Source organism: Myodes glareolus, chromosome X, assembly GCF_982192425.1.
Source record: "Myodes glareolus chromosome X, mMyoGla1.1, whole genome shotgun sequence".
NCBI classification, from domain to species: domain Eukaryota; kingdom Metazoa; phylum Chordata; class Mammalia; order Rodentia; family Cricetidae; genus Myodes; species Myodes glareolus.
Genome location: NC_142053.1, coordinates 96,727,052 through 97,015,409, shown reverse-complemented (window position 1 = coordinate 97,015,409; position 288,358 = coordinate 96,727,052). Strand labels below are relative to the sequence as shown.

Below are 288,358 nucleotides of genomic sequence, written 5' to 3'. Positions count from 1 at the left end.
AATATATGTAGATACCAGTGGTCAGCTTCAAGAGTCAATCCTCAGGCACTGTCACCCTGTATCTTTTGAGACAGAATCCTTACTGAACTAGAGTTCACCCAGTAGGTTAATCTGACCAGCCAGAATTAGTCTGTGAATGTACAGGCCAGTGGTCAACCTCAGGGATCATTCCTTGGGAGCTGTTCACCTTGTTTTTGTGAGAAGAGATCTATTATTAAAATCTAATTTTTTAATATCATAATTATTTTTTCATTCTTTGGGAATTTTCCATCCTGTGCCTCTATTTTACTCACCCTCCAGTCCCTTCTTAGCCATCCAACAACCCTGCAGTGTCCATCCAAAAGAAAATACCCCAAAAATTAATTAAAAAAAAATAAAACAACAGCCGAAACCCACCTTGCAACTGCTGTCTTTCCAAAACCTCTTTATTTGTCCTAGTGGCATTGGGAGCTACAGTGTGTCACATAGTAGCTTTTGTCCAATCTGAGCTACTCACATATTTTAATTGTGTAGTGTGTTGTTGGTCTGGTTCAAGGCCTCTGCCTCTGGCATACCATTATCACTGGACCCTCTCCAAAACTCCTCTTGGATATCCTGCTATTACTTGCTGTGGGACAATGTTCTTGCACACTGTAAAGATTTGTCAGTCATGTTAGTTTCATAAAATGCGGATTAGTCAAAAGCCAGGTGGTGTGGGAAGTCCTTTTGTATATGTGTTGCTTTTATTAATGAATAAAGAAACTTCCTTGGCCTATGATAGTGTAGAGTAGAACTAGGCAGGGAAAACTAACCTGAATGAAGGGAGAAAGAAGGTGAAGTCAGAGAGAAACCATGAAGCCACCCAAGAGGAAAAACATAAGCTGTGAGCTGGAACCTTGCCAGTAGGCCACGCGCCTCATGGCAAAAATATAAAATAATAGAAATGGGCTAATTTAATATGTAAGAGCTTGCTAGGAATATGCTATAGTGATTGACCAAGCAGTGATTTAATTAATAGAGTTTCTGAGTGGTTATTTCAGGAGTCTGGGTAGCTGGGAAGCTAACAAGCAGCCTCCTACAACAGCCAGGCAGGAAGTATATGTGGGGCAACCATACTAGGAGAATTCTGGGAAGAAGAAAGACGGAGATCCAGTCATCGGCCAGAAGCAGAGGAAGCAATATGAGAATACCTTACGGAGAAAAGGTATCAAGCCATGTGGTTAAACATAGATAAGAGTTATGGATTAATTTAATCAAAGTTGTAAGAGCTTGGAATGCAGAGGCAGGCCAGTCTCTGAGATTGGGGCCAGCCTGGTTTACAGAGTGAGTTCCATGACAGCCAGGACTACACAGAGAAACCCTGTCTCAAAAAGACAAAAATAAGCCTGAGTGGTCAAATAGTTTATAATTAATAAAAACTCCTATGTGTTTCTTTAGGACTGAATGCCTTCAGGACCAGGCAGGACAAAAACTTCTGTTTACAAATGGCACCCAAATATTTGGCAAGAACTTTTACATAAAGTCTGAAAAGGCCATTTTAAAAAAAAGCATTCTAGACAGGTAATAAAAGAGTCAAGTGCAGCTTATTGGTAACAGTCTTTACTCTGGTAGGCTCTGTTTACTGGCAGTGAGCACAGGCATGGGTCCTTTAAGAGAGGCTTCCTGAGTCAGCATTAGCAGCAAAAACCTCACAGTTCTTTTAAGAGGCTCTGCCACCAAACATTAAATGGTGTTATGAGCAGCTGGCATCAGGCTTCTTGGGGGTGGCTTGGACTAGGAACTCCACAGAGTTGTGGCAATAAACATGACTCCCCAAAATACCCCTGCCATGAAGCTAGACTCTGAAAAAGCTATGGAATGGGGTGGAGTCAGCCGCCAAAGCCACAGCTTTAAGGCTAGCCATATTTAATGTTAGCCATATTTAATCTTAGCATATTAAAGACTCATGTGGTCAGAAAACAATAGAGATATACACTAAAGACAGATTCAGACAAGAAAAAAATCACCTCTAAACAGTTACAATGTGTTTAATAATATACTTAGGCTTGGGAGAGAAAAGAAAAAGGATAGAGAAAGTCCTTAAAAAAGAAATAGAGTTGTGGGTATGGTGACATACAACTTTAATCCTCACACTTGGGAGGCAGTGCTGTAGGAATTCCTTCAGCCAGTAGCCTTTAAGATACCGGCCCACTTGTGTGTGGCCTCATATTATAAATGCCAACATAAAACACACACTTGCTCTCTCTCTCTCTCCAAGATTCTGGATTCGGTTCCTTTTCCTTTTCCCCATTCGTGAGTGGACTATGATCTGTGAGTCTATCCCTAAATAAACAACCCTTCATTAAACACAATTCTGAAATAGTGGGAGATTATTTTGTAACTTTCATCGTTAAGGCAGAGGCAGGCAGATCTCCAAGTTCTAGGCAAGTGTGGTCTACAGAGTGAGTTCCAGGACTACACAGAGAAACCCTGTCTCAAAAGTATCAAAAATTAAAAAATAAAAAATAGAGTAAGAAATAAAGCCACATAAAGATGTAAAATCCAGAGATACTGTATGTTACTGTGTTATCTTTAATTGTTTGACGGTTGAGGAAGGAGCAACAGCTGTTAATACATTTAATTATAAATGCTGCTGGATTAATCCAAATTGTATATTTTGAAAATGCCTTGACTTCAAAGTTTAAGCCAAAAGATATGTTACTTTGGAAAAGAGGTTTTGCTTTTGTTTCCATGGGAAATGAGAGGGTGTATATTCATTCTATGTTAAGAAAAATAAGGTTTGATTGAAGAAGATGCCTAAAAAAGCTCTGATAGGAGCAGATAGCCCAGATGATCCAATGTTTCAGAGCACCTCTGCTGCTATTTCTCCTGAGTTCTGCATCCAGAGCAGCTTCAAAGCTGCTGACTGAGATGATTAAGCCTCACAGAATACTCCAGTCAGGACTTGACCATAGTCCTAAATTTTCTAAGGGTCCCTCAAAGATTACTAGTGGGCCTCATCAGCACAAAGTAGCCTAAGAAGCTACACCCACATTCCCTTAATTAATTATGAATGTTTGCAAGTAGTTATGGATAATGATCAAGAATAAAAGCTTAACAAAGGAAATTGGATCCAGAGTTCTTGTTTTGAAAAGATAAAAGGGGAAGTGCTGTGGGACAATGGTCTATACTGTAAAGATTGGTCACTTGTTTTAGTTAAATAAAATGCTGATTGGACAGTAGACATGCGGGAAGTATTTGTGGGGCAACAAGGCTAGGAAAATTCTGGAAGAGAAAAAGCAGATATGTAGTCATCAGTCAAAAGCAGAGGAATCAAGAAAAGTATATCCTACTTAGAAAAGGTACCAAGATACATGGTTAAATATAGATAAGAATTATGGGTTAATTTAAGTTATAAGAACTAGATAATAATGAGCCTGAGCTAAGAAGCCAAACAGTTTATAATTAATAAAATTTTTTGTGTGTTTCTTTGGGACTGAATGGCTGTGCGATTAGGTGGGACAGAAACTTCTGTCTACAGTTACCCCAAATTTTTGAAAATACACAGGAGTACAAAAATGCACAAACCCCCTGAAGTAAAAGGTGGTAATGTTTTGTCATATATATAATTAGTGTAGGAGGTCCTTCTTTCCATGTGTTGCTTTCATTGGTTGAATAAAGAAACTGCCTTGGCCTTTTGATAGGGCTGAAACGTAGACAGGCAGAGAAGACAAAACAAAATGCTGGGAAGAAGGGTAGTGTGGCAGACGCCATGAATCTCCTGCCTGAGACAGACGTGGGTTAGACACATGCCAGTAGGCCATGACCTCGTGGTGAACACAGATTAATAGAAATAGATTAATCAAGATGTGAGAGTTAGCCAATAAGAAGCAGGAAGTAATTTAATTAATACAATTTCTATGAGGTTATTTCTGGGGTTAAGTTGGGGGGGGCAGGACGTGGCCCACTCCTCTTATTGGCACCTCAATGTGGTCGACTCACTTCATGTAAAACCTGAGAGACCAAGGCTAAAGTGGGCCTATAGGAGACCAAGGCTGTCCCTTCTCAGAGAACACACTCAGAGAAACACAGAGGGCTGTCACACTACCAGTTCTGCATTCAGGACATTTTAAATATCCCTATGCTATGTGTTAGTTTTCAGTTTCCATTCAACCAGGATGTCAATATCTTGCTCAGACATTTGAAACTGACCCTTTTCTTTGTCTGCACTCATTTGGTGAAGTCATGGGAACTGCTATAAAGTTCCTGACATGCACACCTGGTATCATACTCTTCCCCGCTTCCTTCAACCTCTGCTGTATTTCCTCTTCGCTCATCCTGGTCAATTTCCCATTATCCTCTTAATTCTTCCTAACAGTGCAGGAGAGTATTGGCAGGAGGCTTTAACTCTTCCACGTTCTTTATTTATATTTAATAACGTCTGCTTTTGCCGTCTTTGCCACTTTACCTAGGGTTTCACGAATGCTAAGCAAACACTATACACCATCTGTGCTCTCTGTCGATCCTTCCATTTCTGGTATTTTCCTTTTTAAAAAAAAGACAGGGAGGGTATCTCTGTGTAATAGCCCTAGTACTCCTGAAACCTGGAACATTCTATGGAGAACCAGGTTGGCATCAAACTCACAGAGATCTGCCTGCCTCTGCCTCCCAAATGCTGAGATTTGTGCCATCACTAGTGGACTTCACTTCTGATTCTTAAGAGTATTTTGGGAGAATATAAAAGGGGGGTGGATCTCTGTGAGTTTGAGCTGGGTGGTAGCTGTGCACCCTTTGGTCACTCCCAGCTGTCTGGAGGCAGAGGCATGGGGATCTCTATGTGTTCCAGTCCATCGTGGACAACAGAATGAGGTCCAGGAGAGGCTTCAAAGCTACAGAGAAAACATATCTCAAAAAACAAAACAAAAAAACCTCTTGTTATCTCTGGTATTGTGTTTTTGATGACTGCCATGCACTAGGCATTACTGCATAGGTTAGGATTCCTCTGACTCTCAGGGGATGTGCTTGCTCACCCATGTTAGGCACCCCCCTCAGTATCACAGGATGGGTGTGCCTAGCCTAGTTAGGAGTTCCTCTGACTCCCACAGGATGGGAGTGGCTACCAGAGTTAGTGTTTCTTCTGACTCCCATAGGATGGAAGTGGCTGCCAGAGTTAGGCTTTCCTCTGACTGCACGGGATGGGAGTGGCTACCAGATATAGACTTTCCTCTGATACCCACAGACTGGGAGTGGCTACCAGAGTTAGGCTTTCTCTGATTCCCACTGAATGAGAGAAGCTACAAGGATTAGGCTTTTCTCTGACTGAACAGGATGGGAGTGGCTACCAGAATTAGACTTTCCTCTGACACCCACGGGATAGGAATGGCTACAGAGTTAGACTTTTCTTCAACTCCCACGGTATGGGAATGGTTAACCAAGGCCTCTGGATATCTTCTGCACATGGCACTTTCTCAGACCACCCCGAGATCGGCGTGGCTATCTTAAACCTCAATGTATCTCTTTCTTTTGGCTCCTTCAGACCTCCTACCCACCCGTGTTGGACATCACCAACCCCGTGCATTTTACCTGGTTTTCTGAGATATGAGTTTTAAGTGCTACTTCAGGCATTTAAGAATAAATAGAGAGCCAGGCAGTGATATTGCAAGCCTTTAATCCTAGCCCTTGGGTGGCAGGAGCAGGAAGATCACTGTGTGTTAGAGGCCAGCCTGGTCTACAATAGCGAGTTTCAGGACAGCCTCTTAAGCTACAGAGAAACACTATCTCTAAGGGATAAAAAGGAATAAGTACAGAGCTCGCAGGAGTTGGTTCTTCATTCCACTGAACATTAACTACGGATTTTGCTAGCGATGAATTCCGATATACTTCCTTTGCTTCTGTACTCTGCCACGGGGCACTTTAGATCCCAGGGCCAGAACAGCTCATGGTGGACTAGAATTCAGTTCAAGGTTCTTGTCTTACGATTTAGAAGTCAAAAGCTGGCTTTAATTGTGACCTAGGAAGCCACCATTTTCAGAATCAGAGTTACCTTCTAAGAGCGGGGGTCCCCATTTCCTCCCAGAAACATACAAAGCTACAAGACGCCTCATATTTTCCCGGGGCAAGCCTGGGTGAGAGCGAGCCCAGCTCCTGAGATTATTCCAGACATATTCCCCCTTGGTACACATTCAGGGTCCTTACCTTGACTGCAGACCTCTCTCAGAACTCGCTGGTAGCGGGACATAAGCAGCAGAGGCGGTTTTCGTGCCAGGGGCACTAAGACCCGGTTCCTCCCCTCCTCACAGGAAGAGAAGGTAAACCATATCCGGTCAGGGGCTGGCTCTGAAGAGTGACAGCAGTGCCAGGTTACTATGGAAACGGACTGCTGTGGAGGAAATTTAGAGGAGGTTCTGGTTTCCTTACTGTACTTCCCTAAGACACAAAACCTTCCCACTGCTTACACTTTTCTTGGGCTATTTCGTGAAAAGCTTAAAACTGAACCTCGGAAGCCCCACTTAACCCATCCACCTCGCCATGCTTCTGTCTCCCCCATACACTACCTGAATCAGACTCCCCCTCTTCCCCATTTTGCTTGTCGTGCCCCAGGTTGAATGAAAGACTTCTATTTAGTGCTTAATTCTCAGCTTTCAGCTATACTCCTCTGCTGTCCAGGAACTCCACCCCACCGAACCCCAACCCCCACCACCATGGCATTGCTGGGGTTAATAAAGGACACAAGGGCACAGCTTCTGTCTAGCAAGTCTCCACTAGGTAGAGTGAAGCTCGAGCTCCTGCCCCGTATGCACCAAAGTCTGCCAGCTACACACATAACCCTCCCTTGCCTCAGTCCTTTAAGTGGAAGTCTAGATTTACTACACAGGTTGACAGCTTTGTCCTGGACCTCAGAGTGTTGTGTCCTACCCTTTTCCAGAGCCAAGTAATGACTCAGGTTCAGGCCCAGGCTCTGTAGGAATCCATACCTTTCTGAGTCTCAGAGGAGATGATCTGGGCACTCTTTCTCACATTGTCTCAAGGCTTGAGTTTCTTGGGCCTGACAGCAGGGTCAGGATTCAGAGCCCACACTTTCTCTTAGGAGAAAATTCCTTTCAATCCACAGAGGTTCTCTCAGATTGACCTTGGCTTTGAACAGGAACTCTACCTTGCAGACCTGGGTCCCTGTCCCTTAAAGCCTATTAGGGTGCTTGCAGTGATCCTGAAGGCAGAGAAGAGATGCACAAAAACACTGCCTGCTGGCTCAACCGCATGACTTCTGAGGTCCCTGGCATCTTCTCTTCTACTGATTTTGGACCATTTGCATCAATTCACTCCCCTCAGTTCCCAAAGTGGAATTGTCATCATGCCCACATCACTCAAATTTCCACCCAGAAGCATGGCTGAGGGTTTTGAGGTAGCTCTCTTTATGGAAATATTTGTCCAGTAGAACAACTTTTACAACACTGTGTAATTTATTAATCATATTTTCAGTGAGTATCACCCTCTGAACAGAATAATTTTTATGATTAATGCAATGACTGTCAATCCAGACAATAAAAGCTTTTGAAATGGAAAAACATTTTTAAAAGTTAAAATTTAAGAATAGGTTTTAATTGTGGATCTATTGAAAGAATATTAAGAACAAATCAATACTTAATAAAATATTGTTAACTGAGCTGTGGTGATGCATACCTTTAATCATGGCACTTGGGAGACAGAAGCAAGTGTATCTTTGTGAGTCTGAGCTTAACCTAGTCTATAGAGCAAGTTTCAGTTCAACCAGACTACACAGAGAAAACAACCCACAAAAACAACAAAAAAGGAAAAAATATTGTTGTAGGAAATCAAGCATTTTATATCAGGGTATTATACCAACATTAAATTTTTAACCTACATATGATTTTAAATTAGTTACTGATATATTTGTAAACAACCTTTTATATCAAACTTTAATCTTAACATTATGATTGCTATTACAAATTTCAGAAAACAATTTAATGAGGTGATTTTAATAGAAAGCTCAGTTGGTTATATCTTAAACACAGTAGACATATGGTATCTTAGATAACATAAACTTAGAAAAAAGTGTGCTATGTTTTAAGAAAAGTGCTGCAGTTCCCCAAGTGGCTGCAGTGGGCAGTGGGTCCTGAGACCACACTGCAGGCCCCCAAAGTGGCAGCAGGCAGTTGGCTGGGAGCCACACGGCGGGGGAGAGACAGAGACACAGATGGGCGTGCTTTGCAGAGTGAGGTGGTATATTTATTTAGTGTGCTATGTAAGGGAAAGGGGATAAGGGGAAAAGAGCAGAGAGAGAGTGAGTGAGAGAGAGAAATGGGGTAAGGCCAGAGGGGAGAAGGGAGAGACAGAAAATGCCTTTGAGAGAGGGAGAGAAAGAGAAGGAGAAAGTTAGAGGGAGAGAGGGACTGAGGGAGGGAAGGAGGGATGGAGGAGGAGAGAAAGAGAGAGGAAGAGAGAGAAAGAAAGAGAGAGAGAGGAAGAGACACAGGATCAAAATTGAAGATCAGTTTGCCTTGGTGGACAGGGAAGGGAGTAGGCATGGCTGGTCACTTATGGACATAGCTGACTGTTACATTCCCATCTCTTTTTTATAAGAAGGCAGGAGTTTAGGAACAAGAGGTTAAAGGAATTTGGGCAATGGATTCTCAAGATGGTTTCCTGCTTATTTGTGGGCATCATTGAGGAAGAACCTGAGAAAGGTGGGTTGCAGGTCACATCCTGACGAAGCTGGTCTTTTGTTCCTTTTCAGTGTATGTAGTATGCAAATGTCTGTTGTCTCTTATACCTGTTTAAGATATTGGCAGAAAAGAGGACAAAGTTAAGTTTAGAAAAAAAAAAGTTTAGGGCCATGGAATTGAGAGGGGTGTATCTGACCTGTTAAGGTGGATCCTTCAATTTGGTTCCCTGAACTCACAAGAATTCTTTGCCTATGAGAAATCAGAAGTTTTAGACATATACATTGTATTAACGGTAGCACATTTATGTCAGGATGACTTTGACAGATATTTTTACTCAATAACAAGTATTTTTAAGACTATGGAAGGCAGCATGATAGAGAAATTTGATGACTTGTATTTGTCCTCACACCTTTATAACTTGCAGGTACACTCCTTAATTACTTTGTTTGGTGAGGTTGTCCTTTGAAACTGACAAAACCACTTAGCTGTCAAACTGCATAAGAGATCTTTGAGAAAGATGAAATTTTACTTGAGTTATTGATTTAAAAATGACAGAGAACTTGGTTGACACCTACAGCTACTCCTCAGGGTCCTCCATGGTCACTGAACATAATATTTGCTATTTGCTGTTTCGCGCAGGGGTTCCCGGGTTCCAGAAGATCCTATGGGCTAAGAAATCTGTAGGGAGATCAGCCTACCTTGACCAGAACAGCTAGGCTGCCGATTCCAATGATTCTGTCCACTGTGTGGATATTTTTGTTTAGATGAAAGGCAGTTTGACCCAGTGGTCAGCACATGGCAGTTAAAGAAAATTGCAGATGGACATTGTTCTGTGCCTATTTGTTTTCTGTCTTCATGGGAGGAAGTAGAATGCTGCTACTAGGAGCCACCTGCCTCTTTTTGTTATGAAAAGTTTTTTAGTAATTAAATGCCATATTCCCCTGATCTCAGAGCAGTTAAAGGCTGTTTATCAGGTGTAACTACATTATAAAATCTGCCTGGGAAGCTGGGTCTGAGCTTGGCTGCACTGGCTCTTAACAGGTAAGATTTACGCTCAAAAAAAGTCAGAAAGAAGAAAAAATGGTTTACATTAGAAAGTTAACGGCAGAACTGACAAAAGTAGAGAACATCTTAATATATTTTAAATGAGGGATCAATTAAATATAAAGTATTTTTGGAAGTGCCTTAGAAGTACATACCAGTTAAAAATATGTGACTTACTGTTTTTGTAGTCTGAAATGAGATGCAATGAATAGACTACTATGACATTTAACAGTAAACAGAGGTGCACTTAAGTTACATATTCAAACACACACAGAGTGAACATTAATTGCACGAACTGGATGCTCTTGGTGGGCCCTACCAAAGTCATGCCAATGAACAAAACACACATGATACAGAGTCAGCACTGGGGAAGCAGAGAGGGAATACCTGAGTAAAGATGGCCTGACTGGTCAACTGACATCACTCTCAGTTAAGATGGTGGTGAAGTCACCTGCCCTCAGTTAAGATGGTGGTAAGGTCACCTGATTTCAGTCAAAATGGCAGCAGTAATATGTTGTATGAAAAAGTCACTCAGTTAAGATGACAGCAAAGTCACCTGACCTCAGTTAAGATGATGGTAAGGTTACCTGACCTTAGTCAAACTAGCAGTGGTCATGTGTTGTATGGAAAACCAAGATTTCTGAGAAGTAGGGATTTTATGTTTAATAATAAGAGATACCTAGAATCATGTTCCACCCTGTCATTGAGAAACCATACCACAAGAACCAGCGGGGAGTAAAAGGTTAGAATTGAAAAAAATCTGCCTCATGGATCTGACCAGTCTTGTTGGCAGCAATACCAGTAGCAAGAACAGTTTGAGTAAACCCTATATCCTATAGGTAGATGTCTTCCCTCTAAAAGAGAGTAGTGAATCAGTGCCAAACAGCACAGGGCTTGAAGAAGAGCATCCTCTGTCCATAGGCATGATTATCAAGACTAACTGGGTTTGATCACAGTGACTCGAAAACCACAGATGCCAGAGGCCACTCTGAGTGGCCTTTCACTACAAGGGAAAAAAAGAGAAGAGAAGAGAAGAGAAGAGAAGAGAAGAGAAGAGAAGAGAAGAGAAGAGAAGAGAAGAGAAGAGAAAAGATAAAGATAAAGAAAAGCAAAAAGAAAAATCTGAGGGACCCTGGTCCTCCAGTCAAAGGGACCACAGAGCATGTGCAGTGATAGCACTGGAGGATTCATCCCTGGTCGTCCAGATATGATTTCAGCTAAGGGAGCAATCCAGAGATAAATGTCAGCAAAGGGATCAACCATAGCTGTAAAGACCATGGTTGAGTGTTGTGCCCCCTCCACACCCAAGTTTCTAGGAACACCAGAAGATTGCCAGAAGTTCAATGTTCAACTCTTCAGGTTTGGAAAAATGATTAAGCTGAACAGAATGGGTAAACTCACCAATTGAAGCCAGGGCTGCAATTGTGTATAGAAATTTCACTTAGGCAGATAAAATAGAGAACTGTGGTAAAGCAAACTGGTTCCTGAGCCCAGTGTTCCATGCATCCTCAGCTTACCCACCAGCAGGCAGGAGGAAACATGGAGAGTGAGAAGCTGACCAAGTCACAGCACCATTGTTATGGTTTAAGTAAAAATGCTGCTGGTCCCCAAGTGACTGCAGTGGGACAGGAGGGGCAGCTAGTTCCAGGTAGGGAGCCACATGATAGGTCAGAGACTTCAATGGGGCAGTCAGTCTCATAAGGGGGACAGACAGATGGGCATGCCATGAGACCATACCACAGCCTCTGAAGGTCGCAGATACCAGACAGGGAGCTACGCGACAGGTGAGACACAGACAGGCATGCTTTGCAGAATGAGGTTGAATTTATAAATTTATTTATAAATTATGTGTTATGGAAACGATTGGGAGAAGAGGAAAAGGGAGATAGAGGCAGAGAGAGAGGAAGAGAGAGAGGCAGAGAGAGAGAGAGAGAGAGAGAGAGAGAGAAACAGAATGGGGAAAGTGGAAAATTGGGGAGAAGGGAGAGACAGAACCTGCCTCTTGCAGAGGGAAATGGAAAAGGAAAGGACTCAGGCTGGAAGCTGAAGATAAGATTGCCTCAGGGGACTGGGGAGGGAGTGGGCATGGCTTGTCTCTTAAAGGGACATAGCAGGCCATTACAAAGTATATTAATAGATTTTGTTTTCTTACCTCAAATTAATTACTTATTAAAGATTTAAGTTACTATAGCAGGTACATTGAAACTTTTTTGATGAAAAGAATTTACTTTATGAAACACCAAAAATCAGAAAGGCATGTAGAACTGGATAAAGTTATCCATTTATTCCTACCATTGTAATATTAAACTAAGAGAAAAGATTAATAACTTAAAAATATATCACTATGGAGTAACACATTAAGATGATACACAAACTCTAAGATGTCTATTAAACCTCAAAGTAGGGTTTCAAAATAAAATTTAAATTTATTTAGGGTTTTCTCTGCACTAGGCCTGGCTAAAATAAGACTCTTGAAAAACCTATTTGTTTATTTGTTTGTTTTTCAAGAGGCAGTAGTGATTTTATTAGTATTTTTAAAATACTTAAAATGTTTATATTCATATACACACTAAGTTAAATTATTTCTTAATCTTCAGAATAAAGAGTTTAATATCTCAAGAGAAGACAATGATCTGATAGGGAAAACTTACCCAGGAGTAGGAGCAATCATAACTTAAAGTTAACTTATGCCCTCAAGCAATAGAGTCCATGGTGTAGAACCAGAATTAGGATAAGGATCTAGGAGATAACATATTGACCAGTACTGGATCATTACCTACATCTTGTTCTTAAAAGCAGGTTTAAATTTTTTAGATTAGAAAGATTCATGTGAGGTTTCCCAAAGAAAGATTTAGAAGCATTTCCAATCTCTATTTGTTTTACCTAGGTGGTCACATTGATTAAATATAATTTTTGTCTTTTATCATTACTTTGTTTCTTAAAGTTTCAGTTTGCTATGAGCCAAAATAAAGCCGAACCTGTTATGGGAGCTCACTGGAATGACAACTCACATACAATTTAGAGTCAATTCAGAGTGTTTATTCTACCTGGTTGGGACTATACTCAGGTATTTGGGAACTAAGTTTAGCCCCAAAGACTTAGAACAGTGGTTCTCAACCTTTGCTTCACAACCCTTTAGAGTTGAGTGACCCAGAGTGACTACCACTCTGAGTTAGTCAAACTGATTCTCCAGGTTAAATTCTCACATCCAGGTTAGCAGTTGATGGGGATTGTGTATCCTGGGTTAGGAAACTTTGGTCAGTCTTATCTCTAAGGGTTCCAGGTGACAGTGCATCTGATGCCATCCTCAGGGACCCCTTTTCAAGGGATGACATCAGCTACTTTGACACCAGTTGGGGTGGTGAACATGACTTGATGGGGGTCCCTTTCATCTGGGCAGGGATCCTCTTTATCCAAACTAAGTAAGTCTGTCTCCTGATTAGGGCTGGTGGACAGGTTCTGAGAGGGGAGATGGCAGGGTTCCCTTCACTGTCCTGTCAACAGTCTTGCACCCTTCCTTCAAAGCCTGTACAGACTTGAGAAGAAAGTGGTTAAGACATTTCTGTATGGGGAATACCTTGGAGTTTGGGAAGGATGGGAGGTAGTATTCCAAACATAACTTCTAAAGTGGAAGCCCCTCCTCGTAAAGAGTATATCAGGCCCTGAGCAGGGAAAATGGGAAGAAGTTGGCCTAAGTTTCCCTGACCACTTTGGTCAGAATTTCCTTAAGTTTTCTAGTCACTCTTTCTGCCTCATCTGAGTTCTCTACCTATACATATACTTTCTAATTAACACTTAATGTATTTGTCAGATTATGATGAAGGCTGGGCCATGTCAGACACCCAAAGCTAGCAAAGTCCAAACCTAGAAACTTTTCCTGAAAAAGTTTCTTAGTAACTATTAGAATAGTCTGTTCCAATGGAGTAGGCTTCCACCAACCCTGAAAGGAAATTTACAAACACCAGCAAATATTTATTGTCAAGAATAGTAGGCCAGATTTCATGCAAGCCCAACTCCATTCATGTGCCTCTGACCCATTCCCTTGGCCAAAATCTTCTATGGGTCTTCCTTCCCACTTTGGGATTTTCCTGAGCACAAGTGTCACATCAAAAAGTGGTGTCATTAATCAAGCTTTCCTTATTTGAAACATAATACCTAGGTCTGAGAAATTCAAGAGTCCTCCAGGCCCCAATGCTGCAGCTAGGGAGATATCAACATCCAGGTGCCTGTCATCCACCACCCCTCTCCAGGTTAGCCACTTGTGTTTTCTATTGTCAATCTTGTCCCAGGGTGCATTCCTGATTCAGGGGTGGCCCATAAATTGAGCTCCTGCAGAGAATTCAAGACTTGGAGGGGCTCCATTGATTCTAGAGTCATTTTCCAAGTGATCAATTCAGCTGCTAAGTTTCCTCTGACTTCTAAGAAATCCCTTTCTGGATGTCTTCTGCAATGAACAATGGCTACCTTCTTGGGTAAGTAAATAGCTTATAATAGGTACCACAGCCAGGGACGCCAGCTCCTGTGACTGCACTCAGGGTTGTGAAAAAGAAAGCCTTCAGAGCAGTTTGGACTTAAGAAAATTTCTTCTCTATCTATGGGCTACATTTTTCTGAGGGGAAATGGGGAAATACACATGATTTCTAACGGTAACTTAAGAAACAAGCTTTCCTGAGGGTAACCTTCTCTATTACTTCATCTGGAACAGTATTCTTGGCAATCTCTCTGCAAAGTTATGCCTACTTACATACAGTTACAATTCTCTTTACACACATACATCTCCCTTCAACACAGCCATACACCTCTGTATATAGTTATATCTATTTTCACAGTTACATTCTCCACATAGTCTCCATATATTCTTCACACAGCTAACAGCTACCTACTTTCACACTTCTTTACACAGAGACAACCCTCTCTATACAGTTCTATTCTTCATACACTCATACTTATTACATACACACACACACACACACACACACACACACCTCACATTTCTCTCCTACCTCTGAACAAGTATGAATCACATTTTCAGGGTCACACAGCACTTCTTGAGTAAACATTAAGAACCAGAGTCATAATGATCACACAATTTCTCTCATTCTAGGGAGGTTCCCCGAACGGGCATGGTGAATAAAGTAAGCACAGAGTTCTGAGTGGTCAGGGTTCGCTACAGAAAGTGAAACTGAGATTCAGTACTTAAACAATAAGCAGTTAGGTGGCTAAACCTTGAGGTTGGGAGGATGTGCAGAAAGTCCATTGCTGAGAAAGTTATGTCTACTACGTTGTTCTGTACCTGACCTTGAATCACTAATAAAAACCAGGGAAATTGTTTTAGTTTATTTGTCTCTAGGGGTAAACAGCTTGTTTTGAAATTATTCTGAGGACTAAAATTAACTTTCTTTGTGACTGAAAATATTATTATTTTCAAATGTCTGTCTGAGTAATGAAAAAATCCTAATATTATTTCTATATTTCTGAAATATACATTTAAGTGGGAACCATCTTGCTTACCATCCACATATACATGTGTGCCCAGTAGATTGAAGAACAGTAGGTATATTATATATATATATATATATCATGTATTATCATATATTTTTATATATGTCATATATAGAAATATATTTTTATATTTATATATTATATAAATATATTTATATATACACTACATATAGAAATATATTTTTTATAAATGAGATAAACACACAAACAGTAAGAAATATTCATAGCTCTTTTTTGTGACACATGAGAGGACCTTCTAAGATCTCAAGATCTAAGATGCACACCCACTAAAATTCCTCTCCAGCCAGTACACTGTTCTCCACTCATGAGGAGCCTGAGGCTCCCTAAATGTCTAAGTCCACTTTCTGGTAATCTCATTGGGAGTCTACAAAATATTATGGGAGAGTATACCAAGGATGATCATCCAACACATTTTACAACCAAGTCAAAGTCTGTATTCCAACTGTCTCAGAATACATTCAGATATGCAACACCCAAGTATAACACTGAACAGTTAGGGCAAGAGACTTTTAGAGGAAAAACCCACACCTTGGTATCTCTCTGTGCAGCTGCAGGGGGAGGTTTGAAGGAACAAGCAGTTTAACAGAAGCTAAGATAGGCTGTTAGCTAGAGAAAGTTGCTGTCACAAGATGGCAGTTTAGCAGAAGCTACAGTAAGTTAGCTGGGGTGTCTTGGCCTTGGGTCCTAGAATAGACTTGGGACATTTTCCCTGGGATTCTCTAACAAAAAGACTGAGTTCTCCTTAAACCTGAAAAGGCTTCAGCAAGAATACAAGATGGAGGAAACTCTGCACTCTCTTTCTCTGTCACAAACCAAGTTAACAATTTTAGCTTACATAAGCATTTATATTATGTAAAAATAAACCATAATCATACAGAGAAACCATAACCACAGACAGATAGTTTATATACATAATAAAACATAAGATTTATTTTAATAAACCAATATTTTAAACATAATCTGTGGATGATATTTTATATAGTCCTCATTATGAAAAGGAATTTAATGTAGAGATCTTTAGTAAATTTATAAATCAATTAGTTATTATAGTCCAATCTTAATAAAAATTTTACAGTTCACATTTTTATATTTTTATTTTGAAGAAATCAAATGAATTTTATGCTACCTGTTATATAAGCTGGAATTTGTTTTGGAAGGTAATCCTCATCAAAATCTATGTGTATATTATTAAAGGTTTATGAAACATTGAAAATTCTCAAAGATATTATTTTAATAGGTGATAAGATGTTAGAGTACTCAAATTTATAAGATTATATTCCTTTATCAGACCTTAAGATATGATCAAAATATTTAAATTTGAATCTGCAAGTATGCTTTAATTGTACATGAAAAAATAACAAAACCTAGTTTAAAAAGAGAACTGAAATCACAAGAGTGTGTTAAAATCTTTGACATAACAATATATGAAAACAACCAAAATATACAAAACAAATATCATCGCCATATGAGAAAAATACATGAATTTGGTGCACCCAGTTACAAAAAGGTTTGAAAGTTCATCCTATTTCTTTAAGTAGAAAAGGCTTAGTTACACAAACGATCAAAAAGTAAAGTTTGTTCTATAGATATGGCAAAATCTCTCTATTTTTTTATGAATGACTGAGGAAGGAAAATTGTTTATTATTGTGTTCCAGACTGCTTTGTGGCAGGTAACCAGAGGTCACTAACTCATGCTAAGTCACACCTGGTGATTCATCCACAACAAGCAAATTAAAAGAACCAAATAAAAAGCAGAAAGCAAAGATTCAATTCAGTCATATTGGGAAGTGGAGGAGGAAAAAGATATCTTATTAATCCACCAAACCTATCTTCATTGTACTGAGGTGAGATCAAAATTTGAATGGGGGGCCACATATATGAACATCCATGCCTTCCAGATCAAGGAGAGGTTATACCCACCATTGACTCATTAGTATCTGTGTTTTAGTCCAATTATGTATGGTGACTTGAGAAGTAGTTGCTGGAACTGTTTGAAATCTCTTTCACGGAGGGAAAATAATACCTCTGACTGGTTCTCTTCTTATCCCCAGAATGGAATAGTTGGGAAAACCCCATTAGCCTTATGGCTCATTATTTGATATTCCTTTTTAGGATCTTTATATCTGCCAGACCTATTACATGAGGCAGCGTGAAATAGGTTTTATGAAGATATTCCCGAGAAAAGCAGTGTGCTACTACACAGATCCAGTAGCAGACCATGAATAGTTTTAGGCAATGTCTATTTTGATATTAGTAACACTCAGACAGTCAATGGGTTTCATGTTAGGAAAAGCAGAAGCAAAGGAAAATAGAATTGAAGTCTAGAAGGATTGGTCCGTCAAATGACAGACATGGAAACTCCCCAACAATGCTTGAAGAAAGGTTTCAACATAAATCCTCAGGAATGCTGTGGTGGGGACACAGACCTAGCTTCACTTGGCTATCTTTTACAGTCTGCAGTGTCCTCCTAAGCTTTAAGGACCTCCACTCAGGTCAGAGATTTGGGGCTTTAAGGCTGAAAAGAATTTTAGGACTGGTTTGAATTGTAAAGAGACTGTAATATAAGTAAGGGAGTTAAAAGGAGAAAAAAGTTGCTCAAGGAAAACAGTAAGACACATAAGACATAAACAAGGAAAGAGAAGGAGATGAGCTATTTTAGTATTTATCCTTATTTATTTATTTATTTATTTTGGTATCCATTTTAACACATATATTATATATATATATGTGTGTGTGTGTGTGTGTGTGTGTGTGTTAAAGGACTCTCTTTTTAGAATGAATTACCGATATTATCAGTTATTTTCTTGAAAGATATTTCACATTTTAATTAAAGCAGACTGCTCTTTGTGATTTATTTTTTAACCTTTGCATAGAACTTCCAAAAGTATGCACGATAAACCACTTTGTAGGTAGTTATTTTATATCTTTCTTCCACATCAAATACTTGGAAGTTAATAATTATCATACTTAAAGCCATCTTAGGAACTGATGATAATTTGTATTCAAACATCCAAACACTTCCCCCTTCTTGGAAATTTTGTTCATAGGCACATGCATGTATGTATACAAGTATGAATGTATGTATGCATGCATATTTTGCTTATCACCTGAAAAGTTACCTATACACTACAGTTAAAGAATGTTTTGAGAGTCAGTTTGGTGTGCTGCTTGCAGAATTAACTTTGTCAGATTTTATGTTGCAACATCTTTCTCCCACTGGGTTTTGGTATTATTCTGTCTGCTTACCCAAACATGAGAGGCCCTAAGACACTGGTGACCAATTCCTCAAATATGCATTCCTAAGAAAATCAATAAAGTTCCTTCTTACCCAGTAATGGGGTATGTTTGTTTGGATTCTCTATGTAGCCATTGCACAGTGTAAGGTTTTACCTCTGTTCTTTTGGATGGGAGGGAACAAGTCTCTGTTCTCTTTAGTGTTTTAATCATCAGGTGCTCCTAAAATTCCTAAGCTAAAGGCTTGGCATGATCACAGCAAAGATTTTTTAAAAACAACTGAAACTGGACATGGGGTAAGTCTGCAGCTGGACTGGAATACTATGGCTTCAGATTACTTCACACTATGAAGTATTGTCTGCTCTGTCAGCTAGCAACAATGTTCCCCAAATGCACAAGTTCTCAAACTGTCTGGACTGCACTCTCTACATTTAAGCTTCGTTTCTCCAGTCCTCTTCTCTGCAAGTGACAGAGGTTGTGTAATGAATGGAGAGAACTTGAAACTGACTGCCATGTATATAAGATATTCCCCTTCTGCTGTCTCATGGCTGCAATTTTCAAACAGTATTTTTATGTCCTTGTTCTAGACATAAGGAAGATACGACAAGAGACATTTGACACCTCTGCTCTACAGTTTCATGGTGTGGTAATAGAAAACAGACTTTTCTGTCCTGTGATACTAAATTATATTGTCTTCTCAGGCCCTGCCCAGGTATCCCTGACTTGTCTCCTGGTGAAACTGTAATTCTTCCCTCTTTGAATGTATGTTAAATGTTAAATATGCTTGGCTGTCTTCATACATATGTGTAGAGGATAGAAGTGAACTTAGTGTCTTACAACTTCTCAGCCTCTTTGTTGAGACAGAGTTTCTCACCAACTTAGATCTCACTAGTTTGGTTAGTCAGGATGGCCAGTTAAGCCAAAGGGTATGTGTCAATGGAGATTTCTCTCCTGTCCACCAGTTCCCGAACAAACACTCAAAGACTTACAATAATTATAAAAGTTTGGCTTGTGGCTCAGGCTTATTAAAAACTAGTTCTTATTTGGAAATGAACCCATTTCTACTATTTTATATTTTACCACAAGGCTCCTGGTTTGTTACCTTACATCATGCTTTTCCGGTGGCTGCTGGTGCCCTCCCGACTCCATTTTCCTTCTCTCTATATGTTTGTTTGGATTCCTTCCTGGTTCTATTGTGTCTGGATATTGGCCAGTCAGCTCATTTACTAAACAAAGGTAATAAAACATATTCATAACTTACAGAAGGGCATCCCACACCTATAAAGTCCTGAGCTTCAAGATCCCATCGCAGCACCTGGTTTTTAAGATGAGTGTTTATGGATTGAATTCAGGTGCTCATTCTAGGGCCACATGAAATGTACCAACTAAGTCATATCACCAGTCATGCTCCCCTCCTGATGTTAAGATACGTCTTCTGCATGAGCCTTGTGTCTCCCTCATACTCACCAGGCAGAAGGAAGGAAAGGTATTTCCTGGCTACATGCCAAAAATAAATTTGTGAAAAGATCAAGGCTTTACAGTTGGTTGTTCATGACAGGAACACAAAAGTATATTCTCCATTAAAAGAATCTGCAGTCCTAATAGTTCCAGCTGAGGTGCCATGAGATGCAAGCCTAGAACCAAGCCTTGAACTGTGCGGTTCACCTAAAGTGGAAACTGACAGAGATCTCTGCCTGGCATTACCTTGTGTCCCAGACGGTGACAAAAGAGAGGATTCGGAGTGTCACTCACAAATATGAGATACATGTTCACACTTTCTTTGTTACCAACTGACCCCTGTATAATCTGGCAAGCTTCCTTTTTCTTTTCATATGAAGTGTCTTTACATATCTCCATTCTTGTTTGTGCTTATAAGGGATTTGTATACTAATTTATTTGGTCTTTTTTGTTCTTCTGGCACAACTGTATTGAACCCCCCTCTCTTCATCTTTCATTTATTGAAAATATTCTTCTCTCACACAATACATCTTGACTATATTTTTCCCTCCCTTCACTCCTCACAGCTATCTCCTCCATTCTCCCACACATCCACTCCCCTTCTGTTTCCTCTTCAGAAAAGAGAAGGCTTCCAAGGATGACAGCCAAAGAGAGTAAAACAGGATACAATAACATCAAGCAAATAGTCATTACGTATATGCAAAGGACCTCGCACATATCTATACAGATTCTGTGCTTGCTACTCCATTCTGTGTTGGCCAATATAAGCCCTGCTTAGCTGATTTGCTGGGTCATGTTCTCCTGTTGTCTTCCACCCTCTTTGAATGCTATAATCATTCCTCCAATCCCTGGAGTTCCCCAATCTCTCAGGGGTGGCATCCTATGGAGACCTCCAAATTAGAATCTCTCTGCAGAATATCTGACTGTGGGTCTCTGAACCTGCTCCCATCTGTTGCCAGAGGAATCCTCTCTGATAATTGTGGACATGACAGTGGCATGTGAAGTTACTGCGCAGGCTCCAGAAAGGGAAACCTGGCCAATCATCCCAGATAAAAAACCCTGGACCTACACCCTATTCTGTCTGCAGGTTGTGCTTGGGCAATGGTGGCCAACTAATGTTTGGTTTAGTTTGAGGAACACACTACGAGAGGGAACCTGTATGGCTAGGAACTGGAAAATGGACAGGCAGAGACCTGTGGTAGAATCAAACATGAGTGAAACAAAGAAACAAACAAACAAAAAAAACAATGATATGACTTCTAATAATATTTTTCTATACCCTGACTTTATCTGAGACCTTCGGTCTCATTCCAACAGCCTCAAATCTAAGACACTCTCTAGTTAGAAGTGAAATTTGCCTTGTTGTAGTTGACCTGACAAGAGTTCCCAGGGTGAGTTACAGTGAAAGAAGTATGTGGGTAGGGAGTGATCAGGTTTCTGGTATAAAATAGAAAGCTAGCCTCTGTTAACCCGAGACACAACAGTTTTCCTGTGTTCTTCAAAGCCTTGTGATGTCCCAGACTGAAGTGAACAAGATTCACTGTTACCATATATATGACTCTCAGCATTCTTTCTGTTATTCCCCTCATTTACACTTGGGGTCATGTTGACGATTGGTAGGCAGTATTTCAGATGTGTACACGCATACACACACACACACACAAACATACACACTCTTCAGTGTATGTTCTTCAGTATACACACTCACAAACACACTTTGTTCAATAAGGAAATATTACACACACACACACACACACGAGTGTGCATGAGTGTGCATTCTCACGTGCCCTAGCGCACACACAGTCTGTTCAATTGAGTCCATCCCTATCAACCCCAGGAGATCCTACCACTGAGAAAAATTTCTACTACACAGAAGAATAAGTTCAATTCCTGAAATAGAGAGATGAGTTGTTTTTTTGTTTTTTGTTTGTTTGTTGTTGTTGTTTTCTGACGACCTTCCACCTGTGTTAACCTTTAGGTCCAGAATGTGCTCTTTCTGAGTATTTCTGTTTTACTCAAATCTTGCATGATCCTCAGTTTATTAGCTTATTCTTATCAGAGCTCACCACCCCTTTCTTACTTGACCTGAGAAAGCTGCACCTGAGTGTAGCAGCATTTCATTTGTATTTTAATAAATAAAGCATGCCTCAAGTTCAGAGAGTAAAATGGTCACACTGGCCAGTCTTCCATACCATGCTATAGTAATATTTGATTCCCAGTAGCCACACTAGCTGCCATAGAAACTGGGCAGTGCATGACTTTAACCCCAGTGGTGCACACCTTTCATCCCAGAACTAGAGAGGATTATAAAATGGGGAGACAGCTTTCAGTTACAGCCTCATTCTGAGATTCCTAGAGGCAGGATTGCCATTTAGGACTGAGGTCAAGGTTAAGAGCCAGTGTCTGACTGCTTTGCTTTTGAGTCTTCAAGTTTAACTCCAATTTGGCACACCAAGCTTTAATTAAATATGCTTCATTTGATGCCCAACTTTTGGGGCACAAATTGACGAACAAGCCATTTACCTGAGACTTTTTACCTCCAGTCCAGGACAGAGCTTGGATTGAAATTCCAGCTCTAGGAATTTAGAGGAAGCACTAGGATTTCCAGGCCCCACCTGCCTTGGCTTAGCTTCCCCTCTTGAGGAGCACATCCTTTATGCCACACCTCAGGCACCGACATGGGTTCCTGTGTTCCTACTGCAGTTTCCTGTGAGTCCTACAGTCTCCTGCCTACCCCTAGCCCTGCATGCTTAAGGCTACCTTTCACAGACAGAAGTTTCTCTCTTACCTTAGTGTTCCATAGCTGCTCAGTCCCAACAAAACACAGAGGCTTATATTAATTTTAAACTGTTTGGCCTGATTAGCCCAAGTCTTATTGTTAACTAGCTCTTATAACTTAAATTAACCCATAATTCTTATCTATGTTCAGCCATGTGGCTTGACTTCTATTCTAATGCAGCATTTCATCTTGCATCCTCTCCATCTGGGTGGTAACTGCAGATGGGGCCTTTTCTCTTCCCTGAATTCTCCTAGTCTGCTCACCCCACCTATATTTCCTGCCTGGCTACTGGCAAATCAACATTTTACTAACCCAGTGTAAGTGACAAATCTTTAGTGGGTACAGGAGCATTATCCCACAGGACCTGGGGCTCTGATATGCCTTGGAATTTGTGTGGGTATAGGTGTACACCTTGTGTGTGCAGGTGCTTAAAGAGGCCAGAGAAAGGCATAGATGTCTTAGAGCTGGAGGCACTGCAAGCTATTAAGACTCGTTTAATAATATTGAAAATAAAACAGATACAAGAGTCACAGTGTGCATAAAAATAAGAGGAATACAGAAGTGTTGTCTTCAAATCCCACCCTTAATCTAAATTCTTTCACTTACTAGCCATGTAAATATGGGAACAGGTAGATTTGTAAGTCTTGCTATGCGTTGAGAAGTGATTTTAACAAGTTTTTTCTCTAATAATGGGGATACATGTGTATGGTACAAAGAATCTGTGCTTAAATAGATCTTATACTGACTTATCAGAAAGTGTCATTTATTAATGTGAGCATTTTAATCTAATTCATTATTATCCTTATTTTTCTTAACACTTTGCCTAAATGATCTACAGAAAGTGCTGTATGCCAGGTCATGTACACGAAGGAAAAACAAAACCTTCTTCTCTGAAGACAACTAGTAATGAATACAGAAAAATATTTCTGTTGAACAAGACATCACCCAACATATTGTTTCTTTAGGAAAGTAGAGATCTTATTTCATTCTCTCCAATAATGGGAGTTTCTTAGAGAATCTATCATTGCTTATTCCAGACCTCCTGCTTCTTTTACCAAACGTTTCCAGGACAACTGCAAGAGTCGATATTCAGTGTGTGTTTGGATAAAGCATGAACCTTAAAAAAAGAGAGGTCTGCTTATGTTCAAATTTGTCACACATATTTTAATATCAGAAACAAAAGTCAGTATGTATCCGTGACGTAAATGCCAAGAAAACAAGGACTAAAAGAAAATATTCAATGAAAACCCTAACACTTTTGAATATTTTTCTCTAATATTTCACACCATTTTCTTATTCTATTTCCACAGTATCTTATGAACATCATCAAAACCTTAGAACATTTCAAATTTTAACCTTTATTTCAAATCAATCCAAAAAATTGAGCTCCCAACTAGGTAAACAGCAGTGAAGGAACGGGCTACAAAATTTATCTGTGCACATTTAACCCCAAGTTAAACCTTTGCTAAAAGAACCCCAAAAGATTAACAGCTTGTTTGTAAAGAGATGAACAGACCTTTTTAGTCATAAAGCAGAGGCTACCTTACACCTCACTTGTGAGTAGGACGACTTAACTTGGTCTTAGTACGTCCCTTGGCCTTGCCTTTAGTGCCAGACTTGGCTGCAGCTGCAGCTTGGGCTTTCTCTTCCTCTTCAATCAAAGTCTGCTCATAACGAGATAAGCAAACCCCAGGCAAGGCTTCACTGATCTTGGCTAAAAAGTCCATCACCTTTATCTGGCTTGTTTCAGCATAGGCTTTTGGGCCCCACAGGAACTCATAGGACTGAGGATCACTGTGAGGAACCTGACGGTATTCTACGTATTCTTCCCGCACTAGATCCTCAGTGATGAGCTTCCTGATATCCCCAAAGATGACGTGCATGATCCCATCATAGAGTCCTAAAGCATTTAGGAAATACCAGACATCCTCCTCGGGAGCACAGTAGTTATTTAGGTAGATCACACTTAGGAGAGCAATCAGAATGCCCCTGGTAGGAACACCTAGCTCATTGCTCCTACCTCCATCATCCTCGAAACCTAGCTTGCTCACAAGCTCATATGCTTGACCATGTGGCTGGACTTCTTTCAGCTCAAGGCCAAACACCACATCCAATCGATAGGAGGCTTTCTTGAGGATCTCAGGGAAGTGTTCCTTGAACCTTTTGTTGATAACTTTGAGCATCTCTCCCCTCTTCATGATCTGCTGTACTTTGTATTTGCAGAGCATGTACTCCATCAGCATTCCTGTCTTCCTTGTCAGAAGATCCATCTGCAAGCTTCTAGTGGAGAGTAGAGCCCCGGAGGAACGCTCATTTCTATCCCCTTGGCCCTGGTCACCCTTATCAGACTTTCTGTGGGTCACTTCTTGGCTGGCAGTGCTGCTGGGTGCTGAGCTTTCAGACTGCTGTGGGAAGTCAGCAGCAGAAGTGCTTGGCTTAGCAACTCCTGAAGCTTGATCAGAGCAAGCAGGTGACTCTGTTTTCTCTGCCTCCTTTGCTTGAGCATCCTTGAGCTCCTGGCGCCGTTTCTCATGAGCACGTGCCTTACTCTTCTGTCCTCTTGGCATGATGGCTGGCGTCAGGGACAGTTGGACAGAGACTTGGTAGTAGAACAGGTAACTGAGATACCTGAATCAGGAAAATAATGTACTATGAGCACTTTGAGCATGTTGAGAACACTCAGGCTTTCAGCCGTTCTTTCCCGCAATTCTTTCCCTTCCTTGTGTTACATTATAATGACATCAGTGTTCTGAGCACTCACTGTATTCCTCACCTCTAGTCCCCTTATATATACTGTGAGGTGAAGGATGGCTGCCTTTCTCTGGGGTTTGAACACTCTCAATTCTACTCACATCTAGTACTAGATTGATGTAATGTTTCACAGAATTCAGGAGTAAGGAAGCCCAAAGGAGACTTGACCTTGAATCACAACACCAATTCACAGAACATGAATGGTGAAATCTCACAAGGCCATACCCCTAAATGAAGTTCTGTAGACTGTGGCTGTTACAAGAGGGAGATTCAGTCTTCTGCAGGCATAATTGCTCAGTACTAAAACTACATACATGTAAGCAACACTAAATGGTCATCTCAGTCTCTATTTATGTGTTTATATAATAAATACATGTGTTTATATTATTTATTACTTACACTATGGATATTATTTTTACATAAAACAATATATAAAACATATGTATGTATTTATATATTGTCACATATTTAACAATAATAATTATAAAATGGGCTGTGGATTTTTGAGGACATTGGGGGAATGATTGGAGATGTAGAGAGAAGACAGGAAATGATATAAATACAGTGCACACAAATTAAATAAAAAGTCAAAAGCAGAAATTATCACAGGACGACTTTCATAAAGTAAAAGTCATCCTGGTCTAAATTGTGAATTCTGCGGAAACCAGAGCTTTATACAAAAAAACAAACAAACAAAACAGCCAAACAAACAAAAACATACACCTGACTTTAAAAAAAAAAAAAAGAAAAAGACAAAAGAGCATGATGCGCACTGGGAGAAAATATATACAGAAGATGTGATAGAGATGCTGAAACTCACATGGCTAACCTTTGACCTATTGTGATGATAATGTCCTGGTAACAGAGCCTGTGGCTAGTCAGGACAGGTGTCCTTGTCAAAGTCACACTATAGCACCTGACTTGCAATGGCCCCATTATTTTGTAAGTGATTCCCTCACCTCCATATATCTTCACTGATGTTAGGTAGTGGAGACCAAGGCTAAAGTGGGACTATAGGAGACCAATGCTGTCCCTCCTCAGAGAACAGGATCGGAGGAGCACAGAGGGTGTCCCACTTTCAGCTCCAAATTCAGGACATTTTAAATATCCCTGTGCTATGTGTTAGCTTTCAGTTTCCATTCAACCAGGATGTCAGTATCTTGCTCAGACATTTAAAACTGACCCTTTTTCTTTGTCCACACTCATTTGGCAAAGTCATGGGAACTGCTGTAAAGTTCCTGACATGCACACCTGGTATCATACTCTTCCTCGCTTCCCTCAACCTCTGCTGTATTTCCTCTTCCGTTTCCGCTCATCCTGGTCAATTTCCCATTATCCTCTTACTTCTTCCTAACAGTACAGGAGAGTATTGGCAGGAGGCTTTAACTCTTCCACGTTCTTTATTTATATTTAATGTCTGCTTTTACTGTCTTTGCAACTTTACCTAGGGTTTCACAAATGCTAAGCAAACACTACACACCAGTTTGCTCTCTGTCTATTCTTCCACTTCTAATTTTTTTCCTTTTTTTTAACGACAGGGTTTCTCTGTGTAATAGCCCTAGTAGTCCTGGAACCTGGAACATACTTTGGAAAACCAGGTTGGATTCAAACTCACAGAGATCTGCCTGCGTCTGCCTCCCAAATGCTGGGATTTGTACAACCACAGCTGGGCTCCACTTCTGATTCTTAGGAGTATTTTGGGAGAACATAAAAGGGTGGTGAATCTCTGTGAGTTCAAGGTCTTCCTGCTCTACAAGAGCTAGTTCCAGGAAAGCTAGGATTACTAACCAGAGAAACCTTGTCTCAAAAAAAAAAAAACAAAAACAAAAAAAAAAACCAACCAACCAACCAACAAACAAACAAAAAAACAAAACAAAACAAAAAAACATGTCCATTTAGCTCTGTGATGGCTGCGCACCCTTAGTACCTCTGAGCTGTCTGGAGGCAGGGGCATGTAGATCTCTGTGTGTTGCAATCTTGCATGGAAAACAGAGTGAGTTCCAGGGGAGGCTTCAATGCTACAGAGAAACACTATCTCAAAAAACAAACAACAACAAAAAAAAACAAATCCTCTAAGTATCTCTGGTATAGTGGTCCTTATGACTGCCATACACTAGGCATGATTGCACAGGTTAGAATTCCTCTGACTCCCTAGGGATGTGCTTGCTCACCCAAGTTAGGCTTCCCCCTGAGTCGCACAGGATAGGCATGCCTAGCCTGGTTAGGAGTTCCTCTGACTGCCACGGGATGACAGTGGCTTCCAGAGGTAGGATTTCTTCTGAATCCCACAGGATGGGCGTGGCTACCAGAGGTAGGATTTCTACTGACTCCCACGGGATGGGAGTGGCAAATAGAGGTAGGATTTTCTCTGACTCCATGGTATGGGAGTGGCTACCAGAGGTAGGATTTCATCTGATACCAATGGGAGTGGCTACCAGACAAAGACTTTCCTTGGATACCCACAGGGTGGGAGTGCCTAAAAAAGCCTCTGGATGTCATCTGCAACTGGCACTTCCTCAGACCACCCCAAGATGGGCGTGGCTATCTTAAACCTCAATGTATCTCTTTCTTTTGGCTCCTTGAGACCTCCTACCAGCCCGTGTTCGGCATGACCAGCCCTGTGCCTTTTGCGTGTTTTTCTGAGATATGGGTTTTAAGTGCTACCTCAGGCTTTTAAAAATATGTAGAGAGCCAAGTGGTGATTTTGCAAGACTTTAATCCCAGCACTCAGGAGGCATGGGCAGGAAGATCTCTGTGAGTTTGAGGCCAGCCTGGTCTACAATAGCGAGTTCTAGGACAGCCTCCAAAGCTACAGAGAAACACTGTCTCTAAGGGGAAAAAATAGTAAGTACAGATCTCACAGGAGTTGGTTCTTCATTCCACTGAACATTAACTACCGATTTTGCTGGTGATGAAGTCCGATAGACTTCCTTTGCTTCTGTACTCTGCCACGGGGCACTTTAGAGCCCAGGGCCAGAACAGCTCATGGTGGACTAGAATTCAGTTCAAGGTTCTTGTCTTACGATTTAGAAGTCAAAGGCTGGCTTTAATTGTGACCTAGGAAGCCACCATTTTCAGACTCAGAGTTACCTTCTAAGAGCAGGGGTCCCCGTTTCCTCCCAGAAACGTACAAAGCTACAAGATGCCTCAGATTTTCCCAGGGCAAGCCTGGGTGAGAGCGAGCCCAGCTCCTGGGATTATTCCAGACATATTCCCCCTTGGTACACATTCAGGGGCCTTACCTTGACTGCAGACCTCTCTCAGAACTCGCCGGGAGCGGGGCCTGAGCAGCAGAGGCGGTTTCCGTGCCAGGGGCACTAGGACCCAGTGCCTCCCCCCTCACAGGAAGAGAGGGTAAACCATATCCGGTCAGGGGCGGGCTCTGAAGAGTGACAGCAGGGACGAGTTACTATGCAACAGGACTGTTGTGGGAGAAATTTAGAGGAGAGACTTGTTTCCTTACTGTACTTCCCTAAGACGCTTATCTTTCCCACTGCCTGCACTTTTCTTGGGCTATTTCTTGTAGAGCTGGAAACCAGAGCCTCTGAAGCCCCCACTTAACTCAAGCCCCATCCACCTCGCCATGCTTCCATCTCCCCCATACACCACCTGAACTCCCCTTCCCTTCTTTTTATGTGTTGTGATTTCTGGGGTAAACTAGCAGGGATCCGGGTGGGAACAATCGGGGTAGGAATACAGCCCCCGTTCCTTATTACTACACTTCTCCCCCATTTTGCATGTCCTGGCCCAGGTTGCATGCAAGTCCTCTATTTACAGCTTAATTCTCAATTTCAGTAACACTCCTCTGTTGTCCAGGAGCTCCACCCCACCCCCACCCCTACCACCATGGGGTTGGGGGGTTAATAAATGACACAAGGGCACAACTTCTGTCTAGTAGGTTTCAACTAGTTAGAGTGAAGCTCAAGCTCCTGCCCCGTATACACCCAAGTGGGCCAGCTACACACAGAACCCTCCCTTGCCTCAGTCCTTTAAGTGGAAGTCTAGGTTTACTCCACAGGTTGACAACTTTGTCCTGGACCTCAGAGTGCTGTGTCCTACTCTTTTCAAGAGCCAAGTAATGACTCAGGTTCAGGTCCAGGCTCCGTAGTAAGCCACACCTTTCTGAATCTCAGAGGAGGTGATCTGGGCACATTTTCTCTCATGGTTCTCAAGGTTTGAGTTTCTTGGGCCTGACAACAGGGTCAGGGTTCTGAGCTCACACTTTCTCTTAGGAGAAAATTCCTTTCAATCCACAAAGGTTTTCTCAGCTTGATTTTGGCTTTGAACAGGAACTCTACCTTGCAGACCTGGGGGCCTGTCCCTTAAAGCCTACTAGGGTACTTGCAGTGACCCTGAAGAAAGATAAGAGATACACCAAAACCACTGTCTGCTGGCTCAACTGCATGATATCTGGGGTTCCTGGCATCTTCTCTTCTACTGATTTTGGGCCATTTGCATCAGTTCACTCCCCTCGGTTCCCAAAGTGGAAGTGTCATCATGACCTTATCCATCAACTTTCCAGCCAGAAACATGGCTGAATTGTTTTAGGTAGCTCTCTTTGTGGAAATATTTGTCCAGTAGAACAAGTTTTATAACTACTATGCAATTTATTAGGCATATTTTAAGTGACTTTCATTCTCTGTACAGAATACTTTTTATGATTAAAGCAATGACTGTCAATCCAAACAGCAAAAAGCTTTTCAATGGGAAAACATTTTTAAAAATTAAGATATAATAATAAGTTTAAATGTTCATCTATTGAAAGAATATTAAGAACAGATCAATAATTAATAAAATATTGTGAACTGGGCAGTAGTAGTGCATCCCTTTAATCCCAGCACTTGGGAGGCAGAGGCAGATGGATCTCTGTGAGTCTGATACTAACCTAGTCTACAGAGTGAGTTTCAGGACTGCCAGATTATACAGTTAAATCCTGTCTCACAAAGAAACAAAAACAACAACAAAAAAGAAAAGAAATATTGTTTTAGAATATCAAGCATTATATATCAGGGTATTGAATCAACATTTAAATATTTTAACTTTCATATAATTTTAAATTAGTTACAAATATATTTGTAAACATCCTTTTACATCAAACTTTAATCTTTTGATAGGGGTGTTACAGCCAACCACATTCTCTCCATGGGGCGTGTTGCCCTAAGGCAAAAATTTACCTATAAACCTGGCGGGTGCACTCCCCCTAGCTCTCTCTCCCCTGGCTCCTGCGTCTGGACAGATCATTGGGATTCTGGTGTAAGTCTTCCTTCTGTTTATTAAAGCTGTATATTTTGTATTAAGCTATTCTGGCAGATCAATAATTACCGATCGCACCGCGCCCCATCATCTGGCGCCCTAACATGCGCATTTCCCCCCCAGACCCCTGCAGTCAGTGCAGGCTGCACACTAGCCTCCACCGCACCCCGAGTCCGTCCGTAGACTATTCAGCTCCAGGAATTGATTGGTAATGGGATAATAATATATTGGTATTTGTGAGTTATTGTTTTTAAAAAATTATATTGGCATTGATGCTTGTACATTGATATATTGAATATTGTATGTGAGTGTGCTTTTACCTCTATTTGTATTGATACATATATACATATATTTACATTTCTACCTCTGATTAAAATATTGTATACACTGTTTACATTTGGAGGTCATTGTCCTCATTCATTGCACAGTTGTTTATTCTCTTATTCTTCAAGTTAGATAGACGTAAATGAATAGTCTTATATGTTTGTCATACTTATATTTAGGCTAATCAGGTTATTTAGGTGCATAGAGATCATATTTAGTATAGATAGTATAATCTTCAACCTCTTTGAAGAGCTATAGAAAATGGTCTTTAATCTAACTCATAGTTCTGTAGTAGTGAGACACAATCGTTCCTGGCATCACCACTCTACTCCCGAGAGAACGTTGAACACCAAAGGCACTCCACTTGGAGTATGTCTTCTTCCTGGCAGAACTGGCCTTTGGGCAAAGAAAAAGCCCATACCTCAAACACTGACAGAATTATTGAATATCCATAAATGGATAAAAACAGGATTGTCGTATCTTGCCAAGACAGGGTGAAAGAGTCCTAAAAGGTTTCTTGCCTTTAAAAAATGCCATGTCAGTTACTTCAGGCCTTAGCCAAAGTTGGTTGACTCAACATTGCAAACGAGACTTTGGGTGATTGCCCAGGTAATCAGTTGTCTCTTCCATTTGTTGCACATTTCGGAAGTTTCTTGCATGTACTTCCAGGCTGCTTGAGTAAAATTATTTCCCTTCTCAGGTCTTTGATGGAGTTGAAAATTAGATAGTTGTAGTTACCCACTACTTTATTTAGACTCCTTAAAATAGAATGTTTAGTAAAACTTTTGTTATGTGTTTCTGTAGGGCCGGGTCTACCCTTGCTCCTTGGAGTGCATATTGAGGACAGTTTCTGGCCAGCCAGCTAAGCATCCTGTTTGCTCCTGTGCTCTCTCTGCTCTAGTCTGGTGATTAGCTGAAGGGCATTGTTTCATCTTTGGTATGGTAATTTCCCACCTGCCCGGGAGGAAATCCTTATGCAGCAGCCAGATCCCCTCTGCCTGGGAGGATATCCTTATACAGCAGCCAGGGCCCACCTGCCTGGGAGGTAATCCTTATGCAGTGGCCATGTATATAGGTTTTCCCCTAAGTTGAATAAAGCGGCATTCGGCTGATCTCCTTTCAAATGGACCAGGTCTCTTGTGTGTTTCTTTCAATCTCCAGGCCTTTGCCGGGACTCGCGTACGGTACAGTGGCGCATTAACTGTACCGAGAGGGTAACACAGAATCGGGTGTTACAATTGGAGGCATCACTGGGATAATCAGCAGCTACAGTCAGAGCCCTGTCTGCGGAGACCCATCTGCGAGATTCGGGAAATAGGGATCCCTGAGAGGTCCCCCTCAAAAGGCTGGCCAGCAGGTAAGTGATGAGGGTGTATTGGCTAATGGGTGCAAGTAATTCTGTTCCAGTGTTAAGAGGCCGGTTAACAGGCCAATTGTTAGTTCTTTTGGAGAATCAAGGCACCGGTATTAAAGTTGAGACAGCACAAGAGAATGTTAAGACGGTTTTAGAGTTTAGTCCCTGGTTTCTACATGCAGGGGGTTTTAATATTACTGATTGGGAGTAGGTAAAGGCTGACCTTCAAAATGCACTAAAAAAGTGAGGGCCAGAAGTATTCCCCATAGCAATATTTTTGCTATGGCGCTTAGTCAGAGATGCTCTTCTCAGTGATGATGTAAAAGTAAAAGAACAATTAGAGATTTTAAACAAAACCCCTTGAGGAGACTCAGAAAATAGAATCTGTGAGTTCTATTAAGAGTTTTGAGGAGCAGAAAGTTAAGAGAGTTAGGGATATAGATGAAGAAAAAGAAATTCTAAAAAAGGAGATCACACTGTTTAAAAAGAAGTTTAAAAAAAGAGGAAAGCAAAGCAAACAGAGATCTCTCGATGAGACCTCCACCGCAAAAAACATTCCTTACCACTTCTAATCAATCCTTGTACTACTGCTTCTGCCCCTATAGACTTAGAGGTGGAAATCTGAGAGATTCAAGACAGACTAAATAATCTAAGTAGGGAGAGACAAATTTATCCTGTTGTGGAAATTATTGATCCGCAAGAACAGAGGACCAGGCAGCATAACCCCCAGCTTTTAAGGATATTAAGCAGTTAAAAGAAGCAGTTGTGGCCTATGGAGCTCATGCTCCTTTCACTGTAGCTTTACTGGAATGCTTTGCAGAACTCAACCTTACACCCAGTGACTGGATGCAGCTTTGCAGGGCTTGTCTTTCGCGGGGAAATTATTTGTTATGGAGAGGTGATATGCAGGAAAATTACAAAAAGACCACAGGGAATAATGCCATCGCGGGTTTCCCCCAGCATAACCTTGACATGTTAACTGGTAAAGGACAATATTCTGGTTTAGCAGCACAGATCACATATGATCCTGCAATTTATGCTCAGATAGCTGCCGCGACTGTTAAAGCTTGGAAAACTTTACCTCACAAAGGAGCAGGAGAACAGCTTTCTAAGACCCTTCAAGGATCTTCAGAACTTTATTCTGAGTTTATTGACCTTCTGCTACAGGTGGGAAGTCGCATTTTTGGGGATGTGGACTCAGCTATGCTGGTCGTAAAAGCAATTAGCCTATAAAAACGCTAACAGATTTTGTTAAGAGGCTATATGCCCCCATAGAAATGACAATTTAAATGATTTTATCCGGTTATGTGATGGCACTCACGTGCTGGGTCAGGTAATTATTTCTGCCCTTAGGGAAGGTCAAGTCAGAGCTAGATCAAGGAATTGTTTTCAATGCGGAAGGTATGGACACATTAAAAGAAATAGCCCTGAGGGTGAAGGGATGGTTACTCAGCCCAGGAAAAAAGCCAGGTGTAGTGGTATAGGCCTTCAATCCCAACTCTTTGGAGGCAGAGACCTACAGATCTCTGTAAGTTCAAGGCCAGCCTGGTCTACAGAGTGAGTTCCTGGAACAGCTAGAGGCAGGATGCATAGTGGCATCCACTTTTTCCTGGAATACTCCTATCTTTGTTATTAAGAAAAAGTCTGGTAAATGGAGGTTGCTGTATGATCTTCGAGCAGTAAATGGTTGTATGGACATTTCACAGGGGAGTCCAGATCCAACTTCCTTTTGTGAGTTGGTAATTTTTCCCTCTCAGCATAGTCCTACTGGAGTTTTTTGGCAGAAAGGACCCATCTTATGGGTACATGAACATGTGTCACCTGTAAAAATTGTTATCTCGTACCCATCAGCTGTGCTACATGTTATTCAGAAAGGGTATAAACTTGGTTTACAAACCTTTAGAATGTTACCTGATAAGGTCATTACACCATATACCCAGGCAGAAATAACTTGGCTACAGAATTTTGCTAAAGATTGGACCTTGTTTTTATACACTAATCCCTACAAGTTTGATAATCATTATCCTTCTGATAAGTTGGTCACCTTTTTCAAAAATCATCTGGTATGTTTCCCTAAAGTTATTTCTTTACATCCTCTGGCAGGGGAACAAAATGTGTTTACTGATGGTTCTTCAACTGGGAGAGTTGCTTCCCCTCCTGATTTTGATATTCAGCCTATTAATGCTAAATCTGCTCAGGTGGCTGAATTGATCGCTGTACAAATGACCTTAGAGAAGTATGCTGATATTCCATTTAACCTTTTTACTGACAGCCAGTGTATAAGCAAAATTCTTGCACCTTTGGAAGCTGCAGCTTATACTGCTTCTGTATCTCGAGTCCAGATGCAGTTATTGGCTATTCAAATTTTGCTTTGGGCCCGATCTGTTCCCATTTACGTAGGGCATTTGTGGGCTCATACTGACCTCCCTGATCCCTTGAGCGAGGGGAATGCTTTGGCTGATCAGCTTACTCGCCAAATTTATACAGTGAGTCAAGAATCTTATGGAGCTGCAGAAAAAGCTCATAATCGTTTTCATCTCAATGCTGGATCTTCATTTTAAGAGTTCATTTTAAGATATCTCGAGAGCAAGCCACTGATATTGTTAAAAAATGCTCTTTGTGTACAGAACTTTTAACTGTTCCCCATTTGGGAGTTAATCCTCGTGGGCTTGCTCCAAATCATTTATGGCAAATAGATGTTACCCACGTTCCTTCTTTTGGGCGCATGCAATATGTTCACGTAACCGTGGATACATATTCTCATCCTATTTTTGCCTCAACTCATACAGGAGAAAAATTACAGGATGTTAAAAGTCACTGTCTCCAGGCTTTTGCCTACATGGGAGTTCCAAAAACTGTGAAAACGGATAATGGGCCAGCCTACACCAGCACTGGCTTTGCTAAATTTTGCTCTGAGTTCTCTATTTCTCATAAAACGGAAAGACCTTTTAATCCTCAAGGACAAACTATAGTGGAGCGAGCGCATCGTATGCTCAAAGCTTATTTGCATAAAACAAAAAAAGGGGATTATGGTTCCATCCCCAGGGACCATTTGTCTTTTATATTATACATTTTAAATTTTTTGACTCTTGATGGTCAATCTCAGACTGCTGCTGAGCAATATTGGCGGCCAAATTCTTCTGGGATGCCTCATGTTAAATGGAAAAATATAGCAGATGGCACCTGGTATGGTCCAGATCCTGTACTGGTGTGAGGTAGAGGAACTGTTTGTGTTTTCCCGCAGGATGCTGACAATCCAATTTGGGTACCTGAGCATCTGGTGCGTGCTGTGTATTTTCCTGTCCAGAAGCCTGAAGACAGGACAGAACCAAGAGATCCAGAAGACACTGACTTGTCAACTGAAGAGTTTCTGATTTCCTAAGGAGCTGGCTGTGGTGGTCTGAGTGCCAAGGATCGTTCCTTTACCTATCTACCCTTCCCATGATATTGGCAGCCATTGCTGTGGCTGCCAGAGCAGCTAATGCTGCTGTATTTTCCTTTAATCAGTTAGTTGCCTCTGCTAACACAATGGATACCTTCTCAGGACAGGTTACAAATACCTTGGCCATTCAAATTGAGCCAATTTACAATTAAATACTACAATTTATTTTACATTTGGCTGCGGGTTTTGACCTCTGCTAGGTTACAGAAAAGGCTTTTTGCTGTTATTCATGGACCCTGGAGTACAAGATTTACAAATTGGCTATTATTTATTATTCTAGTTAACTATACCAGGGTTCCTTCCACCAGTGCTGAGATCTTACTTAAAGGGCTCAAATTTGGGCAGATTTATTTAGAATTGAGCAGGCACAGTCTCCTTTAGGAGTGCTTATATGTGCTGGAGCATCATCTTCATGGTTTCATGGTACCGGAGTCAAAGACAAGCTCAGGTCAATGTTGTTACGTGGCAAGTCCTCTTAGCTATTGCCCCGGAGTATCTTTCAGCACAAATCTTGCTGAACTTGGTGATGGGTGGCTAGTGAGCCAATGACGGGTAAGGTTTTTGGGGGGCTGCCCCAACCTAAGACAGAAAATGTGTTTTGACCTGGATGTTTTCCCATGACGAGTAAAGGGTATTGCCTGACGTCCAATGCCACCCAAGACAAGACTAGTCCTATAATTTATATAAAAGGGGGACCTGTAGAGCCCGGTCTACCCTTGCTCCTTGGAGTGCATATTGAGGACAGTTTCTGGCCAGCCAGCTAAGCATCCTGTTTGCTCCTGTGCTCCCTCTGCCCTAGCCTGGTGATTAGCTGAAGGGCATTGTTTCATCTTTGGTATGGTAATTTCCCACCTACCCGGGAGGAAATCCTTATGCAGCAGCCAGATCCCCCCTGCCTGGGAGGATATCCTTATGCAGCAGCCAGGGCCCACCTGCCTGGGAGGTAATCCTCATACAGTGGCCAAGTATATAGGTTTTCCCCTAAATTGAATAAAGCGGCATTCGGCTGATCTCCTTTCGAATGGACCAGGTCTCTTGTGTGTTTCTTTCAATCTCCAGGCCTTTGCCGGGACTCGCGTACGGTACAGTGGCGCATTAACTGTACCGAGAGGGTAACACAGAATCAGGTGTTACATGTTTCCTGCTTAATATTGTTTGTTGTTTGTAATTTTATATTTATTATTTGTTTCTATTGTATATAGCTGTATTTGGTTTTGTTCTGTCTTATTTTATGAAAAAGTGGGAGATGATAGGGGAGTTCAGTCAATCACATTCTCTCAGTGGGACATGTTGCCCTAAGGCAAAAATTTACCTATAAACCTGGAGGGTGTACTTCCCCTAGCTCTCTCTCGCCTGGCTCCTGTGTCCGGACGGATTGTTGAGATTCTGGTGTAAGTCTTCCTTCTGTTTATTAAAGCTGTATATTTTGTATTAAGCTAGTCTGGCAGATCATTAATTACCGATCGCACCACGCCCCATCAATCTTTTTTTTTTTGGCAAAGAAGAATTAAAATTGTCTTTATTTTCAGATGGGAAGATTGTATACACACTATCCCAGAATAGTCATCCCAAAACAAGTGGAACTAGTAAGTGCACTTAAGTAAGGTCACAGAATAAAGATCAGAAGCAAAACTTAATTATATTTCTATATATGATTGATGAATAATTAGGACATGAATGTTTCATTTCGAATACATTAATTCCCATGGGATCTATAAGAAAAACTTAATGGCACATGAAAGCAAGGGTAGCAGCACTGAGGATCTATCCCCAGTTTGGGCATGGCAAGAGAATAAAAAGTGGCTAAGTATTATAATTTATTTAAATATGCCATGAAGAGAAATCATACCATGCAACAGGGTTCACATGGGAGGTTTATTGCAAGAGGAGAGAAAATGGGCAGAAAAAGGGACAGAGAAGAGTGCAGAAAGCTGTCCCTGGGGACAAGAGTCATGGAAGAAAAAGAGAGAGGGAGAGGGAGAGGAAGAGAGAGGAAGAAAGAGAGGGGAGGTGGGCAAGGCCCACCTTTTATAAGTGAATGTAGTAAATGTGCACAGGAGGTGCTCTTAGTGACTGCAGCTGAGGACGTCTCCTGTCAGGACCCCAAGGGCAGGCCAGTGCAGATGCCCGAATGCTTACACTGGGGGCCTGAAGTTTGACTGGATACCCAAGAATCAGGATGTAAAGCATTAGAAAAGCACAAAGCTTTTAGCGCAACAAATTCTTAATCAACAAGCTTAATCAGACAGCAAAATGTACTTTTATTACTCTAGGACAAACTGGATGTTGCCAGTGCTTCACAGGGGCATGTAGTATGACCCGTGACTCAAACACAGAAATCACTGTAAGCCTGGACTATAACCCTGGGTTACTTTTGAAGACACTTGGTTACACAAAATCTTGCTTCTTAAAATGGAGCCTTCCTCCCTCCTCAAATACTTTTTGCTTTGCTCTCATTTTCTGCTTTATTGACTTCTCACTGTCTGGGTACCACAAAGCTTGGCTTTGCTAGACCTTTCTGCCATAATCAGAACCTTGTTTTACAGCTCAATTTGGGGCATCCACAGCTCACCTCCAGGGTCTAGAGACAACCTGCCTAGTAGACAGCCACATGAAACCAGCTCACAGGTGTCTGGCAAGGCATGCACATACCCACCCAAGATGTGGAGGGGGATTCTAAAGGACTCTTGGGGGAACCTCAGAGTTCTCACTTCCAGCTAGTGGACTGAACTGAAAGACACTCAGTTTTGCAATTTACAAGCATGATAGCTACTTTCTCTTGTGGGTCTAGAGAAGTTCAGAGGGATGAATGAACATTTATTGCAAGCCTGGGCTGCAGATACCTTGTCTAGCTCTCACGGGAGCCAACTCCCACCATACAAACAGCCCCACTTGCCTCCATGGGGCCCGTGTAGCTAGCAGTCTTTTGTCAAGTACTACCCCATCCCTTAGGTGCTCTGCTGGCCTTGCTCCCAAATGATGGACTGAGATGGCCTGCCCTATCAGTTTTCTGCAGGCTCTTTAGTTGGCCCTGCCTGTGCTCGCACCCTGAGAACAGCAGGTCCAGCACTTTCTCCTTTGCCAGGGTAGGTCCCACACCTGATGCCTTTGGGCTACTGAGGAGGTTGCACATCATGAGAACTTCCAACCATGAGAACTTTGACATCTGAGTCTGAGGGTCTTGCCTGGGTGAACAGGCAAATCAGCTCTGAAATTCGTCACTTTCTTCAGGTCCCTGCCTGTTTTTAGGTTCTAAATCCAAGACTGAGAAAGAGCCTGATGACAGCAGCTGTAGGCTATCCAAGACCCCCTCCTCATACAGGGCCAGCTTTTGTACCATCTTCTGTCGGGCTGGGATGATGATGATCTGTGGTGGTTCTGATGATGAAGAGGAGCTGCCCATGGATAAGACTTCCATGGTTGTGGGCTGGAAGCCTGGGCCACTCTTCACACTTGATTCTCTGGTGGTGCTCCCCTGGGTACAGTCAGCCTCTCTGAAGGATGCTGGGCTTGGGTGGCAACCTGGAGTCAAGTGCCAGGAGTGCAGGGCAGCAGAGAGGCCAGGAACACTCTCATCACTCTCCACTGGCTGGTTGGGGCTTTTCTGGAGCGCTATTGGGCAGCCTGGACATGGGTTCTTTTGGACACTACCAGAGGCTGCCATGGTTCACACCCACTATGGACACAGCCAATGATAGACATATAGGAGTTCTCTTGTGGGGAAGGTGGGCCATGACCGGCAACCTCTAGCTCCCAAGGAGGCCTTGCCTGCAGCCCCTCTAGCCTCTTGTACACCTGGGTCATGGGCGGCCTCTTCTTAGCCCGACGGTGCATGCAGCAACAAGCTAGTTGAGCCAGGGCCAGGCCCAACTGCGGTGGGCAGGGTCCAGGTCTTGAGCTTCTTATAGATCTGGGCAGCGATTGGAGCAGCCCATACATCCGTGGCCACACCCACCTGCAGATTGGGCTGGGTGTTTTTCAGGGCCACTCCAGCCTCTTCAGCCTCATCTTCAATGAGGTCTTTCAGATACTTGGTCCTGGTACCTTGTGTCCTCACAGCCCTCTGACCAACAAGGGTCTCCAGTATTACCACTCCAAAGCTGAAGGTATCAGTGTCCATGGTGTGGAAGAATTGTCTGTATTCTGTCAATCATATTTTAATAAAACACTGATTGGCCAGGCAGGCAGTATAGGCGGGAAAGCCAGACAGGAAGAAGGGGTGGAGCAAAGAGACTGGGAGTATTCTGGGAAGCAGGAAACTCCCTCCGCCACTCCTGTGCAGACCACCAGAGAAGCAACATGTAACCTGCCCAGCTGAAAAAGGTACCAAGCCGTATGGCTAAGATAGACAATGATAATGGATTAATATAAGTTACAAGGACTAACAAGAAACCTGAGCTAATGGGCCAATCAGCTTTATAATCTTATGGAGTCCTGTGTGTGATTTTCCTTTGGAGTTGCCGGTTGTGGGGTACCGGGCGGGACAGAAACCCCAACAAGCCGGCCCGTCATGTTACATGTCCACAGCCAGCCGGCCTGTCTTGATACACTCCTCAGGTAGGTAGGCGAGGGTACCCCGCAAGTCCAGACTACAGTACTACTCTGGCTTGGGTTGGCCCCTGCAAAGCGGCTGAAACGAGCCAGGCCAAAGACTCCAAGCTTGGGCATCAGTCTCTCATCCAGAAGCACATTAGAACTCTTGATGTCTCCATGAATGAGACTGGGGCTATCCTGATATAAAAACTGAATAGCCCGGGCTGTACCCAGAAGAATATCCAATCGTTGAGGCCATGAGAGGGGGGAGCAGGCCTGGGTCTGAAGATGGAGTTGATCCTCCAAGGAGCCAAAAAGTCTACGATATTTGGGTGATGAAACCTCCTTCAGTCTCTTCACAGCATATGTGGTATTTCTCATTACTGCCCAGTACACACACCCAAAACCACCCTCTCCAATCCTGAGCTCTTCAGAGAAGATTCAGGTGCCTTGGGAAATCTCACAGAAGGGTCAGCAAAATGGGGAGGGATGTGTCCTTTGGAGGTCAGACATTGGGGTCTCTGGGCTTGGCTTAATTGAGGAAGGGGCTGAAGATGGCAGTGGTGGCCTGAGGGAAGCAAGGATTGGAACCCGGAGGAGCTCTGGCTCAGAATAGGTCTGGGGAGGCTGGAAAAGCTGGGGAGAGGAAGGTGGAGACAGAGAACTGCAGTTTCCGGGGGCTCCAGCCCTGAGCTTGGGAGCCCGCAGAGATGCTGCTGGGCCTTGGAGCAGCAGTGCTTGGGGTCAGAACAGGGGCAGGAGGGTGACAGACTGTGATGATGTCCCATGCACGCCGCAGCTGCAGGTGCGTGAGGATGTGAACAAGGTCAGCCACTCGCCCATTGCGGTTGATCCAGGGCCACAGGATGCTGGCTGTGCGCTGTTCGGCGCACTCACACAGCCGCAGCACTGTCTGGTCGCGCACAATCAAGGCCGCTGCGGGGCAGGGAACGTCAGGCTTTAGTGCCAGAAGTCCCCTGGCCAACTCCGGCCTGTCGTCACCCACCGAACTGGCACCAGTCGGCGGGCTCCAGGGCGTCCATTACTTTGTAGAAGCGGCACATAACCCAGGGTGGCACCTCGTACAAGAAATGCTGGGCGTCAGGAACCGCAGGCTCCCCAGGACACCCCCCCCCACTCCCACCCCTGGCCATGGCTGACGCCGCCGCCAGGCCGGGGCCTCTCAAACTTTAATCTTAACATTATGATTGCTATTACAAATTTCAGAAAACAACTTTAATGAGGTGATTTTAATAGAAAACTCAGTTGGTTATATCTAAAACACAGTAGACATATGGTATCTTAGATAACAGTTATAAACATAGGTAAAGTGTGTTATGGTTTAAGTAAAGTGCTGTGGATCCCCAAGTGGCTGCAGCAGGCAGTAGGTCTCGAGACCACACCGCAGGTCCCCGAAGTGGCAGAAGGTAGCTGGCAGGGAGCCACATGGCAGGTGAGAGACATAAACATGGATAGGCATGCTTTGCAGATTAAGGTTGTTTATTTATTTAGTGGGCTATGGAAGGGAAAGGGGAGAAGGGAAAAAGAGCAGAGAGAGAATCAGAGAGAGATAGAGAAACAGGGGGTAAGGGGAAAGGAAGAGACAGAAGCTGTCTCTGAGAGAAAGAAAGGGAGGGAGGGACAGAAGGATGGAGGGAATGACAGAGAGGAAGAGAGAGAGAGAGAGATGAAGGGGCACAGGCTGGAAGTTGATTAGTTTGCCTTGGTGGACAGGGGAGGGGGTAGGCATGGCTGGTCACTTATGGACAGAGCTGACCATTAGATTACCATCACTTTTTTATAATAAGAAGGCAGGAGTTTAGGAACAAGATAAACCAACTGTGCTGGTCACATCCTGGTGGAGCTGGTCTTTTATTCCTGTCCAGTGTATGTAGTATGCAAATGTCTGTTGTCTCTTATACCTGTTTAGATATTGGCAGAACAGAGGACAAAGTTAAGTTTAGAAACAAAAATTTAGGACCAGGGAATAGAGAGTGGTATATCTACACTACTTAATGTGGACCCTTCAATTCAGTTCCCTGAACTCACAAGAATTCTTTGGCTTTGACAAATCAGAAGTCTTAGACATGTACATTGTATTAACAGTAGCACATTTATGTCAGGATGACTTTGACAGATATTTTTACTCAACAACAAGTATTTTTAAGACTAAGGAAGGCAGCATGATAGAGAAATTTGATAACTTATATTTGTCCTCACACCTTTATAACTTGCAGGTACACTCCTTAATAACTTGTATTTGTGTTTTACTGAAATTTGTTTGGTGAGGTTGTCCTTTGAAACTAGCAAAACCTCTTAGCTGTCAAACTGTATAAGAGATCTTTGAGAAAGATGAAATTTTACTTGAGTTATTGATTAAAAATGACAGAAAACTTACTTAGTTGGCACCTACAGCTACTCCTCAGGGTCCTCCATGGTCACTGAACATAGTATTTGCTGTTTGCTGTTTAGTGCAGGGTCTGCCAGACTCCAGAAGATCCTATGGGCTAAGAAATCTGTAGGGAGACCAGCCTACCTTGACCAGAACAGCTAGGCTGCCGATTCCAATGATTCTGTCCACTGTGTGGAGATTTTTGTTTAGATGAAAGGCAGTTTTGCCCAGTGGTCAGCACATGGCAGTTAAAGCAAATTGCTGATGGACATTGTTCTATGCCCATTTGTCTTCTGTCTTCATGGAAGGAAGTAGAATGCTGCTACTAGGACTCACCTGCCTCTTTTTGTTATGAAAAGTTTTTTAGTAATTAAATATTTAAATGCCATATTCCCCAGATCTCTGAGCAGTTGAGGGCTGTTTATCAGGTGTAACTACATTATAGAATCTGCCTGGGAAGCTGAGTCTGAGCTTGGCTGCACTGGCTCTTCACTTAACAGGTAAGATTTACACTCATAAAAAGTCAGAAAGAAAAAAAAAACTGCTTGCATTAGAAGGTTAATGGCAGAACTGACAGTAGTAGAGAACATCTTAATATATTTTAAATGAGGGATCAATTAAATATAAAGTATTTATGTAAGAGACTTAGAAGTACAAACCAGTTTAAAACATGTGACTTATTATTTTTGTTGCCTGAAATGAGATGCAATGAATAGACTACTATGACATTTAACAGTAAACAGAGGTTCACTTAAGTTACATGTTCAAACACACAGACAGTGAACATTAATTGCATGAAGTAGATGCTCTTGGTGGGCCCTACCAAAGTCATGCCAATGCACAAAACACACATGCTACAGAGTCAGCACTGGGGAAGCAGAGAGGGAATAGCTCAGTAACATGGCCTAACTGGTCAACTGTCCTGGCTCTCAGTTAAGATGGTGGTAAAGTCATCTGTCCTCACTTAAGATGGTGATAAGGTCACCTGATTTCAGTCAAAATGGCAGCAGTCATATGTTGTTTTGAAAAATTGCTCAGTTAGGTGGCAGCAAAGTCACCTGACCTCAGTTAAGATGATGGTAATGTCACCTAACCATAGTCAAAATGGCAGTGGTCACATGCTGTATGGAAAAGCCAAGATTTCTGAGATGCAGGGATTTTATATTTAATAATAAGAGAGACCTAGATGCATGATCAACCCTGTCACTAAGCCACCATACCATAAGTAGCAGTGGGGAGCAAAAGGCTAGAATTGAAAAAAAAAATCTGCTTTGTGTATCTGTCTAGTCTTTTTGGCAGGGACAGTTTGAGGAAACTCCTTCCATTGCCCTTTTGCTGATAATAGTTAGAAAGCTCCCATAAAAGTGGAGCCAGCAGAACACTGGTGGAGTGACAGTAAGACCTGAGAAGTAGGACGTTAAGGCCTGGGATTTTATGGCCTCTAAAAGGCATTCATCCCAGGGGGAGACTGGATTGACTGACATGGATGGCTTGCTACTTGTAGCTGAAACCATGAGAACAGCAATACCATAAGGCCTATAGGAAGATGTCTCCCCTTTAAAGATGGGTTGTAAATCAATGGCGAACAGCACAGGGCTTGTAGGAGAGTGTCCTCTGTCTATGGCATGGTTCTCAAGACTGATTGATTGGCTCTGATCAGGGTGATTTGGAAACTATAGATGCCAGAGGCGACTCCGAGTGGCCTTTCATGGAAGGGGAAAGGAAAGAAAAGAGAAGAAAAGGAAAGGAAAGGTAAGGAAAGGAAAGGAAAGGAAAGGAAAGGAAAGGAAAGGAAAGGAAAGGAAAGGAAAGGAAAGGAAAGGAAAGGAAAGGAAAGGAAAAGAAAAAGAAAATTCCGAGGGACCCTGGATCCCCAGTCAAAGGCACCACACAGCTTGTGCAGTGATAACGCAGAAGGAGTGATCCCAGGTCATCCAAATATGATCCAGAGATGAATGTCAGCAAGTGTAGTATGGAGCAGCAGGCCGCGGCCCACTGCCCTGCTAGCTTAACTCTAGAAATAATCACACAGAAATTGTATTAATTAAATTACTGCCTGGCCATTATTTCTAGCTTCTTCTTGACTAACTCTCCCATATTAGTTTAACCCATCTCTAATTATCTGTTTATCACCATGAGGTCATGGCTTACTGGGAAAGATTCTAACCAGTGTCTTTCTCAGGGAGAAGAATCATGGCATCTGCCTGTCTCCGCTTTCTTCCTCCCAGAATTCTGTTCTGTCTTTCCCATCTACCTGAGTTCTGCCCTATCAACTAGGCCAAGACAGTTTTCTTTATTCAACCAATGAAAGCAAAACAAATACAGAAGGGCCTCCTACACTATTTCCCATTTTTCTGTCTAAACAAAAAGAAAGGTTTTCACTTTAACACAGTAAAATTACATATAACAAAACAATTATCAAGCACAAATTACAGTTACAATATTTATATCTTTTATCTTTTATCATAACTAAGGAAAACTCTACTATTATTATATTAATTATTATATATTAATTATTATGTTAATTATAATTAAAATTATTATATATTAATAATTATCTATTCTTCAACTCCATCAAAGACTCCAGAAGGATATAATATTACCTAAGTAAACAACAAGTAAACAACTTCCAAAACTCTAGGAATGACAGAGACATATTGCTGCCTGGACAGTCACCCAAAGTTCTTTTGTACTGTTGGGGCATTCATCTTCAGTCTTCAGGCCCATATTATCCAGGAGACATTTCCATGAAGCAGGAAATTTCAAAGACAGTTCAGTCATTTTCTTCTGTGTCCTGCATAATGTCTTGCAAACTCTTTCATGAAGCAGGAACCCCAAAGGATCATCTCACATTTAGGCAAGTTCTGCAATCCTCTCTCTGTGGATTCTTTACGTCCAATTTATGCAACAGACCAGGCAAAAGCAGTTACTTGACTAAATGGCAGGAACAAGTGGCCCGAGCTCCTAATACAACAGATTGACGCCCAATGTGATGGACTAAATACACTTAAAAACTTGAGAGGGCTTAAAAAAAGAGAGAGAATTTAACACAGATTTTTGCTGTTTGCTGACTCAGCAGTCGTAGCAGGTAAAAAGCTGAGCAGTTTTAAAATGCGACTTCCTGGGCTGTGTGGCTACTGTGAACACCGGCTATAAAGAATTTCAATGACATTTGTGGGCCCGGGTGCTTGTGTGCCCACTCACGGTCAGGATGAACGTATCTGAGATCATGCCTGTGGCTCAGCTCTTCCTGCCTGGGCAGACAGTGGTGCAGGTGAGAGAGCATGGGGAATTCCTGCCGCCATACACAGAGATGTTTCCAGGCTGGGCCGTGCTCTGCATGGCAGATTTGGCTGTAACTCAGAAAAAAAAGAGTTTATGTGTTGCACGCTCAGTCTCAGAGTTAAAATGCTGAGTGTGGCTCCTACCTGACAGCCCCAGAGCTAGCAGAAATGGTATGTCCACAATTTTGAAATTGGAGAGAGGTGGAGCCAACATCCAGAGCAACTGCAACCTAGCTGCTTAGCATTTTAAAAAGCTCTTCAAGACAGTAGAGAATTAAGGACAGTGCAATCTGACAGATTCAGATATAAAAGACCTCTAAATTGGTCACAATGTTTGATAAATGCATGTAGGCTTGAGAGAGAAGAAAGAGTATATAAAGCCATAAAATAAAGTTAATGCTTTTTTTTTTAAAAAAAAAAAGGTAAAGTCTTTAAAGAGACAGAGTACAGATAGCCATATATTAAAAAAATAAAGAAAAATAAGCCATGTAAAAATGGAAAATTCACAGAGAGTCCGGATTCTTTGTATTATTGTGTTTTCTTTGAATTTTTTGACTGTAAAGGAGCTAAGTACAGAGAGACATTTCATTGTATGGGCTAAGCTAATCCAGCATGTATGTTCTAAAAGTATCATGACTTCCAAATTTGGATCTAAGGATATGGTGCTTTGGAAAAGAGGTTCTTCTTTTGCTTTCACAGAAGATGAGACCCTGTGGATTGCTTCGAGACCAATATGGTATGATAGACCACGCCCTCCTGAAAGGTTGCTAGAAATGTCCTCAAAAACTGACTTTGCTCAACTGCTGACTGAGAGGAACCTTGCAAACAGGATACACCATGAAAGACCTGATTAAGAGCACCCCCATAGAGCACAAAGCAGTTTGGAGAGAAATAACTGTGCCCATATTCCCAAATATTGTTTATAAATGTTCTTTTACATTTAAAGGGGGATATGATATAGATATGAATAATTTACATTGGTATAAATTTTGCTTTGTTGATATAAATTTAAGATCAATTTTATTTGAATTGTATAAAATAAATATGTATATTTATTTCTGATTTTGATTAAGGTATTGTGATTGTGTAGTTCATTTTAAAATGGAATGTATAATTAAGAAATATAGGTTGTTAATGGATAATCACAGATAATAATCAAGCTTGTAGACATGTTAGATTTTCTAGATATATAGAGATATATTTCAGTTAGATAGGCATTCTTCATATCTTTCAAAGACTACAGAATATGGCATTCTAAATGTTTTAATAAATTGGGACTTTTAATGACAATGAGACACATCTACTCCTGGCAGCACCAATCTACTTCGAGTGGAAGATGGGCATCGAAGAGCCTTCTTATGGAGTTGGTTAGCCATTTGGGCAAGAAACTGCTCTTGACTGGACTGATGCATAAACTGGACATGAAGAACCTGCAGAGAGAGGACTGCTGAACTTGCCTAAAGGTGAGATGATTCTTCAGGGTTCCTGCTTTATAAAAGAGTCTGCGAGACATTATGCAGGATACAGAAGAAAATGACTGAACTGTCTTTGAAATTTCCTGCTCCATGGAAATGTCTGCTAGATAATATTTGCCTGAAGGCCGAAGATGGATGCCCTAATAATACAAAAGAACTTTGAGTGACTTTCTAGGCAGTATGATGTCTCTGTCATTTCTAGAGTTTTGGAAGTTGCTTACTTATTGTTTAATTAGGTAATATTATATCCTTCTGGAGTCTTTGATGGAGTTGAAGAATAGATAGAGAGATAATTATAGTTTTTCATTGTTATGATAAAGATAAAATAGATCTAAATATTGTAACTGTAATTCTTACTTGATATCTGTTATATGTAATTTTACTATGTTAAAGCCTTCATTTTTGTTTAAACAGAAAAAGGGGAAATGTTGTAGGAAGTCCTTCTTTCCATATGTTGCTTTCATTGGTTGAATAAAGAAACTTCCTTGGCCTTATGATAGGGCAGAAACTTAGATAGACAGAGAAGACAAAACAGAATTCTAGGAAGAAGGGTAGTGTGGCAGACGCCGTGAATCTCCTTCCTGAGACAGATGTAGTTTAGACTCATGCTGGTAAGCCATGACCTTGTGGTAAACATAGAATAATAGAAATGGGTTAATCAAGATGTGAGAGTTAGCCAATAAGAGGCTAGAGCTAATGGGCCAGGCAGTAATTTAATTAATATAATTTCTGTGTGATTATTTCTGGACCAAAAGCAGGTCTGCTCCTCGTACTACATATAATTATATTTTTAAAATAAAGTCTAATATCTAGAGTAAATGCTCATCTGATATTTATAGTCAATATTGAACATATATACACAGCGTGGACTTTTGACTTGAAATCATTACTTTTTCTTATTTTTTTTTGGCTAATTGACTCAGTCACATATTAGCAAATGGCCAAAGTAATGGTGGTATCTTGATCCTGTGTATTACTAAGTTCTATGTATTTTTCTATGATAGATTGACTATTAATGCATTGTGTAATAGAGGGATCATCTGTCTGATATAAATAAGTATCCCATTAAAGGCGGCAGGGGGTACCAAGTAAACAGGCCTAGATGAAAAATAGGCCCTGAGGAAGGATCTTCTTGTCTCTGTATCCTCAGTGCTGACATCAGAAATACATGCCAACATACTTGCTGATTTAACACGGGTTCTGGCAATCAAGCACAGGTTCTCATGCTCGTGTAGCAAGCACTTTACTGACACTGCTATCCACCCCCATGCAAGAATTCCCATTCTTAAGAAAACCCAAGACTCCCATAAAAGATCTGACTCTCATAACTGAAAAAGTCTAGCTTAGTGACAAGTATGTAGGAAAGAGCTGATGCCCTTAATTCCCAGGTCAAAGTTTAGCTCCATGTTCTCAAATGTTCTCCTATAAATCTCAGAGTAGTGTTCACTATGATTTGAATGGGGCTGATAATTACCCACCAAAGGTTCATATACTGAAAGCTGTATGACATCACTAAGGTGGTTCAAACTTTAAGAAATTGGATTTAGGACAAAATAATTCACTCATAAGTAAATTACCTTCAAAAAGGATAAATGATGCTCCTTGTTTGTTTTAACTTTTGTGAAAGATGATAATATAATGAGGTGATTCACCAACACTCTTGGCTTTTTTTTCATAATTTGACAGTTCCCTTTCCATTTATTCCTCATATTGTAATTTAGCCTTTACCCTTGCCAAGACCATATTTTCTTTATATGATTCTTAATTTTAGCTATTTTACTATAATAGAAAAGAAACTAACATTGTGCTATTTGTACTTTCATTGAATATCTCCATTATTAATGCTTTTATAATCAGCTTTTTCATTTTGTATTTGTATAACAGAAACTACACGAATATCCTCGCTTTTTAGCAGAGAGAGACCCTTGTTTGAGCTCTCAGTGGAGGTTGGGATCCTAGAGGAACTCACACATTCACCATGTTAGCTTTTGGCACAAATATAATCCTGCACCTTAAGTACCAATAGCGATAGCGGTAGTGAGTGAAGTTTTAAAAAGATCCCAGAAATGTCATCACTAATTATCCTCAGGAAGCATCACCTGAAAGGGGAAAAGAAAAGAACTGCTATGTGACAGCTTTGTTCCCAGTGCCTACTTCAGGACCAATCTGACTATGGTGCAGCCTGCATTGACAGGTAGGAAAGTAGAATGTTTGTGGGGAAATGACATCACCTGGATGAGGTTTAACAGTGAAGGTCAATTTTGGGTCATCAACCCTGAGAATGACTTCTTTAGGGTAGCCCTGGGTAATCTTCCCCCAGCAATTTCAATACCATGGCCAAAATCCATAGTAACAATCTTTTCACCAATAGGATAGACACCAATGATGGTGATGTGTACTGGGTGAACATTACAAGCCTCTTCCACCTGATGGCACCAAACCTTCCTGACTAGGGAAGCTCTGGAAACCTGCTGACAAAAAAGACCTGTAAACCTGGGTCCTGGTTACTATCATGGACCTAGCCTGGGAAGCCTCAGAGGGCATCTCTATTGATGCCATCAGTTTGGGAGGCTATGGACTGAAAGAGGTACCTCTCACGTATGAGGTCTTCACCTGGCATCATTGGGTGTCTGTGAATAACTTTATGTCCTCAGAATCCACTGCAGCCACTGAATACAAATAAAAGATCAATTTGCCACATGGTCTTCTTCTGGTTAAACATTGGACACCACCTGGAATACTGACAGAGCAGACCCAAAAGAACCTGGCTGCTCTATATCTTCCATGTCAACTGGTTCCTGAAAGACGAAGCAAGTAGATTCCTATGGCTAGGCTTTGGAGAGATTACTCTCAAGCTAGGCAATATTTGTCAATGATTTGAAGGAGAAGACAGTGCCCAAGAAATACTGATTTGGCTAGTACCAAAGTAAGGACCCCTGGATCTCAGTGTCCTCAGAGTCATTTAAACCATTTAGCTATTCTACACTCACAAGGACTTCATGGGCAGAAGGTTTTTAATAACCAAAGCTTCCTACTAGAAGAGGCCAACCAGGATCTTTCCAAGGAGGTGTTGACTGAGCTCAGAAGAATGTGTGCACAAATGTTTTTTTCTACAAGGTCCCATGTAGTTGAGGTTGGCTTCAAACTCACTGTGTGGCTAAAGATGTAATTCTGATACTTCTCTATCTTCTGAACAAATGTGCCACCAAAGCAAGCTAGACAGCTAACACTTCCATAGCATCATCTGGGTCCTAGGCACTGTTCTAAGCACATTATGAAAAGATCTTTTCCTTTTATGAAAGAAGCATTTTACAGATCAAGAAATGAAGTTAGATTGGACATAATGGCACATGTCTTGAAATTATAACACTAGGAAGATCAAGGCAAGAAAACCTCATACATAGTGAGACCCTATCTCGAAAGAAAGCAAACCACAAACCAGAGAATTATCCAGTGAATAGTCCCTCCTCCCCGTGTGTGTGTGTGTGTGTGTGTGTGTGTGTGTGTGTGTGTGTGTGTGACAATAATTAGACTCTAGGAGGCAGAGGTCAGTGGCTCTTTCTGCGTTCATGGACAGCCTGGTCTTCAGAGGTAGTTCTAGGACAGCCAGGGTTACACTAAGAAACTCTGTCACAAAAGAAAAAGAAAATAGAAAAGGAAATATATAAGGAAAGATAGAAGGAAAGGAAGGAAGGAAGGAAGGAAGGAAGGAAGGAAGGAAGGAAGGAAGGAAGGAAGGAAGGAAGGGGTTTGGAGATATGGCCAGGTGGTGGTGGTACACACCTTTAATCACACCACTCCAGAGGCAGAGACAGGCAGGTCTCTGTGAGTTCAAGGCCAGCATAGTCAACAGAGTGAGTTCTTGGAGAACCAAGGCTGTTATACAGAGAAACTATCTCAAAAACATAATAATAATAATAATAATAATAATAATAATAATAATAATAATAATAATAGGAATACTCAATGGCTATTTAAAAAACAACTTGAAGTTTAGCACATAGTGTGTTGGGGAGTCTCTGGGGTAAACTGGAGAGAGAAGGTGGATTTGATCAAAAGGCAGTATATATCCATATGAAATTCTCAAGGAACAAAAAAAAATCAAATATTTTTAATGTGAAAAAAAAGAGAAGAGCACAGGTGATACAACCTGGTAGAAAATAATGAGGTCACATGAGCACTTGCATCAGGAAGATATTATTTGTCTTTTAGGAAGCTTCTTCTGCAGGTTTCAGGGTCACTATTATTCTAGGTATCCAACTGACATGTTTGCTTTACTCAGTTTGTACACTGATAATGCTGTAGAACAAGTTATCTTTTTTAGGCTATAACCCACTATTGTGCTTATTTTTAAACCAAAGAGAGAGTAGGACATAGTCTCTGTTTAAGAGTGCAGATGTTTCTTTAAGTTTGGCTTCAGTATTTGCATGTTAAATCTTGTCAGGACCTGGCTCTCTTTCCATTGCAGCTCTGAGAATAATGTTTTATTTTGGTGGGTTATTTGGTTGAGATCAATTTCATTATGTAGTTCATTGTGGCCTCAAATTTTCAGATCTCCCACTGTATCATCCCAAGTGTTGGGATTACAGTTATGTGTTACTATGCCTGGCTCTGAAGTTTATGCTTTGAAAATCCCTGAAGTTCTGGAAATACAGCTCACTGATAGATTGTTTTCCTAGTGCATGGGACTCTAGGGTGATTCCTCACTATTACAAGCAATAACCAAAACCTATAAAATGCTCTGACATCAAAATAATAAAAGATATATTATCTCAGAAAGACAAACATCGAAAGTTCTGTTTCGTGCAAAATCTAGACTACATGGGAGACATGAAAGTAGAAAGGGGTGTATTGGGAGCAAAGGAGGCCATTAGAATGTTGAATGAGACAAGAACAAATGAATGGTGGACGGATATGACTGATGTATATTTTACACATGATTAACATACATTTTATGCATGTAAAATGTTATGATGAAACCACTATTATGAACAAAATATGTATTATCAATGAGAAGGAAATCAATGGAGTGTCATCCTCACTGTCTCCCTCCTGACAGAAAGAAGTTCTCTGGGACCCAAACAGGGAAATGTAAAGGTGAGTCATTCAACCATCCTTGCCAAGGAACATGCAGTTATGATAGCTCAGTAGAGCCTGCCTGTCCTGAGTTCCTCAGGCCCTAAGTCCTTACTCAGTGTCCTCATCTGAACACCCTGCAGGGCCACGGTCTCACTTGTTCACTGATGACTGCACATTAAGATTAATAATCTCATTTCCTCTAGACCTGAGGCAAAACATGATGGGAATCCATGAACCAAGTGATACATTTGCCTTCACAGAATTAAAATATATTCATTTCCTAGCAAAGATATCATAAAAAGAATGAGAAAACAATTCACAAACTAGGGGAAATAATTTTCTAAGGACATAGCTGATAGAAGGTTGTTTCAAAATATTCAAGAACATCTAAAACTCAATGACAAAAATTCAATGTAAAAATAAGGAAAAAATCTGAAAAGATGCCTAACCAAAAGATACAAAATATAAGTAAGTATATACATTCTGATGCCACATGCCACTAAGCAACCATAAGCTAAAATAAAAATGTAATACCCCTACATATCTATTACAAGTGTTCAAATCCAAAACACAGACGACAGAAAACCTTGGTGGTAGGCAGAAGTTTCTGAGGCTACTAGAAAATATCTCTGCTCTGGAACTATCCCCTAACACAGTAAAGTAGGAAGAGGAAGAGTTTGGGGCAGCTTGGACACACTGGAATTCACCTTGGGCCTAGTGGTATTTCTCACAAGCATGGAAGTGACCTTTTTCAACATGAGTGATGACGACTGGTCAAAGACAGATGACAGGAATGTGGGCTGAAGTGCAAGTGATGCAGGCACCAAGACTGCGCAACATGAACCCACATTCATCACTGGTGAGAATGTAAAATAGCACAATCACTTTGGAAGGCAATTTGGAATTTTTCTACAAAACCATTCAGACTTTTGCTATAGCATACAACCATTATGCTACTCAATATTTACATAAACAAGTAAAAAAAACTTAATGTCTATGTGATGATATGTACATAATGGTTTGTAGAAGGTTTATTTGTTGTTGCCCAAATTAGTAGCAATCCAGATGTTTGCCAGTTTGTGAACAAGTAAATAAACTGTGGTACATTCAGACTATGTCACTAAAACTAAAGCCCGGTCTGTTAGCTGTGACCTTATTAACTTCAAATGGACATAACTTGAACAAATTTTGTGAGGAAAACTGAGTTTTCTTTAAAAAAATTGAATAAGTTATTAAACCATGAAAGGATACAGAAGAAATGTATGCATATGTTACTTAGTGAAAGAAATCAATATGGATGACATGCATGGTGAACATTTTCCATGATATGATAGGGAAGCCAAAACTGTGGCAACAGTAAAATGTTGGCAGTAACTAGCACTCAGAGGGAGGTATGACAGGAACATAAGGAACAAGGAGGTTTTTGCAGTGAAATGATGCTGCAGTGATTAATTTTGAATATACATTACACATTTGTCAAAAAATCACATAATATGTAACATCAAGAGTGACGTATAACATAAACTATGGACTTTAAGATGTGATGTAATGCTATGTGAAGATACATTTAATAAGTATAACAAATGCACCACGATGGTATGGGATGTTGATATCAGGGAGGTTGAGTATGTCTAAGAACCCACATTGTATATGAACTCTATACATTCTACTTAGTTTTTTATAAGCTTAAAACTGTTCTAAAATAAAGTCAGTTACTAAAAGATCATATGAAAGACTCTGCCTCATTCTTTTCTCTTGAATTTAAGGACTGAATGCAAGGGGTCAAGGGATCAGGCCATTTGTTTTCTCAAATATCCATTTGTGAGTTGTTATCTCAGTTCTCCCTCACTGGGCTTTATTTGACTGCTTGAAGGGTCTGGGATTTTCAGGGATTTCCTATTTCTTGACCTAAAGTTTTATATATATATATATGTATATATATATATATATATATATATGTGTGTGTGTGTGTGTGTGTGTGTGTGTGTGTGTGTGTGTGTGTGTGTGTGCGTGTGCGTGTACATATATATCCTGGACCTTTTATGTAGCCCTCACTCATGAAAATGAAGGTGACTAAACTTACCAGGCAACAAATATTCTTGATTCCTAAGATGTGGCAGACAAGAGACATCTCAGTCAGAAAGTATTTGCCTTGAAAGCATGTGAACTTAATTTCAGTTCCCAGAAGCTGAATGCAGTAGTGTGTCCTTGTAATCCTAGTGCAGGACTGGCAGACACGCAGATCCCAGGGGCTTGCTGACCAGCCAGACTAGCCTCCTTGGCAAATTCTAGGCTAGTAAGAGGCCCCAGGGCTCAAAAAAAATGTGGCTAGTGCCTGACAACAAACAATGACTACAATTGACCTCTGACCTCCTCACACACCTAACCCCTCACCCAACATACAGAAGCAGCAGACAGATTTGCGTTTTGGGCTGTGTCTCTCATTGGGACTCCTAACTCAGGATCCTAAAGTTAACTGATCTTAGGACCGTACTTTTGCTAAGCAGAGTGTGAGGGTAATTTTGTCTTATATTTATGCCTGAAAATAAAGTCTAAAATCTAAGAGAGGATTCTATGGGGGTATCACTGATAGAGGTGGGATAGTTTTAGAACTAATCAGAGCTTTTGTTTTATACCTGCCATACCTTGAAAATCCTCCATCTCAAGGCCTGAGCCACCCAAGCCTGAGGCCAAGGTCTTCATCTTCCAGAGACTTCCAAAGGAGAAATTAACCCCACTCAGTTGAAGCTGTCTTGGAACTCTGTTACTTGACCACAGAGTCAGGATACTACGAATCACATTGATCTGGGTGTGTGCTTCTCGACTTCCTCATCGGGTTCTTCAATTTCTCATAGATTTAAGATTCCACCTCTATTGATGTAAAGCAATTCTACTTTGGGTAAGACAGATCCTGAGAATCTTTAGTATGACGGCAGGCAATTTATTGGTGGACAGCCCTGCCTGGCATGTTCCTTATCTTGCATTCTTACAGGGACATCATAAATTTTATTCATGTTCCTAGATTACAGATTAACTGAGAAATATCAAATTACTATAACTGATCAGTTTCTCTGTACTATAGGAAAATCATAAAACAAGGAAGGGACCTTGGGCAGATGTTTCTTTAGAAAAACAGTGGCTTTTTCTTTTTCCATTACAAGTCAGAGTTAGCTTCATATATAACATTGAAAATGTTATAATTTTTTAAAAGGAAATTTGACAGAATGATGGAATATGAGTGCATTATCTTTTGAGTTTATCTGATCTGCATCATATGTAATCATGGTTTTACCAATATTTTCTCTCTTTCCTTAATTCTTTCCTCTGCACCTCAAATGTTTTCATTGCTTTAGCTATGTGTTTCAATCTAGTGAATTAGACACAAAATCTCTCTTTAGAAAAAAATAGCAAGTTCTTTCACCAGGGTCTATTTGAGTGTTACCAACCTTATTCTCTACTCGATGTACCCTCCCCAATGCCCAAGATCTAGCCTGGGCCCTTCTTGGCCTATTCTGGTCACCCCTGCCTGAGTTGTCCCCAAAGTCTACACTTCAGCCAAGACCTGCTCAAAACCACATCTAACCACTTAGTCAAACCAGATCTTGAACAGCTTTTTCCAGGGTCCAGGACATGCCCTACCAACTCCTGATCTAAAGGCCCCTTTTTAACTACATTCAATCTGTTAGCTCAGCCATATCCTGCACTTCTTTCACCAGGCGAATCTGCCTAATTCTACATAGTCTTTCCAATCTTCTACATCCACAATCAAACCGCAGACTTGGACCAGGACATATATCCTGCATGACAGTCAAGCCCTTGTCTCCACCTGACTCCATTTTATCTAAGCCCTACCCAACATTTAGGTTTAACCTTCTCAGTACATCATGTATCCAGAAACCTAGTGGATGTTACTACCCTAGTATCTCCTTCTACTTCAGACCAGTGGCCTTTGTCAAAGCCCTATAGTTTACCAGTTGTGTGAAATTGTGCATTATCAAAATCGGGGAACTTCAGACTGATGATACAGTTATACTATTTTTAAAATCAGGAGCTATATTAGAAATTATATCACATTAAGTGTTACTTAGCAAGGAAAACTAAGTATTGTTGTGATATTTCATTTGTATTTTAATAAATGCAGTTTGCCTTAAGTTCAGAGAGTAAAACAGTTCCATTGGTCAACCTTACAGACCAGGAAGGGGTGACACACACCTGTAATCCCAGTAGCCACATTAGGTTGCCATAGAAACCAAGTAGCAGTCGTTTTTGCCTTTAATCTCAACCCTAGAGAGGAATGCATATGACAGGAGGAGACAGCTCTCACTCAGTCTCATTCTGAGGATTCCTGGAGGCAGAATTGCAATTTTGGACTGAGGTAGAGGTAAGAGCCAGGGGGTCATTGTTTTGCTTTTCTGACCTTCAGGTTGAACCCCAATTTCTGTGTCTTGGTTTTTATTAGTCATACTACAAAGTACTATGTTTTCCTATGAAAAATCAATTTCAGTGTGAGGTCAACTTTTCTCAATTGATATAACACATTTTTTATGTTTAAATGTACTGCAAGGACTCTAAAAATTTCCTCCCTTCAAACTGCCATTCCAGTCAAGCCACTTTTATTTTTATTCCTTTAACCACTAGTGAAAATGTCTGAAAGTTGCCAAATTGTACACAGTGTAACATGATCAGTGGAACATGCTCTGGATCCCCCAGCCCATGGCAAAGAGTACCAGCACAGCATCTTCTAGATGCCCTGCCTTCCTTTAGGATTCCTCCTCAGATTCTGTGTGTATAGAACACTCAGGTTATTTAGTGATCTTTACCTCCTGGCACAGAATTACAGGACACTATCTATCCCAGCCAGTTTGCTCACAAATCCCCCAAGTAAATGTCAACGACATTTTCCCTTTCACAGCTTCGTTTCTCAATGGGGAGGGTCTGGCTCCTTCCCCTCCTGCCCACATCCTAAGCTCATCCACTTAGTTGCCTCGTTTAAATTGTTTCCCATGGAAAGGATTGAAGTTTTCCAAGAACTGATTTTGCATTAATCAAATAATGCCCTTTTGATTATTTTCTTGTACAAACCCCTTCCTAGCCGGGCAGTGTTGGCACACACCTTTAATCCCAGCACTTGGGAGGCAGAGGCAGGTGAGCCTCTGAGTTCGAGGTCAACAAGTTCCAAGACAGCATAGGCTACAGAGAGAAACCCTGCCTCAAAAGAATAAAAAGCACTACCACCACCAACAACAACAACAAAAAACTTCCTTTCGTCTATTAATTGTACTGGTTATTACATTTTCTCTATCTTAGCTCTCTGCCTCTAAGAGTATATGGTTAAATGATGTTTATGATACAAGTAAGTATATGAGTATTTGGACCTAACTAAATATTACTTAAGTCCACATTTTTAATTAAATTTTTTCCTATAAAAATTTTTGATTACATCATTTTCCCTATTCAATCTCCTCCCAGGTAGATGAAGGAGAAACATTTACTTAACACTTTTTAATTTTATTAAATGCAGAAAAAATTTCAATGCAAATATTAAACACATTACCATTTTTTCTATTTCTCTATTTCCTATATTAAATTATTCTAAGTTAAATTTAAGGAAATGCTTATTACAATTCTATCTTATCTTGAAGTAGATGAATTAGCTAATAAAAGCTTCTCCAATTACTTCTATAATGAAACTCTTACTTTTAACACATTAACATGTGTGAACAATATGATTTATTGAATAAATCACATTGGTAGGCAAAAAGGACATTTGAAGAATTGAAATCAAGCAAAATGCAGATACTTTTCTAAGTTGCCCACACAGAACAAGAACACAAAGCTACTCATCACACTCCTCTATTTAGAAAGAGTCCTCCAGCGCCTCTTTCAGAAACTGCCCTCTTGAAATGCAAAGTCAAATTCAAAACTTTAACTTCACTAGGTGTGGGAGGACCTGGTTGACACAGATGTGGAACATTTAATTGCTGTGGATTACAGTGTCACCAAGTACAGCTGCGGCTCTAGCTCTTTCTTCTTCATCTTTCAAAGCCTCCTCATACCAGGACTCGAAGGCACTGGGCACTGTATGGTTGATCTTAGCCCAAAATTCCAGGATTTTCATCTTGCTTGTCTCCGCATGAGATCTTGGGCCCCATAGAAACTCATAGCTTGCAGGATGACTGTTGGGAACTTGACGGTACTCCAGGTACTTAAGCTTCACTAGATCTTGAGTGATAAGCTTCCTGGGCTCCCCAAAAATGAAATGCTTCTTTCCGTCATATATTTTCATCTTATTCAGGAATTCCCAGATCTTTTCCTCAGGCGCACAGTTTCCTCTCAGGGATATCACACCTAGGAGATTCATTAGCAGGCCAGTCTTGGGAAATCCCCTGCCTCTACTCACAGTGCCATTGTTGGGGAGATCCATTTTGCTGACAAGGGCGTATGAATGCTTTGTAGAGTCCACTTCCTTTAAGTCTACACCAAAAACCACTTCTATGCTGAACGAAGCTTGTCTAAGGATCTCCAAGAAGTGCTTGCTGTGCTTTTTGGTGATCACCTTCAACATGTCTGCTTTCAGAATGGGTTTCTTCATTTTATACATGTGCATCATGTACTTCACCAACACGCGAACTGTACTGATTAGAGAGCTCTGCGGGGGCTTCATAGTGGAGGTGGAGGCCTGGGAAGAATTCTGTTTTCTCTTAATTCTGTAGTTATCTCCTTCATTTGCTCTTGTAGGAGAACCAATGTTAAACTTAGTGGTAGAAAGAGCTCTCTGCAGCACCTTGGAAGTGCTTTGAAGCCTACAAGCTGATTTTGTACGGGTAATAATCCCCATATAAGGAGAAGGTGGAAAGGGAGATCCTTCCTCCTCTGTTGCAGGGGCCTGAGCACTCTGGAGATCCTGGGTCTTACCTTTAGTCTCCTGGCATTTTTCTTGGCCTCGGAGCTTATTCTTCTGATCCCAAGGCATGGTGATCTTGTTCAGAGTATAGGCTAGCAAGCCAGTGGTGCATTCACCTGGAGAGAGAATGGGATTGCATAAGCACCTTCAGCATAGACACAGACACAACTTTTGGCTTTAAGGAGACCACCTTTGCAGGATTCTGGGAAAGTACCATCCTAAGAACTCAGCTGGCCCTTGTTCTGATCAGCCTGTCCTCTGATAACCCAGTGGCACTAATTAAAGTGTGCTTTCGACTGCAGCCTGCCACCACTGGCTGGTGTGCACTGGCAATGCAAGTGATGATGGCAGACTTAATTCTGGTGGACCCCTTTCCTCGGGGGATAGAAGATCTCTGATCTTCAATGCCAATGAAATTATCAGATCAAATTGTAAGCTGTGCCTGGGCCCCTTCCTTGTGCTGCAGTAATTTTTGATTACTTCACCAAATGCCCTCATTCCCTTCCTTGGGCCCCTAAGATGAAATGAAAGAACACCTGAGCCCTCAACACCTTCTCCAACTAACTCAGTTCTAAAAGCTGACACAGGCTCACTGGCTGCTCTCTTAGACACTACCCTTTTTGAGGCTTTCTGTGCAAAACTTAGTGTGACAGGTTTACTGGGCCACACAGGGCTAGAGTAACCCCATATGGGACAGATTTAGTGGGACGCTATAGATTGTGAGGATGGAACTGGTCTTCTAAAGCCAAAGTCAAGGTCCTAAACTTAAATCCAGGTGACTCCCAGGGTATTTTTTCCCCTTTCCTTCTTCCAAGGTTTTGCATCGCAAGAGAAATGAGAATGACCTACATCCTGCCAACTTTGCCCAAGGTTTCCCCATACTGACAACAGGGGTGTGTTGTTAAGGAACCTCACTATTATAGAATCCATGCTCTTTAGGTCCTCAACATATCAAGTGAAGCCAGGAATTCTTGCTGTTCTCACATGAGTAATGTAAACTTGAAATGAAGAGTCAACCTTCCTCAGTCACCATTAGAAATAATTTCAAGCCTTAATGGGCCAACCTCTGGGAAGATTCTCAGGTGTGACAGGTGATACAGGGATCCCTGAGACTCTCTATTTTGGAGAATGTGTCCTTTAACTCAGAGTTTCTCAACTTATTTTGCCCTCCCTTGCAGAACCAGAACGTACCCATTGCATCCAATTTTGCTGTTTTCTGTGACTCTCCAGGCACAAATGATGGACACTTCAATCGTGGAATTCTGCCTACTGAATTATTTCTCTGTATCCTAGGATTCCTCCTTCTGCCTATATAAGTTCACTAGCCACAAACACCTTCCTCTCTCTCCTTGGTGTTTTGAGTGAAAATTCAGATACACTACAAAAGAGAACAGCTTTCTCTGGGTCCTCACAGGACTACAAATGGAGTTGGGTCTTTTGACATCTCTCTGAATGAGTACAATGGTAGACCCAAAGATACCTCATGATACTGATTGAAGTCCCTCAGCTTCCAAAGGAAGCCACAAGCTCCCCAAGAGGAAGAGTACTGTAGGCAAGACTTACATGGTACTCATAGCCCAAGCCTCTCATCCAAGCAATGGGCAACGATTTGTGAGAAGCCTTGTTTAGGGAACAATTCCTCTACTCTCATCCTCCCAAGGGCATCTCAGCTTTACTTTTGTTTTCAACAATAACTCTCTTTACCAGAACTGGGGTCCCCACCATTGTACTCCATTAGGCTATTTGCTGTTACCTTCCAGGAAGAAATGAAGAGCACTCCAAACTCCTGTTCATGGGCTTAACAGAGTGGATTCAGGGGAGCAAGAATCCTCCCTTATAAGGACTCAAGGCTTTCACCTTCAAATATAGCGTTCACCTTTCTTAGTTCTTACACCAAAAGTCTTGATGTGCATAAACTAAAAGGCTAACACCAGACCAATAGAAAAAAGAGTTGTTTTTTGATACATCCACCCACCCACACACACCACTCCTCCACATGACAGTGCTATAAATCCCTCGTGTTACTGACCTGAACCACAGACCTCCTAAATAAAGTTTTCACATCCCTCAGTCAGCAGATAGGACCAGCACAAGCACAAGCCAGGCTGCCCTCTGTTGGTTAACGGGACCTAGGCAAACCACGCCCTCCTTTGTCAGCTGTTAGGACCTGCGCAAGCATACACCCTCTTGCGACAGGGCCTAGGCAAACCACGCCCCCCTCAGTCAGCTGTTAGGACCTGCTCAAGTGCACTTCTCCCTATGTCCCTTGATGGGCACCCCCTGTTGGAGGTTCTTAGGTCTGACAGCAGGGACTGAATGGCCCCTCCCTAGTTTGGGGGAAAATGTCTCTCATCAGTATTCGGGGTGCCCAGCTATACTGTTTTTGACCAAGACTTCTCTCCTGTAAATCTGGGGTTCATAACATCCTATTAGGTTACTTGTTGTGACCTTCAAGACAGATCTGGGGAGGACGTCAGAAACTTACTGTGCTGACTCAGCAGAGGGAATTCTTCGTTTGTTTGTTTGTGTTTTCGAGACAGGGTTTCTCTGTAGCTTTGGAACCTGTCCTGCAACTAGCTCTGTAGTCCAGGCCGGCCGCAAACAGAGATCCCCTTGCCTCTGCCTCCTGAGTGCTGGGATTAAAGGCGTGCACCATCACAGCTCTGCAATAGAGTGGATTCTATGACTCCCACGTTTCCCCCCCATTGAGTCTTCATTTGAAAAAGGTTTTATGTTAGTATTTTTAATTTAAAAATTATTTAGTTTCTATCACGTGTGTGAGTGTTTTCCCGCAGGTATGTGCACCATGTGCATGCATGGTCCCCAACGAGGGCAGGCAAGGGTGTAGGATATCCTGGAATGTAAGGGACACACAGCCATGAATCTCCATATGGGTCCTGGGAAACAAACCTGGGTCCTTTGCCAGAGCAACAAATGCTCTTAACTGATGAGTCATCTACCTAGCCCGTTATGGAAGTGTTCCTAAGTGCCTCGTCTATGCATTCTATTTCAATTCCTTTAGGCACAGACTTTTGTAATTCCTTAGGGATTTAGACTTAAGACTAATGAGTATGTGGTGGTTTTTAATACTGTTAATAATACTGTATTGTGGAATAGAAACTCCCTGAGACCTTTGGGCATATTTGAAAGAAATGGGATTAGTGGATACAAGGACAGTCTCTCAGGCAGGTGATGGTTCAGTCTCTTGTAGCTTTTTTAAAATACAATTTCTCATGTAGCCCAGACTAGCCTCAAACTCACTGATCCTAAAGTTTTTATCCTCCTGCTTCTTCCTTTCCAGTACTAGGATTGCACGTGTGTTCCACCACACCTACTAGGCCTTATTTTTTGATTCATTCATTTATTTTTATTCTTAGCATACAGTAACTGTAAAAAGGTCTCATGGCATTGTTATACATGTTATATGTTAATACTTATGAACCCCATTTCCAGGTATTAGCCACTATTTCTATTATTTTCTTTTTCCCAAATAGTCTTTCTCTTACCTTTAAGAATTTTCTTTAAATATATATTTTTCATATGAAATAATGAAGTTATTTGAATTTTGGAAAAGATTGTGGTACTTGAAATCAGGATCTCCAGTGCCATATACCTTGCTGCAAATGACATGATTTTTTGAAGCCTTCAGACATCACCTATTTATGCAGTCCTATAACTCTTAAATATATTATTTATTTTTATTCATACTTCACACTGAACAGGGATTTCTGCTTCATGTTTTTAATCATTGCACTCAGGAAGGAGAGGTAGGAGAATTTCAGACTTTGAAGTCAGCCTGGTCTGGTAGTGTATGATGTTTTTTTCTAAGGTGAAATGAGCACATAGAAAAAAATCTCACCCATTTATTTTGGTGTTCTTACTGCCTTCACTGGATATTATATCCAGTGGTTTGAATACTGACTGTTTATCTGTTTTGCTGTAGAACTTGAGCCTTGTATTTCCATGATAACCTATAGCATTCACTATAACAGGGACAAGAAGAAGTTCAGAAGCATAAAGCAAATTTCAGGTTAGGAGGGGTGAAATACTGTGGGTTTTCATTATCCTATATTTTGAAGGATATTGTCACTTATTAGCTGGTCAATTTCATAAATTCTCTGAGCTGCATGTTTCACATCTGTACAACAGTTTTGGTAAACCCTGTCTTCTAACTAGCATATATTGAATCTCTCCCTTGTTCTGTCTCACGGCTGCAGATGCCAACCAAAAGATTTCCCTGACACACATACTTAAAACTTAACCTAACCAGGAGGTGGTGGTGTACAACTTTAATCCCAGCACTCTGGAGGCAGAGGTAGGTGGATTTTTGAGTTTGAGGCCAGCCTGGTCTAAAGAGTGAGTTCTAGGACAGCCATGGCTAATAAACAAACGAACAAACTAAAAACAAAACAAAACAAAACAACATAAGAAAGATAGATAGATCCCCATCTGAGAGGCCTACTTTGAAACCTTCTCAGTGTGTTAATGAAGGGCAGGGTGAGACACATTCTTGTCCTCTCTATTAAAAAGCATATTGTCAGCTCTGTCCCTACCCAAGTTCTCTGACTTGCCTTCTGGAAGAAAAGGAGGTGCCTTTCTATTTGAAAAAATTTTATCCACTATGTAAGGCCTGTGCCTCCATGAGTCCCACTAGGAGGAAGCAATAACACTTCTTGTCAGTTATCTCAGCACAATAAAAGTCTTTAAGGTCTGAGGAAAGGACCCAAGTTCTATGAGACTACTTTTCTTGTGTAACTCCATAAGTTACACTTAGTATCAGCATGGTAAGAGCTAGCTAGGAATACATGACAGTGATTGACCAAACAGTATTGTAATTAATATAATTTTGTATGATTATTCGGGTCTGGGAGGACAGAAAATGAACAAACATTCTCCATTTACAGAACGGCACCCACCATCTGGGGCATTGGTCCACATATGACCTGAAAAAGCTTTTTAAAAAAGAGGACTTCTAGACCTACAAGAACAGGAACCAAGCACAGCTTCTTGGTAGCTGCATTTTTTTCAGATAAATTCTGTTTGTTGGTGGCAAACAGAGGAACGGCTTCTTTAAGAGAAGTCTTCCTGACCCAGTGTTAGCAGCAAAAAATGCATGGCTTCTTTAAGGTCTGGCTTTCTTAAGGAAGAATGACAGAACTAAACTACAAACTCCCTACTAGGGTCCAGGTTACTTGTCAGTTGTGGAAGAACACCAGTTACTATCTGAGCCATCCCCACTTCAGCTAGAATCTACCCCATATTTGACTGAATTACAAAAGAAGATTGCTGGGGCATGGACAGAAATAAATCCACGTGGACTGGCAAGATATCAAACCCCAATAGTAGCTCAGTTGACTACTACCACAACCCTAATCCAAAAGAACTATTAAGAAACAAGTTTTACGTATCACATTTATAAATGATGGTATGGGACATTGTCAGATGGTATACAAATTGTATCCAAACAACCACTGGGCCACAATTCAAGGTATCCATGGGGGTCAGAACTTGAGATAAAATACCTGGAGAATACTGGGAGGTGGGCTTTACTAAAGTAAAACAAGGCCAAAATGGGTATAAGTACATCCTTATATTTGCAGATACTTTCTCAGGTGAGTTAAAGGTTTCTCCTACCAAACGGGAAATAGCACAGGTTACTATAAAGAAGCCATTAAAGGAATTAGTCCCCCAATTTAGCATTCCATTGGTAATGTGGTCCAAGAAAGGCCCAGCTTTCATAACTTGAATTTCTCAAGTACTGGCTACAGTCTTAGAAATAACATAGTATATTTTATCTATAGACCTCAGAGCTCAGGGCAAATAGAAAGGATGACATAAAACCTGAAGGAAATCCTAACCAAACTAACAGTATAGATCAGTGAAGGTTGGGTGAGCTTTCGTACCTCTGTCCTCTTATGGCCTGATTTGTTTTTTTTTTTTAATTGATTTTATTGAGCAATATATTTTTTTCTGCTCCCTCCCTTCCTCTCCCCTCTTTTTTTTTCTTTTTTTATTAATTTATAAAAGTTTCCACTTCCGTCCCTCCTCCCAATACCCTCCCACTCCCCCCACTCCCTCTCCTCCTCCCTCTCCAGCCCTAAGAGCAGTCAGGGTTTCCTGCCCTGGGGGAAGTTCAAGTTCCTCCCCCCTCCCTCCAGGTCTAGGAAGGTGAGCATCCAAACAGACTAGGGTCCCAAAAAGCCAGTACATGCAGAGGAAACAAGTCCGAGTGCCATTATCAATGGTTTCTCAGACAGTCCCCATGCCAGCCACATTCAGAGAATCCGGTTTGATCATGTGCTTATTCAGTCCCAGTCCAGCTGGCCTTGGTGAGCTCTCATTAGATCAGTCCCCTTGTATGAGTGGGTGAACGCACTCCTCATGGTCCTGCCTTCCTTGCTCACGTTCTCCCTCCTTCTGCTTCTCATTTGGACCTAGGGAGTTAAGTCCAGTGTTCCAATGTGGGTCTCTGTCTCTATCTCCATCCATCGCCAGATGAAGGTTCTACGGTGATATGCAAAATATTCATCAGTATGGTTATGGACCAAGGCCAGTTCAGGCACCCGCTCCTCTGCTGTCCAGGGAACAATCTGGGGATCTCTCCTTGGACCTGACAACCCCTCTAGAATCAAGTCTTTTGTAAACTCTAAAATGGCCCCCTTAGTTGAGATATATACTTCCCTGCTCCCATATCCATCCTTCCTCCCTCCCCCATCCCAATCCCCCAAGCTTTCCCCAATCCTCCCCTACTCCCTTCTCTCTAACCCTCTCCCCTTCCACCCCCCCCCCCCCCCGTGCACCCAAGGTTGCCTGGCACTCTTGTCTACTTCCAATATCCAGGAGGATAACTACATGATTTTCTTCAGGTTCACCTTCTTACTTAGCTTCTCTAGGATCACGAATAATGGCCTGATTTGTACTCCTTATAGAAAGGGGATTTTCTCCTTTTCTAATTCTTTTCAGCAGACCTCTTCCTCTCCTATCTAGACTATGAGATGTACATTCAGCTGAAATTTCTAACTATTTGCTTCAGGTCCTGCAACAGGTTCTTCAGTAGGTCCAGAAAACTGTGAGAGGGAGCCAGTCAAGAGACTGACCTAATTTCCCACCCTTAGCAGGTGAGTGATGCTGTCTGGATTAGAAGACATCATCCAAAGATATTTGATTATCATTGGAAGAAACCACATCCCAGGGTTCTCACCATACCCACCACTATTAAGGATGCTGGGATCACTCCCTGGATTCATCATATCTCGCACAAGTGGGCAACAGACATTCCTGACCTGTTGACTACCACTCATTTGGAGGATCCTTTAAAGGTAAACTCACCCAACTCCACAATTTCCAGATAAAACAACAACAACACAACAAGAATGTCTTAGTACTATCAAACCTGGATCTGCTTTCTACTTAATCTCTGTCTTGATTGCCCAATTCTAGGACAAAAAAAATAGAAAGAAAGAATGAGAGGAGAGAGAGAGAGAGAGAGAGAGAGAGAGAGAGAGAGAGAGAGAGAGAGAAAGAGAAAATCCCCAATGTTAGGACAGCATTTATTTTCTAACACCTGGTAAAATTAGCTCATATTTCAAATACTACTGACTTGTCTTTAAGAGATTTTAAATGTTGAATAGTATTTTGGGCACTTGTCTTATTTCTGTTTGAAAACTCATTCAGGATATTGCTAACCTAACCATATTTAATCCTTCAACAGGCACTCTTAAGCCTACCAAATAAAGGCTTCTTATAAAGATTCTTACAATTGGGGGAGAGTTTCTTATGATGAATATGTAGGTGCAATAGAATTCCATACTCCCTGAATTATAGTACATACAAATGACACACATACTAAAATATAAAACCTAGAAATTCTTACACATACCCAAGGGACAATTAAGTTGCTCCCACACTGAGATTTGATCATGTTATGCTAATTTTGATTAGCTTTCTTCATTAAAAAACAAAGCTAATGATTCACTCTAAAATGTTTGTATTGGGAATGGGGTCATACTCTTTAAAGGAGAGAGGGGGAGAGATGACTGCCTACTGCACCCCTATACCCTGTCTTTCCTTCTCCAAACAACTTGGAAGAGTTCTTTTTTGTCCCACTACATTACCCCCAGGTGCCCCAGGATGAGAGTTCCTGGAGGGCAGAGGGGGAGGGGTGGAGGAGACCCCCCTATATACATACATTAGCATTCTCAGAGGGAGGAGCTGTCAGCCTGGGCTGACTCCAGGGCCCTTCTATTATGTACTGTGGGCCAACCTGATGCTGAGGGCAGGCAGCAGCTAGTCCATTGGCCCTTTGGCACTAACAACCTTTATAATTAGAAATCACAAAATCCTAAGTTTTCTAAAAAGCCTTTAAGGATAATTGACCTGTTGGATTCTGTCCTTTTCACTCACCAGACCACATAAGGTGACTGTTTCTAACGGCTCCAGGTCCTCTTTACTACTGAGGAAAGATCAGAACAGAGGCTTGGAAATTGGTTCCAGGCCCAGATGGAAGACTGGCCACCAATGTAGACTTCATAAATGTTGGGGTTCCTGTGATGTGACCCAATTGGGATTTCAATACAGCATAAGGTAGGGAGATGCTGAAAGTCTACTGCCAGACTCTAATGGAAGGTCTATGGGCTGGCACGAGGTGGCCCACAAATTTGTCCAAAGTTAGGTACTCCAGAGGCCTAAATTAACACCAGGAGCATTCCTAGAGAAGCTGATAGAAGCTTATAAAACCTATACACCCTTAGATCTGGAAGCACCAAAAAATTGGTCTGTAGTCAGCATGGTTTTTGCCAACCAGTCAGCACCAGATATCTGCCATAAGTTACAAGGACTAAAAGGTTTCAAAGGTAAGAGATTGGCTAACTTCATTGCAGTTGCTGAAAAAGTTTTCAATAATAGGGAGACCCACGAAAATAGACGGACTAAGGGGTTCATCAAAGCTTTAAAAAGACAGACATGGGGGCTCACCAAAGTCATTCTGGCTGTGTAAAGCTGTCCAGATGTTCAAAAACAGGATTGGCATTTGGAGGTTCACCATATAAATGGAAAGGCCTAAAGCAGGGACTGCGCAATAGGCCTAGTCTGCAGAAAGGCCGATGTGCCTTCTGTAGGAAGTTGAATCATTTAAAAAAAAATCCCTAATTGACAGGACTCAAAAGTAAAGGTACTTAAACTAAAAAAAAAGGGGGGCAATGCTCAGAGCCTTAGGTGACCCTAAAGGTGGTAGAGGGGAAACCCATAGATTTTCTGGTGGATGCAGGAGCACAATACTCTATTCTAAAACAACCCCTAGGCAAAATGTCACCAAAACAATCTTGGGTGCAAGGGGCCACGGGGATGAACTGGTACTCATAGACTACTCAAAGATCAGTGGACATAAAAAAAAAAGTCCGAGTAACCCACTCTTTTATGTTTAAAAGAGACTTATTAACTATAATGGGAGCCCACATCCATTTTGTTTACAGGTCCCCCAAATCAAAGACACACAGAGATCTGCTCCAAAATTGGCTCAAAAAATTCCCAAGCATGGGCAGAAACAGCTAAAGGCTAGTGCAACACCAATGCATGTCAAACAATACCCAATGCCCAAAGAGGCCAAGCAGGGGATCACTCCCCATATGAAGTGTCTCAGAGACCTGGGTATCTTGGTCCCTTGCCATTTGTCCGGGAACATGCCCCTATTTATGTGGATGACCGCCTAAAAGCAGCTGACACCTTAAACGCCTGCAAAGCTGTCACTAAGGAGCTGCTTAAAACTTTGGGAGACTTAGGGTATCGTGTATCAGCAAAAGAGGCTCAACTCAGTCAGACTGTGGCAACTTACCTGGGGTACATACTCAAAGCGGGGGGAAAGGTGATTGTCAAAAGCAAGGAAAGAGACCATCCTGAGGATCTTCCAACCCAACAACTGTCACAAGGTGAGAAAATTCTTAGGGTCTGCTGGGTTCTGTAGGCTCTGAATTCCTGGATTTGCTAAACTAGCTTGGCCTCTGTATGAGGCCACAAGGGGAGGGAAAAGACTTCCCTCGCTTGAACTCCACAGATAAAATGGCCATCAATAAAATTAAGGTGGTTCTACTTCTAATGTGCCTGCTTTGGCACTACCAGATGCCACTAAACCCTTCCACGTGTATATGGATAAGAAGGAAATGGCCACAGGGGTATTGATGCAAACCCTGGGTCCATGAAAAAGGCCTCCTTGCCACCAAATAATTGCAGCAACAGCTTTACTAGTTAAAGACTCACACAAGCTAAATTTGGGGCAAATTCTTAGAGTGACCACCACCCATGCTATTGAGGGGGTACTTAAACATTCTCCTGATAGATGGCTCACTAACTCTCTATTGACTCTTATTATTATTATCAGGCTTTTCTCCTGAACCCACCCAGGATCCAGTACACCCAGAACAGTGCCTCTGAACACTGCCACTCTGCTCCCAGCCTCTCCACAATTGTCTGGACATTCTGAGCTATCTCCACGGGTTCAGACCGCAAGGATGTCCCTTTGTTAAGGGCTGAGGTAACATGGCATACAGATGGCAGTAGCTTCATCAAAGATGATATCTAGGGGGCAGTGGTTACAACTGAGAAAGAAGTCATACGGACATCAGCCCAGAGGGTGGAGCTGATGACTCTCATAAAGGCACTGCAGTTGGAAAAGGAAAAAAAAATATCTATACCTATAGCTGGTATGCATTTGCCAAAATACATGTCCATGGTGCCATCTGCAGGGAGAGGGGATTGTTAACTGAAACAAAAAAAATGGTTATTAAAAAATAAAGAGCAGATTTTAGACCTCTTACAGGCCATATGGCTGCACCAAGAGATTGCTGTCATACACTGCCCTGAGTGCCAAAAGGGAGAGGATCCAATATCGAGGGGAAGCAGCTATGCAGACAAGGCAACAAAGGAGGCTGCCCTCCAGACAGCAGCCATCCTGGGGCCACACCAAAGATGATAACACCTACATTGTCAAAATCTCTAGCTTACAATGACCAAGTGCTTCAAAAAAATCTACTCAGGTACAAACATTTAAAAGGAGGAAGGATGGTTCAGGACCCTGGATGAACGAATCATCCTCCCATTAGACTTTGTCACTCAACTAGTCCGACAAATACACCAAAGTACTCACTTGGAGAAAGAAAAATACAGGACCTCTTAAAAAGAACACATCTGGCCAGGCAGTTTGGGCGCACATCTTTAATCCTAGCACTTGGGAGGCAGAGCCAAGCGGATCTCTGTGTGTTCGAGGCCAGCCTGGTCTACAAGAGCTACTTCCAGGACAGGCTCCAAAGCTACAGTGAAACCCTGTCTCAAAAAAAAAAGAACATATCGTAATGTCTTTGACCTTAAGGCCAAAACAGCAGAAGCTGTAGCCATCTTGTCAATACGGAAAAAAAAATGGAGTCATATTTCACAGAGGTAAAGCAAGGCCTATATGGCTATAAATATTTGCTAGTTTTTATAGATACCTTTTCAGGATAGACTGAGGCTTTCCCAACTAAGCATGAGACTGCTGCAGGGTGGTCAAGAAGCTACTAGAAAAGATTTGGTCTCCCTGTACTCTTGGGCTCAGATAACAGACCTGCATTCATCTCTCAGGTAACAGAAAAACTGGTTAAGGCTATGGGGACCAATTAAAAACTTCATTGTGCTCATTGTCCCCCAAATTCAGGCCAGGTAAACAAGACAAACCAAACCCTAAAGGAGACCCTAACCAAATTAACCCTTGAGATTGGCGGTGACTGGGTGTCTCTCCTCCCCTTTGCTCTCTACAGGGTTCACAATTCTCCTTATACCTTAGGCCTGACCCCATTTGAGATTATGTATGTCAGGTCTCCACCATTCTCTCCGATCTTAGGACAGAATTACTGGCTGAATTTGATGACCAAAGATTGCTTTCCTCCATACAAGTTCTAAGCCAGTTGCAGAAACAACTCTGGCCTCAGCAGCATACAGTCTGTGAGAAGACACTGCCTCCTGTACCCCATGGATTCCAGCCTGGAGACCTGGTGATCATGCCTTTCTCTCTACAGTCCAGTTGATAGTTCTGAGATAGCAATATAAGCCTGCAAATTGAAGCAATGCATCTCCAGGATTTGAGATGACCCACTCTCAAGGGGAAAATAAAAGAACTGAGGGGGTGCAGATCAGGTTCTCCTAGTAACAAAAATCTAAGCCTTAGTATCAGTTCACTAAACAGTCCAAAAAAAAACCCCACAGCATTCTTATAGCTCATCAGACACTCCATGACCCCTTCTGCGGCTCAGCAAGCCCCCAAAACCCCTTTGCTGGCTCAGCAGGTGCCCCCAGTTTACTGATAACTAAAGATAGCTTTCCATCCCCTGCTGCTAGAAGGTCCCTAGCCACTAGGATCTCCCACCGATCAGCCCCCACACAAATTTTTCCTCCCCCAATCAGTCACAGATTTAATAACTCCTAAGGGGAATTCACCTAACTATGCTTAAAGGGAGATTATAATCCTAAAAGGAGATTATAATCTGGGTGTCGCCATGTACCAATCCAACATTAAAATTAATAAGGCACTCTTGTTATTGCATATGTGGGCTGTTCGTCTTCTATGGGGGGGCTTCTCTCACACCCTAACATGAACACCATCTATTGTTTCTGTCAGTGGTCCCTGCCTCCATTCTTGTACAATTCAGAGGAACATTGTTTTATTAACTATTTTGTAAATATGAGTTTTTAATAGCTCTAGAAACATTTTTAAAATTGGGAAAGAATCCCACTTCACCCCATTTTTGAAGTGTAAACAATTTGTCAAGCGGTTAAATCATTAGTTGGTCTATTTCTGGTATAACCAGAAAAGAGCAGGATACTGGATCAGGAGAGGTTGTGTCTGTCTGGGTGTCACCACAACATTCTGTAGAGGGGGTTAGCTTTACATCCTACGACAAAGAATATTAAACCACAATGTGGAGTCTTAGTAGTGTATTTGTTTCTGGAACATTTTCAGTTAGATCTGGTCTCATGTTTCTAGTAGAACTGTTTAGTAAAAAAAACAAACAAACAAAACAATAATAACAAAAAACAAATAACACTCCTCTCAGAACTTTAAATGTTTCTGTCATGTCAGTCCATTTTTCTAAAACTTTTGAACTATGGAACTTTTGAGTATATACTGTGTGTGGCATAAAACTGTGAATCAGTGGAATGAAGGGTTATGAGAGGTCGTAGGGAAAATTTGCCAAGTTGCAGACTGGAACATCACTGGAGTAAGATCAAAGAGAAACAACACATGGCTCTTTAGGGTATGTGAACACAATGTATGACTTCAGAGTTTAAGTACATGTTTTCAGAATTGAAATGTCTGTATACTCTGCTCTTCAATTAAAAATCCATTGTGAAAGAGTCAAAATACATAGGGATCATAATAGGAGCATTTTGATTTGAATCATTGCTACCTATCCACTGGGATTACTTTTCTAAATTAATGTCTAAATTAAGATGCCACAGAGTATACAACATTTGAAATTGCAATAAAATTAACAATCAGGAAATTTTCTTAAAGAAAACACCTTAAAATGTTTTCTGTCTAATGCCACAAAAAACTTGATTTTTTTTTCTTCATTGGGAAGAGATTACCTTTCATTCTCATGTACAATGAGACCTCCTAGAATCGTCCACTGCATGGGCAGATGCTAGACCTATTTTCAATAAACATCCTCAGTAGAAAGTCTGAAGATACCCCATGACTGGATGTTTAACTACTGTTTATGTAGAGCATCCACCTTAAAAAAAAGAGATCCGATTCACTGTGATTAAATTTTGCAGGCATGCTTTAATATAAAAAACAAATGCAAGTGTACATCTCTTAAACTTGAAAAAAGAAAAAGTAAACCACAAATGTCCAACTTTCAGTCTTGTCCATTTTCAAATATTTTACTCCCGATTTTGCTGTCTCCAAGATTCTTCCTCTATTAATGCCATGTTACTTTGATTTAGCATCACCAAAGTTATTCACAAAATTCCGATTTGTATTTCTACATGTGAACATTCAACCTGACAAACAGCAGTGAAGAAACGGGCTACAAAAACTATCTGTATGCATTCTAACCCCAAGTTAAACCTTTGCAAAAAGACCCCCAAAACATTATCAACAGCTTGTTTGCAAAAAGATGACCAGACCTTTTCAATCATAAAGCAGAGGCTACCTTACACCTCACTTGTGAGTAGGACGACTTAACTTGGTCTTAGTACGTCCCTTGGCCTTGCCTTTAGTGCCAGACTTGGCTGCAGCTGCAGCTTGGGCTTTCTCTTCCTCTTCAATCAAAGCCTGTTCATAACGAGATGAGTAATCCTCAGGAATGGTTTCACTGATCTTGGCTAAAAAGTCCATCACTTTCATCTTGCTGGTTTCAGCATAGGCTCTCGGGCCCCACAGGAACTGATAGGAAGGAGGATCACTGTTAGGAACCTGACGGTATACCAGGTACTTTTCCTGTACCAGATCCTCAGTGATGAGCTTCCTGACATCTCCAAAGATGAGATGTGGGACCCCATCATAGACTCCTAGCATATTCAGGAAATGCCAGACCTCTTCCTCGGGAGCACTGTAGTTATTTAGGTAGATCACACTTAGGAGAGGGATCAGAATGCCCCTGTTGGGAACACCCAGCTCATTGCTCGTACTTCCATCATCCTCGAAATCTAGCTTGCTCACAAGCATGTAGGACTGACCATTGGGCTGGACTTCTTTCAACTCAATGCCAAAGACCATATCTAGACGATAGGAGGCTTTCTTGAGGATCTCAGGGAAGTGTTCCTTGAACCTTTTGCTGATAACTCTGAGCATCTCTCCCCTCTTCATGGGCTGCTGCACTTTGTATTTGCAAAGCATGTACTCCACTAGCATTCCTGTCTTCCTTGTCAGAAGATCCATCTGCATGCTTCTAGTGGAGAGTGGGGCCCTAAGAGAAGACCCATTTTGCTCTTCTTGGCCCTTTGCTCCTTTACCAGACATTTTCTGGGCCATGCCTTCACTAGCAGCGGTGGAGAGTGCCTTACCCTGAGGGAAGTCAGCAGTAGAAGTGCTTGGCTTAGCATCTCCTGAAGCTTGATCAGAGCAGGCAAGTGACTCTGCTTTTTCTGATGCCTTTGACGGAGCATCATTTAGCCCTTGGGCCTCATCTTGGGTCTGACGACGTTTTTCTCGAGCACGGGCCTTACTCTTCTTTCCTCTGGGCATGATGGCTGTAGTCAGTAAGAGAAAGCAGTAATTTGAGCAGGTGATCTTGTTATCTAGATCAGAAAAATAACATACTACAAGCGCTTTTTGGCAGATTTCAAACACCTTGGGTTTCCCTGACATTTCCTTTTCCATATTTTGAGGAGAACATTGCTGTGAGAATACACTGCGCTTTTGTTTTCCTGACCAGCTTCCATTAATTCAGACTTAGCGGGGTGCCTGAGTACTCTTATTTCTATTCAAATCTGGAACTATTCCAGTCTCCTTGCCATAGGGAAGATGCCCATGAGCCCAGAGAAGAGCTCAGGAGGGGTCACTCTACTGAAATAACTGCGTAGAGTGCTAAGAATTCTGTAATTGTCCATCAAAGGCTTTTTGGTGCCTTTTACCCTACTTTTGGTTATTTCTTAGGCTCCACGTTGCACATAGCAACACCACCTTCCTTTTCACTGGGCCCTACAGTATCAGACAAAGAAATTTACCTCTGGGTTAAAAATGAGAAACATTTATGGGCTGGGATGGTAGCTCAATCCATAATGAGCTTGCTTGGAAACCTGAGCTTGAAACCTAGACTCCATGTGCAAAAGCAAAGCAAAGAATGGTGGATTGCATTTGCAATCACAGGGCTGGCATGGATACAGAAGGATCCCTGGTGCTCTGGAACCATCAAAGCTAGCCTTTTTTCCAGATCCAGGATATAAAGAGAGCACATTGTAAACACAAGACGGATAACTCCTAAGGAACAACGACCTTAGTTAGGCCTCTGGTTTCAACAAGCACGCATTCACATTGGGACACACAAATACACACACACACTAAGAAAACAGAGATTACCCACCCACACACAAGATGTGATGGAGATGCTGAAACTCACAAGGCTAACCTTTGCCCTCTTGTGCTGACAATGTCCTGGGAACAGAGCCTGTGGCTAGTCAGGACAGATGTCCATGTCCAAGTCACACTATAGCACCTGACTTGTGGTGACCCCATTATTTTAGAAGTGATACCCTCACCTCCATATATCTTCACTGATGTTAGGTAGTGGAGACCAAGGCTAAAGAGGGTCTATAGGAGACCAAGTCTGTCCCTTCTCAGAGAACAGGATTGGAGGAGCACAGAGGGTGTCCCACTTCCAGCTCTGAATTCAGGACATTTTAAATATCCCTGTGCTATGTGTTAGCTTTCAGTTTCCATTCAACCAGGATGTTAGTATCCCGTTCAGATATTTGAAACTGACCCTTTTTCTTTGTCCACACTCATTTGCCATAAGTATGGGAACTGCTGCAACGTTCCCGACATGCACACGTCATACATGGATCATACTCTTCCCCGCTTTCCTCAACCACTGCTGTATTTCCTCTCTTCCGTTTCTGCTCATCCTGGTCAATTTCCCATTATCCTCTTACTTCTTCCTAACAGTGCAGGAGAGTATTGGCAGAAGGCTTTAACTCTTCCACGTTATTTATTTATATTTAATAACGTCTGCTTTTGATGTCTTTGTCACTTTACCTAGGGTTTCATGAATGCTAAGTAAACACTATACACAAACTGTGCTCTCTGTCGATCCTTCCCTTTCTGATTTTTTTCCCTTTCTTTAAAGATAGGGTTTCTCTGTGTAATAGCCCTAGTAGTCTTGGAACCTGGAGCATGCTTTGGAGAACCAGGTTGGCTTTGAACTCACAGAGATCTGCCTGCCTCTGCCTCCCAAATGCTAGGATTTGGGCAATAACTGCTGGGCTCCACTTCTGATTCTTAAGTGTAGTTTGGGACAATATAAAAGTGAGGTCCTTCTCTGTGAGTTCGAGGTCAGCCTGCTCTACAAGAGCTAGTTCCAGAACAGCTATGACAGCTAACAAGAGAAACCTTGTCTCAAAACAAACAAACAACAACAACAAAAGCATCCAGATAGCTGGGTGGTGACTGTTCACCCCATTAGTCCCACCCGGCTGTCTAGAGGAAAAGGTCAGTGGGTCTCTGTTGTTCCAGATCTGCTTGGACGACAGAATGAGTAGTTCCAGGAGAGGCTCCAAAGCTACAGAGAAAAACTATCTCAAAAAAAGGAGAGAGAGAGAGAGAGAGAGAGAGAGAGAGAGAGAGAGAGAGAACGACCTCCAGTTATCTTGGGTATATTTTTCCTTAAGACTCCCATACATTGGGAATGGCTGCCAAAATGAGGATTCCTCTGACTCCCAGGGAATGGATTTATGTCCCCTAGTTAGGATTGACTCTGACTCCCACGGGATGGGAGTGGCTCCCAGAGTTAGACTTTCCTCTGACTCCAGGGTATGGGAGTGGCTCCCAGAGATAGAGAACTCTACAGGGTGGGAGTGGCTACCAGAGATAGACTTTCCCCTGACTCCAAGGGATGGGAGTGGCTACCAGAGATAGACTTTCCCCTCACTCCACGGGATGGGCGTGGCTACCAGAGATAGACTTTCCCCTGACTCCACGGGATGGGATTGGCTACCAGAGATAGACTTTCCCCTGACTCCACAGGATGGGAGTGGCTCCCAGAGATAGACTTCCCTCTGACTCCACGGGATGGGAGTGGCTCCCAGAGATAGACTTACCCCTGACTCCACGGGATGGGGGTGGCTACCAGAGTTAGACTTCCCTCTGACTCCACGGGATGGGAGTGGCTCCCAGAGATAGACTTTCCCCTGACTCCACGGAATGGGAGTGGCTCCCAGAGATAGACTTTCCCCTGACTCCACGGGATGGGAGTGGCTCCACGGGATGGGAGTGGCTCTCAGAGATAGACTTTCCCCTGACTCCAAGGGATGGGAGTGGCTACCAGAGATAGACTTTCCCCTGACTCCAAGGGATGGGAGTGGCTCCCAGAGATAGACTTTCCCCTGACTCCACGGGATGGGAGTGGCTCCCAGAGTTAGACTTCCCTCTGACTCCACAGGATGGGAGTGGCTACCAGAGATAGACTTTCCTCTGACTCCACGGGATGGGAGTGGCTCCCAGAGTTAGACTTCCCTCTGACTCCACGGGATGGGAGTGGCTCCCAGAGATACTTTCCTCTGACTCCACGGGATGGGCGTGGCTACCAGAGATAGACTTTCCCCTGACTCCACTGGATGGGATTGCCTACCAGAGATAGACTTTCCCCTGACTCCACGGGATGGGAGTGGCTACCAGAGATAGACTTCCCTCTGACTCCACAGGATGGGAGTGGCTCCCAGAGATAGACTTTCCCCTGACTCCACGGGATGGGAGTGGCTACCAGAGATAGACTTACCCCTGACTCCACGGGATGGGGGTGGCTACCAGAGTTAGACTTCCCTCTGACTCCACGGGATGGGAGTGGCTCCCAGAGATAGACTTTCCCCTGACTCCACGGAATGGGAGTGGCTACCAGAGATAGACTTTTCCCTGACTCCACGGGATGGGATTGGCTACCAGAGATAGACTTTCCCCTGACTCCACGGAATGGGAGTGGCTCCCAGAGATAGACTTTCCCCTGACTCCACGGGATGGGAGTGGCTATGAGAGATAGACTTTCCCCTGACTCCACGGGATGGGAGTGGCTCCACGGGATGGGAGTGGCTCCCAGAGATAGACTTTCCCCTGACTCCACGGGATGGGAGTGGCTCCCAGAGATAGACTTTCCCCTGACTCCACGGAATGGGAGTGGCTCCCAGAGATAGACTTTCCCCTGACTCCACGGGATGGGAGTGGCTATGAGAGATAGACTTTCCCCTGACTCCACGGGATGGGAGTGGCTACCAGAAATAGACTTTCCCCTGACTCCAGGGGATGGGAGTGGCTCCCAGAGAGAGACTTTCCCCTGACTCCACGGGATGGGAGTGGCTATGAGAGATAGACTTTCCCATGACTCCACGGGATGGGAGTGGCTCCACGGGATGGGAGTGGCTCCCAGAGATAGACTTTCCCCTGACTCCACGGGATGGGAGTGGCTCCCACAGTTAGACTTTCCCCTGACTCCACGGGATGGGCGTGGCTACCAGAGATAGACTTTCCCCTGACTCCACGGGATGGGATTGGCTACCAGAGATAGACTTCCCTCTGACTCCACGGGATGGGAGTGGTTCCCAGAGTTAGACTTCCCTCTGACTCCACGGGAGTGGAGTGACTCCCAGAGATAGACTTTCCCCTGACTCCACGGGATGGGAGTGGCTCCCAGAGATAGACTTTCCCCTGACTCCAAGGGATGGGAGTGGCTACCAGAGATAGACTTTCCCCTGACTCCACGGGATGGGAGTGGCTCCACGGGATGGGAGTGGCTCCCAGAGACAGACTTTCCCCTGACTCCACGGGATGGGAGTGGCTACCAGAGTTAGACTTCCCTCTGACTCCACGGGATGGGAGTGGCTCCCAGAGATAGACTTTCCCCTGACTCCACGGGATGGGATTGGCTACCAGAGATAGACTTCCCTCTGACTCCACAGGATGGGAGTGGCTCCCAGAGATAGACTTTCCCCTGACTCCACGGGATGGGAGTGGCTACGAGAGATAGACTTACCCCTGACTCCATGGGATGGGGGTGGCTACCAGAGTTAGACTTCCCTCTGACTCCACGGGATGGGAGTGGCTCCCAGAGATAGACTTTCCCCTGACTCCACGGAATGGGAGTGGCTACCAGAGATAGACTTTTCCCTGACTCCACGGGATGGGAGTGGCTACCAGAGATAGACTTTCCCCTAACTCCACGGGATGGGAGTGGCTCCCAGAGATAGACTTTCCCCTGACTCCACGGGATGGGAGTGGCTCCCAGAGATAGACTTTCCCCTGACTCCACGGGATGGGAGTGGCTCCACGGGATGGGAGTGGCTCCCAGAGATAGACTTTCCCCTGAATCCAAGGGATGGGAGTGGCTCCCAGAGATAGACTTTCCCCTCACTCCACGGGATGGGAGTGGCTCCCAGAGATAGACTTTCCCCTGACTCCACAGGATGGGAGTAGCTACGAGAGATAGACTTACCCCTGACTCCAGGGTATGGGAGTGGCTACCAGAGTTAGACTTCCCTCTGACTCCACGGGATGGGAGTAGCTCCCAGAGATAGACTTTCCCCTGACTCCACGGGATTGGAGTGGCTACCAGAGATAGACTTTGCCCTGACTTCACGGGATGGGAGTGGCTACCTGAGATAGACTTTCCCCTGACTCCACGGGATGGGAGTGGCTCCCACAGTTAGACTTTCCCCTGACTCCACGGGATGGGCGTGGCTACCAGAGATAGACTTTCCCCTGACTCCACGGGATGGGATTGGCTACCAGAGATAGACTTCCCTCTGACTCCACGGGATGGGAGTGGTTCCCAGAGTTAGACTTCCCTCTGACTCCACGGGATGGGAGTGGCTCCCAGAGATAGACTTTCCCCTGACTCCACGGGATGGGAGTGGCTCCCAGAGATAGACTTTCCCCTGACTCCACGGGATGGGAGTGGCTCCCAGAGATAGACTTTCCCCTGACTCCACGGGATGGGAGTGGCTCCACGGGATGGGAGTGGCTCCCAGAGATAGACTTTCCCCTGAATCCAAGGGATGGGAGTGGCTACCAGAGATAGACTTTCCCCTCACTCCATGGGATGGGAGTGGCTCCCAGAGATAGACTTTCCCCTGACTCCACAGGATGGGAGTAGCTAGGAGAGATAGACTTACCCCTGACTCCAGGGTATGGGAGTGGCTACCAGAGTTAGACTTCCCTCTGACTCCACGGGATGGGAGTGGCTCCGAGAGATAGACTTTCCCCTGACTCCACGGGATGGGAGTGGCTCCCAGAGATAGACTTTCCCCTGACTCCATGGAATGGGAGTGGCTCCCAGAGATAGACTTTCCCCTGACTGCACGGGATGGGAGTGGCTCCCAGAGTTAGACTTCCCTCTGACTCCACGGGATGGGAGTGGCTCCCAGAGATAGACTTTCCCCTGACTCCACGGGATGGGAGTGGCTACCAGAGATAGACTTTCCCCTGACTCCACGGGATGGGAGTGGCTCCCAGAGATAGACTTTCCCCTGACTCCACGGGATGGGAGTGGCTCCCAGAGATAGAGTTTCCCCTGACTCCACGGGATGGGAGTGGCTACCAGAGATAGACTTTCCCCTGACTCCACGGGATGGGGGTGGCTCCCAGAGATAGACTTCCCTCTGACTCCACAGGATGGGAGTGGCTCCCAGAGATAGACTTACCCCTGACTCCACGGGATGGGGGTGGCTACCAGAGTTAGACTTCCCTCTGACTCCACGGGATGGGAGTGGCTCCCAGAGATAGACTTTCCCCTGACTCCACGGAATGGGAGTGGCTCCCAGAGATAGACTTTCCCCTGACTCCACGGGATGGGAGTGGCTATGAGAGATAGACTTTCCCCTGACTCCACGGGATGGGAGTGGCTACCAGAAATAGACTTTCCCCTGACTCCACGGGATGGGAGTGGCTCCCAGAGAGAGACTTTCCCCTGACTCCACGGGATGGGAGTGGCTATGAGAGATAGACTTTCCCATGACTCCACGGGATGGGAGTGGCTCCACGGGATGGGAGTGGCTCCCAGAGATAGACTTTCCCCTGACTCCACGGGATGGGAGTGGCTCCCACAGTTAGACTTTCCCCTGACTCCACGGGATGGGCGTGGCTACCAGAGATAGACTTTCCCCTGACTTCACGGGATGGGATTGGCTACCAGAGATAGACTTCCCTCTGACTCCACGGGATGGGAGTGGTTCCCAGAGTTAGACTTCCCTCTGACTCCACGGGAGTGGAGTGACTCCCAGAGATAGACTTTCCCCTGACTCCACGGGATGGGAGTGGCTCCCAGAGATAGACTTTCCCCTGACTCCACGGGATGGGAGTGGCTCCCAGAGATAGACTTTCCCCTGACTCCACGGGATGGGAGTGGCTCCACGGGATGGGAGTGGCTCCCAGAGATAGACTTTCCCCTGAATCCAAGGGATGGGAGTGGCTACCAGAGATAGACTTTCCCCTCACTCCATGGGATGGGAGTGGCTCCCAGAGATAGACTTTCCCCTGACTCCACAGGATGGGAGTAGCTAGGAGAGATAGACTTACCCCTGACTCCAGGGTATGGGAGTGGCTACCAGAGTTAGACTTCCCTCTGACTCCACGGGATGGGAGTGGCTCCGAGAGATAGACTTTCCCCTGACTCCACGGGATGGGAGTGGCTCCCAGAGTTAGAATTTCCTCTGACTCCAAGGGATGGGAGTGGCTCCCAGAGATAGACTTTCCCCTGACTGCACGGGATGGGAGTGGCTCCCAGAGTTAGACTTCCCTCTGACTCCACGGGATGGGAGTGGCTCCCAGAGATAGACTTTCCCCTGACTCCACGGGATGGGAGTGGCTACCAGAGATAGACTTTCCCCTGACTCCACGGGATGGGAGTGGCTCCCAGAGATAGACTTTCCCCTGAATCCAAGGGATGGGAGTGGCTCCCAGAGATAGACTTTCCCCTCACTCCACGGGATGGGAGTGGCTCCCAGAGATAGACTTTCCCCTGACTCCACAGGATGGGAGTAGCTACGAGAGATAGACTTACCCCTGACTCCAGGGTATGGGAGTGGCTACCAGAGTTAGACTTCCCTCTGACTCCAGGGGATGGGAGTGGCTCCCAGAGATAGACTTTCCCCTGACTCCACGTGATGGGAGTGGCTCCCAGAGACAGACTTTCCTCTGATCCCCACGGGATGGGAGTGGCTAACCAAAGCACGTGGCTCTTCCTCACCACCCCGAGATGGGTGGCTATCTTAAACCTGAAAGTATTTCTTTCTTTTGACTCACTGAGACTCCTCCCAGCCCGTGCTGGGCAGAACCAAGCCCGTGCCTTTCACGTGTTTTTTCCACATATGGGAAATGTTTTAAGCAGTATCACAGGCATTTAAGAATAAGTAGAGAGCTAGGCAGTGGTGTTCCAAGGCTTTAATCCCAGCACTCAGGAGGCAGGGGCAGGAAGATCTCTGTGAGTTCTATGCAAGCTTGGTCTAAAAGAGCTAGTTCCAGGACAGCCTCCAAAGCTACGGAGAAACCCTGTCTCTAAGTAAGTAAGACAGACCAAAAATAAATAAATAAATAAATAAAAGAAAAAGTACATAGGTCGCAGGAGTAAGTTCTTCATTCCACTGAACATTAACGGCCCATTTTGCTGGTGATCAAGTCTGATCTACTTCCTTTGTTTGTGTACTCTGCCACGGGGCACTTTAGAGCCCAGGGCCAGGACAGGTCACACTGGATGTAAATTCAGTTCAAGGTTCTTGCCTTACGATTTAGAAGTCAAAGGCTAGCTCTAATTATGACCTAGGAAGCCACCATTTTCAGACTCAGAGTTACCTTCTAAGTGCGGGGGTCCCCGTTTCCTCCCAGAAACGTACAAAGCTACAAGATGCCTCAGATTTTTCCAGGGCAAGCATGGGTGAGAGCTAGCCCAGCTCCTGGGATTATTCCAGACATATTCCCCCTTGGTAAATATTCAGGGGCCTTACCTTGACTGCAGACCTCTCTCAGAACTCGCCAGCAGCAAGGCCCGAGCAGCAGAGGCGGTTTCTGTGCCAGGGGCACTAAGACCCAGTTCCTCCCCCTCACAGGAAGAGAGGGTAAACCATATCCGGTCAGGGGCGGGCTCTGAAGAGTGACAGCAGAGACGGGTTACTATGGAACCGGTCTGCTGTGGAGGAAATTTAGAGGATAATCTGGTTTCCTTACTGTACTTCCCAATGATACTAATTTTTCCCACTGCCTCATCTTGCTTGGGCTATTTCGTGCAGAGCTTGAAACCAGAGCCTCTGAAGCCCCCACTTAACTCAAGCCTCATTCACCTCGCCATGCTTCCATCTCTGCCATACATTACCTTAACCTGCCTCCCCTTCCCCCCGATTTTGCATGTCCTGCCCCAGGTTACATGAAAGTCTTCTTCTATTTATAGCTTGATTCCCAGCTTTTACATACACTCTTCTGCTTTCCAGGAATTCCACAACACTCCCACCCCAGCGCAGGGGTGGAGTAGTGAAGGGCACAACTTCTGTCTAGTAGGTCTCAACTAGGTAGAGTGAAGCTCCAGCGCCTGCCCCGTATGCACCAAAGTCTGCCAGCTACACACATAACCCTTCCTTGCCTCAGTCCTTTAAGTGGAAGTCTAGGTTTACTACACAGGTTGACAGCTTTGTCCTGGACCTCAGAGTGCTGTGTCCCACTCTTTTCCAGAGCCAAGTAATGACTCAGGTTCAGGTCCAGGCTCTGTAGGAAGCCACACCTTTGTGAGTCTCAGAGGAGGTGATCTGGGCACACTTTCTCACATTGTCGATATCAAGGCTTGAGTTCCTTGGGCCTGACAGCAGGGTCAGGGTTCTGAGCCCACACTTTCTCTTAGGAGAAAGTTCCTTTCAATCCACAGAGGCTCTCTCAGATTGACCTTAGCTTTGAACAGGAACTCTACCTTGTAGACCTGGGGCCCTGTCCCTTAAAGCCTATTAGGGTGCTTGCAGTGACCCTGAAGGCAGAGAAGAGATGCACCCAAAACACTGCCTTCTGGCTCAATCGCATGACTTCTGGGGTTCCTGGCATCTTCTCTTTTACTGATTTTGGATCACTTGCATCAATTCACTCCCCTCAGTACCCAAAGTGGAAGTGTCATCATGCCCTACTTAGGATCTATTTACCATCCCTCAACTTTCCACCCAGAAGCATGGCTGAGAGTTTTGAGGTAGTACTCTTTGTGTAAATGGTTTTCCTGCCTCTTCTCACCTTTGTACGGGTTAAGGCCAGCTTTCCTGACTCTTAAAGGTCATGGACTTTCACTCTGGACATCCTTGAGGAGTAAAATGAGGCTTAGTTCATCCTCACAGCTCTGTCAAGCCTAAAAACAGCTGTCAGCTCATAATGTCTTTTGTTTTTAATAGAAATATTCACATATATAATTCTATTAACCATATGTTTAGGTCCAGTCCCATGTTTGTGATTCAATGATCACTTTCAATCTCAATAATCCTAAATCGCCCCTTTCCCTCCCTTGTGTGGTATTTACTCACTCTGCTTGTGTTCTTTGGAGAAATCTCCTAGCTAGACATTCTTGTTGGCTACATTAGTTTTGGGGCAATTGGAATTCAAAAAAACAGCATCAGAGTAAGAATTTTACGGAATAAACATACTTTCCCTTCAAATCCCAGTTATGATCACCATGTGACTATTAAATCTAAGAATAGCTTTTCTTTTCCTTCTCTGTATTTCTGTCCCTCTCTTCTCCCCAATGCAGAATGTATAATGCCCAATGTAGGTTCAAGAGAAGCTATATGGCATATCTCTCTTCTCTGAGGACTTCTAGGTATGATATTAAGTTTGGGCAGATCTTTGAAATTTGTCTTGTTGAGTATATATTTTCAGTAATAATTCATGCAAGGACAACATTTTTCTCCTATGTCTTTAAAATGTTGGGAAATGAGCAGCATAGCCTAGGGGTTCAAAATTAGGCAGTGGCCTACAAAGCACATTTTTATGTATAATGAAAACACCTGATAGACAGGATAGCTTATTTCTGATAAGCCAAGAGAATGGATAGTTTAGGTCAAACCTAAACTATTCAGCAATTTCAATGTCTGGTCATTTTGAGATCACCTGATCTAGATCAAACCCCTAAAGAAAAAAAAATAATACTAAATTAAATTAAAAAATACAGAATACAGAAACGGTTACAAATTCCTATGTATACCTTCATTTGTGTCAGCCTGCTTCATTAGAGTTGCTTCTTTTATTGTTGAAAATTTGGATGCCTCAGTAAGGTTTTCATAAGCCTTTTATCTTTGAAAATTAATTGACACCACATAATATACAATTCTGTCACCACCAAGCACATTCCATTTTCTTCTATTTCTATATCTTATACTTAGAGAGATAATTTGGATCATACTTTCAATCACTCACTGCATGCATGAAGAAGGAGAGATATGACGACTACCAAGACTACAGCTGTATCCTCTCTTGCATGGTATGCCCTGAGACAGCCTGCATTTCAGTGCAAAACCCCTTTTCTAAGATACAGGAAAAAAAATTCTTCACAATTACTTTGGTGATCTCATTTATCTCACTATATATTACTCCAAGTGATTTGAGATCAGAGGGTTTACTTCTTAAGATGATGTTACAATAATAGAAAGAAAGCTGAAGGGATGGAGAGATAGCTCAGCAATTAAGACACATTTTCTGCTTTTCAGAAGATCTGGGTTTAGTTCCCAGTAACCACATGCTGACATAACTTTAGAGGAATCTGAGGTTCTCTTCTGACCTCCAAGGGCACTGCATGCATGCAGGGCACTAAACATACATGCAGGCAAATTACTTATACACGTAAAAATAAAAAAAAATAGAAAATATTGTTAAGGGAGTCAGATTGTTTATTCTGGATCCATTTTGAGTGTTCGTGGTCTGAGAATACAGATTTGGGTTACCTCAATTTCCATGTTCCAGTATGGGAGAGGTGTCCTAATTTATACAGTTTTAAAGAACAAAGAAAGTCACAAATCAAGGCATATTTAAAATGCATTGATGGGAACACCAGAAAAGCAGGGACAAATAGATGGGAGAAGCTTCCCTAGGGTCCCAAGATGCCATCTGCTGACATGTTTAACTTTGGCTTAGTGGAATCTGGTAGTCTGTTAATTAACATATTTGAAAAGGTTTCTATCAGTCACAAGATGTTAGTTCAGAAACAAACAGTTAGCTGCTCAGGAGAAATACACTCATCCACAACAAGCTATTTATTTAGCCTTTGCCCCTTCAACATTCCACAGTACTGAAATTTTAATCAGTTGATCAGTCTCCATAGGCAATTTCTTTTTGTGAAGTAATCTTCCCCAGTCAGACACAACTTCTTTTCAATTTTCATTCATGGTTCTTCCTATAACTCAAGCAACATGATTGGTGCATGTCACGGCCACATAAAGTTTATTAACTATTATAACATCTCATGTAGCAAAGAAGGATGTAATGTATATTAAGTTGAGAAGAAGACTGGACAGCTCTCTCCATGAGAGACCATTAGCTTATGTAGGCCATTAAGACAGAAAGTCTTGGATAATATCAGATGTTAGCCATTATGTAACAGATTTGAATTATTTTTACATCCTCTATCTGACAGAACATTTTCATGTAACATAAAATCACTTCAGTTAAGATTAAGTAATGAAGACACAGTATGGCCTAACAGAGTAAAAGTTAACAGACGAATACAACATCTAAAATAACCAAGTGTTAGCTTTCAGTTTTCATTCAGCTAAGGTGTCAATATCTTGCTTAGACATTTGAAACAGACCTTTCTCTTTGTCCACAATCATTTGCCATAGTTATGGGAACTGCTGTAATGTTCCCGACATGCACACCTGGTATCATACTCTTCCCCGCTTCCCTCAACCACTGCTGTATTTCCTCTCTTCCGTTTCTGTTTATCCTGTTCAATCTCCCATTATCCTCTTACTTCTCCCTAAGAATACTTTAGAGTATTGGCAGGAGGCTTTAACTCTTCCATGTTATTTATTTATATGTAATAATGTCTGCTTTTACTTTCTTTGCAACTTTACCTAGGGTTTAACAAATGCTAAGCAAATACTATACACCAGCTGTGCTCTCTGGCTATCCTTCCATTTGTGACTTTTTCTTTTTTCTTTCTTTTTTTTTTGAAGACAGGGTTTCTCTGTGTAATAGCCCTAGTAGTCTTGGAACCTGGAACATGCTTTGGAAAACCAGGTTGGCTTCGACCTCACAGTGATCCGTCTGCCTCTGCCTCCCAAATACTGGAATTTGTGCCATCACTGCTGGGCTCCATTTCTGTTTCGTAAAAGTAGTTTGGGAGAATGTAAGAGTGAGGTGCATCTCTGTGAGTTCGAGGTCAGCCTGCTCTACAAGAGCTAGTTCCAGGACAGCTAGAACTGCTAACCAGAAAAACCTTGTCTCGCAAATACCAAAAAACAAAACAAAACAAAAAAAAGAGCTTCCAGATAGCTGGGTGGTGACTGCCCACCCTTTAGTCCCTCCCAGCTGTCTGAGGCAGAGGCACGTGAATCTCTGTATATTCCAGTCCTGCGTGGACAACAGAGTGAGTTCCAGGAAAGGTTTCAAAGCTAAAGAGAAAACCTATCTCAAAACAAAACAAATCTTCTAGGTATCTCTGATACAGTGTTCCTTATGAGTGCCATACACTAGGCATGACTGCACAGGTTAGGATTCCTCTGACTCCCAGGGGATGTTCTTGCTCACCCAAGTTAGACTTCCCCCTGATTACTACAGGATTGGTGTGCCTAGCCTGGCTAGAAGGTCCTCTGACTTCCACCGGAAGGGAGTGGCTTCCAGAGATAGGATTTCTTCTGACTCCCACAGGATGGGCGTAGCTACTACAGATAGGCTGTCTCCTGATACCCAGGGGATGGGAGTGGCTACCAAAATTAGGTTATCCTCTGACACCACAGGATGGGCATGGCTACTAGAGTTAGGCTTTTCTCTGAATCACAGGGTATAGAGAAGCTACTAGGTTTAGGCTTTCCTCTGACTCCACGGGATGGGAGAGCCTACCAGAGTTAGGCTTTCTTCTGATACCCACTGGATGGGAGTGGCTACCAGACAAAGACTTTCCTCTGATACCCATGGGATGGGAGTGGTTCCTAGAGTATGGCTTTCCTCTGACTCGATGGAATGGGAGTGGTTACCAGAGCTAGGCTTTTCTCTGTCTCCCACGGGATGGGAGTGGCTAAGCAAGGCCTCTGGATATCTTCTGCACGTGGCACTTCTCTGACCACCCCAAGATGGGCGTGACTATCTTAAACTTCAATGTATCTTTTTCTTTGGCTCCCTGAGCCCTCCTACCCGCTCCTGTTGGACATGACCAACACCATGACTTTGGCGTGTTTTTCCCGAAGTATAGGTTTTAAGCGCTAACTCAGGCATTAAAGAATATGTAAAAAGCCAAGCAGTGATGTCCCAATCCTTTAATCCTAGCACTTGGCTGGCAGGGGGAGGCAGATCTCTGTGGGTGGAGGCAAGCTTGGTCTATAAGAGCTAGTTCTAGGACAACCTCCAAAGCTACAAAGAAAACCTGTCTCTAAGGGGAAAAAAAGAGAATAAGTACAGAACTCACAGAAGTTGGTCCTTCATTCCACTGATCATTAACTACAGATTTTGCTAGCGATGAATTCCGATATACTTCCTTTGCTTCTGTACTCTGCCACGGGGCACTTTAGAGCCCAGGGCCAGAACAACTCATGGTGGACTAGAATTCTGTTCAAGGTTCTTGCCTTACGATTTAGAAGTCAAAGGCTGGCTTTAATTGTGACGTAGGAAGGCACCATTTTCAGAATCAGAGTTACCTTCTAAGGGCAGGGGTGTCCGTTTCCTCCCAGAAACGTACAAAGCAACAAGACACCTCATGTTTTCCCACGACAAGCCTGGGTGAGAGCGAGCCCAGCTCCTGGGATTATTCCAGACATATTCCCCCTTGGTACACATTTAGGGGCCTTACCTTGACTGCAGACCTCTCTCAGAACTCGCCAGGAGAGGGGCCTGAGCAGCAGAGGCGGTTTCCGTGCCAGGGGCACTAGGACCCAGTTCCTCCCCCCTCACAGGAAGAGAGGATATACCATATCCGGTCAGGGGCGGGCTCTGAAGAGTGACAGCAGGGACGAGTTACTATGCAACAGGACTGTTGTGGGAGAAATTTAGAGGAGAGACTTGTTTCCTTACTGTACTTCCCTAAGACGCTTATCTTTCCCACTGCCTGCACTTTTCTTGGGCTATTTCGTGCAGAGCTTAAAACCTGAACCTCTGAAGCCCCACTTAACCCATCCACCTTGCCATGCTTTACGTGAACAAGACTCCTCTCCCCCATACTGCATGTCCTGCCCCATGTTGCATGAAAGTCTCCTATTTAGAACTTAATTCTCAGCTTTCAGCTATACTCCTCTGATGTCCAGAAAATCCACCCCACCGAACCCCAACCCCCACCACCATGGCATTGCTGGGGCTAATAAAGGACACAAGGGCACAACTTCTGTCAAGCAGGTCTCAACTAGGTAGAGTGAAGCTCGAGCTCCTGCCCCGTATGCACCAAAGTCTGCCAGCTACACACATAACCCTCCCTTGCCTCAGTCCTTTAAGTGGAAGTCTAGGTTTACTACACAGGTTGGCAGCTTTGTCCTGGACCTCAGAGTGCTGTGTCCCACTCTTTTCCAGAGCCAAGTAATGACTCAGGTTCAGGTCCAGGCTCTGTAGGAAGCCACACCTTTGTGAGTCTCAGAGGAGGTGATCTGGGCACACTTTCTCACATTGTCTCAAGGCTTGAGTTTCTTGGGCCTGACAGCAGGGTCAGAGTTCTGAGCCCACACTTTCTCTTAGGAGAAAATTCCTTTTAATCCACAGAGGCTCTCTCAGATTGATTATGGCTTTGAACAGGAACTCTACCTTGCAGACCTGGGACCCTGTCCCTTAAAGCTTATTAAGGTGCTTGCAGTGACCCTGAAGGCAGAGAAGAGATGCACAAAAACACTGCCTGCTGGCTCAACCACATGACTTCTGGGGTTCCTGGCATCTTCTCTTTTACTGATTTTGGACCACTTGCATCAATTCACTCCCCTCAGCTCACAAAGTGGAAGTGTCATCATGCCCCACTTAGGATCTATTTCCCTTCCCTCAACTTTCCAGCCAGAAGCATGGCTGAGGATTTGATGTAGCTCTCTGTGGAAATATTTGTCCAGTAGAACAACTTTTACAATACTATGCAATTTATTAGGCATATTTTAAGTAACTATCACTCTCTGAACAGAATAATTTTTATGATTAAAGCCATGACTGTTGATCCAAACATCAAAAGATTTTCAATGGAAAAATGTTTTTAAAAATTAAATTAAATTAAATTAATTAAAAATTAAAGAATATTAATAGCAGATAAATACTTAATAAAAATTGCTAACTGAGCAATGGTTGTTCATACCTTTAATCCCGGCACGTGGGAGGCAGAGGCAGGTGGATCTCTGTGAGTTTGAGCCTAACCTAGTCTACAGAGTGAGTTTCAGGACAGCCAGACTACTCAGAGAAATCCTGTTTCAGTCCCTTGCACGCTGGGCCTGGACTTGGGCTCAGTCCAGGAGGGGCAGCTCCAGTGCTTTGAGAGCCTGTCTGAGGACAGGCAAGCCCTGTCTCAGCTCAATCACATTCCTGGCCAGCAAGAGAGAGTGAACTTCTAGCAGACTTCCATTGGAGGAGGGGTGAGTTTTCCCCTGGCCAGAGGGCTTCCTCTAGGAGGAATTCAGCCTTTCCCTGCCCCCCTCGACAATCTGGTCACCAGGCAGAGGCGACTACTCCCTGCAGAGCTCTCCTGATTCCAGTCCCAGCCTTTATCCAGGTACACCTTCCTCTCTCCCCCCCCTCCCCTCTGGAGACACAAGATCTCCCCAGAGCTGCTCCCTTGCACGCTGGGCCTGGACTTGGGCTCAGTCCAGGAGGGGCAGCTCCGGTGCTTTGAGAGCCTGTCTGAGGACAGGCAAGCCCTGTCTCAGCTCAATCACATTCCTGGCCAGCAAGAGAGAGTGAACTTTTAGCAGACTTCCATTGGAGGAGGGGTGAGTTTTCTCCAGGCCAGAGGGCTTCCTCTAGGAGGAATTCAGCCTTTCCCCGCCCCCCTCGACAATCTGGTCACCAGGCAGAGGCGACTCCTCCCTGCGGAGCTCTCCCGAATCCCGTCCCAGCCTTTATCCAGGTACACCTGCCTCTCTTCCCCCCTTCCCTATGGGGCCACAAGATCTCCCCAGAGCAACTCCCTTGCTCGCTGGGCCTGGGTTGTGAGTACAACCCGGTAGTAGGGAGTGCCTGTGTTTCAATAGACTGCCTGAGGAAAGGTAGGCCTTCTGTCAGTGAATTCCCTGCCCAACAAGGGAACCTGACCTGGTACTAGAAGATCCAGTAGAGAGCATTTTAAGGAAGAGATGGGCAGACGCCAAGGCAAGAACTCCTCCAACAATCTAAAAAACAACATGAAAACATCAGAACCCAATGACCCTACAATAGAAGGACTTGAACCTCTTAATTCAGAAGAAGCGGGAAAAAAATGCCATTATGAAAGCAATAGAGTCCCTTAAACAGGATATGAATAACTCCCTTAAAGAACTGGATGAGAAGTATAACAAAAAGATTGAAGAAATGAGTAAAGAAATGGATGAAAAATATAAAAAAAACATCGAAGAAATGAGTAAATCCATGAATGATATATTGGGAAACCAAGAAAAAACAATCAAACAGGTAATGGAAACAGTTCAAGAATTGAAAACTGAAATGGAGGCAATGAAGAAAACACAAAACGAGGGCCGGCTGGATATGGAAAATCTAGGTAAACGAACAGAGACTACAGAATCAAGCATAACCAATAGGATACAAGAGATGGAAGAACGAATCTCAGAGTCTGAAGATACCATAGAGAAAATAAATGCTCTGATCAAAGAAAACAGCAAATCCAATAAATTCTCATCACAAAACAGTCAAGAAATCTGGGACACAATAAAAAAACCAAATCTAAGAATAATAGGGATTGAAGAAGGAGAAGAACTGCAGATCAAAGGACCAGAAAATATATTCAACAAAATTATAGAAGAAAACTTTCTCAATCTAAAGAATGATATTCCTATGAAGGTTCAAGAAGCATACAGAACACCGAATAGGCTTGATCAAAAAAAAAAAACATCCCCTCGCCATATAATAATCAAAACACAAAACATACAGATTAAAGAAAGAATATTAAGAGCTGCAAAGGAAAAAGGGCAAGTAACTTATAAAGGTAAACCTATCAGACTCACACCGAACTTCTCTATGGAAACCATGAAAGCCAGAAGGTCCTGGATAGAGGTACTGCAGAAACTAAGAGACCATGGATGCAAGCCCAGGCTAATATACCCAGCCAAGCTATCATTCACTATCAATGGAGAAAACAAAATATTCCAGGATAAGAAGAAATTTAAACAATTCGCAGCCACAAACCCAGCCTTACAGAAAGTAATAGAAGGAAAATTGCAACCAAAGGAGTCCAACATTGCCAGCAATGCTTACAATAACTCAGACATCTAGCGACCCTTCACGAGCTTAACTAAAAGATGGAACACATACAAACTCTATTAATCAAACAAACAAAAAATAATAATAACCGGAGTCAACAACCACTGGTCATTAATATCACTTAATATCAATGGACTCAATTCACCTATAAAGAGGCACAGACTTAGAGATTGGATACGAAAACAGGACAAGATATAGGCACAGGAGGCCTCTTTTTAAGTAGGACCCCAGCAGCACAGACAATAAGAGAAACAATGAATAAATGGGATCTACTGAAACTGAGAAGCTTCTGTAAAGCAAAGGACACTGTCAGTAGGACAAAAAGGCTGCCTACTGACTGGGAGAAGATCTTCACCAACCCCTCATCAGACAAAGGTCTGATCTCCAAAATATACAAAGAACTCAAGAAACTAGGCACTAAAACTCTAATTAACCCAATTAAAAAATGGGGTACTGAACTTAACAGAGAATTCACAACAGATGAACTTCGAGTGGCCAGAAGACACTTAAGGTCATGCTCAACCTCCTTAGCGATCAGGGAAATGCAAATCAAAACCACTTTGAGATACCATCTTACACCTGTCAGAATAGCTAAAGTCAAAAACACCAATGATAGCCTATGCTGGAGAGGATGTGGGGTGAGGGGAACACATCCATTGTTGGTGGGAATGCAAACTCGTGCAGCCACTGTGGAAATCAGTGTGGCGGTTTCTCAGGAAACTGGGAGTCAACCTCCCTCAGGACCCAGCAATTCCACTCTTGGGAATATACCCTAAAGATTCCCTAACATACTACAAAAGCATTTGTTCTACTATGTTCATAGCAGCACTATTTGTAATAGCCAGAACCTGGAAACAGCCTAGGTGCCCCTCAATAGAAGAATGGTTAAAAAAGGTGTGGAACATATACACATTAGAGTTTTACTCAGCGGTAAAAAACAATGACATCTTGAATTTTGCATGCAAATGGATGGAAATAGAAAACGCTTTACTGAGTGAGGTAAGCCAGACCCAAAAAGAGGAACACGGTATGTATTCACTCATAAGTGGATTCTAACCATAATTAAAGGTCTTTGAGCCTATTATTCGTGATCCTAGAGAAGCTAAATAAGAAGATGAACCTGATGAAGATTATTTAGCTATCCACCAGGAGGTAGGAAATAGACAAGAGTCCCAGGTAACCTCGGGTGCATGGGGGGATGGGAGGGTTGATGGAAGGGGAGAGGGTTAGAGAGAAGGGAGTAGGGGAGGAATGGGGAAAGCTCGGTGGCCTGGGATGGGGGGGGGGAGGGAGGAAGGATGAATATGGGATCAGGGAAGAATATATTTCAACTAAGGGAGTCATTTTAGGGTTTACAGGAGACTTGATTATATATGGGATCCCAAGTCCAAGGAGAGATCCCCCAGATTGTTCTCTGGACAGAGGAGAGGGTGCCTGAATCGGCCGTGGCCCATAACCATACTGATGTATATTTTGCTCATCACCATAGATCCTTCATCTGGCGAAGGACGGCGATAAAGTCGGAGACCCACATTGGAGCATCGGACTGAGCCCCCCGAGGTCCAAATGAGGAGCAGAAGGAGGAAGAACATGAAAAACGAAATCAGGACTGCGAGGGATGCTATCACCCACTGATACAAGGAAACGGATCTAATGAGAGTTTACCAAGGCCAGTTGGACTGGGACTGAACGAGGACGTGATCTAACCAGATTCTCAGAATTTGGCCGGATTCTCTGAATGTGACTGGCCCGAAGTCTTTCTGAAAAGCCATTGACTATGATACTGGGACCTGTTTCCTCTGCATATTCTGGATTTTGGGGATCCAGTCTGTTTGGATACTCACCTTCCTGGACCTGGAGGGAGGGGGGAAGAACTTGAACTTCCCACAGGGCAGGAAACCCTGACTGCCCTAAGGGACGAAGAGGGAGGAGGAGAGGGAGTGGGGGGAGTGGGAGGGTGTTGGGAAGAGGGGCGGAAATGGAAACTTTTATAATTTAATAAAATTTACTTAGAAAAAAAAAGAAATCCTGTTTCATAAATAAAATAAAAACAAAAAAGAAAAGAAGTATAGTTGTAGAAAATCACCCATTATATCTCACTGTATTAAATCAACATTTAAGTTTTTTAACATACATAAAATTTTAAATTAGTACAAACATATTTGTAAACAATCTTTTACCTCAAACTTTAATATTAACATTATGATTGCCATTACAAAGTTCAGAAAACAAGTTTAATGAGGTGATTTTAATATAAAGCACACTAGACATATGGTATATTAGGTGACACTTATAAACTTATAATCTAATTATTATCCTTATTTTACTTAACGTTTTGACTAAAAGGTTTTACAGAAAGTCCTGTATGCCAGATCATGAACAACAAGGAAAAACAAGACCTTCTTCTCTGACGATAAGTAGTAATAAATATAGAAAGATGTTTCCTAAGTTGACAAAATTGCCGGGCAGGGGTTGGGAGCACAGGGATGGGGGTGAGGTGGGGATAAGGGGAGATGGTGGGAGAGAAGGGGAGGATGGGGAGAACTTGAGGGAATGGCATGGTTGAGATGGAGGAGGGGTGGATGTGGGAGCAGGGAAGTATAAATCTTAATTAAGGGAGCCATTTTAGAGTTGGCAAGAGACTTGACTCTAGAGGGGTTTCCAGGTGTCCAAGGAGATGTCCCCAGCTTGTTCCTTGAGCAGCAGAGGAAAGGGCGCCTGAACTAGCCTTGTCCTATAGACACACTGATGAATATCTTGCATATTACCATAGAACCTTCATCTGGTCATGGATGAAGATAGAGACAGAGACACACATTGGAGCACTGGACTGGGCTCCCAAGGTTCTAATGAGAAGCAGAAGTGGGGCGAACATGAGCAAGGAAGTCAGGACCACGAGGGGGCATTCACCCACTGTGTCGGTGGGATAGATCTAATGGGAGATCACCAGGCCAGTTGGAATGGGACTGATGGAGCATGTGGTAAAACCGGACTCTCTGAATGTGGCTGTTGGTGGAGGCTGACTGAGAAGACAAGGACAATGATGCTGGGTTTTGATTCTACTGCATGGACGGGCTTTGTGGGAGCCTGGTTTGTTTGGATGTTCACCTTCCTAGACCTGGGGGGAAGGGGGAGGATATTGGACTTCCCATAGAGTAGGGAACCCTGACAGCTCTTTGGCCTGGAGAAAGAGGGTGAGGAGGATAGAGGGAAGGGAGAAGAGGGAAGTGGGAGGAGGGGAGGAAGTGGAAATTTTTAATAATAAATAAATAAATAAAATAAAAAACTAAAAATGAAAATAAAAAAGAGATTACCTGTTGAATAGGATTTTTAGGAAGTAGAGATCTTCTTCTACTCTGTCCAATAATGAGAGTTTCTTAGAGAATCTATCATTGCATACTTTAGACCTCCTGCTTCTTTCACCAAACATTTCCAGTACACAGGTGACAACTCTGCAAGTATATATATTCAGTGTGTGTTTGGAAAAAGCATTAACCTTTAAAACAAGAGATCAACTTCTCTGCTAATTTCTCACACATATTTTAATATCAGAAACAAAAGTCAGTATGTATCCCTGACATCCATGACAAGAAAACAAGGACTGAGAGAAAATATTCACAGAAAAGCCTAACACTTTTGAACAGTTTTCTTTCATATTTCACACCATTTTCTTAATCTAATTCCACAGTATCTTATGAACATCATCAAATCTTTAGAACATTTCAAATTGTAAATTGTATTTCAAATCAATCCAAAAAATTGAGCTCCCAACTAGGTAAACACAGTGAAGGAACGGGCTACAAAATTTATCTGTGTACATTTAATCCCAAGTTAAACCTTTGCTAAAACACCCCCAAAAGATTATCAACAGTTTGTTTGCAAAAAGATGACCAGACCTTTTCAGTCATAAAGCAGAGGCTACCTTACACCTCACTTGTGAGTAGGACGACTTAACTTGGTCTTAGTACGTCCCTTGGCCATGCCTTTAGTGCCAGACTTGGCTGCAGCTGCAGCTTGGGCTTTCTCTTCCTCTTCAATCAAAGTCTGCTCATAACGAGATAAGCAAACCCCAGGCAAGGCTTCACTGATCTTGGCTAAAAAGTCCATCACCTTTATCTGGCTTGTTTCAGCATAGGCTTTCGGGCCCCACAGGAACTCATAGGAAGGAGGATCACTCTTAGGAACCTGATGGTATTCTACGTATTCTTCCCGCACTAGATCCTCAGTGATGAGCTTCCTGATATCCCCAAAGATGACGTGCATGATCCCATCATAGAGTCCTAAAGCATTTAGGAAATACCAGACATCCTCCTCGGGAGCACTGTAGTTATTTAGGTAGATCACACTTAGGAGAGCAATCAGAATGCCCCTGGTAGGAACACCTAGCTCATTGCTCCTACTTCCATCATCCTCGAAACCTAGCTTGCTCACAAGCTCATATGCTTGACCATGTGGCTGGACTTCTTTCAGCTCAAGGCCAAACACCACATCCAATCGATAGGAGGCTTTCTTGAGGATCTCAGGGAAGTGTTCCTTGAACCTTTTGTTGATAATTCTGAGCATCTCTCCCCTCTTCATGAGCTGCTGTACTTTGTATTTGCAGAGCATGTACTCCATCAGCATTCCTGTCTTCCTTGTCAGAAGATCCATCTGCAAGCTTCTAGTGGAGAGTAGAGCCCCGGAGGAACGCTCATTTCTATCCACTTGGCCCTGGTCACCCTTATTAGACTTTCTGTGGGTCACTTCTTGGCTGGCAGTGCTGCTGGGTGCTGAGCTTTCAGACTGCTGTGGGAAGTCAGCAGCAGAAGTGCTTGGCTTAGCATCTCCTGAGGCTTGATCAGAGCAAGCAGGTGACTCTGCTTTCTCTGCCTCCTTTGCTTGAGCATCCTTGAGCTCCTGGCGCCGTTTCTCACGAGCACGTGCCTTACTCTTCTGTCCCCTTGGCATGATGGCTGGCGTCAGGGACAGCAGGACAGAGACTTGGTAGTAGAACAGGTAACTGAGATACCTGAATCAGGAAAATAACATACTATGATCACTTTAAGCATGTTGAGAACACTCAGGCTTTCAACCGTTCATTCCCCCCCTTGTGTTACATTATAATGACATCAGTGTTCTGAGCACTCACTGTATTCCTCACCTCTGGTCCCCTTATATATACTGTGAGGTGAAGGATGGCTGCCTTTCTCTGGGGTTTGAACACTCTCAATTCTACTCACATCTAGTACTAGGTTGCTGTAATATTTCACAGAATCCAGGAGTAAGGAAGCCCAAAGCAAACTGGACCTTGAATGACAACACCAATTCACATACATGAATGGTGAAATCTCACAAGGCCATACCCCTAGATGAAGTTCTGTAGACAGTGGCTGTTACAAGAGGGAGATTCATTCTTCTGCAGGCATAATCCCTCAGTTTTAAAACCATATACATGGAAGCAACACTAAATGGTCATCTCAGTCTCTATTTATGTGTTTATATAATAAATACATGTGTTTATATTAGTTATTACTTGCACTATTGATATTATTGTTACATAAGATAATATATAAAATATGTGTATGTATTTATATATTGTCACATATGTAACAATAATTCACATAGAAAATGGGCTGTGGAATTGAGATGACATGGGGAGACATGGGTCCGTTTGGAAAGAGGAGAAGGAAAAAGATGTAAATACACTGTACAATAATTAAATAAACTTTCAAAAGCTAAAATAATCACAGCACTCAGGAGGTACAGACAGGAGGACTTGTATAAGTTAAACATCTTCCTGGTCTACATTATGAGTTCTTGGGAAACCAGAGCTAAATACAAAAAAACACTGAATTTTCAATAAAGAGAAAGACAAAAGCACATGGTGTGCACTGGGAGAAAACACATAATACACAAGATGTGATGGAGATGCTGAAACTCACACGGCTGACCTTTGCCCTCTTGTGCTGATAATGTCCTAGGAACAGAGCCTGTGGCTAGTCAGGACAGGTGTCCATGTCCAAATCACACTATAACACCTGGCTTGCAGTGGCCCCATTATTTTGGAAGTGATTCCCTCACCTCCATATATCTTCACTGATGTTAGGTAGTGGAGACCAAGGCTAAAATGGGCCTATAGGAGACCAAGGCTGTCCCTCCTCAGAGAACAGGATCGGAGGAGAAGAGAAGGTGTCCCACTTCCAGCTCTGAATTCAGGACATTTTAAATATCCCTGTGCTATGTGTTAGCTTTCAGTTTTTCTTCAGCCAGGGTGTTAGTATCTTCTTCAGATATTTGAAACTGACTCCTTTCTTGTCCGCACTCATTTGGTGAAGTTATGGGAACTGTTGTAAAGTTCCCATCATGCACACCTGGTATCATACTCTTTCCCACTTCCCTCAACCACTGCTTTATTTCCTCGCTTCGTTTTCTGCTCATCCTGGTCAAATTTCCATCATCCTCTTACTTTTTTCCTAACAGTAAACACTATACACCAGCTGTGCCCTCTGGCTATCCTTCCATTTCTGATTTTTTTAAAAGACAGGGTTTCTCTGTGTAGTAGTCTTGGAACCTGAAACATGCTTAGGAGAGCCAGGGTGGCTTCGAACTCACAGAGATCTGCCTGCCTCTACCTCCCAAATGCTGAAATTTGTGCCATCACTGCTGGATTTCACTTCTGATTTTTAAGAGAAGTTTGGGACAATATAAAGGGGAGGTGGATCTCTGTGAGTTCGAGGTCAGCCTGGTCTATAAGAGCTAGTTCCAGGACAGCTAGGAGTGTTAAACTGAGAAACCTTGTCTCGAAAAATCCCTCTCCCCCAAAAAAGTTTTCAGATAGCTGGGTGGTGGCTGTGCACCCTTTTGTCCCTCCCATCTGTCTGCAGGCAGAGACACATGGATCTCTGTGTGTTCCAGTTCTGCGTGGATAACATAGTAGCTCCAGGGGAGGCTTCAAAGCTATGGAGAAATTCTATCTCAAAAAAACAAAAGAAAAAAATCCTCTAGTTATCTCTGGTATGGTGGTCCTTATGACTGCCATACACTAGGCATGACTGCACAGGATTCCTCTGACTCCCAGGGGATGTGCTTGCTCACCCAAGTTAGGCTTCCCCCTGAGTCCTACAGGATGGGCATGCCTAGACTGGTTAGGAGTTCCTTGACTCCCAGGGAATGGGAGTGGCTACTAGAGTTAGGTTTTCTCTGACTCCACAGGATGGGAGTGGCTACCAGAGGTAGGATTTCTTCTGACTTCCATGGGATGGGAGTGGCAAACCAAAGTCTCTGGGTATCTACTGCATATGGCACTTTCTCTGACCACCCTGAGATGGGCATGGCTATCTTAAACCTCAATGTATCTCTATTTTTCAGCTCTGTGATCCCTCCTACCCGCCCATGTTGGACATGACCAACTCCATGCTTTCGTGTGTTTTTTCCCCGAGACATGGGTTTTAAACGCTATCACAGGCATTTAAGAATAAGTAGAGAGACGAGCGGTGATTTCCCAAACATTTAATCCCAGCACTCAGGAGGCAGAGGCAGGCATATTTCTGTGTGTTAGAGATCAGTCTGGTCTACAACAGCTAATTCCAGGACAGCCTCCAAAGCTACAGAAAACAGTATCTCTAAGGCAAAAAAAATAAATAAATAAACAAATAAAAGAAAGAAAGAATAAAAGAAAAAGTACAACGATAGCAGGAGTTAGTTCTTCATTCCACTGAACATTAACTACTGATTTTGCTGGTGATGAAGTCCGATAGACTTCCTTTGCTTCTGTACTCTGCCACGGGGCACTTTAGAGCCCAGGGCCAAAACAGCTCATGGTGGACGAGAATTTAGTTCAAGGTTCTTGCCTTATGATTTAGAAGTCAAAAGCTGGCTTTAATTGTGACCTAGGAAGCCACCATTTTCAGAATCAGAGTTACCTTCTAAGAGCGGGGGGGGGGGGGTCCCCATTTCCTCCCAGAAACATACAAAGCTACAAGACACCTCATATTTTCCCGGGGCAAGCCTGGGTGAGAGCTAGCACAACTCCTGAGATTATTCCAGACATATTCCCCCTTGGTACACATTCAGGGGCCTTACCTTGACTGCAGACCTCTCTCAGAACTCGCCGGCAGCAGCGTCGAGCAGCAGACGTGGTTTCCGTGCCAGGGGTACTAGGACCCAGTTCCTCCCCCCTCACAGGAAGAGAGGGTATACCATATCCGGTCAGGGGCGGGCTCTGAAGAGTGACAGCAGGGACGAGTTACTATGCAACAGGACTGTTGTGGGAGAAATTTAGAGGAGAGACTTGTTTCCTTACTGTACTTCCCTAAGACGCTTATCTTTCCCACTGCCTGCACTTTTCTTGGGCTATTTCGTGCAGAGCTTAAAACCTGAACCTCTGAAGCCCCACTTAACTCATGCCCCATCCACTTCGCCTGCCGTGCTTCCATCTCTGCCGTATGCTACCTGAACCTGCCTCCCCTTCTCTCTCATATTGCATGTCCTGCCCAGGTTGCATGCAAATCTTCTTCATTTTAGAGTTTAATTCTCAGCTTTCAGCAACACTCCTCTGCTGTCCTGGAACTCCACCTCAACCCCACCCCCATCATCGTTGCTTTAGGGGTTTTATAAAGGACACAAGGGCACAACTTCTGTTTAGCAAGTCTCAACTAGGTACATTGAAGCTTGAGCTTCTGCTAGAAGTTCTTGCTGGCTATGTTAGTTTTGGGGCATTTGAAATCGAAAAATATAGCATCAGAGTAAGAATTCTAGAGAACAAAACTATACTTTCCTTTAATTCCTAATTATGACTACTGTTATGCTTTTGGCCCTTTAAGGGGCAAGCCATGCCCACTCCCAGCAACTTGTGACCTTTCCCCGCCATCTTGGATCTCTCTCTTAATGCCCCCTCTTGGGGTGAGCGCATTTCCCCCTTCCCATTTTCTCTTCTCTCTCTCCCTGCCCCCATTTCTCCCTTTCCCCTCCTTAACCCCCTGAATAAATATTCGTCACGTTGTGTCTATCCATGTCTCTGTCTCCTGCCGGCCCCCTGCTACTAGCCGCTCCGGGGTCCTGCACCAGGGACCCGCCAGCATTTCCTGCAGCTAGCTGCTCCTCAGGAACCGCCCAGGGATTTTGCAGCATTTTTAAAAACTACCATGTGACTATTAAATCTAAGAATTGTTTTTCTTTGTATTTCTCTGTATTTCTGCCCCTCTCTTTTGGCCAATGTTCTCAGTAGGTTCAAGAGAGGCTATATGGCATATCTCTATCTTCTGAGGACTCCTAGGTATGATATTAAGTTTGGGGAGGTGTTTAAAAATTTTCTTATTGATTATATATTTTCGGTAATAATTCATGAAAAGACAACATTTTTCTCCCATGTCTTAAATACATTGGGAAATGGGCCCCGTAAGGCAGGGGTTTAAAATTAGGAGGTAGCCTGCAAACCACATTTTATGTATAATGAAAATGCCTGATAGACAGGATATCTTATTTCCATTAGGCCAGAACAACGGAAAGTTTAGTTCAAGCCTAAACTATACAATAATTTCAATACCAGTTCATTTGGGATCACCTTATCTAGATCAAACCCCTAAAAAATTAAAAATACATTAAATAAAAAAATAGAAAACTGAAGGACTGGAGAGATAGTTCAGCAATTAAGATGCATTTTCTGTTTTCAGAAGATCTGGGTTTAGTGCCTAGTATCCACATGCTGACATACATTTAGGGGAATCTGAGGCCCTCTATTGACCTCCAAGGGCAGTACACACACACAGTGCATTTAACATATATGCATGCAAAATACTTATACATGGAAAAATAAAAATATAGAATACAATGTTAAGGGAGTAAGATTGTTTATTCTGGATCCATTTTGAGTGTCCATGGCCTGAGCATACAGACTTGGGTTACCCAAAATTCCATGTTCCAGTGTGGAAGGGTACTAAGTTTTTATAGTTTCAGAACAAAGAAAGGGTTACCCCAAATTCCATGTGCCAGTGTGGAAGGGTACTAAGTTTTTATAGTTTCAGAACAAAGAAAGTCACAAATCAAGGCAAGCTTAAAATGCATTGTTGGGAATATCATAAAGGCAGGCACAAATAGATGGAAGAAGCTTCCCCAGGGTCCCAGTGTGTTATCTGATAACATTCTTAACCTTGGCTTAGTGGAAACTAGTAGTCTATTAGTTAATAGATTTCAAAAGGTTTCTATCAATCACAAGATGCAAGTTCAGATACAGACAGTGGCAAGGAATGGCTGCTCAGGAGAAATAAACTCGTCCATGAAAAGGTAATTAGCCTCTGGCCCTGCCACATTCCACAGTACTGAAATTTTAATCAGCTAATCATTCTCCATCGGCAATTTGATTTTGTGAATTAATCTTTTCCAATCAGATACCCTTTCTTTTCAATTTCATTCATGGTTCTCCCTATAACTCTAGCAACACGATTTGTGCATGCCCAGTCCACATAAAGTTTATTAAATATTATAATGTCTCATGTAGTTAGGAAGGCTGGTTCCTAGGATGTGATGCAGATTAAGTTGAGTAGAGGACTGGGAAACTGTCTCCAGGAGAGAGGACTAGCTGGTATAGGCCATTAAGAAAGAGAGTCTTGGATCATATCAAAACCATTATCCATTATGTAACATACCTGAATTATTTTTATATCCTCTGTATCTGACAAACATTTGCATGTAACATAAAATCACTACACTTAAAATTAAGTAATGAAGAACACAGCTTGGCCTAATGGAGTGAAAGTTAATAGATGAACACAACATCTAAATTAACCAAAATTTACACATGTTTTTTAAAGATGAACTATAGAGTTCTCTTTGTATTTACGTTATTTTTATTCAGTGAACTTTCTTCCTTACATTTACATGGCAGAAATGGTACTTTCAGCCAAGAGGTGGTGGTGCCTTCCTTTAATCCCAGCATTTAGGAAGTAGAGGCAAGTGGATCTCCATGAGTTCAAGGTCAGCCTGGTGTACAGAGCGAATGCCAGGACTCAAAAGCTACCCAGAGAAACCCTGTCTTAAAAACACCAAAAAGAAAAAAATAAAGAATAGCTTAATTAAGTTTTAAATCATGGTTCATTGCCCCACAGAGAATTTTATATACTAATCAAGTATAGAATCATAAGTATTTAAGGTATTAAACATCATAAATATTGTGGAATTAGACATTGATGTCGTTTATGTAATTTGTAGAATCTTATTTATAGTGTATAAATAAGAATTAACCAAAATCTTTGAGTAACTCTAGGTAGAGGAAATAGATTTAAAACTTAATTTGAAAATTAGACTTTTTTGTTTCATCTAAATTATACTGAATAATAAGAATATATATTATATGCATATATTTATAAAGACAATGATAAACTTGCATATTTCAAACATTAGCTTTTTATAAGGTAGGAGTTTAGGGTAAGCAAATAGTTATAACAAAGAAAGGTTTGATCAAATGAAACTTCATGATACTTTCATTTATAACTTCATTAAAATCAAGACTTTTATTACTTTATCATCTATAAATACACAGAGTAAATTATTACTCTAAAATATTATAAATATTTTTAAAAATATAATTACAAAATTATTCAATAACTATAAAAGGTGAGAAAAAGGTTCTCAGCTGTCAGTGGTGTTGAAGATGAGTATCGAGCATTTTCAGTGTCCACATGAATGTGCTCTTAGATGATATGAGAAAGTTCACCACCTCCTAAGGATGAAGAAGTACTTGGAGACAGTCCTGATCCTTAAATCAGAATGGGGACTTTGATGTGAAATTCCATTTTTCCTTTTTAGTTGACAAGACCATCTTCTGCTCTCCTTTGAAGAAGATTCTGTAACTGATTTTAAACTTTCACTATCATGGTTAAAAGTCTTTTATGATACTGTGTGTTGTTTATCTAAAAGACCGATTTTTTTTAGCAAATATTTGTTCAGTAGAACAAGTTTTACAATCACTATGCAATTTATTAGGCTTATTTTAAGTAACTGTCACTCTCTAAACAGAATTTTTTTATGATTAAAGAAATGACTGTCAATCCAAGCAGCAAAAACTTTGTACAATAGGAAAACATTTTTAAAAATTAAAATTTGATAATAGGTTTTAAATGTTCATTTACCAAAAGAATATGAAGAAGAGATCAATACTTAAGAAAATATTGTTAACTGGGCAATGGTGGTGCACACCTTTAATCCTGGGACTAGGGAGGAAAGGCAGGTAGAACTCAGTGAATTTGAGCCTAGCATAATCTAGCGAGTTTCAAGACAGCCAGGCTACACAGAGAAAGCATGTCTCAAAAACAAAAAAGGTAATGTTGTAGAAAATCAAGCATTATATCTAGGGTATTTACATTTAAATTTTTAACCTACATATATTTTAAATTAGTTACAGCTATAATTTAAACAATCTTTTTACAACATACTTTAACCTTAACATTTTGATTTCTATTACAATGATTAGAAAACAACTTTAATGAGGTGATTTTAATTGAAAGCTCAATTGGTTATATCTAAAACACAATAGATATATGGTATCTTAGATAACACTTATAAACTTAGGCAAAGTGTATTAACAAATTTTGTTTACTTAGCTAATTTTTAATTACTTAATAAAGATTTAAGTTACTATAGCAGATACTTTGAATATTTTATGAAAAGCATTTACATTTTTACTACTGTTTATGAGACATCAAAGGTCAGATAAGGCATGTAGAGCTGGATAGAGTTAGGCATTTATTCCTATCATTATAATATTTAACTAAGAAAAAGATTAATAATTAAGAAATGTATTACTATGGAGTAATACATTAAGATGATCTGTAAATCCAACGATAAGATGTCTATGTAAGCCTCAAAGTAGGTTTTCAAATAAAATTTAAATTTATTTAGGGCTTTCTCTTCCATAGGCCTTGGTAAAATATGACTCTTGAAAAACTTGTTTATTTATTTGTTTGTTTTACAAGAGGCAGTAATGACTTTATTAGAATCCTTAAGATACATAAAATGTTCATATTCATATGTACACTAAGTTCAATTATTTTTTAACCTTTGGAATAGTTTAGTATCTCAAAGGAAGGCAATGGTCTGATAGGGAAAACTTACCCAGGAGTAGGAGTAATCATATCTTAAAGTAAACTTACACCCAAGCAAAAGAGTCCATGGTGTAGAACCGGAATTAGGATAAGGATCTAGGAGATAACATATTGACCAGTACTGGATCATTATGTATGTCTTGTCCTTAAAAGCAGGTTTAATTTTTTTTTTTAGATTAGAAAAGTTTATTTTAGTTGTTCCAAAGAAAGATTTAGAACCATTACCAATCTCTATTTGTTTTAGGTATGTGGTCACATTGATTAAATATACTTTGTGTCTTTTAATATTACTTAAAGTTTGAGTTTGCTATGAGCCAAAATTAAGCTGAACCTGTTATGGGAGCCCACTGAAACGACAAATCACATACAATTTAGAGTCTATTCAGAGTGCTTATTCCAGCTGATTTGGACTATACTCAATTATTTGGGAACTAAGTGTAGCCCCAAGGACTTAGAGCAGTGGCTCTCAACCTCTGGGTCCCAACCCCTTTAGTGTTGAGTGACCTTTTCATAGGGGTCACTTAAGACCTGCAGAAAACACAGATATTTACATAACAATGTGTAGCACTAGCAAAATTCTAGTTATGAAGTAGCATTAGACACAATTTTATTGTTGGGAATTAGTATGACATGAGCAACTGATTTAAAAGTTCACAGCATCAGAAAGGTTGAGAACCACTGATTTAGAGTAAGAAGCTTTTTTAAAAAGACCTACATCCCGGTATTTTGCTCTGCAACTTGAGGAATAGGTTGCAAGCAGCTTAACAGAAGCTAAGAGAAGCTGCTACTGGAAGAGGTAGGGTTCTGCAAAAGAAAGAAATGTAAAGTGTGCTAAGATGTTAGCTGGGGCAACTTGTCCTCAGGACCAAGAATAGATTTGATATATTTCCTAGGTATTCTCTATCAAGGAGATCAAATTCTGATTATGTCTGACGTGGTCTCATCAAGAATACAAGATGGAGGAACCTCTGCATTATCTTGCCCTGTCACATTCCACATTGCTTCTTTGAACATGAGTCAAATGGTGAGTAGAGTAAGCACAGAGTTCTGAGTGGTCAGGGATTCCAGACAGAAAGCGACACTGAGATTCAATACTTAAACAATAAGCAGTTAGCTGGCTAAACCTTGAGGTAGGGAGGATGTGCAGAAAGTCCATTGCTGAGAAAGTTATGTCTACTAAGCTGTTTTGTACCTGACCTTGAATCACCAACCAAAACCTCGGAAAATGTTTTAGTGTATTTGTCTCTAGGGGTAATCAGTTTGCTTTGAAATTATTCTGAGGATTAAAATTAGCTGTCTTAGTGACTGAAAAAATTATTAATTTTATATGTCTGCCGAGTAATAAAAAACCCCTAGTATTGATTCCTCTTATCAGAATTAACCTTTAACAGAAACCATGTTTCAATATATTATGGGAGAGTATACCAAGGATGATCATCCAACACAGTTTACAACCAAGTCAAAGTCTGTATTCCAACTGTCTCAGAATACATTCAGATATGCAACACCCAAGTATAACACTGAACAGTTAGAGCAAGAGGCTTTTAGAGGAAAAACCCACACCTTGGTATCTTCCTGTGCAGCTGCAGGGGGAGGTTTGAAGGAACAAGCATTTTAACAGAATCTAAGATAGGCTGTTAGCTAGAGAAAGTTGCTGTCACAAGATGGCAGTTTAGCAGAAGCTACAGAAAGTTAGCTGGGGTGTCTTGGCCTTGGGTCCTAGAATAGACCTGGGACATTTTCCCTGGGATTCTCTAACAAGGAGACTGAGTTCTCGTTAAACCTGAAAAGGCTTCAGCAAGAATACAAGATGGAGGAAACTCTGCACTCTCTTTCTCTGTCACAAACCAAGTTAATTTTAGCTTACATAAGCATTTACTTATAATACAATGTGGCAATAAATATATTAAGAAAAATAAACCATAACCACACACAAAAACCATAACCACGCACAGATAGTTTATATACATAATAAAACATAAGATTTATTTTAATAAACCAAGATTATTGAACATAATATTTGGATATTTTCTATAGTCAAAATTATGAAAAGCAATTAAAATTAGAGATCTTTAGTAAACTTATAGATCCATTAGTTAATACAGTGTAATCTTAATAAAACTCTTACAGTTTGTAGTTTTATATTTTTATTCTGAAGAAATCACATGAATTATATGTCACGTTTTATGTAAGCTGGAACTTGTTTTGGAAGGAAATCCTCATCAAAATTCATGTATATAATATTGAATGTTTGTGAAACATTTAATATTCTCAAAGATATCATTTTAATAGGTGATAAGATGTTAGAGTACTCAATTTATAAGATTGTATGCCTTTATCACACCTTCACACATGATCAAATGTTTAAATTTGAATCTGCATATGTGTTTTAATTGTACATGCGAAAATAATAGTTTTAGCACATAACAAACCACATTTAAAAAGAGAACTGACATCACCAGTGTGTTAAAACCTTGGACACAACAATATATGAAAACAACCAAAGAATACACAACAAATATTATCGCCATATGACACAAGTGCAAGAAATTAGGTGCACCCAGTTACAAAAAATGTTACAAAGTTTATCCTATTTCTTTAAGTTGAAGAGGCTTAGTTACACAAAAGATCAAAAGGTGAAGTCTGTCCTATACATATGGCAACATCTCTCTCTTTATTTCTCTCTTAATGAATGACTGAGGAAGGAAATTTGTTTTTTATTGTGTCCCAGACTGCTTTGTGGCAGGTAACCAGAGGTCACAAACTCATGCTTAATCACACCTGGCGATTCATCCACAACAAGCAAATTAAAAGAACCAAATTAGAAGCAGAAAGCAAAGATTCAATTCAGTCATACTGGGAAGTGGAGGAGGAAAAAGATATACTATTAATCCATCAAGTCTATCTTCATTGTACTGAGGTGAGATCAAAATTTGAATGGGGGGCCACATATATGAACATCCACGCCTTCCAGATCAAGGAGAGGTTATACCACCATTGACTCATTAGTATCTGTGTTTCAGTCTAATTATGTACGGTGATTTGAGAAGTAGTTCCTAGAACTGTTTGAAATCTCTTTCATGGAGGGAAAATAATACCTCTGACTGGTTCTCTTCTTATCCCCAGAATGGAATAGTTGGGGAAACCCTATTAGCCTTATGGCCCATTATTTGATATTTCTTTTTAGGATCTTTATATCTGCCAGACCTGTTACATGAGGCAGCGGGAAATAGGTTTTATGAAGATCTTCTCCAGAAAAGCAGTATGTTACTACACTGATCCAGTAGCAGACCATGAATGGATCTAGGTAATGTCTATTTTGATATTAGTGACACTCAGACAGTCAATGGGTTTCATGTTAGGAAAAGCAGAAGCAAAGGAATATAGAACTGAAGCCTAGAAGGATTGGTCCGTCAAATGACAGACATGGAAACTCCCCAACAATGCTTGAAGAGGGGTTTCAACATAAATCCTCAGGAATGCTGTGGCAGGGACACAGACCTGGCTTCACTTGGCTATCTTTTACAGTCTGCAGTGTCCTCCTAAGCTTTAAGGACCTCCACTCAGGCCAGAGATTTGGGGCTTTAAGGCTGAAAAGAATTTTAGGACTGGTTTGAATTGTAAAGACTCTGTAATATAAGTAGGGGAGTTAAAAGGAGAAAAAAGTTGCTCAAGGAAAACAGTAAGACACATGAGACATAAAGAAACAAGGGCAGAGAAGGAGATGAAGAAATTTAGAATTTATCGTTATGATATCAAATCAATAATTTATTTATTTATTTTAGCATATATTTTATGTGTGTAAGAGGACTCATTTTTAGAATGAATTACCGATATTATCAGTTATTTTTGTTAACAGATATTTCATATTTTAACTAAAGCAGGGTGCTCGTTGTGATTTATTTTTTACCTTTGCCTAGAACTCTCGAAAGTGTGTATGACAAACCACTTAGTAGGTTGTTATTTTATATCTTCCTTCCCACCAAATACTTGTAATTTAATAATTATCACACTTAAAGCCATCTTAGGATCTGATGGTAATTTATCTTCAAACTTCCCCCTTTTTGAAAATTTTGTTCATATGCACATGCATGTATGTGTACATGTATGAATGTACGTACGCATGCTTATTTTTCTTTTCTCCTTAAAAGTTACCTGTACATTAAAGCTAAGGAATGTTTTGAGAGTCAGTTTGGTGTGCTGCTTGCAGAATTAACTTTGTCAAATTTTATGTTGCAACATCTTTCTCCCACTGGGTTTTGGATTATCCTTTCTGCTTACCCAAACATCAGAGGCCCTAAGACACTGGTGACCAATTCCTCAAATATGCATTCCTAAGAAAGTCAGTAAAGTTCCTTCTTACCCAGGAATGGGGTATGTTTGTTTGGATTCTCTATGCAGCCATTGCACAGTGTGTAAGGTTTTACCTCTGTTCTTTTGGATGGGAGGGAACAAGTCTCTGTTCTCTTTAGTGTTTTAATCATCAGGTGCTCCTAAAATTCCTAAGCTAAAGGCTTGGCATTGTCACAGCAAAGATTTTTTAAAAACAACTGAAACTGGACATGGGGTAAATCTGCAGCTGGACTGGAATACTATGGCTTCAGATTACTTCACACTATGAAGTATTGTCTGCTCTGTCATCTAGCAACAATGTTCCCCAAATGCACAAGTTCTCAAACTGTCTGGACTGTACTCTCTACATTTAAGCTTCGTTTCTCCAGTCCTCTTCTCTGCAAGTGACAGAGGTTGTGTAATGAATGGAGAGAACTTGAAACTGACTGCCATGTATATAAGATATTCCCCTTCTGCTGTCTCATGGCTGCAATTTTCAAACAGTATTTTTATGTCCTTGTTCTAGACATAAGGAAGATACGACAAGAGACATTTGACACCTCTGCTCTACAGTTTCATGGTGTGGTAATAGAAAACAGACTTTTCTGTCCTGTGATACTAAATTATATTGTCTTCTCAGACCCTGCCCAGGTATCCCTGACTTGTCTCCTGGTGAAACTGTAATTCTTCCCTCTTTGAATGTATGTTAAATGTTAAATATGCTTGGCTGTCTTCATACATATGTGTAGAGGATAGAAGTGAACTTAGTGTCTTACAACTTCTCAGCCTCTTTGTTGAGACAGAGTTTCTCACTAACTTAGATCTCACTAGTTTGGTTAGTCAGGATGGCCAGCTAAGCCAAAGGGTATGTGTCAATGGAGATTTCTCTCCTGCCCACCAGTTCCCGAACAAACACTCAAAGACTTACAATAATTATAAATGTTTGGCTTGTGGCTCAGACTTATTAAAAACTAGCTCTTATTTCGAAATGAACCCATTTCTACTATTTTATATTTTATCACAAGGCTCCTGGTTTGTTACCTTACATCATGCTTTTCCGGTGGCTGTTGGTGCCCTGCCGACTCCATTATCCTTCTCTCTATATGTTTCTTTGGATTCCTTCCTGGTTCTATTCTGTCTGGATATTGGCCAGTCAGCTCATTTACTAAACAAAGGTAATAAAACATATTCATAACTTACAGAAGGGCATCCCACACCTATAAAGTCCTGAGCTTCAAGATCCCATCGCAGCACCTGGTTTTGAAGATGAGTGCTTATGGATTGAATTCAGGTGCTCATTCTTGAGCCACATGAAATGTACCAACTAAGTCATATCACCAGTCATGCTCCCCTCCTGATGTTAAGATACGTCTTCTGCATGAGCCTTGTGTCTCCCTCATACTCACCAGGCAGAAGGAAGGAAAGGTATTTCCTGGCTACATGCCAGAAATAAATTTGTGAAAAGATCAAGGCTTTACAGTTGGTTGTTCATGACAGGAACACAAAAGTATATTCTCCATTAAGAGAATTGGCAGTCCTAATAGTTCCAGCTGAGGTGCCATGAGATGCAAGCCTAGAACCAAGCCTTGAACTGTGCGGTTCACCTAAAGTGGAAACTGACAGAGATCTCTGCCTGGCATTACCTTGTGTCCCAGACGGTGACAATAGAGAGGATTCGGAGTGTCACTCACAAATATGAGATACATGTTCACACTTTCTTTGTTACCAACTGACCCCTGTATAATCTGGCAAGCTTCCATTTTCTTTTCATATGAAGTGTCTTTACATATCTCCATTCTTGTTTGTGCTTATAAGGGATTTGTATACTAATTTATTTGGTCATTTTGTTCTTCTATTTTTTTGCCTGGAAGAAAATTCTCGCACAACTGTATTGGGAAACCTTTCTCTCTCTCTCTCTCTCTCTCTCTCTCTCTCTCTCTCTCTCTCTCTCTCTCTCCATCTTCCATTTATTGAAAATATTCTTCTATCACACAATACATCCTGACTACATTTTTACCTCCCTTCACTCCTCACTGCTATCTCCTCCATTCTCCCACAGATCCACGCCCCCTTTCCTCTTCAGAAAAGAGAAGGTTTCCAAGGATGACAGCCAAAGAGAGTAAAACAGGATACAATAACATCAAGCAAATAGTCATTACGTATATGCAATGGACCTCGCACATATCTATACAGATTCTGTGCTTGCTACTCCAGTCTGTGTTGGCCCATATGAGCCTTGCTTAGCTGATTTGCTGGGTCATGGTTTTCTGTTGCCTTCCACCCACTTTGAATGCTATCCCTCCAATCCCTGGAATTCCCCAATCTCTCAGGGATGGCACCCTATGGAGACCTCCAAATTAGAATCTCTCTGCAGAATATCTGACTGTGGGTCTCTGAACCTGCTCCCATCTGTTGCCAGAGGAATCCTCTCTGATAATTGTGGACATGACTAAGAAGTTACTCTGCAGGTTCCAGAAGGAGAAATCTGGCCATCAACACAGACAAAATCGTGGACCTACACACTATCCTGTCTGCAAGTTGTTTTTGGGCAATGGTGGCCAACAAGTGTTTGGTTTAGTTTGAGGCACACACTATGAGAGGGAACCTGTATGGCTAGGAACTGGAAACTGGACAGCCCAGAGATCTAGTGAAGGACCAAACATGACTGGAAACAAAACAAGAAATGACTTCTAATAATATTCTTCTATACCCTGACTTTATCTGAGACTTTCGGTCTCATTCCAACAGCCTCAAATCTAAGACACTCTCTAGTTAGAAGTGAAATTTGCCTTGTTGTAGTTGACCTGACAAGAGTTCCCAGGGTGAGTTACAGTGAAAGAAGTATGTGGGTAGGGAGTGATCAGGTTTCTGGTATAAAATAGAAAGCTAGCCTCTGCTAACCCGAGACACAACAGTTTTCCTGTGTTCTTCAAAGCCTTGTGATGTCCCAGACTGAAGTGAACAAGATTCACTGTTACCATATATATGACTCTCAGCATTCTTTCTGTTATTCCCCTCATTTACACTTGGGGTCATGTTGACGATTGGTAGGCAGTATTTCAGATGTGTACACGCATACACACACACACACACACACACACACAAACATACACACTCTTCAGTGTATATTCTTCAGTATACACACTCACAAACACACTTTGTTCAATAAGGAAATATTACACACACACACACACACACACACACGAGTGTGCATGAGTGTGCATTCTCACGTGCCCTAGCGCACACACAGTCTGTTCAATTGAGTCCATCCCTATCAACCCCAGGAGATCCTACCACTGAGAAAAATTTCTACTACACAGAAGAATAAGTTCAATTCCTGAAATAGAGAGATGAGTTGTTTTTTTGTTTTTTGTTTGTTTGTTTGTTGTTGTTGTTGTTTTCTGATGACCTTCCACCTGTGTTAACCTTTAGGTCCAGAATGTGCTCTTTCTGAGTATTTCTTTGTTCCTCAAATCTTGCATGATCCTCAATTAGTTTCTTAGCTTATTCTTATCAGAGCTCACCACCGCTTTCATACCTGACCTGAGAAAGATGCACCTGAGTGTAGCAGCATTTCATTTGTATTTTAATAAATAAAGCATGCCTCAAGTTCAGAGAGTAAAATGGTCACACTGGCCAGTATTACACACCTGGCCACAGTAACATTTGAATCCCAGTAGCCACGCTAGCTGCCATAGAAACTGGGCAGTGCATGACTTTAACCCCAGTGGTGCACACCTTTCATCCCAGAACTAGAGAGGATTTATAAAATGGGGAGACAGCTTTCAGTTACAGCCTCATTCTGAGATTCCTAGAGGCAGGATTGCCATTTAGGACTGAGGTCAAGGTTAAGAGCCAGTGGCTACCTGCTTTGCTTTTGGGTCTTCAAGTTGAACCCCAATTTGGCTCACCGAGCATTTATTAAACATGCTTCATTTGATGCCCAACTTTTGAGGCACAAATTGATGAACAAGCCATTTGCCTGAGACTTCTTATCTTCAGCCCAGGACAGAGCTTGGATTGGAATTCCAGTTATAGGAATTCACAAGAAGCACTAGGATTTCCAGGCCCCACCTGCCTTGGCTTAGCTTCCTCTCCTGAGGAGCATATCCTTTATGCCACCCCTCAGGCACCCACAGGGGTTCCTGTGTTCCTACTGCAGTTTCCTGTGAGTCCTCCAGTCTCCTGTCTACCCCTAGCCCTGCATGCTTAAGGCTACCTTTCACAGACAGAAGTTTCTCTCTTACCTTAGGGTTACATAGCTGCTCAGTCCCAACAAAACACAGAGGCTTATAGTAATTTTAAACTGTTTGGCCTGATTAGCCCAAGTCTTATTGTTAACTAGCTCTTATAACTTAAATTAACCCATAATTCTTATCTATGTTCAGCCATGTGGCTTGACTCCTATTCTAATGCAGCATTTCGTCTTGCATCCTCTCCATCTGGGTGGTAACTGCAGATGGGGCCTTTTCTCTTCCCTGAATTCTCCTAGTCTGCTCACCGCACCTATATTTCCTGCCTGGCTACTGGCAAATCAACATTTTACTAACCCAGTGTAAGTGACAAATATTTAGTGGGTAGAAGAACATTATCCCACAGGACCTGGGGCTCTGATATGCCTTGGAATTTGTGTGGGTATAGGTGTACACCTTGTGTGTGTAGGTGCTTAAAGAGGCCAGAGAAAGACGTAGATGTCTTAGAGCTGGAGGCACTGCAAGCTATTAAGATTCGTTTAATAATATTGAAAATAAAACAGATATAAGAGTCACAGTGTGCATAAAAATAAGAGGAATACAGAAGTGTTGTCTTCAAATCCCACCCTTAATCTAAATTCTTTCACTTACTAGTCATGTAAATATAGGAACAGGTAGATTTGTAAGTCTTGCTATGCGTTGAGAAGTGATTTTAACAAGTTTTTTCTCTAATAATGGGGATACATGTGTATGGTACAATGAATCTGTGCTTAAATAGATCTTATACTGACTTATCAGAAAGTGTCATTTATTAATGTGAGCATTTTAATCTAATTCATTATTATCCTTATTTTTCTTAACACTTTGCCTAAAAGATCTACAGAAAGTGCTGTATGCCAGGTCATGTACACGAAGGAAAAACAAAACCTTCTTCTCTGAAGACAACTAGTAATGAATACAGAAAAATATTTCTGTTGAACAAGACATCACCCAACATATTGTTTCTTTAGGAAAGTAGAGATCTTATTTCAGTCTCTCCAATAATGGAGTTTCTTAGAGAATCTATCATTGCTTATTCCAGACCTCCTGCTTCTTTTACCAAACATTTCCAGGACAACTGCAAGAGTCGATATTCAGTGTGTGTTTGGATAAAGCATGAACCTTAAAAAAAAGAGAGGTATGCTTATGTTCAAATTTGTCACACATATTTTAATATCAGAAACAAAAGTCAGTATGTATCCCTGACGTAAATGCCAAGAAAACAAGGACTAAAAGAAAATATTCAATGAAAACCCTAACACTTTTGAATATTTTTCTCTCATATTTCTCACCATTTTCTTATTCTAATTCCACAGTATCTTCTGAACATCATCAAAACCTTAGAGCATTTCAAATTTTAACCTTTATTTCAAATCAATCCAAAAAATTGAGCTCCCAACTAGGTAAACAGCAGTGAAGGAACGGGCTACAAAATTTATCTGTGCACATTTAACCCCAAGTTAAACCTTTGCTAAAAGAACCCCAAAAGATTAACAGCTTGTTTGCAAAGAGATGAACAGACCTTTTCAGTCATAAAGCAGAGGCTGCCTTACACCTCACTTGTGAGTAGGACGACTTAACTTGGTCTTAGTACGTCCCTTGGCCTTGCCTTTAGTGCCAGACTTGGCTGCAGCTGCAGCTTGGGCTTTCTCTTCCTCTTCAATCAAAGTCTGCTCATAACGAGATAAGCAAACCCCAGGCAAGGCTTCACTGACCTTGGCTAAAAAGTCCATCACCTTTATCTGGCTTGTTTCAGCATAGGCTTTCGGGCCCCACAGGAACTCATAGGAAGGAGGATCACTCTTAGGAACCTGACGGTATTCTATGTATTCTTCCCGCACTAGATCCTCAGTGATGAGCTTCCTGATATCCCCAAAGATGACGTGCATGATCCCATCATAGAGTCCTAAAGCATTTAGGAAATACCAGACATCCTCCTCGGAAGCACAGTAGTTATTTAGGTAGATCACACTTAGGAGAGCGATCAGAATGCCCCTGGTAGGACCTACACCTAGCTCATTGCTCCTACCTCCATCATCCTCGAAACCTAGCTTGCTCACAAGCTCATATGCTTGACCATGTGGCTGGACTTCTTTCAGCTCAAGGCCAAACACCACATCCAATCGATAGGAGGCTTTCTTGAGGATCTCAGGGAAGTGTTCCTTGAACCTTTTGTTGATAACTTTGAGCATCTCTCTCCTCTTCATGAGCTGCTGTACTTTGTATTTGCAGAGCATGTACTCCATCAGCATTCCTGTCTTCCTTGTCAGAAGATCCATCTGCAAGCTTCTAGTGGAGAGTAGAGCCCCGGAGGAACGCTCATTTCTATCCCCTTGGCCCTGGTCACCCTTATCAGACTTTCTGTGGGTCACTTCTTGGCTGGCAGTGCTGCTGGGTGCTGAGCTTTCAGACTGCTGTGGGAAGTCAGCAGCAGAAGTGCTTGGCTTAGCATCTCCTGAGGCTTGATCAGAGCAAGCAGGTGACTCTGCTTTCTCTGCCTCCTTTGCTTGAGCATCCTTGAGCTCCTGGCGCCGTTTCTCACGAGCACGTGCCTTACTCTTCTGTCCTCTTGGCATGATGGCTGGCGTCAGGGACAGCAGGACAGAGACTTGGTAGTAGAACAGGTAACTGAGATACCTGAATCAGGAAAATAACGTACTATGATCACTTTGAGCATGTTGAGAACACTCAGGCTTTCAGCCGTTCTTTCCCGCAATTCTTTCCCTTCCTTATGTTACATTATAATGACATCAGTATTCTGAGCACTCACTGTATTCCTCACCTCTGGTCCCCTTATATATACTGTGAGGTGAAGGATGGCTGCCATTCTCTGGGGTTTGAACATTCTCATTTCTACTCACATCTAGTACTAGGTTGTTGTAATGTTTCACAGAATCCAGGAGTAAGGAAGCCCAAAGGAGACTTGACCTTGAATGACAACACCAATTCACATAACATGAATGGTGAAATCTCACAAGGCCATACCCCTAAATGAAGTTCTGTAGACTGTGGCTGTTACAAGACGGAGATTCAGTCTTCTGCAGGCATAATTGCTCAGTCCTAAAACTACATGCATGTAAGCAACACTAAATGGTCATAGCATGCTGTATTTACATGTTTATATAATAAATACATGTGTTTATATTATTTATTACTTACACTATGGATATTATTTTTACATAAAACAATATATAAAACATAAGTATGTATTTATATATTGTCGCATATTTAACAATAATAATTATAAAATGGGCTGTGGATTTTTGAGGACATTGGGGGAATGATTGGAGATGTAGAGAGAAGACAGGAAATGATATAAATACAGTGCACACAAATTAAATAAAAAGTCAAAAGCAGAAATTATCACAGGACGACTTTCATAAAGTAAAAGTCATCCTGGTCTAAATTGTGAATTCTGGGGAAACCAGAGCTATATACAAAAAAACAAACAAACAAAACAGCCAAACAAACAAAAAAATACACCTGACTTTAAAAAAAAAGAAAAAGACAAAAGAGCATGATGCGCACTGGGAGAAAATATATACAGAAGATGTGATAGAGATGCTGAAACTCACATGGCTAACCTTTGACCTATTGTGATGATAATGTCCTGGGAACAGAGCCTGTGGCTAGTCAAGACAGGTGTCCTTGTCAAAGTCACACTATAGCACCTGACTTGCAATGGCCCCATTATTTTGTAAGTGACTCCCTCACCTCCATATATCTTCACTGATGTTAGGTAGTGGAGACCAAGGCTAAAGTGGGACTATAGGAGACCAAGGCTGTCCCTTCTCAGAGAACAGGATCAGATGAGCACAGAGGGTGTCCCACTTCCAGCTCTGAATTCAGGACATTTTAAATATCCCTGTGCTATGTTAGCTTTCAGTTTTTCTTCAGCCAGGCAGTTAGTATCCTGCTCAGACATTTGAAACTGACCATTTTCTTTGTCTGCACTCATTTGCTGTAGTTATGGGAATTGCTATAAGGTTCCTGACATGCACACCTGGTATCATACTCTTCCCTGCTTCCTTCAACCTCTGCTGTATTTCCTCTTCCGTTTCTGCTCATCCTGGTCAATTTCCCATTATCCTCTTACTTCTTCCTAACAGTACAGAAGAGTATTGGCAGGAGGCTTTAACTCTTCCACGTTATTTATTTATATTTAATAATGTCTGCTTTTGCTGTCTTTGTCACTTTACCTAGGTTTTCATGAATGCTAAGCAAACACTATACACCATCTGTGCTCTCTGTCTATCCTTCCATTTCTAATTTTTTTCCTTTTTTTCAACGACAGGGTTTCTCTGTGTAATATCCCTAGTAGTCCTGAAACCTGGAACATGCTTTGGAAAACCAGGTTGGATTCAAACTCACAGAGATCTGCCTGCGTCTGCCTCCCAAATGCTGGGATTTGTACAACCACAGCTGGGCTCCACTTCTGATTCTTAGGAGTATTTTGCTAGAACATAAAAGGGTCGTGAATCTCTGTGAGTTCAAGGTCTTCCTGCTCTACAAGAGCTAGTTCCAGGAAAGCTAGGATTGCTAACCAGAGAAACCTTGTCTCGAAAAAAAACCAAAAAAAAAAAAAACCCCAACCACAAACAAACAAACAAAAAACAAAAAACGTCCATTTAGCTGGGTGGTGGCTGCGCACCCTTAAGTACCTCTGAGCTGTCTGGAGGCAGGGGCATGTAGATCTCTGTGTGTTGCAATCTTGCATGGAAAACAGAGTGAGTTCCAGGGGAGGCTTCAATGCTACAGAGAAACACTATCTCAAAAAACGAAAGAAAAAAAATCCTCTAGTTATCTCTGGTATGGTGGTCCTTATGACTGCCATACACTAGGCATTACTGCATAGGTTAGGATTCCTCTGACTCCCTAGGGATGTGCTTGCTCACCCAAGTTAGGCTTCCCCCTGAGTCCCACAGGATGGGCATGCCTAGCCTGGTTAGGAGTTCCTCTGACTGCCACGGGATTATAGTGGCTTCCAGAGGTAGGATTTCTTCTGAATCCCACAGGATGGGCGTGGCTACCAGAGGTAGAATTTCTACTGACTCTGGCTGGATGGAAGTGGATACCAAGGGAGGATTTCTACTGACTGTCACTGAATGGGAGTGGATATCAGTAGTAAAAATTTCTCCTGATTCCCACAGGATGGGCGTGGCTACCAGAGGTAGGCTTTCTACTGACTCCCACGGGATGGGAGTGGCAAATAGAGGTAGGATTTTCTCTGACTCCATGGGATGGGAGTGGCTACCAGAGGTAGGATTTCATCTGATACCTATGGGAGTGGCTACCAGACAAAGGCTTTCCTCGGATACTCACGGGGTGGGAGTGCCTAACCAAAGCCTCTGGATGTCATCTGCACCTGGCACTTTCTCAGACCACCCCGAGATGGGTGTGGCTATCTTAAACCTCAATGTATCTCTTTCTTTTGGCTCCTTGAGACCTCCTACCAGCCCGTGTTCAGCATGACCAACCCCGTGGCTTTCGCGTGTTTTTCTGAGATATGGGTTTTAAGCGCTACCTCAGGCATTTAAAAATACGTAGAGAGCCAAGTGGTGATTTTGCAAGACTTTAATCCCAGCACTCAGGAGGCATGGGCAGGAAGATCTCTTTGAGTCTGAGGCCAGCCTGGTCTACAATAGCGAGTTCCAGGACAGCCTCCAAAGCTACAGAGAAACACTGTCTCTAAGGGGAAAAAATAGTAAGTACAGAGCTCACAGGAGTTGGTTCTTCATTCCACTGAACATTAACTACCGATTTTGCTGGCGATGAAGTCCGACAGACTTTCTTTGCTTCTGTACTCTTCCATGGCGCACTTTAGATCCCAGGGCCAGAACAACTCATGGTGGACGTGAATTCAGTTCAAGGTTCTTGCCTTACGATTTAGAAGTCAAAGGCTAGCTTTAATTGTGACCTAGGAAGCCACCATTTTCAGACTCAGAGTTACTTTCTAAGAGCGGGGGTCCCTGTTTCCTCCCAGAAACGTACAAAGCTACAAGATGCCTCAGATTTTTCCAGGGCAAGCATGGGTGAGAGCTAGCCCAGCTCCTGGGATTATTCCAGACATATTCCCCCTTGGTACACATTCAGGGGCCTTACCTTGACTGCAGACCTCTCTCAGAACTCGCCGGGAGCGGGGCCTGAGCAGCAGAGTTGGCTTCCGTGCCAGGGGCACTAAGACCCAGTTCCTCCCCCTCACAGGAAGAGAGGGTAAACCATATCTGGCCAGGGGCGGGCTCTGAAGAGTGACAGCAGGCACAGGTTACTATGGAACTGGACTGTTGTGGAGGAAATTTAGAGGAGAATCTGGTTTCCTTACTGTACTTCCCAATGATACTACTTTTTCCCACTGCCTCATCTTGCTTGGGCTATTTCGTGCAGAGCTGGAAACCAGAGCCTCTGAAGCCCCCACTTAATTCAAGCCCCATCCATCTCGCCATGCTTCCATCTCCCCCATACATCACCTGAACCCCCCTTCCCTTCTTTTTGTGTGTTGTGATTTCGGGGGTAAGCTAGCAGGGATCTGGGCGGGAACAATCGGGGTAGGAATGCAGCCCCTGTTCCTTATTACTACACTTCTCCCCCATTTTGCATGTCCTGGCCCAGGTTGCATGCAAGTCCTCTATTTAGAGCTTAATTCTCAATTTCAGCAACACTTCTCTGTTGTCCAGGAGCTCCACCCCACCCCCACCCCTACCACCATGGGGTTGGGGGGTTAATAAATGACACAAGGGCACAACTTCTGCCTAGTAGGTTTCAACTAGGTAGAGTGAAGCTCGAGGTCCTGCCCCATATGCACCCAAGTCTGCCAGCTACACACATAACCCTCCCTTGCCTCAGTCCTTTAAGTGGAAGTCTAGGTTTACTCCACAGGTTGACAGCTTTGTCCTGGACCTCAGAGTGCTGTGTCCCACTCTTTTCCAGAGCCAAGTAATGACTCAGGTTCAGGCCCAGTCTTCGTAGGAAGCCACACCTTTCTGAGTCTCAGAGGAGATGATTTTGGCAAACTTTCTCACATGGTTCTCAAGGCTTGAGTTTCTTGGGCCTGACAACAGGGTCAGGGTTCTGAGCCCACACTTTCTCTTAGGAGAAAATTCCTTTCAATCCGCAAAGGTTTTCTCAGATTGACCTTGACTTGAATAGGAACTCTACCTTGCAGACCTGGGACTCTGTCCCTCAAAGTCTATTAGGGTGTTTCCAGCAACACTGAAGGCAGAGAAGAGATGCACAAAACTACTGTCTGCTGGCTCAACCGCATGATATCTGGGGTTCCTGGCATCTTCTCTTCTACTGATTTTGGACCATTTGCATCACTTCACTCCCCTCAGTTCCCAAAGTGGAAGTGTCATCATGCCCCACTTAGGATCTATTTCCCATCCCTCAACTTTCCAGGTAGAAGCATGGCTGAGGGTTTTCATGTAGCTCTCTGTGGAAATATTTGTCATATTTGTCCAGTAGAACAACTTTTACAACATTATGTAATTTATTAGGCATATTTTAAGTAACTTTCACTCTCTGAACAGAATATTACTAATGATTAAAGCAATGACTGTCAGTCCACACATCAAAAGCTTTTGCAATGGGAAAACAGTTTTTTAAAATTTAATAATAGTTTTAAATGTTGATCTATTGAAAGAATATTAAGAACTGATCAATACTTAATTAAATATTGTTAAATGAACAGGGGTGGTGAATATCTTTAATCACGGCATTTGGGAGGAAGAAGCAGGTGGATCTCTGTGAGTCTGAGCCTAACCTAGTCTATAGAGCAAGTTTCAGGACATCCAGACTACAAAGAGAAATTCTTTCTCAAAAACAAACAAAAACAACAATAAAAAAAGAAAAGAAATAATGTTGTAGAAAATCAAGCATTTATCTCAGGGTATTTTATCAACAATTAAATTTTTTAACCTACATATAATTTTAAATTAGTTACAAATTTATTTGTAAACACTCTTTTACATCATACTTAATCTTAACATTATGATTGCTATTAAAAAATTCAGAAAACAGTTTAATGAGGTGATTTTAATAGAAAGCTAAGTTGCTTATATGATGGAGATAGAGACAGAAACTCACACTGGAGCACTGGACTGAGCTCCCAAGATCCAAATGAGGAGCAGAAGGAGGGAGAACATGAGGAAGGAAGTCAGGACCATGAGAGGTGCATCCACCCACTGAGATGGTGGAACTGATCTAATGGGAGCTTACCAAGTCCAGCTGGACTGGGACTGATGGAGTATGTGATCAAACTGGACTCTCTGAATGTGGCTGTCAATGAGGGCTGACTGAGAAGCCAAGGACAATGGCACTGGGTTTTGATTCTACTGCATGGACTGGCTTTGTGGGAACCTGGTTTGTTTGGATGCTCACCTTCCTAGACCTGGATGGAGTGGGGAGGACCTTGGACTTCCCACGGGGCTGGGAACCCTGACTGCTCTTAGGACTGGAGAGGAAGGGGGAGGGGGGAGGAAGAGGGGGAGGGAGATGGGAGGTGGGGAGGAGGTGGAAATTATTAAAATAAAAAAATGAAAAAATAAATAAATAAATAAAAACAAAAAATAAAACACCATAGACATATGGTATGTTAGATAAAACATACAAACTTAGGTAAAGTGTGTTACAATTTAAGGAAAGTGCTGCGGATCCCCAAGAGGCTGTAGCCGACAGTGGGTCTCCAAACCACACGACAGGTCCCTCTAGTTGCTGCAGGTCACTGGGAGAAAGCCACATGGCAGGCAAGAGACAGAAACATGGATAGGCATTCTTTACAGAGTGAGGTTGTATATTTATTTAGTGGGTTTTAAGAGAAAGGGGAGAAGGGGAAAAGAGCAAAGAGAGTAAGTGAGAGAGAGATGGAGGGAGAGAGGGAAAGAAAGAGGGAGAGAGAAGGAGGAAGAAAGAGAGAAAGAGGCAAGGGCGGGGGAAGAGAGGAACAGACTGAGACTGGAATTTGAATTTGAAGATCATTTCACCTTGGTGGACAGGGAACAGAATAGGCATGGCTGATCTCTTATGGACAAAGCAGACCATTACATTCCCACCTCTTTTCTTATGATAAGAAGGCAGGAGTTAAGGAACAACAAGATAAAGAAATTGGGGCAGCAGATTCTCAAGATGGCTTTCTGTTTATTTGTGGGCATTGTTGAGGAGGGGACCTGAGAAAGGTGGGTGCTGGTCACATTCTGGTGTAGCTGGTCTTTTGTTCCTTTCCAGTGTATGTTGTATGGAAATGTCTCTTATCTCTTATACCTGTTTAAGATATTGGCAGAACAGAGGACAAAGTTAAGTTTTGAAAAAAAAAAAGTTTAGGATTAGGGAATTGAGAGGGGTATACCTAAACTAATTAAGTTGGATCCTTAAATTCGGTTTCCTGGACTCACAGGAATTCTTTGGCTTTGAGAAATCAGAAGTTTCAGACATATACATTGTATAAACGGTAGCAAATTTATGTCACGTTGACTGTGACAGATATTTTTACTCAATAACAAGCATTTTTAAGACTATGGAAGGCAGCATGATAGAGAAATTTGATAATTTGTATTTGTCCTCACACCTTTATAACTTGCAGGTACACTCCTTAATAACTTGTATTTGTGTTTCATTGAAACACAATTTTTTTGGTTGTTTTGTTTGAGGTTGTCCTTTGAAACTGACAACACCTCTCAGCTGCCAAACTGCATCAGAGATCTTTGAGAAGGATGAAATTTTACTTGAGTTTTTGATTAAAAATGAGAGAAAGCTTACTTAGTTGGCACCTAGAGCTATTCCTCAGGGTCCTCTATGGTCACTGAACATAGTATTTGCTGTTTGCTTTTTAATGCAGGGCCTGCCTCCCAGACTCCAGAAGTTCCTGTGGGCTAAGAGATCTGTAGGGAGACCAGCATATCTTGACCAGAACAGCTAGGCTGCCAATTCCAAAGATTCTGTCCACTGTGTGGAGATTCTCGTTTAGATGAAAGGCAGTTTCGCCCAGTGGTCAGCACGTGACAGTTGAAGCAACTTGCAGATGGACATTGTTCTGTGCCCATTTGTCTTCTGTCTTCTTGGGAGGAAGTAGAATGCTGCTACTAGGAGCAAACCTGTTTCTTTCTGTTATGAAAAGTTTTTTTTAATAATTAAATATTTAAATGCCATATTCCCCAGATCTCTGAGCAGTTGAGGGCTGTTTATCAGGTGTAACTACATTATAGAATCTGCCTGGGAAGCTGAGTCTGAGCTTGACTTCACTGGCTCTTCACTTAACAGGTAAGATTTACACTCATAAAAAGTCAGAAAGAAGAAGAAAAGTGCTTGCATTAGAAGGTTAATGGCAGAACTGACAATAGTAGAGAACATCTTAATATATTTTAAATGAGGGATCAGCTAAGTATAAAGTATTTATGTAAGAGACTTAGAAGTATATACCAGGTTAAAACATGTGACTTATTGTTTTCGTTGTCTGAAATGAGATGCAATGAGCAGACTATTATAACATCTTACCTTAAACAGAGGTGCACTTAAGTTACACGTTCAAACACACACAGAGTGAACATTAATTGCACGAACTGGATGCTCTTGGTTGGCCCTACCAAAGGCCAGTGAACAAAACACACATGCTACAGAGTCAGCACTGGGGAAGCAGAGAGGGAATAGCTCAGTAAACATGGCCTAACTGGTCAACTGACATCGCACTCAGTTAAGATGGCGGTGAAGTCACCTGACCTCAGTTAAGATGGTGGTAAGGTCACCTGAGTTCAGTCAAAATGGCAGTGGTCATATGTTGTATGGAAAAGTCACTCAGTTAAGATGGCAGTAAAGTCACCTGACCTCAGTTAAGATGATGGTAAGGTCACCTGACCTTAGTCAAACTAACAGTGGTCACATGTTGTATAGAAAAAAAAAGATTTCTGAGCTGCAGGGATTTTACGTTTAATAATAAGAGAGACCTAGATACATGTTCCACCCTGTCTCTGAGCCACCATATCACAAGAAGCAGCGAGGAGCAATAAGCTAGAACTGAAAAAAATCTGCCTCGTGGATATGATCAATCTTGTTGGCAGCAGTAGCAGTGGTAGGGACAGTTTGATGTAATTCCTTCCATTGCCCTTTTGCTGGCAATACTTAGAAAGCTCCCATAAAGGTGGAGCTGGCAGGACACTTGTGGAGTGACAATAAGATCTAAGAAGTAGGGCGTTAAGGCCTGTGATCTTATGGCTTCTAAAAGGCATCCATCCCAGGGGGAGGCTGGATTGACAGATATGGATGACTTGTTACCCATAGTTGAAACATGAAAACGGCAACACAAGGCCTATAGGAAGATGTCTCCCTCTAAAGGCATTTTGTGAATCAATGGCAAACAACACAGGGCTTGTAGGAGAGTGTCCTTTGTCCACAGGCATGGTACCAATAACTGACTGGGTCTGATCGGGGTGACTTGGACCCACAGATGCCAGAGGCCACTAGGAGTGGCCTTTCATGGCAGGGGAAAAAAGAAAAGAATAGAATAGAAAAAGTAAAAAAAAAGTAAAAGAAAAAGAAAAAAATCCAAGGGACCCTGGGCCCCCAGTCAAAGGGACCACACAGCTTGTGCAGTGATAGCACGGGAGGACATATTCCTGGTCGTCCAAACATGATTTCAGCTAAGAGAACCATCCAGAAATGAATGTCAGTAAAGGGCTCAACCATAGCTGTAAAGACCATGGTTGGGTGTTGTGCTCCCCACCACCCAAGTTTCTAGGAACACCAGAAGATTGCCGGAAGTTCAACGTTCAATTCTTCAGGTTTGGAGAAATGATTAAGCTGAACAGAATGGGTAAACTCACCAATTGAAGCCAGGGCTGTGTATAGAAATTTCACTTAGGCAGATAAAATGGAGAGCTGTGGTAAAGCAAACTGGTTCCTGAGCCCAGGGTTCCATGCATCCTCAGCTTGCCCACCTGCAGGCAGGAGGAAACATGGAGAGTGAGAAGCTGGCCAAATCACAGCACCATTGTTATGGTTTAAGTAAAAATGCTGCAGGTCCCCAAGTGGCTGCAGTGGGACAGGAGAGGCAGCTAGTTCCACGTAGGGAGCCACATGATAGGTCAGAGACTTCAATGGGGCAGTCAGTCTCATAAGGAGAGACAGACAGATGGGCATGCCATGAGACCATGCTACAGCCTCTGAAGGTGTAGGATCCCAGACAGGGAGCCACGCAACAGGCGAGACATAGACAGGCATGCCTTGCAGAATGAGGTTGGATATTTATTTAGTGTGTTATGGAAAAGAATGGGAGAAGAGGAGAAGGGAGATAGAGGCAGAGAGAGAGGAAGAGAGAGAGGCAGAGAGAGAGAGAGAAACAGAATGGGGGAAGTGGAAAATTGGGGAGAAGGGAGAGACAGAACCTGCCTCTTGCAGAGGGAAATGGAAAAGGAAAGGACTCAGGCTGGAAGCTGAAGATAAGATTGCCTCAGGGGACTGGGGAGGGAGTGGGCATGGCTTGTCTCTTAAAGGGACATAGCAGGCCATTACAAAGTATATTAATAGATTTTGTTTTCTTACCCCAAATTAATTACTTATTAAAGATTTAAGTTACTACGGCAGGTACCTTGAAACTTTTTTGATGAAAAGAATTCACTTTTTACTAGTGTTTATGAAACACCAAAATTCAGATAAGGCATGTAGATCTGGATAAAGTTAACCATTTATTCCTACCATTGTAATATTTAACTAAGAAAAAAGATCAGTAACTTAAAATATATCACTATTGAGTAACACATTAAGATGATACACAAACTTTAAGATGTCTATTAAACCTCAAAGCAGGCTTTCAAAATAAAATTTAAATTTATTTAGGGCTTTCTCTGCACTATGCCTGGCTAAAATAAGACTCTTGAAAAACCTGTTTATTTGTTTGTTTTCCAACAGGCAGTAGTGATTTTATTAGAATCCTTAAAATACCTAAAATGTTTATATTCATAAATACACAAAGTTAAATTATTTTTTAACCTTTGGAATAGTTTAGTATCTCAAAGGAAGGCAATGGTCTGATAGGGAAAACTTACCCAGGAGTAGGAGTAATCATATCTTAAAGTAAACTTACACCCAAGCAAAAGAGTCCATGGTGTAGAACCGGAATTAGGATAAGGATCTAGGAGATAACATATTGACCAGTACTGGATCATTATGTATGTCTTGTCCTTAAAATCAGGTTTAATTTTTTTTTAGATTAGAAAAGTTTATTTTAGTTGTTCCAAAGAAAGATTTAGAACTATTACCAATCTCTATTTGTTTTAGCTATGTGGTCACATTGATTAAATATACTTTGTGTCTTTTAATATTACTTAAAGTTTGAGTTTGCTATGAGCCAAAATTAAGCTGAACCTGTTATGGGAGCCCACTGAAACAACAAATCACATACAATTTAGAGTCTATTCAGAGTGCTTATTCCAGCTGATTTGGACTATACTCAATAATTTGGGAACTAAGTGTAGCCCCAAGGACTTAGAGCAGTGGCTCTCAACCTCTGGGTCCCAACCCCTTTAGTGTTGAGTGACCTTTTCACAGGGGTCACTTAAGACCTGCAGAAAACACAGATATTTACATAACAATGTGTAGCAGTAGCAAAATTCTAGTTATGAAGTAGCGACAGACACAATTTTATTGTTGGGAATCAGTACGACATGAGCAACTGATTTAAAAGTTCACAGCATCAGGAAGGTTGAGAACCACTGATTTAGAGTAAGAGGCTTTTTAAAAAAGACCTACATCCTGGTAGTTTTCTCTGCAACTTGAGGGATAGGTTGCAAGCAGTTTAACAGAAGCTAAGAGAAGCTGCTACTGGAAGAGGTAGGGTTCTGCAAAGAAAGAAATATAAAGTGTGCTAAGATGTTAGCTGGGGCAACTTGTCCTCAGGACCAAGAAGAGATTTGATATATTTCCTAGGTATTCTCCGTCAAGAAGATCAAATTCTGGTTTTGTCTGAAGTGGTCTCATCAAGAATACAAGATGGAGGAACCACTGCATTGTCTTGTCCAGTTACATTCCCCTCTGGTTCTTTGAGCATGAGTCAATTTGGTGATTTGTCCTTTTCTAGGGGAGCATAATTGATCCCATGGACCACTAGCTTAATTGAACATGCAGTGGAGGATGCAGGGGTCTCGTCATTTGCCAGCTCAGAATGAAAATCAATGATCTGGCTATTGCTGACAGTAACATGGTCAGTCATGGCGACCATTTAAACAGAGACTGAGACACCAACTATTTGATCTTTATTTTTTTCTTTGAAGATTTTTCTGACCATGACAAGGTTTTCCCTAATTTCCACCAATTAGTTGATATAGAAACAGGAAGTTTCTCCTCAGGCCATGCAGTCTCTTCATTCTTTCACAAAAGGAAGCCTAGCCTCTTTCATTTCTGTAGGACTACCACTCTGAGTGAGTCAAACTGATCCTCTAGGCTTGAAATAGAATTATCCAAGTGGCCAAGGTCCATGTCTATCCAGAAACTGAGTTACCTAAGGTGTTGTTCTCAACAATCAAGGCTGAGTTGGCTATGGGAGTTGTACCAGCTATTTCTACCCTTACTAGGATTGGGAAGAGAATTGAGGTCCATTTGAGTTTTGTTAACAGTGACTCATAGCCAACTTGAGCTCTCCTGTCTTCTTTATTATACGTATATGCCTGAGGGTAAACTGAGACTAGAATACATAGAGAATATAGAGGTATAAATGTCCATTGAGTTGTAGGAGGCATATTTAGTCAGAGCATTAGTACAACTAGTCAGATAACTTGAGGACATGATGTGGGTACCTTGTCCTTGGTAGAACATGCATAAAATTATAATTCCTGAGGGCCTTTTACTAGTCAGTCTTCTCTACAACCTGACTTACAGACCCCTGTGTTTGTCCCCTAGGCTGGCATTATTCCGTCCCTGGAAGGGACTTAAGGAAGCACAGATCCACCTGAAAGATAGAGCTTCCCATCCCTGGTTTTTCTAAATTCTCACATCCAGGTTAGCGGTTGATAGGGATTGTGTATCCTGGGTTAGGAAACTTTGGTCAGTTTTATCTCTAAGGATTCCAGATGACAGTGTATCAGATGCCATTCTCAGTGACCTCTTCTCTATCTTTGGGCTACATTTTTCTATCTTAGTGTAAATAGGGATATACACATGATTTCTAATGGTAACTTAAGAAACAAAGGAACAAGCGCATGCTTTTCTGATGGTAATCTTCTCTTTTACTTCTTCCTTAATAATTTCTCATTCTTGGCAATCTCTCTGCAAAGTTATGCCTACTTACATACAGTTACATTTCTCTTTACACACATACATCTCCCTTCAACACAGCCATACACCTCTGTACATAGTTATATCTATTTTCACAGTTACATTCTCCACATAGTCTCCATATATTCTCCACACAGCTACCTACTTTCACACTTCTTTACACAGCCACATCATTCTCTACACAGTTATATCCTGCATACAACCATATACTTCTTCTGTTACACTTTCTACATACACATCTCTCTTCTACATGGCTACATCTTCAAGCTCTCTACCTGCTCAGCTATATATATATCTTCTCACTTCTCTCTCTCTCTCTGCACATCCAGCTCCCTTTCAGCACACACACACACACACACACACACACACACACACACACACACACTCCTCACATTTCTCTCCTACCTCTGGACAAGCATGGATCACATTTTCAGGGTCACACAGCACTTTTTGAGTAAACATTAAGAACCAGAGTCATACTGATCACACAATTTCTCTCATGCTAGGGAGGTTTGCTGAATAGACATGGTGAATAAGTAAGCACAGAGTTCTGAGATGTCATGGTTCCCTATAGAAAGTGAAACTGAGATTCAGTACTTAAACAAGGAGCAGTTAGCTGGCTAAACCTTGAGGTTGGGAGGATGTGCAGAAAGTCCATTTCTGAGAAAGTTATGTCTACTAAGTTATTCTGTGCCTGACCTTGAATCACCAACCAAAACCTTGGAAAATGTTTTAGTGTATTTGTCTCTACGGGTAATCAGTTTGTTTTTAAATTATTCTGATGTCTAAAATTAGCCATTGTTGTGACTGAAAATACTATTATTTTTGAATGACTGTTTAAATAATAAAAAATCCTAATATTCTTTCTTTTTTTCTGAATTATACATTTAAGTGTAAACCATCTTCCTTAACATCCACATATATATGTGTGCCCAATAGATAGAAGAATAGTAGGTAGAATATTATATATATATATATATATATATATCATTTTATATTTAGATATAGGTTACATATATATTTATAAATGAGATAAACACACAAGTTGTAAGAAATATCCGTAGCTCTTTTTAGTGGCACACAAGAGTGGCCCTATACGATCTCAACATGCACACCAACTAAAAGTCCTCTCCAGCCAGTACACTCTTCTCCATTCCTGGGAAGCCTGAGGTCCCCTAAATGTCCAAGTCCAATCTCTTGGAGTCTTCAGAATATTATGGGGAGCATACCAGGGATAACCATGCAGACACAGTTTACAACCAAGTCAAAGTCTGTATTCCAACTGTCTCAGAATACATTCAGATATTCAACACCCAAGTATAACACTGAATAGTTAGAGCAAGAGACTTTTAGAGGAAAAGCCCACACCTTGGTATCTCTCTGTGAAGCTGCTGGGGGAGGTTTGAAGGAACAAGCATTTTAACAGAATCTAAGATAGGCTGTTAGCTAGAGAAAGTTGCTGTCACAAGATGGCAGTTTAGCAGAAGCTACAGAAAGTTAGCTGGGGTGTCTTGGCCTTGGGTCCTAGAATAGAGTTGGGACATTTTCCCTGGGATTCTCTAACAAGGAGACTGAGTTCTTGTTAAACCTGAAAAGGCCTCAGCAAGAATACAAGATGGAGGAAACTCTGCACTCTCTTTCTCTGTCACAAATCAAGTTAACAATTTTAGTTTACATAAGCATTTGCTTATAAGCCAATGTGGCAATAAATATGTTATGAAAAATAAACCAAAAAAACCACAATTAAACACAGATAGTTTATATACATAATAAACATAAGATTTATTTTAATAAACCAAGATTTTGAACATAACTGTTTGGGTGCTATTTTCTATAGTCACCACTGTGAAAAGGAATTTAATGTAGATATCTTTAGTAAACTTATAAATTCATTAGTTAATACAGTGTAATCTTAATAAAACTCTTACAGTTTGTAGTTTTATATTTTTATTTTGAAGAAATCACATGAATTATATGTCACGTTTTATGTAAGCTGGAACTTGTTTTGGAAGGAAATCCTCATCAAATCCATGTATATAAAATTGAAAGTTTGTGAAACATTGAATATTCTCAATAATTAAATTCTCAGTTTAATAGGTGATAAGATGTTGGAGTACTCAAATTTATAAGATTGTTTGCCTTTATCAGATCTTCACACGTGATCAAAATATTTAAATCTAAATCTGCACATATATTTTAATTGTACATGCCACGATAATAGTTTTAGAATAATCAAAGCTAATTTAAAAAGAGTACTGAAATCATGACAATGTGTTAAAAGCTTTGAAACAAGAATATATGAAAACAACCAAAAATATACAAAATAAATATCATCGCGATATGGCATAAGTATATGAAATTAGGTAGACCCATTTACAAAAAATTTTACAAATTTTATCCTATTTCCTTACGTTGAAGAGACTTAAATACGCAAAAGATCAAAAGGTGAAGTCTGTCCTATACATATGGCAACATCTCTATCTTTATTTCTCAATTTATGTATGAATGGCTGAGGAAGGAAAATCGTTTTCTATTGTGCCCCAGACTGCTTTGTGGCAGGTAACCTGAGGTCACAAACTCATGCTAAGTCATGCCTGGTGATTCATCCACAACAAGCAAATTAAAAGAACCAAATTAAAAGCAGAAAGCAAAGATTCAATTCAGTCATACTGGGAAGTGGAGGAGGAAAAAGATATCCTATTAATCCACCAAGTCTATCTTCATTGTACTGAAGTGAGATCAAAATTTGAATGGGGGGCCACATATATGAACATCCATGCCTTCCAGATCAAGGAGAGTTTATACCCACCACTGACTCATTAGTATCTGTGTTTTAGTCTAATTATGTAAGGTGATTTGAGAAGTAGTTGCTGAAACTGTTTGAAATCTCTTTCACGGAGGGAAACTAATACCTCTGACTGGTTCTCTTCTTTCCCCCAGAATGGAATTTCTGGGGCAGCCCCATTAGCATTATGGCCCATTTTTTGATATTCCTTTTTAGAATCTTTATATCTGCCAGACCTGTTACATGAGGCATTGGGAAATAGATTTTATGAAGATATTCCCAAGAAAAGCAGTGTGCTACTACACAGATCCAGTAGCAGACCATGAATAGTTTTAGGCAATGTCTATTAATATTAGTGACACTCAGACAGTCAATGGGTTTCATGTTAGGAAAAGCAGAAGCAAAGGAAAATAGAATTGAAGTCTAGAAGGATTGGTCGGTCAAATGACAGACATGGAAATTCCCCAACAATGCTTGAAGAAGGGTTTCAACATAAATCCTCAGGAATGCTGTGGTAGGGACACAGACCTAGCTTCACTTGGCTATCTTTCACAGTCTGCAGTATCCCCCTAAGCTTTAAGGCCCTCCACTAAGGCCAAAGAGAGACTTAGGGCTTTAAGGCTGAAAAGAATTTTAGGACTGGTTTGAATTGTAAAGAGACTGTAATATAAGTAAGGGAGTTAAAAGGCCAAAAAGTTGCTCAATGAAAACAATAAGACACATAAGACATAAAGAAACAAGGGCAGAGAAAGAGATGAGCAGGGAACTATTTTAGAATTTATCCTTATGATATCAATTCAATAAATTATTTATTTATTTATTTATTCTAGCATCCCATTTAACATATATATTTTATGAGTGTTTAAGGACTCCCATCTTTTGCCAGAGAAATCCTCTCTGGTAATTCTGGACATGGCAGTTACAAGAGAAGTTACTCTGAAGGCTACAGAAGGAGAAACCTGGCCATCAATCCAGCCACAAAACCCTTGACCTATACTCTATCCTGCCTGCAAGTTGTGCTTGGGCAATGGTGCCCAACTAACATCTAGTTTGGCTTGAAGCACACACTATGAGAGGGAGCCTATATGGCTAAGAACTGGTACCTGGATGGTGCGGAGACCTAGGAGAGAAAGAAACATGACCAGAAACAAAAGAATTAAATGGTTTCTAATAATATTCTGAAATACCCTGACTTCATTTGAGAGCTTTGATCTAATTCCAACAGCCTCACTTCTAAGATGCTCTCTAGTTAGAAGTGAAATTTGCCTTGTTGTCCTTGACTATGCAAGAGTTCTCAAGGTGAGTTAAAGTGAAAGAAATATGTGTGTGGGGAGTGATCATGTTTTTGGTATAATCTAGAAAGCTAGCCTCTGCTACCTGAGACACAACAGTTTTTCATTGTTCTTTAAGGCCTTGTGATGTCCCAGATGGACACACACACACACACACACACACACACACTGTTCAATTAGGCAGTATTACAGACGTGCGTGCACACACACACACACACTGTTCAATTAGGCAGTATTTTACACACAGAAAGACACACATACATACACACTCTGTTCAATAAGGCAGTATTACACACACACACACACACACACACACACACACACACACACACACACACATACAGTCTGTTCAATTGAGCCCATCCCTATCAATCCAAGGAGATCCCACCACTGAGAAAAAATTCTACTACACAGAAGGGTAAGTTCAATCTGAGAGTTTTCATGGACTCTCTGAAATAGAGAGATGAAGTTTTTTCTTTGAAGACCTTCCACCTGTGTTAACTTTTAGGTCCAGAATGTGCCCTTTCTGAGCATTTCTGGTTTACTTGGGTCTTGCATGATCCTCACTCAGTTTATTTGCTTATTCTTATCAGAGCTCACCACCCCTTTCATACCTGACCTGAGAAAGCTGCACCTGAGTGTAGCAGCATTTCATTTGTATTTTAATAAATAAAGCGTGCCTCAAGTTCAGAGAGTAAAATGGTCACACTGGCCAGTCTTAGAGACCAGGCCACAGTAATATTTGAATCCCAGTAGCCACGCTAGCTGCCATAGAAACTGGGCAGTGCATGACTTTAATCCCAGTGGTCCACACCTTTCATCCCAGAACAAGAGAGGATTATAAAACGGGAAGACAGTTCTCAGTTACAGCCTCATTCTGAGATTCCTAGAGGCAGGATTGCCATTTAGGACTGAGGTCAAGGTTAAGAGCCAGTGGCTACCTGCTTTGCTTTTGGGTCTTCAAGTTGAACCCCAATTTGGCTCACCGAGCATTTATTAAACATGCTTCATTTGATGCCCAACTTTTGAGGCACAAATTGATGAACAAGCCATTTACCTGAGACTTTTTATCTCCAGCCCAGGACAGAGCTTAGATTGGAACTCCAGCTATAGGAATTCACAAGAAGCACTAGGATTTCCAGGCCCCACCTGCCTTGGCTTAGCTTCCTCTCCTGAGGAGCATATCCTTTATGCCACCCCTCAGGCACCCACAGGGGTTCCTGTGTTCCTACTGCAGTTTCCTGTGAGTCCTACAGTCTCCTGCCTACCCCTAGCCCTGCATGCTTAAGGCTACCTTTCACAGACAGAAGTTTCTCTCTTACCTTAGGGTTACATAGCTGCTCAGTCCCAACAAAACACAGAGGCTTATATCAGTTTTAAACTTTTTGGCCTAATTAGCTAGTCTTACTGTTAACTAGCTCTAATAACTTAAATTAACCCATAATTCTTATCTATGTTCAGCCACGTGGCTTGGCACCTATTCTAATGCAGCATTTCATCTTGCATCCTCTCCACCTGGGTGGTAACTGCAGATGGGGCCTTTTCTCTTCCTTGAATTCACCTAGTCTGCTCACCGCACCTATATTTCCTGCCTGGCTACTGGCCAATCAGTGTTTTATTAAACTAATGCAAGTAACAAATCTTTAGTGGGTAGAAGAACATTATCCCACAAGACCTGGGGCTCTGATATGCCTTGGAATTTGCGTGGGTATAGGTGTACACCTTGTGTGTGTAGGTGCTTAAAGAGGCCAGAGAAAGACATAGATGTCTTAGAGCTGGAGGCACTGCAAGCAATAAAAACTCGTTTAATAATATTGAAAATAAAACTGATATAAGAGTCACAGTGTGCATAAACATAAGAGGAATACAGAAGTATTATCTCCAAATCCCATGCTTAACCTAAGTTCTTTCCCTTACTAGCCATGTAAGTATGGGAACAGGTAGATTTGTAAGTCTTGCTATCCATTGAGAAGTGATTTTAACTAGTTCTTTCTCTTATAATGGGGATACATGTGTATGGTACAGAGAATCTGTGCTTAAATAGCTCTTATACTGACTTATCAGAAAGTGTCATTTATAAATGTGAGCATTTAAATCTAATTCATTATTATCCTTATTTTTCTTAACACTTTGCCTAAAAGACCTACAGAAAGTGCTGTATGCCAGGTCATGTACAGGAAGGAAAAACAAAACCTTTTTCTCTGAAGACAACTAGTAATGAATACCAAAAAATATTTTCTGTTGAACAAGACATCACCCCATTTATTGTTTCTGTAGGAAGTAGAGATCTTCTTCCATTCTCTCCAATAATGAGAGTTTCTTTGAGAAAAACATTTCCAGGACACAGAATGGCAACTCTGCAAAAGAAGATATTCAGTGTGTGTTTGGATAAAGCATGAACCTTAAAACAAGAGATCAGCTTCTCTGCTAATTTATCAGACATATTTTAATATCAGAAACAAATGTCAGTATACATCCATGACATCCATGACAAGGAAACAAGGACTGAAAAAAGTATTCACGGAAAAGCATAACACTTTTGAATATTTTTCTCTCATATTTCACACCATATTATTAAGATAATCCCACAATATCTTATAAACATCATGAAATCCTTAGAACATTTCAAATTTTAAAGTATATTTCAAATCAATCCAAAAAATTGAGCTCCAACTAGGTAAGCAGCAGTGAAGGAACGGGTCACAAAATTTATCTGTGTACATTTAACCCCATGTTAAACCTTTACTAAAAGAGCCCCAAAGGATTATCGAAAGCTTGTTTGTAAAAAAATGAACAGACCTTTTCAATCATAAAGCAGGGGCTACCTTACACCTCACTTGTGAGTAGGACGACTTAATTTGGTCTTAGTATGTCCCTTGGCCTTGCCTTTAGTGCCAGACTTGGCTGCAGCTGCAGCTTGGGCTTTCTCTTCCTCTTCAATCAAAGCCTGCTCATAATGAGATAAGCAAACCCCAGGTAAGGCTTCTCTGATCTTGGCTAAAAAGTCCATCACCTTTATCTGGCTTGTTTCAGCATAGGCTTTCGGGCCCCACAGGAACTCATAGGTTGGAGGATCACTGTTAGGAACCTGACGGTATTCTATGTATTCTTCCCGCACTAGATCCTCAGTGATGAGCTTCCTGATATCCCCAAAGATGACGTGCATGATCCCATCATAGAGTCCTAAAGCATTTAGGAAATACCAGACATCCTCCTCGGAAGCACAGTAGTTATTTAGGTAGATCACACTTAGGAGAGCGATCAGAATGCCCCTGGTAGGACCTACACCTAGCTCATTGCTCCTACCTCCATCATCCTCGAAACCTAGCTTGCTCACAAGCTCATATGCTTGACCATGTGGCTGGACTTCTTTCAGCTCAAGGCCAAACACCACATCCAATCGATAGGAGGCTTTCTTGAGGATTTCAGGGAAGTGTTCAAGATAACACTTTTGTTGATAACTTTGAGCATCTCTCTCCTCTTCATGAGCTGCTGTACTTTGTATTTGCAGAGCATGTACTCCATCAGCATTCCTGTCTTCCTTGTCAGAAGATCCATCTGCAAGCTTCTAGTGGAGAGTAGAGCCCCGGAGGAACGCTCATTTCTATCCCCTTGGCCCTGGTCACCCTTATCAGACTTTCTGTGGGTCACTTCTTGGCTGGCAGTGCTGCTGGGTGCTGAGCTTTCAGACTGCTGTGGGAAGTCAGCAGCAGAAGTGCTTGGCTTAGCATCTCCTGAGGCTTGATCAGAGCAAGCAGGTGACTCTGCTTTCTCTGCCTCCTTTGCTTGAGCATCCTTGAGCTCCTGGCGCCGTTTCTCACGAGCACGTGCCTTACTCTTCTGTCCCCTTGGCATGATGGCTGGCGTCAGGGACAGCAGGACAGAGACTTGGTAGTAGAACAGGTAACTGAGATACCTGAATCAGGAAAATAACATACTATGATCACTTTGAGCATGTTGAGAACACTCAGCCTTTCAGCCGTTCATTCCCCCCCCCTTGTTTCACATTATAATGACATCAGTGTTCTGAGCACTCACTGTATTCCTCACCTCTGGTCTCCTTATATATACTGTGAGGTGAAGGATGGCTGCCTTTCTCTGGGGTTTGAACACTCTCAATTCTACTCACATCTAGTACTAGGTACTGTAATGTTTCACAGGATCCAGGAGTAAGGAAACCCAAAGGAGACTTGACCTTGAATCACATCACCAATTCACATAACATGAATGGTGAAATCTCACAAGGCCATACCCCTAGATGAAGTTCTGTAGACAGTGGCTGTTAGAAGAGAGAGATTCAGTCTTCTGCAGGCATAATCGCTCAGTTCTAAAACCATATACATGTAAGCAACGCTAAATGGTCATAACATGCTGTGTTTATGTTTTTATATAATAAATACATGTGTTTATATTATTTACTACTTACAAAATATTGTATTATTGTTATATAAAATATGTGTATGTATTTATATATGTCACATATGCAACAATAATAATTATAAAATGGGCTGTCGATTTGAGATGACATGGGGAGACATGTTTCATGTTGGAAAGAGGAGAAGGAAAAAGATATAAATACAGTGCACATAATTTAAATAAAATTTAAAAGCAAAAGTAGTCACAGCACTCAGGAGGTACAGGCAGGAAGACTTGTATAAGTGAAAAGTCACCCAGGTCTGCATTATGAGTTCCGGGAAAATCAGAGCTACATTTAAAAATATGAATTTTCAATAAAGAGAAAGACAAAAAAAGCATGATACGCAATGGGAGAAAACACACACACAAGATGTGGTGGAGATGCTGAAACTCACAGGGCTAACCTTTGCCCTATTGTGCTGGTCCTGGGAACAGAACCTGTGGCTAGTCAGGGCAGGTGTCCATGTCAAAGTCACACTATAGCACCTGGCTTGCAATGGCCCCATTATTTTGGAAGTGATTCCCTCACCTCCATATATCTTCACTGATGTTAGGTAGTGGAGACCAAGGCTAAAATGGGCCTATAGGAGACCAAGGCTGTCCCTCCTCAGAGAAGAGGATCGGAGGAGCACAGAGGGTGTCCCACTTCCAGCTCTGAATTCAGGACATTTTAAATATCCCTGTGCTATGTGTTAGCTTTCAGTTTCCATTCAACCAGGATGTCAATATCTTGCTCAGACATTTGAAACTGACCCTTTTTCTTTGTCCGCACTCATTTGGCGATGTCATGTGAACTGCTGTAAAGTTCCCGACATGCACACCTGGTATCAAAATCTTCCCCGCTTCCCTCAACCACTGCTGTATTTCCTCTTCCGTTTCTGCTCATCCTGGTCAATTTCCCATTATCCTCTTACTTCTTCCTAACAGTACAGGAGAGTATTGGCAGGAGGCTTTAACTCTTCCACGTTCTTTATTTATATTTAATAGCATCTGCTTTTGCCATCTTTGTCACTTTACCTTGGGTTTTTATGAATGCTAAGCAATCATTAAGGTAATATCCCAAACTGTACCCTATTTATAATAATAAGAAATTGCTATTATATGATTTAAACTATATATTATATTATCAATCATTTTATTAATTTATAATAATTTAAATTTTATTTTAATTATAAGTTATATGAATATAATGAAATATTAATTATTATTATTATTTGTAGTAGTAGTAGTATTTTGCAAGGCAAGACAATGTGCTGATCCCTTTTTTTTTTTTTTCGTTCTTCGTTTTTCGAGACAGGGATTCCTGGAACTTCCTTTGTAGACCAGGTTGACCTTAAAGTTACAGAGATCCACATGCCTCTGCCTTCCCAGAATTCTGTGATTAAAGGCGGATGCGACCACTGTTTAGCTAAAAAGGTGGTGCTGGTTTCTCTCTTTTTTTTTGAAATATGGCACCCAAATTTTGCAATATAGTGTACCTTTAGTTCTAATTCTGAGGCAGGCTCTCTGCAGGGCCCTGTCATGGAGTCATTGCTGGGCGTGGCTAACGGCTGGCCAAGTCAGACCTTTTTCTGCTTTTTGTGACACATTTTTCAAGTTTTTATTTCTCTGTCCTCATGACCCTTTATCTCTGCTTCCCTAGGAATGAAGTTGGGTCCTCAACTGTCCTCATCCTCCAGGCTTGAAGAAATGCTCGAGCCCAGGCTTCCGCGAGGGCTCACTATGGGTTTAGTGAGACGTTTAGTGAGACATTCTCTGCTGAATTCTGAATCCAAACTTTGACTCGCGGTTTAGGGCTCTGCCATCTTTTTCATCAGTGTTCCTTTCTATGGATCTTAGAATGTTCTTAGAATCTACCCAGGGTCCTTACCTTGACAGTGGATCTCTTTTAGAAGGAATCTATTCGAGTGCACTAATCCCGCCCCTATTTCCACGAGAAGAAAGAATAAATTACATCCGGGCGTGCACAGGCTATTAAGATTGAAGGCAGGGCCAGGTTGCTAATGGAGTCCCAATGCTGTGGGCCCAATACAGTGAATACTCTCAAACTCCTAACTGTACTCGTGTAACTCTTCCTATCCTACCCAATTCCAACTCCTTCCTCAGTCCACTGCATAGACTGACAGTATGGACCTGCCTACCCTGCCATGCACCTATCACTCTCTCACATCCCACCACCTTCTCATTTTGTATACCACATCCCCGGTGTTGCATGCATGCCCCTCCCCCCACTCACCAGACACCTTGAAGCCTAACTATCAACTTTCAGATGCAGAATTCTGGTTCTCGTAGACTCTCCAGGGCAAAATGAGGGTTTCACAGTCTTAATGGGCCCTCTGATGCCCCATAGCTAGGAATAGCTTTTATGTATCTTAGCATCCCTTCTTCTAAGAACACATGTATAACAGCCACAAACATAACCACTTCTTCCTTAGTCCTTGGAGAGGAAGTCTACATTTACAATAAATGGTGACAGTTTCCTCTTGGACCTCAGAGGGCCAGAAATTGCATTGGATCTTCTAATGCCCTTATCTTTTCAAGAATGAACTCATAAAGCTAAATGATTCTTCCTGGTTTTGATTAAACTCCCACAGGCATCATAGTCCCAGGGGAGAGGTAATCTGGGCTAATCTCACTTGTTCCTCAGAACTTGACTTTTCAGGCCTGACGGGAGGGCCAGGACTCTGTAAGTCTTCCTGTTTGGGGGACAATTCCTCCCATCCCCTAACAGGTCTCTCTCCTTTTGAATTTGGTTTTGAATTAGAACCTTCCCTAATACAACTGGGTTTCCACCTCTTACAGTCTGTTATGCTTCTTGCTGTTCCTTTTCACACAGAACCTGAGAGCAACCCAACCTCTTTTTTTGCTGCCTTAATAGAATGACTTCTTGGGTACCAATATCCTTCCTTCCACTGATCGGGAACCGTTCCCATCTGTTATAAACACACCCTCAATGTTCTCAGTCCAACTGTTCTCTTAGTATCAATTTGGGGTCCTTACAAGAAACATGCTTTTCTTTTTGTTTTATTGTGCGTTTTTTTTTTTTTTTGGTGTGTGTGTGCTTGTGTGTGTATTTACGAGCTATTCCCTTCAGCACTCATTCTTTAGTGAGTACTGACAGCTCTTCTCAGTTTACTCCAGTTAGGAGCAAGCCTCCTGATTCTAAAGAATCAAGATCATTTTATTATTAATGATTTTGCAGTTTGTACTGGGTATCTCTTAACAGAATAGATTTTTGGTGTGCTTTCACCACAAAAAAAATCACATAAAAAAATAAGAAAATATATGCCTTAATTGACTGACCCATATAAATTCTTTATTATCTATATACTTATCGAAAATATGACTATACACATCATAAATCCACAAATTACAAGCCATAGTCTTTTTCATTTTTGATGGTGTATGTATGTAGTATGTGTGAATGCATGGTGTGTGTGTTTGCATCTATGTGCCATGCACAAATATAGAAGTCAGAACAATATCTTATAATCAGATCTCTATTTCCATCTTTTCATTGGTTCTGCTGCTTGAACTCAGGTTACTAGGCTTGGGAGGCAAGTGAGTTTGTCTCAGAAATATTCTTTAATTTTTTTGCCAATTTTAAGTAACATTTTTACTAAATATTTAAAAATATATTTCTTAAATACAAATAAAAAATTTTAGTAAATATTTATTTACTTAGTGCATGCACAGTAGTAGGCCTCTGGAGGTCAGGGTACGATCAATAAGAGTTGTGACACACAACAATTGTGGAAGATGGGGAGAGAAATATTATAAGAACAAAAGGAACAGGGCGTTTGCTGTAAGACTGTTTCTCCTAGCGATGTCAGAAGCAACACACATAAAATCTCAACAACACATCTGCCTAAGCATAAACTGAACGAGAGAATGATACCAATGGATATGTCAAAGGAGAAAAGAAAAATCCCATGGGGCCTCAACCTAAACAAAGCATTATAGCAACTGAAAAATATTGAAAGTAGGAAACATAAGTCTTCTTCAGGGAAGAACACACTAATTGCTATCCAATAGCAAGTGTTCAACAGTCAAAACATACATACGAGTAACATACATGTATCTACATGTGTGTATGTATGTATGTAATAACAATTAATGAAATAGGAGGCTATGAATTAGAAAAAAGAACAAGGAGGAGTATATGGGAAGGTTTGGAAGGAGAAGAGGGAAGCAAGAAATGGTGTAATTGTATTATAATTACAAAAACTATATAGACCAAAGCACCAAATTAAATACATATATATATGTGTGTGTGTGTGTGTGTGTGTGTGTGTATAATGTCTCAATATTTGTATGTGTTTCTTATGTTATTTCTTTGGCTTTTTTCCTCCCATTTGTTTTGTCCTACACTGGTTTGTTTGTTTTTATTTTATCTTATTAAATTTTAAGATACCTGTTTGTTTTCTAGTTAGAGAAACAGAGAAAGAGTGTGGATTTTGGTGGATCTGGAGTAAGGAGGGTCTGGGAAGAATTGATAGAGGGGGAAAAAGTAAGATCTAAGTGAAACTCTACTTAAATCTTCAATTTTCTCCAGCCTGGTTTAGTAGGTTGCATTTCAAATAATAATTAATTACAAAATGAAAAGGATGCCTTAGTCAGATTCTTTTATCCCCTAATGTTTTGATTTTTTTTGTGTGTGTGTATGTTCTTTTTTGTTTTCTTTCTTCTGTCCTTAAATTATCTAGAAGATTCGGTTCACAACAATAATCTCTGCACTCAGCATAGTTATGCCTTAAATAAGGTATAAGAATTGCCAAGACTCTGAGACCAGCCTCAGCTACATGGTGAATTACAGGGTCGCCTGGACTATAGTCTATTGTCCAGTGTTGAAAACAAACAAATAATACTATGTAACACAAATTTTGGTGGTTTTATTGCTCTCACCACATAGTGTATACAGTATTTTTACTATGGGAGTCATATCTATTATAATACATTTACAAAAATGAAAAGGGCTAATTGGTAAGTCTCAGGCTGAGAATAGTAGAAAACTGAGGCATACGATTATTTCACAATATGAATGATAGCTCAGTGCAGTCACTTAACCAACTGTACACTGTGTAAGTTATTAAACTCTCTTAATTTAAGATTGCAAATCTATGACATGATTTTGGTAAGGTATTCTCTACATCCTGTGGAAAGCATAAAATGAAATAATGTAACTGGTATAGTAACTAGCATATGCTAGAACTTTTCGATGGCTGTATTTTCCAGTCAAAGATTTTTTTCTCCCTTAAATCTCATATAAAAATAATAGAAGAGCCTCATAGGCTGGCCAGGGTACTTTTCTATCCCTACAATCAGCTCTCCCTTTCCCTCTCCCTCTGTGCATGCTTGTGTATGTGTTTTTATGTCTCTGAACCACAGTGTGTACAATGTTTTGAATAGGCATGATCCCTATAGGCTCACGTATTTGAATGCTTGGTCATTAGGGAGAGGCACTATAAAGAGACCTTGTTGGAGAAAATGTGTCACTGGGGTTGGCTTTGGGGTTTCAAATGCTTAAGCCTGGCCTGGTGATGTGGGATTCCCCTCTGTATGCTATGAATACCATTGGTGAATAAAGAAACTGTTTTGAGCCTATAGCAGAGAAGGGCAGAACAGCTAAGTGAAGAAAACTAAACTGAATGCTGGGAGAAAAAAAAGGAGGAGTTGGGGAGAAGCCATGGAGCCACTGCCAGAGACAGACATTCCAAACTTTGCTTTTAAGCCACAGCCATGTGGCAATACACAAGTTAATGGAGATAGGTTAGTTTAGGATTTAAGAGTTAGCCAGAAATATGCTTAAGCTATCAGCCAAACAGTATTGCAAATAATATGGTTTCTTTCTGATTATTTTGGGGCTGCGCAGTCAGGAACTAACTAGCAGCCTCTTAATACAGTCTGGTGTCTCTCTCTTTATGCTGCCTGCCAATCTGTATATAGAGCTTTCAATTACTTTTCCAACATCATATCTGCCTGAATGCCACCATGTTCTCTACCATGACAGCATTGGACTAAATTTCTGAACTTGTAAGCAAGCTCCAGTTAAATAATTTCCTTTATAAGAACTGCAGAGGTTACTGTGTTTCATGACAAAAATAATAATCCTAATTAAGACAGTGTTGATGGAGGAGGGTTAACTGTCTATGTGTTATTTTTATTGGTTAATAAAAAAACTGCCTTGGCTTTTGATAGGACAGTAGTTTAGATAGGTGGAGTAGACAGAACAGAATGCTGGGAGGAAGAAGGCAATGAGGCAGTCGCCATGACTCTCCTCTTTGAGACAGCTGCAGGTTAGAATCCTCCTGGTAAGCCACCACCTCGTGGTGCTACACAGATTATTAGAAATGGGTTAGATTACTATGTAAGAGTTAGCTAGCAGCCTCTTAATACAGTCTGGTGTATGTAATATGGTCTGTAATATGTAAGAGTTAGCTAATAAGAGGCTACAGATAATGGGCTAAGCAGTGTTTAAAAGAATATAGTTTCCATGTAATTATTTCAGGGGTAAAGCTAGCCAGGAGCCGGGTGGCGGGAATGCGGCCCACCACTCGTTCCTTTTACAGAGTGGTGCCCAACGTGGGGCTGACTTAACTGCCTTTAAAATTTCCTGCTTCATGGAAATGTCTGCTGGAAACCATGGGCCTGAAGGCTGAAGATGGATGCCCCAACGGTACAAAAGAACTTTGGGTGACTGTCCAGGCAGCGAGATGTCTCTGTCATTTCTAGAGTTTAAAGTTGCTTATTTCTTGTTCAATTTGGTAATATCATATCCTTCTGAATTCTTTGATGGAATTAAAGAATGGTTAGTAATAGCTTTCTTTAGTTATGATAAAAGATAAAATAGATATAAATATTGTAACTATAAATCTTGCTTGATAACTGTTTTGTTATATGCAATTTTACTATGTTAAAGTTAAAGCCTTTCTTTTTTGTTTAAACAGATAAAGGGGAAATGATGGAGGGGGGTTAACTGTCTATGTGTTACTTTCACTGGTTAATAAAGAAACTGCCTTGGTTTTTGATAGGACAGCAGCTTAGATAGGTGGAGTAGACAGAACAGAATGCTGGGAGAAAGAAGGCAATGAGGCAGTCACCATGACTCTCCTCTCCGAGACAGCTACAGGTTACAATCCTCCTGGTAAGCCACCACCTCGTGGTGCTACACAGATTATTAGAAATGGGTTAGATCAATATGTAAGAGTTAGCTAATAAGAGGCTACAGATAATGGGCCAAGCAGTGTTTAAAAGAATACAGTTTCCGTGTAATTATTTCAGGGGTAAAGCTAGCCAGGAGCCGGGTGGCAGGAATGCAGCCTGCCGCTCGTTCCTTTTACACAGTGTGTGTGTGTGTGTGTGTGTATGTGTGTGTGTGTTTGAGTGTGTGTGTGTATGTGTGTGTGTGTGTTTGAGTGTGTGTGTGTGTGTGTGTGTGTGTTAATGAATTTGTACATAAGAAACTTCACGAACTGGCTTATATGGATTTTGCTGTTTCTACCTGCCATCTACTGGTAGGAGTGCACGGATTACAGACATACTTGTATCCAGATTTACATGGGTTCTGAGGATACTAATTCAGGTCCTCGCTGAAAGATTTCGATACCTCGATATTAAGTCTCTCTGCTGATGAATTAAATTCCTAGGGATGAAGTTAGATCTCCCCAGGTTTGCTTGCATACATTGCCTGGGACTTTTTAGAGTGTCGTGCCTTGTCTGCTTGGTATGGATACACATTTGTTTGTAATTCTGATTATTATCACCAAGGAACCAATGTTTTAATTAATTGTAGACTATGATGTTGACATCTTCAGAATCAGGGCTCCTTCATAAGAAAACAGTACCCTCTTCTCTCTGAGATAGAAAACTAAATTGTAGCACATACTTTCCCAGGACAAGCCTGTCAACCTACAAGTTCAAACAAGTCCTATCCATGGGGTTATTTCTGGTTATTATGTGTTCCTTGGTACACATTCAGGGTCCTTACCTTGACTGCAGACCTCTCTCAGAACTCGCCAGCAGCAGGGCCTGAGCAGCAGAGGCGGTTTCCGTGCCAGGGGCACTAATACCCAGTTCCTCCCCACTCACAGGAAGAGAGGGTAAACCATATCCGCTCAGGGGCGGGCTCTGAAGAGTGACAGCAGGGATGGGTTACTATGGAAACGGACTGCAGTGGAGGAAATTTAGAGGAGAATCTGGATTCCTTACTGTACTTCCCAATGATACTAATTTTTCCCACTGCCTCCCCTTGCTTGGGCTATTTCGTGCAGAGCTGGAAACCAGAGCCTCTGAAGCCCCCACTTAACTCAAGCCTCATTCACCTCGCCATGCTTCCATCTCCGCCATACACTACATGAACCTGCATCCCCTTCTCCCCTATTTTGCATGTCCTGCCCCAGGTTACATGAAAGTCTTCTATTTAGTGCTTAATTCTCAGCTTTCATCTATACTCCTCTGATGCCCAGGAAATCCACCCCACCCCCACCACCATGGGGTTGAGAGGGTTAATAAAGGACTCAAGGGCACAACTTCTGTCAAGCAGGTCTCAACTAGGTAGACTCGAGGTCCTGCCCCATATGCACCCAAGTCTGCCAGCTACACACATAACCCTCCCTTGCCTCAGTCCTTTAAGTGGAAGTCTAGATTTACTACACAGGTTGACAGCTTTGTCCTGGACCTCAGAGTGCTGTGTCCCACTCTTTTCCAGAGCCAAGTAATGCCTCAGGTTCAACCGCATGACTTCTGAGGTTCCTGGCATCTACTCTTCTACTGATTTTGGATCATTTGCATCAATTCACTCCCCTCAGCTCCCAAAGTAGAAGTGTCATCATGCCCCACTTAGGATCTATTTCCATCCCTCAACTTTCCAGCCACAAGCATGGCTGAGGATTTGATGTAGCTCTCTGTGGAACTATTTGTCCAGTAGAACAACTTTTACAATACTATGTAATTTATTAGGCATATTTTAAGTAACTATCACTCTCTGAACAGAATAATTTTTATGATTAAAGCCATAACTGTCAATCCAAACATCAAAAGATTTTCAATGGGAAAATGTTTTTAAAAATTAAAATTTAGTCCCAGAGAGGTGAGTGGGTGCTCGCCTGGGCAGCCTGCCTGTCCGGGAAGAGAGCACAGCCCCTTCCCCCTCAGCTTCTGCGGCAGGGTCTTTAGTGTTCCACAGGACCCCTCCTTCCCCCCACTGCTGAGGACCCTTTGTCTCCCAGGTCCTGGGAAGACCAGCTAGCCCTGTTGCACTGCTGAGGAGCTCTTCCCGGAGAGTGCTGAGGAGCTCTATCCAGAGAGTGCTGAGAAGTCCTACCCAGAGAGTGATGAGGAGTTCTATTCAGAAAGTGATGAGGAGTTTCATCCAGAGTGGAGGAGATGGACAGGCGCCAATGCAAGAATTCCTCCAACAACCTGAAAGGCAACATGACAGCTCCAGAATTCAGGGAGCTCGAAACTAGAAGAATTGAACACCCTACTCCAGAAGAAATAGAAGAAATCGACTCTAAGCAGATCTTTATGAAAATAATAGAGGAACTTAAACAGGAGGTGAAAATCTGCCGTAAAGAAATGGAAGATAAGTATAACAAAAAGATTGAGGAAATGAGTAAAGAAATGGAAGAGAAATATACCAAAAAGTTTGAAGAAATGAGTAAATCCGTAAATGAAATTCTGGGAAACCAAGAAAAAACAATCAAACAGGTAATAGAAACAGTTCAAGATTTGAAAACTGAAATGGAGTCAATGAAGAAATCACAAACCAAGGGCCGGCTGGCTATGGAAAATCTAGGTAAACGAACAGAGACTTCAGAAACAAGCATAACCAAAAGAATACAAGAGATAGAAGAAAGAATCTCAGACTCTGAGGACACCATAGAGAAATTAAACACTCTGACCAAAGAAAACAGCAAATCCAACAAATTCTCATCACAAAACATTCAGGAACTGTGGGACACAATAAAAAAACCAAATCTAAGAATAATAGGAGTAGAAGAAGGAGAAGAATTGCATTTCAAAGGTCCAGAAAATATACTCAACAAAATTATAGAAGAAAACTTTCCCATCCTAAAGAACGATATTCCTATGAAGGTTCAAGAAGCATACAGAACACTGAATAGACTGGATCAGAAAAAAAAATCCCCTCGTCATATAATAATCAAAACACAAAGCATTCAGACTAAAGAAAGGATATTGAGAGCTGCAAAGGAAAAAGGTCAAGTAACTTATAAAGGTAAACCTATCAGACTTACACCAGACTTCTCTATGGAAACCATGAAAGGCAGAAGGTCCTGGATAGCGGTACTGCAGAAACTAAGAGACCATGGATGCAAGCCCAGACTACTTTACCTAGCCAAGCTATTGTTCACTATCAACGGAGAAAACAAAATATTCCAGGATAAAAACAAATTTAAACAATATGTAGCTACTAATCCAGCCTTACAGAGAATATTAGAAAGAAAATCACAACCCAAGGAATCCAACATTCCCAACACTGCCTACATTAACTCAGACATCTAGCAACCCTTCACAAGCACAACTCAAAGAAGGAAAACACATACACTCTACTACCCAAAAAAATGACCAGAGTCATCAATCACTGGTCATTAATATCACTTAATATCGATGGACTCAACTCACCTATAAAGAGGCACAGACTTAGAGATTGGATACGAAAACAGGATCCAACAGTCTGCTATTTACAAGAAACACACCTCAACCACAAAGACAGACACCTACTCAGAGTAAAGGGTTGGGAAAAGGTTTTCCAAGCAAATGGACCTAAGAAACAAGCAGGTGTGGCCATTCTAATATCTAACAAAATCGACTTCAAACTAAAATCAATCAGAAGAGATGGAGATGGACATTTCATACTCATAACAGGAACAATTCATCAGGAAGAAGTCTCAATCTTGAATATCTATGCCCTTAATATAAAGGCACCCACATATGTAAAAGAAACTCTTCTAGAACTCAAGGCAGTCATCAAACCACACACACTAATAGTAGGAGACTTCAACACTCCTCTCTTACCAATGGACAGGTCAATCAGACAGAAACCTAACAGAGAAATAAGAGATTTATTAGAGGTATTGAATCAAATGGACTTAACAGACATCTATAGAACACTCCACTCAAATAGGAAAGAATATACCTTCTTCTCTGCAGCTTATGGAACCTTCTCGAAAATTGACCACATACTTGGTAACAAAGCAAACTTCCACAGATACAAAAAAATATTAGTAACCACCTGTGTCATGTCAGATCACCATGGATTAAAATTAGAATTCAACAACAATGGTACCCCCAGGAAACCAACAAACTCATGGAAGTTGAACAGTCAACTACTAAATCACCCCTGGGTCAAGGAAGAAATAAAGAAAGAAATTAAACTCTTCCTTGAATTTAATGAAAACAAAGACACAACGTATTCAAACCGATGGGACACTATGAAAGCAGTGCTAAGAGGAAAGTTCATAGCACTAAGTGCCCACTTAAAGAAAACGGAGAAAGCACACATTGGAGACTTAACAGCACAATTGAAAGCTCTAGAAAAAAAAGAAGCTGATTTACCCAGGAGGAGTAGAAGACTGGAAATAATCAAACTGAGGGCTGAAATCAACAAAATAGAAACACAGAAAACAATCCAAAGAATCAATGAAGCAAAAAGCTGGTTCTTGGAGAAAATCAACAAGATTGACAAACCCCTATCCAAACTAATCAAACGGCAGAGAGAGAACTTGCAAATTAATAGGATCAGAAACGAAAAGGGGGACATAACCACAGACACAGAGGAAATTCAGAGAATCATTAGATCATACTAGGAAAGTTTATATGCCAAAAAGTTGGAAAATGTAAAAGAAATGGACATTTTCTAGATAAGTACCATATACCAAAGTTGAACCAAGAACAGGTGAACAATCTAAATAGACCTGTTAGTCGTGAAGAATTAGAAGCTGTTATCAAAAATCTCCCTACCAAAAAAAGCCCAGGACCAGATGGTTTCAATGCAGAATTCTACCAGAACTTCCAGGAAGAGCTAATACCTATACTCCTTAATGTATTCCACAATATAGAAACAGAAGAGTCACTGGCAAACTCCTTTTATGAAGCTACAGTCACCCTAATACCAAAACCAAACAAAGACACAACCAAGAAAGAGAATTACAGGCCAATCTCACTCATTAACATCGATGCGAAAACTCTCAATAAAATACTGGCAAACCGAATCCAAGAACACATTAGAAAAATTATCCATTATGATCAAGTAGGCTTCATCCCAGAGATGCAGGTCTGGTTCAACATACGCAAATCTATCAATGTAATCCATCATATAAATAAACTGAAAGAAAAAAACCATATGATCATTTCATTGGATGCTGAAAAAGCATTTAACAAAATTCAACACCCATTTATGATAAAGGTGTTGGAGAGACTGGGGATACAAGGATCATACCTAAATATAATAAAAGCAATATACAGCAAGATGACAGCTAACATCAAATTGAATGGAGAGAAACTCAAAGCCTTTCCACTAAAATCAGGAACACAACAAGGCTGTCCACTCTCTCCATACCTCTTCAATATAGTGCTTGAAGTTCTAGCAATAGCAATAAGACAACATAAGGAGATCAAGGGGATTCGTACTGGAAAGGATGAAGTTAAAGTTTCGTTTTTTGCTGACGATATGATAGTGTACATAAGCGACCCCAAAAACTCTACCAAAGAACTCCTACAGCTGATGAACACCTTTAGTAACGTGGCAGGATACAAGATCAACTCCAAAAAATCAGTGGCCCTCCTATACACAAAGGATAAAGAAGCGGAGAGGGAAATCAGAGAAACATCACCTTTCATGATAGCCACAAATAGCATAAAATATCTTGGGGTTACTCTAACCAAGGAAGTGAAAGACCTATTTGACAAGAACTTTAAGCCTTTGAAAAGAGAAATTGAGGAGGATACCAGAAAATGGAAAGACTTCCCCTGCTCTTGGATTGGGAGAATCAACATAGTAAAAATGGCAATTCTACCAAAAGCAATCTATAGATTCAATGCAATCCCCATCAAAATCCCACCAAACTTCTTCACAGACCTTGAGAGAATAATAATCAAGTTTATATGGCAAAACAAAAAACCCAGGATAGCCAAAACAATCTTATACAATAAAAGAACTTCTGGAGGCATTACCATCCCTGACTTCAAACTTTATTACAGAGCTACAGTATTGAAAACAGCTTGGTATTGGCATAAGAACAGAGAAGTCGACCTATGGAATCGAATAGAAGACCCAGATACTAACCCTCAAACCTATGAACACCTAATTTTCGACAAGGGAGCTAAAGGTATACATTGGAAGAAGGATAGCATCTTTAAGAAATGGTGCTGGCATAACTGGATGTCAACCTGTAGAAAAATGAAAATAGATCCATATCTATCACCATGCACAAAACTCAAGTCCAAATGAATTAAAGACATCAACATCAATCTGCCCACTTTGAACCTGATAGAAGAGAAAGTGGGAAGTAGTCTACAAGATATAGGCACATGAGGCCACTTCCTAAGTAGGACTCCAGTAGCACAGACAATAAGAGAAACAATGAATAAATGGGACCTGCTGAAACTGAGAAGCTTCTGTAAAGCAAAGGACACTATCAGTAAGACAAAAAGGCTGCCTTCTGACTGGGAGAAGATCTTCACCAACCCCTTATCAGACAAAGGTCTGATCTCCAAAATATACAAAGAACTCAAGAAACTAGACACTAAAACTCTAATTAACCCAATTAAAAAATGGGGTACTGATCTGAACAGAGAATTCACAACAGATGAACTTCGAATGGCCAGAAGACACTTAAGGTCATGCTCAACCTCCTTAGCGATCAGGGAAATGCAAATCAAAACCACTTTGAGATACCATCTTACACCTGTCAGAATAGCTAAAGTCAAAAACACCAATGATAGTCTATGCTAGAGAGGATGTGGAATGAGGGGAACACTCATCCATTGTTGGTGGGAAAGCAAACTTGTGCAGCCACTGTGGAAATCAGTGTGGTGGTTTCTCAGGAAACTGGGAGTCAACCTCCCTCAGGACCCAGCAATTCCACTCTTGGGAATATACCCAAGAGATGCCCTATCATACTACAAAAGTATTTGTTCAACTATGTTCATAGCTGCCCTATTTGTAATAGCCAGAACCTGGAAACAACCTAGGTGCCCCTCAATAGAAGAATGGTTAAAGAAGGTGTGGAACATATATACATTATAATTTTACTCAGCGGTAAAGAACAATGACATCTTGAATTTTGCATGCAAATGGATGGAAATAGGAAACGCTTTACTGAGTGAGGTAACCCAGACCCAAAAAGAGGAATATGGTATGTACTCACTCATAAGTGGATTCTAGCCATAGTTAAAGGTCTTTGGGTCTATAATTTGTGATCCTAGAGAAGCTAGATAAGAAGGTGAACCTGAAGAAAATTTATATATTTATCCTCCTGGATAATAGAACTAGGCAAGATTGCCAAGCAAAGTCGGGTGCATGGGGGGTGGGTGGGTGGAAGTAAGGGAAGATGGTTAGGGAGAGGGGAGAGGGCGAAAATTGGGGATGGCTTGGGGGAATGGGAGGGGGAGGGAGGAAGGATGGTTATGGGAGCAGGGAAGTTTATATCGCAACTAAGAGAGCCTTTCTAGGGTTTGCAAGAGACTTGATTCTTGAGGGGTTCCCAGTAAAAATTAAATAAATAATAAATAAATAAATAAATAAAAAGAAAAAGAAAAGAAAAGAAAAAGAAAACGCTTTACTGAGTGAGGTAAGCCAGACCCAAAAATAGGAATAAGGTATGTATTCACTCATAAGTGGATTCTAGCCATAATTAAAGGTCTTTGAGCCTATTATTCGTGATCCTAGAGAAGCTAAATAAGAAGGTGAACCTGAAGAAAATTCAGGTAGTTTTCCTCCTGGAGATTGGAAATAGACAAGAGTTCCAGGTAACCAAGGGTGCATGGGGGGTTGGGAGGGTAGTTGGAAGGAGAGGAGGTTAGAGAGAAGGGAGCAGGGGAGGAATGGGAAATGCTTGGGGGCCTGGGAGGGGGGGAGGGAGGAAGGATAGATATTGGTTCAGGGAAGAATATATCTCAACTATGGAAGTCAGTTTCGGGTTTACTAGAGACTTGACTGTAATTGGGATCCCAGGTCCAAGGAGAGATCCCCAGATTGTTCTCTGGACAGAGGAGAGGGTGCCTGAACTGGCCTTGGCCCGTAACCATACTGATGAATATTTTGCTTATCACCATAGATCGTTCATCTGGCAATAGATGGAGATAGAGACGGGGACCCACGTTGGAACACTGGACTTAACTCCCTAGGTCCAACCGAGAAGCAGAAGGATGAACAACGTGAGCAGGGAGGGCAAGATCAGAGGGAACCTTCATCCGGCGATGAATGGCGATGCAGACGGAGACCCACATTGGAGCACTAGACTGAGCCCCCCAAGGTCCAAAGGAGGAGCAGAAGGAGGAAAAAGGAAATCAGAACCGCAAGGGGAGCGATCACCCACTGATACAAGGCGACTGATCTAATGAGAGTTCACCAAGGCCAGTTGTCTGGGACTGAAGGAGCGCTTGATCCAACCAAATTCTCTGGAGGAGGCTGGATTCTCTGAATGTGGCCGGCCCGAAGTCTTTCTAAAAAGCCATTGACAATGACTCTGGGACTTGTAGCCTCTGCATATTCTGGATTTTTGGGGATCCAGTCTGATTGGATACTCACCTTCCTGGTCCTGGAGGGAGCGGGGAAGAACTTGAACTACCCACAGGGCAGGAAACCCTGACTGCTCTTAGGGATGGAGAGGGAAGAGGAGAGGGAGTGGGGGGAGTGGGAGGGTGTTGGGAGGAGGGGCGAAAATGGAAACTTTTATATTTTAATAAACTTAAAAAAATGGCAAAGTCATAAAAAAATTAAAATTTAATAATAGGTTTTAAGAATTGATCTATTAAAAGAATATCAAGAACAGACAAATACCTAATAAAATATTGTAAACTGGGCAATGGTTGTGCATACCTTTAATCCTGGCACTTGGGAGGCAGAGGCAGGTAGATCCTTGTGAGTTTGAGCCTAACCTAGTCTACAGAGCGAGTTTCAGGACAGCCAGACTACTCAGATAAATCCTGTGATCATAAATAAAACATAAACAAAAAAGAAAAGAAATATAGTTGTAGAAAATCACCCATTATATCTCACTGTATTAAATCAACATTTAAGTTTTTTAACATACATAAAATTTTAAATTAGTACAAATATATTTGTAAACAATCTTTTATATCAAACTTTAATATTAACACTATGATTGTTATTACAAAGTTCAGAAAACAAGTTTAATGAGGTGATTTTAATATAAAGCACAGTAGACATATGGTATATTCAGTAACATTTATAAACTTATAATCTAATTAATTATTTTTATTTTATTTAACGTTTTGACTAAAAGGTTCTACAGAATGTCCTGTATGCCACATCATGAACAAGGAAAAACAAGGTCTTCTTCCCTGACGATAAGTAGTAATAAATATAGAAAGATGTTTCCTGAATTGACAAAATTGCCGGGAAGGGGTTGGGAGCACGGGGGTGGGGGTGAGGTGGGTATAAGGGGAGATGGTGGGAGAGAAGGAAAAGGGGAGGATGGGGGAGAATTTGAGGGAATGGGATGGTTGGGAGGAAGGAGGGGTACATGTGGGAGCAGGGAAGTATATATATTAATTGAGGGAGCCATTTTAGGGTTGGCAAGAGACTTGACTGTAGAGGGGTTCCCAGGTGTCCAAGGAGATGTCCCCAGCTTGTTCCTTGAGCAGCAGACGAAAGGGTGTCCAAACTGGCCTTGTCCTATAGCCACACTGTTGAATATCTTCCATATTACCAAAGAATTTTCATCTGGCGATGGATGGAGATAGAGACAGAGACCCACATTGGAGCACTGGACTGAGCTCCCAAGGTCCTAATGAGGAGCAGAAGGAGGGAGAACATGAGCAAGGAAGTCAGGAGCACGAGGGGTGTGTCCACCCACTGAGATGGTGGGACTGATCTAATGGGAGCTCACCAAGGCCAATTGGAATGGGACTGATGGAGCATGTGATCAAACCGGACTCTCTGAATGTGGCTGACGGTGGAGGCTGACTGAGAGGCCAAGGACAATGGTGCTGTGCTTTGATTCTACTGCATGGACAGGCTTTGTGGGAGCCTTGTCTGTTTGAATGTTCACCTTCCTAGACCTGGGGGAAACGGGGAGGACCTTGGACTTCCCATAGAGTGGGGAACCCTGGCTGCTCTTTGGCCTGGAGAAGGAGGGGGAGGGGGTGGGGAAGGGGAAAAGAGGGAAGTGGGAGGAGGTGAAAATTTTTAATAAAAAATAAATAAATAAAATAAAAAATAAAAATAAAAAAGATATTTCCTGTTGAAAAGGATCTTTAGGAAGTAGAGATCTTTTTCTCCTCTCTTCAATAATGAGAGTTTCCTTGAGAATCTATCATTGCATATTCCAGACCTCCTGTTTCTTTCACCAAACATTTCCAGTACACAGGGTGGCAACTCTGCAAGTGTAGATATTCAGTGTGTGTTTGGATAAAGCATGAACCTTTAAAACAAGAGATCAACTTCTGTGCTAATTTGTCACACATATTTTAATATCAGAAATAAGTCAGTATACATCTCTGACATCCAAGACAAGAAAACAAGGCCTAAAAGAAAATATTCACGGAAAAGCCTAACACTTTTGAATATTTTTCTTTCATATATCACACTGTTTTCTTAATCTAATACCATAGTATCTTAAGAACATCATGAAATCCTTAGAACATTTCAAATTTTAAAGTATATTTCAAATCAATCCAAAAAAAAAAAAATCTGAGCTCCAACTAGGTAAACAGCAGTGAAGGAACAGGCTACAAAATTTATCAGTGTATATTTAACCCCAAGTTAAAACTTTGCTGAAAGACACCCAAAAGATTATCAACAGTTTGTTTCTAAAAAAATAAACAGACCTTTTCGATCATAAAGCAGAGGCTACCTTACACCTCACTTGTGAGTAGGACGACTTAACTTGGTCTTAGTACGTCCCTTGGCCTTGCCTTTAGTGCCAGACTTGGCTGCAGCTGCAGCTTGGGCTTTCTCTTCCTCTTCAATCAAAGTCTGCTCATAACGAGATAAGCAAACCCCAGGTAAGGCTTCTCTGATCTTGGCTAAAAAGTCCATCACTTTTATCTGGCTTGTTTCAGCATAGGCTTTCGGGCCCCACAGGAACTCATAGGACTGAGGATCACTGTGAGGAACCTGACGGTATTCTATGTATTCTTCCCGCACTAGATCCTCAGTGATGAGCTTCCTGATATCCCCAAAGATGTAGTGTATGATCCCATCATAGAGTCCTAACGCATTTAGGAAATACCAGACATCCTCCTCGGAAGCACAGTAGTTATTTAGGTAGATCACACTTAGGAGAGCAATCAGAATGCCCCTGGTAGGAACACCTAGCTCATTGCTCCTACCTCCATCATCCTCGAAACCTAGCTTGCTCACAAGCTCATATGCTTGACCATGTGGCTGGACTTCTTTCAGCTCAAGGCCAAACACCACATCCAATCGATAGGAGGCTTTCTTGAGGATCTCAGGGAAGTGTTCCTTGAACCTTTTGTTGATAACTTTGAGCATCTCTCCCTTCTTCATGATCTGCTGTACTTTGTATTTGCAGAGCATGTACTCCATCAGCATTCCTGTCTTCCTTGTCAGAAGATCCATCTGCAAGCTTCTAGTAGAGAGTAGAGCTCCGGAGGAACGCTCATTTCTATCCCCTTGGCCCTGGTCACCCTTATCAGACTTTCTGTGGGTCACTTCTTGGCTGGCAGTGCTGCTGGGTGCTGAGCTTTCAGACTGCTGTGGGAAGTCAGCAGCAGAAGTGCTTGGCTTAGCATCTCCTGAGGCTTGATCAGAGCAAGCAGGTGACTCTGCTTTCTCTGCCTCCTTTGCTTGAGCATCCTTGAGCTCCTGGCGCCGTTTCTCACGAGCACGTGCCTTACTCTTCTGTCCCCTTGGCATGATGACTGGTGTCAGGAAGAGCAGGACAGAGACTTGGTAGTAGAACAGGTAATTGAGATACCTGGATCAGGAAAATAACATAGTATGAGCACTTTGAGCATGTTGAGAACACTCAGGCTTTTTCCCGTTCTTCCCCCCCCCCCCCTTGTGTCACATTATAATGACATCAGTGTTCTGAGCACTCACTGTATTCCTCACCTCTGGTCCCCTTATATATACTGTGAGGTGAAGGATGGCTGCCTTTCTCTGGGGTTTGAACATTCTCAATTCTACTCACATCTAGTACTAGGTTGCTGTAATGTTTCACAGAATCCAGGAGTAAGGAAGCCCAAAGGAGACTTGACCTTGAATGACAACACCAATTCACAGAACATGAATGGTGAAATCTCACAAGGCCATACCCCTAAATGAAGTTCTGTAGACTGTGGCTGTTACAAGAGGGAGATTCAGTCTTCTGCAGGCGATTTCCCTCAGTCCTAAAACCATATATGTGGAAGCAACATTAAATGGTCATAACATGATGTATTTATGTGTTTATATAATAAATACATGTGTTTCTATTATTTATTACTGACACTATTGATATTATTGTTACATAAAACTATATATAAAACACATTTATTTATTTATATATTGTCACATATGTAACAATGATAATTATAAAATGGGCTGTGGATTTTTGACGACATGGGGAGGAATGATTGGGGATGGAGAGAGAAGACAAGAAATGATATAAATACAGTGCACACAAATTAAATAAAAAGTCAAAACCAAAAATAATCACAGCACTCAGAAATTACCAGTAGGAGGAATTCCATAATTTAAAAGTCCTCCTGGTTTACATTGTGAGTTCTGTGGAAATCAGAGCTATATATAAAAATAACAAAAACAAAAACAAACAAGCAAAAAAACAAAAACAAAAACAAAACAAAAAAACCAACTGACTTTCAAAAAAGAGAAAGACAAAAAAGCATGATGCACTCTGGGAGTAAACAAACTCACACAAGATGTGATGGAGATGCTGAAACTCACAAGGCTAACCTTTGCCCTCTTGTGCTGACAATGTCCTGGGAACAGAGCCTGTGGCTAGTCAGGACAGGTGTCCTTGTCAAAGTCACACTATAGCACCTGACTTGCAATGGCCCCATTATTTTGTAAGTGACTCCCTCACCTCCATATATCTTCACTGATGTTAGGTACTGGAGAACGAGGCTAAAGTGGGCCTATAGGAGACCAAGGCTGTCTCCTCAGAGAACAGGATCAGAGCGACACAGAGAGTGTCCCACTTCCAGTTCTGAATTCAGGACATTTTAAATATCCCTGTGCTATGTTAGCTTTCAGTTTTCCTTCAGCCAGGATGTTAGTACCCTGTTTAGACATTTGAAACTGACCCTTTTTCTTTGTCCACACTCATTTGGCGAAGTTATGGGAACTGCTGTAAAGTTCCTGACATGGACACCTCCTACATGGATCATACTCTTTCCTGCTTCCCTCAACCAGTGATGTATTTCCTTGCTTTGTTTTCTTTTCGTCCTGGTAAATTTCCCATTATACTCTTACTTCTCCCTAATAATATAGGAGATTATTAGCAGGAAGTTTTAACTCTTCCATGTTATTTATTTATGTTTAATAACGTCTGCTTTTTCCGTTTTTGCAACTTTACCTAGGGTTTCATGAATGCTAAGCAAACACTATACAGCAGCTGTGCTCTCTGTCTATCCTTCCATTTCTGATCTTTTTCTTTCTTTTTTGAAGACAGGCTTTCTCTGTGTAATGACCCTAGTTGTCCTAGAACATAGAACATGCTTTGGTGAACCTGGTTGACTTCGAACTCAAGAGAGCCTCTGCCTCCTAAATGCTGGATTTCTGCTATCACTGCTGGGCTCTGTTTCTGATTCTTAAGAATAGTTTCGGGGAATATAAAAGGTGGTGGATCTCTGTGAGTTCGAGGTCAGCCTGCTCTACAACAGCTAGGTCCAGGACAGCTAGGACTGCTAACTAGAGAAACCTTGTCTGAAAAGAACCGAAAAAAAAAAGCGTCCAGAAAGCTGGGTGGTGGCTGCGCACACCTTGGTCCCTCCCAGCTGTCTGGAGGCAGAGGCACGTGAATCTCTGTGTGTTCCACTCCTGAGTGTACAACAGAGTGAGTTCTAGAGGAGGCTTCAAAGCTACAGAGAAAAACCTATTTCAAAAAACAAAAGAAAAAAGCCTCTAGTTATCTCTGGTATAGTGTTCTTATGACTGCCATACACTAGGCATGACTGCACAGTTTAGGATTCCTCTGACTCCCAGGGGATGTGCTTGCTCACAGGATGGGCATGCTTAGCATAGTTAGGAGTTCCTCTGACTCCCAGGGGATGGGAGTGGTTACCTGAGTTTGACTCTCCTCTGACTCTCACAGGATGGGAGTGGCTACCAGAGGATGGGTTTCTTCTGACTCCCACAGGATGGGAGTGGCTAAGGTTTTTTTCTGACTCCACCGGTCAGAGATTAGGACTGACCACTAACAGATTAGGATTTCTTCTGACTCTCATAGGTTGAAAGTCAGGCTACCTAAGTTACTCTTTCTTCTGACACCCAGAGGATGGGAGTGGCTACCAGAGTTAGGCTTTTCTATGACTCCCACTGGATGAGAGAAGATACCATATTTAGGCCTTGCTCTGACTCCACGGGATGGGAGTGGCTACCAGAGATAGACTTTCCTCTGATTCCATGGGATGGGAGTGGCTATGGAGCTAGGCTTTTCTCTGACTCCCAAAGGATGGGAGGAGCTAACCAAAGCCTCTGGGCATTTTCTGCACATGGCACTTCCTCTGACAGCCCCGAGATGGGCGTGGCTATCTTAAACCTCAATGTATCTTTTTCTTTTGGATTCCTGAGACCTCCTACCAGCCCGTATAGGGTATCACCATCCCCATGCCTTTTAAGTGTTTTTCCGAGATATGGGTTTTAAGCGCTACCTCAGGCATTTAAAAATATGTAGAGAGCCAACTGGTGATGTCCCAAGCCTTTAATCCTAGCACTTGGGTGGCATGGGCAGGAAGATCTCTGGTTAGAGGCCAGCCTAGTCAACAAGAGCTAGTTCCAGGACAGCTTCCAAAGCTACAGAGAAACTCTGTTTCTAAGGGATAAAAAGGAATAAGTACAGAGCTCGCAGTAGTTGGTTCTTCATTCCACTGAACATTAACTACCGATTTTACTGGCGAAGAAGTACAATAGACTTCCTTTGCTTCTGTACTCTGCCACGGGACACTTTAGAGTCCAAGGCCAGAACAACTCATGGTGGACGTGAATTCAGTTCAAGGTTCTTGTCTTAACATTTAGAAGTCAAAGGCTGGTTTTAATTGTTACCTAGAAAGCCACCATTTTCAGAATCAGAGTTACCTTCTAAGAGCGGGGGTGTCCGTTTCCTCTCAGAAACGTACAAAGCAACAAGACACCTCAGATTTTCCCAGGGCAAGCCTGGGTGAGAGCGAGCCCAGCTCCTGGGATTATTCCAGACATAGTCCCCCTTGGTACACATTCAGGGTCCTTACCTTGACTGCAAACCTCTCTCAGAACTCGCCAGCAGCAGGGCCCGAGCAGCAGAGGCGGTTTCCGTTGCAAGCGGCACTAAGACCCAGTTCCTCCCCCCTCACAGGAAGAGAGGGTAAACCATATCCGGTCAGGGGCGGGCTCTGAAGAGTGACAGCAGGGACGGGTTACTATGGAAACGGACTGCGGTGGAGGAAATTTAGTGGAGAGTCTGGTTGCCTCACTGTACTTCCCTAAGACACTAGTCCTTCCCACTGCCTACACATTTCTTGGGCTATTTTGTGCAGAACTTAAAACCTGAACCTCGGAAGCCCCACTTAACTCAAGCCCCATCCACCTTGCCATGCTTCCATCTCCCCCATACGTTACCTTAACCTGCCTCCCCTTCCCCACGATTTTGCATGTCCTGCCCCAGGTTGCATGCAAATCTTTCTATTTAGTGCTTAATTCTCAGCTTTCGGTCACACTCCTCTATTGTTCAGGAACTCCACCCCACCTCCACCCCCACTACCATGCCATTAGGGGGTAATAAATGATACAAGGGCACAACTTCTGTCAAGCAGGTCTCAGCTAGGTAGAGTAATGTTCGAGCTCCTGCCCTGTATGCACTCAAGTCTGCCAGCTACATACATAACCCTCCCTTGCCTCAGTCCTTTAAGTGGAAGTCTAGGTTTACTACACAGGTTGACAGCTTTGTCCTGGACCTCAGAGTGCTGTGTCCCACTCTTTTCCAGAGCCAAGTAATGCCTCAGGTTCAGGTTCAGTCTCCGTAGGAAGCCACACCTTTGTGAGTCTCAGAGGAGGTGATCTGGGCAAACTTTCTCACATGGTTCTCAAGGTTTGAGTTTCTTGGGCCTGACAGCAGGGTCAGGGTTCTGAGCCCACACTTTCTCTTAGGAGAAAATTCCTTTCAATCCACAGAGGCACTCTCAGATTGATTTTGGCTTTGAACAAGAACTTTACCTTGCAGACCTGGGGTCCTGTCCCTTAAAGCTTATTAAGTTGCTTGAAGTGACCCTGAAGGCAGAGAAGAGATGCACAAAAACACTGCCTGCTGGCTCAACCGCATGACTTCTGGGGTTCCTGGTATCTTCTCTTCTACTGATTTTGGACTATTTGCATCAGTTCCCTACCCTCAGTACCCAAAGTGGAAGCAGCCAAAAGCATGGCTGAGGGTTTTGAGGAAGCTTTCCTTGTGTACCTGGTTTTCGTGACTCTTCTCTTCATTGTATAAGTTAAAGCCAAGCTTCCTTGGCTTGGTTCACTTCCAATATCTTTGAGGAGAAAAATGAGGGTTAGCTCATCCTCACAGCTCTGCCAAGCCTAACTAGCAACTGCCAGTACATAAACTTTTTTGCTTAAGGTATATACTTTTATTTAGTGTCACTATTAATTAAGCTATTGTATTCATTTTATTCTGTGTATTCGTGTGTGTTCAATATTTGCATACATAGGCATATAGATTTCAAGGAACTCAGATAGTGGTAAGAGGACAATTCTTGGGATTAGGGACTCTTCTTCCCCTTTAGCACCCAGGAATTCAACACATGCAATCAGTCTTGTGGATCAAGTGCCTGTAGCAGCTGAGCTATCAAATAAGTCCTATTTTTAACATTCATTTTGTTTCCTCTGTCATAGTTAAAATGATAACTTTCTCCTCTTTCAAGAAACATAAATCCATTTAACCTCTTTAGCTTGTTAGCTGCTCGTATTGGTTTCTTTCTCATTCAAATATTCCAAGTCTAGTTTTCTATAGTGCACATTATGGTAGCGATATTTGCAACCAGTGAGAGCCCTTAGACATGGATCCAAGTTTCTAAAGGTCCATTGTCAGAGGTTCCCTGAGCTTGGTGAAGTCCAAATGCAGGTAATCATAAACTAATGTGTTATTTCTAGAGGATAGTCTACCTACTCTCTCTCATTCATACTAAAAGTTTTGAGTAGAAAAAAACTACTAACAATCATTCTTAACTAATGACCAATAGACATGACAAGGTAATATGTCTAATAAGCTTTAAAAGAAATTGTGAAATGTAGAGTAGGTTTTAATTGATATAAAGAAAAATGAAAACATTAGATAGAAATATAAGTGAAAGGACTTGGTTGGTGGGGTGGGGTTGCAGCAGATCAAAGTCAAGACAGGATCTCCTAGTAGCCCTAAAAAATAGTTTCTGTTCACTAATATGTGACAGAGCTAAACAGACAGTCCTCAGGAAAACCAGAACTTAGGAGCAACCAATCAGCAGGCACCTCCACAGCCTTCTGCTGGCTCAGTGGGATCCCGAAGCCTCTTTGCTGTCTCAGCAGGCATCCTCTAGTATTCTGATAACTAAAGATAGCTTTCCCTACCCTGCTGCTGGAAGATCCTAAACCACTAGGATCTTCCACCAGTCGGGCCCCAAACTGATCTTTTCTTCAACAATCAGCCCCAGATTAATCCCTCCTCCATAGAATTCCCCTAACTCTGCTTCAAAGAAGTTTATGACCTTTGGGGGTTGCCAAGTGCCACCCAAACATTGGAATTAATAAAGCACTCTTGTTATTGCATACATGGCTGTTGATCTTTCCTTTGGGGGCTTCTCTCAGACCCTAACAATAAGACCTTGATGACGGTGTAAAACTAAACCATACTTATTACTCTGTCAATGAGGAAAACAAGAAGGGGCAATCAGTCTGTTCTCTGTGCTCAACCAGTAGTGCCTTTGTCATTCTAGGCTGATGCTCACTATAGTAGTTTGAATGAGAATTGGACCCACAGACTCATGTATTTGTATGCTTAGTCCCCAGTTGGTGAAATATTTCAGAGTACACTAGGAGATGTGCCCTTGCTGGAGAAGGTGTGCTCCTGGATGTGAGGTTTCAAAGGCACATACTTTTGAGAGACACAATCTCTCTCCCTTCGTCCCCTACATTTTCTCTACCTGCTACCTGCAGATCAGGGTGTTGGGTCCCTAGAGGACAGGCCTTCACACCCCCACTTGATCTGTTTTTCACTCTTGCACTTGGTTGAAAACAGGAACAAAAACAGGAACAATCTGTTGTTTTCAGCAATGTTTCTAAGCATGTTTACCTCTAAGCCATTGAGTTACAGTGATGAGCTTCCTGCTTTTGCTGGATTGGCCACCCTTGTGGAGGGCTATATATACTGTGTGAGAAAGTGGAATAAAGGCTTGTCTGCAGAGCCTGAAGTTGTGTTGTGTATTAATCCCAACGTCCCTTGCTCAGAAGAACAACAGTTGCCATGTTGGCGTGGCAAAGTGGAGGTTTCCACTGAGATCTGAGAAAGAAGGGGTAGCAGACGGGGTCGTCCTAGGCTGGTAAGCAAGGATTGGGGTAAAAAATGGGATCCACAAGCAGTAAGAGAGACCTGATATATCAGATAGCTAAACTGTTAGAGCAACAAGGAATCACAGTCGAAGAGAGAACTATAGAGAATTTTTTTAAGAATATAGCCGCAGCAAGCCCATGGTTTTTGACAGGTGGAGGTTTGAACATCTCCGATTGGAAACAGGTGAAAAGTGATTTGCAGAATTGGCTGCAAAAGGAGGGTGCCGATAACTTCCCTATAATTACCTTTTCGCTATGGCACCTGGTTCACGATGCCCTATTTACTGATAAAGTGAAAGTGAGACCGAAGGTCATCACAGCTAAAGAAATACTTGAAGAAATACAGGAGGAGGATACTTGCCGGCAGAGTTGCATAGGTACCAAAAGGAAATGTCAGAGGTACCAGGTACTTTGGAATCTGGCGCAGGACTAAGGCTAGCACCAAAGTCTGCCCATTTTGGGGCACAAAACCAGATAGCAATAACTCCTGAGTCAGAAAATGGGGAAGACAGCCTCAGCTCTAATGCAGAGTATAGTCTACCTGATGAGGAAGCACAGCTAATGCAGGAAATTAAGGTACCTCAGAAAAGGCTGAAGCGCTGTAAGGAGAAGGATTCCTTATGTGTGCCATCAACCCAATCTGTTTATGAGGATTGGGGAAGGAGGGAGTCCCATTGGGTACTGATAGATGACAGGGAGGCCGAAGAGGGCTCAGGAAGAAGAGGAGTTGTCAGTTTTCAGCCCTGGCACACAGTTGCTCTGGTTATAGAGGTACCTGATCCCAACAATCCAGGACAGATGCTGAGACAACATGTGGCCTTGAGCTTTAAGGAGACTGAATTTAAGGAGATTGAATTAAGCAATTGAAAGAGGCCATGGCAGTATACGGCTCTCAGGCCCCGTTTACTCTTGCCATGGTAGAGTCTTTTGCGGCATTGAATCTTATACCTAGCAATTGGCAGCAGCTATGCCATGGGGTACTATCGGGAGGAGTAATATATAATGCAATATTAAAATATATCCTAAAAGTTGTATCAATATACAAAATGTCTTAAACTGAGGGAGAAACATGCATGTATACTATCTGACAGAATAACTTTGCATAGGTGTGCAAATATTGCAAACAGAAATAACAAATATAATTTGAACTTGTATCAGTATACAAAATACTATACCAATGTAAATTATCCATAAATAATAGATCACAAGAATTCACTCTTAACCACTATTATTATCCCCCCCTTTTTGAACCTACATAGTTTCCACCCAACCCTCTACCTGATACAAGTAATAATCAAGAGCCCAAAATGGTGTTCCCAGCCCTGAGGACAAACATTTTGGGAGAGGGAACATCATCCTTTAGAACTGCTCCCTGCTGTCATGGGGGGGGGGCATGTTCTCTTTATGGGATCCTGCAAAAGTAAAGTGATGGTTAAGTTTCAAGATTACTGTCTAGCATAGTTACAAATTATTTCTGAGCAGTCGATAGGGTTTTTTCCAAAGTTCTTATTTGGAATTCTTGCCAGAATGCCATGAGAATGTTCACCATGTCAGCAGCTGGTACCCAAACACCAGTCTTATAGCAGCGCTATCAGCATCATGATGTCATCTCAACCAGATGGAGCTGTTGCTGTGTGGCCCCACCTTCTTCCTAGAAACTTCAAAGATTACTACAGAAAAAGAATTTGTAGGAAATTCTATTTTTCATCATGGAAAACTTAAATTATTTATATAGACATACATTCAATAAAGAATACAATATAGGCAAAATAAACATGGAGAAAGTAAAATTTTTCCTAAAGTCTTCCTTCTGTCCCATACCAGATGGCCCTGATATGAGACAGAAACTCTGAATGTTCCTTTTAACAACAAGCTTGGATTTAGAGAAGTACAGAGCCATTGTCCAACTCCAAAGCTAGCTCTATGTATTCATAAATAAATAAATAAATAATTTTAAATGTATATGTTTTGATCACCTATCCTTATAAGTTATATTCCTTTTTCTTGATGATCCTTATTGGATAGTTATTTTTTCTTCTGTCAGCATCCAAACATCCGGGGTCTCTTGAATTTTTGAAGATGTGAATTTTCTGTGAAGACAAGAACTGAACCCTGCCCCAACCCTATATGTTTTCCTTACCACCTGTATGGTTGTTACATTTGTGGATAAGCTGTCATTTCTCTTTCTCTAAAGATTTCTCTTTTTCAAAGTGAATTTTTATCAGTTTTGGTGGTAACTATAATTTTTCTTCTCCTGTGGAAACAAGAGTGAAACCCCTTCCCCAACATAGTGTATTTCCCAGTTTCCATTGTGAGGTCAACATATCCTTGAAATATACTGGTTAACTCAATTCAGCAGTTTTTTTCCATTATTCAATATTTCTCTGCTACTGTAGTTCCTTTCTCATTAGTGTAAGAAAATTTAAGGTTAATAAAGGCTTGTGCAATCTATTTCTGGTGGTATTCTCCATCACTTTCTGTTTGATTAACATATCTTTTATAGTTTGATTTGACTTTTCTATAACCGCCTGACCTGTAGAATTATTTGGTATGCCTGTAATGTGCTTTATATTATAATAAGCAAAAAATTCATTTTCTTAGATATACATGCTGGACCATTGTCTGTCTTTATTTGTGAAGGCATACCCATAATGGCCATAACTTCTAATAAATGTGTGATTACTGAATCAGCCTTCTCCAAGCTCAAGGCAGTTGCCCATTGAAAGCCTGAGTACATGTCTATGGTGAGGTGCACATATTTTAAATTTCCAAATTCCATAAAGTGGAAAAATCCACCTGCCAGATATCTTTCCTTTGAATACCCTTTGGGTTACTCTCTGCAGGCAACAGTGTTTGGTTATAGAAAGAGCAAGTAGGACCCCTCTTTATAATATCCTTAGCTTGTTGCCATGTAGCAGAAAACTTTCTTTAAATCTTTGCTATTGACATGACTTTTTAAATAAAATTCTGAGGCCTACAACACACTTTCAATCAATAACTGATCAATTTCTGTATTATCTTGTGCTGGCTGACAGACCCATATGGAATTGAATGTGTGTTATGTACATAGGACAAAGCCTATTTCTGATTATGTCTTGCACCTGGATAAACAATGAGGTCAGTTCTGTGTCTTTTGTTATAAATTCAGCAGTTTCAATATGCAAGACAACTGTTTCTGCATATTGTGAATCAGTAACTACATTGAGAGGTTCTTTAAAATCCCTTAGTACCATAAGAATAGCATATAATTCTGCCTTATGGAAAGAATTATAAGGGCTTTCTTTAACCTTACTTAATTTTTCTGATTTGTAACCTGCCTTCCCTCATTTATTTGCATCAGTACAAAATGTATGGGCTCCAGTTATTGGTACATTATGTACAATTCTGGGAAGAATCCAAGAAGTTATCTTTATTAGGTTAAGTCTATTGCTTTTGGGATAATTGCTATTAATTTCTCCCCAAAGTTAGCACAAGCTCTTTGTCATGGTTCATTGTCTTCCCACAATTTTTTTTAATTTCATCAGTAGTAAAAGGCACTATAATCTCCACTGGGTCTATACCTGCTAATTGACAAAGTCTCAATTTACATTTTATAATTAATTCAGAGACTTTTTCCATATAAGTTTTTAATTTTTACCTTGGTTTATGTGGTAAAAAGATCCATTATAAGATAATATCATCCCTCTGCATTAAAATTCCTGTGGGAGAAATTCTGGAAGGCAATATGACTAGAATACAATTAAGATTTGGATTCATCCTATCCACATGTGCCTCCTGTAATTTCTCATCAACAATTTTCAATTCCTTTTCTGCTTCAGCTTTTTATTCTTTGGAACTATTCAAGTCTTTATCAACATTTAAGTTTTTGTTTAAGTGACTTATTAGATCAGGTGTTATCCCAACAGCCAGTTGTAGACTGGAAATGTTTCCTAACAATCTTTGAAAGTCATTAAGAGTTGGCAACTGGTCTCTCCTAATTTGTGCCTTTTGTGTTTTAACTGTCTGTAAACTTATTCTGTAACCTACCTCTTGAAGAGGCCAATTTGGTTGCCAAGATTCTGGAGTAATGATACTTACATCCGCACCCATGTCTAGTAAGCTTTCAGTAAAAATGCCATTTATATACACTCTTAGTTTTAGTCTTTGGCCAGGATTTGATTTTGGGAAATTGCAAATTCTTTTGTTTTTCCCTGTTGCTCTAAAATTTTTGATTCTTCTCTCTAGTAACAGCTCCAAATCAACTGTGGTCCATTTTCAAGGACTGCTGAGATTAACCGAATCCAGTCTTGTTGCATTGCTTTGCTGCTTGAAGCCCACATTTTGACCATTTCCCTAACAAAGGACAAATGTATTCCATAAGTTGCAGTTGCTTGCTTAATTTTCTTTGGGTCCATCATACATATGGACTCCCACGTATATTCTTTGACTACCTTTGGGTACTTGGTGCCAGATGCTCTTTCTGATGATATCACCAGAACTCGCGGTAATTTATCCCGGAGTTTGGTACATACTGATGAGGCTATATTTTGTCCTTGTACCTTTTGTTCCTGGTCATCAAATTCAATAAATTCCTCAGTCTTTTCAAACATTTTTATCAGTGCCTTTTGTAAAGTCTGGATCTCCTGTCCAGTGTTCTGTTCTAATGCCCTCATTAAAGATTCCAAGGTGTGAAGTCTGTCTCATTCTTGGATATAATTTTTATAGAATGCATATTACCTTCCAGGAGAGACATTCTATCAGTCAATCTATCATAACCCTTTGACAGAGTCTGATTAATACATTCAACAGTATGAATTCTCTTAGACAATGTCTCAGCACACTCTGCCATTGACTGGGTTTTGTTTGTCAAATTGATTGTATCCTTCTCCAGAGTTCTGAATTTCAGTTTTAGTTTGTCATTTTCAGTCTGTAAAGACTGTATCATTTCTAAAAGTGCCTCATTCTTGGCCCTATTATCAAACCATGCTTTTTAAGGAGAAAATATGAAGGACAAAGCTAATTCTGAGAATCAAATAGATGAATATAGGAGGGAAATCATATAAACCTTGCATAATATTGTACATGGTATTAGTAAAAAAAGCTATAGAACTACTGTATGATTAAATTGTCCATCATCTTGCCCTTTTAATTTATAAATTTATATTTTTAAATTATAGATCTTACCTGTGTTTAAGTTTGAGCTGGAGTAGGTGCAATAATCATTACTGCCAGTAGGTGCCGCGGTGCACTTGTTGCCATGTGGCCGGTTTGAATCCGAATTTTAACATTAAATGCTAAAAGATATGCTCAGATTAAAAAACAGTTATTTAGTGTAAATCACAGACTGTGTGCTCCATGGAGGTCCTTGATTGGTCAGCAGCCTGCAGAAGCAAAAATGCTGAACAAAGACAACCAGGGAAGCCCGCATCCCACCTGAACGTCCATGAGTGCTGGAAAACTGGACCCAGAACTCAGCTGAGACATTTAATGAGAAAATATGAAGGACTGCGTCGTGGCTACTCAGGGCCACTGTGTGGGAATTCTATACCCAAGTGAACTGCATGGAGCCTGATGGAGGCTGACTAGAGCCTCTGGAGATGGGAGCCCCATGAAATCGGGTGCCAACTGTAGAAGTTAACTTGATTTGGGAAATAACCAGGCTAGCTAAAAGATAAACAATTACATTTTTATTTATTATAAAGGGAAAACTCACGAAATCAGAACAAGAAGTCCAAGCTTAGTTGTGCAGTGAGGGAACCACGGGAGGGGGGAGGGGAGGAAGCACACCTGGGCCATGTGTTAGTTTTACTCTGGGTCCCAGAAAGCAACACCCTAACTTGGTCCCACCTCTTAATGATAATTGGTTAACAAGGCTTCCCCACCAGTACTACACCTGTAATCTCTGTATTCAGAAATAGCAATTCCCAATTTCTGAGGATAGCCTTGGCTACATAGACATTCCAGGGTGACCTGGGCTATAGTGTAAAATCCTATCTCAATGACAAATACAAAAACTTCACATTGATTTTGATTATCTTGCTGCTTTTTCTCTACATGCAGGAGTTTAAGTGAAGAGGTTTTATTGATTATGATACATTCCCAATAATGAGGAAAACTGACTTAAGACATAAGATTCAGGTTAGGTAAAATGAAATGTTTTGGCTTTAGATTATCTTACACCATGGAATTTTAGATTCCAACTCTATGGGATGGCTTTGGTAAGTCTTGTCCTCTACAACTGGTAGAAGAAATATAATAAAATAAAGTACTCAGCATGGTGATTTATATATTTCAGACTCTTTTTTCAGCTGTCTGATGACTTCAGTTTCCCTTAGACCTGATATAAAGAAAATTGGGGGGGGTCTCATTTGACAGTCCTAATCTAAAACCTCCATGTGATAATGGAAGGTAGAGCATGACACCTTTCTGTCCCTTGTACGCAAAGGTATAATGTCAGTTAATTGCTTACCTAGGTAACCTGATTTATTCCCTGTCAGAAAATGAAAGAACCATCTTTTTGAACTTCTTATTAGTCCTTTATGTGAGCCCTATACTTTCCTTAGCCTCAGCAGGTAGAAGTGAAGAATATATATTCTCTCGTGTTCAAGTTTGCTTTTTATTACTGTTTTAGTTACTTTTCTATTGATGTGAAGAGACACCATTCTCAAGAGAACTATAAAAGAAAGAATTTAATCATGGGCTTGCTTATTATCTCAGAAGGTGAGTCCGTGACTAACCTGATAGAGAGTAAAGCAGCAAGCAGGCAGGCATAACACTGGAGCAGAAGCTGACAGCTTACATATCTGTAAGATAGAGTTAAATGGAATAAGACTGTGTGACATACCTGTTACAACAAGGCCACACCTCTAAATCCATTCCAAAACAGTTCCACCAACTACTGACTAAACATTCAACTATATGAACCTGTTTCCAATGTTTTGATAATCACTCACAATCTTCTAGGCTCCAAAGGGCTTTGGTCACTCCACCCATCAAACTCTGCCACCTGCAGTGCACAGAGTTTGTCATATTTGTTCAGATAACCTCTACTTCTTACTTTCTGATCGCTCCACAGTCCTGGTATCTCCAGTATTTGTGGTCTCCACTATAACTGAGGCACTGCACTTTCATCATAAGTGGCTCTCTTTAAAGACTACAAACCAGATGGCATTGTAACATACCTCAGCTTCCCTTCATAATGTAATCCATTCAATTCTAGGCTTTTTACTGTAGTAGAGGTTTCACCTTTACCATGGGCCTTTTCTGATCTCTCCCAGCACCAAGCCTTAGCTGTTCTTCATGCTCCCTTCATGCCTCCAGTATCAGTCCATATTGGCAATTCTTAGACATTATAAGCTCAGCTTTCAGCTTGAGATGCAGCCTTGGCCTTCCACTGGACCAGAACTTCTCTTTGGTGACTCAGAGGAAACACTTCATAGGAAAATTTTGCCTCAGTGATGTTGGTCTCTTCCTAATATCTGGTCTGGCAGATTATTTATCAGTCCTAGCTAACCAGTATCAATTTTTTCCAGTAAAGCAAAGCTTTCACTTCAGAGATGTTTTTCTCTTGTTAATTACAACTGATTATTCTGTTCCAGCTGAACAGAAACTGCAGGGCTTTAATTCAAATGTAACACACAAACAGACATGATAGGGTCTTTGAAGGACTCTCAGAATTCTCTCTGAAATATCAAAAATGCTTCTATTGTTTGCATTTCTCTCATCATTATCTTAAGTTTCCATAATACTACCTTAAGCTGTGATCACTCAAAATTCAATGACTTTTCAAACTCAACACCCCTAAATTCTTTCACAATTCTTTCCAAAACAATATGGTCAGATCTGTCCCAGCAATAACCCCATTCCTGTTACTAGTTTGTTTTCTATTGCTGTGACAGACTACTGGTCATCTTGATGACAAAAGGGTTTATTTGTCTTGCACTTTCTGATTATAGTCCATCGCTGAGGGAAGTGAAAGCAGGAACTCAAACAGGGCAGGAACCTGGAGGCAAGACTAAAGCAGAGTCCATGGAGAGATTCTATGAACTGGCTGACACTACCTGTGGCTTTCTCAGCCTACTTTCTTTTTTTCTTTCTTTCTTTTTCTTTCTTTGCTTCTCTCTCTCTCTCTCTCTCTCTCTCTCTCTCTCTCTCTCTCTTTCTTTCTTTTTTTTTGAGACAGGGTTTCTCTGTAGCTTTGGAGCCTGTTCTGGAACTAGCTCCTGTACACCAGGCTGGCCTCAAATTCATAGAGATCTGCCTGCCTCTGCCTCCCAAATGCTGGTATTAAAGTTGTGTGCCACCACCACCCGGCTCCTCAGCCTACTTTTTATATCACCTCAGACTACCTGTCTATGAGTGGTGTCACTTATAATGTTCTAGGCCCTACTTCAGCCATCACATGCTTGTTTATAGGTCAATCTTATGGAGACAATCCCTCAAACAGTTCTTTCTTCTCTAACTACTCCAGCTTATGGCAAATAAACAAAAAATTAACAAGTGCAACTAGCTGCCAGATTGAGGAGTTATCATTGGCCATTCAACACAGAGAACCAAATGAACATCTTCAAAAGGATGACCAAAAGTGTTTGTCATCCTAATAACCCCTGTTCAGCTGCTGTGTACAGAAAAGTCTTGCACCCACCCCCCCATTTTAAGATACTCTTTCACAATTTCAATTTACATACTTTGAAAGTTCCTCAATATTCCTGGTCTGAGGCTCCCTCAAACTCCCATGTGCTGATAATGCTTAGCCATGTGAAATTTGGAAATTTAAATAAAAACACATTCTTTTCATTTTTCACATTTTGTCTTGACTCCCAATTTCACTGAGGATGAAGTCAGTTTACTTGTATATGTTGCCTGGAGCTTTCTAGGGCATAGAGTGAGGGCTAATGTAGCATGGGTATGCATTTTTTGGAATTTCTCCCTTTACCATCAAGAACCTGAGGCTTGACTGTGTACTCTAGGGCCTCACCATCTGCAGAGACAGGGGTCCTTTATAAGACCTTCACCCTCTCCATGCACCGAGACATTCCAAAGTACATTGCAACACACATGTTCCCAGAATAAGCCCTTCAACCTAGGGGTAGGATAAAGGACTTCTTCTTTGAATCACAGAGGTATGCCATCCATAGTGCATAATCAGGGTGTTTACCTTGACTGTAGGTCACTACAGAACTTGCTGGCAACTAGTCTAGGCAAAGGCACACAGTGACTGTGCCAAAGCTTGCTAAGACCCAATTTCTCCCTTTCTTACAGAAAGGGAGGGTAACCTACATCTGACCAGTAAACTCTGAAGACTGACAGAGACACCAGGTTGCTATGGAACCCCACTGCTTTGCAGGAAATATGGAAAGCTGCCTGAAATACTTCATGGTGCTCTCCTAAGTCATCTAGGCTCCCAAACCCATGCACCTTCCTTTGTCTACTCCACAAGATTTCCCTGACAGAGCCTCTGAAGACTGATAGTAGCCTCACTTACTCCTCCATATCCATCTTTTTCCTTATACTCCAGACATCCCACCATATCCAGCTTTCCATGACCTACCCTGTTATATTTAATATTCTAATATGAAGTCTTTGAGCTATATAGTTATTAAGAATTACAGGTCAATAATCATGTTTATCACACTTACAGATAGATTAATCAGGTTCTTTAGATGTATAGAAATTGTATTCTACATAGATAGGTAATCTTCAACCACTTCAAAGAACTATAAAATATGGCATTTAAATAACTTAGGGTTCTGTTGACATGAGACATGATTGCTCCTGGCAGCACTAATCTATTCCCAAGAAAATGTTGAGCACTGGAAGACACTCCACTTGGAGCTTGTTTTCTTCTTGGCAAAACTGGTCTATGGACAAGGAACTGTCCAGACCTTGACCACTGACAAAATGCATGGTGTCCAAACTGAACAAGTAGGATACAAGAAAAAAGACTGCCAAACCTTGTCAAGACAGGGTAAAACAATTTTGAAAATTTTCTTTCCTCTGAAAATGGTCTGTCAGTTACTCTAGGCCTTAGCCAAAGTTGGTTGCTCCAAAGTTGCAAATGAGACTTTGGGTGATTGCCCAGATAGCCAGTTGTCTCTGTCATCTACTGCAAATTTTGGAAGCTGCTTGATTGCACTTCCTGTCTACTCAAGTAATATTATCTCCCTTCTCAGGTTTTTGATGGGGTTAAAGACTAGATAATCGTAGTTACTTTTTTCTTAGCCAAGCCATTTCTAATACAAGACTTAGACTCCTTAGGATAAAATAATTATTAAAATGTTTATAATATGTTTCTTGCTTAATATTGTTTATGTTGGTTGTAATTCTAATTTTATACTTGATATCTGTTCTTATTGTATATAGTTTTGCATTGGGTTTGGAACTCTCTTATTTAGACAAAAGGGGGAGTTGATGGAGAACCTCCTTCAGGCAATGGCCTTTGAGAGGCTGGACCAGGTTGGGCACTGCCTTGAGTATCAAAAAGGGACACTGTCCCCACTCTGATGCTCTCACTCCCTTTCTAACACCCCATTCTCACACCTTGATGCCAGATTCCATTTCTGTTCCCCATTGTGATCTGTGAGTTACTCTTTAAATAAAGAACCCCTTATTATACCCTATTAGGAGCTAGTGTGGGATTACGTCATCCTCCACTTTCTTCTTCATCTTTCACTTTCCTATCACTCATTGAATTTTTTCCTCATCAATTTGACTAGATAGCTTGTCAGAAAGTCCCAGGAACCCTTTAGTTTCCTGCACCCAAGTACTGTTATTACAAGAGCATGTTGAGACACTTAGCTTCTTTAACACACATGCTAGGGTTGAACTCGGAGGCTCATATTTGGGTCAAAAACAGTTTACTTGTTGAGCAATCTCTCTAGCTTTGCCCTTCCCCATTTGAACTCTAAGATATGGCTTGTAGATGAAGCCTGTGGACCCTGAGATCCAATAGAAGGAAGTGAAGTGTTTTTTTTTTCTGGTTACACACTTGTCAAAGGTGTCTTTAGAATGAAAACTATGACACACAGATTGGAGCCTTATGATGGCGGTAACAAATGAGTGTCAGTCCAAACCATTGGCAGTCCCAATATTTCCACCTCAGTTGCTATGGGATACAATCCTAGAATAAAACCTTGCACTACCCTGTTCCCCAAGAGTGGGAACTGAAAGGAGTCTGTGTTGCCCTTTTATGTGTAAAGAGTTGGCAGGTTCCTAGTACAATCTGAAATCTGACTTCTCTTGACACGAGATTGCACACACTTTGTATCTGTGATTCCTTGGGAAGAACTGTCACCCTAACCATGTCTCAGTCCCTTTATTCATGCTCTGTGTCATTGTGTTGACTCCTGTTAGGCAGTGGGTATCCCATCTCTTCTATTCAATTGCAGCACATGCCTGCATTTGAGACCACCTCACCCACACAAAAGAGAAAAATCCAATCTGACAATCCTCTTCCTTCCTTTCTTGGGATACAAAGGTGAGATTAGAAAATTTAAATAAAATAAAATAAAAGTTACTTTTATTGTCTGCTTTCCCTTCAGTTCATAATTGAACGCTTCTGTTTTCTAGGGCCCCGTGCCACCCTCACTGCAGTTCATTAGTTAATGTCTACCAAAGCCTAGCCTTCCTTTCTCACCTCACATTAGCATGGTGTCTCCAAGGCCCTTAGGTCTTTTAAACCTGAAAAGAGTATGTGAACCAAAGTTTATCAGACTGGCAATTCTGATTGGGATTCTGTCAGAAAACAGATGGGGTAGTTCTTTCCAATATGCACCTTACTTTCTGATATTTTTACACCTACAATTGTTCTATAGGTGTGTTCTTATATCAGTGTCTTTTGACTTTGTCTCTGAGAATAATTCTAGTAAATGTCCAACACTATTAAGTCTAGAGTGAGTTCAACCTTGTATACCTACTTGAGAACAGGTTCCTCTGCCACGAGTGATTTGGGATGTTAACATGATCATTCTCTTTATAAGCAGAACTACATTAACATCTGATACAAGTGACTTACTTGTAAATAAGATGTCCACAGTGGGAGTGAATGAAGCAAGGCTACATGTCAGCTAGGCAATTGCTCTTCACAATGTATTCCCCATCCTGATTTGAAGTACCTAATCACTCGAAGTAACGTAACACTGCAAATGTAAAGATTCACACTGTCATTAAATAGTTTTTCTTTCATTAATTCTGATTTCATTATTGATTATTCATTAAAATGTATTCATTGGGGGAGCAAGAGGCACATGTGATGGCATGTTTATGGAGGTCAGAAGATGATTGTGGGATTTCATTCTTCTACAAGGATCCTAGAGATAAAATATAGGTGGTCAGGCATGGTGGAAGGTACTGTGCCATCTTGCAGGCCCCCCATTCCATTTTGGGACTCTCTTTTCTTGCTGTAATCCCATAATTTGGGCACAAGTTCCTCCTCTACATTCATCAAGATGTGTGTTGGAGTACTGAAATAGGAGCTTCAGTTTAGTTTTGAAGTAGTCTGGGCTCTAGACCAGGGATCCAGTATGACTCTGTTATTTACTGTCCCTGCAAACATGGGGACATTAGGATTTTCTGTAATGCTCAAACTTTCAATTAAGAAAAAGTAAATTTAATAGAGTCCATTTATTAAAGAACAGCAAGATTCATGTTAAATGTGTGGCTTTGGTATCTGAGTTGTCTTTTATTTACTTATTAAAGGATGCCACTTTTGTGAGCATTTTGACTTGCTTAATTGGTAGTAGCCACCTGGGATTATTTCTATTCATATTTACCCTAACAGATGTCATAAAATATGTAGTTCTGGGGTCCCCAAACATAGAGAGAAATTAACAAAAACATTCAGTCACAAAGCAATGAAAAGTGAAAGAAATGTCTTCTAATTAAGCATACATTCCCCTGTTCCTTTTTTAGGAAATAGACCACATTTGACTTTCATCTATTATAAGAACTTCTTCTAGAAGCTATCATTGTATAGGCAGGTATTGGGTCGTATTTTGCTAAACATCTCCAGTAAGACTTCTCAAGAACAGATATTCAATCTAGTGTTTTGGTAAAATACAAACCTTGAGCAAGAAATACAATTTATTGTGATTTAGTTTCTTATATATCCTTTAATACCATAAGCAAATCAGGTATGCACTGTTTACATGTTTGAAAAAAGAAAGTGTGGAATAAAGCAAAATATAAACTGAAAGCCCACTATTTTTCCTCTATCTTCTTTTCTCCTTTTAGGAACATCTAGATTCTAATTCCATATTACCTTACGGTACACCACCAAAGTTAACTATGAAATTTCAAATCACATTTCTCATCAAATCAAACTTTTAACCCTCAACTTGAGGAATATTATGAAAGTATAATCTATAGTATCTTTCTATTTAACTTCTGACTTCAAGTGAATACTATGATAAAAAAGCACTAAACAGCTTTATCAATAACTAATTCGAGCATCACAAAAACAAAGATTAGTAGGCTCTTTCAATCATGTAATGGAGACTACCTTAGATCTCATTAGCAGGTAGAAAGGCTGGACTTGGTTTTACAGCGTCTCTTGGTCTTCATGTAGTGCTTCTCTGGGCTGCACCTTCAGCATCGGCTCTATCTTCTTCCCTCAAAGCTTCTTCATAATTGAATGGGTAGGTAGAGGAGTCAGTTTCATTAATATTGGCCAAAAACTCCATCACCTTTACCTGGCTGGTTTCAACATAGGCTTTTGGACCCCACAGGAACTGATAGGAAGGAGGATCACTGTTAGGAACCTGACAGTATACCAGGTACTTTTCCTGTACCAGATCTTTAGTGATGAGCTTCCTGACATCTCCAAAGATGAGATGTGGGACCCCATCATAGACCCCTAGCATATTCAGAAAATGCCAGACCTCCTCCTCCGGGGCACAGTAGCCATTGAGATAGATCACACTCAGGAGAGGGATTAGAATGCCCCTGTTGGGAAGACCCATGTCACTGCACCTACTTCCATCATCCTCGAAATCTAGCTTGCTCACAAGCATGTAGGTCTGACCATTGGGCGGGACTTCTCTCAGCTCTAGGCCAAAAACCAAATCCATGTGGTTGGAAGCTTTCTTGAGGATCTCAGGGAACTGTTCCTTGAATCTTTTGTTGACAACATTCAGCATTTCTTCTCTCAACAGGGGCTCTTTCTGTTTGTACTTGCTGAGCATGTACTCCATCAGCATCCCTGTCTTCCTTGTTAGAAGATCCTTCTCTTGACTCTTATTGGAATGCTGGCCACTAGAGGAGCTCATATTTTTCTTCTGCTGGCCCTTGGCACTTTTGTTAGACATTCTGCAGGCAATGCAGATACTGAAAGTGGTGGCAAGAGGCATTACTTGAGACAACTTGGAAAAGACATCAGAAGAGGTGCTTGGGACAGCATCTCCGGAGGCACTAGAAGAGGAAGAGGATGACTCCCTTTTCTCTGGTGCCGTGGTCTGAGTACCCTCGAGCTCTTGGGATTCTGTTTTGGTCTGACGGCGTTTCTCACGAGACCGAGCCTTGCTCTTTTGTCCCCTGGGCATGATGGATTTGGTCAGTGAGTATACTGCGGAGCAGTTGACTTGGATACCTGGTCAAAGAAAAGGAGATACTATAAGCACCTTAATTATGTTTTGAAAGTATTGCCTTTTCCCAATATTCCTTCAACTTTCCCCAAACCCACAGGGCTCCTGGGCTCCTGAGTGTCCTGCAGGCACTGCTGAGGTTCACCAAGGCTTCCTTTTCTTCTAGTGTTTGAACACTCTCAGTTCTAGGATTATATAGACTTTTTTTAAGCTTCTGGGTCACTCCCCTCTGCTACTCTCGTTTGACCGCTCAAAGGTTCCTTGTAGCCCTGAGGGAGAAAGCTTCAGGGAGCTGCACTAACTGGGTACACAGAGTGCTGAGAATTAGCAAAGCCCTTTCTGTCTTGGGTTCTCTGGGGTCTTCAACCTTCCTTCAGGTTCCTTGCCTGAGCTCCCAGCAAATCTCAGCACCACTCCCTCTATGCTAAACTTTTTAGACTGAGGATGTTCACCCTTTGGGCAAAAACAAAGAGCTGAAGAAAGTGTTGAAACTGGCAGCTCGCCTCTTTGCTTTCTGCAGGTGAAAATGCCTTGAGAGCACTGACTGTGGCTAATAATGCCAGCGTGTCCATAGCTTGCAACCAATCTGGGGCTCTAAATGGGCCCCTTCTTTCTGAAAGTGGTCCCCTCATTGTAGTTCATTGTCACATACTTCACTCCTGTTAGGCACTGCAAAGCAAGGCTTCAGCAAACCTACTCCGCAAGGTCTAGGTAGCTGATTTTGTGAAACTACCTCTGGAAAAAAATGAAACAACACTTTATTTTGTCAGATCCCTTAGAAGACATAATAAGTCCTGTACTACTTTCAATATTTCATTTTGTTTCCAGCCCTTGTAACATACTACTATGCTTAAACATTCCTGGTTAATATTTTTTCTTTTTTGTATATTTTAATTATACTAAATAATGTGATTGATTCATCATAGAATTTTACACATATGTATTTAGTAGTTTGATTATATCCATTGGCCATTGTCCTGTTTTCCCTGCCTCCTTTTCTTTAGATACTATTTTTTTTTCTCATAAACATCTTATATCTAAAACTGTATGTGGTTCTTAATTACAGGATTAAATCCTTTTGTGTTTTCTTTGTTCTGTTCCTTGTACTCACAGCATTGTATCACTACACAATTCAGGATGGCCTTGCCTTTTGAAGATACCTCCTCCTGCCTCTGCATCCCGCCCACATGCTCCCTTGCTGTCTAAATACAAGATATTTAGGGCTTTTTAGTTTTGTTTTTTTTAAACCATGTTTTATTTACTGTTGTTGTTTGGGTTTTGTTTTTCATCTTCTTTCGGGGGGTGAAGGAGTGCTACAAATGTCCTAATCCCTGGGGATTTAGTCAGGTCATTCCATGTTTACTTGCTTAATCTGTATGGGGTCTTCTAGAGCCCAGTGCAAGGGGGGCTGAGTGTGGAAGCACAATTGTTTAGAATGAGCATTACTTATCATTCGGGCCCAAAGTTTGTCTTTGATTGTGGTCTAATAATATATCACTATGCCATCTTCAATTTAAGGTCTCCTTTCCAAGATCAAGGTCCCCTCTCTGTTCTGAGAACTTCCAAGATACATTGCCACCCACGGGTACTTTCTCAGAACAAGTCTGCTGACCTAGTGATAGAATTAAGTGCAGCCCCATTGCTTATCTGACAGGTATCCTCTTCTTCATACATATTCAGGTTCCTTACCTTGGCTGAAGGCTCCTTTGAAACTTGCTGGCAGCCGGTCTACAAGAAGGCACCCAGCATCTCTGCCAAGGGCACTAACAACCCAGTTTCTCCCCTTCCAACAGGAAATGAGAGTAGATCACATCTGGTCAGGCACTGGCTCTGAATATTGACAGCAGGGCCAGGTTGCTAAGAAACCCCACTGTCAGTTCAATATGGAAGGCAACCTGTAATTCCTTACTGTACTTGAGCCTTTCAGTCTGTCGCACACAAAATTCCCTGCTTGATCCTCTGAAGTCCATTGCAGCATCTGTTCTGCTTTCTCCACTATGTCTCCATCCATTTCTCAAACCCTCCTAATCCCCCTCATTTTGTACTCCCTGCCCCATATTGTTTGTACTCCACCAGTTGGAACTTTCCTCTCAGCTTTCAGATAAATTTCTCTACTTCCCCAGAGATATGAGAGCAACAAGTTTGCAACACTGTATGGTACATCGCAATCAGAAATAATTTCTGCTTGTCTGAGGAGCCTTTCTTCTATTGATTCAAATTTGCCAGCAGCAAATATTGTCCTCCTATTTCATAATCCTTGGAGTGGAAGCCTAGATATGACATAAAGCTTGACAGATTTCTCCATGGCTCACAGGGGTGAAAATAGTTAGGACTTTTGATGTCATTCTTTTATCCTGCAGTTGTCTAGCAGAGCCAAGCAAATTTTCACTGTACTTACAGAAGCCCTCTAGCCTCCACAGAAAGCCCATACCTTTCTAGATCACAAAGTCGACGTGCTAGCCAAGCCTTACATGAATCCACAGCTTTTGTTTCTCAGGCCTGAGAGAAGGACTCTGAATTTCTATGTGTGGTGGCAGTCTTTCTCTTTCCCACTTAGGGTCTTTGGAATTTGAAGAACTATCCCTTGTAGAACCGAGAGGTCTTGCCCATTACATCCTATTTGCCCCCTTGTTGGGATCTTCAAGGCAGAAATAGAGAGCACCCCATACTCTATATGCTGGCTCAACAGAGTGGATTCTGAGGATCCTGACATTTCTTTTTCTACTTCCATGAGTCCGCTTTCTATAAACACAGCCCTCACCTCTTTCACTCATGTGAGTGGAAATGTGCACATGCCTCAGTTAACACTGATTTCTCAACCCTCACAGATAAAGAAATAGATTTGATGCTTTGTTTTCCATTTTCCTTCTTTTTTAAATTATTTCTTTCACAATTTAAATATATAATACATCCTGGGCACTCTCCCCCAAGCCTCTTATACTTCCTATCTCTATAAACATTCCTCCCTCCCTACTTGTCCATTTCCCAGACTCAGTACATTTGATTTTATTGTGTGAGCGACTTAGGACAGATGCTTTTGACTAAGCACTCTTTTCAGGGGTGTCTTGTAATGAGTTCACGTGGTTATTCTCAACTTAACTACATATGGTGACATCTTTCTGTTTGCAAAGAGAAAAATTCACTCAATTGCATCTTCCTCATTATTCCCATACACCATCCAGAAAAAAAATCTAAACACATAGCTCAACTACATAGCTCCTGCCGAGTTCTCCCATAGTTAAGAACGGAACTCCTTATCCTTCCTGGTGTGAGTTCTTTCCCAACTAGATTCCTTTTCCTCTATTCTCCTGTTGGATAAGCTACTTTAGACATTAGGTTGGGGACGCTTGTGTCTTAGGAGAGCTGATAGTAGAGTCAGTATTGTGAGGGACTTCACTTTTCATCTTCCTCAAATAGTGTTCATTTAGGTTTCTTACTGGGTATCTAACAACCAAAGGATCATAGCTCTGCTGAACTGTAGTTACCACCTTAGGCCAATGTTCTGTCTCGGCTCAAGGGAGCTGCCTAGTTTGAATATCCTGCCTAAGGCATTTGAGGACTGAGTGTAAGTTTAGATGACTTGCTGAATCAGGCTGTAATTGTTTAGATGGGTTGGTATAATTTTAGTATTCATTCATCGAGTTATTTTTTCTCCTTTCCTTAGAGATTTCATAGAAAATGAAGTGTCCATGAAACCTCTTGAATATTGTCCCTACAGTAAAGTTGACCACTGGCACTTTGGGTCTAATGTGAAGGGGGGATATCTCCATGTAAGGGGTCAGTCAGGCTGTGAAATACAGGCACTGAGGTGTCAGAGAAAAATGCTGGCTATGTATACTCCTTATTTATATATATATAAATATATATATATATAATATAATAGTATATAATATATATATATACTCTAGTCCTAAGAGCAGTCAGGGTTCCCTGCCCCATGGGAAGTCCAGGGTCCTCCCCCATCCATCCAGGTCTATAAAGGTGAGCATCTAAACAAACCAGGCTCCCACAAAGCCAGTCCACGCAGTAGAATCAAAACCCAGTGCCATTGTCTTTGGCTTCTCAGTCAGTGATCATTGGCAGCCACATTCAGAGAGTCTTTTATAACAATTAGGATGAGTTGGATATCACCCTTGTTTTAACTGATTTACCTCGGTCATGGAAAATATCTCTATAGAGAATGTTTATGTGATCCCTGAATTTGCAATTACTTGCTTGACATTGCATCTGTGGGTAATACTACTGTCACAATGTATCATCTTTTTCTCTCTTTTATTAAAAAGTTTAATTTATGGTAATGTATTTAATTCCTTTGGCTCACTACTCTAATTCAGTACTTTATGAATAGAAATATTCAGAATCTTTTGAGGAGGTTAGACCTAAGATTAAGCGAGGACATATTGGCTTTTATTAATACTGCCAGTTTCTCATAAGACACTGGATACTCCATGAGAAAGTAGCTATATTTGAGAATGTTGTCAAGAAATGTGAATTAATGGATGTAAGCTTTGCCTCAGGTACTATGAGTATGCAACAAACACTGTGGGATAAATAAAAATTCACACTGGGAACCTGGTCTTACTGTTGCTGATAACGAGTCTTGTGAACCTGACCACATGCTCTGCCCCAAAGCAAAAGAACTGTAAACAGAGAAGATACTACTTAAGAAAGAAATAGCCAGCATTTCCCCATTATGGGATTTGTCATTGATGTTACTAGTGCTGTTGTTATATATTTATGTTGAAGGGTCCTTCCCAGTTGGAAACAACTCAAAGTTTTTCTAAAGAACAAATTTTTGACTAATCTGGGCATGATATGAGTCAATAATCAGAAGATCTATATAATTGCAGATTAGTTTAGTCTACATTTTGGAATAAGCCAAATAAATTCAGGTGTATTCATAAATTTTAATTTTACAAACATAAACACTAAATGCAATAAGGTAAATCAATAACTGGTCACCTATAGTAGACATGTTTGTACTCTCAGCACCTCTGAGGCTGAGCAGAAGGATTAAAGGTTCAAGGTTATTTTGAGTGACCTAGTGATATCCATGGTTTCAAAATATTTATAAAAATTAGTTAACAGGAAGCTAGAGATACAGCTCAGTGGTAAAGTGCTCATATAGCATGAGTAAGACCCTAGGTTCAGGACTAATACCATCTTACAGCTACAAAAGACTTCAGATATTTTTGTATTTCTATTCATGATTATAGTTGTTTCTTAATGTAACATCATTCCTAATTTCTAAGAAAATGATTATCTGAATGCTATATTTTGGTGGGGGTTTGTGGATCAAGTATTTTTAATGTTTTGCTAAATATCATAACTTTTTCGCAATACTGAGAAGTGAACCTTGTGTTTCAAGCATGTCAGGAAAGTAATCTACCACTGAACTATATCTCCAGTCCCTAAAACTCTTATTCCTAAATTTGTTAAACAGCAATAAATATGGAATCAAAACCATAAGATTCTGAGCTAAGTAAATCATCTATGAAAGCCAAAAATGATGGCTCATGATTACAACCCTAGCACAAAGGTGGTTCAGACAGGAGGATTGCTGAGAGTTCAAGATCAGCCAGTTAGTTATTCCTGATGACTTCTTAGCTAATCTGGGTTATAGAGTGGGATCCTGCCACAAATAGAAATCTTACATTAAAAAGAAAAAGATAATTAGCTTGAGGTCAGCCTGATCTACAGAATGAGTTCCAGGATAGCCAGGACTGTTTCACAGAGAAACCCTGTTTTGAAAAAAAAAAGAAAGAAAGAAAAAGAAAAAGAAAATATCAGTGTATAAATAAACAAACAAGGTACAATATATACCAATAGGACAAAGGATAGGTGTTCTGGGCACTTTTCATACCTACAACCATATGTGTTGTTTAGAACTAATATGTAGCAATTTTCTCTGAGATTGAAATATTCCATCATTCAGGGAAGCTCCTTAAACCAAAAGGCAAACAATTCAAAATTACTTCAGGAATTTCTTGAAACTGACAAGATTCTCTAGACCCCTCTCTCCTAGAATAAACAAAAAAAAGACTGCCGAGAGCCTCATAGACAAGCCCCAATGCCTGAAAGAGATTTAGGGCAGCTGAAGTCTCGAGAAAGGACACGCTCCAACTTGTTGAGCTGCCTTCGAGCTGTACAGTGTACTCTACGTTCCCAGCGTTTGTGAGCTGTCATACATGCTGTCATGGGCTATCTTTGAGTAATTTCTTCTCTGTGAGTAAACTTTCACCTATAAATCTATAAATAATGTCAGCAAAACTCATTGGTTCATCAATTTACACTTTGGTGGTATCTGTACTTTTGACTGAGGTGGATTCCCTGTCTAGGGTGTGTAGACATGTGTGTAGTGTCTCCCCAGGAAACGTTTTGTTATACAACTTAAGAGCAATGATCACAAACTTCAAAAACAAAGCAAAAAAATACACAGCCTTTATTAGACATGGAAGAAGTTGCTAGACATGGTTCTGGAAGATGTTTCAGTTTTGACAGCAGTGCCAAGTTTGCCCCTAAATTTGTCTCAAAAATTCTTATGTGAAGATTCAGTCAGGATACTAGTCTTGGGTCAGAAACTATTGATCCTCTCATTTTCTGGGCTTGAGTGTGGGTTCTTGGACTCCACAGGGACTGGAAATGTGAAGGTCACTATTCCACACTTGCTGGTATTTCAGTGACCTTTACTGAACCAAATCTTTACCTTCCTGGGATCCCTAAAGACAAAGTACTCTCCAAAATATATTGCCATTATAGTTATTTCTTCCAAGATTATCTTCTCTATTATTTTGACTCAGGATAGTCATCTGGAAGCCAGTTTTGTCATTGTAATAAGAGAATATTCTCTTATTATAGATTATTGGTTATAGAAGTTCAGCTTTCCACCAGGGGCATAAGAGTGGCCTCCTCTTTTTGCTACATCTTTGAAGAGTAGTTGAATAAGATTGGAGATTCTCTTGGGGAACTCAGAAAGTTTCCTTTATGATTTTTATGATATTTTCAGCATGTCCCTTTCATTGGATTAATGAGAAGAAATTATTCATTCACTGATAAAGCTGTTTTCTAATCTAAAAGAGAGCTGAGAAAATTCAGTGTTTGACAAAGCCTGCAAGTTTGACTTTCTAACTATTCTTCCTGAGTTCCTAGTCTTCATTTATGAAGCACTACATAAGACCATAGGCACTCCAGGATTCAGATCATCTTGTGAAGCAGTTATTTATACATATAGTTACATGTTATGTTTCTTGTACATGTGTAGTCATGGTATCATTTTGGTGATCACAGTCATTAAATGGTATCATTTGTTCTGGTGTCGGCGGACCCATAAAATCAGGGTCTTTATCTTGCTTCTCAAAACTAATTTGCAATTTATCCCTCCAATAATTTTGAATCCTTAGACAAAGGACTGATGTCCCATAAGGAGAAAATAATACTGTACAAAGAAACACAGTAGCTGTTTCCTTCATTCCTGATGCTTGACAACCTACCTCAGAAAGATAGGAGAGACTTCTGCTTGTAACTCTGCTTGGGGCTCTTAAGCCTCACAATAAAGGTGGAGTAGGTAGAACACTGGAGCTCTTTTAGTCTCAGTTCATATGGGAAATTCAGATATATCAAGAAACCATGATAGTCAAATTTAAAAAAGTTCAAGGACCTACAAGTGATTTGGGTAGGGGTTGAAGGCAATATCTTGCAAAGATATTACCGAGACACAAATACAACTCTCAAAAAATGTTGGAATGATATTTACACCAGCATTTCCCAACATAGGTTATCAAATATATTTGGCTACACACACACACACACACACACACACACACACCACTCAAAGTCAAATAGACTTTGGAGTAAGTGGTATAAGTAAGTTGAGCATGCTTTAGCTTCCAATTTTGTTTTCCCTTCAGAGTCTCCCAGAACTCCCCCTCCCATTTGTGGATATGCACTTGGAAACTCTCAAAGTGGTAACATGGTTTGAGAATGAGTTTTCTAAGCCTAGGTGGCCATGAAAAACATGCCCTTCTACCATTGTCCACATTGCATTTCAAGGCTTATTTGGAGATTAAATTGTGGATTTTGTTAACAGATAGTCGGCTTGTGTTTTCTGAATGTTTTCAGTAAAAATGCAATGATCCTTGAAGGGAAGAAGAATACAGTTCAAGCACATTTTCAGAACCAAATGTCTTCTTTAGTGGCCATAAAGATAATATCTAAAGTGCAAAAATATTTTAATAACTTACATGAAATATTAATTTTTTATAAAAATAAATTTAGAAACTCAATAGAGATCCAGCACATCTAAAGTTCACTTCAGATGCCTGATTGTTAAGAGGCACCATCAAAAGAGTGATGTTAAATGTATAACACCCTAGATTCCCCCTTCCAAAATGATTCCAGGCTGAAACTACGGTAATCAAAGCATGTGACTAAGTTCTAAGTCCCACAGGGGCATATCAATTAAACTTCAGGGAATCTAAATAAGAAGAATAAACTCAGAGTAAATATCCGTCCACAATAGAGAAGGAGAACATTTGAAGGAGAAAAAGTAGTATCTTATCAAATGACTTTATTTAGAGAGAGATTGTAATAACATAGAATATTTTTGTAGAATATGTTATTACATAGAATGTTATTACATAGAATTTGCAATAACACAAAATGCTTGCCTTTTATTGAAATGATGTGGTATATACTTCCATTGGAAGACAGCTTCTTTCATTCCTCTGTACATGGAGACTGGGGTGATTGACATTCTTCCTTTTATTTGAATAATGACTAATTCAGAAAATGTAGATAGATTGTATAGAAATAATGCATCATGCATCTGTCTGGAAAAGAGAAAGTTAGAGCAATGCACCAGACATGGTCTATGGAAATTGAAATTGGATTAGGAGAAGCACATCATTTTCTCTTCTTAGACTTCAATTAAATTTACAAACTAGAGCATGTGTAAATTATTCAGCCATCCATAAGGCTGTACTTCCAGGTTGCCTGTTATCTGCATGTGACATACTCACGCAAAACCCTTTGTGCACATCTGCAAGGCATGGGTCGCCTATCATCAAAGTGTAACATAGCCATGTTTTCCCCCTGTGCACATGTGCTAGGCAGCCTTTAAAAGCTGGGTGCGCCATCTTTATTCTCTCTCTGTCCCCCATGCTCAGAAAGGCAGCCTCTCTTCCTCTCTTTCTTTCTCTCCCCCCCCTCTCCTGTACACCGTTTTCCCCAGGCCTATGTGCACTTTTCCCCTCTATTAAACTCATAAGTGGGTTTGTTTGCCTCTCGTGTTCTCTTCTTGCTCGCGTCAGATCCTTTCATTGGTGTCGAGACTCGAGAAACTCTTCTGCCCAATACCTCTCTCCTGCGGTTGGAATCTGCCCCAGGTCCCTCTCATGGGGTTAGAATCAAAAACCTTCTCATAAACAACCCACATGTTCCATATGCCTGAGCGTGACCTCTCCAAACAACACTGGCTTCGATTGGTAGGTCTTCCCATTTTGGTCAGCTCAACCATTTCTCCAAACCTGAGGAATTGACTGTTGAGCTCCCGGAAACCCTCTGGAGTTTCTAGAGATGGGGGGACCGACCCCAACCATGATCTTCAAGGCCACGGTTGTTCCCTTCGCTGACAACCATCTGTGGTTTGCTTCCCTCAGCTAAAATCATGTTTGGACTGACCTGGGATCAGTCAGCCCGTGCTAGCACTGCACATTCTGTGTGGTGCATTTGACAGATTCTTCTTTCTTTTTTTCCCATTTCTTTTCATTTTTTCCCTCACCATAAAAGGCCACTCGGAGTGGCCTCTGGCCTCTCTGGCTTCTGAGTCACCCCGACCAGATCCAGCCAGGCACCTTTAATCCCGATATTTTACAGGAACTTTCTAACTATTGTCAGCACACAGGCAAATGGAAGGAGTTTCTTTACATCCAAGCCTTTTACTATTTAGGCTCTAAGTTGAAGCCCTCTGTCCTTACAAGCTCTGCACCTGCTCACATGTTCCATCTGTACCTGAAGAACCCCCCACTTCCGCTCTGGACCCAGCTAATGAACCTCCACCTTTTAGACCTCAGTGGGAAGCTACCACCGTTCCCTCAGCTTCTACCCCTGTCTCTCTAGTCCCTTCAGCCCCAACTTCTACACCTGTCTCTTCAGCTCCTGTAGCCCCAGCTTCTATGCTGTCCCTTTACCTCCTGCTGCCTTGCCACCTCCTGCTGCTTTCTCTTCAGCTCCTCCCACACACACACCGCCCCCGCTCCAACAGCCTCACTGAACTATTCTTCCCTTCTGGTGCCTGGCCACGGCAGCCGCCCTGCTCTGGAACCCATCTTTACCCCTCCTCTCACATGCTCACATGCCGCTATGGAACCTAACCCTAACCAAGACAAGCTCGCTACAGTTCTCCTGTTGTGAGAGATGCCCAACGTAGATGGATTGATTAGGGTACATGAATCTTTCTCACACACAGAACTCTCCCGTATAGAACAAAAACTGGGGTCCTATACATCTAATTCTACCACTTTCATAAAACAATTCCAATATCTTACCCAATCTTATAATCTCACCTTTCATGACATCTATATGATCCTATCTAATAACCTACTTCCTGAAGAGCACCGGCGAGTTTGGGAATAGGCCAGACTACATGCAGATAAGGTTCATCAGACTCTTGCCTCCCACCCTCCCAGGGCAGAGGCAGTCCCAGAGCAAGAGCTGAGCCGCACTGGGATTATAATACTCCGGGTGGGATTTTAGCTAGGGACTGGTTTTTGACTTGCCTCCTGGCAGGTCTCCATAAGGCTGCCCTCAAGCCAGTAAACTGTACTAAGCTCTCAGAGATCATTCAGGATACAAAGGAAAATCCTTCCACATTTTTGGAACGCCTCACAAAAGCTCTGTTACAGTATACTAACTTAGATCCAGAAACTACGGAAGGCAAACAGTTATTCATGACTCATTTTTTAAATCAGTGCTACTCTGACATTAGGGCTAAACTTAAACATTTGGAGAAAGGCCCCTTGACCCCACAGGCAGAAGTCCTAGAGTTGAATTTTAAGGTGTACCATGTGAGAAATGACAAAGCCTGAAATCACTGTCAAGTGTTAACCACGGCCTCCTGACTGGCCGAGGCAACAGACCACCCGATCCACGTTGTCTGTGCTGCTCCCTTGCCCCCTGGGGCTCGAGAACTGCCAGGCCCATGTTCCAAATGTGGTAGAACTGTTCACTGGACCCAAGCATGCCCTAATCCTCATCTTAGATCCACGAGACCTTATCTGAGGTGCCATAGGATAGGTCATTGGGCAGTAGATTGTCCTCGTACACATAGTGGCATGGAGACATCAGACCCAGAAAATTCCCAAGTTGACCTTCTAGGTCTGGCCATAGATGAGTGAGGCTGCCCAGGATCCTTTGACCCAACCACAACCATCATCTGTAATGAGGAGCCATGGGTAGACATCACAGTATCAGGATGGCCCATCTCCTTTCTTTTGAACACCCGAGCCACATACTCGGTACTGAGGGAATTCTGGGGGCCTACTTCTCCTTCTAGTTTCCCTATTGTCAGGGTAGGGGGTCAGCCTTATCTACCTCAGCAGACCGCACCACAACTGTGTGTTTAGGGGTATTTATCTCACTCATTCATTTTTAGTCATGCCAACCTGCCCGGTACCTCTCATGGGAAGGGTTTTTTTTTTTTTAAAAAAAATTATTTATTTATTATGTATATGTTAGAGCCCGCCTTCCAATGGATATCCACACCCGACCCAGGCGCGCGCTTTCCCCGAACTCGGGCCCACGAGAATGGACGATTGTCCTGAGGGTTAAAAGAGACACACACAAAAGAGACCTTTGCTCATTTACCAGAGTAAATGGCAACTTTATTAAACTCAAGTCGGGTATTTATACCAGTGGGCAACCAGGATCAAAAAGGGCAAGGCTTCCTCCCAACAAAAGCAGGAAGGAGAATAAAGGCCCCAGTAAAGGAAAACTCCTCCCACCCAGAGGGGGCTGGGGAAACTGGCCTCTGTGGGAGTTTTTCCCTAGGCGGGTGGTCGAGGGTACAAGGCAATGTCAGACAGGTTAGATGGGCCTTGGTGCCTGAGCTTCTTTGAGGCAGGTTGAGAAATTACCATTTTAAAGTAAAATAGATCCCTCAGGCTAATGTACCAGGCTGTAGCAGAACCAAGGACTGAACTAGCAGGAAGCTTAGCTGGTTAGCGTAAACATTATCTGCATCCAGTATTTTGGTCTCAAGGATCAGGGAGGACAGGGTCCCACATGTATACAATATTCTGTCTGTGTGTATGTCTGCAGGCCAGAAGAGGGCACGAGACGTCATTACAGATGGTTGTGAGCCACCATGTGATTGCCAGAATTTAAACTCAGGACCTTTGGAACAGCAGGCAATGCTCTTAACCACTGACCCATCTCTCCAACCCTGGGAAGGTATTTTTTTTAGCAAAAGTAGGAGCTTCCATTCCCTTTGCTTCTCCCATTCACCTTACCCCAGACTCGCCAACAGCTCCAGTCTTCCTTGTCTTAGCCTCCCAACCTCCCAACCCCAATGTGTCTTTTCCTCTACCAGCCTCCCAGGTAAACCCCCAAGTCTGGGACACCCAAAACCCCTCCATTGCTAAACACCATTACCCCATTGTTATTCAATTACAAGACCTACTAAATACATTACCCAAACTCAGTACCCCCTCTTTCTCCAGAGCCTTAAGGGACTTAAACCTATCATCTCTGACCTTTTAAGAAAAAAGCTAATTTGCCCCACCTCTTCTCCCTTTAACAGTCCTATACTGGCTGTTAAAAAACCTAATGGAACCTATCGTCTGATTCAAGACCTCAGGCTCATTAACTCTGCGGTGGTCCCTCTTCATCCTGTAGTGCCTTATCCTCACATACTTTTATACAATATTCCTCTGGGAACCTCCCACTTCTCAGTTATAGACCTCAAGAATGCTTTTTTCTCTATTCCTTTCAGTCCTCAATCTCAAAACATCTTTGCCTTCACCTGGACTGATCATGACACTCACCTCTCCACACAGCTCTCCTGGACTGTCCTTCCCCCAGAGATTCCGGGACAACCCACAACTGTTTGGCCAGGCTTTAGCTTCTGACCTGCTCTCACTGTCTCTCCCTAAGTCTAAGCTCATACAGTATGTGAATGACATTTTACTTTGCAGCCCATCATTGGAGATCAGCAAAACTGATACCTCTGCTCTTTTAAATTTCCTGTCCAAAAGGGCTATAGAGGTTTTATTGTTCCTAGGAGTAGCTGGTTTCCTGCGTTCCTGGATCCCCTCTTTTTCTCTCCTCGCCTATCCCTTATAAGAGGCCGCTCTCGGCTCTCTGCATGTGCCCCTTCTCCATCCTGTTACTAAACCCTTCCAGAGACTCCAGCAAGCCCTTATCCAGGCCTCAGCTCTTCATCTCCCAGATTTAACCCATCCTTTCTCCCTCTATGTAACAGAGAAGGTGAGATATGCCCTTGGGGGTCCTAGGACATCAACCGGGACCTTCTTTTGCACCTGTAGCATACCTGTCAAAGAAGACGGACTACACCACTTGGGGTTAGGCACCTTGCATATGTGCTTTAGTGACCACTGAGCTTCTTATTCGTGAATCAAAAAAAGCTAACCTTTGGGTCACCCACCACTGTCTTCTCCCACCACAATCTGTCCCATCTCTTAACTTACAAAGGCTGACAAACTTTACCCCTTTCCGGAGTCCTTTCCCTCCAGGTGACACTGGTAGAAGATGCCACACTCACTTTCCAATGCTGCCCACCCCTTAATATATCAAATCTCCTACCTCAACCTAATGTTAATGATTCCCCATCGCAATGCTGCATAGAGATCTTAGAGTATCTACTGCCCCACCCCTCACATATACAGGAGGGCAAACTGTCCCAGGCCACTTATACCTCACAGATGGCAGCTCCTTTTTATGTGATGGGACCCATAGAGCAGGCTATGCCATCGTATCAGATACTGAGATAGTGGAGGCGCAGGTACTCCCTGCCCATATCACTAATGAACAGGCTGAGTTGATAGCTCTTACCCGTGCCTTCCAGTTAACAAAAGGACACTCTTTAAATGTTTACATGGACTCCAAATATGCCTTTCATATCCTGCTGTCTCACACAGCTATCTGGAAGGAGCGTGAGCTTCTTACAGCAAAAGGAGGATCCATAACTAACTCAGGCTACATTATGGACCTGTTAAAAGCCTCCCATCTCCCCAAAGCTATAGGAATTATTCACTGTTGGTCTCATCAGACTGACAGTTCCATTATTTCCAAGAGAAATAACCGGACTGACCAAGCAGCTAAAACAGCAGCATTCCAAAGCCCAAACCTACCTCCATCACCTCAGGGGTTCATACAGTACAGCCCACATTCTCACAGACACCACCTGACACCCAGCAAATTCTGTTCTACCTACATCAGCTCTTTCATCCTAATAGTAAAACTCTGTTTTATTTTGTCAAGGCTCACCTCAAACCTACTCCTGAGGACTTAGAGTTCTTAAAAGCTATCACTGCCTCTTGTCAAATCTGTCAAAAGTCAGATCCCAAGACTAAATATTATAGCTTCCCTTTTCCCACCCACCAGGCCAGCGGCTCCCTTCCAGGAACTGACTGGCAGCTGGATTTTACTCATATGCCCACAGTCAGAAGAGTTAAATATCTTTTGGTGTTTTTGGATAGAACATCTGGGTGGATTGAAGCGTTTCCCACCACTAATAAGATGGCCCAGACAGTTTCTGACGTTCTTCCCCGAGAAATTATCCCCCGGATTGGAATTCCAACCTCTCTTCAGTCAGATATTTGGCCAAGAGTTCACTTCCAAGATTTCCCAACACTTGTCCAAGGCTCTTAACATTCCTTGACATTTTCATATCCCATACCACCCCCAGTCTTCAGGGAAGGTAGAACAAATTAACTGTTCCTTAAAAAATGTTCTTGTTAAAATATCACAGGAACTTCACCTTGACTGGGTAAAACTTTTGCCTCTACTAAGGCTTAGGGCTTTCCCTAAAGGCCCCCTTTTTCATCTCGCCCTTTGAACTCATGTATGGGCGGCCAGTTTTAACCCTTGGCCTCTCACCCAAATCCTCTCCCCTTCTTGATCACCTGCTTACTCCACTGTTATCCCATCTATGCTCCCTATTATGGAATTTTACCAACTACTCATTACCTCAACCATGTGTTAATTCATGCCCACTTGCCGATTAAAATACGGAACCAGGTATTATTTTCTCCCTCAGACCAATGCCCCTCACCCCTTTCTCTTAAATGGCAGGGCCCCTTTAGAGTAATTCTTGTAACTCCCACAGCTGCCAAGCTCGAGGGACTTCCTCATTGGATTCACCTGTCGCATCTTAAACCTTTTACTCTTCCAGCTCAAGATACCCCCTCCTATACAGTAACTCAAACAGGGCCCTGTTCCCTTAAGTTCCAGAGGACACCAGAATCAGCCACTCTTTCTCCAGTTCCAAAAAATAAAAGTCTCATCCTTACTCAACTCTCTTGTGCCAAAAACTCCATATACTCTCCCTGTTCTTTCTCCTATATGCTTTCAATGTCATGCTTAAATTTCCAGTTAACCACTCAGCTGTTATTACAGAGACCATCATTAAACATAGAGACAGAGGTACAAGGACTGTCAAAAGCCGAGGCGGTAAGAAACAATCATGAGGTTGTAGCCCCAATCTCCAAAAACTCACAAAACAAACTTTAACATAACAGGTTTTATCACTGACTGCAGCAGTGTTTCCTGGATGTTAAGGTAATAGCATGATGCAAAAGAATTTACTTCACGTAAAACATTAAAGAGTCTAATAATTACCCTTTTCAATAATTTCCTCCTTCTTCCCCCTCCCACCATCTTCCATTTTATTGTTATAACCATAAACTTTTAATATGTCTAAAATTTATTTCTTTTCAAACATTTTTATAAGCTCCAGGGAGCCAATTGGACCCACCTAAACGGACCAAACGCGCCCAGAATAAGTATCATTTAATTCTTTCTATGTCATTCCTGGTCTCTGGAACCCCTGGGGAAAACAAACAAACAAACAAAAAACTCTCTATCTTCCATCTTTGGACTCTCCTCTGTTAATCTCTAGGATCTAAATTTTTTCCAAACATAATTTTTGCCTTTCCAGCATTTTGCGAGGTCCAAGCTGCCAGTCAACCAGTTCCTCAGAGCCCGGAAAATACAGCAGTAATCAGCCACCCCAGGACATGGTCGAACATCTCAACTCCTCGATGCCCACAAAGTCAGCGTGAAGCAGTCATCAGAGACCTTACGACACCACATTCCCACCCATTAAGATCCTCAAACCCGCCAAATTTTTATAACAAACAAAAGGGTGGAATGTAATTATTCATCCACCCATGAAGCTGCACTTCTGGGTTGCCTGTCATCAGCATGTGACGTACTCACGCAAACCCTTGTGCGCGTGCGTGGATTACCCGTTATCTGCATCATCAGTGTGTGATGTTGCCACATCTAACCCCTGTGCGAATGTGCTAGGCAGCCTTTAAAAGCTGGACACACCATCTTTAGTCTCTTTCTGTCTCCCGCTCCCAGAGGTAGCCTCTTTCTCTCTCTCTCTCTCTCTCCCCTCCCCCGCCCCACACACCGTTTTTCCCAGGCCTGTGTGCACTTTCCCCCTCTAATAAACTCCTAAGTGGGTTTATTCACCTCTCGTGTTCTCTTCTCGCTCATGCCAGATCATTTCAGCAAGTTCTCAGATAAAGGGGTAAAACAAAGAAAAATATTTATTTTGTAGTGTGGACTTAAAATGGTACACAATTAGAAAGGCGATGAGCTTTTGTAGTTACTTTCTTAAATGCTAGATTTCAAAGCATTAAATATAAGGAAATGAAATGACTAAAGGTAGCTGGCATTTAAAAAAAAAGCAGATGAGTAACCATTTTTAGACTCTACACCTGCTGGGCAATATTAGTGATTTTTAATGCCTACATCACCCAGTGGGATAAGTCCCATGAAAGTCGCTAGGATATTGTTTTAGAAATATTCTAGCTAACTAATAAAGATATTAAATATAACCATTTCTAAAATCTGTTCCTCCAACATACATTTTAGTAGTGTATCTTCCATTCGACTTTAACACTTTACTCTTTTCCTCCATAATATTTGGCTAGATAAAATTTTAATGAGTTGTAAAAGTATCAGATAATTGCAATAGACCACTCCGATTTTGCTAAAAACAATGTTGCAATTGAAACATATCCACAGAGTAACCACTACAAGTAAAAAGCAATTTCACGTTTTATAATTTTGTACAACCACATGCTATTATTTTATCATAGAGTAAGAAACTAAAGGAAGAAATTTAAACGTCAATGTATAAATTGATTTCAATTTTTTTGCAAAGTGCCACATTATTGTACAGAATGCTTTTTATATTTCTCCTAGCAGAGTTTTTCACTTCATAGCAAAAGCCTCTTCAAAAGTATTAATGTTCATTGTTCACAATTATCATTGAAATAAGGCAGGAAATTTTAAAATAACCTGTAAACCAAAATAGGATAATCTGTCCCCCTCAGAGGGAGCTGCTGTTTTCAGACTGTTTTGTGTTTGCAGTTAGAAAACTTTAGTTGTCTAGAACAAAGAACGTGGCGTACACAAACTACTTGCAAATAATGACAGAAGCCTGCCATCTAGTTTCGCCTTTTCAGTTTGCAGATGGGTTAAGAAACTCAGCTCTTTGCTTCTTTTCTTCTATGCATTGATTTGACTGCCGCAACGTTTACTTAAGCTGTTGACAATAATTCTCCTTTTTAAGAAACACCCCTATGGAGAAAACAGCACCAAAATTGCAGACTACTCAAAGAGCAAGAATAAAGGAAACAAAACCAAATAAAATAACAATAAAAAAACTAGCATCACACTTCGAACTTCAGATGTTGTCAGTGATTGACAGAGAAAATAAAGTATAAAATGCATGGACTTTTCCTTCTAAGCTTTAATACCAATTAAACACACAATAGCCAGGTAACCTGAGCACTTATTTAATGAAGTGAATTTAATGTGACATTTTTACTGAAAGTTAGATATCTAGATTAAATGTTTGTGAACTAGATGGGGCTTTAAACTTTGGATTATGTCATATGTATCACCCAAGCCAAAAAAACCCATAGAATTTAGATATCTGTGGCTTTCTTGATTGAAGATAGTTTCTATCAAAATGTTGAAAACAAAAGAGCTCATGGAGGGTGTAGGCAAAACCAGTTGTTCCTTAGTAACAATATGAGTATTTGAAATCCAGAACATACTAAACGGCAAACAAATAATACAAGAGGTATAAAATTATCAGTGAGAAGTATAGATACTGATGAAAGTTCAGTTGCAGCAGATATTTCTTGTAAACCCACAGGCCACTCGAGCCAGGGAAGCAGTTTCATCCCCATCCCTGTAGGAGATCACCTGCAGCAGCCTCACCCTTCTCTCTGCACCCATCTCTGGTGGGTGTCATGCAGACCTTTGCCTCCAACCTTTCTTCTCATTGATCTTGCTATCCCAGCTCCCAAATCCAGCAGGGATTCTCTGGGAACCTATCAGCCAAGTTTGCCAGAGAAGCAAGGAGTCCAGTGAAGCAGTTAATATGGAAGTAAGAATCTCAGAGGTTGAAGACACAATGAAAGAAATTGATACCCCAATCAAAGAAAATCTTAAATCTTAAAAACTCATGACAAAAAACATCTAGGAAATTTGGGACACTATGAAAAGAGCAATTCTAAGAATAATAATAATTAAGGAAGGAGAATTAACCCATGTCAATGGCACAAAAAATATTTTAATAAAATCATAGAAAAAAATCCCTAACCTAAAAAGAAGATACTTATGAAGATACAAAAAAATCACACAGAACACTAAAAGACTACACTAGAAAAGAAAGTCTCCTCAGCATATAATTATCAAAACACTAAGCATACAGAACAAAGAAAGAATGTTAATGCTGCAAGGGAAAAAGACCAAGTAACACATAAAGGCAGACTTATTAGAATAATAAATAATCACTAATGAGGTAACCTGTGGAGGCCCAAAGAGGCCAAAGGTCAGAAAGTTATTTTTGTCGAGGCTGGCCCCCGACAGTAGTCAAAACCCAGAAAGATAAATATGGTATTGTTCACTTACATATGCATATTTGTTATTAAGACAATGATAACTAATTCCATAGAACTGAAGTAAGGTATAAAATAAGGGACAAGGTGGGGAAAATAGATCCACCTATGAAAGAAAAATAAAATAGAAAGTAGTAGATTGATTTGGGGGAACTGGAATGGGAAGATTAAGTGGGGAAGGGTAGGAAAATGGGCAATGAGGGAGGGAATAGAGGAAGAGACAGCTAAAATTAAGGGTCATTTGAGGGGTAGTATGGAAACCTAATACAGTAGAAGTATGCTAAAATATTCACATATATGAAGGCAATATAAATGAACACTCCAAAAAATATAGGAAAGACAGAGTCTCAACTGGACATCTCTTGTCATCAAAAGAAGCTTCTAGTATGAAGAATGGTTCACATCTAATTGACTTGTTGGCCAGAGGAGTACAACGAGAACACCCAACAACCCAGGCTGTTGTGGAGACTATAGCTTGCTCACCAGAAACTGATGGCCAGGCCCTATTACTACACAACTCAGTGAATATGGAGAAGTGGAGTTGTTGTCTACACAGAGCCTTCATTCCTATATGCTAGAATCTTTGGTGCAAGAAGGTACTCTGCATGCTACCAAAGAAGAACCATAAACCCAAACAATCATAAGCTCTTTGGCCCACAATGGCATCCTGCCTGCAAGCTATGCTAGTGCAATGGTGGCGCAAACTGTTGGAGCAACTAACCAATATGTGATATGACATCAGGACCACTTCATGAAATGGAACTCATACCCCACACAGCCCAGAGACCTAGGGCAAAACCAAATATGACTGGCAAAATAATATCAATGAAATGATTCTGAACAATATTCTTCTGTACTCATAGACTGGTGCCTAGCCCAGCTGTCATCACAGAGGCTTCATGCAGCAACTGATGTGTGCAGACCCACAGCCAAACATTAGGCAGACCATGAGAAATCCTGTGGAGAAGAGGGAAGATGGATTGTAGGAGAGAAAGGGGTCAAGGACATCAGGAAAACATGGCCCGCAGAATCAATTTCTCTCTATTGTACTCCACAGGTCCTTTGCATATGTATTTTATTTAGTGTTCTTTTTTTATGGGATTCCTGAGTGCATGAATGAATGGGTCTCTGCATCTCTGTCTGTTTTCTTGTGTCTTTCCTATGACTCTTTTTCCTTCTGTATTTTTTGTACTTTTCTGAAGTGGTAGCTTTTATTTTTCTCAATTTTATGATTATACCTTACCTTAGAAGCCTGTTTTTTTTTTCTAATGAGAAGCAGAAAGAGTGTGGATCCAGACGGGAGGGTTGGTGGGTAGTAACTGTGAGGAAGGGAAGCTATAATCAGGATATATTGTCTATCACATGGTAGCTATTTTCAGTGAAAATCAAAGAGGGAGATCAGCTCTACAGACTTATGTGCTGTGCCAGACAGTGACACTGCTACCCTCTCTGATAACTTAATAGCACTTCCAGAAAAGAAGAAATATTTTGTTTAGATTTAAATGTAATTATTGGGCACTCATATATTATGAAACATATTAAATGTTTTAGTGATCATTTTCCATTGCTGAGACTTATTTCACTAATCACAGGTTTTTTTTAAGCTGGCTAAGGTGATTTATTAAGACACAGGCATAAAACTGTCCATACAGTATCAGAGTGTATAAAGCTATATTGTCTCAAAATGTTAGTTGAACTCACTTAAAGCATTATTAATACTTGGAGTTTTTGGTAGATAAATGTAAAACAGATTTTAGGTCACATGATAATTTCCTGCATTCATTTTCAGACCTTTCCATATTTTTTATTATCACATTTTCACACCTATACCTTTGACAAGGTTTCTTTGTCACCTTAACTGCAAGTGAAAATGGTATCAGAAACAGACTTAGAAAAGATCATTTTGAGTGAGGCAACCCAGACTCAGAATGACAAATATCACATGTTCTCTTTCATCTGAGCTCTTAGCTACAAATCCTCAGCGGTAAGTATATCCAGGAGTAATGACAGAAACCAGGAAAATAAGAAGATACCATTGCCAGGAATGGGGAACAATGGAGAAAGATGGAGAAAGAATAGAATAGATGTGATCTGATGGGGAAAATGGAAGAAAAGGGGGCCTCTAATTAGGTAGGAAAGAGAGAGAGATATATAAGAAGAAAAAACTGAGGGTAAAATAACATTAAGAATGTCTGGAAAAAAGTCATAAGAAATTATTAATTGCCTAAAATACTTTTGATAAATATAAATCTTTGTATAAGCATTCATATATAGTTCAACTGGATCTTTCTATCTTGCTGACAATACTGCAAGTGTAAAAAATAACTAACACAAAACATCCAAATCAAGGCATGAAAAGCCCTCTTTTGAGATGTAGGTCAGGGTTGTGTAAGAGACTCCAAAAACATTATAGGCTATTGTTCCACAGAGGTAGAAGATAAGAACATATTGCTGAAGACACTATGTGTTTGAGACATGGAGCCTAGAGGCCCCTGTGCTGGAGTTGATTTGAAAGCCGTCTCCATAAGGACCAGTTTTCATGCTACCAGAAGGTATCATATAAGCTTCCAAGGGAGAGAAGCAACCAATAACCCTGCCCAGGTATGACACCTATGAACCACAACACAGCATGATAACCCAAATTAAGTGTATCCATACCTTGGCCATAAGCAATAGCTTTCTTATTGTACTTAAGACCCACACAACAACAGGGAAATCATGTCTGGTACTGAAAGCAGAGCCAAGGATGATGGAGTCATGAATCTTAGAGAAGAACCTATAACTGCCACTTTACTAGTCCCTAAACACATTCTAAATATTTGTCCTTATACCCACAGATAAGTGTAGTCCTCATACCATATCAAGAAAACTTCTCTTTGCGACAAATGTGGACCTTTACAGAAAGCCACACCTGATCAAAATGCATATATGTGGAACCCATTCAGATAAATCTACAATACAACACCCCACTTAAAGCTGAAGAATTATTGCAGAAGAGGGGTTGGAAAGACTGTAAGAGCCAGAGGATAACAAAGTTTCCTGTGAGATTGTCTGAAGTCACACCCTTTTGCCTGAAGTCACATCCATAAGGTCTCACCAACATGGCTACCTAAACACGCAGGTGATTATTGCAGTTCACAAGGTTCACAGCTGAGTTTGACTAGAGATGACTCACCCTCTGCATTTCCCAGTACAGTAGTGTGCATGACCTTCCAGTACCATGCAATAGAAATGCAAACTTCTCAGTCTATATAAAGCAATTTTTATGTGTATAGGTTTTCAGGGCTGACCATTCGGTAATGTCTAATCAGTTAGTGTGCTCTTCCCTGGAGAAGACTATTTATCCTGATGGCAACACCTCTATAGATTACATAATTTCTTATTTTTACATTTTTTATTTTTACTTTGTATGAGTTCACATTGAGACACATGTGTGGAGGTCAGAGAATAACTTGGGAAATTTGATTCTCTCTTTCACCATGTGGTCCCTGGGGATCAAACTTGGATCATCAGGTTTGGTGTAGGTAATTTTATCCCCTGAGCCATCTTGTAGTCCCCATGATTTAATTCTTTATGTAGAAATAAACCAGTGTATACACCTCATTATCATGCAAATTTACTCTAATCTTTAATAAATGTTAACATGATTTTTAAAACAAAATTATTTTTAAATGAATTTCCTTTTGCTTTATTATCCGTCAATGTTTTATTAATATACCTACAATATATATTTCTATTCCTGTGGTCATGTAAGAGTTTTGCATGTAAAAAGAGTAACATGTGGAAAATAATTAAACAGCCCTGATTTATAAGGTGGTTCTCATAGAAGTATGTGTACTCTGTGGAAATGTGAAATTCTCTTAGCAATGTTGAAGTGGGAGATATTAGCGTATAGGGAGAAGTCCAAGTGAGTCTCTTAGTTCTTCTAGTCCTTTGTTACCAAGAACATGATGATCCGTGGTAGAAACCAGAGAACGGCTTGAGGAGTTAGTTCTCTCTTTCTACTTTGTGGGTCCATGGGGTAAAATTCAACTCACCAGCTTCAGCAACAAGTGTCTCTATCACCAAGTCATCTCGCTGTCCTTGGAAGCTTCAGTTATTCTACCCAAAACAGGGAGTGGGGATTCATGCTACCACTTTCTATAGCCAGGATTGAACAATTTTAACATCTATCCTTATTATTCATTTTTTAATTTATAAATAGCCATATGAATCTTTACATAGTGTTTTAGGACTATGCACTGTCATACGGCTATTACTATTTCCAAAACTTAGTTTCTTAATCCTCAAAATTATGTCAGGATCAATATTCTTTCTATATTAAAGTTAAACTACTTCCTCTAAAACAAAAAATAAAATAGCAATTTTAACAGATTTAACTTTAAAGTTAAAGATCAAATAAATTTTATTTGTTTGAGTGTTTACTTGCATATGTGCCTAGAACACACAGAGGCCCAAAGAGGGCACTGGACTCATTGGTACTGGTTATAGTGAGCTGCCATGTGGCTGCTAGGAACCAAACTTAGTTCCTCTATAAGAACAGAAAACACTTAGCTGTGGAGCCATCTCTCTACTACCACAAATGTTTCTGGTAATAAGAAAATTAATGCATACCTAGTATTTAAGTATTCATAAAGACTATTCTCTAGGCCTTAAAAAGACATTGCAAAAATAAATAATTCATTCAAGGTCCATAACTAATGATAGCAGTGCCTGGATTCAAGCAACAAGTGTCTGGTTCTTTGATCATATGCTTTCAGTCCAGAAATTTCATTTTGAGATGCTGTGAGGTAAATATTCTCCATGAACTATGCTTTTTTAAACTATGAAATATCTTGACAATATCCTCAACACTCTTTCTTTGTTAATTAGCATATTGGCCTATTTTCTGTTCCTAATGTATAGTACTGCAGACTTTGTTTTAGCATAGGGTTTTTGTTGACAGTGTAGGGGAGTGTGTGTGTGTGTGTGTGTTTTCTTTTACATATTACCATTAAATATAAACCTCCTGATATGTTTGCCATGATCCAGAGGATGTCCCCATAACCATGAATATATGGGCAGCAGAAATTGGACTTGATGGGTTAATGAGGACGCAATCCAACCAGATTCTCTGAATGTGGCTGGATTCTCTGAATGTGGCTGGCCGGAGTCTTTCTGAAAAGCCATTGACAATGACACTGGGACTTGTTTCCTCTGCATATACTGGATTTTTGGGATCCAGTCTGTTTGGATACTCACCTTCCTGGACCTGGAGGGAGGGGGGAGGAACTTGAACTTCCCACAGGGCAGGAAACCCTGACTGCTCTTAGGGATGGAGAGGGAGGAGGAGAGGGAGTGGGAGAGTGGGAGGGTGGTGGGAGGAGGGGCGGATATGGAAACTTTTATAATTTAATAAAATTACAAAAAAAGAAAAGGAAAATAAAAGGATACAGTTCTATAGGGAGAATGAAAGTGGATTTGGAAGTAATTATAGGAACGGATAGGGTGTGGATGCTATCAAAAACACAGTATGAAACTCTCAATGAATAAAAATATCTAAGTACAATATTATCTGTTAAGTTTTACTCTGCTCATTTTAAATGTTTTATGATCATATGCATGTCACATATTTGGCAGTACAACTACAGAAAATGTCTACCAGTACAGGATATTCTATTGGATTATATTGATGTTTAAATTTCTCCTTAGATTATCTCTCCTTTCCCTCTTCTGTTTTAGTCATCATTTTTTTTATTAAGCAAATGTTAGAATTTAATGGGTCAGATCACTTGTATTACCTATTACTGACTTCAAGGCTGGTGCTAGCATGGGAGTTGAAGTCATGGGTTCCTACCCCTATATGGAGTGGTATTGGAAAGTGATGGTTTCTGGGAGAGAAAGAGTTAACCATGCTCCAGTGGATGCCCCAGATCCATGCTCATATGAGCAGTGATAACTGAACTTTGGGTTATATATTTAAAGAGGAGTTGTACTCATGAGGGAAATGTTGGAGGAAGGGAACAGGGTGGCTATGGATTAGGGATACATTGAATAAATGTACATGAATCCAAAGAATAAATAAAAATTTAAAACTGCTGATATGCTTAATGACCTATTTAGTTTCAATGATTCATGACATGTTTTAGTTAAAAAGTTCACATTTGTGAAATGGTGTAAGTATATTGGTAAATTACATGCACTAATTTGAGACAAAATAGGAGAGGTCTCATCTCCCAGATAGGATTGTTTTCTATGTTTCTGTATATTAAGCCCGGGTGACCTTATGTAAAATCTCTACCACCTCTGGCCTTCAGAAAGGGGTGAAGATAGAGTGGTGACCCAGACTAAGAGCATGCTACTGAGATACTGAGTGTCAGATACAGTCACTGCTGAAATGCTTTGATAGGTAGTAATATATGCCAGAATGTCATCGCCACGGGCTACGGACCCCCTACTTTTGCATCAACTCCTGTTATCGCTGCATCCGCCATCCTTCCTGATGCTGCATCTTCTACTACTATTGTGTGAGACTCTCTGTTCTAACAACTACCACTGTCACTAATCTAGTAGACAAAAATCCCTTGAGGTTTGACAAAAGCCTCTTTGAAGTTTTCTTTTCACCTCCTATGGTGCTGGTAATGCACACTTCTATCTTCTCTTGCAGTTTATGATCAGACAGTCCCAATACACATGTGCTGTTTGCTGAGGCAAGTGCAAACCTTGGTGTTGACTGCAAATACTGACGGACTGTAGAAATTCTGTGATCCTGTGTAGCTGTGCTCTGCCTTCAGAAGACTAACCTCTTTGCCTATGTAAGTGTTATTTACTGTATTCTCACATAGCTGATCTGGGATCTCTCTCTCTCTCTCTTTCTCTCTCTCTCTCTCTCTCTCTCTCTCTCTCTCTCTCTCTCTCACACACACACACACACACACACACACACACACACAGAGAAACTACCTCCCTTGTTCTCAGCTACAAGCAACAATAATGCTTTGGTGATGTTGCTTTGCCATTTTATAATTTTTATCTCAGATTGAAAAGCTAGAACTACTGGCTGACTTGGTAAAAACTAAAAGCTGATAACACTCAGAGCTGAAAGCTAGAAGAATCAAAAAGAAATGTACCTTTTAATTTCTATTTGAATTGAGCAAAAGAACCCTTAGCTGATGAGTGAAAACATCTTTTCAATAAGTAATGATATAATATTCATTTTGACTGGCACAATATTATGTAAAAGAACGTTCTGGTTCATCCTCGATATTCATTTGGATTACCACATGCAGAAAGAAACTTATTTGAGTTGAATATGGATGATATGTAGCAAACTTTTTATTTCCTATCCATTCAGGCTTTCATCAAAATATTTAGTTAATTATAAAAATTCAGTATAAAAATATTCAAATACAACCACTGAGAAATTTATGAACACTAGAAAAATGAAGGAATAGATAATAACATAAAATATTAAAAATACATTTCAAATAAATATAAGAATAAATGGAGCATGATATCATCTCAGATTTGAGGGATTATGAAAAGTTTTGATGAGGATATAAAACTTGATCTTGAAGAAGATAAAGGCCTTTCCTACATGAGAAAGGAAACATCTTGAGAAAGGGAACATCTTGACATAGTCTGGAACATATCAGGATAAAAGGTCAATTTGTTTTGCTAGCTACATATGAGTTGTCTACCAAATCCTTGATACTGATTGATAATTGGAGAAAGTCCATTTTTGAGATTGTATTGATTTTGTTTTGCATGTGCATGTTTTGCCTGCATGTGTATCTGTGAAATATGTGCTTGCAGTACCTACAGAGGCCAGCAGAGGTCATTAGATATTGGTAAATCATAATGTAGGTGCTGCAAACCAAACCCGGGTTCTCTGACAAGGGAACCACTTTCCTTAATCTCTAGGACCCTTAAAAAGTACTTTAGATGTGTGTGAGGATGGAGGCTCCCCATGTGGAAACTTTTAATAACTTATTTTTAACAGATAGACTGTTTCTGATATACATTGATGTTTGCAGTAAATTAACAGAAAATACAGTTTTCACATATTCTCTTATGTACAAAACGTCTTCTCTATAACACCTTGTGTTGGTTTATGATGATATCATCATAATATCATCCAATATTAGTACACTGTTATTAAGGAAAATTCAAAGTTCGTATAAGAAGATGTGAAAAACGGGACTGAAAACTGAATCCAGGGTCACAGGATTCAGTGCTAGGCAAGTACCCTATCACTGAGTTGTAACCACAGCCCTTTTGTTATTTTTAATTTTGAGACATAATCTCACAGTGTTTCTCTGTTTGTTCTTAAACTTGAGATCTTGTTTCAGCTGTGTAAGTAGCTAAGATTACAAGCTTGTAGCACCAGACCCACTTAAGGTAATATTTTTCAGTTTCATAATTTTGGAGAGGAATTTCTAAATGCATTATGACATGAGTCTATAATCATAATATAGAGAACAGTTTTACTACTCTAAGACTCCTGTGTTGTTATTATCCCCTCTCAATTATTACTTGCGCATTGACAGTTTTGTCGTGTTTTTCCCTTCATCTTTTTGATAACTTGTGTTCGTTTCTTTTTTTTACCCTTTGTCTACTGATACAATGGGATGTATTGATTGATTTTTGAATGCTGAAATAACTTCTCATACTTGCAATAAGTCTGGTTAGGTTACATTGCTTAATTTATTTGGCTAATATTTTATTAAGGAATTTTGCATCTGTGTTTGAGATACAACTCAGTAGTTTCTTTTCTGGTATCTGTTTTTGGTTTAAGATGATGCTAACATCAAAGAATGAGTAAGTAGGCCTCAAAAATGCTAGATTTGGGGAGAACAGATCATAGAAAAATAATGAAATTGTTCCTTTTATGTTTTGTAAAATTACTATTGAACACATTAGTGAACAAGTGCTTAGTGTTAGGAAGGTACTAATCTTTGATTTGGTCTCCTTAATAGAAATGGGCCTATTCAGATTATGCATTTTTCCTGATGTGAGTTTTAACACATTATGTCTTGAAAGAAACCACACCGTATTAAGTTATCAAGTTTGTGGTTATAGAGTTGTAAAAATATATTATTTTATTATGAACTTATTTTATTTTATTATTTATTTGCCCCCTTCACTTATTGTGATTAATTTGATTAGATGTTTATCAGTTTTATTGATTTTTTTGGTCAAGGTGACAGTTTTTACTTTTATTGATTTTCTTGTTGCTTTTCCTGTTTTAATTTCAATGATCTCTGTACTGATTTTTATTGTTTATTATTTTCTGCTCACTTTGGGTTTGATTTTTAAAATTTTCTTAGGTTGAAAGCATAATTACTTTTAAATCATTCTTTCATATCTATCTAGTACCCCTTTTCTTTCTTTCATACCACTAATTTCTAATTCATAGGTTTTATTTTTATTTATATAAAATATTTTAATTTTTTCTTGATACATTAACTTATACATCATTTGGATGTGTTTAATATCTAAATATTTTGAGATGTCTCAATTATCTCAATTATTGACTTCTATTTTAATTTTTTATGGTCTTAACATTCTTTTAAATTTACTAAGTATGTTTATGAAACTGAGTGTGGTTTATATCTGTGGTGGTTTGAATAGGAATGGCCCCCATAGGCTCATGTATTTGAATACTTAGTCAGCAGAGAGTGGCTCCACTCAACATGTATTAGTAGATAAGACCTTGCTGGAGTAGATGTGACCTTGTTAGAGGAAGTGTGTCCTTGGCAGTGGCCTTTGGTATTTCAAATGCTCAAGCCAGGCCTAGGGTCTCTTTCTCTTCTTGCTGCCTTCCCATCCAGATGTAGAACTCTTAGCTCCTTTTCAGGCACCATGTCTGCCTGTACACCAAACTGCTTCTACCACAATAATAATGGGCTGAACCTCTGAACCTATAAGCCAGATAGTGTATTTATTTATTCCATTTAGTGGAGAAGCATAACTGGAGGTTTCTTTTCTGCCCATCAGTTCCCAAATATCCATTCTGAGGCTTAATATTAATTATAAACCATTTGGCCTATTAGTTCAGGCTTATTATTAACTAGCTCTTACAACTTAAATCCACCATTCTATTATTCTACGTATTGCTATGTGGCCGTGGTATTAATTCACATCTTGCTTTTCTGGAGACTACTGGCATCTCGCTGATCCCATCTTCTTTTTCCCTTATCTTTGCTTAAATTTCCTACCTGGCTATATTATGTCTAACTATCGACCAAATCAGCTTCTTTGCAAACCAATGGTAATAGAACATATTCACAACATACAGAAGGGCATCCTACATCAGAGGATGTGGTAGCCAGAAGAGGAAAACTTATGGGAGTCAGTTATCTCCTTCTTTGTGGGTTACATGGATTGAACTCAAATTATCAGGCTTAACAGAAGTCACCTTTGCCTGCTAAGGCCTCTTTGACAAATTTCCTTCTTATGAAGGATGTTAAACCTGAAGTTAATACTCCTCTCTCATGTCTCTCTCTAATCTTAAAGCATATTTTAATTAAATATATTCATTTTATTTTATTTGTATGTTTTGCCAATAGGTATGTATGTATACTGCATTTGTGCTTTGTACCCAAAATGTTGAGAGGGAGGCATTGTAACCCCTGGAACTGGAGTTAAGCATTATTGTGAACCACCTTGTGGGTGCTAGGAATTGAAACTATGTCCTCTGCAAGAGCAGTAAGAGCTCATCTGTCCAAACCTCTATCCTTTACAGAAAAGTATTCCTTTTTTAATTTAAAATGAGGCTTATTTTAAAAACAAGTAGCTAAGTTTTGTTTTGTTACACACTTACATATCATCTACCTTTCAATTAATATATTTAAACTGTTGCACATGAAATTATTTCAATATAGTTATATTAATGCATATATTATTTATTACTAGTTTCTATTTGGTGTCTTTTACTTTATGCATTTGCTAAATGATTATTGCTATTATTCTTTTGAAATGAGGTTCATGCTGCCCAACAACACTTGAAGTCAGTATGTAGTTTGTCAGAGCCCACAGAAATGGATCCATTCCACCTTGACTAAAGGTCAGAGAGTTCAGGCTTAGTCTTGTTCCTTTAAGGTTATTGGCAGGAGATTTGATGTAAAGTGTGACTACTAACAGGATGTCTTTACTTAGGGTGTGGTTACTTGGTGTTTTTTGGTGTTAAGATGGCCCACAGAAGTGTATTCATTCCCCCTTGAATAAAGGTCAGAGAGTTTAAGCCTATTCTTGCTTCTTCAAGAATTATTGACAAGAGATTTGACTTCAGGTGAGGCTACTGACAGGATATCTTGACCTAGGGTATGGTTATTTGGTGTTTTAGGTATTAAGATCATAATCACTTTGTTTGATCTTGTATCATGATTTTAAAAAGTCTTTTGCTTCCTTCCCCTCTTTTGGATTTGGATATTTAAAGATCATAAGAAATAAACACAGGCACATTCAGTATTTACTGGGTTGTCCTCCTGATTCTAGCCTATGTCTCTGTATTTATTTTGTATCTCTGTTTATTCTGCCTAATATTTCTAATTCACACATCCCTATCCTGAAACATATGAACCCATGGAGACTGGATCCTAGCAGTAGTAGAGGATGATTTTGACTTTCTGAACCTGCTGTTTCCACTTTCCAAGTGCTGGAATTACAGACATGTATTACCATATTCTGCCACCTTTACTGGTTTTTATTGAACATTTTATGTGGTAATATTTCCTATCCTATCTTGCAATATCAGTTTTACATTTAAAACGTTTAGTAGATCTCACAGAGTTTGCAATATGCATCTAAAACTAATCCAAGGGTACTTTCTAATACCACTATATTGTTGCTTCATGGATAAGGACAAATCATACTTTACGGTACTTCTATGTCTTACTTTCATTCTTGTTACAGAGTGATTTCCTCCAAGACTGAAATATTCCATCTCCCAGGGAAGCTCCTTAAACTAGAAGGTAAGCAACCCAAAATAGCTTCACAAAGTCCCTGAGAGTGACCAGATTCACTAGGCATCCCCTCTCTCCAAGAGTAAGCAACAAAGAGATCTGAAATTCACTTTCAAATGATCCAAAGGACAAAGAAGACTCTTAGACAAGCCAAGCTTTAAAGTAGATTCTTAGAGGAGACCACCCGACTAGAAGAAGCAGAAACTAGCTGGGCTGCCTTGAAGAGGTTTAGATGAACTCAGGCATTTGAAAAAGACATTCTCCAACTTGCTGAGCTGTAGGTTGTGAAGTGTGCTCCAGGTTCCCACTTTTTAAAAGCTGTCTCCCATGCTGGGGTGGGCATTGGCGATATAACTGCTTTTGAATCATGTTTTCTCCTGTAAGTAACTCTTCACTCAAATTCCTGTAAGTAAGCCCAATAAAATCATTGGTCCCTCAAGTTTTGTGGTATGTATACTTTTGTCTGTTGTAGGCTCCCTATCTAGAGTGAGTGGACATGTGTTGTGTCTTCCCAGAAAAACTCTTGTCATATAATATAATTGACACCAAAATAGAAAATGACAGAAGAAAGATGTACTGAGGAGAAATGAGTGCATGGTCCTGCTCATGGATAGCAAGGCATGGAACTGAGGGTGCTCAGGCTGAAAGGGGAGCATCTGTGGGGATGTTCTGATAAGTTGCGCTTTCCTGTATGGTGTATGCTAATGTGCCTTTGTGGTATAACAGTGCTTGCATAGTTCTTTTTATGGGTAATGAGGCATACAAGCAAGGCTGAGCCATCAGGATTAGAAGAGTCTGTGGGATGAATCCCAGGATGGCAGTGTTTGTCTATGTACTATTGGTGGCATGCCTGCTTGCTAAGTGAGCTCCACCATGTGAATATGGAGATACTCTGAAAACAGTTAAAGGTTTAGAGGAAATTTTGCAGTCTTTGAGATTAGTGTACAAGAATTGAGACTGCCTGCAAGCAGTAGTCAGGGTTATCTGGCTAATTTGTGTAGTTAGAAGTACATCTGAAGCTGAGAAGAAGGCCAGGCAAGAACTTGTTTAAAGGCACAATTGTAACAAGAAAGGGAGATGCAGTTGGCATCCTTCATGTTAGCCTTTGATCTAGCAAGTAAATTAAATAGAAGGAAAAAAATGTGACAAAAGACATAGGTGATATCCTGCAGGTCTGAACTTTAATATAAATGGAAGGAAAAATCTGTGGTACAGCAAACAGATTAGGGTCTTAAAATGGTCCATGCAATAAACTGTGGTAATCAGATAATACTTAGCACTTGATTGCTAGAATTGGGGAAGACTTTTAAACAAGGAATGAAAGCTTGTCACAACCTGGCTTGTCAAGCTATGGGATATGGGAGTTGATGGGAATTATCTGACTGCTATGGAGGCAGAAAAACTGAATAATAAACTACTTATCACTCCTTAAGGCAGAAGCTACATAATCCAAGACAATATGAGGGAAATCAGTCCCTATCTGAGAACTGGTTTATCAGAGCCATTAGGCACACTTGGTTATCTCCAAGTAAAATCCCCATAAATGTCCAGGAATGGAGTACAGTAGAGGAGGAACAGACACCAACTATTGAGGGAACTAGAAATAAGAGAAACTGTGTTTGAGGCCCAGCTCACAGAACATAGAACTGTGTTCACAGAGGCGTTAAAGAATAGATTGATCCAAACCAGGCAGTGGTGGTGCACACATTTAATTCCAACACTCAGGAGGCAGAGGCAGGTGGATCTCTGTGAGTTCGAGGCCAGCCTGGTCTACAAGAGCTAGTTCCAGGACAGGCTTCAAAGCTACAGAGGGACCCTGCCTCAGAAAAAAAGAATAGGTTGATTCAACAAGGACCCCAAGGTTGCTGTGGTGCTCTAACAACTGTGCTGAGCCTTTTGGGGGGCTAGATCTATAAAAATGAGGAAAGACTTTGGTAGATCTCATTGACAAAGATCAGCATGTAAAGACAGTTGAGAAAGTGAGAGAGCAACCTAGAGGAAAGAAAAAGGCAAAGCAGAGGAAGAGGTCTATCTGGGTTCCTCAAAGACAAATATAGCAGTATTTATGTTGAGCCAGAGTTGCTAAGAGAAAAATTATAGAAAGTCAAATTATGTGCTCAGGACCTTCTGGAAGGCTTTAGAACCCAAGGGAACAGTACTCAGAAGACACGGGTGATAGAACAATACAAGTGAACAAGATCAACTCTATCCCAGGAGTGAGTAATTTTCCCTCAGACTAAAGAAGGTACATTTCCCTTGAGTTAGGGGCTATGTTAGGGGGTTGCATTGTCAAGGCCTCCCCCAATATCCAGGTGGAGTGGCAACAGCTAACAGCTACAACTTAATCAAAATACCAACACAGGACCTCTTAGACCCAGGAAGCCAGGAGGTATAGCAAGGAAGTACAGGGTCATGTTTATCCTTTGCCCTGATTAGGTCTGGGCAGATTAATTCAGGCCTGTTGAGTTTATCCGACCTGGAGAAATGTAGGGAGGCTCCATGGAAGAGTTTCCAGATACAGAAATGTAGTGGTTCATAGAGCATGACTAAGGATTATGGAGAGCAAATTTAGTCAGTGCCACCCGTCTTAGTCACTGCTGTATTGCTATGAAGAGACACCATGACCATGGCAACTCTTGAAAAGCATTTCTTGGGAACTTACTTACAGTTTCAGTCCATTATCATCATGGTGGGGAGCATGGCCATATCCGTGGTGCTAGAGAAGTAAATGAGACCTACATTTGGATCCGGGGGGAAGGGGGGTGAAGGAGCCAGAAACCTCAAAGCCCACCCCCAGTGACATACTTCATCTAACAAGACCATACTTCCTAATCCTTCTCAAACAGTTCTACTTCCTAATGACTAAGCATTCAAATATATGAACCTGAGGGGGACATTCTTATTCAAACCACCATACCTTTTATCCATGCTTTATACCCAATCTTGATCTGTAGCGGAAACAATTGATAGAAGCAGATGGAACCTTTTCATTTTGTATTAATTTTGCTTACATTTTAGCATCTTATTAGTTATGAGCTTCTGGCATCATCTGACACTTGCTTCAGAACATATGACAACAAATTTGAGAGTGTTTTACCAAGGTTATCTTTGTAACCCCAGTATTTGTTATGGGAGGGTGGCTCAGGATGTTGTCATGTCCTGCCCACCCTTTGGAAAAGGTTTTTTTATGTTAGTGGAATAATGCTAATTTCTGAGTGTTTTTCAGATTTGGAAAGTAGTCTTTGGAGAGACAACCATATACAATGTTATTTCCATTCCTTTACAACTCTTCTGTGGCTCGGTTAATTGAAAAGGAAAAAAAAATATAAAATGGTACTCAACATGGGTGAAAAAGGACACTTCCAAAGACCATAAAAGTTATTGAATTAAGCCAGCAGTGGTAGAACACATCTTTAATTCCAACACTTGAGAGGCAGAGGCAGGTAGATTTCTATGAGTTTGAGGTCAGCCTGGTCTATAGAGCGAGTTCAGAATATTCAAGGCTATAGAGAGAAACCCTGTCTCACCTCCACCCAAATTACCGAAGGAAAACCCCAATGTCAGGGATAAGTTACCTCCTGGAAACTTGGCCAGGGAAGCCCTTGAGGCCTGACAAATCATGCAGGCTATTGCTACTGCTATTGATTTCAAGCCAGTACTATACAGTAAGACCCTATTACTGAAGACCTTGCTTTGTAGGACATGGAGAAATTAAGCTGGGACTGAACTGGAAACTCCTACCCTACTGGTTGGCTTTCACAGTGCCAGAGGGGTCATGCAGACTGCTGGTTAAAAATTGTCACCAACATCCTTGCTTGGCTGTGGATCCCACATGCTAAAATATTGACAAGCCAGGTAAGATGTGCCTATGTGTGTAATACTGACTTTGCTATCATGGGTAAGAGCAGCAGCCTTCTGATTGAATTTGAGGCCTCCTCCACATCTGCTACTATAAACCAGGACAAAAACCTATGCCTAGAAAGGTCATGGTCCATCAATGAACAAACTTCTGTGGTTTTACTAGATGACTATTATGTACCTTCAATCTGCCTCCTAAACTTGGGTGTTTCCACTTATAGACCACCATCGTTGACAGCATCAGTTCATAACCACTGATAAAGTTTCTTACAACAAATGACCATGGCTGGGGCATTGTGGCCTAATCCTTAGTTACATATGAAGACCTATAATCACCTCCTCCAATGTTCAGGGATAATTCTGGAAGAGGACCTGGAAAGAATGTGATACTGAGCCAGGCATAGTGGTACATACCTTTAATCCAGTAGTTGAGAGTCAGAGGCACGAGGATCTACAGAGTGAGTTCCAGAACAGCCATAGGGCTGTTAAACCCTTTCTTGAAAAACAAAAATTAAAAAAATAAATGTGAAACTCAGAGGAAAGGGTGGAGGTTGTATAGTAGTTTCCTACATATTGAAACATTCCAACCTACAGGGAATGTTCTTAAGACCAGATGTTTCATCTTTCTCCTTATGTTGCCCATCTATTTATTCATGGTTTTGAATTCCCAGTTTGGTCATTGTAAACTTCTGTGATCTGTGAGCCTAGCTCTGATGCCTTTTTTTTGTTCAGACTTCAGTTATGGGTTTTCTTATCTCTTGCATAATTTTTTTTGCTTAAAACCAAAGTAATAAATACATCAGTAGTAGGACATGAGGTAGGTAAAAATCTTGAGATCATCTGGACAGCTAATGATGTTTGCTACTTACTGTAAATGCAATGTCAGAGGCAAAAATCCCTTCTAGTGTCCTTAGGTATTTTTTTGTTGTTGTTCCTACATTATCTTTGGATTTTTGACTGTTGGGGGAGGGAACTGTGCATTGGTTCCTGGCTGCCCAGCCCCGCAATAATCACACATAAACTGTATTATTTAAACCATTGTTTGGCTCATTAGCTCTAGCTTCTTATTGGCTAACTCTTACATATTAATTTAACCCATTTCTATTAATCTATATATCTCCACGTGGCTGCATTTTACTGGGTAAAGTTTCCAGCGTCTGTCTCTGGTCTCCATGGCTTCTCCTAACTTCACCTTCTTCCTCCCATTCTATAGGCCAAGCCAGTTTTCTTGATTCATTAACCAATAAAATCAACACATAGACAGAATGACCTCCCATACCACTTGACAGAAGTTAGTGGACATGGTCTGAAATAGACATTTCTTTGAGCTGTAATATGCTGTTGTTGTACTTGCATACTATTAATGGAGTGACAAACAGTGGGATGAAGGAAGCATTCTAAAATTCTAAGATAAATTCTTAATCTTTTAGTTCACTTTCCTCTTACAAAAGGCTAGAGAGAGTCAGAATTCTATATTGCATTTTCCACACTGCAGTTAGGTTTTGTAAAACTCCATGTAGTTAGAGTCTAATAAAGTAATTTCTCAGAGGACAAGGCTGTTTTGATGAGAACAGAGCGCCCTGTGAGTGTTTCCTCCTTGCTCTTTCTGAAGTACAAGGTATTTTTCTTTTTCCCATTTGAACTTCATGGTGTTCTTTAAAGCAAAACCCAGGAAACTGTGGGTAACTCATTAGGGAAAGATCCCCCTTAGACTTATAAAATTCTTGTTAGTTTACACTGAAATTGCAACAATTAATCAATTACACGTTAAAGTTCTCTAGCAACTCTGGCTCCTGCTGTGGGCCTCTACTGTCAATGAACCAGGAAGCTTTGCATATGCCTGTCTGTCTCTCTGTCTCAACAGTTTGGAGAATCACAGTTTGCCCTGTGACTTCTGTACTTTTATGGATCTAAAAATTGTTGATATTTAATTTGTTCAGGTTCTTTTCTTGTGAGATCAGAAACTAGATGTTAAAACTATTTCTCTTTTAAATAGTGGGCTTTCTATTTTGGAATAACAAATGATTTTTATGTCTCTCTTGTTTCTCCTCTCCCTTGAGACAGGGTCTTTCTACATAGCCCTGGCTGTCCAGGATCTCTCTCTCTGTAGACCAGGATGGCCTCAAACTTGAAGAGTTTTTCTTGCCTTTGTGTCTTGAGTGCTGGGATTAAAGTCATGACCCACCCTGGCCAGAGCTAACAGAACAATGTTTCTTTGTATTTGCTTGTTTCTCTCCATTGTAGTTACCATGTTGCTATGTATATTGTTCAGTGCACTGTTAACTTCCAATATACTATCATTGAATTTTAGGGCATCAGTCTGTAACATGTCTCAGTATTCAAAGAATCTTTTTCTACTTACAAGCCATGTTAAATTAGTTTATGTTAAACAATCCCTAGAAAAATCAAGGTTGGCATTGCGGACTGCCTTTGGCAGTGGTGATAAAAGGTGGTGCCTCTGAATTCCCGGTTAGTATTTGAGTGCAATAATTCTTAATCATGACCAGATGATGAGGATTTAATTGAACTCTGCTATTTCCATTTAAAATTGCATTGCTCTGAAACTGGCGTGTGAAAGAAATTCACTTTTTTTCCAGTCTAATCTTTTTTATCTGCAATGACTAATAATTTTTACTATCTGACAAAGCTTTGGGTTTTTTGCTTGTTTTTTTTTATATTGTTTTGTTTTGCATGGAGTGATTTTTATCTGCCCAAATTTTATGTATGTCTTGATGTTTCAACAGAGATTAATCTTGAATATCTGAGCCTTCTACATCCTCCTCCCGAGTCCTAAGATTACAGCTGTGTGCTACGATATTCACTTCATGTGGTGGGGTTTTAACTTAGAATTTGGTGCGTGCTAAGCAACCATTCTACCAACCTCATCATGTCCCCTGCCTTCAATTACTTCCTTCTTTCATATCTGGTAATAGCTCCTTTTGAGGTAAAGCAATATGATCTTGTGAAGATTTATATAGTGTTTTGTCTCTTCCGGCAACTACATTTTAATACAGATTAATACTTTGATTCCAGGTTTGTTTTGTGCGGGGCGCATCCTGACCAGCAGGAATGAACGCCACCAAAAACGAGAATTCCTTCCCTGGTCACATCTTTATTCGGAGCCCTTTGATTGAGGAAAATTGGGGGAAGGGAAGATAGAGCAGGGACGAGAGAAAGCTTAGAGAGAGCGGAAGTAGAGTCCCGAGGCAGCTGCTTTTAAACGGTGGAGAGGCTTGAATGCTGTCCTGATTGGTTAATGCCATTCTGCTGGACTGAGCATGTGCAAGCAAGGGTGCAGGCAAGGGTGCTCAGCCCCACGTGGCTACCTCCAAACTGCAGGACCACCTGTGCCTCCAGGTGGCTCCCAACAGTTTTGAATCACATGTCTTTCTTACTTCAGGTTGGGATTGAATGACAGTCCTGATTTCTGGTTGGAGCTGGTGGGCATGGAGTTGGATCTTATTTTGAGATACCTGTTTCTCCTCCATGTTTCAGACTTATATGTTTATGTAGTTGATCTTGCTATTTAGATAGATAGATAGATAGATAGATAGATAGATAGATAGATAGATAGATAGATGGCTGGAGATATAGATAGATAGATAGATAGATAGATAGATAGATAGATAGATAGATAGATAGATAGATACATGCACACACAAGCTTATGAGGATTTGATATCAAAATGATGTAGAAGTAAATGTCCTAGAGAAACTAGAACACCACAAAAACTAGAGGAATCATTTGGGAGCAGGTTTGTTCTTTAGACAAATTTGATGATCTGGAATTCTGGGTGCAGAACTTCGTTGGTTCTTAAAAAACCTCAGAAGATGAAAATGCTGCCCCAAATTCAGAAAGAAAAGACTAGACTCATGAGGTTTCTGATGGTAACAAAACTCTACTGGAAATTAGACTAGAGACCATCCATGTTACATTCTGGGAAAACAATTTATGTTTTGTACATGCCTTAATGTTTTGTAGGAGGCTCGGTTAAAAATTGACAGATTTTTTAAATTGGTGAAAGTGTCATTTTCTTTTTCTGGTACTGGGGATTGAATATAGGATTTTACATGGACAATCTCTGTACCACTGAGCATCATGCCTAGAGAGATTTTAAGCATCAGCAGGGTTTTGGATAAGATGAAGTCTAAGGTTGGGCATGTTAGAAAAAACTTTTAATGCTAGCACTCAGCAGATAGAGTTAGGTGACTCTGTGAGTTTAAGGCCAGCTTTGCTGTCTATGTAGCAGGTTCCAGGTTAGCCAGGCTAAAGAGTAATGTCCTGTTTAAAAAACACCAAACACAAGCACAGAAACAGTAGCAACAAAAACATGTAGCCTATAGAGAAAGGGAGACAAGTTTAAATTGTGGAAAGTAAAAGTGCTTTTAAAGATGTGCTTCAAAAGAGACTAGCATATTCATTAAGATGCAGAAGAGGCCTAGACACTGGCTATCATAAGTTCAAGGTATAACACTGTGAAGTCAGTTGATAGACTTTTATTTTTTAAAAGAGAGAAAGCTTAAAGGGTGCGCTAATCACTCAAGATGACCTGAGATATGTTTTCCACAGTTCAAATAGCTAGGCACTAGGAAACTGTTGGAGCCATGGTTCAAAGAGTTCAGTTTCTGCATAAGTTAACGGCAGAGGTTGATGTTACCTACTTTTCTGATTTTTTTCAAGCATGCAGAATATAAAAATTCTTATGGAGAATTCCACCCAGATTTTAAAAGAAAGGCCATGCGATATGTACTAAAGTTGTATTTCTCTGAAGAGCCCCTGGGATGGTGATATTACATTCTAGAAATTGAAGGAACATGGAATGTCTGTTCAGGAAAGCTTCAGATAATGATTCGAGCAAACAGAGAGAGGATATGTAGGAGGCAAATTACAAGGCCATAGGGAACAAACCGTTTAAGCCTGTTGGGGTTTATTCTATCATATACCATGAATGCTGGATATACAGCTGCAGGATTTGCATTTTAAAATTTCCTCTGCCAAGTTTCACTCCTATTTTGATTTTATCTTTTCTATGTTTTGATTCCTCCCTTTTATAATGGCAATGTTTATTCTATATCTTTGTATCTTTGTAATTCATAACATTCTTCCAGATTTTACAAGTACATATAGCTAGGAGATTTCCTTGTGCCTCAGTAGAAACCCTGAACTTGGGCTTTATAAAAATGATGGAATCATTTAAGACTATGTAGACTCTTGGAGATTGGCTGGGAATACATTTTGAAATATGAGATGTCTTTGGGGTCCTCAGGTAAGAATGTTATGGCTGAAAGTGATAGGTTTCAGTTTCAAGTGGACAAGAAGTTAACTGGTCACTGTTAGTATTCATTGTCAGTTTGACTGGATTTAGAATCACCCAAAGGACTGATGAGGCCCAGACTTGAATGTTTATGTTAGCATATTTCCAGATAAAATAAAAGTCAGTGAAAGCCCATGCTGAATGTAGATGACATCATCTTTATTGATTGGACTAGATAGAAGGAAAGGGTTTTGAGGAAAGCCAACTCTTGTTTTTTTTTTCCTTGTGCACCCTTTTCTTCCATGATGTTGCCTCTCAGCCACATCTCAAAGAAACCACAAGATACAGTATATATTTCTAATGATTGTTTATGTTAGATAGCTCATCACAGTGATCTGAAAATAGCTATACATCTTCTCTTTTGTTCTGTGAAAGTCCTCAGTAGACTGGATGACACCTACTTATATTGCTATGAAGGGACCATTTTTACCATTTCTTTTTTGAATGATAGTTTCTTTCTCCACATGATCTCAGAAAAACACCTAGAAAGAATGCTTTACCAACAAGTTCAGTATGCATTAACCCAATCAAGTTGGCACAAATGATTAGTAATCACAGATACTAATGAACCTTATTCCATTATATTTTATTTTCTAACCTTTACATTCACTGTTAAGGCTAAACTCTAGTAGAATACTAATCTCATTTGTAAGTACTGGAACTGACTATTAGAAATTTACTGCTTTACCATTGAGGGGCTATGACCATATTTCAGTGGTAAAATGTAATTAGTGTGTAGGGAACCCTAGTTTAGATCCCTAGAATTCCCTAAAAATAAAAAGAAAAGACATTTTGAATTTCTAATTCTCATATTCCCTCTCTTATTTTCATGGATTTTGAATAACCATTTCCATCAAGTTTGTATGAATGTCTTATGTAGCTTTTCAAAGTGAACTGCCAACCAAATTGTTATTCCTGTTGCAGAAACAAAGATTAATAAAGTGATATGAAGTAGATAAAACAAAGTCCCATTTATTACATGAACTTCAAATTTAGCAAGCTCTCCTACATAAGTTTCTCCAGTTTAATTGATCTAACTTTTCTTGTTGGGTACCAGAAATGTAAGTCAGAGAAACTTCTTAGTTTATTCTTCAGTATATAGTAACTACACCCTATTTAGCAATATATATAATGCCTGTAGATGTCACTGTATCCTTATAATTCTTTTCAGAAATTCAGCTACTGCACTTCTCCCCAGTCCAGATGTATAAAGGGAGACTGAATTTCTGTTTTTTAAACAGAGAATTTCACAATACCGAAAAGTAAAATTTAAGTAGTAATATGTAGAAACACATGCACACACGAACGTGCACTTTCTCTCTCTCTCTCTCTCTCTCTCTCTCTCTCTCTCTCTCTCTCTCTCTCTCATACACACACACACACACACACACACACTTCTGCTCAGAAAGAATGTTAATGGTGACTAATGAATCAAATATTTTTTCATTAGTGAAATGGATAAATTTGTAGATTAGAAATAACCAGATGAAAAATGTGGCTCTAGATACTTTTTTAAAATTAAAAAGAGATTTTAAAGACACCTAACATCTTGTCCAAATCATATTTCAAAGATATTTTAGAGCTCTTAGGAGACTTAAAATGAATTTTATGTCTTACAAATGAAAAAAACGGAAATTATGCTTTTCTGGATTAGTTAATGACAAAGGAAGTAGAAATGAATAAGGTGTGTTTAAAAAAAACGTTGCTTGCTTTGGCAGTCTTTTGCCTGAGAACTGGAGTTGGCTAATGTTCAAGCACTCTGTGTGAGTAATTCATTGTCCTTCCCCCTCATTTGTGTTATACAATAGTTCGCACATAGGATGGGATGCTATATAAAAAAATCATGACACCAATATAAGAATTTCAGAGGATACGGAGTGGAATTAAGATACTGAAAGTAGAATATGCATGTTGAAAGGGCAAGAAATCAATTGGCGTGGCTGCTCAGGTTTTGACAGTCTTCCTTGCTTTGTACTGCAAAACTGTGGGTCAGTATTTGTTTACTTGACAGCTGTGCTCCTTTCATTAATTTAATTCATGCTTATTAGATACTTAAAAGATATGTGCTAACTGCATTTTAAACACCAGCTTCTCCTAAATAACTCTTACACAGGAAGCACAAGCTTTAGATCTTTCCTTAGTTGCTTAAATAACTTTGAAGTCCATTATATAGACATTGGCCTAGCTGTTTGGAAGACACTCATGGCAGGTTACTTTCACCAGGGGGAATGAACAAATTTAACTTCTTAGGAAAGTTGTACCATTGTTTCTTTTGAACATTTTGATGTTCGTCTGCAAACAAGAATTGAAAGAAGTCAAAGAGAGCTGTCTCACAGAAAGCAAGCTTAGTAGCAAGAAAGGACAGAAGGGTCAAATGATGGTGTTCCAGGTAACAGAGACCAGAAAAGAGGATTAAGGACTGAGTCCTAATAGATTGAGGAGAGAATACGCTAGCTGAATTTCTTCTTTATTTAATATTGTACCATATTGATCTGGCAGGAGTAGGATACTGGGTCAAAATACCTTGTCAAGGCATAAGACCTGCTTGTTTTTAGTTGAGAGTATTGAGCCCTCAGCCTTTTGGAACTCATGTTATGATTATTTAAAGGAAAAAGCAGAAAGAGTTATTTGATTGTTCTCCAGCTAATTTTTCCCTTTAGAGTCATGAAGAAAAAATTTTAGGAAAGCATCTGTCTTCCAAGCCAACACTTTTCTAGAAACTTGTAAAGAGGCACTTGGGGCAAACAGTTTATTGAACTTGGAGGGCTAGGATGATTATCTGTATATCTAACTCCTATGATGGGAATACTTAATAGATTTAATTCAAATATGCATCTGGAATTTTGAAACTATGTTTCAAAGTGGGAAAACATTTGAATACCTGAAAATCAACAGCATAATACTCTTACTCCCCAACTATATTAAAAAGTCCAAGAGTCACATAAAGGTGGATTCAAGAGTACTAAAGCAAAAAGTCAAGCTGTATCAAAGAACCAAAAGAATAACACCTTTGCAGTGTTGTGTGATTGTTAAGCTTACCATAATTGCTTGCAAAGGGCTGAGGCAGCCGTTATCTAATGGCACTGCAGGGACAGCAAATAATAACCTTCTTATGGTATTTTTAAAGCTAACTTACCAGAATTGGATCCAATATGTGATTAAAGTTCTGTTATCTTGATATAAGAAAAACTGTTTTGTAGCACATCTTTGAGTTGAATTGAAAAGTTTACCTGTTCTCTATTCATGTAGGATGTTAGTATTGGTGATGTTTGCCCAGTTGACAAAGTCTAGGGCTTAGGATGAGAAACAAAGTTTACGACAGTATATGGCATCTGAATATCCTCACTACTTCATTTGAAGCCAGAATTTTAGTTGTTTATGAAATTTGTAGTATCTTAAATATAAATTTCTACATGATGATGCCAAAGAAATTCTTCTTCCCCTTCTGTCCTTGACTCGGTTCATTCGTTATTTATTCATTCATTACAAAGATATTTATTTAAGATCAATTATGCACCAATAATATAGTTGATGTTTTGGCTCCAAGATGATCAGACATTCAGTTTTTTCAGAGAATCAGAATTAGAAAAGCAAGAGGATATACGATTATGATGGATTCTAGGACACAGACAAGAAGAAACTTAGTCTTGGTGGACTCAACTGAATTGAATCATAATCAAGCAGTTAATTAACTCAACAAATGTAAGACAGAGATAGTTGTTGACATCATTTAGTAATCTTATCACTTGCTCTTGTGTGTTATTTTGGGACAGTACATTTAAGATTGTGTTATAATTATTTATCTATCCCTCCTGTTTTATTTGAATGCCTTAAGAACAACTCTGGTTTGTTTTTGTTTGATTATTTTAAATCATACTCTATTCCTAGGTTTCTCAGTGTGGTTGGAATTCAGTATGTATGTATACATATATAAATATATATATGTCTCATATAAATTATGTAATATATAAAATTATATATTTATCACATATAAATGCATTATATATTATTTATATAAAAATTCTAATTTATTATATGTATACAATAAATAATGAACATAACAATAAGGATATAATAAATGGATGGACAAGTATGTTTAGCTTGATTAAACCATTACGCAATATGGATATTTATCGAACTATCACATTTCTCTATTAGCATGTACAATTTCTTTCTTTTTATGTACTGTTTGAAAATGAGACAAATTTGTCTAAAAACTAACCAACATAGTAGAGAGAAATCATTGTATTGTATGCTGTAAATAATCTATCAATATATCTAAATTTATCAACCTATCCATGGATGGCTACATGTAATAATAGAGTCTTTATTCCATTGGAAATTTTACACAAGGCAGTATTTTTATTTACACAATAAATTTTCATTTTAGAATGGCTCCTTTCTTTATTAAAGACTGCTATAGAAAGTCTCTAACTTTATACCAGATAACGGATTATGGTTTAAAATGTCACCAAATCTTGCATACTATATGAATTTTTTTAAATGGATAATGACAAATTGTGAACAGAAATTCCTTAGTTCTGGAATATTTTCTGGGAAATGAGGAAGTCTACTTATAAGGAAGATTCCAGCTATGAAGCAGAAGGCATTGGTGCCAAAGTTTTCTCTCCTGACATAGTGATGAAGCAATTCCATGTAAAATGGCAGGAGCATCAGAGAAGGAGACATTGCTTTTAAATTTTTAATTAGAAAAGGAAAAGCAATTTATTTTTTCACTTGTGTAACTATTAGAGTGGAATGAAATTATACTTTAGACAAAAGTATTGGGCAGATACTTAAACTATAGACTAGAGAAGGTGCCCTGGAAGTGTCTGGTCAACAGGAATAGCACTAAACCAGACATAAAGCAAGCTTTTATAAGCTATTGTTCAGAAGAGACTAAAGTTACTGTGTAGTCTGTCATAGATGTTGGAAAGATACACAAGTAGGGAAAGAGTGGTTGCAAAATATGTTTCCAAGTATTATGGCCTTATCTAGCAATGAACTTATGCCATGCCTCCTGTGTAGGCAGTGGCCGAAGGGATATAAGTCCTCAGAGGTTTCTGCAGGAAATGCTAATGTTATTCAAGGCAAGGGTAAGAAGGTTACAGTGGATACTCCTAGAAATTAGGATTCTATTGATTGTGGCAAGGGATATTCAAGGCCTATGTCTTATATCATCCCCATAGCAAATTACTCAGAAGTGGGCCAGAAACAAGAAGCAATAAGACGTGTTTAGGGGAGTTAGAATTAAATTATCAAAATAGTGGGACTTCTTAAGAAAAGCCTGTGTGTTGTTGCAGAAGGTGCTTGTTATTATTTATGAGCACCTGAGGTCAGTTTCTCAGCACCTAGTTTTGGTGGCTCACAACTGCCTGTAACTTCAGCTCCAGATCTGCTGTCCTCTTCTGTCCTCTGTGGGCACCTACAATTACATATCTACAGCCCTTATACAGAAACACATATATACATAACTTAAAAGAACATCTTAGGGGCCATAGAGACAATTTAATAGTTAAGAGCACTTGCTGTTTTTGCAGATGATCCTGGTTCAATTCCTAGCACTCACATGGCAGCTCACAACTGTCTGGCACTCCAGTTGCAGCTCATCCACTGTCTTTTTCGGGCCCCCACAGACACTGCACACACATGTAGGCACATGCATGTGTACACACACACACACACACACACACACACACACACACCAAAATAAAATAAAACATTTTAAAAAGAGAGAGGTTATGTGAAAGGTACAATTGATGCTATATTCCAATTCCCTCCTTCACGTAGTGCTTCCACAGCCTTGTTGTGTGAAGATGTTACACCCAAAATCCCAAACCTCAATCACCACTATTGTTCTTTAAAAAGAATATGATGATGATGGGATGCCCCGGGCAGCTCACAGCCAGGCAGAGACTGCCACCAGAGCAGTGCAGGGTCCCTGGACGAGCGGCAGAGTCAGGCAGCTGGATGCGGTGGACGACAGAGTAAATGGACATAAGGCAATACATAAAGCTAAACATTTATTACTTAAAAAAGGGAGACATAGACAAACATAGAGAGAGACAGAAAACACATGTGCACATGACAAGAGACGAACAGAAAAGGGGGAGCCAAGATGGCGACGAGGTCAGAAGTGGCTAGAAGTGGGCGTGGTTAGCTCTTAAAGTGATCGCAAAGGAATAACATGCCCGGATCCTTTTTATAATAAAAAGTAGAAGGTTAGACATTACAGGTTGAAGGAATTGGGGTGGCAAATTCTTAAGACTGCTTCCGGCTGATTTGTGGGTGCAGTCTTTGGGGGGGGTGAGGGAGATCCGAGAGAAGCTGGGTGCTGTTTACATCCTGGCATAGCTGGTCTCTGCTCCCAACAGGACAGGTGTCTGTGGCATGGAAATGTCTGGTGTCCCTTGTACCTGGTTAGGGTATTGGCAGAACAGAGGACAAAGTTAAATTGAGAAAAAATTTTTAGGACCAGGGAATTGAGAGGTTTGTATCTGACCTGTTTATGATGGGTTTTTTTTTTAATTCGGCTCCCTGAAACTCATAAGAAAAACAGAAGTTTTAGACATATATATATATATATATATATATTGTATTAAGAACTCCTTGGGTTTGTAAAAACAGAAATTATAAAGAAAAGTATTTTTATTTGGTGAGACAATCTGGCAAAACCTCTCAGCTATCAGACTGTCAGAGATCTTTGAGAAGGATAAGATTTTACTTGAGTTACTGATTAAAAAATGACAGAGAGCTTACTTGGTTGGCATCTAGAGCTACTCTTTTGGGTCCTCCCTGGTCACTGAAGGTTGCATTTGACCTCTGTTGTTTAATGTAGAGCCTGCCAGGCTTTTGAAGACCCTGTGGACTAAGAAATCTTTAGGAAGACAGGCCTACCTTGACCTGGGCAGCTAGGCTGTCAATTCCAGTGATCCTGTCCACGTTTGGAGGTCTCCAGTTTAGGTGAAAGGCAGCTTTTGCCCAATGGTCAGCACTTGGCAGTAGAAGCAAACTGCAGATGGACGGTGGTCAGTGACGTGACCGTTTGTCTTCTGTCTTCTTGGAGGAAACAGAGTGCTTGCTGCTAGGAGCCAACCTGTCTCTTTTTGTTATGAAAAGTTTTTTAAATAATTAAATATCGCATTTTCCAGATCTCTGAGCAGTTGAGGGCTGATTATTAGGTATAGCTGTAGTATAGAATCTGTCTGGAAGGTTGGGTTTGAGTTTGACTGTATTGACTCTTAACAGGTAAGATCTATATTTGTAAAAAGACAGACAGAAAGAAAAAAACTGTTTGTAACATTAAGATTAGTGGCAGAACTGACAATGGTAAAAAAACAGCTTAAAAGTACAGACCAGTTTAAAATATGAGACTTATGATTTTGTAGTCTGAAACAAGATGAAATGAACAATCATTATACATAGAAAGATTGAACAGGAATTAGGCAAACCGTATGCTTCTGATGGGCCCTATCAGAAAGCATGTCAGTATGCAAAACACTTGTTATCAGAGTTAACGAGAACACCGAGGAGGGGGAGAGGAAAGCAGGATATACATAACAGTGGGAGAGCTTGGTTGCATGATCTGGCTCTCAGTGAATCTAGAGATAAAGTCGCCTGACCCCAATGACCATGGCGGCGGACACGTGTTGTTGCTTGAATGGAAAAACCGCGGGAATTTTAAAAGCCAGGGGCCGCCTGGTTGTTATCTAGAGTCTGAATCATGAAAACCCACATAAACAGACAATTTAAAGACGGATAGGTGTGGAGGATTTTGAGTAGGCTGGTACGACTTGCTTTCCCAGGTCAAGACCGTGAATAACCCACAAAAACCATGGCATCTCGAGCCTATGGGGAACAGCTCCCCGTTTAGGTGAGATAAAAATGAATTGACCACCCAGGACACGTGGGTGAGCGTCCCCAATCCACGTGTGGGGTGGTATAGGCCGAACCGGATCAGCCTTTTCATCCATGAGAAAGATGAGAAAGAGAGGAAGACGACTGGAGGCCCCGGGCCACCAGATGAGGGAATGCACGGGCTTAACAGGATGCAAGCCATAATGAACACCAGCGATGGGGCAGAGAAGTACCCCTCCCCGAACCCAGAAACACCGGGAGGACCGGTCACTCCCGGGATAAAAAGGCTCAGATAAGCTGGCTGGAGTGAGGAAACTTACAATTAGAAGCCGGTGTTGTTTGTAGGAATGAGTCCAGGCAGTTGGAACACTTGGGTTGGTGTTGAGCAGGCCCTCGGTCCCGATTCAGTCCCAGAAGTTGGTGCTCAGAGTCCCAGACAAAAGGTGAAGCTGGAACCCTGGCTCTTGGCGGGTGAATCTGTCGAGTCACAGCATCAAATATTGTTCTTTAAAAATAAATATGATGTTGGGATGCCCCGCGCAGCTCGCAGCCAGGCAGAGGCTGTTGCCAGAGCAGTTCAGGGTCCCCGGGCGAGCGGCAGAGTCAGGCGGCTGGATGCGGTGGACGGCAGAGTAAATGGACATAAGGCTATACATAAAGCTAAACATTTATTGCTTAAAAAGGGAGACATAGGCAAATATAGAGAGAGACAGAAAACACATGTGCACACGACAAGAGACGGACAGAAAAGGGGGAGCCAAGATGGCAACGAGGTCAGAAGTGGCTGGAAGTGGGCGTGGTTAGCTCTTAAAGTGATCGCAAAGGAATAACAACCACCATAAGACTGACTCCAGTGCAAAAATAAAAAGTCTTTATTGTGAGTTAACTCATGTCTTTCTGTCCATCCTAAGCATCAGCAACAGCAGCAGCAGGAACAGTGTAAAATAAACCTTGAAGATTTATGTATGGGAAGAAGCTTGGGGAATTCCAAACCACTAGGGGCTCAGTGATTCATCCCTGCGCAGGGATTGGCTGGTTTTGTGTCAGCACCAGAGATGGTTCTGATTCTGGGACCAAACTGTTTTTCTTTCTTGGATTCTTTTTATCTTTTTGACTCTAATTTTCAGGCCAGGGCGATTATCTTTAGTATGCTCTGGATCTAGGGGCTTAGTGTTTTCTTTTGGTCCTGGTTTCAGGGTCTGGGTATTTTTTTCATCTCTAGTTTCAGGTCTCTTACCCTAACTCTAATCCTATTTTCAGGGTGTGTTTCTTTCACTGGGTTGGAGCTTGGAACAGAGACATTCAGGGTCTGCGTAGAGGCTGCAGATCAGGGCTATTCTGGGGCCTGGATCTCTCAACAAGACTTTTCCTGAGGAGATGCAACACACATCTGTCCACCACAGATAGGGATCCTATAATAGACGAGAGAATGGATATCACCAAAGTTCAATTTAATGAACCAATGAGTTTTATTGAGGCTAACTGTAGGAGTATGGGTAAAGGGTTACCTACAGAAGCAGAAATGACTCAAAGACAGCTTCATCACTAAAGCCCCCTTCAACTTGGGTGATGACTCACAAAAGCTGGGAACCTGGAGCACACTGAAAAGTATGCCAGCAACTCAATAAGTTAGCAGGTGTCCTTCTCAAATGATTCAGTTGATCTAAACCTTTGTCAGGCTGATCATTTTTTCCCCTACTTCTTCCAGGCAGATGGTTTAGTCTCAGAAAATACTCTTTATACCTTGGCTTGTCTAAGAGTGACTATTAGTAATATTATTGTTTCCTCTTGAGAAGAATGGGCCTAGCAAATCTGGTCAGTTTCAGGAACTTCCTGAAGTTATTTTAAGTTGTTTACTCTCTGTCTTAAGGAACCTCCCTGGGAGACAGAATGTTTCAGTCTCCAAGAAAACTGTTGCACACAGGCCTACCTCCAGTTTTTGCTGTTGTTTGCTTTGTGATTGCTTTTACCCATGGCCTATTTCCAAAGCACTGCTAGAAGAAAGCTAGAATTCCTAAAACATTATATCTTATATCACTTCCTTTCCAATGGCTGGCTGATGAGGTAGCATGAAAGCTCTGTTGACTCAATTTACAAAATGGAGAACGTTGAGGAATAATTAATATTCCCAGTTATTTGATGGGTTTGGAGCAAGTGGGGGCTTCTTCTTAAAAATAACATTCTGTTTGCTTTGTCTGTATTTTTTTCTCATTATCCTTTCCATTTTCTTGGGAGTAATACCATTCAGTTTTAAGAATGAATGCATAAGTCATGTATGATTGTGATGCCTTCACATATGAGGGACACCAAAGACTGAATAATCAGTTCTATTCACATACAAAGCCTTGAAAATATCTTGACTTTGAATGCATAGGAGTTGACTTTAGGATAAACAAATTTTGATCACTTTGCCGTACTTTCTCAATAAACAACATTAACGTTTGAATTGTATTCTTTCTCATTTCTTTTACAGTGACAGGGTTATATATTTTTTTCTTTTCTTTACTGATCTCCTTTAAAACCTCTCATAATGAGATTAATGTTTAATTCATATGTGTTTTGTGTACTAATAATAAGAATATTAAGGAAAGACAAAAGGAAGAGAAAAATGTGTCTAACTCTTCAGAAGTCTGTCATTTAGAATAGAAGTATGAAAATGCACTTTTAATTAAAGTGAATCACATTTTAAGGCAGGATGAGAAAGACAGTTTTAAATTTGGAGAGTAAATACCTTTAGAGCTTGAGAATGTATCTTAATCATAGAGTGGCTGTGTAGCATGTGTGAGGCCCTAGGTTCAAAGATCTCTATCCTCAGAGGGTCAGAGTTTTCACTGTTAAATATGATCTAAGATAGTATTGGAGACAGTCTACTGACAGGACAAAACAAGTTGTAAAGATATTTTCCTCAATATTCAAAATTCTTTTTTCCCAGTGATTATCAATGATTATTTCTTAGCAATCCCAATTAACATCTGTTTTTAAAGCTACTGAATACAGTTAAAAGTACTCTATTATTTTAGGTCTTTATCCAAAACGGTGATATTTGTAAGCATCTCCATCATTCCTATTTATTTATAGATCCTAATTTGACCACACATAACACTCAACACACCCAAATTGTGACTTCTTTTTTTTAGTTACCTTACACAATATTATACTTTTATGTTTCTGTATTATTTCTACCTTTTCTACTAGAAGCCAGTAAGAATAGAGACTTTAGCTTGCCACTATATAGCACCTTGAGAAGTGACTGATATATATTAGGCACTTGATAAATATTTGTTGAATCAAATAATGAATAAAAGATGACTGTGCATAAGGTTAATGCAAAACACCTGAAAAGGAATTGATATGCTTCTGTGAAATTCATTCTAAATATTTAAACTCTTGTATATTAATCATAGATTGTGAAGTATCACAGCATAATGAAGGCAATAAAAACTTTCTCCTTTTTACCTGGTTATAATCCTGAGTTAAAGTTCTGGGTTTGCAATTTGTTAGCTGTTTAGTCTTACAGGGACATTTGGCATGTCTCAAGTTAAATGGTTTTGTCTAGATATTAAAATGAAAATGACTGTCTTAAAATGCATACACATGGATGTCACAGTTATTGGCTATGAGATTTTGGCTTTCTCTCATTACTTGAAGTCACATGAACAAGACTTTTAGAAAATAAGTTTAAGATTTTCAAAAAGCTTTCCCAGGCTTTTTAAGGGCTGACTTGTTTAACTATTATATACATATTGTTTTATTGTTGAATAAAATAGAAAAATAGGTCAGGCATAGTGGCATGGGACTTTTAGTTCCAGTACTCAGGAGGCAAAACTTTATGTATGCTCAAGGCTAGTCTGGTATACATAGTGCATTCCAGGTCAGCCAGAGCACATAATGGAAGACAGTCTCAAAATCAAAAGAAAACAAGAAAAGGAAAAGAAAAGAAAAAATGAAATAAAACAAGAAAATAAATAATTCCATCCAAAAATTATACTATAGTTTCCAGAGTCATAGTCTGTTCAGAGTAAATTTAAATTTTAGATATGTGAATGTAATATCTGTAAAAGTTGTTTCCAGATATCAAGAAAAATAAAGCAATGAAGGTAGTATCAACTATGTTTCTATTGTTTTTATTCTTTGGTTTGTTTTCAAAAACAGTAGTAACCCCTAGTAACCCAGGGTTGGTTTAGATCTCACCATGTAGCACAAGCTGGCCTGAAACTTCTGATTCTGCTTTTGCAGCCTCTACAGTTATGGGAATACAGATATGTGCCACCTTCTCTGGCTCCTTGTTGTTTTCAAGGGGACCTAGTGAGTATACAGGTATACAGCAGAAGATTTTATATATATATATATATATATATATATATATATATATATAAAATTTTGTATATATATATATATATATATATAGTGACTATTAGTGGAAAAGTGTGTGTGTGTGTGTGTGTGTGTGTTTATTTTACCTGTAATTGTTGATTTTGCTCCCATGAAGATGATCAAAGTAAGTTTAATTTGGATAGGTATTCCTAAAGATTTTCTAAAAAAATATTAGTTGTACATAAGACTGGAGATTGTTTTCTCCAAACTTTTTTCTGCAAACATTAAGGATATGATTACAAATGGGTATATATTGTTGACAATGCAACTGTTAATGATTTAAAATAAGCTATGCAATAATCATGATAATGATGCTTTGGGACTTAAAACAGGGCAAATGATATCAAAACCAAGAACATTTAAATTAATTTCAAGTGACATTGTGACAAATAGAACAAATAGACACAGGTTAACAATATTTTTCATCAGTTGTTTTTATACTAAGGTATTTTAAAGAGTGATTTCAAAACTGAATGGGCTTAACAATTATTTTGTAATTAACCAGTTAAGAACCCTTACTTAATTGGCAATTTAGTTGATAATCAGTTAATTGGATGTTAGAAAATAAACTTTTTGTTTTTAAAATTTAATTACAACTTTTCTGAAAGAATATTTTTTGTCATATATATCCAGAAAAGTGATGACCCATTTTATATTTAAATAAGTAACGATCTATCAAATTATGTAACCTCTATAAAAATGATTTTTAAAGTGTAAAAGATCTATGCATACATGACACAACCTTGGGAGGTTTCAATTGTTTCTCCTAATTCTAAAAGGATTCTAATGTAGGTTATTTTTTACTTTGGAGAAATTTAGAAGATTCTTTCTGCCTGCTGTCTTGCTTATGATGAACTATTTATTACTGATAGTAAATTTCCTGATGATTTAGATAATGTTTTTCTGTTCTTTCATTCACGTATTCCTCATTTGTCAATATTATATGATCCCTTATAATGAATCAGGTCACTTGGAAAACATTCCTGCCCTCTAGGAGCATATAGTCTTGAGACAGAAACAGGCGCCTAAATAACTTGGGGAGGGGTGGCAAGTGAGTGTAGATGCTGTAATAAATTTATTGTACAACTTTAGCCAGACCATTTCCCCAAATTTCCAAATATGTATAGGTCTAGGTGAGTAGATGCCATGCAAGACACATTGTGAGGTTTAGAATGTGAAGTTAAATTGAAGTTAAACTGAATCTGATGGTATACACTTGTAATTCCCGGAACTCAAGAAACTGGAGCAGAGGACCATGAGGGTCTTAGTCACTGTTGCATTGCCATGAAGAGACACCATGACAACGCTGAAAGGGGCCCTGTTCCCTCCCACACTCCCACACCCAAACACTTGTTTTTCACAGAGAGATCTTTTATTAATCAGAGAAGAAAAGATAAAGTGAATGCTTTCTAACTTGGGCAGGAAACAGCAGCAAGCAACCTTACAGGTGTAATTTTTCAGAGAAGAAGAAGGGAAGGTCTGTGTTAGAATGGACTAGGATGATGTGGTAATGAAGGTAGGGGATGACGGAGAAAGGGAAGGGGACGAGAGGAAAGGGGCAGGGATATTTGTCCCAGAGGGACAAAGGATTGCATCTGGATAGAGGGAGACAGGTGCAGCACATAGGCAAGTGGGAGTTAATAAACGTAAAGGGGGAAACCCCATGTTAGAATGTGGTGTTTGATTTTAATTAGGCATGTTAATTACTCACAGATTGGTGCCTTGCCCAACTGTCATCAGAGAGGCTTCATCCTGCAATTGCTGGACAGAGATGCAGAGACCCACAGTCAAACATTAGGCTGAGCTCAAGGAATCCTGTAGAAGAAGGGGGAAAGGATTGTAGGAGCCAGAGGGGTCACAGACATCACAAGAAGACTAACATAATCAACTAAAATAGCCTCATAAGAGCTCATATAGATTGAACTAATAACCAGGGAGCCTGCATGGGATTGACCTAGGCCCTTTGCATATGTGTGACAGTTGTGTAACTTCATCCTCTTGTAGGACTTCTAACAGTAGGAACAGGAGCTGTTTCTGACTTTTGCTGGCTTATGAGATCCTACTCCTCATGCTGGGTTTCCTTGTCCAGCCTTAATACAAGAGGAGATTCTTAGTTTTACTGCAACTTGATATGCTCTGTTTTGCTGATATCCAAGGGAGGCCTGCCCTTTTCCTAGTAGAAACAGAGGAAGAGTGGTTGAGGAGGCAGGGAGTTTGATTAAAAACAAATATCACCAGCCAGTCTCTTCTATACAAGCAATGTGGAAGGTAGAAAGTTATATTTTTGGTTTATATGAAGTAATACGCTCACAGTGGATAACTATTTGAACTAGCTTTGCACATATAGGATATATTACAGAGTCCTGATACTTAAATTTTGTATAAAAGTGTCCTATGATATGATTTACAGCAGCACTGTAGAATAATGTTTCAAGGAAAAGTCCGTGATTTCTACACAGCACTGGAACAATTATATTCATTTTGATGTCAGGTATTTACAAGTCTCCATTGGAGTTGTAATCTAAAGAAGATATAGTGCAAAAGTTAGTATTGTGTAGTAAATGAAGCTGGAAACTCCTGGTGCCAAATATGACCAAAAGTTTCAGAATCTGTACAGTGGCCAATAGGTGAACATATCCCATTGATAAACAACTGGGAATATTTTAAATCCAATAAAATGAGGGGGCCGTAGCTCAGTTGTGGAGCATGCGCTTAGTATGTTCAAGGCCCTTGACTTCATCCTTATCACTGCAAGTAAAAAAAGATTCCTTTTTTAAAGTTAAGTTTATCAGTTTTTTAAGCAGCTAAGTGATCACGATAGAAGTATTAGCTAAGTAGTTTCATCAAAACTATCTAATAAATGGAACTATTAATCTGTTTCTTCTGATCAAGAGCACCACATTAATAAATGACTGAAAAGAATGTTAGACTCTTCCCACTTCTGGCTACAACTCTTTAAATCCTGACCAATATCCCCCAATAGTACCCTCCAACCCCTGGGCTTCATAACCAGGCCGACACCTCTGGCTGCTTTACTGGAGGCCATGCTGCTCCTAAGGACTTCAGGTAATACATCACCTCACCACACACTAACACCGCTTAGAGCCAGCCAACAACCCCAGACTACACCCTCTTCCCTCGGGTTCCATAATTGGCAGAAGACTTCTGCTTCACTTGAGGCCAGGCTAGATCTTGGAACCTCATGTATGACACTGACCACCCACTAACAGTCCTGAACCCCTGCCCAACAGTCCCAGACTTAACTCCCTCCTCTAGGCTTCGTATTTTGGCCCACAATACCATCAGAATACTTCTCCTTTATCTGAGGCCAGGATGGTACTAGCGTCTTTTAAGTTGACAGAGCAGCCTCCAACTGTACTCCCTCCCCTGGGCTTCATATTCCAGCCCACAACCTTAGAAGTAAACTTCTGATGTATTAGAGGACACACTGTACTAGGAATCCCAGAGATAAGCAGGTACCCAGAATCCCAGAGACCACACAGATATTTAGAATCCAAACCCCCAGAGGTCTTGCAAGCCACAAAAATCCCATTGGAGACATACTACTGAACCTGAACATGCGTTAGTCACCAGAACTCCCGGCCACTTATGCCAGAAAATCAGAAAAGAAACAAACCAATGAACAAAATACACATCCAAAAAAGACAAACTCAGGAACCAACACCCAGACCTAAAAATCATCTCAAACCCAGATGCCTAAATGCCAGCTTAAGAACGCAATAAATAGTCTAGCAGAGGACCATCGGTGGGGTGAGTTTGCTTCGGGCCGTGGCAGGGTCCCGGTGAGGAGGAACTTGGGTGTTCCCCGACCCCATAGACGCCCAGGTCGCCCTGCAGTGCTGGCTACCCCCTCCCGCCTGCCATCCCAGCTCCCATCCAGGTAGGAATTCCTATATTTCTCCCTTCCCCCTGGGGCCATAAAATTTCCCCAGCTCAGCTGCCTTGCAAGCTGGGCCTGGGCTGTAGGCACAGCCCAGCTCGAGGCAGTTCCTGGGTCTTAAAGGCCTCCCTGAGGACAGGTGGACCAGGGGCCAGCTCAGTCACATTCCTGACCAGCAGGGGCCCTGACTTCTATCAAAGGGCCATCGGTGGGGTGAGCTTGCTTCAGGCCGTGGCAGGGTCCCAACAAGGAGGAGCTTGGGCATTCCCCGACCCCATAGACGCCCAGGTCGCCCTGCAGTGCTGGCTACCCCCTCCCGCCTGTCATCCCAGCTCCCATCCAGGTACGAATTCCTATATTTCTCCCTTCCCCATGGGGCCATAAAATTTTCCCCAGCTCAGCTGCCTTGCAAGCTGAGCCTGCATTGTAAGCACATCCCGGAAAGAAGGAGTGCCTGTGCTTCAATAGCCTGCCTGAGGAAAGGTGGGCATTCTGTCAGTGAAGTCCCTGCCCAAGAAGGGAACCTGACCTGGTAACAGAATATCCAATAGAGAACATTTGAAGTAAGAGATGGGCAGACGCCAAGGCAAGACCTCATCCAACAGTCTGAAAAACAACATGAAAACACCAGATCCCAAGGACCCTACAACAGAAGGACTTGAACACCATAACCCAGAAGAAGTGGAAAAAAGTGCCATTATGAAAGCAATAGAGTCCCTTAAACAGGATATGAATAACTCCCTTAAAGAATTGGATGAGAAATATAACAAAAAGTTTGAAGAAATGAGTATAGAAATAGATGAGAAATATAACAAAAAGTTTGAAGAAATAAGTAAATCCGTGAATGAAACCCTGAGAAACCAAGAAAAAACAATCAAACAATTAAAGGAAACAGTGCAATAATTGAAAACTGAAATGGAGGCAATGAAGAAAACACAAACCGAGAACCGGCTGGATATGGAAAACCTAGGTAAACGAACGGAGACTACAGAATCAAACATAACCAATAGAATACAAGAGATAGAAGAACGAATCTCAGAATCTGAAGATACCATAGAGAAAATAAATGCTCTGGTCAAAGAAAACGGCAAATCCAACAAATTCTCTTCACAAAACATTCAGGAAATCTGGGACACAATAAAAAAACCAAATCTAAGAATAATAGGGATTGAAGAAGGAGAAGAACTGCAGATCAAAGGCCCAGAAAATATATTCAACAAAATTATAGAAGAGAACTTTCCCAACCTAAAGAACGATATTCCTATGAAGGTTCAAGAAGCATACAGAACACCGAATAGAATGGATCAGAAAAAAAACATCCCCTTGCCATATAATAATCAAAGCACAAAACATACATATTAAAGAAAAAATTTTAAGAGCTGCAAAGGAAAAAAGTCAAGTAACTTATAAAGGTAAACCTATCAGGCTTACACCGGATTTCTCTATGGAAACCATGAAAGCCAGAAGATCCTGGATAGAGGTACTGCAGAAACTAAGAGACCATGGATGCAAACCCACACTACTATACCCAGCCAAGCTATTGTTCACTATCAACGGAGAAAACAAAATATTCCAGGATAAAAACAAATTTAAACAATACATAGCTACTAATCCAGCCTTACAGAGAATATTAGAAGGAAAATCACTACCGAAGGAATCCAACATTCCCAACACGGCCTACAATAACTCGAACATCTAGCGACCATTCACAAGCACAAATCAAAGAAGAAAAACACATACACTCTACTACCTAAAAAAAAAAATGACCGGAGTCAACAACCACTGGTCATTAATATCACTGAATATCAATGAACTCAATTCACCTATAAAGAGGCACAGACATAGAGATTGGATACGAAAACAGGATCCAACATTCTGCTGTTTACAAGAAACATACCTCAACCACAAAGACAGACACCTACTCAGAGTAAAGGGTTGGGAAAAGGTTTTCCAAGCAAATGGACCTAAGAAACAAGCGGGTGTGGCCATTCTAATATCTAACAAAATCGACTTCAAACTAAAATCAATCAGAAGAAATGGAGATGGACATTTCATACTCATAACTGGAACAATTCATCAGGAGGAAGTCTCAATCCTGAATATCTATGCTCCTAATATAAAGGCACCCACATATGTAAAAGAAACTCTTCTAGAACTCAAGGCAGTCATCAAACCACACACACTAATAGTAGGAGACTTCAACACTCCTCTCTCACCAATGGACAGGTCAATCAGAAAGAAACCAAACAGAGAATTGAGAGATTTATTGGAGGTATTGAATCAAATGGACTTAACAGACATCTATAGAACACTCCACCCAAATAGGAAAGAATATACCTTTTTCTCTGCAGCTCATGGAACCTTCTCGAAAATTGACCACATACTCGGTAACAAAGCAAACTTCCACAGATACAAAAAAATATTAGTAACTGCCTGTGTCTTGTCAGATCACCATGGACTAAAATTAGAAATCAACAACAATGCTTCCCCCAGGAAGCCAACAAACTCATGGAAACTGAACAGTCAACTACTAAATCACCCCTGGGTCAAGGAAGAAATAAAGAAAGAAATTAAACTCTTCCTTGAATTTAATGAAAACAAAGACACAACATACTCAAACCTATGGGAGGCTATGAAAGCAGTGCTAAGAGGAAAGTTCATAGCACTAAGTGCCCAATTAAAGAAAGTGGAGAAAGCACACATTGGAGACTTAACAGCACACTTGAAAGATCTAGAAAAAAAAGAAGCTGATTCACCCAGGAGGTCTAAAAGACTGGAAATAATCAAACTGAGGGCTGAAATCAACAAAATAGAAACAGAGAAAACAATCCAAAGAATCAATGAATCAAAAAGCTGGTTCTTGGAGAAAATCAACAAGATTGACAAACCCCTATCCAAATTAATCAAATGGCAGAGAGAGAACATGCAAATTAATAAGATCAGAAATGAGAAGGGGGACATAACCACAGACACAGAGGAAATTCAGAGAATCATTAGATCTTACTATGAAAGTTTATATGCCACAAGGTTGGAAAATGTAAAAGAAATGGACATTTTTTTAGATAAGTACCATATACCAAAGTTGAACCAAGAACAGGTGAACAATCTAAATAGACCTGTTAGTCGCGAAGAATTAGAAGCTGTTATCAAAAATCTCCCTACCAAAAAAAGCCCAGGACCAGATGGTTTCAATGCAGAATTCTACCAGAACTTCCAGGAAGAGCTAATACCTATACTCCTTAACGTATTCCACAATATAGAAACAGAAGAGTCATTGCCTAGCTCCTTTTATGAAGCTACAGTTACCCTAATACCAAAACCACACAAAGACACAACCAAGAAAGAGAATTACAGGCCAATCTCACTCATGAACATCGATGCGAAAATTCTCAATAAAATACTGGCAAACCAAATCCAAGAACACATTAGAAAAATTATCCATTATGATCAAGTCGGCTTCATTCCAGAGATGCAGGTCTGGTTCAACATACGCAAATCTATCAATGCAATCCATCATATAAATAAACTGAAAGAAAAAAAAACCATATGATCATTTCATTGGATGCTGAAAAAGCATTTGACAAAATTCAACACCCATTTATGATAAAGGTGTTGGAGAGACTGGGGATACAAGGATCATACCTAAATATAATAAAAGCAATATACAGCAAGCCGACAGCTAACATCAAATTGAATGGAGAGAAACTCAAAGCCTTTCCACTAAAATCAGGAACGCAACAAGGCTGTCCACTCTCTCCATACCTCTTCAATATAGTGCTTGAAGTTCTAGCAATAGCAATAAGACAACATAAGGAGATCAAGGGGATTCGTATTGGAAAGGATGAAGTTAAACTTTCGTTATTTGCTGACGATATGATAGTTTACATAAGTGACCCCAAAAACTCTACCAAAGAACTCCTACAGCTGATAAACACCTTTAGTAACGTGGCAGGATACAAGATCAACTCCAAAACATCAGTGGCCCTCCTATACATAAATGATAAAGAAGCAGAGAGGGAAATCAGAGAAACATCACCTTTCATGATAGCCACAAATAGCATAAAATATCTTGGGGTTACTCTAACCAAGGAAGTGAAAGACCTATTTGACAAAAACTTTAAGTCTTTGAAGAAAGAAATTGAGGAGGATACCAGAAAATGGAAAGACTTCCCCTGCTCTTGGATTGGGAGAATCAACATAGTAAAAATGGCAATTCTACCAAAAGCAATCTATAGATTCGATGCAATCCCCATCAAAATCCCATCAAACTTCTTCACAGAACTTGAGAGAACATTAATCAAGTTTATATGGCAAAACAAAAAACCCAGGATAGCCAAAACAATCTTATACAATAAAAGAACTTCTGGAGGCATTACCATCCCTGACTTCAAACTCTATTATAGAGCTACAGTATTGAAAACAGCTTGGTATTGGCATAAGAACAGAGAAGTCGACCTATGGAATCGAATAGAAGATCCAGATATTAACCCACAAACTTATGAACACCTAATTTTCGACAAGGGAGCTAAAGGTATACAATGGAAGAAGGAAAGCATCTTTAACAAATGGTGCTGGCATAACTGGATGTCAACCTGTAAAAAAATGAAAGTAGATCCATATCTATCACCACGCACAAAACTCAAGTCCAAATGGATAAAGACATCAACATTAATCTGTCCATTTTGAACCTGATAGAAGAGAAAGTCGGAAGTAGTCTACAAGATATAGGCACAGGAGGCCTCTTCCTAAGTAGGACCCCAGTAGCACAGACAATAAGAGAAACAATGAAAAAATGGGATCTACTGAAACTGAGAAGCTTCTGTAAAGCAAAGGACACTGTCAGTAGGACAAAAAGGCTGCCTTCTGACTGGGAGAAGATCTTCACCAACCCCTCATCAGACAAAGGTCTGATCTCCAAAATATACAAAGAACTCAAGAAACTAGACACTAAAACTCTAATTAACCCAATTAAAAATGGGGTACTGAACTTAACAGAGAATTCACAACAGATGAACTTCGAATGGCCAGAAGACACTCAAGGTCACGCTCAACCTCCTTAGCGATCAAGGAAATGCAAATCAAAACCACTTTGAGATACCATCTTACACCTGTCAGAATAGCTAAAGTCAAAAACACCAACGATAGCCTACGCTGGAGAGGATGTGGGATGAGGGGAACACTCATCCATTGTTGGTGGGAATGCAAACTCGTGCAGCCACTGTGGAAATCAGTGTGGCAGTTTCTCAGGTAACTGGGAGTCAACCTCCCTCAGGACCCAGCAATTCCACTCTTGGGAATATACCCAAGAGATGCCCTAACATACTACAAAAGCATTTGTTCTACTATGTTCATAGCAGCACTATTTGTAATAGCCAGAACCTGGAAACAGCCTAGGTGCCCCTCAATAGAAGAATGGTTAAAAAAGGTGTGGAACATATACACATTAGAGTTTTACTCAGCGGTAAAAAACAATGACATCTTGACTTTTTCATGCAAATGGATGGACATAGAAAACGCTTTACTGAGTGAGGTAAGCCAGACCCAAAAAGAGGAACACGGTATGTATTCACTCATAAGTGGATTCTAACCATATTTAAAGGTCTTTGAGCCTATTATTCGTGATCCTAGAGAAGCTAAATAAGAAGATGAACCTGATGAAGATTATTTAGCTATCTGCCAGGAGGCAGGAAATAGACAAGAGTCCCAGGTAACCTCGGGTGCATGGGGGGGTGGGAGGGTTGTTGGAAGGGGAGAGGGTTAGAGAGAAGGGAGTAGGAAAGGAATGGGGAAAGCTCGGTGGCCTGGGATGGGGGGGGAGGGAGGAAGGATGAATATGGGATCAGGGAAGAATATATTTCAACTAAGGGAGTCATTTTAGGGTTTACAGGAGACTTGATTATATATGGGATCCCAGGTCCAAGGAGAGATCCCCAGATTGTTCTCTGGACAGAGGAGAGGGTGCCTGAACCGGCCTTGGCCTATAACCATACTGATGAAGATTTTGCCTATCACCATAGATCCTTCATCCGATGATGGATGGCGATACAGACGGAGACCCACATTGGAGCACCGGACTGAGCCCCCCAAGGTCCAAATGAGGAGCAGAAGGAGGAAGAACATGAAAAACGAAATCAGTACTGTGAAGGATGCTATCACCCACTGATACAAGGGAACGGATCTAATGAGAGTTTACCAAGGCCAGTTGGACTGGGACTGAAGGAGGACGTGATCTAACCAGATTCTCGGAATTTGGCCGGATTCTCTGAATGTGGCTGGCCCGAAATCTTTCTGAAAAGCCATTGACTATGATACTGGGACCTGTTTCCTCTGCATATACTGGATTTTGGGGATCCAGTCTGTTTGGATACTCACCTTCCTGAACCTGGAGGGAGGGGGGAGGAACTTGAACTTCCCACAGGGCAGGAAACCCTGACTGCCCTAAGGGACGAAGAGGGAGGAGGAGAGGGAGTGGGGGGAGTGGGAGGGTGTAGGGAAGAGGGGCAGAAATGGAAACTTTTATAATTTAATAAAATTTACTTTCAAAAAAAAAGAACGCAATAAATAGCAGGAAAGACAATATATCATCACCAGAGACCAGCTATCTTGCGAGAGCAAGATCTGAACATTCCAATGCAACAGAAGCACAATAAAATGATCTTAAAACCAACATTACAGAGATAATAGAGGTCCTTAAAGAGGAAATCGGGAAAAAAAACTTAAAAATGAGGAAAAGACAAACCAAAAAACAGAGAAAAAAAACATTAAATCTTTTAAAGAATGGTAAGAAAGCCAAGAAGACATGAACAGATGAAGGAAACCATTCAAGAAATAAAAATGGAAATAGAAGCAATAAAAACAAACAAACAAAAACAAATAGAGGGAATTCTGGAAATGGAAAATCTGGGTTAGCAAGCAAGAACTACAGACGTAAGTATCACCAACAGAATTTAAGTGATGGCTGAGAAACACATAAAGAAATGCTTAATATCCTTAGTCATCAGGGAAATGCAAATCATATTAACTCTGAATGGCTAAGGTCAAAACCACAACTGACAGCTCATGCTGTCCAGGATGTGGAGGAAGAGGAACACTCATCGATTCCTGGTGCGAGTAAAAACTTGTACAACTGCTTTGGAAATCAATATGGCAACTTCCAAGAAAATCAGGAATCAATCTACCTCAAGAGCCAGCTATACCACTCCTGGCATGTACCCAAAGAACCCTTTACAATATCACAAGGATGCTTGCTTGCTCCACTATGTTCACAGCAGTGTTATTCCTGATAGCCAGAAACTAAAAGCAAGCTAGGTGCTGAACAATGAAGAATGAATAAAGAAAATATGGTATACACAATGGAGTATCATCTATTATCATAAAACAATGACTTCCTGAAATTTATTGGCAAAGGGATCGTACTAGAAAAGAATAGCCTGAGTGAAGTAGCCTAAGACCCATGAAAGCAAACATGGTATGTGCTCACTTATGGGTGAATAATAGTTTTAAAGTAAAGGATAACCATGCTACAGTCCTTGAATCCAGAGACGCTAAGTAACAAGGAAGGCTCAAGGGAGGAATACATGAATCTCCCTGGAAAGGAGAAATAGAACAGATATTATGGGTGAAATGGGGCAGGTGGGAATGGGGACAGAAGGGGTCAGGGGTCAGATGGAGGGATAATGGAGAGAGAGAGAGAGAGAGAGAGAGAGAGAGAGAGAGAGAGAGAGAACTGGAATTAGTGGTACCCCTGGGATGATCTATAAACCGTGTGCGATGGAAACTCCCAGGAATCTATGAGGGTGACCTTAGCTAAGATTCCTAGCAATGGGAGATACAGGGCCTCTAATGGCCACCCACTTTAACCTGGCAAGGCTTCCAGTAAAGGGATTGAGACCCCCAACCCAACCATGTAACCTCTGACCTACAATTTTCCCAGCCCACAAGATATGCTGGGGCAAAGGCGGCACAGAATACGTGGGAGTGACCAACCAATGATGGGTCCATCTTGAGAACTATAGTGTGAGAGGAAGTGAAGTAGGAGAGTCTTCTGTATTTCTCTTACTTTCATTGGTTAATAAAGAGACTGCCTTGGCCTTTTTGATAGGCCAGCCCATTAGGTAGGCAGAGTAAACAGAAGGCAGTGAGGCAGTCGCCATGACTCTCCTCTCCAAGACAGACGCAGGTTAGGATCTTTCCCAGTAAGCCACCACCTCGTGGTACTACACAGATTATTAGAAATGGGTTAATCAAGATGTGAGAGTTAGCCAATAAGAAGCTGAAACTAATGGGCCAAGCAGTGTTTTAAATGAATACAGTTTACGTGTAATTATTTTGGGTAAAGCTAGCTGGGAGCCGGGCCACAGCCCACCGCTCCTACCACTATAAGGAAGTTCATTACTGATAACTCCTGAAGGGTGAGGACCCAGAGTCTGGACAGCCCAAAGACCTAGAACAGAACCAAACATGACTTTAATTTAAAAATCAGTGAAATGATTCCTGTTGATATTCTGCTTTACTCATAGATTGGTGCCTATCCCAATTGTCATCAGAGAGGCTTCACCCAGCAACTCATGGAAACAGATGCAGAGATCCACATTTGGCAGACCATGGGAAATTGTGTGGAAGAGATGGAGAAATGATTATGGGAGCCAGGAGAGCCAAGGACACCACAAAGAAAACCACAGAATCAACTAACCTGGGCTTATAGGAGCTCAGAGAAGCTGAACCATCAGTCAGAGAACTTTCATGAAACAGACCTAGTTCCTCTACATGTATGCTACAGTTATGTAGCTTGGTCTTATGGAACTCCTGACAGAGGGAGCGGAGGCTGTCTTTGACCCTGTTCCCTGCACTTGGGACCCCTTTTCTCCTGCTGGGTTGCCCTGTCCACCCTTAATAGGAGAGGAGATGCCTAGTCTTGGTGCAACTTGATATCCTATAGCTGACTAATATACAGGGAAGGCCTGCACTTTTCTGAAGGGAAGGGAGAGAGAGTGGATGCAGGGGGTGAATGCTGGGGGAGGGACTGGAAGGAAAAGAGAGAGGGAGTTCCACTGTGATTGGGCTGGGAAAAATAATTAGTTGATTAATTAATAAAAAGATTCATAAAATTACTGAAGAAACATAATGAACAAAGAAAATATTGGGCTCTCTTTGAAAGGCAAGAAAGCTGCAAAGATATCTGCAGTATGAGGGAAAGTTCGAGCACTCAATTCAAACTGCAGGATATAACATTTGGCCTAAAGGTGCCATTGTGTTCTAAAATTGCAAAATGCTATAGTAGCATAAATATTTCTCTGCTTGCCTAGCTTTTGATAGTAACTCTAGCTGTGAGCCCCTTCTGCCACATTTTCCTTGGAGTAGAATCCATGTGGTGAAAGAATACAGAAGCTTTTGACAATTCAGTGCACCAAATTTCTACACCAGTAAAGCAAAATACACTGCTGAAAAACCCCAAGTAACTGAAATAACACCTTGCCTTTCCATGTGACGCGTGAGGATATGATTAAGGTTGATTCTACTCTCCTGTGTAAACTAGGTTGTTGGGTCCCTAGAGGACAGGCCTTCGCACCCCCACCTGATCTGTTTTGCACTATTGCACTTGGTTGAAAACAGGAACAAAGGCAGGAACAACCTATTGTTTTCAGCAATGTTTCTAAGGATGTTTACTTCTAAGCCATTGAGTTACGGTGATGAGCTTCCTGCCTTTTGCTGTCTTGGCCTCGCCTGCTGAGGACTATATATACTGTGTGAGAAAGTGGAATAAAGGCTTGTCTGCAGAACCTGAAGTTGTGTTGCGTGTTAATCCCGACGTCCCTTGCTCAGAAGAACGACAGTTGCTGTGCTGGCACAGCAAAGTGGAGGTTCCCCCGAGATCTGAGAAAGAAGGGGTAGCGGACGGGGTCGTCCTAGACCAGTAAGGACGGATTGGGTTAAAATGGGATCCACAAGCAGTAAGAGAGATATCTAAATTGTTATAGAAACAAGGAACCACGGTCAAAGAGAGAACTATAGAGGATTTTCTTAAGAATATAGCCGCAGCAAGCCCATGGTTTTTGACAGGTGGAGGTTTGAACATCTCCGATTGGAAACAGGTAAAAACAGATTTGCAGAAATGGCTGCAAAAGGAGGGTGCCGATAGCATTCCTGTATCTACCTTTTCACTATGGCACCTGGTTTGAGATGCCCTACTTACTGATAAAGTGAAAGTGAGACCAAAGGTCGTAGCTGCTAAAGAGATACTTGAAATACAGGAGGAGGAGACTCGCAGATCCATAGGATCAACAGAGTCGTATTGGGACCAAAAGGAAATGTCAGAGGTACCAGGGGGAACTTTGGAATCTGGCGCAGGACTAAGGCTAGCGCCAAAGTCTACCTGCTTTCGGACGCAAAATCAGATAGCAATAACCTCTGTGTCAGAAAATGGGAAAGACAGCCTCAGCTCTAGTGCAGAGAATAGTTTAGCTGATGAGGAAGCACAGCTAATGCAGGAAATTAAGGTACTTCAGAAAAGGCTGAAGCGCTGTAAGGCGAAGGATTCCTTATGTGTGCCGTCAGCCCCACCTGCTTGTAATGCTGATTAGGGAAAGAGGGAGTCCCGTTGCGGACTGACAGATGACAGGGAAGCCGAAGAGGGCTCTGGAAGAAGAGGAGGTGTTAGTTTTCGGCCGTGGCACACAGTTGCCCCGGTTATAGAGGTACCTGATCCCAACAATCCAGGACAGATGCTGAGACAACATGTGGCCTTAAGCTTTAAGGAGATGAAGCAATTGAAAGAGGCCGTGGCGGTATACGGCTCTCAGGCCCCGTTTACTCTTGCCATGGCATTTGTGGCATTGAATCTTACACCTAGCAATTGGCAGCAGCTATGCCATGCGGTACTATTAGTAGGAGATTACTTATTGTGGAGGGGGGAATATCAAGAGAATTGTTTACAAACGGCTAGGTTAAATGTGCAAGCGGGACAGGCACAGCACAATCTAGACATGCTAACTAGAGCAGGAGCTTATGCTGACTTGGTCAATCAAATTGTGCTCGATCCTGCCATATATCTCCAGATGGCGACCGCGGCTACCAAAGCTTGGAAAGCCCTGACAAACAAGGCCATGGGGGATCAGCTGTCAAAAGTTCTATACTCAAATGCAACAGGATTTAGAAAAGGTGGGGCTGATCATAGCTCCTGAGAAGGTCCAAATGCAAGTCCCATATTCCTACCTTGGGTACCAATTGGCCGTGGATGGAATTAAACCCAAAAAATTAACTATTGACATCTTTCATCTTAAAACCTTACATGATTGGCAGCAGTTACTGGGAGACATACAGTGGATACGCCCCTCCCTAGCAATCAAAACAGGTGACTTAAGACCATTGTATGATATGCTCTTGGGAGATCCTGATCCAACCTCTCCCCGAATATTGACGCCTGCGGCCAGGCAGGCCTTAAGGCTTCTTCTGGACAACATTGAAAGGGTCCATCTCCAGCAGATTAATTATGATCAGTCATTAAATTTTGTAGTTCTTGCTTCCAGTTTTGCCCCTATGGGAGTTTTTTGGCAAGATGGACCTATTTTATGGGTACACATGCCTGCCTCTCCAGCAAGGGTAGTCACCCCATACTATAAAGCTGTATTACAATTACTTTGGAAAGCTAAGAAGGTTGCAGCCCAGACATTTGGGAAGTACCCTGACAAGATTATAACACCTTATACTAAAGACCAGCTAGTACAGTTACAGCAGTACCGTGATGAGTGGACACTTTTTCTCATCTCCTTTTCTGGAAGTTTTGATTCTCATTATCCTTAGCATCCATTAATGGTCCTGTTTAAAAATCATTCCATTATATTCTCCCGAGTGATTAGAGAATCTCCCATACCCTCAGCTCGTGCTGTCTTTACAGATGCTTCCCCTAAAGGTAATGCAGTAGTGGTCTCTGGAGGAAAAGTATGGAAAAGTCCTGTGGGGGATGTATCAGCCCAAGCTGCAGAGGTAACAGCCTGCCTCATTGCACTCCAGCTCTTCCCTGGGGAACCTGTAAATCTGTATACTGATAGTGTGTATATGGCCCACATTTTTAAGCCATTGGAGGCATCTGCATATATATCACCTACCTCTAAGGTCCATCATTTGCTCAGCTGCATCCAGCATTTGATTTGGCAACGGACTGAGCCTTTGTTTGTCGGACATATCTGCAGTCATACTCGGCTGCCTGGGCCATTGTCAGCAAGTAATGATTTAGCTGATAAAAATACACATGTTTGCTTTACTTCTGACCATGCCCAAGAAATACATGATAAATTTCACCTTAACACTCACTCCCTTCGGCATCATACTCAATGCACGCGAGAAGTAGCACAAGCCATTACATCTTCTTGTCCTCAGTGTGTTCCTTTCCTAAGCAGCTCCAATTTAGGAGTTAACCCACGAGGGTTATGACCAAAACAGTTATGGCAGATGGACGTTACACACCTGCCTGCCGCAGAGAAACTTAAATTTGTCCATGTATCAGTAGACATCTTTTCAGGAGAAATTTTCGCATCCTTACATTCAGGAGAACGAGCAAAAGATGCCATTGCACACTGCCTATCTGCTTTTGCCTATATGGGCAAACCTGAGGTTATTAAGACAGATAATGACCCAGCATATATCAGCAAAAAAATTTTATCCTTTTGTTCCTTCTATGAAATTTCCCATAAAACAGGCATTCCATAAAACCCAATGGGTCAAGCAATTGCAGAAAGAGCCAATCAGACCCTCAAGCAATATTTTCAAAAAATTAAAAGGGGGGAGTTCATATTCTCCCCAGCTACTCAATTATCCACCATTCTCTTTATTTTAAATTTTTTGACTGTGGATGCTGAAGGGCGCTCGCCTATGGAGCGTCATACACAGGTTAGGGCTCAGAGCCTAGGATGGGTTCGCTGGAAAGATTTGCAAACAGGAAGATGGATGGAACCAACCCCCTTGTTGGCAAAGGTGAGGGGGGGCTGTATGTATTTTTCCTCCAGGAGTTGATAAACCAATTTGGGTGCCAGAGCGGTGCGTAAGGCCAGTGACCCAGGATGAAGACCACAATGCTCCTTCTGCTTCAGGTGATGACTCTGGTAACAACAACAGAATTATGAGTGATGGGGAGTCTGCTGAGAAACCCCCCACTTTTAATGCCAGTTAGTATTGCATAATACCTATGGTCTCAAACCTGCTCCTAGGTGTTGGGATGCTGATAGAGATTTTAATCTCCACCCGACAGTTACGTGGGCAGAATGTATCACTCAAAAGTCTGATTTGTTATACTGCTGGATGCAATATGACCATTTGATCCTCTGCTTGCGTTCCTCCCCCATTTTTCTTTGTATTGTGGAGTGGCACTTTGGGGGGGGGCAATATTCTTAATTGTTCTTCCAGGATCTGCAAGCTGAGTAATTGCTGGGACGGTTCTGATGGAGCTTTGATCGTTTGAGTGCCTGCTGTGATTCCTCTGCGGGTGCTGGTGTCTCAAGAACATCAGAAGATCATCCTTTATGGACAGCGGGCGAACAGCTGCAATTATTGCTGCTATTGCTATCACTGCCACTGCGGCTACGGTTGCTGGAGTTGTCATTTCGCAGACAACTGTGACTATAGAGACTGTGAATCAACTGTCTGGAAGGGTTAGCAAGTCCCTGCAGACACAGAGTGCTCTAGACTCTCATACTGGTCTTGGAATTTTAAATTTAAATCAAAAAACAGTGCTTTTGCAAGAACAGGTAGATTCCTTTGACTCCTGCAACCAGTGTCTTGTACGTTACACCTGCTAATGTTATAAATGCTTCTCATGTGGTTGAACAGTTGAATGCATGTTTGGATGGCCCTTGGAATTTCTTTTTGAATTTCACCCTACAGACAGCTTATCATATTGTTAGTATTAATAGCAAATGGGTCCCTGCTGTGTCTGGATCCAGTCAGTAGAATGTCATGGCACAGCTTGGGGGCTGGGTCCAGCGATTGTCTGGAATGCTCACTTGTACTCATATTGCTATGGGGGTTATCTGTTTTTGGATTCTCTGTCACTTTATGTGGCAATCCCACGTACAGCACACTGTCACTCGACAAGTGTTGCTTGGACTGCCTTCCGGTAATCGGGAAGTGCCCCAAGTCTGGCTGCAGATATTTCAGAAGTAATGAGGGATCCCTACGATGGGCAACCCTCCTGGTATAGTGAGCTCGCCTAAGACAGGGATTAAGGCCTCCCGTAGACAGGTAAGAGTCTCTATCTGGGGAAGTCCTAAGACAGGTGCTCTCATGCTTTTAAAATAAAAAGGGGGGAATTGTTGGGTCCCTAGAGGACAGGCCTTCGCACCCCCACCTGATCTGTTTTGCACTCTTGCACTTGGTTGAAAACAGGAACAAAAACAGGAACAACCTATTGTTTTCAGCAATGTTTCTAAGGATGTTTACCCCTAAGTCATTGAGTTACGGTGATGAGCTTCCTGCTTTTTGCTGTCTTGGCCTCCCCTGCTGGGGGCTATATATACTGTGTGAGAAAGTGGAATAGAGGCTTGTCTGCAGAACCTGAAGTTGTGTTGCGTGTTAATCCCAACGTCCCTTGCTCAGAAGAACGACAGTTGCTGTGCTGGCACGGCACCAGGTGGAGGCTTGGTAATACATGTCTGAAATCCGAGGGTTCAAGAAGCTGAGACAAGAATGGCCAGTTTGAGGACGGCCTCTGCAATCACAAGAGCCCATGTCAAAGTGTTAACAATAACAACCCACACAAGAGACTTTGCTCCTGTACATGGCCTTTGCCACATATAAAGCAGCGATTTCAATTATACCTTTTACCTTCACAGAAATCTCAACATCTTTTGTAGAATTTTGTTCTTGTAAATAAGATCAGGTTCTAGTTCATTTGCTTGCATTGTTTTCTTATTATTTATTTATTGGAAGAAGCATTTCAATTTGTAATGAAATTATGCTATAATTAAAATCAAATAGTTCTTTGCTTGCTATGTGATAGGAATCTTGAATTTTCTGCTGCTTAGGTATAGAATGTAGTGGGATCATATTAATCACCCATTACACTCTTTTGTCCTTATTCTATTCTTGATGATTCTCATCATCCCAACTGGTTCCCCTGCTACACCTATGGCTGGTGAATGTGTGTGTATATGTGTAGGTCTTATATAAATAGCTACATCTGCTGAGTGTTCATGGTTGTGTCAGTCATAATATACATAGAAAACAGTATTTCATAGCAATCCTCTCCATCAATATTCTCCATCTTCCAGTAACTTGAATCTTCTTGTCCAAGTTTCTGTAATGTCCCATGAAGCTTAAAGAAAGTTATTTGACTGACTACTTTAGGGATAAGCACTCAACACTCAACTATCACTTATTCTCAATATTTTGACCAATTATGAATTTCTTAATCATTGCTCTCTGAAAAAGAAGCTTGTCATACCCAGGCTGAGAGTAACACTAGTCTATAGACATATGCATAAATGTTTATGAGGCAGCTTGGCTGCATGTACATTTAGCAAAATACTAGAACTACTTTTTCCTTTAGGACATATGATATCCCCAACCAAAGACATTTGACTGGTTTTTTTTGTTGTTTGTTTGCTTTTTAAATCAGGCATGTGTTCCTTTCTATGGAACAGGACTCAAATTCAATCAGAAAATGATTTGTTACCCCTATTACCCCTACTTCAGTCATGCCACTATTGCACTAGTGGGAATGTCTTTCTTTTTTCAGGATGGGGTTTCTCTGCATCGCTTTGGTAGCTGTCCTGGAACTAGCTCTCGTAGACCAGGCTGGCATAGAACTCAGAGATTCATCCACCTGCCTCTGCCTCCCGAGTGCTGGGATTAAAGGCATGCGCCACCACTGCCCAGTTTAATGAGAATAGTTTATCTGGCATGTAGGTGTTGTAGTATGCAGGACTTACAGCTTGGAAAGACCATTGATATTTTTTTCTTTATTGGCAGCATGTACAGTACCTTCCAGCACTGTAAATGCTAGCTAAAAAGGAGGAAGCTTCCTGTTTAGTTCTAGCTTAATTTCTTTGAGTCTTGCAACCAAAATACGACTTCAGGAACTGGGTCTTATCATTTATCTCTGGTGAACAATCAAGAGCAATGGCAATAGACTCAGTTGATTTGGGAGAATCTAGTGGCTCTCTGCTCAATAACAGGGAAATATTCTATACCTGGCACTGGGATTTTGTTTTAAAATCTATTAGTTCTAGGGCATTGTTAGTAACTCATGCAAGAAACTTCCATTTAAATTCTTTTAATTATTTTTTGTTCATTTATACAAGAGTGGGTTTTATCTGATTTTCTATACATTCTATTTCGATAGAACCTCCTCCAAACTCCATCTTTCCCCATCACTCTGTCCCATTCCATATAACTCTTTTTACTCCTAATACTTCCCCTTTCTATTCTCAAATGTGTTCTGCACTCTGTATCACCTCTCATGGATAATATCTTGTGTGTTGGTTTCTACAAAAAGTTGTTTATTTGGTTTCTGCCTTAAGGTTATTTATATTGTGAACTGCATCCATTAACTTGCATTTGTGAAAACAACTTTGAACTTCTCAGATGAAATTCTCTTGGTCATAATGTATGACCTTAATGTGTTATTTTCTTTGAATGATATAGTTTTACTTTTATGTACATGCATATTTCTGTGAATGTGTGCCATGTGTGTGTGACAGCTTATAGAGACCAAACAATGGCACTGTTCCCTGGAGCTGGAGGTACAGGTGGTTGTGAGCTGCCCACAGAGCATCCTGGGAGCTGAACTGGGGTCCTCTGGAGAACAAGAGGTGCTCTGAACTATCAAATCACCTCTCTTGTCCTCTAATGTTCTCCTGAATGTGGTTAGCAGGTATTTTTGGACATATTCTTGCACCTTTGAACATGAGGGGAATTGTTTTGTAGTTTTCCTGTTGTATCGTTATCCAATTTTTGGTATAATTTTGACATCAGGATTGTTTCATTTAAGTAGAATGAATTGAATGGTGATATATTTTGAAAAAGAAAATCACGTTTTCTTTTTGAAAACTAACTTTTTAAAGATTTAATTCTATTTTATGTGTGTATGTGAATGCTGTGTGTATGTGTGTACTATGTGCATGCAGGTGTCTGCAGAGACCCACAGAATTCATTAGAAATCTTCAAACTAGAATTGGAGGAAGTTGTAAGCTGCTATTTTTATTTTGGGAATGGAACCTGGGCCCTGTAACAGTCAGTACTCTTTTCTATTCAGCAATCTTTCAAGGTCACTCAATGCTAATATTTTGGTTTTATTAAATCATGGTTTATGTATTCCTGGCTATCCTAGAACTCACTATGTAGACAAAATTGACAGTCTCACAGATTGGGCATTAACTTATTATTATTATTATTTATTTAATATATTTATTTTACAACACTGAAGTTGCAGTTTCCCCTCCAACCTGTCATCCGATTCCTTACCTCCCATCCTCTATTTCACCCTTACCTCAACTCACTTCTCTGTTTCTGTTCAGAAATGGGCAGTGCTCCCATGGGTATCAATAAAATGTGATGTATCATGTTGAAATAAGACTAAGCAGATCCCCTTATATTCAAACTGGGCAAGGTAATCCAGTGTGAGGAGTAGGTTTCCAAGAACTAGCCAAATCATTAGGAATAGACCCTGACTCCATTTTTAGGAATATCACAAGTAGACCAAGCTACACAACTGTCACACATATCTGTAGAGGGCCTGGGTCCATCATGCAGACTCCCTGTTTGTTGGTTCAGACAGTATGAATCCCTATGAGCCAGGTTAGTTGTTTCGGTGGGTTTTCTTGTGAAGTCTTTGACCCCCACAGCTCTTACAATCCTTCCCCCCTCTCATCAGCAGGATCCCGAGAGGTTGACCTAATATTTGGCTATGGGTCTCTGCATCTGTTTCCATCAATTATTGGATTAAAGGTCTCTGATGACAAATCAAAATGACTCTTAGATTCAATCTTACACCTGTCAAAATGGCTAAGAACAAAAGCATAAATGTTGAAGAGGATGTGTTACAAGGGAAATACTCCTCTACTGCTGGTGGGAGTACAAACTTGCACAGATATTTTGGAAGTCAATATGGCAGTTTTCAAGAAAATTACAAATTAATCTACCTCAAAACCCAGCTATACTACTCCTGGTCATGTACCCAAAGGAAGATACATTCTACCACAAAGATACTTGCTCAACTATATTCATAGTGGCTTTATTCATAATAGCTAGAATCTGGAAACAACCTAGATGCCCTTCAACAGAAGAATGGCTAAAGAAAATGTGGTACATTTATATAATGGAGTATTACTCAGTTTTTAAAAACAATGTCATTAGGAAATTTGAAGGCAAATGCCTGGAACTAGAAAAAAAATCATTCTGAGTGAGGTAACCCAGGCCCAGACCGAAGTGTGGCATGTGATCACTTATAAGTTGATAATAATTGTAAAGAATAACCTTGCTACAATCCACAGACCTAGAGAGGCTAGGTAACAATGAGGGTCCAAGGTGGGATGCATGGATCTCCCTGGGAAGGGGAAATAGAAGACATCTCCTGGGTAGAGAGGAGTGATGGTGGAAGGGGACAGGTGGGGGGATGGGAACTCGAGGGATCAAGCTGGGAGTGGATGAAGGGAGAGAGTACTGAAAGAGATGCCTGGAAGGGGGAGCATTTCAGGATCAGACAGAAACCTAATGAAAGGGAAACTCCCACGAATCTACAAGGATGACCCCAGATAAGACTCCTAGCAAAAGTGGGTACATAACCTGATCTGGCCATCTCCTGTGATAAGACTGGTGACTACTCCAATTGTCATTAGAGAACTTTTAATGTTTGTATAGATGCATCTAAGTAGGTATAAGAATGTGTAAAAATTATGAAACTAGGTAGAACACAAAAGGAAAAATGTGGTGTTGAGGAATACAGGGGAAAACCAAAAAGACACACCAAACATGAAAATGAAAAGCAGGTTACTAGGGCTAGCAGGAAGCAAGAGGGCCAAGGGAGGAGGGAGAAAAGGAAGAATAAATAAGTGCAAATATTGTTTGAAAAAATTCATAATAAAAATAATATCTTGTATACTAATAAATTTCTTAAAATCAGAGTTTAGGAGACTTAATTATTACATCCAGCCATATATTATTTATTTTGATGGGGGAGATATTTCTTTAGTTATTTTTTTCTTTTTTATTCTTTTTATTCTTTTTTTTAATTAAAAATTTCCATCTCCTCCCCTCCTCCCACTTCCCTTCCCTCCCCCCCTCACTCCCCCTCCCCCTCCTTCTCCAGGCCAAAGAGCAGTCAGGGTTCCCTACCCCATGGGAAGTCCAAGGTCCTCCCCGGTCCCCCCAGATCCAGGAAGGTGAGCATCCAAACAGACAAGGCTCCCACAAAGCCCGTCCATGAAGTAGAATCAAAGCCCAGCGCCATTGTCCTTGGCTTCTCAGTCAGCCTCCACCATCAGCCACATTCAGAGAGTCCAGTTTGATCACATGCTCCATCAGTCCCATTCCAACTGGCCTTGGTGATCTCCCATTAGATCAGTCCCACCATCTCAGTGGGCGGATGCCCCCCTCGTGGTCCTGACTTCCTTGCTCATGTTCTCCCTCTTTCTGTTCCTCATTAGGACCTTGGGAACTCAGTCCAGTGCTCCAGTGTGGGTCTCCGTCTCTATCTCCATCCATCGCCAGATGAAGGTTCTATGGTGATATTCAAGATATTCATCAGTGTGGCCATGGGACAAGGCCAGTTCAGGCATTCTTTCCTCTGCTGCTCAAGGAACAAGCTGGGGACATCTCCTTGGATCTGGGAACCCCTCTAGAGTCAAGTCTCTTGCCAACCCTAAAATGGCTCCCTTAATTAAGATATATACTTCCCTGCTCCCATATCCACCCTTCCTCCATCCCGCCCATCCCATTCCCCCAAGATCTCCCGAATCTCCCCCTTCTCCCTTGTCTCTAACCATCTCCCCTTACATCCACCCCCCACACCCCCATTCACCCAAGTTTTGCCTGGCAATCTTGTCTACTTCCAATATCCGGGAAGATAACTATATGTTTTTCTTTAGGTTCACCTTCTTATTTAGCTTCTCTAGGATCACGAATTATATCCTCAATGTCTTTTATTTATGGCTAGAATCCACATACCAACCACAGTTCCCCCTCCCTCTTCACCTCTCATTCCCTCATCCCACCTCTTCTCCCTTCCCTATCCACTCCTATTGTTTCTTTTTGTTTAATAAAAATCAGAAGGCTACATGAAATCTGAATAAGAAATAAAAACAAATTTTATGAAAATATTAAATACAACAAAGATTCTGTCTATAAACTAATATTGCATAACATTTTGTCCTTAAAATATCAACACAACTTTATAATAATCATGTATTCATGTAGTTTTAAAGGTAAATTTATGTACCATTACCAATATAGATTCAAAATATATAAAATAAAAGTGGAAGTATAGTAAAAATGCAATCACACCAAAAGTTTACAAAACGTTCTTATGAATAGTTGGCAAAAAAAAAAAAAAACCAGAAAGTGCTAAGAACAGAAAGAACAGATCATTTAACTGTATTAGCAAACTTTACCTGACACACACACACGCGCAGAATTGTTATTTGCTGAGCCTCCATTACTTTCAAACACAAGTTGACTACTTGCTTTATCATGTTTTCAGTTACGAAGATTTTGATATTAGAGCTTAGAAAATACATTTTAGAATATTTTTTATTTTTACTATTTTTTGAGGATTTCATACAACAGATTTTGAATATATTCCCCACCCCTTTCCTAACTTCTCTCATTACTGCCTTCTTTATTCTCTCATTTCTTCTTACCCAATTTGAGATTTAGTCTTTTATTTTATTCCCTCATTTCTTCTAGTTTGTGCTGTCCAGCCAGTCTTCAGAATGGAACCCACCCTGCTGTGTGGTTCCTTAACAGGTGTCATATCATCAAAGAAACCAAATCTCCCTCTAACCACAGTTATCAAACAACTGTAGTTCCTCTTATAGTAATGGGATTTTGTGCCCACATTCTCTCTATAAGATGGGATTTTGTCTGCCTGCAGTCTGGACAGATCTGTATTCCTGTAGGCTCCTATGTAGATCTATCTTGCTGTGCCCGGAGAATGCTGTTTCCTTGATATTATCAACCATGCCTGGTCTTACAACTTTTGTCTTCTCCTATTCCTCAAAGATCTCTGAGTTTGTAGGGGGAGGGGTTTGATATATATTCCGTTTTGGACTAAACACTGCACACAGTCTTCTATCCTCTGACCAGTTATGTGTCTCAGTACTAACTGTCATCTATAGCAAGAAGAAGCCTTTCTTTGAAGATTTAGAAATACTCTGATCAATGAGTACAGCAATTAATCATAAGAAGTCATTTCAGTTCTATGTGCAGTTAGCGGAATTAACAGGTTTTCCCCTAAGGCCTATAACCTATCTAGCTACAGGTTCTTGGGCCCTTGACAGTGACAAATATGAACATTCCAGCTCATGAAATCAGTCTTTGATCCAATCAGTATGTGGTTGGTCACTGCCTAGAATTTAGAAAATATTTTTAAGGAATAACAACACACAGTTTAAGTCCAAAAAGATAAAATATAGGTAAAGAATGCTTAGATGAAGAGTTATAATTTCAGATGTGTACACAATAAAAGAATAAAATTATCAAACTAGGTACACATTTCCAGATGTTAGAAATACAGTAAAAAAAACTTGAATCAAGCATAGAAATGAAAACAATTTATGGAGTAGAAAACAGTTATACAAAATTATATTAATGAGCCTGAACATAGCCCTTTCATTTGACAAATCTCTGGAAAACATAACCAAGAGACAAGAGCAATCTCCCCATCAAAAAACAAAACAAACGAAAAGCAGGACAAAAATACCACCACCATACTATCTATCAGAATTGCACTTGATAATTTATAATTTGTAGGTAAAGATATGGCAGAATTTTGTTTGCTTGTTGAAAGAAATAAAAGCACATAATGGAAAGAACCTTTGATACTATTTAGAGATTTTTTTCTTTGCTATGTTTTTCTTGCTGTTTAAAATAATGCCATTCTAAAAATTCATATCAACCTACATTTTCTTTAAGAAGAGCTTTGAATGATAATTATGAGATTGAATTTAAAAAATATTCAGATTCGAAAATAAAATCACTATTTTGGTTTCCTGAGCCAAACTGGTTGTCTTGTTTAGGTTTCAATAATATAGTTAGGTATATAATTTTATTCACTCGATGAGAGTGGCATCTCCCTCCTGCCTGCTATGATAACTAGTATGTTTCCCTGAGAATCTGACAACTACTGAGCTACTGTGGTGTTTAGCAATGTTGAATTCAGCAGTGCATTTTGCTTTCTGAGATAGTCTTGCTCTGAATACTTTCTAGTCTCAAAATTGTAACCCTCCTAACTTTTCCTTCCAACTCTTATTCTGCTCATATATTGGACGTTTTGCTCTCCTGATAGTCAGGAGTAAAAATGTGAGTAAATTGTCAGCCTGAAGATCTGAGAAGAGGCTCAATCTATGCTTAGACATGGACAGCAGTGTAACTTGAGATGTGGCAAAACTGTGTCATGCTCATGCTTACAATGTTACTTATGGTATACATTTTTGTTTGAAATTTTTCCTTTTGGCCATTTAAAAAATTCATTCATACATTTTTTTCTATGTCTGAATTATGCAAAGCAGATCATAAGAGCTGGATCCATTATTAAATTTTGAATTATGTACCAATGATTAGCTGTGTGCTTCTTTCAAATGCTCACAATCACTGCTAACTGCATTCTAAGAGCCCTGGTGGGTATAACTATTTAATCATCTTAATTTCTCGGGTGGTTTTCTTCTTAGCCTTTATTTGCCATAACTTCATCAAGGTTTGCTTGAAAAGCACTGGTTCTAGCAACCTCTTAAGATATCTATGGGATATTTAATTACAAATTGAAAAATTGAGTCTGTTAGCATTCAGTAAAGAACAACAATTCCCTCACCTTTATCTCCAAGGGGACCACACATCTTCTAGTGTGAGAGGCCGCAACAGAAGGTCAATATATACTTCTGCTAAAATCATAGCTACCTCCATTTAAATCAAACTGCACAAGCATCTGGTTTTCCATAAATCAAAATCTTGTTGCTTTGTTTAAAGGGCTGTTTGCCGTTTAAAGGGGAATTTTAATGAAGGGAATAGAGTAATTAAATAAAAGGTGCAGGCTTCATCTGGAAACACTTCCCTGATAACCTTCCCACACATTCATTCTCTTGACATATCTTTGCAGCCCAGGAGATGTGAGCTTGTTTTAGATAACTTATAAATCTCCCCATCCGAAGCACTGACGAGATGACTCCCTTGATACTTCGCAAAGGGCTATAGATCTTTGGTTAAAGTAAAGTGCGGTTAACTTTCCTTCATCAGCAATGTGCAAACTTACTTCATTGGTGAAATATCACTACTGTCCACAGTAACAAGATTGCTTGGTCTTGAAACAGATCGCTTAACAAAGTGAAAATAAAAATACCGTAACATGTCTACACCAGATTCTCTGGCCTCATGGATTGCGTTATAGTGATTTATTGAAACAAGCTCAACTTTCCTCTCTAACTACCAGATTGAAAAAAATTAAACCGCTAAATGCTTGTTAAAAGTTGCAAGTGAATAGCTTAAATCGTTTCTTATATTTTCTCTTCACCTCAGAGAAACCACCTAGAGAATGTGCAGAAGCATAGCCTCCCTGGCTGTTAATGAGCAGAAACCTTGACATGCTCCTTAGCGCAGTTCATTTCTAATGTGCCTTTGACAGTCGCTGTGAGGGAAAGAACAGATGGGTAGAGTGAATAAGAAGGGCTCCACTTTGAAGGCCTCATTCAAGACACAGATGAGTGATGGCTCACAATGCAAAGGCACACGGAAGATCAACAATGAATGTTTGCTAGCATAAAACTGCTTCGTGACCACCGGCAATGCTTGCTCAGTTTTTCACCGCTATATTCTTCTTAGGCTCACTTCATTTTAATTTATTTTTTAGTTTTGCTTTTAAAAAATTATTTTTATTTATTAAATATGTGTGATTGCTTGTTTGTATGGGTACCACCTGCATGCAGGTGCCTGCAGAGACCAGAAAGAATGTTAGGTGTCCTGGCTGCAAAGCACCCATTGTGGATGATGAGAACATAACTTTGGTTTTTCTTAAGAACAGCAAATGCTCTTAACTACTGAGCTGTCTCTCCGGGTCCCAGCCAATTTCATTCCATAATAAAACACAGTGGAGAGATTGACGACAAAGGAAAATGCACACAAGGAAATGACACCATGGGTTTATTTCAAATCACTTCCAACAGCTGGTGTCTAATCAGTTTGTGATTTAAAAAATTAATCCTGAACCTGTCACTTGAAGATTTTCTTGAAATGGATATATTCCAAGATGTATTCATGAGAGGCTCTTAAGTAACATGACTGCTCTGGTTCTGAGGACCACATATCTAACAGCAAACCTGCAAAAGCTTTTGTTTACTCATTATTAGAATCCTATCACATATCATTCAAGTAGAGTCATCTTCCCTAGTTTATAAATTTACCCTAGATATAAAAGAACACAGTCATAGGCAGATTAAATGTCAAACCGGACACATTGAACCTAACAACTCATTTAATCTTACTAGAAATTCCAGAAGTTAGGGAATGTTATCTACATTTCCCAAATGAAAGACTAAGAAAAAGAAGTGTTAAAGCACCTACTCAGCATCACATTCCTAGAAAGCAGAACGCCATTTCGCACAGGGGGTTCATGTCTTCTTATCCAGTTACATAGTACAGGGTTTTCTATGGGTCTGAAAGGGTTTCACACATGGGCATGTTTGATCCTTACAGCTTATTCCTAGTGAGAAAGGTGTGATAGACCTTATCATCCTTGTTTTGCAGATAGTCAGACAGCAAAGATGAACCTGCAATGGCAGTTTCTGTAGCTAATTAGCAACAGACCTAGAGCAGTCACAGGTCTGCCTAAATACATTTATCTTCCTTTTATCATTATGCTATGCAACAGCAATCAATTTTTAAACTGGAACAGGCATACCAGTAACAACCGATATGATCCAGAAATTTTCAGCAGGGAAAGTAGCATTATTTACAAAAAACATTTAAATAACTTTAAAATATGAGACATAGGCCATGTCTGGCGATGCTTGTCTGCACTATCAGCCCTTGGGGGCCTGAGGCAGCAAGATTGCCATGAGTTGAAGGCCAGCTTGGGCTACATGGTTATTTCGAGGGTAGCTAGTGCTACATGTGATGATCTTGTCTCAACGAGAGTGAGAAAAGGAGAGAGAGAGAGAGAGAGAGAGAGAGAGAGAGAGAGAGAGAGAGATACATGTAGATAGACAGACAGACAACAAGACAGATAGACAGAAAGATAGAGACAGAAACAGAGTCAGGGAGACGGACACAGAAAGAAACAAAGATAGAGAGATACAGACAGAGACAGAAGGGTGTTTTTCTTTAAAGTTTTAAATATCCCAACATTTTAATTATTAATGATTCCCAATGCTACAGTGATATTCTTATTTGCAGAATACCATGTTAATAGTTTTTGTGAGTATATAGTATATTATTTTCATTTTCATATTTCTCAAACTTTAAGTTATCAATTGATCTTTATTAATTCTTGGGGGCTTGAAGCAAAATGCCCTTAGGCACGTTGCTTTTTGTTTTTTTAACAAAAAGGATACACATGATTACTTTATTCATATTTAATCTTTTTCTCTACTGATTCTCTTGCTCATATTTAACCACAATATTTTTACCATAAAAGACACTTCTTTCAACTCACTTATATATACCATGCATTGTTTTCCTATTTTCCAGAGGTAAACATGCTCAAACATTGTCTCTGTGCATTATTTCCCTTTTCTGGTTTGCTTCTCAATTCACTATAGTTTATATTTCTTACCTTATGAAGCCATTAAAACTCTTATCCCTAAAACTCTTAAACTTTTCAGTTTCAAACATATTGGTTAACTGCATGGACCCAGTGGACATCTCAGCAGCATTTGCTGTGCTTGGAGACAAATAAGGAGACTTGTGTGAAATCTTTGACTTGGACTTTTGAAATTATAGTGCATAACAAGTTTATCCCTGGTTCAATTTTTCTTTTCTTTTTAACACAATTTTATTTTACATATCAATCCCAGTTCCCTCTCCCTCCCTTCATCCTGCTCCCCCAACCTTCCCACCACCCCATCCCCTATCTGCTCCTCAGCAATGGGAAGGCCTCCCTTGGGGAGTCAACAAAGTCTGGCATATCACTTGAGGTAGGATCAAGGCCCTCTCCCCTGTATCAAGGCTGAGCAAGGTATCCCTCAATAGCTAATGGGCTCCAAAGAGCCAGTTCATACATTAGGGATAAATACTGGCTCCACTGCTAGTGTTCCCACAAACTGCCCAAGCCACACAACTGTCATTCACATTAAGAGGGCCTAGTTCAGTCTTATGCAGGTTCCCCAGCCACCAGTTCGGAAACAGTGAGCTCCAGCTAACTTGGGTTAATTGTTTCTGTGGCCCTTTTGCTCATAATATTGCTTCTCCCTCTCTATGACTGGACTCCGGGAGTTCAGTCCAGTGCTTCATTGTGCATTTCTGCATCTGCTTCACTCAGTTACTGGATGCAGTGCAACACAATAAAAACCCCGACACAGATGTTGGCGTTCAACCTGAAGGTCAGGAAACAAAGCAGCTAGCCACTGTCTCTTGCCTCCACCTCAGCGATCCTGCCTCCGGGAATCTCAGAATGAGACTGTGTAAGAAAGCTGGCTCCTCCCATTTTAAATTCTTCTCTAGTGCTGCCATTAAAGGTGTGCACCACTACCTCCCAGTTTCTATGGCAAACTCTTGTGGCTACTGGGATTAAAGGTGTGTGCCACCACTGACTGGTCTGTAAAGCCTGGTCAGTGCAGTTTTTTTTTCTATTTGAACTTCAGGTAAGCTTTATTTATTAAAGTACAAATGAAGTATCACTACAATGAAGGTTCTAGGATGACAGTTAAGGTAGTAATGAATCTGATTACAGGGGAAGGTCAGTTCAGGCACCCTTTTCACTATTGTTTAGGGACTTAACTGAAGTCATGCTTGTGGATTGCTGGGAAATTCCCTAGTGTTTTGTTTCTTGCTAATCCCATAAAGGCTGGCTCTTTCAAGGTATTTCTTTCCTTGTTCTCCCTCTCTGCCTTCACCCAACTCAACTTCCCTGCTCCCTCATGTTCTCCTCCCTGTTCCTCTCTTCCCCTCCCCACTCCCCTACCACCCTCCCCCATCAGTCTCCATCAATTACTCTTCCTGTGTCTACTCATTAACTAAATATATTTATAGAGACTGTCTTAGGGTAGACACTAGGGCTAAAATTGTGACTTTGGAATGCATAAGAAGGGAGACTGTACATCTTGAGGTGCAAGTAAGTTCACAGGTTTAATGTCAAAAAGGTTTGTGGTTTTTTCCTACATTGTAATTTGTTATTAACCCTAAAAGACAAGGTAAATTTGACTCCTGAAATTGAACAGAACCATTTTGACATCTAAGTTTAGTAAATTTAGTGGGAAAAAATTGAAAAGACATTTGAAATCAAAGCTAGGTAAACTTTGAAAAATCACTAGCCAATGGATGCAATTCCAAAAGTGAAAACAAATTTTTCATCCATGATTTTGTCTTACTCAATGTAGAAAACCATTTCTTTCTCTATGTTTTTGAAACTTGTGGTTGAATTTTTATGGCAATACTGAGGTAAAAGGAAAACTTTTCCTTTTTTTCTGTTCTGTACAAGGGAATTATAATGTTTATATATATATATAATATTGACATTTTATGCTTATTCAATGTTATGAGACCACATAAAAGGAAGTTATGAAATATTTCTTCCAAATAAATTTTTCTAAGATGATGGTTGAACATTGACAGATGTATATGAAATCCAGTAAAATTTCTTTTATATTAACTGGAGTTTTAAAAGGAGTTCAGAGGATCATCATATTTTTTAAAATTAATTTTAATTTTTTTCTTGTATTTCTACTGTATTTATATCATTTCCCACTCCCTCAGACCTCTCTTGTAACTCCTCCTCACTTCCTCTCAAATTGATGGCCTCTTTTCTAAAATTGTTATATATAGGTATGAGTAAATATATTTAAGAATATGCATATATTATGCAACAACAATTAGTAAAAAGGTGTCCATGAATTTGAAAGAGAGCAAGGAAGCATATTCGAAAAGATTTGGAGGGAGGAAAGGGAATAGGGAAATGATGGAATCATATTATAATCGTTTTTTCTCTCTCTGTATGTGACCCAGGCTGTCATGAAACTCACATGTAGACAAGGCTGGCCTGTTTCTGCCTCCAGAGTGCTGGGATTAAAGATCCAGAGAGTCACCTGTTTTTGCTTCCAGACTGTAGGAATTAAAGGTGTGCACTACTATTCCTGATTAATGAAAGTATAATATTTTTAGCTGATTATTTGTGGATTTCACATCATGCATCCTGATCCCAGTCATCTCCCCCATACCTTCATATCTGCTCTCTGCCCTTGCAACCTCCCTCACAAATTAAAATAAAGAAAAGCAAACACCGTCAAACAAAAACTGAAACAAACTAACATGAGGGAGAGAGAGAGAGAGAGAGAGAGAGAGAGAGAGAGAGAGAGAGAGAGAGAGAGAGAGAGACTCAGCGTGGAAACTGTACTGTGACACAGTGAGTCACGCAATGCTCCTTTTAGTCCATGCATTTTTATTTGTAAGTGTTCTTTATAATGAGTCATTGATCTGGCTCGGAGTCTCTGGCTTGTGCTACACCCTCGATACTGGGCCCTCACTGGGACTCCTCTTAGAAATTCTGTTGTTGTTTTGTGCCATAGAGATCTTGAAGCTTTGGAGCTGCAAGTTTGGCCCCTTCACATGCTCCAGTAGTTCATAGATGAGGTGGATGTTGGGGTGGGCCAACTCAGATTCCTGTCTCTGGGCCTGGGAAGTAGCTGGGTTGGTCAGCCTGCCAGTTTTCTCTCATTGGCACCAGCATGGTGAACTCTCCAACACTGCCCTGGCTAGTTCACCCAGTGCAGCAAGCAGCAAGGAGCAGGACCAATTCTCCTGCTCTCACATGCTTGCAGCCCACTCACCTGCTCCCACAGGACCAGGGCCAGCTCTACAATTTACCCAGGCAAGGTACAAGGCTCTCTCTGCTGACTGCTGCATTTGGTGAGGTGCAATGTCAGCCATCCTGCTCTCATGGCCCTGAGACTAGCTCTCCTCCCTGCAGCAGGTGACAAGTGGAGGTGAGGGGGGAGGGCATCTTTCCCTTATCTAAGCTCCTACATGTTAGATGTGGTGGGGAGACAGAGTCAGCTCTCCTGCTTTCATGCCCTCAGGGCTGGCTCACCTGTGCACTCCCTACACACACACACACACACACACACACACACACACACACACACACACACACAGCGAGTATACAAGGGGAGACAGGGTCAGTTCTCCTGCTCTCATGTCCTCAGGGCTGGTTCATCCATACCCCCACCAACAGGATCACCTCTACTGTGTTTCCTGGATGAGGCTCATGACCCAGTCTTCTGAGTGTTACAGTTAGTGAAGGACAGGGCTATTTCTCCCTAGTGCAGTAACCAATGAGGAGCTGTGCCAATTCTGCGAAGGCCTATCTTCACTGTCTTTGGTGGGAATAGGAGTCAGGACATCAACACGGACCACCACAGCTGTGACAGGGCCATGGACCCAGACATGGCAGTTGGTAGCAGCCTGGACAATACCATGGTTCTGGGTGTCAGCACAGGCCTCTTAGATCTATAAGTCTGCAGCAGCAGAATGGCCCTAGTACACTAACATGGTTCTAGGTGGCAGCCCAGAGCCCAGTTGTCTGTGTGGCCCTTAGTGGCAGCACAGGCCATGTATATCAACATTAACCCCAACTGCAACTGAACCATAGGCACAGACATGATCCTTGTCAGCAGCTTGGGCCGGGATATCACCACGGCCCCAGTTGGAAGTGCAGGTCACTCCAATTGGCATGAACGTAGTGGCTGCAAAGCCCTCGAACACCAACATGACCTCAGATGTCAGCCCAGATCCCGAGCATCTCAATGGCAACAGGAACCTCAGACATCAACACAGACCTTAGGTGTGGCTTGGCCAAGGATCCAGACATGGCCCTGGCTGTAGCTCTGGCCATATGGTGCCATGGCCCCAGTTGGCAGCACATGTCGTTCAGGTCTGTATGGCCCCAGGGGCAGCATAGCTATGGGGAGCAAACCAGTAAGCAGCCTTCATGACCTCTGTGTTAGCTTTTGCCTCCAGGTTTTTGACCTTTTTGAGTTCCTGTCCTGACGTACTCCAGTGATGACCAGTGAGATGGAAATGTAAGCCAAATAAATTTGTTTCTCCCTGTGTTGCCTTGACAACAATGGTAACTGTAAGACAACTGAATTTGCATAATTTCCCCTTCTACCCTCTAACTGTTTCTGTGATGTGTCCCCTCAACTTCCTGTCAAGTTTGTGACCTCTTTTTCTTTAGTTATTGTTGTTGTTGGTGTTGGTGGTGTGTGATTGCATGTGGATAAATATACAAATACAACGTTTTGAGATCATTTAGTGTTGTTCATATATATGTTAGGACTGACCTTGGCGGTAGACCACCAATTAGGGTCTCATGCTTGTAAAGAAGAGGAGGTGGGGAGTGGGAGGGAAAAGGGAGGAGGGGAGGAGGTGGAAATTTTTAATGAATAAATAAATTAATTAATAAAAAAAGACTGATTCTTCCATCTTTCAAAGCCATTGGTTGTAACTCTTCATGTACTAGGGATTGTTTTAGTGCACACAGTATAGTCAGAATTTTCTTTGGGCTACCAGATCACAAATAATGACAAGGATACTTGTTATTAATCATGAAAACTAGGCCTTAGCTTCAGCTTTTTTCCAACTGGCTCTTACAAATGAAATTAACCCATTTATATTAATCTACTTTCTGCCAAGCGGAATTTTTAAACTCCTCTCTATTTCTATATGTTTGACTTGTTCCACATCTGGCATCTATCATCCCTTTGTCCTCTCTGTCTCCTGCCTAATCTCTTCCTGCCTAGCTATTGGCCATTCAGCTCTTTATTAAACCAATCAAAAGGTACCTTGACAAAGGCTTGTCTTCACAGTGCAAACAAATATCCCACAACACACAGAGAGGAATCTATCCAGGAACAACATCCTTTGTAACGCTCCTTTTATTCTTACTACTCTCTAGCTAGCTACCAAATCGGTAAATACATTATGCTTGCCCTTTCACCAAAGTACTACTGAGTTCTACTTGCATTTAAGATAATCAAAATGTCAGTAAGTTAACTGTCCAGTCACTGTGACAATACTTGAGGCAAGCAAATTAAAGACGAAAGGTATATTTTCATTCAGTATCTTCAGAGGTTTAAATGCATGTTGGCTGACTTGTTTCATTTCTAGACCCATAGAAAAGCAGTATATTCCTGCAGGAAGGCATTATAGAAAAGAGCTGCTTACCTCATGACATACAGGAAGCAACAAAATATATAGAAAGGGTTTGGGGATAAGATAGACATCAAAGTATCTTCCTTTGATCTATTTCCTCAAAGCAGGTCCTCACCTACAATTACCAACTTGTGAATCAAAAAAAAAATGGGTTAATATACTGATGAAGTCATGACCCTCATTGTCCAATCACTTCTCCAAAGCGCTATCTATGAGTACTTTTTGCATTTGGGACAAAGTCTTCAATATGATCCTTGCTGGAGGATATTATATGTACAGATCAAAACAAATCGGCATCTAGGAGTCAAAGGCAATGCCAGAGGAATCTTTTCACAAAGTCAAGTACAGCCAACTAGAATCACATAGGGAGTGATTAGAAACTTTAGTCTACCACTAAGATAACAGAGAGAGATTTTATATAGTACAATCAAAAAGAAGAATAATAGAATGATTTTGAAAGCACTATTTACAAATAAGAGATAAAGAAAGTTATCTGGGGTAATATATACTTGTAATCTTAGAACTCTACAAGCAGAGACAAGAGGATCATGGGTTGTAGGCTAGACTAGACTATATATCAAAGTCCTATTTCAGAAATAAAAGTAACCACAACTCTTTTCTCCCACAAAATATAGGTAAATATTTGCTACCATATTATATGATACATAATATGTTATTCGTATTTTATGACTAAAGGAAATAAAAATGACATAAATATAATAACAATGGAGGACTCTATATCTTAACACAGAGATACTTGCTCATCCATGTTGATTGTTGGTCTAGTCATAATAGAGACGATGTTCACCCATAGAAGAACTGATTATGAAAATGTGGCAAAAATGGAGGAGAATTGTGGTGACTTAAATGAGAATGGCCCCATATGCTCATGTTTGAATGCTTGGATCCCAGTATATAGAGTTCTTTGGGAAGGTTTAGGAAATGATGTTGTAGGAGGGGACCACATGTTGGCTTCTGCTGCCCAGAACTGGAATAATCACACAAAACTATATTATTTAAATAATTGTTTGTCCCATTAGCTTTACGTTCTTATTGGCTATGTCTTACATGTTAATTTAACCCATTTTCATTAATCTGTGTATCACCACGTGGCTGAGGCTTACCAGCTAAAGTTCTGTCTGGTTTTGGTGGGGCTACATGGCTTCTCTCTGACTCTGCTTTCTTCCTCCCAGCATTCAGTTTAGTTTTCTCCACCTAACTCTGCTACCCTATAGCTTTGCTATAGGCCCAAAGCCCTCTCTCTCTTCCCCCCTCTCTCTCTATATATGTATATATATATATATATATATATCCTATATATTAACCAATGCTATTCACAGCATACAGAGGGGAATCCTACATCACCCACCTTTTCTGTTTAAATTAAAAGGAATGTTTTAACTTTAACATAATAAAATTACATATAACAAAACAGGTATCAAACAAGAGTTTTAGTTATAATACTTATATCTACTTTATCTTTCATAATAACTAAGGAAAACTATAACTATAAATTCTTCAATCCCATCAAAGACTCCAGAAGGATATAATACTATGTAAGTAAACAGGAAGTGCACTGTAAACAGCTTCTGAAACTCTAGAAATGACAGAAACATTTCATTGCCTAGACAGTCACTCAAAGTTTTTCTGTGCCATTGGGGCATTCATCTTCAGCCTACACACCTATAGTATCTATCAGACTATTTCATGAAGCAGGAAATTTCTAAGGCAGTTCCACCTATATTGTCAGTTTGTCAGCCACTTTCTTCTGTGTTCTGCAGAATGTCTGGCAGACTCTTTCATGTAGCAAGAACCTCGAAGGATTGTCTCACGTTTAGGCAAGTTCAGCAGTCATCTCTCCGCGAGTCCTGCATGTCCAGTTCATCAAGCAGTCCAGGCAAGAGCAGTTTCGTGCCTAAGTGGCTAACAAACTCCATGAGGAGCCTCTTCAATGCCCATCTTCTTCTTGAAGTAATTGGTGCTACCAGGAACAGATGGGTCTCCCTGTCATGAAAAGTCCTAATTTGGGAGTTTTTCTTGGTCTTCCCTCTCTTAGGTTCCCTCAGTATGGGAGCAAGCTCTGTTGCAGGGTTTCACAGAACTCACAGATGAAAAGGCAGGCTTGGGGGCAAGGTGGGTTGGGGGATAGCCCAGTGGCAGGAAAACTCCCTCATGGCTGGCTAGAAAAGCCAAGGGAGTTGAGGAGGGGCCTCTGGGTTTTGTGCCACTGGGGAGATCCCAGAGGGTGGGGTGTCCGGCTGTCTGGCCCTGTGGTCACTGACTCACCTCTTAGCTCCCCTCAGCACTGGAGCAAGCTGTGTTGCAGGGTTCCAAGGACCTCACAGGTGAAAAGGCGAGCTAACTCGATTTTATTTTACTTAAATCAACATACTTAGTGCTATAGTTGCTAGAACAAATCAGAAGTTGAGACATATATGGAAAAAATGTAGTTAGTATAACCCAAAAGCTACTGTTGCTTTGAGTGGGCGGGGAGAGACAGAGGAGACAAGCGAGGAGAAGGAAGAAGATGCAGGCAGAGACACAGTGATGGAAGAGCTAAATCATCAATGCAGTATCCTGGCAGAGTTACTTTGCCTTCCCATCTAGATACCACTCCTCATTACAGAGGGACTGATCGGAGAAGTTGTTTAAAGGTGTAAAAATATACATCATTTTGCATGTAGAATCATGTCAGAACACAAATATCACCAAACACTGACACCATTTGCAACAGCAACACCAAGAATAAGTGAATAATTTGAGAATTTCATGAAAGAACAGAAAAGCCAAGGTATTAACTTCACAAAAACTCAAATCAATTTAATTTTATTATTAATGATATATTTCTTGTCAAATACTTATATTTTCCCCATTGGCTTCAGCAACTATTCTTTTTCTATAAATAAATATCAAAATGTTTATTTGTGAGTACAATGTATATATAAATCATAGATTATTTCATAACAGCAAAATAAAGATACTATAAATAGAACTTACTACCAACTCATTAAAATAATATCCAGTTATTTCATTGCAATTATAAAATGTTTATAATGTACTAATGACTATAATCAAAATATAGTATATACTAAATAAAAACTTAAAAATTTGTCAATCTAATAGCTCTAATATATAATCCAAAGCACTTGGATTGGATGAAGGCACTGTAGGTATTTATATTTTCTAAATTGTAGTTTAAATGTTTTTCTGCCAAAAAAGTCTGAATTCAGGAATAAAACCAAATACAAAGAATATTTAACATGTGATGATATAAAATTTTCACTGAAAATATTCAGCTGGGAAAAGACACTGAAAATTATTGTGAGACAATTGCTTAACATTGTTTTTCTTTTTTGGCTAAGAGAAAATAATAAGAATCTACATTCTATGGCATGCAACATCATAAATAAATATAATAAGAGACAAAATAGCTGTATAAACATTCAGAATATAAAAGAAAAAAAGCATTAGTTGTAAAAATTGGTTATCCTATTCCCTGAAGGAACAATTTATGATTTTTCAACACGAAAAAGGAATTCAGATGAGTAACACCTTTCTTTAAAAATTAACATTAACCCCTTCCAAGGAAGCCAGCAAGCCAGTGTGTGGCTCAGCCATCACCAAAGAAACTTTCCCCTGCGGCAGATGGGAAAAATATAGAGATCCACAGTAAGATAATGAACATAGAAAGACCTTGGGGAATACATAGCTCTAACTGGAATGTCTTCACCAAATCCCTCACCTCACAGCTCAGGGAAACCTGTAAAAGAAATGGAAAGAGTGTAAGAGGCAGAGGGGATGAAAGACACCAAGAAAAAGGCCCTCTAAATCAACATGATCTATATACATATGAACTCACAGAGACTGAAGCTGCATGCACAGGGCCTTCAAGGCTTTTGACCAGGTCCTCTGTGCTTATATTCTAGCTTCCAGTTTACTGTTTTTATGGGATTCCAGTGCGTGAATGATTGGACCCCTGTATCTATATCTGTTTCTTGTGCCTTTCCTTGTGTTCTTTTCCTTCTGTTTTTATCCTATTCTGATGTATTAGATTTTTTAAAAATATCTTATTATATTGTGGGGAGGTATCCCTGCAAGCATGCCAATTAGCAGGGAAACAAACCATTTGAGGAAAGAAGGAAACTTGGCTCAGCATGACTTAATTAGCTGGTGCCGGTTCAAACTTCTGTAGTCTGAGACCAGGCAGTTTATTTTAGACATATTTAAGTACAGTACAATTTTGGGAAAAAGTTTCCTTCCTGGTAGCAATTAACCCAATCCCATGTGCACAATAAAGCTTAAGGTGTGACTGTATAGAAACACTTTTGAGAAGTACATGGAATCTCCACCATGAAAATGGGTTCTACAGTTAAAGGGCCTAGGATCTGGAGTGGTCTCAGACTGAGACAGTGTAAAGGTCAACAGGCTATAATATCTATGTGATATCTCCCCCAAGGATGGGTTCTACTGACCGAGAAACAAAGTTAAAGATAAATATCTAAGGATGTGGAGTTTGGGATACACATTCTGGTGAGTTGGATGAGGACTGGTTCTACAAATCGTGACACACTGGGTTATTCACAGCACCCATTCCCAGTCTTTTGGGTGAAAAACAGGTGTCCACATCCTTTCTCACTGAAGAGATAAGCCTGCATACTTACCATTCCTGGTTTTCCTAGTGCTTGTCTGTGAGTAAAGGACACCATGCCCTCTTACATTATATTATACTTTATTTTATTTTTATCCCTTAGAAGGCTGCTTATTACTTAATGAGATACAGAAAGGGATGGATATGTATGGGAGGGGAGATGGGAAAGAGCTGGAGGAGAGGGAGAGGAAAATATATTCAGGACATGTATGTGAAAAAAAAATCTATTTTCAATAAAAGAAAAAATGTAACCCAAATTTTACAGATACATAGACCCATTAAATTATATAATACAATTATTTTCTCTTTCGGAACTAATCAATCATGATCAATAAATTGCAGAACCTGGTGTACTGGTTAAAAAAGGAACTCTAAAAAGGGGGACAAATTATGCTAATAAAGCCTCATTTGTTCCTCTGAAAGAATTTTTTCTTTTCTTTATCTTTCTTAAATATTTATGTTTTGTTTTTGTTTTTGACAGTTAGATGTAAACTGTCTAACTGTGGGTAACAGAAACAGAACTCTGATCCTCTGAAGAACCAGCAAACACTCTTATCTGCTAAGCAATCTCTCCAGCCCATAGTTTATTTCCATTATTTCTTTTTCCTCTTCTCTATTTATTATTACTACTATTAATCATTACAGTGTATGTTAGATGTGTGTGTATGTGTACACATGTCATAGCATATGAGTATGTCAGGATAAATTTTTTTTTCTTCAAAGTTTATTAAATTATGAAAGTTTCCATTTCCGCCCCTCCTCCCAACGCCCTCCCACTTCCCCCCTCCCCCTCCCCCTCCTCCTCCCTCTCCATCCCTAAGAGCAGTCAGGGCTTCCAGCCCTGTGGGAAGTTCAAGTTCCTCCCCCCTCCCTCCAGGTCCAGGAAGGTGAGTATCCAAACAGACTGGATCCCAAAAATCCAGTATATGCAGAGAAAACAAGTCCCAGTGTCATTGTCAGTGGCTTTTCAGAAAGGCTCCTGGCCAGTCACATTCAGAGAATCCGGCCACATTCAGAAAATCTGGTTGGATCACATGCTCATTCAGTCCCAGTCCAACTGGCCTTGGTGAACTCTCATTAGATCAGTCCCCTTGTATCAGTGGGTGATCGCACCCCTAGCGGTCCTGAGTTTTTTTTCATGTTCTTCCTCCTTCTGTCCCTCATTTGGACCATGGGGTGCTCAGTCCGGTGCTCCAATGTGGGTCTCCGTCTGTATCGCCATCCATCGTCGGATGAAGAATCTAAGGTGATAAGCAAAATCTTCATCAGTATGGTTATAGGCCAAGGCTGGTTCAGGCACCCTCTCCTCTGTCTAGAGAACAATCTGGGGATCTCTCCTTGGACCTGGGATCCCATTTATAATCAAGTCTCTTGTAAACCCTAAAATGACTCCCTTAGTTGAGATATATTCTTCCCTGATCCCATATCCATCCTTCCTCCCTCCCCTCATCTCAGTCCCCCGAGTTTTCCCCATTCCTCACCTACTCCCTTCTCTCTAACCCTCTCCCCTTCCAACAACCCTCCCACCCCCCCCCCATGCACCCGAGGTTACCTGGGACTCTTGTCTATTTCCAATCTCCAGGAGGATAAGTACATGATTTTCTTCAGGTTCACCTTCTTATTTAGCTTCTCTAGGATCTCGAATAATAGGCTCAAAGACCTTTAATTATGGCTAGAATCCACTTATGAGTCAATACATACCATATTCCTCTTTTTGGGTCTGGCTTACCTCACTCAGTAAAGCGTTTTCTATGTCCATCCATTTGCATGCAAAATTCAAGATGTCATTGTTTTTTACCGCTGAGTAAAACTCTAGTGTATATATGTTCCACACTTTCTTTATCCATTCTTCTATTGAGGGGCACCTAGGTTGTTTTCAGGTTCTAGCTATTACAAATAGTGCTGCTATGAACATAGTTGAACAAATACTTTTGTAGTAATGATAGGGCATCTCTTGGGTATATTCCCAAGAGTGGAATTGCTGGGTCCTGAGGGAGGTTGACTCCCAGTTTCCTGAGAAACCGCCACACTGATTTCCACAGTGGCTGCACAAGTTTGCATTCCCACCAACAATGGATGAGTGTTCCCCTCACCCCACATCCTCTCCAGCATAGACTATCATTGGTGTTTTTGACTTTAGCTAATCTGACCAGTGTAAAATGGTATCTCATAGTTGTTTTGATTTGCATTTCCCTGATCGCTAAGGATGTTGAGCATAACCTTAAGTGTCTTTTGGCCATTCGGAGTTCTTCTGTTGAGAATTCTCTGTTTAGATCAGCACCCCATTTCTTAATTGGTTAATTAGAGTTTTATTGTCTAGTTTCTTGAGTTCTTTGTATATTTTGGAGATCAGACCTTTATCTGATGACTGGTTAGTGAAAATCTTCTCCCAGTCAGAAGGTAGCCTTTTTGTCTTACTGATGGTGTCCTTTGCTTTACAGAAGCTTCTCAGTTTCAGGAGGTCCCATTTATTCATTGATTCTCTTATTTTCTGTGCTACTGGGGTTCTACCTAGGAAGTGGTCTCCTGTGCCTATGTCTTGTAGACTACTTCCCACTTTCTCTTCTATCAGGTTCAAAGTGGTCAGATTAATGTTGAGTTCTTTAATCCATTTGGACTTGACTTTTGTGCGTGGTGATAGATATGGATCTACTTTCATTCTTCTACAGGTTGACATCCAGTTATGCCAGCACCATTTGTTAAAGATGCTTTCCTTCTTCCATTGTATACCTTTAGCCTCCTTTTCGAAAATCAAGTGTTCATAGGTTTGTGGCTTAATATCTGGGTCTTCTATTCGATTCCATAGGTCGACTTCTCTGTTCTTATGCCAGTACCAAGCTGTTTTCAATACTGTAGCTGTGTAATAGAGTTTGAAGTCAGGGATGATTATAACTCCCGATGTTCCGTTATTATATAAGATTGTTTTGGCTATCCTGGGTTTTTTGTTTTGCCATATAAACTTGATTATTGTTCTCTCAAGGTCTGTGAAGAAGTTTGATGGGATTTTGATGGGGATTGCATTGAATCTATAGATTGCTTTTGGTAGAATTGCCATTTTTACTATGTTGATTCTCCCAGTCCAAGAGCAGGGGAGGTCTTTCCATTTTCTGGTATCCTCCTCAATTTCTTTCTTCAAAGACTTAAAGTTTTTGTCAAATAGGTCTTTCACTTCCTTGGTTAGAGTAACCCCAAGATATGTTATGCTATTTGTGGCTATCATGAAAGGTGATGCTTCTCTGATTTCCCTCTCTGCTTCTTTATCCTTTGTGTATAGGAGGGCCACTGATTTTTTGGAGTTGATCTTGTATCCTGCCACGTTACTAAAGGTGTTTATCAGCTGTAGGAGTTCTTTGGTAGAGTTTTTGGGGTCGCTTATGTACACTATCATATCGTCAGCAAATAACGAAAGTTTAACTTCATCCTTTCCAATTCGAATCCCCGTGATCCCCTTATGTTGTCTTATTGCTATTGCTAGAACTTCAAGCACTATATTGAAGAGGTATGGAGAGAGTGGACAGCCTTGTCGCGTTCCTGATTTTAGTGGAAAGGCTTTGAGTTTCTCTCCATTCAGTTTGATGTTAGCTGTCGGCTTGGTGTATATTGCTTTTATTATATTTAGGTATGATCCTTGTATCCCCAGTCTCTCCAACACCTTTATCATAAATGGGTGTTGAATTTTGTCAAATGCTTTTTCAGCATCTAGTGAGATGATCATATGGTTTTTTTCTTTCAGTTTATTTATATGATGGATTACATTGATGGATTTGCGTATGTTGAACCACCCCTGCATCTCTGGAATGAAGCCAACTTGATCATAATGGATAATTTTTCTAATGTGTTCTTGGAATCGGTTTTCCAGGATTTTGTTGAGAATTTTTGTGTCGATGTTCATGAGTGAGATTGGTCTGTAATTCTCTTTCTTGGTTGTGTCTTTATGTGGTTTTGGTATCAGGGTAACTGTAGCTTCATAAAAGGAGTTTGGCAATGACTCTTCTGTTTCTATATTGTGAAATACCTTAAGGAGTACAGGTATCAGGTCTTCTTGAAAGTTCTGGTAGAATTCTGCATTGAAAATATCTGGCCCTGGGCTTTTTTTGGTCGGGAGGTTTTTGATAACCGCTTCTAATTCTTCGCGACTAACAGGTCTATTTAGATTGTTCACCTGGTCTTGATTTAACTTTGGTAAATGGTATTTGTCTAAAAACCAATCCATTTCTCATATATTTTCCACCTTTGTGGCATATAAACTTTCGTAGTAAGATCTAATGATTCTCTGAATTTCCTCTATCTGTTGTTATGTCCCCCTTTTCATTTCTGATCTTATTAATTTGGGTGTTCTCTCTCTGCCATTTGATTAGTTTGGCTAGGGGTTTGTCAATCTTGTTGATTTTCTCCAAGAACCAACTTTTTGTTTCGTTGATTTTTTGGATTGTTTTCTGTGTTTCTATTTTGTTGATTTCAGCCCTCAGTTTGATTATTTCCAATCTTCTACTCCTCCTGGGAGAGTCTGCTTCTTTTTTTTCCAGAGCTTTGAGGTGTGCTGTTAAGTCTCCAATATGTGCTTTCTCTGTTTTCTTTAATTGGGCACTTAGTGCTATGAACTTTCCTCTTAGCACTGCTTTCATTGTGTCCCATAGATTTGAGATGTTGTGTCTTTATTTTCATTAAATTCAAGGAAGACTTTAACTTCTTTCTTTATTTTTTCCTTGACCCAGGGATGATTCAGTAGTTGACTGTTCAACTTCCACACATTTGTAGGCTTTCTGGTGTTAGAATTGTTATTGAATTCTAACTTTATTCCGTGGTGATCCGACAAGACATAGGTGGTTACTAATACTTTTTTGTATCTATGGAAGTTTGCTTTGTTTCCGAGTATGTGATCAATTTGATTTAGAGAAGGTTCCATGAGCTGCAGAGAAGAAGGTATATTCTTTCCTTTTTGGGTGGAATGTTCTATAGATATCTGTTAAGTCCATTTGGTTCATTACCTCTAGTAATTCTCCTTATTTCTCTGTTGAGTTTCTGTTGATTGACCTGTCCATTGGTGAGAGAGGTGTGTTGAAGTCTCCTACTATTAGTGTGTGTGGTTTGATGACTGCCTTGAGTTCTAAAAGTTATTTCTTTTACATAAGTGGGTGCTTTTATATTAGGGGGCATAGATATTCAGGATTGGGACTTCCTCCCTGATTAATTGTTCCTGTTATGAGTATAAAATGTCCATCTCCCATCTCTTCTGATTGATTTTAGTTTGAAGTCAAGTTTTGTTAGATATTAAAATGACCACACCAGCTTGTTTCTTAGGTCCCGTTTGCTTGGAAAACCTTTTCCAACCCTTTACTCTGAGTAGATGTCTATCTTTGTGGTTGAGGTGTGTTTTTTTGTAAACAGCAGAATGTTGATCCTGTTTTCGTATCCAATCTCTTAGTCTGTGCCTTTTTATAGGTGAATTGAGACCATTAATATTAAGTGATATTAATGACCAGTGGTTGTTGATTACCGGTTATTATTTTTTGTGTGTGTGTGTGTAGTAGAGTTTGTGTGTTTCTCTTCTTTGAGTTGTGGTTGTGAAGGGTCGCTAAATGTCTGGGTTATTGTAGGGCAGTGATGGCAATGTTGGATTCCTTGGGTTGCGATTTTCCTTCTATTACTTTCTGTAAGGCTGGATTTGTGGCTACGAATTGTTTAAAATTTATTTTTATCCTGGAATATTTTGTTTTCTCCGTTGATAGTGAACGATAGCTTGGCTGGGTATAGTAGTCTGGGATTGGCATCCATGGTCTCTTAGTTTCTGCAGTACCTCTATCCAGGATCTTCTGGCTTTCATGGTTTCCATAGAGAAGTCTGGTGTAAGCCTGATAGGTTTACCTTTATAAGTTACTTGACCTTTTTCCTTTGCAGCTCTTAAAATTCTTTCTTTAATCTGTATGTTTTGTGTTTTGATTATTATATGGCGAGGCGATGTTTTTTTCTGATCCAGTCTATTCGGTGTTCTGTATGCTTCTTGAACCTTCATAGAAATATCGTTCTTTAGGTTGGGAAAGTTTTCCTCTATAATTTTGTTGAATATATTTTCTGGGCCTTTGATCTGCAGTTCTTCTCCTTCTTCAATCCCTATTATTCTTAGATTTGGTTTTTTATTGTGTCCCAGATTTCCTGAATGTTTTGTGAAGAGAATTTGTTGGATTTGCCGTTTTCTTTGACCAGAGCATTTATTTTCTCTATGGTATCTTCAGATTCTGAGATTCGTTCTTCTATCTCTTATATTCTATTGGTTATGCTTGATTCTATAGTCTCCGTTCGTTTACCTAGGTTTTCCATATCCAGCCGGTTCTCGGTTTGTGCTTTCTTCATTGCCTCCATTTCAGTTTTCAAATCTTGAACTATTTCCTTTACCTGTTTGATTGTTTTTTCTTGGTTTCTCAGGGTATCATTCACGGATTTACTTCTTTCTTCAAACTTTTTGTTATATTTCTTGTCTATTTCTATACTCATTTCTTCAAACTTTTTGTTATATTTCTCCTCCAATTCTTTAAGGGAGTTATTCATATCCTGTTTAAGGGACTCTATTGCTTTCATAATGGCGCTTTTTTCCACTTCTTCTGGGTTAAGGTGTTCAAGTCCTTCTATTGTAGGGTCCTTGGTATCTGGTGTCTTCATGTTGTTTTTCAGATTGTTGGATGAGGTCTTGCCTTGGCATCTGCCCACCTCTTACTTCACATGCTCTCTATTGGAACTTCTGGTACCGGGTCAGGTTCCCTTCTTGGGCAGGGACTTTACTGACAGAATGCCCACCTTTCCTCAGGCAGGCTATTGAAGCACAGGCACTCCCTCTTTCCAGGATGTGCTTACAATGCAGGCCCAGCTTGCAAGGCAGGTGAGCTGGGGAAATTTTATGGCCCCAAGGGGAAGGGAGAAATATAGGAATTTGTACCTGGATGGGAGCTGGGATGGCAGGTGGGAGGGGAGAGCCAGCCCTGCAGGGTGACCTGGGCGTCTATGCGGTTGGGGAATGCCTGAGCTCCTCCTCACAGGAACCCTGCCACGGGCCTGAAGCAAACTCACCCCTCCAATGGCCCTCTGCTAGAAGTCAGGGCCCCTGCTGGTCAGGAATGTCACTGAGCTGGCACCTGGTCCACCTGTCTTCAGGGAGGCCTTTAAGACCCAGGAACTGCCTCCAGCCGGGATGCGCCTACAGCCCAGGCCCAGCTTGCAAGGCAGCTGAGCTGGGGAAATTTTATGGCCCCAGGGGGAAGGGAGAAATATAGGAATTCATACCTGGATGGGAGCTGGGATGGCAGGCAGGAGGGGGGAGCCAGCACTGCAGGGTGACCTGTGTCAGGATAAATTTTGGGCATCAATTTTCTCCTTTCATTATGGATTCTAGGAATTGAATTCAAGACATTAGGTTTGTGTGACAAGCACCTTTCAATCTCTGGACTATGTTCTAGGTCAATAAAAAATTTAAGAAATGATCATTGCTTTAGGAAAATAATTTAAAGTATTAAAGCAGGTATCATTTTCTGAAGGTAACTGTTCTAAGTATCAAAAACTTAAAGTGTGATCTAACAATTCAAGTTTTAGGAAATTTAATTTTGAATGATAGACTTAAGTGAAGATTTGTTTGTATTTTTACTTATTTCAATGCTACTTATATTGCAAACAACACTGATGATTAACATGGGATTAATTTAATAAGTGTTTACATGATATACTGTCTTATAAAATCACATTTTAGCAGAGGACTAAATGTAGTAAACATGCTCATGATTATGAAGTATAATTATTTGATGACAAAATATTGAAGGCTTTTGTGTCTGAGGTATAGTTTATAATCTTGTGGAAAAGACTAACAATTTAATAAAAAAACAGTTTATCTTTTCATGGCTTAAACATATGGGAGTTTTTTTTATTCATCCAATTAGTATAATTCCAATATTTTACTTAAATAATACATATATATTTATGGTATTAACACTATTTCGTTAAGTCATAGTGTTTCCACATGTCTCAGCTTTTCAGGAAATAATCTTATATATAACCTTTTACTTAATTCCAACACACCCCTATGCTCCACTTCATTCATGTATGTTCTTCTCAGGCAGCATTAAAGGGCTCTGAACTTAAATATAATGGCTATGCAAAGTTAATTGTTTGTTTTCCATGGTGGGTTGAGGAGGAATGATGCACATGAGTCCATTTGTTTGATGAAACTGTTGAAAAGGATTGTGTGGCCTTGTTGGAGGAGGTGTGTCACTGAGGTTGATCTTTGGGGTTTCAAAAGTCTATGCCATTTCCAGTGAACTGTCTCCTCCTTGTGGGTTAGATGTAAGCTCCCAGCTACCACTCCAGAGCCATGCCTGCCTACCTGCCTGCTTCTATGCTCGCCACCATGGTGGTCATAGACTAATCTCTGAAACTGTAAGCTTCCACTAAACTATTTCATTTATAAGTTGCCTCATGGTGGCTCTTTACAACAATAGAAAAGTAATTAAAATATTCTACCACTTTCTGTGTAAATTATCTATAAGTATAGGATGTAAATAAGAAAATTATAAATCATAGAAGGTATATGCAGATCACTGAGGAATCTGTGAGCTAGAAGATGTAATTTATTCTTTACTGTTAAATTACCACTATATAGAAATTTCTTTTTCTTTCTCTCCACCCCCATTCAGACAGTGCCTCTCAAACCATATCTTGGACTGGCCTAGAGCTCACTATTTAAGACAGGTTGGCCTTAAACTTGTGACAATCTTTCTGCTTAAGACTCCAGAATGCTGGGATTGTTGGTCTTAGTTACCACATCGGGCCACAAGGAAACAACCATCACACATGAATATTACAAGAGTCTTACCATTTCATTTATGTTTCCATAACACTTGAAACATCCTGTTTTGTAATGCTTTTCATGGGACTGGGGATATGGTTCAGTAAAGTGCTTTGCAAGGAAGAGGCCCTGAATTTGAACCCCAGAACTTGTGTGAAAACCAAGCAATGTATGTAGTACATACCTGAAATTCTAGTGGTAACGAAATGGATACACATACACACACACACACACACACACACACACACTCACACACACAAAGAGAGGGGGCATGAGCACACATATACAACATAGGTACTTGAGAAAGAATGAGAGAATGCCGTTCTAAAACTTGTGGCTCCTCATTCCTCATACCTTTAGCACTATGGGATGTTTGCCTTATCACAAGTGTTTATGCTTTTTTAGTTCCTTCTTTATGATGATATTACACTTTAAAATAAGGTCCAATGGAATGAGGTTGTACACAAAGGAAATGCTCTTCTATGACTGAGCTATATCCCTATCCCAGTAAATTAATTTTTACATGTGTATGTGTGGTATGTATGTGTGTGGGTGCATTTATGATGTGGGATTTCCCTCTGCATGCTGTGAACACCCTTGGTTAATAAAAAAACTGCTTTGAGCCTATAGCAGAGCAGGGCAGAACAGAGCTAGGTGGGAAAAACTAAATTGAATGCTGGGAGAAAGAAGTTGGAGTCAGAGCAGAGAGAAGCCATGTAGACCCACCAGAGCTGGACAGAACTTTACCCAGTAAACCACAGCCATGTGGTAATACACAGATTACTAGAAATGGGTTAAATTAAGATGAAAGAGTTTGCCAATAAGAAGCTAGAGCTAGTGGCCCAAGCAGAGATTTAAATAATACAGTTTTTGTGTGGTTATTTCAGGGCTCAGCAGTCAGAAAGAAACAAGAGGCTCCTTCTACACGTGTATATGCACAAGTACACATACACATGTACTGTGCATCTGGAAGATAGAGGTTAACATTGGATGTTTCCCTCAATTACTCCCCCTTTTATCTTTTGAGTTATATTATCCCATTTGAACCCGGAGTTTATCAATTCAGCTAATCTAGTTAGCCACCTTACCTGGGAGACCCCATGTGTCTATCTCTACACTAGGATTTCAGGCGTATGTTATCTCCACTCAAAATTTATGTGGGTGCCAGAGATCTGAACTCCAGTCCTCATGCTTACGTGATAAGAACTTTACTTGCTGAGAAATTTTGCCAGCCCCCCAAATGCTTTTTAAATAAATGAATGGACTTAAAACTGTTGAAGGAAGACTGAAAACATGGAAGTGGAGTTACATCACAGTAGAAAAGATCTTGGATTTGTGTTCTCTCCTGTACAATTTGATCATAAGACATTGAACAATCCCCTTCTCTTATTTATAATAAAAGAGAGCTTTGGAATTGGCTGAATTATTAATACTTATTTCAATACTGAAAACTTGGAATCAGGATTCAACATCAAATGACTCTTAAGATGGGCTTAGAATGGGAGGCTAAATATTTAACTTATTTTTATGTTTTTCCTGCCCATGAGTGACAATTTATTTAGTTTTTTTCTGGAAAAGCTTGATTTCTCCTGCTTGTAGCAAATTAAATTGATGTTTGGACATTGAGAATAACAACATGATCTGGATTCAATGATTAAATATTGAAAGAGTGAGGCTGAAGGGGAAGCAAATATGTGAACTTCTTTAGTGACGATGGTCTGAAAACTCACAGCTGTTCAGTGAAACACTGGGAAAAAAGGCAGGCACTCTTTTCCCAGTTAGAGAAAAGCATATTTCTCAATCACAGTATAACTGAAAATGCATTTTTATTGTCAAATATCTATTTCAGCATCATTCACATATCAACAGAATTAGTACTATTTCAAGGTAAAATTCATTTTTTTTGAAAGTAATTTTATTAAATTATAAAAAGTTTCCATTTACGCCCCTCCTCCCAACGCCCTCCCACTCCCCCCCTCCCTCTCCTCCTCCCTCTTTGTCCCCAAGGGCAGTCAGGGTCTCCTGCCCTGTGGGAAGTCCAAGTTCCTCCCCCCTCCCTCCAGGTCCAGGAAGGTGAGCATCCAAACAGACTGGATCCCAAAAATCCAGTATATGCAGAGGAAACCAGTCCCAGTGTCATTGTCAATGGCTTCTCAGAAAGACTGCAGGCCAGCCACATTCAGAAAATCCAGCCACATTCAGAAAATCCGGCCACATTCAGAGAATCTGGTTGGATCACATGCTCGTTCAGTCACGGTCCATCTGGCCTTGGTAAACTCTCATTAGATCCGACCCCTTGTATCAGTGGGTGATAGTATCCCTCGCAGTCCTTCGTCATTTTCTTCCTCCTTCTGCTCCTCATTTGGATCTTGGGGGGCTCAGTTCGGTGCTCCAACGCGGGCCTCCATCTGTATCGCCATCCAATGCCAGACGAAGGATCTATGGTGATAAGCAAAATATTCATCAGTATGGTCACGGGCCAAGGCCGGTTCAGGCACCCCCTCCTCTGTCCAGAGAACAATCTGGGGATCTCTCCTTGGACCTGGGATCCCATATATAATCAAGTTTCCTGTAAACTCTAAAATGACTCCCTTAGTTGAAATATATTCTTCCCTGATCCCACATTCATCCTTCCTCCCTTCCCCCCATCTCGGTCAGCCGAGCTTTCTCCATTCCTCCCCTACTCCCTTCTCTCTAACCCTCTCCCCTTCCAACAACCCTCCCACCCCCCCCATGCACCCAAGGTTACCTGGGACTCTTGACTATTTCCTACCTCCTGGCGGATAGCTAAATAATCTTCATCAGGTTCACCTTCTTATTTAGCTTCTCTAGGATCACGAATAATAGGCTCAAAGACCTTAAATTATGGTTAGAATCCACTTATGAGTGAATACATACCGTGTTCCTCTTTTTGGGTCTGGCTTACCTCACTCAGTAAAGCGTTTTCTATGTCCATCCATCTGCATGCAAAATTCAAGATGTCATTATTTTTTACCGCTGAGTAAAACTCTAATGTGTATATGTTCCACACCTTTTTTAACCATTCTTCTATTGAGGGGCACCTAGGCTGTTTCCAGGTTCTGGCTATTACAAATAGTGCTGCTATGAACATAGTTGAACAAACACTTTTGTAGTATGTTTGGGAATCTCTAGGGTATATTCCCAAGAGAGGAATTGCTGGGTCCTGAGGGAGGTTGACTCCCAGTTTCCTGAGAAACCGCCACACTGATTTCCAAAGTAGCTGCACAAGTTTGCATTCCCACCAACAATGGATGAGTGTTCCCCTCATTCCACATCCTCTCCAGCATAGGGTATCATTGGTGTTTTTAACTTTAGCTATTCTGACAGGTGTAAGATGGTATCTCAAAGTGGTTTTGATTTGCATTTCCCTGATCGCTAAGGAGGTTGAGCATGACCTTAAGTGTCTTCTGGCCATTCGAAGTTCATCTGTTGTGAATTCTCTGTTCAGATCAGTACCCCCATTTTTTAATTGGGTTAATTAGAGTTTTAGTGTCTAGTTTCTTGAGTTCTTTGTATATTCTGGAGATCAGACCTTTGTCTGATGAGGGGTTGGTGAAGATCTTCTCCCAGTCAGAAGGCAGCCTTTTTGTCCTACTGACAGTGTCCTTTGCTTTACAGAAGCTTCCCAGTTTCAGTAGATCCCATTTATTCATTGTTTCTCTTATTGTCTGTGCTGCTGGGATCCTACTTAGGAAGAGGCCTCCTGTGCCTAAATCTTGTAGACTACTTCCCACTTTCTCTTCTATCAGGTTCAAAGTGGACGGATTAATGTTGATGTCTTTAATCCATTTGGACTTGATTTTTGTGCATGGTGATAGATATGGATCTACTTTCATTTTTTTACAGGTTGACATCCAGTTATGCCAGCACCATTTGTTAAAGATGCTTTCCTTCTTCCATTGTATACCTTTAGCTCCCTTGTTGAAAATTAGGTGTTCATACGTTTGTGGGTTAATATCTGGGTCTTCTATTCGATTCCATAGGTCTACTTCTCTGTTCTTATGCCAATACCAAGCTGTTTTCAATACTGTAGCTCTATAATAGAGTTTGAAGTCAGGGATGGTAATGCCTCCAGAAGTTCCTTTATTGTATAAGATTGTTTTGGCTATCCTGGGTTTTTTGTTTTTCCATATAAACTTGATTAATGTTCTCTCAAGGTCTGTGAAGAAGTTTGATGGCATTTTGATGGGGATTGCATTGAATCTGTAGATTGCTTTTGGTAGAATTGCCATTTTTACTATGTTGATTCTCCCAATCCAAGAGCAGGGGAGGTCTTTCCATTTTCTGGTATCCTCCTCAATTTCTCTTTTCAAAGGCTTAAAGTTCTTGTCAAATAGGTCTTTCACATCCTTGGTTAGAGTAACCCCAAGATATTTTATGGTGTTTGTGGCTATCGTGAAAGGTGATGTTTCTCTGATTTCCCTCTCCGTTTCTTTATCCTTTGTGTATAGGAGTGCCACTGATTTTTTGGAGTTGATCTTGTATCCTGCCATGTTACTAAAGGTGTTTATCAGCTGTAGGAGTTCTTTGGTAGAGTTTTTTGGGTCGCTTATATACACTATCATATCGTCAGCAAATAACGAAAGTTTCACTTCATCCTTTCCAATTCGAATCCCCTTGATCCCCTTATGTTGTCTTATTGCTATTGCTAGAACTTCAAGCACTATATTGAAGAGGTATGGAGAGAGTGGACAGCCTTGTCGTGTTCCTGATTGTAGTGGAAAGGCTTTGAGTTTCTCTCCATTCAATTTGATGCTAGCTGTCGGCTTGCTGTATATTGCTTTTATTATATTTAGATATGATCCTTGTATCCCCAGTCTCTCCAACACCTTTATCATAAATGGGTGTTGAATTTTGTCAAACGCTTTTTCAGCATCCAATGAAATGATCATATGATTTTTTTCTTTCAGTTTATTTATATGATGGATTACATTGATAGATTTGCGTATGTTGAACCATCCCTGCATCTCTGGAATGAAGCCAACTTGATCATAATGGATAATTTTTCTAGGTAAAATTCAATATGTTCTTGCATTTATAAATGTCTTTTTTGACCCCTACTGAAATGTCAAAGATAAATTTGTTGATATTTTTTACAGTCCAAATGTCCTTGGAAACCTTGTAGCTAATAGCAGACAACCAATCAAAACAAACCGAACAATGGCTTTTTCCTATCAGGATACATTTTCCCAGTAGTTCTTTTCCCGATTCAAGAAAAAAAAAATCAGGTCTTCTAGGATGTTTAGGTTATAAGGGATGGATGTTATGGTCCTGGGATTCAACATAGCTCTCTGTTTAATGAACCATGTCACTAAGGTAATTTTAATATGGATTAATATAAGTCACATTTTAACTTTGTAATCGTAATTGCAAGTTTTTTTTTTTTTTAAGTCCAAATACCTGTAAGTGGGTATGTTGGTCAGGGTTCTCTAGAGTCAAAGAATTTATGGAATCTCTCTCTCTCTCTCTCTCTCTCTCTCTCTCTCTCTCTCTCTCTCCCTCTCTCTCTCTCTCTGTGTGTGTGTGTCTGTGTGTCTGTGTGTGTGTGTCTGTGTATGTGTCTGTCTGTCTGTCCGTCTCTCTACATATATAAATACATATTTATATATGAATTTATTGGAATAACCTACAGGCTGCAGTCTAGCAATGGCTGGCTATAAATGGAAAGTCCAAGAATCTAGTAGTTGCTCCGTCCCATAAGACTGGGTGTCTCAGCTGGTCTTCAGTATATATGCTGGAATCCTGGAGAATTAGGCTCCAATGCCAGTGAAGGAATGGATGAGGTAGCAAGGCAAGGACAGGTAGGCATAGAACAAAACCTTCCTTCCTTCATGTCCTTTTATACACTTTCAGTGGAAAGTGTGGCCCAGATTAAAGGTGTGTCTCCTGCCTCAAGGTCTGGATCAAACGTCTGTCTTCCTAACTCAAAGGTCTGGTCTAGAAGTCTATTCACATACTTCAAACCATGCAGAATATCTCTCACAGGTGTGACCTCAGTTTCTATTCATAGGTGTGTAGCTCATTCTAGATACAGTCAAGTTGACAGCCAAGGATAGCCATCATCCTGGGACTGGCAAGATGGCTTAGTGGTTGAAAGTATTCCCTGCTTTTCCAGAGCGCCTAAATTCTGTCCCCAATATCCAGAGCAAGCAGGTCACAACTGCATGTAACTCCAGCTCAAGAAGACTTGGTGCACTTTTCTGTGCTCCAAAGCACCCTCATACATGTAACACACACACACATACACAAACACAATAAATAAATAATAAATAAATAAAATAAATACTGTAAAAACCTTTTTTAAAGTCCTTTAAGTGAGAAGAAAATGATAATATTTGAAAACGTAGTCCCTTTTCTCTGTAAAAGTAAACACAATATTCACTATTTTTTATAGAATAAGAAGCTGAATTTGAAAAGTATTAAAGTAGGGAAAAGGGAGGGCGTCAAACAATTTGTCTTGGAATTGTAAGAAATTGATCAAAATATTATTATAATATAGGTATTCCATAAACATATGTGCAAAGCCTTTAAAGACTCACTATGCTTTTTATTTTATTTCTATTTTATTTTTTGTATTATTAATATATTTGATGTCTGCACATATACATAAAATTATCCCCAAGCATATCTTTCTTTGATATTAAATTTTCCGTCTTTAGAAGAATCATATTTTGTCCCTCTTGTTATCGATTCAAACTTTTAATCAAAGTTTCCCCATTTCTTTTCCTATAACTTCTTTTTTCAGTATTGATCAGAGTTTGGCAAACTGTGACCATGGATTAAATAAATGTTTTGTTTTGCTTTTTTTTTTAAACGGGAGTTTATTGGCCCATCGCCTTATTCTAGATACATTAATGTGGGAAGGAATGAATAATGGAAAGCATATGAAATGTCTTCCTAAGTGGTGAAACATCACATTGGTTTTGACATCAGTTGGTGTGACCTAGATTCATGAGTGAAGAGGCATTGTTAGACATTGGAAGTAATCTTAGATACGCTTCCTCTAGGGACATGTGACTATGCTACTGCAATAAGGAGATGAAATGTGGTCCTTGTCACTCTCACTTTCTCTGAGAAAATAAAGCCCTTTGCTTGCAAAAAGATGGGAAAGCTGAAAAAAGCAAACAGTGTAAGAAAAAATTTTCCAGTCAACCAGATTGTTTCTTTTTCCACTGATGAAAAGAAGTGATCCGCTGCGGGAGTACAGGTGGGGCTGAATAGTTGCTGGTGGCCATTGATAAGCTCCTACACTGGCTAATGGAATTTATTCATTTTTTTTCTCTATTAGGCAAGGGTCACAAAGAAAGCCTCATTCCTCTCCTTATTTCTTCGATGTAAATAACGAAAGCACATGACAATACTGAGAAATGATGCACTAGTATAAAACCACGTATGTACTGCTGTGGAAACTCTATTGAGGAGGAAGTTCCTGCTTGTTGAATGCTGGGAAATGTAATGAAACAATGTTCACGAAATTTCCAAACAAGCTGTCTGCCAATTCTTCCCAAATGGAAAAATCTGTTTCCTTTAACATAACAGATAGCCTTAAGTTCTTCTTTGTAAATTGCTTGTAAGACAGATCTAAGATTCCTGCTAAATTTTTTTTTGTTATTATTATTACTTAGTTTTGAGACAAGGGTCTCACTGTGTAGCTCATCTTCTTCCTTTAACCTCTCAAGGGCTGGGATTACAGGGTATGTATCACCATGCACAGATCATTCTTCTAAGAAATGGGTTTCATCCATTAAATTGCACACTGTAAAAGACAGGGTCTTTGTTATTATTAACACTTGTGTTGTTCCTTCCCTTGCATTCTCCATTATGCTTGGCAGTAGTGCTTATCTTAGACTAGAATAAAATAAAGACTCACTTTGGCTTCTTTGCTTCTTGAGGCCTTGTTTTAGACCTTGATTAACTTAGGTGAGGGATCCACTTAAAACTCACATCTCACCCAAGTGGTACAGTCAGGTGTCTAAGGCCTCCTTCATACTTTCAGGGAAGATTACAGCAATGAGTACATTCCTAAGTCCGAGGACTGGCTAACAGTCTCTGCTTATAGAACATCAGGTGGATGGAGAGTGGGTGTCCTGTGTGAAGTCCATGGAGTCCACTGTGGATCAGAAACAATGCAATGAGTAAAGAAGGAAGGCACACTCATTCTACAGAAAAATCTCTTCTTTATTCAAGATAGGACAAAAAAATTCCAAAACTCAAAAAAAAACCAAGCAAACAAAAATAAGCTATTTTTTCTGTCTTGATTTATATCTAT

At 40.8% G+C, this 288,358-nt stretch overlaps 5 protein-coding genes and 4 pseudogenes across 9 annotated transcripts; all 9 read right to left on the bottom strand.

Annotated features, from left to right (window-relative positions):
- Window positions 1–23,916: 23,916 nt before the first annotated feature.
- On the bottom strand, window positions 23,917–28,763 carry LOC148117422 (melanoma-associated antigen B4-like). Its single transcript, XM_087902728.1, has 2 exons — window positions 28,674–28,763; window positions 23,917–25,308 (listed from the first exon to the last, which is right to left on the bottom strand). The coding sequence occupies exon 2, from the start codon at window positions 25,245–25,247 to the stop codon at window positions 24,231–24,233; it is 1,017 nt and encodes a 338-aa protein (XP_087758854.1). The 5' UTR covers window positions 25,248–25,308; window positions 28,674–28,763; the 3' UTR covers window positions 23,917–24,230.
- Window positions 28,764–38,716: 9,953 nt separating this feature from the next.
- LOC125410332 (interleukin-1 receptor-associated kinase 1-like) lies at window positions 38,717–41,491 on the bottom strand (annotated as a pseudogene).
- Window positions 41,492–58,334: 16,843 nt separating this feature from the next.
- Window positions 58,335–59,584, bottom strand: LOC125410274 (melanoma-associated antigen B3-like). The gene has a single exon (XM_048449734.3). The coding sequence runs from the start codon at window positions 59,538–59,540 to the stop codon at window positions 58,542–58,544; it is 999 nt and encodes a 332-aa protein (XP_048305691.1). The 5' UTR covers window positions 59,541–59,584; the 3' UTR covers window positions 58,335–58,541.
- Window positions 59,585–73,258: 13,674 nt separating this feature from the next.
- On the bottom strand, window positions 73,259–160,838 carry LOC125410275 (melanoma-associated antigen B4-like). 4 transcript variants are annotated; one of them, XM_087902873.1, is made up of 3 exons: window positions 160,755–160,838; window positions 83,142–83,154; window positions 73,259–74,690 (listed from the first exon to the last, which is right to left on the bottom strand). In XM_087902873.1, the coding sequence occupies exon 3, from the start codon at window positions 74,683–74,685 to the stop codon at window positions 73,660–73,662; it is 1,026 nt and encodes a 341-aa protein (XP_087758999.1). In that variant the 5' UTR covers window positions 74,686–74,690; window positions 83,142–83,154; window positions 160,755–160,838; the 3' UTR covers window positions 73,259–73,659. The 4 variants fall into 4 exon arrangements, with proteins under 4 accessions (XP_087758999.1, XP_085540634.1, XP_087759000.1 ...); XM_085684508.2 differs by lacking the exon at window positions 160,755–160,838 and adding an exon at window positions 89,156–89,250 and having other exon boundaries at window positions 83,142–83,280; XM_087902874.1 differs by lacking the exons at window positions 83,142–83,154; window positions 160,755–160,838 and adding an exon at window positions 79,637–79,744.
- On the bottom strand, window positions 94,961–100,889 carry LOC125410333 (melanoma-associated antigen B4 pseudogene; annotated as a pseudogene). The gene is made up of 2 exons (XR_015000481.2): window positions 100,795–100,889; window positions 94,961–97,741 (listed from the first exon to the last, which is right to left on the bottom strand). The product of XR_015000481.2 is annotated as a melanoma-associated antigen B4 pseudogene (transcript).
- LOC148117421 (melanoma-associated antigen B4-like) lies at window positions 115,720–120,580 on the bottom strand. The gene is made up of 2 exons (XM_087902789.1): window positions 120,476–120,580; window positions 115,720–117,010 (listed from the first exon to the last, which is right to left on the bottom strand). Exon 2 carries the CDS (start codon window positions 116,947–116,949, stop codon window positions 115,930–115,932), a length of 1,020 nt encoding a protein of 339 aa, XP_087758915.1. The 5' UTR covers window positions 116,950–117,010; window positions 120,476–120,580; the 3' UTR covers window positions 115,720–115,929.
- Window positions 136,175–137,610, bottom strand: LOC148117420 (melanoma-associated antigen B4 pseudogene; annotated as a pseudogene).
- Window positions 155,777–160,831, bottom strand: LOC125410335 (melanoma-associated antigen B4-like). Its single transcript, XM_085684511.2, has 2 exons — window positions 160,742–160,831; window positions 155,777–157,266 (listed from the first exon to the last, which is right to left on the bottom strand). The coding sequence occupies exon 2, from the start codon at window positions 157,203–157,205 to the stop codon at window positions 156,189–156,191; it is 1,017 nt and encodes a 338-aa protein (XP_085540637.1). The 5' UTR covers window positions 157,206–157,266; window positions 160,742–160,831; the 3' UTR covers window positions 155,777–156,188.
- A 16,763-nt stretch (window positions 160,839–177,601) lies between the features above and the next one.
- Window positions 177,602–178,582, bottom strand: LOC125410336 (melanoma-associated antigen B4 pseudogene; annotated as a pseudogene).
- Window positions 178,583–288,358: the final 109,776 nt, after the last annotated feature.

Excerpts from the sequence above, each read along its gene's own strand:
- LOC125410335 (XM_085684511.2), bottom strand. The coding sequence starts at position 157,205 with ATGCCAAGGGGACAGAAGAGTAAGGCACGTGCTCGTGAGAAACGGCGC.
- LOC148117422 (XM_087902728.1), bottom strand. The coding sequence starts at position 25,247 with ATGCCAAGAGGACAGAAGAGTAAGGCACGTGCTCATGAGAAACGGCGC.
- LOC125410275 (XM_087902873.1), bottom strand. The coding sequence starts at position 74,685 with ATGCCCAGAGGAAAGAAGAGTAAGGCCCGTGCTCGAGAAAAACGTCGT.
- LOC148117421 (XM_087902789.1), bottom strand. The coding sequence starts at position 116,949 with ATGCCAAGAGGACAGAAGAGTAAGGCACGTGCTCGTGAGAAACGGCGC.
- LOC125410274 (XM_048449734.3), bottom strand. The coding sequence starts at position 59,540 with ATGCCTTGGGATCAGAAGAATAAGCTCCGAGGCCAAGAAAAATGCCAG.